General features: G+C 38.7%; 12 protein-coding genes and 1 non-coding gene across 21 annotated transcripts; 7 read left to right on the forward strand and 6 right to left on the reverse strand.

The window, feature by feature from the left end:
• Positions 1–4,678: 4,678 nt before the first annotated feature.
• On the reverse strand, positions 4,679–23,957 carry LOC117294643 (serine/threonine-protein phosphatase 2A 55 kDa regulatory subunit B delta isoform-like). 2 transcript variants are annotated; one of them, XM_033777145.1, is made up of 9 exons: positions 23,760–23,957; positions 21,096–21,161; positions 14,958–15,055; positions 13,132–13,297; positions 12,358–12,517; positions 11,769–11,899; positions 7,517–7,681; positions 6,863–7,124; positions 4,679–6,140 (listed from the first exon to the last, which is right to left on the reverse strand). In XM_033777145.1, the coding sequence occupies exons 1-9, from the start codon at positions 23,878–23,880 to the stop codon at positions 5,858–5,860; spliced, it is 1,452 nt and encodes a 483-aa protein (XP_033633036.1). In that variant the 5' UTR covers positions 23,881–23,957; the 3' UTR covers positions 4,679–5,857. The 2 variants fall into 2 exon arrangements, with proteins under 2 accessions (XP_033633036.1, XP_033633037.1); XM_033777146.1 differs by lacking the exon at positions 23,760–23,957 and adding an exon at positions 23,248–23,413.
• Positions 23,958–26,894: 2,937 nt separating this feature from the next.
• Positions 26,895–26,966, forward strand: Trnat-cgu. The gene has a single exon. It is a non-coding gene; the product is annotated as a tRNA-Thr (tRNA).
• A 12,859-nt stretch (positions 26,967–39,825) lies between these two features.
• LOC117294753 (transmembrane protein 230-like) lies at positions 39,826–42,588 on the forward strand. Its single transcript, XM_033777268.1, has 3 exons — positions 39,826–39,960; positions 40,294–40,427; positions 41,274–42,588. Exons 2-3 carry the CDS (start codon positions 40,347–40,349, stop codon positions 41,535–41,537), a joined length of 345 nt encoding a protein of 114 aa, XP_033633159.1. The 5' UTR covers positions 39,826–39,960; positions 40,294–40,346; the 3' UTR covers positions 41,538–42,588.
• Positions 42,589–46,774: 4,186 nt separating this feature from the next.
• On the reverse strand, positions 46,775–87,619 carry LOC117294526. 2 transcript variants are annotated; one of them, XM_033776978.1, is made up of 10 exons: positions 86,337–87,619; positions 81,910–83,112; positions 75,332–79,060; positions 61,950–62,401; positions 53,536–53,760; positions 53,186–53,372; positions 49,376–49,569; positions 48,613–48,817; positions 48,242–48,345; positions 46,775–47,970 (listed from the first exon to the last, which is right to left on the reverse strand). In XM_033776978.1, exons 1-10 carry the CDS (start codon positions 87,493–87,495, stop codon positions 47,356–47,358), a joined length of 8,073 nt encoding a protein of 2,690 aa, XP_033632869.1. In that variant the 5' UTR covers positions 87,496–87,619; the 3' UTR covers positions 46,775–47,355. The 2 variants fall into 2 exon arrangements, with proteins under 2 accessions (XP_033632869.1, XP_033632868.1); XM_033776977.1 differs by having other exon boundaries at positions 48,242–48,351.
• Positions 87,620–89,341: 1,722 nt separating this feature from the next.
• Positions 89,342–98,454, reverse strand: LOC117294551 (ubiquitin thioesterase zranb1-B-like). The gene is made up of 7 exons (XM_033777008.1): positions 98,297–98,454; positions 96,014–97,201; positions 95,368–95,439; positions 94,626–94,824; positions 93,889–94,133; positions 93,179–93,408; positions 89,342–92,709 (listed from the first exon to the last, which is right to left on the reverse strand). Exons 2-7 carry the CDS (start codon positions 97,176–97,178, stop codon positions 92,545–92,547), a joined length of 2,076 nt encoding a protein of 691 aa, XP_033632899.1. The 5' UTR covers positions 97,179–97,201; positions 98,297–98,454; the 3' UTR covers positions 89,342–92,544.
• Positions 98,455–101,124: 2,670 nt separating this feature from the next.
• On the forward strand, positions 101,125–104,875 carry LOC117295041 (ADP-ribose glycohydrolase ARH3-like). Its single transcript, XM_033777607.1, has 5 exons — positions 101,125–101,407; positions 101,587–101,689; positions 102,210–102,420; positions 102,849–103,098; positions 103,416–104,875. Exons 1-5 carry the CDS (start codon positions 101,227–101,229, stop codon positions 103,703–103,705), a joined length of 1,035 nt encoding a protein of 344 aa, XP_033633498.1. The 5' UTR covers positions 101,125–101,226; the 3' UTR covers positions 103,706–104,875.
• A 4,847-nt stretch (positions 104,876–109,722) lies between these two features.
• Positions 109,723–119,630, reverse strand: LOC117295040 (mitoferrin-1-like). Its single transcript, XM_033777605.1, has 4 exons — positions 119,259–119,630; positions 112,660–112,879; positions 110,958–111,014; positions 109,723–110,262 (listed from the first exon to the last, which is right to left on the reverse strand). The coding sequence occupies exons 1-4, from the start codon at positions 119,553–119,555 to the stop codon at positions 109,748–109,750; spliced, it is 1,089 nt and encodes a 362-aa protein (XP_033633496.1). The 5' UTR covers positions 119,556–119,630; the 3' UTR covers positions 109,723–109,747.
• Positions 119,323–122,473, forward strand: LOC117295042 (swi5-dependent recombination DNA repair protein 1 homolog). Of its 3 annotated transcripts, none has more exons than XM_033777608.1 (3): positions 119,323–119,411; positions 120,982–121,104; positions 121,792–122,473. In XM_033777608.1, the coding sequence occupies exons 2-3, from the start codon at positions 120,991–120,993 to the stop codon at positions 121,969–121,971; spliced, it is 294 nt and encodes a 97-aa protein (XP_033633499.1). In that variant the 5' UTR covers positions 119,323–119,411; positions 120,982–120,990; the 3' UTR covers positions 121,972–122,473. The 3 variants fall into 3 exon arrangements, with proteins under 3 accessions (XP_033633499.1, XP_033633500.1, XP_033633501.1); XM_033777609.1 differs by having other exon boundaries at positions 119,363–119,436; XM_033777610.1 differs by lacking the exon at positions 119,323–119,411 and adding an exon at positions 119,912–119,991.
• Positions 122,474–127,514: 5,041 nt separating this feature from the next.
• LOC117294506 (protein farnesyltransferase/geranylgeranyltransferase type-1 subunit alpha-like) lies at positions 127,515–132,125 on the forward strand. Its single transcript, XM_033776947.1, has 7 exons — positions 127,515–127,680; positions 128,337–128,451; positions 128,823–128,927; positions 129,201–129,473; positions 129,634–129,696; positions 129,956–130,127; positions 130,601–132,125. The coding sequence occupies exons 1-7, from the start codon at positions 127,521–127,523 to the stop codon at positions 130,736–130,738; spliced, it is 1,026 nt and encodes a 341-aa protein (XP_033632838.1). The 5' UTR covers positions 127,515–127,520; the 3' UTR covers positions 130,739–132,125.
• A 1,270-nt stretch (positions 132,126–133,395) lies between these two features.
• LOC117294507 lies at positions 133,396–140,203 on the reverse strand. 2 transcript variants are annotated; one of them, XM_033776949.1, is made up of 10 exons: positions 140,105–140,203; positions 139,192–139,716; positions 138,883–139,010; positions 137,584–137,749; positions 137,077–137,160; positions 136,796–136,857; positions 136,369–136,634; positions 135,717–135,983; positions 135,216–135,380; positions 133,396–134,316 (listed from the first exon to the last, which is right to left on the reverse strand). In XM_033776949.1, exons 1-10 carry the CDS (start codon positions 140,144–140,146, stop codon positions 133,724–133,726), a joined length of 2,298 nt encoding a protein of 765 aa, XP_033632840.1. In that variant the 5' UTR covers positions 140,147–140,203; the 3' UTR covers positions 133,396–133,723. The 2 variants fall into 2 exon arrangements, with proteins under 2 accessions (XP_033632840.1, XP_033632839.1); XM_033776948.1 differs by having other exon boundaries at positions 136,369–136,637.
• A 381-nt stretch (positions 140,204–140,584) lies between these two features.
• On the reverse strand, positions 140,585–160,736 carry LOC117294312. Its single transcript, XM_033776671.1, has 10 exons — positions 160,609–160,736; positions 156,023–156,183; positions 155,445–155,525; positions 145,814–154,699; positions 144,494–144,733; positions 143,674–144,024; positions 141,990–143,363; positions 141,170–141,359; positions 140,738–141,023; positions 140,585–140,611 (listed from the first exon to the last, which is right to left on the reverse strand). The coding sequence occupies exons 1-10, from the start codon at positions 160,623–160,625 to the stop codon at positions 140,585–140,587; spliced, it is 11,613 nt and encodes a 3,870-aa protein (XP_033632562.1). The 5' UTR covers positions 160,626–160,736.
• A 122-nt stretch (positions 160,737–160,858) lies between these two features.
• On the forward strand, positions 160,859–169,160 carry LOC117294949 (U4/U6.U5 small nuclear ribonucleoprotein 27 kDa protein-like). The gene is made up of 9 exons (XM_033777505.1): positions 160,859–160,983; positions 162,085–162,129; positions 162,531–162,588; positions 163,740–163,763; positions 166,736–166,783; positions 167,436–167,494; positions 167,907–167,986; positions 168,312–168,376; positions 168,697–169,160. Exons 1-9 carry the CDS (start codon positions 160,947–160,949, stop codon positions 168,749–168,751), a joined length of 471 nt encoding a protein of 156 aa, XP_033633396.1. The 5' UTR covers positions 160,859–160,946; the 3' UTR covers positions 168,752–169,160.
• A 5,672-nt stretch (positions 169,161–174,832) lies between these two features.
• On the forward strand, positions 174,833–202,921 carry LOC117294584 (glycerol-3-phosphate acyltransferase 1, mitochondrial-like). Of its 4 annotated transcripts, none has more exons than XM_033777058.1 (22): positions 174,833–174,891; positions 183,112–183,307; positions 184,022–184,141; positions 185,542–185,609; positions 187,247–187,360; positions 187,745–187,788; positions 188,547–188,649; positions 192,227–192,323; positions 192,780–192,916; positions 193,216–193,312; positions 193,525–193,573; positions 194,050–194,130; positions 195,145–195,227; positions 195,610–195,723; positions 196,451–196,634; positions 196,954–197,024; positions 197,327–197,657; positions 198,175–198,320; positions 199,154–199,231; positions 199,776–199,889; positions 200,528–200,720; positions 201,133–202,921. In XM_033777058.1, exons 2-22 carry the CDS (start codon positions 183,128–183,130, stop codon positions 201,306–201,308), a joined length of 2,580 nt encoding a protein of 859 aa, XP_033632949.1. In that variant the 5' UTR covers positions 174,833–174,891; positions 183,112–183,127; the 3' UTR covers positions 201,309–202,921. The 4 variants fall into 4 exon arrangements, with proteins under 4 accessions (XP_033632949.1, XP_033632948.1, XP_033632950.1 ...); XM_033777057.1 differs by lacking the exon at positions 174,833–174,891 and adding an exon at positions 179,652–179,825; XM_033777059.1 differs by lacking the exon at positions 174,833–174,891 and adding an exon at positions 181,584–181,598.
• Positions 202,922–231,030: the final 28,109 nt, after the last annotated feature.

The raw sequence follows: 231,030 nt of genomic DNA on the forward strand, positions 1-231,030 counted from the left end.
ACCTTTTTGTGGTAGCCAATCAGCTACAGCCTGACACATTCACGATCGACACATTCACGATCGACCAATAATATCAAGCCTTCAAAGACCCTTCTTAAGTACACTGGAATGGACAATTGAACGTGGCAAAATACTGCCATTCACCCTCTATGCGTGCGGTGACATACCTGCCTATCATAAATAACTGTGTAAACCAACAACACTGGTTGCGCACCAGTCTATTTTTGTTTTCAATAAAAGCCTATGGCCATTAAACTTCAAAAGACTGTGTGTTACATGACAAGCTTTAGTAACAAACTTTTGCAGCTGCAGTACAAAAAAAGAACCACACATATTCCATTACGCCACAAGACTTGACTAAAAAATACTGCTCATACAAATACTTTTCTATGGCCCAGTATCACCAACAAGGTAAATGATAGGAAGATGTAGAAATGTTAGACACATGTACACAACGAAAGCAGATAAAACATGGGTGTAATACAATATTGGTAAAACAATTGCAACATCCATCATATTCTTCCCCTGGTTTATCCAAGTTTGATGGATTCAGTACTGCACAGCCAAACCAATCACCAAAGGAGCTCCATGGTTGTATGTGCATCAGTACCATAGAGTGATGTAATAGAACTAGAAGAGGGGTACAAAACCTGGCCAGACAAGAAGCATTTCACGCACCAGTTCACTCAGGGAAATTTCTTTGCAATTTACCCGTAGAGATTCGAACCCACATGACGGGCCAAAAATATTGCGTGTGTGAAATAAGTGTGTTTCCTCTAGTTTTATTATATAACTTTTGATGAGAACCGAACAAAACAATTTGGTTAATTAATTGCCATCTAGTTGAATATTTCACAGAACCTGCCACCCACTGGTATTTTAGAAATGACAACAATGACAGATAACTGATAACTGATCATTGAATCAAATCAAATTCACTTTATAGTGTCAGATACACATTGTGACAAACTCAATACAGCTGCCAACAAGCAGAAAAATGATTGCAATTATTCTGTTGCTAGGAAACCAGTCACAAATAAGATTTATTACACGCCATTACATTGTAGCTGGTACCCTGTCTGCTTTAAACAGAAATTTGTCTGTGCTTAGCAAACTTGTGTGTTCAGACACTTCATGAATTTAATGTGAATTTCACATTATTTGTGATCATAGTTATGCGATACCCGTGCCAAAACCTGTCACTTCTCAGAAATATTGAATGGCATTTCAAAGTTAGCGCAACCGAAACATCAGCCTACCAATGTGATGTTGAGGACCAGAAAGCACTCAAAATAATGCTTTGACTCTGATATGGCTACTAGCTCGTCTCCTCATTCATCCAATGAACAAATGAAGTTTAGGCAGGAAGTGCCTGGTTTTTGGCATGGAGTGACATACTTTAACCCCACCTGACTAATCTGATAATTTAAACTTACATTTTTTGTACATTTAAGTATCATTCTGTTTTCCTTAAGTTTCACATACATTATATTACAAAGTTGAGGAACATTTACAAATTTAGTCGGTTCTCCTCTGCCTTGCCTTTTCAATGTACAGTTCCCAGAGAAACAAACAAAATCTTGACCTTTTTTCAAAATTGTATTTTTTATGTACAGGCACATGAAACAACAGCACAATCCCCACAACTGACATCTGACCCCATAACTCCCTGAATAAGTCCCCCCCCCCATATAAAAAAACACTCGCAGCAAAAACATATATTGAAATTATCCTATTGAGTTTTTCGGAAATTAATTTGTGTTTTTTTTTCCTTTCAAAATAACAGAAGACTTAGAAGGGAGGCATGCACTGCCACTGTTGATTGTCTGAAAACCTTCGAAAAATAAATCCTTACCCGAACTGAGACAATGTCAACAGACATGAAGATGTATACTTCTGCAACAGACTAATTCCCCTGCTTACCGCAGAAATCTGCGTACCGCAGAAATCTGCACTTATGGTCATAGCAGAAACTAATTCAGCAATTTCATTAGCTTAAGCAGATCACTGAAATTGGGCCATGGGCCTAAAATGAGATCATAAAAATTTTGTTTTTTAAATCCACATGAGTTGTTAAATACATTAGATATCAGGCACGAAGTTACACAGATAGCCTCTGTAGCCCTTCAAAAGTTTCACATAAATTCATTGGCCGTGCAAAGTTTTGCGCATTCTTCTCACACACGTACATTTCTTTAAATGTGTGAAGGAAACAAGTCACACACTTCAACAGGTCCCGATGTTCAAATACTTTTTCAGGGTAATAGCAGCCTATTTAGGTTATATTAAGAACAAAATTGCAATTTGATTTTACTCTAAAGGTGTGTTTAATAAGCATTGATACTGGCTGCTTTCCAAGATCTGCAGAGCAATATAACCACATCTCATAGATAAAACTCACTTTTGTTTGCGTTGTGCGTGGCTCCAGTTATAATGCAATGTGAATTAGAAAACAGAATAGAACTTCACTTATGATGACGTCACATTTTTGTTGACCATTTGCAGAAGCATGGGAAACAATTGTCTCTGTGCTCAATTGTGGGAATGACAGTGCACAGTTACAGCCCTTACGTAATGCGATAAACAACCTGTGACATCATCCACACAGCCAGGCATGATATTTGGCCCTCGGACGAAGTAGAAATATCTCAGGCTATCCTACTTACATGGTACAGGCGTTAATAGACTTTTAAAGGCTATTTAAATAAAAAAAATCAGATTCTTCTGAGGGCAAAACAAATCTGATATCAGAGAGAAAGCATATCATGACTCGTACATAGACCTACTTAGAGCTTAGAATCATGTTTGGTTTATAAACAAAACTAGCCCATCGGAAGGTATCAATGAGCTGCTTAAGCTTCACAATTTATTGCTAAGCAAAAAGGAGCAAGATTTTGTATATGTAAAAATTGTATTTTTGCTGGTACCATATTCTGGTAAGAAATATTTAGTTGTGCTTAGCAACGTTTTATGCTTGAGCACCTCTATGAAATTGGGCCTTGGTTTTCCAACAGAATTTGGCCATTTAGTTTTGGTGTGAGTGGTGCTTTTAAAGTGTTGTCTTTTTGCCACTGTTCATGCAGAGATCTCAAGGTACACAGCCTGTGTTTATTGTGGAATGCCTTATAATTATTGTCCCTTTCTTAAAAATATTAACGGAACTACCTAGCCATTCCCCCATGGAAAAAAAAGCTATGAACAAATGGTTTTAATTAGAGTGAAGGTAGACATCACTAACATAAATATAGTCCAGTTATGAAAGCCCATTCTCAATTTTCGCTTTAAATAAGCAAGTATTCTTACCACACATTTTTGGTACAAAGATTTTCTACAAAATTAAATGTCTTCTGAGTTGATTGTTTATAGTTTACCAGCAGAAAGCGTTGCAAATGTCTCGCTATGAGTTTCCTGATGTTTAAGGAATAAGTTTTACTTAATCATAGAGAGAAGCCGACCGGGAAAAGCTGTTGAGCTTCAAGGAAATGTGAAGTCAAATATTGGGCCGTCTAACTGCAGTGAGTAGAACTGTTTTAAACATCAATGAAACATTCAAAGTGAACTTCATCGACCCCCCCCCCCCATAACTCTCAATCCTCCAAAATCAACCCCTTGGTTTGGATGGATTCAGTACTCCATAAGGTACAGCAAGTCAGTGACTATGGTCAGGCAAGGGTGTACCACAGCTTATGGTGGATTCGGGGGGGAATTTTGAAATTTTGTAAAAATGCCCTGGCTGGAAAAAACACAAGGTACAGCATTGGTGAAAAATATTACCGAACAATATTCTGAAATGGAGGTCCCCTATTTCAAAACCTTTGAGCCATCTTCAGAAATTTTCTTTAGAATTTTGACTTTTACTTTTAGTCCATGTCTCTCTTCAATTTTGCTGGGGAGGGGCTTCATGAATTTGGTCTCATGCTCTCATTGTTAACAAATATTTGAATGCAAAAGCCAGAAAGACATGAACAAAAACATGTGAAGAAAAATCAAATGTGTTCCCCATATTATGCTTTTTTTGTAAAAATTGAAGGATTTATTGATGATAAATCTATTGTCATACCATCACTTTGTGTAAAGATTGTGTGAGAAATCAGCCTTTAAGGTGTTCGACACCAGTTTTACAGACCCCCCCCCCCAACCGTTTGTGTTCACACTCTTTTCCCCTGTCCCTTCCCTTGCGCCAACAATCATGTTATCACTGACGAGGCATACCACTCAAATTGACAGCACCAAAAAATATATAAAAATAATCACATGCTCAACATATATACGTACATTTTTTTGTTTTATATGTATACAGTTTTTTTCCACGCTGTCAAATATATCTGCAGCAGCATATTACACTGGACCTCAGGTTGACGTCATAAAGAAAACAAAAATTGTTTTTTAACACAAAAAAGAAAAATTTGTTAATTACGTATCCAGTTATGCAATCCATTTTGCACTATTCAGTATTTTTTTTTAGTTTTTATTTTATTTATTAATATGTACAAGTTTTCCTTTTGTCTTGTTTTACAATTCAGCTTTACTGTCCACCACTATGGCAAGGTCACCTTGTAAGTCATTCCGATGTTTGCTGTGGTTTTAAAATATTTTTTTGTGAACAGATCCCTTCTGAAAAGGTGGTTGAGGCAGAGCTGTGAGGTAGGGGAAGATGAGGCGCACTGAGGAAGGGGGGGGGGGGTGGGTAGGCAATGAGGGTTGGTACCAGAGAACCAAGCAGGGTTGTTGTTTTTTTTTTCCTTTTTTCTTTTTTAAAGGCACATAGACAATTTTGTATCAAACAAAATAGTGATGTTCTGAAAGTTTAAGTGCCCTTCCGAAAATAAATCCAAATAGATCAACCTAGATAGACTCTGTGTTGACTTGGTCAACTACTTTTACAGCGCTTTTTTATCAAGTTTAGACAGTTGAGAATGAAAAATTACTCAAAAACTGTATAAACAATGATAAGAATTCACTATCGCTGTATTCCAAAAGGTGTTCCAATATTTTCCATTGAAAATGCTGTATTTTCCATTGAAAATATCGTTGCCACAATGAAACCCTGACTTGGCAATGGAAAGACAACAAAGGATCTTATACTAAGCACCGGGATTTGTTCTCTTGTGAAAAAACTTTTAGTTTGCACACACTGTCAATGGCAGAACCTCAGCTATGAGCCACGGCTGGTTATCTGCCATGGTATGGTGAAATCTTGGAATGCATGGATTTTCCTCCCATCTAATGTATGCCAAACTTGTATAAAAAAAAGGACAAAGGTCTAGAAACATGGATCACACAATAAACCCTGTAAAAAGGGATATTGAGAGCGTGACTTCCAGGACCTTCAGTCCCTCTATGTGCGGGTGAAACAAAGTGTAGCAAGGAAGGTGTATGCCTTGGCAAGCTACACAAGGGAATGTTCACAAAGCATCGCAAGGTGAGTGAATGCACTGTGTACGCTAACACAATGGAATGTCCAGGCGTGTTAACATTCAATAACTCCCAGTTTACACAAAAGTCAGAGCACATGTGTTCACATACTCTGATATTAAAGGGTTATGTTGTACACAGCATAAACCACTGAAGATTGGAAGGGAACGCTAGAATCAAATAATTTGGCCGTGCGGCCAACAAACCACACACAGCCACATCCTGACTTACATAATGTGCCCCACCCTAAACTTGTGTGACATTTTCTTTCCATTATTACTGAAAAAAAAAAAAAAAAAAGTTACACCGCTGTACATTTTTGGCATTCCTCCAGCTTAGAAACCACAAGGAACATACAGGTCGGCTGCCACGAGCACCGAGGACAGTAGAGGGCGGGATTTATACTTATAGATAAATGAAGAGTACAAACATTCAGCCGGTTTTAGCTTGGTGGCTTCTCCTGGAAGAGGTACAAATTATTGGTGGCTGCCACAGCGATGATGTTCTCCCGCGGGTGCCAGGCCGTGTGCAAGATCTTGCGCGTGAAGTCCAGGCTGTCGACGCTGATCTCATCCTTCTTGCGTTTGCCGCCCGTGTTGACGCGTCGTGGCTTGAGGGCCTGTAGCGGCTTGATGCTGTCCCGTGACGCCTCCAGGGTGGTGTCACGTTTTGTGTTGCGGTCGAAAATCCGGAAGAAGTTATTGTAGGAACCCGTCATGATAGCGCTGTAAAGATAAGATATTCAAACCGTGGATGAGAATATTGAATATTGGATTTTCTACTGAATGTCTTTTCAGGAGTACACAAGGTCAAGGTGACTTTCCTGTGAGCATCTCCTATATCTTAAGCCCGATTAATATTATTCTAGTCTTCATTACATAAATAAGTAAATTCCTAGAGATACATGCATAAATCACATAAAAGTATGGGAGTACTGGCAAAACTAGTGAAAAACTTTAAATAAAATAAAAAAGTACTATACTGTAAAATATTCAAGCTGCAGAAAAGATCAAACAAAGATGAAATCAAAGAGTCAAGAATAGAAGGTTAGTAATACGGGGATTTAAAAGGGCTAAGATTACAACACATAACAGTACTATTCAATAAAACACAATGCAATTACACAATTATTAGGGTAAAAATACAACACAAAATGTTGCAAACGATTATTCCCTGTAAGTATTCCATTGCTTGGAACAATGGTACTTGGTCAACAGCCAATGGCATTACTGAACATTTTCATTAAGGTGGGGGTGGCTGCAAGCTGGGTAAAGAATATTAATATTAATATTTTTTGTTGCAGCAGAATCTCACTCAAACGATCCAACCATACAATTTTAGATATATTTCGATTGATATCAACTACAATGATCAGCTGTGACGTATTCGGTAACCTACCAAGTGGGTGCAAAATTTTACACCAGCTCAGAAAATCTTACACACTTACGTGTCATTTCCATTCCACACGCATTCAAACTTGTCAAAGATACAGTCATTCTCGTACAGCGAGCAGAGCTTGCTACGCAGGTACTCATGGACAGGGAAAGTCTCCACAGGCTTGGTGTCCATCAGGATGTCCCAGACCTTGACTGAGAGGTAGTCCCTGGAGATAAGGTAGCGGCCGCTGTGGCTGAACCGCACGTCTGATATCGACGAGATAATCTCTGAGAAGAAAGACCGATTGCTGGGGTCCTCGGGCTCTTCAAACACTGTCAGGAGTAAAGGACACTGAGGTCAGGTTTTAGATTCAGTTTTTTGTGTCTGCTGGATGACAAAAATAGCTGTTATTTTCCTCACCCTATAAATGAATATTCCTCATCAATCTACTGCTCTAGCGCCAAAGGTACTGTTGCCACAAGCTCCTTGCAAACTTTAACATCGGGGCTTACCAAAAGGTGGAAAAGCAGGAATGAGATTGAGCGGATTTGAAATCCATTGAAGGGCTCAATAGTTTGGGTCCCTCTTGTTCTAGACCCTGAACATCCAAAATGTTACAGTTCATGATGTTTAAAATGAGAATTAAATCAATTGCTGTAATAAAAAAAATGGGGTCAAGTTTAAAGGTTTAAGAGAGGGAACAAAACAAAGAAATGGCACTTACTTTTTGCACTTTGGTCACATAACGCCGCTTGTCTCATATCACATAACCTTATGCTGCCTTTACTACTACTATAGACAAATACATTACACTCCTTGGGGTGAAACTCAGCCGCCGTGATGACCTCCGTTAGTTCCTCCATATTAGTCGGCTTAATATCAACAATATCTGAAGGAGATCTGGTTAAGGATTACTGTGTGTCCATTGAATTAATCAGCCAATTAAAAACTGAACAAGTGTATACATAGTGGACCCACTAATCAAGGCCCAATGTCATATAGCAGCTTGGGCAGAAAGTATAGTTTCACAAGGGTCTGTAAAGTCACGTATTATTGTACTTCGAATGGTAGATCGAATGCCATCCATGTAATAGGGCAGTGAATTTTGTTCCCTGCGGTACCGAGTACAAATTGGTGTACAGGTTAAAACCAATTAATGTAGGTCAAACTATGTTGTGTTGGACGTTGTTCTTGTACAAAAAGGTTCATATAAAATGTGTTGGAGGTATGTGATCCTTCAGTATTTGATTTTAAAATTTTACAATTTTTATTGACCCCTTTTTTTTTCAATTAAAAAATGTATACTAATTAAACAGTGCAATTTCCATAAATTGGTAGATTTGATGTTGTCTTCCAATGCGGTGTGTACAAATTGTGCTTGCAGGAAGTCTAGACTCCGTGGCTCCTCAGTCAATAATAATAATATGCCACAGGTTACTTGGTCTACAGAAATCTGGTCAAAATACGTCAACCACGTCCCCCCCCCCCCCCCCATCCAGGAAAAACTTCATAAAGCCTGTAAGCAAAAAAAGTTGCTAAACACAGAAAAATATTGCTTAACAGCAACAGGTATAGTTGTGATTATTGTCCCACTTCATTTTTGCTTTATGAAGCAAGGTCCTGGAGAGAAGACAATGCAATGAGAGCCAATATTACACAGGGCACAGATAACCAAGATACAGGATTCTACATGTATTCTTACCATATATTACTGCTAATACTATGGCATGCTTTGAATGACCTTCCTGGTAAGTCTAAGGAAAATTTAATTGTTTGTATTATGCCATCCCGTTTTCCCACACCACGACACACAAACTGCATACATGTATGATTTTTTGACTCGTCCTCTTTGACCCCCAAAAAAGGCCTGAGACCATATAGGCCTAAGGCCAATAGTTTTGGTGTCAAGCAAGTTATTGACGGGACTAGTCTGGCGGTCTTTGCCATACACTTTGACTAATCAAAACACGCACCTTACCATCCCTGTTTGCAAGCAAAATACACAGATAAACAATTACTTAATAAAAATTATTAAAAACACGAAAAATGAAAGAAATATAAAAAACTAAAAGTTATAGAGAGTCGATGATAAGTTTAAGATTGTTTAAAAAAAAACATGTGAAAACACATCTAAATAAAAAAAAAAAAATTAAAAAATGATGATAATGTTATTTTTCTTTTTTTACTCTTACTTGATTCACATGCAAACAAATAATTTCAAAAAAATTATAATTAACATCTATCAAAAATGTTCACTCATTTATAATATTAACAATTGCAAATCCTACAGAGAATTTTTGTCCATTTGCAGTGGTGTATTCCTTGAAAACGCTGCTGGAGAAGCCCAGTTTGTCCATTCAGGGTGATAATCATACACATCCTACGCTAACCCCTAAATGTCAAGCCATCAGGATGCCTCCGTCAGCCTCACATGACGGCAGTGATGATCCTGGCTACTTATCCTTAAACATGTTAAAGGGATAGAACATTATCAATCATTGAAGGAAGACTTGATTCTCAAATTTTTAAAAGCATTTAAGTGAAAGTATGCCTTCTGGAACCATCTGATTATTTTAATCCTATATTTAAATGTATACAATAAATCTAACCTGTGAAATATTCTTTCAAAAAAGGTAGTGGTGCTTTTGAGAAGAAGAAAAAAGACAACAAAATCTGCAGTCATTATGTCTACACAAGAAGAATAATTGGAATACTCAATCCGAGAGACGTATTCCACTCTTTTTCTCTGATTTCACAAATAAACATATTTTTAGAGCCACTTGTCGTTGCACTTTCTCAGTTAAGGTGTGCTCGAGAGAAGGTGTTCACTAGAATATTGATTTAATTTTTGCCAAAGTAACCTTTCAATGATTCTATCCAATCAAACCACTAAATTTAGATCTCTGAATTAGTTTGCGATCTTGGTGTTACTTTCAGGCCATAATTTTATCCAATAGTGCATTGTATTGTTAAAATCCACATGCAATTCAATGACCTGAGGCAAGTGACTTCCATATGCACTTGGGAAGTAATTTTGAAACAATTCGATTAAAAAAACTGTAATTTTTTTCTATTGAACAGAAACAAAATAAAAAAGGTGAAGACGATTACGCAATCAGAAATCCCAGTTGGAATTATTTGTACACTTTCATGGGAACTTAAAAACCAGAAGCCAACTAACAAGCCCACCTTCATATAATGAGTATGACATATATGACAAGGCAAGGTTTTTGCCTGCCATCTGAACATGGAGATGTTCAGATGGCAGGCAAAAACCTTGCACAGGAATATGTGTCTGACATTTCAGCGAGGAGAAACTCTCCTGGGGGGAGAAAAAAAAACCGATGGACAAGGGGGATTTGTGTGGCCTTTTTTTGTTGCCACTCTGTTAACAGTGCAAATGGCTAACACTTGCCTACGAAGCAGAAGGGAATTGTTTGCGGCGGACAAATACAATCTGAAACCTGAGCTGATTTGATTGACAAGGAACCTCCATAGAGCCACTGTGGTCTAAAACTCTAAAGGTATCCTTGCCTATAAAGGTTGGGTGGTTAGGGGCGGCGGGGAAGAGAAAAGGAAAATCAACCCTCACGATTCTTTGCCATTTGGACACGATCAGTAAAACAGTAAAACTGTTTGTCTGAATCTGTAAAAGGTTTGTCTCACTGAATGTCACATGTATGAATATAATTATATAAAATAAAAATAACTGTAAATTATTATTTGCGACATTCAATTATTAACACCACACGCTTATATCACATTAGAGGGTGAAGCTATCCTGACAGTTAAGGATACTACATCATGTCCGATTTACATGCTTGATTTGGCAGCGGACAAAGGAAATTAGTTTTTAAAAGAATGCCAACTTGGAAGTCATTGCCGGAATGTATTTCACAAAGCGGAGTATTAGTCCTAATTGATGAGCTAGCCGATGATTCGATCTCAATAAATCTAGCATACTTCTTTAGTGCTGTCATTGCATTGGACATTAACAATGTGTACACAATTTGTCTTGAAGTGTGTGTCACAATAAAAATTACCATGGCAACAGTGTGGAATAGTCTTCCCTACCACATCAGGACTGCAAATACAACATCTTCTTTCAAAACTGTCCTCAAAACCCACCTCTTTGCAGTTAAACAATGACCTCATCTCTCTACAAACTTTTTCTGTTCCTTTCTTTTGAACTGTTTATTTTGTATCTTGAGCGAGCGCCATGAGCGCCTTTTGTGGCGGATACCGGCGCTATATAAGACTCCATTATTATTATTATTATTATTATTTTAAAATTAGTGCCGAGCATTTAGTGAAATCAATCCCTTGGCCCGAGTTCACACAGAAACATGATTTGTTTTGATTATCATCTGCAAGACCCATTCTCTCATCCATTGACTCTTTCAAGACTAAGTTAACAGTGCATTTATTTGAAACAAGAGCACTTTGAAATGCCCATAGCACATGCATTATGTTCCATACTGTATTTTTACCATTACTTTAAAGAGGGACACTAACCTTAAATTGAGTTTTGTGATGCACTCATTTATCACTAGTACATTAGTGATACATTAGAGTACTCGTGGAAGTGGGAGAAAAAAGGTTCAACCCCACTGTAAAATGGTAAATTATTTGATAATTTTTGGGAGCAAAATTTGAAATGACATCATCAAACAGCTCTGACCTATGGGTTTGATTCAATATCATCAAAAATCAGGAATGAACTGAAAACTCTCTGTGCAAAAAAAGTACAGACTATGTGTATTTGAAATGTGACTGACGTAAGTGAACGTTTTGGGGATTTTGACAAAAGTTATACTTGGAGGGTATCAAACACAATGCCATTTTTCACCACTTTAACATGAGGTTAGAGGCTTGTAATTATTTGCTCATTTTCGTAAGGACTCTATCTGTTAGTGGATAACAAAATTGAATTTGACCTCTGACCCCCCTTAAAAGGGCCCAGTGTAAAAGGATACTAAAACTCTGATCGGTGATTCCTAGATGCCATAAGTTGATTCTAAGGTCGTCTGCTGATATATACGTTTCCCCGTCGCTATTCACTGATATCGAGTTGATGTGATACGTGTGCGCATTGGAAAATACTCTCCTACAAGAAAAACCCAACAAGTGACAATATTTGTCTGAGGGAATCTGGCTGGTATATTCAAATTCAGGCCTGTATATGTATGGGCACCAAGGCATTTTCTCATTGGTAGAACACACCTTCTGAGGCCATTTCCACTGGAGCATTTCAAGGGCACCAAGCAAATGGCAAGGAGGCATCGAGGCAATCGCTGATGTTGCCTCCATGAGCTTTCAGGCCAAGTCTTCATTATTGTTGTATACACTATCTCTCTGTGTAGTCAGGGTGGCTTTGAAAGCTCTTAAAAATAACCTCCAATGGTAACCTCATTTCATTCTTCCCAAAGCAACATTTTGAATGAACTTAAGGCCCCGTCGTTAAAGAAATTGCAGATCATTTGAAGCATCAGGGGTATAGATCAAAATGGGATCAGGCACTCTAATCATTAGCTCTCAAAAAGAACCAAGCTTTTTTTAACTTACCTCGGGCTCGCCTCAACCATTAGTTCGATGGGCTGTACTGCGGGTAGACGTACCCCGGTGATTTGGCATGGATCTCGTGGCGTTCCATCTTCCTCGATTAGATTTGAACCCACCCATTTCTTGTCTCGCTCCGACACTTTCCAAAGTTTAACTGTTTTATCTGTGAGTTGGGAGGGTATGGGGGTGGGAGAGATAAAATGGTTTCAAAATTAGGAACTCACAATAATCAAAAATTAATTATCAAAAAAAAATTCAGGTTAATTAAAAAAGAAATACAATTAGCTGTTGCAAACAGCTTACCAACCAAAAGGACCCCCCCAAAAAAGAGGGGGGGGGGGAGAAAAAAAGACATCAGCCGAAATGAGCACGTAAATGAGCACGACAGCTCAGATTGGCACGCAATACACATGCAAAGGCCAGAATTGCTAGCTTGTACATGGGGAGAACTCCGATGCAATTTCAAGTTCAGAAGCTTTCTATAATCAGATCTGATACAGGCTTTATTGGAAAAGACATAAAGAACTGCATGCAAGACAGAACAGCATGGAGGGCCATGTAGGAAGTCGGACCCATTTGCCATACACTCAGGCTTGAAACTCAGTGACCTCTGCTGCCTCTGGTCTTGGACTTGGTGCCCCTTCAAAAGTTCCCATAGAGGTTAAGATTTTTTAATGGAAGTGCCGTTTGCGACAATGAAATGGCCTTGCCTTTTTAAAGATGATATTCAAAGCATGTACACTAAATAATCAACATTGTCATAAATCTGGAACTCACCATTTGTTGAAAGTAGAAAATGGGCGTAGTTTTGGCGGTTGAGCCATTTAATTTTGTTGATCTTCTCTTCAATTTCTAAGCTCTTCAGGTAGTCAAATTCTGGTTCATGACTTTGGAAAGTGCTATATACATTGTATTCTCCCCTTGGGGGTGTGGATGACTTCGACTGAAGAGAGACAAAATGAGATAAAAGGAATTAGCTTTTTGAAAACTGCTTACCAACCGAAAGAACTTATTCTGAAAACCCAGTCAACATCTGCACATGTAGGGTATAGTTTAAGATTTTCGAAATACTACATATAAGATCCACAAAATGTTTTGATTTTATTTTGTATTATTACACACTGTACATATCATTTACACACACCACTCAAAAAATAAAAATAGCTGAGTATAATTCTACCTAATGAGCATCTTGTTTAAGTGATGAATTTCTGTATTAAAAGCAAATTACATATCCCGAAAAGAACTTCAATGGAATTCCATTTTGATGAACATTTAGAAATGAAAATAATCCAAGCATACTGTACAGTTGGATGTCTTCACAATAACGACAACATCTGTAATGATGGAATAAATGAACTTTGTAACCTTACATGTACATCTCTTAGAGTTGGTTGTTTAAAACCCTACATAGCTCCCTTATTATAAACAAAAACAATTTAATTGTCTTATGATTACTTTTGATGCGTTTTGGGGTGGTTATTTAGTTTGCTTGATTCTGAAGGAATTGGCAAAATCTGTTTCATAAAATACCTTTACCTAAAAACCCTACATGGCAATTCAACATTTAAATCATGAGCATCACCAGCGGTATTTTTAGTTACATTCAAACAAATGTTGTAGTTTTAAATACTTATAAGACTGCCTTCAGGTAAATTTGGTTCATACATGCCCTTACGCCATCAAAAACACTGCAAATTCATACTGCAATGCAAAATACAACTGCACAGTAGCACATTTCAAGACTTGATAAATTAATTGTACAACCCTTTTATTGATATTTAGAAGCAGAAAGAACTTTCTTAAGGCCTAAATATGTACAAGCATTTCAACCATTCAAAACAAAAACAACCACACTAGTAATTATAATGACTAAGGATTCAGATGTCTTTGTTTCTTTTTACAATCCTTCATTGCAGCCTTTTACAAAAAGAGGTAATTAGAGCATGAAGGGAATTAGAGCATGCAGGAAAATTTTATTTTTCATTAAAACACGCCACCTACTGTAAGCAAACAAAGATTAATGTATCCTTCAATATGTGTACTTAATCCGCCATTTCGGGCCTTTTTGTGTGAAGTTAGCCGACCAGGCTCATGAACTGTGCATTTTACTTCCCCCTGGGAGTTTCTGTAGCTCAAGTTTTTAGATATGAGTTGTCATAAATGTATCTTTCCGATGTATTAACGGTTGCAATCGCGAGTGGTTAAATGCTCAAATGTAGTTACATTTGCACACTCGGAAATATAATTTATACATTTTAATAATTTCTTATTTACATCTGAACAGGAAAAAATATGAGAAACAAGTACTTTTTTAGATTGCAGAGTTTTTAATGGCCCCCATGGCAAGTGGAAAAGTGGTCTTTACTAGCTTGTAGCATAGTTTCACTATTTAGACAGTTTTCACCGGGTTTTCACCGGGCTAGTTTTAAGGATGAACCCTGCATTTATACTGAAACGGCTATCACAGAAAACAAGCAACTTGTAAGCTTAGACTATCCATCTGCTACAACTCTAATTTATTGTGCCTCACAAAAAGTGCATTTTTGCTTCTTCCGAAAGACACAAAGTAACTCCAAGACTGGTAATCCTATAACCCTTACCTGTTCTTCTCTTTGGAAAATAACAACGCGACCACCTTTGTCGCCAGTGGCAAGTAACTCTCCATCATGGTTGAACTCCACTGTAGATATAATGTCGGCTGCAAATGACAAGAGAGAGAGAGAGAGAGAAAAAAAGGAGAGAGATGAGAATGATGCAAGTCCGTTGCCAACGGTGATGCTTTTATTTTCCTTTTGGTTGGGAGGGAAAAGTCAAAAGATGACATCCGAGTACGGGTTGGGAGGGATTGGATGATAGGATTGTGAGATTGGATTGACAGCACTCACAGTGTCAAACATCAAAATCAAATCTTTGCCTGAATCTAAAGATCTATGCATACTTGTACATATCACAACAAAATTGATTTTATAATGTATTGCAGAAATAACTACTTGCACAATGGGACATAAACGATAAAACAGTGTTCGCATATGTACAAAAAACAAGTGTTGGTACTTTCAATACGAGTAATTCTTGAAGAAAAACAAATTGTAATGGTGTAAGTGAGCATCAAACCTGACTTATCAGATTTTGAAATTTTAACAATGAATGAGATCAGAAAACTAAGACAAATAAACACAAATCAGCTGAGCTGTTGTGTGTTTTAAATCAAACTGCCAGCTAAACCTGCTCATGTTTTTATTCTGTTTTATGTGTATTTGACTGTACAGGGCTTTGAAACAGTTTTAAAACTCTTCATAAATGCAATTAAGTTACATGAAAGTTAAAGCCATTTGACACTTTCGGTAAACAGTATTGTCCCTGGCCCACACTTAGTTTATTACAACTTATATATAAAACAACAAACCTGTGAAAATTTAGGCTCAATCGGTCACCAGAGTCGGGAGAAAATAACAGGACCAACACTTGTTTCTGCACGTTTCGCCGTGTCTCGACATGTATTTAAAATAAATCTGTTTTAATGTTTTCTCAAAAAGTAAAGCATTTCGTGGAATAATATTTCAATAGAAGTCTTTCACCATTACCTTCTGTAAACCCTGTAGATTATTTGTAAATCTGTGAACTTTTATTTTATTTTTTCTGTACCGAAAGTGTCCAATGGCTTTAAGTAAGCTATTATGAGCAAATGATTTTAAAACCAAAACTAATTACATCCCACAGAGGAGAGATCTTTACCATGCTGGAAAGTAAAAGATATTGTGATCTATTTATGCTGGAGTCTCTATATTAACTCATTTATTTAATTGCAGCCATCTCAAAAGACTGTAAATCCCCCAACTGCCTTGAGTGGTGGACTCTGATTATTGTGGTATGTCTGATCCCATGAAAAGCATGATCAGTTTACAAGTGCAGTCCTCCGCACAACAGAATCCATATAAGCAGTTGCGGATGTTGATGGGTTGGGAATGGTTAAGGTATTAATGAAGATACTCAAACGGACTGGGTGCAGTTCTCAATTTTTATTTTGAATGTCTGTTAACTTTGCTAAGTACATTGCCACAAAGGGGACTTGTGGCACATATTCTACTTGTAAATTTGAATGTCAGCAAGAACAAATCATTCCTAATTTGAATTCTCATGGTCTAGAACGTCATTTTGCTGATGAACACTGGATCAATTTATATTCCAGTACAAATTTTCTAATGCGCGGTTCAGTTCAAGTCAAATCGATGCTTGCAAAAGTGCGTCTGTGTTTGTTCATCAAGAAAATACCCTGCAGTCTCTCACTTATGAATGTCGCACCAAGAACATATGGCTGTGTTTGCAGGAAGGGTTGGCGGGGTGGTGTTCACACATGAGGCAAACAAATTATTTGATTAAAATCTAAGATTCTATTTTAAAGATAAGGGATGGTGTGGGTACCTATTTTTAATGTCACAGATGAAATGATGGCACATTAATATTGTGTGTACAAAGTCCTCCAGCATCTCCGAGCATAGAGAGAGGACCTTTCTCTATGCTCTGAGATAACACTGTGTATTGTATCAAGCAAACTAAATGTCAATGCGTTATTCTAAGAATACAATTTTTTATAATTCTGTAGAAAGTTTCCCCCTTATGTAGTTTGTATAAGACAATTTTATATATTTATTTTTGTGAAACCAGTTTCAACTGAAGCAGAACTTTCTTGGTGTAACAAGCCAGAAAAATGACAGACTAATAGGTAGTTTGGCTATAGATAGAGTGAGGCCCAAGTTGTCTGGACCTTTGATAGGCAATGGTTAGAACACAAAAGGCCTGCCTTCCAAAATCTACATGTGTGTAGACGTCCTCCACATTAAGATGCCAAAATAACATTTCCCTTGAGATTCTCATGAAAAGGAAACGCTGATTTTCTTTTTGCTGTGGACCGTTCACAGCCATACATAATGTACATTGTATACCAGCTTGATAATCTGAATAACTGATTTAACATTATGCAGTTTTTATTGATGCATATGCTTGGTTAACGTGGGAACTGTGGCACAGTTGTACACATTGCATAAATTTATTTGATTTTTTTTTTTGCAATTTCACTAAAAATTTGTGTTATTTCTGCTAGAGTCTGACCTCGATTTTGCTATTACCAAGAAAATCAAGGATTTTTCTCTGACTGCATGTTCTACGTGTACATGATGTAGTCAGTGCAAGTCTCATGCATATTTGCACACCAAAGCAGTATGTAGGAACACATATTAATAATGTTTGAATTTATTTGAGACTTGCAGTCTACACAAATTTCTGCGCTTCATTCTCGGCAGTATAGTAAATATTTATGTCTGATAATGTTTGTCTTGCACTTTAAGAAAGTAAACAGTGTTTGATTTTTATTATTTTGCAAGTTCAATATATAAACAGAAGTTCAAATTTGTTGAGCTGTTTTCCTACATATTTTACAAAGATTATTGCATCCTTCTTGGATATCGACAGTGTGTAACAAACCTAAACAGTTTTATTAATGTTGAATGTGCAATTAAAAAAACATTTGCCCACAAGAACATACATGTTTTATACATCAGACCCTCCACGACCAAATCAGACACTTCTCAGCAATAAAGGTCTGTAAATTGGGTTCATTTGCTCATCAAATACAAGCATGCACATGAACGTACATGAAAATAGGGGCTCTCAAATATATGTAAACAAGGATGGAAGAATTTCTCAATATAATGGCTTAGAATCTTTGAGACATCATATCACCTCACCTCACATTGATATCAAATGATGTTTTGGTTGTCTTCACTTTTAAAACGCCACTTTCAATATAATCGAGAAGTGCCTGATTTTTGTGTGCGATGTCACATGAATGTAGAACAGGTGGTTTTTCTGTCACTTATTCACTCATGCATTAATTAACCCTCAACTATCCTAACTCATTCAGTTCTTTTTTGACGAAGTGAATGAATTGGGAGGGCTTGGGGATGTCGGGCATTACAGTAAAGGGTGTCTGCTTTTACAGGATTTAGAAAGAATTGGCCTATCAGTTGTTTTTTTTACTCAAGAAGAAGCTATTGATTTGGCTGTATACGATTTGGCCGAAATGGGATTCCAAATGATATGGGCTTTTGGGAATTGGGAATGTGACAGCTGGAATGTGATGATGAAGACTGTCACATGAGGATATAGATCTGGTCATTAGTCATACTGAGGAAAACCAGGAATATTTAAAAAGGCTTGTGGCTTTTGAGGTTTTACAGGTAACTCTACTTCCTAAGGACATACATACATGTAGGAGGATCTGGGCTAAACGCACTGTAATCAAATAGGCTTTGTCTGTTTTTCATGTACAATGTCTGCAAGGAGAAGTAGCAACTAGTTTCCGCCAAAATGTGCATGCACACAGGCAATTAAAAGCACATAAAATCAGAGAAGTTTGTACAGGTATATTTCACTGCAAATTTCCTGCTTGAGTTAGAAATACATGTTACTACTACCAGTAATCCTTTGACAAATAGAGATACGCATAAAGTGTTTCTGAAAGTCCCCAAAAATGAAGGTTAATTGCAGTAATTGCTGTGTACTGTTTGTATGGTTAAAATAAATCACTACATTGTAGGTTCTTTGTACATGAACATAGCATTGCATCCACAACCACACACTAAATATCATCCTCCTGAGAGAAGGCTACAAAAGGTCAGAAAGGGTTTCCTGCGGGCTCTTTGATTTCCGTACGACTGTTGGGAGTCGGGAAGACAGACAAAATGACAGTTTTTATGCATAATGAACGAGCCTTTGACGTCACTCGTCGGGCACTGCGTATATAATCCAATTGAAATGTGAAGTCACAGGGGAAAGAAAAATAGCTTGCGAGAAATATTTAAGGAAATGTTGTATTATTCGTAAACCCTTGGCAATATAATTACAAATATTTTGGGTTGGGAAGAAAGTGTTGGAAGTTTAATTAATACACCATGAACCACTGAAATATTTTAATTAAATCTTCATTTTAATTTCAATCGACATAATATGTAAGTCACTAGTTTAAAACCAGAGACGACCTTTTTTTAATGTATCCAATTGTCCCTGTATACATTGTTACATGTGTACTGTAAATGTCTGCCCATGTTTCTATACTATAGGTTGGTAACAATTTTACTAATTCCACTAGGCACTTAACCCTTTTGAGATAATATAGTGGTAACAGTTGACACACATCAAGCTAATGGGCCGATATGCAAGCATTGGGCGGTTATACACGCACACTTTAGAAGATTCTCCCCACCCCAAAAAAAAACAAATTATTACAGTAGTTTGTCAAAACACATCCAAAGAAAATGATTCAGAATGCTCCAGCAGACCTTCGTTTATAGAAATAGAAGGAGCTCTTTTAATCACTCTTCTTAGATTGTCCAGGAGCTCAATTTGTTTGATAGCATACTCAGTTTATGATTACTAAAATGGTCAGGTCGGATCGGACTCGGACGTACACAAATAAAATTTACAGACAAAATAAAATAAAACAACCCCGATCCCACTCCCGTGTGACAAAATACTGCACGATTTTAAGGTTTTATGTTTCCTTTTTTCTAAAATGTTTTCACTTTTGATATAAAGCATTAGAAAATTCACATGTTCTTACGAAAAAATACGTTGTTGATCCATGGTTGATCTAGTAGTAGTTCTAGTATTGCACGGACGACGTGTATACAGCAGCGTGTGTGTGTATGTACGTACGTACGTGTCGTAATGTACCCGGCTGCGAGTTCGTTAAGCTAGCAATCTGTTAATTGCGCTGCTCAATCTCGAGATTGCACAACAGATGTTGATTGAGCTATGTATGCCGACGGTATGCGTTTCGCCCTCACATTTGCGCCGCCTGGAAATGCGCTAAAACTCCCACGTGACACGTCGAGTCTTGTCTCAATGCCTTTATTGCTGGTTCGCGTAGATTTTACCAATAGAGGGCGTTTAATATCACGCTAGTGCATCGTTCCAAATTTTGTTTTATTTATTGTCGCACTCAAAGTAACAACGACTGGTGTGAAATCTGCTTCAGTGTTATAAATAACCGTAATGATCGCGGAGGAGCGCTGTCGATCGCGCACCTGAAAACAGCCCCAGGAGCGCAGTAGGAAGCGCGAGCGCGGTCACGCTCCTCAAAAACGAAGGTCTGCTCCGATATCTGCAGTTTCATGCTTCATATCAATCCTAAAATACAATAACTTATTACCCCCTTTTTGCCCCAAAATGGATGTTGCTCTTCTTAAAAAAGAAAGAAAAAAGAAGCATGCTTTGTAATTATGATTTATGTATATTCTAAGCCTTGAATTTCATCTTTGAGAGGGCAAAGTTTATCACCCAACGACTTAGAATTCAATTAGATTAGACACAGCCAGAGCACAACAATTGTCACCACACTGTGCAACTACCGTGTAACACAGAAGAACACGGCAGTGTCAAACTTAAATTAGTGTAAAACTTAATCCAAAGTTTATGCTAAGCGCACTGTTTTCTCAAACTTAACCAATCATTTTCTAAATAATTGAGTTTGGCATAGCAAAAGTGCACCTTTTAGCGCAGGCCATACTTTACCCCAAAAAAGTCCAATGTGAACACAGCTGTACATTTAACATAATGAGGGAACAGATAGTTGCTTCCAGTAAGCTACAAATAATTCATGGTCATCAAAACTCGATCCAATAGTTTCTTTCAGAAGATACACACAAACCATGCACGAAAAATATATATTGATTACTTACCATCTGTCACATCTTCTTCAACTGTTCCTTTTACTTGTGAGAAGCACCATTGCACCTCGCCACTTCCTGAAAAGAAAACCAAATGACAATCATTAAGGCACAAAATAGATAAAGTTCTTTTTCAAAATGAAGCAGGGGTTGAAAGCTGTTGCTGACTTGAATTTAGGATCTAAATTTTAGGAGGAATGTTGGCATTTCCACTTTTTAGTAATGCTTGGGTTAAGATTTCATAGAGCTTTTAGGAACAGCGTTCTGAGTACTAGAGAAGTAGATCAAAGAGAAGGATGTGGAATATACCATGGATAATTTCCTTCACCAGGCCAACTTTAAAAGTTTGAACTCAAACAAAAGTATGACGTTTCATACCCCTGATAAAAGGATTTAAATTCTGCGAACTTCCCACTAAAGAAAGCCGATCTGTGACAGAATGTATGCCCACATGACTGGCTCGAATGTGTGCAGTGTAACAGGTGTTTCTAAGGCAATCACAGTAATTAATTAGGTGGTTACCCATCAGTCTCTTTTTTGATCAGTCTCTTTTTTGTGTGTTGATGCAGCGCGCTGTTTTTATAAAAAAACTGTTGGTATTTTTATTTTGGTTTTGAGGCTTGAAGCTTCAGCTTATGTGCCCCTATTTACTGCATTGGTAGCCCTGGTACGACGTCAGTCTGCACTGACTATTCTTTGTAGTACCCAGACGCGTGTCCGTATGTTTGTACACAAAGCACGGATCGGGTATTTTTTCTTTTCAGGTTGAATGTGTGCAGATAATTATCCACATGTGTCCTGGAAAAAAAATACGCACACGGTCGGGGACAATCAGCATTAGTAGTGTGTAGCGCTAAAACTAAAAGAGCATAGTTGAGAAAATTTACACTCAAAATTCATTTGATTTTTACTCAAAACCTGTGATACCTATTTGAACAATTCCAAGTGTAGGGCTATCTGTAGTTGCGATAACGTAACCCTCCTGCCGACGGCAGATGAAGCTCCCGCAATGTGTGCAGGGCGAAATGGTTAAAAATGTACAATTTTGACAGCTAGTCATCAGATTGGCTCCATTTTTACCACTTTCGAAAATCATGACACAAATTCTAGGAACACGAACTTGATCCTCAATGTCTAATGAATCCTACCATATCGCTCAAAACACCATTGAGGAAATAATTTGAAGAAAAGGGACAAAAACTTACCAAATCCCCGAGCGAAAGAGTAAAAAATGTCCCAGGTTGAAAATTCGAATCTAAGGGGGGCGGAACTAGGCTATCTGCAACTTCTGAAGCATTAGATCAGTAAGTTTCATGATGCAGATCGTTTCAGGGCCCAATTTCATGGCTCTGCTTACCGCCGAATTCTGCGCTTACGATCACGATTCCCCTTACGTGCTTACGTGCAAGCGCCGAATTTCTGCGCTAGCCTTGTAAGCGTAGAATGCCTCTACTAGTAACGTGGGGTATGCACGCGCGGAGGTCAAATTCGCTGCTTACCCGTGAAATACGCTTGCCGTAAGCACAGAATTCCCTGCTTCCGTAAGCGCCGATTCTGTGCTTACGGTAAGCAGAGCCATAAAATTGGGCCCTGATGGTTTTTCAAAAAAGCGAAAGATTTTGATATCAGACGCGCTGGGGCCAAGGATACAGAGTCGATTGGACCGATTTGTGGGGCTACGGTTCAGGCAAAGCAGAGGGAGTCCAGCATATTCTTGGCACTTTTGAGGCTAGATTTAAAACACAGTTCTATATTATTAGGGGTTGTTTGTGGCACACACCCTGTCAAAAATTCCCACAGATGTCGTCTGCTAAAAAGAAACGAGCACAACCACAGGCACAGCCCAGACTTTTAATTTGGTAAATAATTTGGCTGCCATTTTCTGTTATTTTCCCCTTGATCATGTTGATTGAAGTAACACAGACATGACAGATGCATCAACGACAGCACCAATGAACATCAACAGGAAAAACCATTACGCTTATAACCATAGAGTTACAAATAAAAATGGAGCAACAAATACTACCGTAAATAGTTTATACATTGGCGCTATTGTAACGCCGCACAGTTATAATGACAGTACAACGTTTGCTGTATGTACTGTACCTAAATTGACATCCCGATTGTCACCGAATTATAGTTTATAAAATCAATTTGCACTTACCGGCCATGGTGCCTTGGTCAAAAGATTAACAGAGAGCTCTTTCTATAGTCTATACTAGCTCTAGTATAAACAAACTTAACACAAAACCCTTCGATGGACAAGATATTAGACGGATTATTCGGGACTGTTTTCCGCCTATAACCATTTCAAAATGGCGAATTGTACATTTTGGAGACCGAGGATTTCTCTGACGTCACTCGATCTTCTTGCTTGAGAGGAGTCTATCGTTTACGATGTACATGCAATAAGTACATGCACATGATGTACAGCATGATTATACATTGTGCATGTGTATGCACATGTATGAACCGGGCGATATTCTATCATTCTATTTTTAAACCTACCTTACCTTTAGTTTACGTTGCTTGTCATTGAATTTTTACGAAGAAAATTTATTACCAAAATAATGTATAGTCTTTTTTCATCACACGAATTACTCTTCTCACCCGCTATACTCTTTGATATTTATCTTATCTAGCAACATTTAATTTGAGCCAGAAACACTACCCTACCCATCTTTATCATCCGGCGGAACCAAGCAGACCTCTTCTTAGCAGCAACGAGCTGATTTCGGTATCGGGAAAAAGTACTGAGTAAATTGCGATGGCATCCTCCCAGACAGTTGTCAATCATTGTTGCATTTCGGAGCAAACTAAAATTACTCCTTTCACTTTCTTGGTCCAATTTTCCCTTCGGCTGGAGGGGGGGGGGGGGGGGGGGGGGTCGTTATTAACAGTTTTGTTGTTTTGTCTCGTTTCCGAATAATATGGACATGCAGAAATCGTATGGCAGGGTTAACACTTAAAAGTCAGTGTCTTTGTGATTCTTCCAAAGTTCTCAAGAACTCAAGAGCCGATTGTCACTGTTTCAGATTTCAAGTGGTAGACTCTGAGTGGTGTCACTCATTACTCAACATGCAATCTGTTGGAGAAAGGAAAGAAAATGCTATAATGCGGTTAATGTCTTAATGCGGGGGGGGGGGGGGGGTTCACGGAAGAACGGGTGTAAACAAAATTCGGGGAGGGGATGGCGGGATGGACAGTTACAGATTCTTAATCAAATGAGAATTTAAGAAAATACTATGAATCAATTTATACAAATTTAATTTAAAAGGATATTGCTATTTTGGGGAGACTTAATTAAAGAACACTGAGATTTCGGTTGTAAAAATGCAATTATTAATGCATGAGCGTCATATTGGACTCGTATCACATTTGTTTAGGTAGTTGTTTTTATACAAATCTGGAAACAAAAGTGACTTGGTTTCAGAAAAAAACTTGGATATGCTTACTGTACTTACCGTTCATTTCACGATTCCGATCGCAAAAACTAACTCCGTAAAATGTTGTGGTTTACGTTTAGACCTGCAAAGTGCACCGGGACTTCATGCTGCTCACTGTCTACCCACGTGCTGTTTATTCCCGGCCCATCATGTACACCCCAAATTATCGGACCGAATATTATTATCTCACGGGTATATAGGCTGGTTTATTTTTACCCCAACCATGTCCACCTCATACGCTCGATGAGTCAAACGCGTCACGAGCCAGCCCAAGACTTCGATCCATCAGTGCCTCGTGATGGTACAAGGACAAGCTCCCCGGCATGTCGGCCCGTGGCCCTTGGGCGCGGACTCGGAAAAAAGATGATTGGAGTGCATTACAGATCGAGACAATTTATCATAATGGGATGACAACATTAATTGAGATTATAGATAAGGACAATTGTTTTGAGGGAAAAACAACTGGTTTGAAGTAACATGATCTCTGACACAGAATGAGTGATGAGGGGTGTGGCATACCGGCCAACAATAAGCCAGGCCGATGCAGCATGATGACGCGTTCGGTTGAAACAAACAAAGAAGCAGTAGCTTCTGGCACCCTTGGGGTTGAATAAAGAGAAAATAAATACATTTTAACGCTGGCGGGGAAATGTGTACTAATACCATGGTGAAAGGAATAAAGTTTCTGTTTCCCTATTAGCATAATATTGACATGCCTGTTCAATAGGTTTTACCGGGAAAAGGGTACAACTGCACTTGCTCATCGGGCATGCAGAGAGGACCCACTTTAACAATGTCCGCCTGAGGATTTAACTTTCGTCGTCATTCTAAATTGAATCAATATTCATATAGGGAGCCGAGGAGAGGGAGGCACGGGGATCCTATAAATCATTAGATATGTTTGCATGTTTCCAAGGATTGCCATTTTGAAATCATTTTGAAATCATTTTGACATGGTTCCCCATCATTTTTACAGGGGTCGAAAACTGAAACCGTCTGGACGCCTGAGGCCCCTTAATCAACCGAGTTGAAACGGTCCAACAAAATTGGGTTTCCACATGATTTTTATCATTACTCTTGAGCGACAGAGCGAGCGCAAAATTGGTCTCAACTCTCAGTAACGTACCTAGTTTCATCGATCGAAAGCGACTATATAAACTGTGAAGCCAATATTTCTTCCCGGAGACAACATTCAGCAATGTGACTTTCCCACTCTGTATGCCCGGCGGTCCCCACCAGCAGGTGGCGCTAAAACAAAAAACAACCGATTATTTTGGTTTTGAAGAACCCATGGCATCCAAGTGATGTTCAATGTATTCCAGGGCCTTTTACTGGCAGGCAATATAACTGCACTGGCCTGTCCGAGCAGTTTAACACGTATCACACAATTCAAGAGTTCCAAAACCAACGGCTGTACTGCAATAAGCACCATTTCTCAAGTTATTGAATGCAGACAGTGCAATCTCCATAAATTAACATTAAAAGAAGATTTTATTGGAGCTGTCATTATTTAGCAGCCGACAGTTTTCAATTTATTGTATTGGAAGAGAAAGTGTAGTGTAGGTCCTGTATTTGGACTTGGTGTGTCTACTTTTACTAGTCTACTATTAGTTACTGTCACACATCAGCTAGCCATGTATTTCTAACCTTACAAGAAGGTAAGTATTATAAGCTACAGTTTATTTCACGACTAAAAAGTGCCAATACCATAGAAATAAAACTATTTCTATGGCCAATACCATAGAACCCGGGTTCTATTTCTATGGCCATTACATAACAGCGCCCTCAACTTCCCCCATAAGTGATTTACAGGTGTATGGGGCGCCACAAAGCCACATAGCGTACCAAGCTGAAATATCGTTTTTAGAAATCGCTACAATATTAAAAATAGCCTAAATACTGACCTTCATATAATATTTCTTCTCAGTATTTCTGTTACTATTGTTCGTCTCTTGATTGTATGCTGGGGATTCAAACATTAAGTTTTGCAAGTTGAAACCTAAATTTGTTCGTTTAGGCTCTTCATACATGTTGTTAACCAGACTCTATGCTATTCCCATAGTGCACAAAGCTTACAAAAATAAAACGTTTGTGATTTTTCTTTTCAGAATGAGTTGCTTTTCTTGAATGTATTTATTATGAATTGAAAAATTGCAACCATTGATGAATATAACCATTGCACGTCAACAATTCACTGGGAAAACAAAACGAAGTTCCCTGGAAAAATAAATCGGCCCTTCCGTCCAGCATCGCACAAGCGGGTACCAGTGATACTATATAGATAACGGTGTATAGTGAGTACCCGTTGTATGCATGAATGCAATTTCGGCTATATATTAAACTATTACGCCCTCTTCGACCGTCAGGCGCGATGGCCTAGGGGTAAGGCGTCTGTCTCGTAAACAGAAGATCGAGGGTTCGAATCCCTCTCGTGCCTGCTGTGCTTTTACACTCTACTTATCAATTAAAATTGCACTTTATAGTTTTGTGCATATCTCAGTTAATTTTATCAATATTTTGCAAGCTCCTGAAGCTTCATCTTTCTTTATTACATTGCCTTTATTTAAAATTCAATTCAATGTTGGTGGATCATCCTTTAACAATTGAATTCTTTTTGAAAATGATGAAAAAATAATAAAAATGCAATATATAATGATTGTTCTTTTAAAATTACAGATTTCCTGACAAGCAAGTTCATGCAGAATAAATGGGCAAAAACAAAGCTTATAATCATGGGATTTAATTGACTACATTTATTTTCCAAAACAGTATTATTTTGTTAAAAGAAAACGGACAATTACCAACTTTGGGGCATGCTGTATTATGAGGAAGAATTTTAAGAGGAAGAATATGTTGAAATGATGACATTTCCACAATTTGATAAACCTTTGAGGTTTAGATTCAACAGAGCTTTTATATCCTCAGCAGTAGATGGAAGAGCAGGATTCTGAAAAGTAATGGCTGGTTTGCTTCATCACACGCTGACTTTAAAAGTTTTAGTTCAGATACATGTAAAAGCCTGAAACATCTCATCCCTAGGATACCATTTTCAGATCCGGTCTACTGAAATAGCCTGTCCTTCAATTCAAACATCAATCATAATGAAGAGGAAACTGCCCAAGTAATTAGTATTCTTATCATCAGACCTCAGCCTTTGCCCCATTAGGCCTATTTTTGGACAAGCTTAATTGGAAGAAAAACACTCGGCTGTTTCTAAGGGATGGGTCAAATCTCATTTTAATACATTTTTTTTAAAAGGGTACAGCGCTGTATAAATTTTATATGATTTATTTATTGAATGGAAATAAGAGACACAACCAAGAACTGCAGAATAAATGACACATCCACTTTTTAATTAATTAAGTTCAAATGTATTGCTATCACATTCTACAGTGCACACATTGTGATTACATTTAATAAACAGTTACGTATGTAATGAGTTTCGGGTGCTGGGTTGCCTTTTAGAGTGCTTTCACCTCAAGCCTTTCATCAAACTGAACAATTTGGTGCACCAGAATCTGCGCATGTTTGTTTGCAGAGCTAATAGACCTTATGCATATGACGTAATTTCAGCAGGGCACCCTCGCGTCGAGGTCAAAAGGAGGTTGTTCATTAGCTAATCCTGATTGCCTTGCATACAAGTCCATTGTTTCATCAACGGTTTACCTATTAGATGGCACCATGATGTCGTCATTACATAAGGCTTATAGACCCCTTGCATTGGCCACTGTCGCAAAGGAAATGGAAACGTACAAACGTGTAGTACCACGCGCAACTCTCAACCAATGATAGGTCTTCCTTTGACCTCAGTGAGGGCGCTGTTTCTACAAGAAACGACTTATACAAGGGGGTCTTTTATAAGGCTTAAGTTCCTGTAGGGTTGATGGTAACAGATTTATGCACCAAGTTGGTCATGGAAAGGTAGACAAGCTATAGTACTTTCATAGGTTTTGAGGTCAAATTTAAGGTTTATTTACTAATTATTTATTTATTTATTATTTATGATAACATTGTCAGTGTCTACTGACTACACCAAACCAGGTTTCAATACAGACTCTGCAGTCTTGCTTCTTATATTAAAACAGGACATTATTTTCTGGCCCAGAGGGTGACCGCAATACAGAATACTCTCCCAAAACAAGTTAAAATAAACCAAAAACTCGTCTAAAAATGTAAGAATTCATTCTTCCTCAAACCAAGCTCCTAATATATTATTTGTTTCTCCCTTTGACATGAGGTGGAAGACACCAGTAGAATGTTTCTGTAAAAGTTTGTAATTTTTGTGACCATATGAACATTTACCATAATTTAGGCTTTTAGTAGTAGCTATAACACACCACATAGCACTGCCTACTGTGCACCCACTTGGGTGAAGTGTGGTGAGGTTTAAGGGACACATCGTTAGAGAAGACCCCAAAACTTGGATATAGTCTACTCAGTACTTTAAGGTCATTAGTGCAATTTTAATGAATTTTATCAAATTGGTTTGCATGTTTTGGAGATAACGATAAACAGAGTTACTTAATCAAGAGTAGCCTTCAAAGTATTTGTTTTTGCAAATAGAAACATACATTTTCGTAGTTGATATTGATGGTTATTTTTTCCTTTAAATTAATACATGCTTTTCATGTAAAGACCTCTTGGTTATTATGAGTAAGTTATTGCAATTAAAGACCTTATAGCACTGAGCCAACGTTATACGATGCTTCTTATACTTGGCCAATAGCCACTGAAAATTACAGTCGTTAATAAGAGAGTGATTTTAAAGGGATGCATTCTGGAAACAAGTTTTAACAGGACATGAATTAGTCACTAGGTCATGTATGTATGTATTATGTCTTCCAATATCACCACTGCTGTTTCATGTGCCTTTTTATATTTTTGAAAAACTGCTATAACTTCTACACAGCTAGAAACCATTGTACAAATTGAAACAGTTATGAACTTTACGATAATCTATTTTAAGTATTCTACTCATTTGAGTACTGTTTCTTTCCTTTTTATCTTTTTTTCTTAACTGAACACAGTCGACTTAATAAAACATTACAGTATTTACTTACGGGTAAAATAAAAACTACAAAATTACAAATCTATGATTACAAAGATTTATCACATATCATTGGCCCTTAAGAGCTTCCTTAAAACCCCTTTACATTTAGTACCAAGTAACACATTTAAACACACTTGGAGAATATATTGATACAGAAATGGGTTTTGCTCCAGCGTTCTTAAAAAAAATGCAGAAGTTAACTTAATTGAAAAATAGTTACATGAAGTACTTGTGTACATAGTTCAGTGAAAAAGTTTCCTTTAAATCATGCATTTTGTTCTAAAATTAGTTAAAACTTGTTTGTTTCCGCTCATAAATTTAAGAATGCAGAGCAAATTGACATGATTTACATTGTTTTTCCTAGCTCAAATACTGTCAAATATTGGCTTGTTTTTAAAGCACATTCTACAACAAATTACCAGCTGTTACAATTACGTTGATGTCACGTTGCAAAGCCACATTGCATAATCTCCACTGCATACAAAATATGACATTAAAATGCCATAGAGCAGATCCAGTACAGTGCCTGGGTCCAATTTCATAGAAGAAATGCTAAAGCAGAAAATGTTGCTTGACAATTTCCTGCTTAGCAGAAAAGATCAGGATATTAATCATAAATCACCATGTGACAAGGTAGTTTAGCTGGTAATCTTATTCAGATTTATAAGCAAAATGTTTTTGTGCTGAGCTGCTATAAAATTGGGCCCATGTGTACAGCCAAAGTACATGCAATAATTAGGAAAGATGTTTTCAAGAAAAAGAGGGAATAACTATGTACTTTCAAATTGCAGCTACCTTGTTTTTCATCTATACCTGGGGATGATACTCAAACTGCTCAGATAGTCTGGTCCTTTTCTGATGATTAAATAAATACATGTCACAATGTTAATGGTAAACAGGGGACCAGACAACCATGTACATTTGGTGCAGATGATCAAATCTTCAATTAAATATCGTTATTGAAGCCCCTCTCCCCCATAAAAAAAAATCTCCGTACAAATGCTATCAATGTTAAATACTGCATGCATTTTCATTTCCTCCCTAAATGCATGTGACATTTACAATTGGAAAGAAGTGGCCCTGAGGAGTTAAATCTCCTTCATAACAAATGCAAAACTCACAGGATTCTTGGAAAGTATAACAGTACTTTACACACAGCTGAGTATGGCTAAAAACTAAACAGTGTTCTTATCCCAGATTGAGCAAATTTAACCTACTAAAATGCACAATAATGAAATACATGTGATACACGAATCCCTTTGAATGCATACATCAATGTTTCTTACATGTACTTCATTACTCTTTATCCTTAGAAATTGCGAGTGAAATGTTTTGTAATGAAGACAAGACTTCCAAATGATAAGTTTCCAGCCCCCCCCCCACCCCCAGTGTTGCACATAACTGTCTCTGTACACACACATTACATTGAAAATGGTTGCACATCAATGTTAAACACAAAACCATATTTTGCATCAATAACTTTTCAAACAAAATCTGGACATTATCAACAAGCAGATTATTAATTTTTTTTTAAATCAAAGATCACAGTACATTTATAACACATCAGCACTCCGAAAATTACATGAATATGGTTGAGTTAAAGTTGCTTTAAGTGTTAACAGTTAATTTCCTGTTCTTTTCAACTAATCCAAGGTACAAGTACAGGTATGTGTTTTTCTGTCAGAAACAGTGACACACTCGAATCCTTTACTTTTAAACAAGATTTGATCAATCTTCACGTGTCCTACACAGACTTACACAATACTTTACTTTCTTTGCATTTTGTGAGAGCAAAATTTATAATGTTCCAAAGATTGGACACAAATAATTATAATCATACAAAGTCTGTCTTCCAGGAGGGTCAAATGTTTACTAAAATGCCTTGTTGTGAACTAAAACCAGCATTTTATTGGTAGACAGTGACCAATGCTCAATCATTAAAAACTGTGCAGCAAATAAAACCTCATGAAAAGATTGTTCATGCAGCAATTTTATAATACATTGGCAGTACATGTACTATGCGCTGAAAGTAAAGACCATGCAATCCCCTTTTTTGATATAAATTTGTGATGCTCCAGACCAAAATCAGGCAATTCTTGGAAGTAATAACTTGCCGTTAACGGTGAAGACAACCGTGATAGCAATTTGAAGTGATGTCCTTTCCTTTTTTTATGTTGAGAAATCCTCACCTTATCATCTTCATGTACTTAATGAGCCACTATTTAAACCCAGTTTTGGAAGGAAACGCCTGGTTCTGGCAAAGGGCATTGCATTTGTCTGATTCTTTTCTATCTTTTAGTCATGTATGCATAAGTTTATTATACATGTAATTGTGCCTTAATGTTCTCTAAAGATTGAGAGAGAAAAATAAAACACTGAAAAGTAAAGAGTACTGATATCAAAAAAGGTTCTACTTGTCTCAGCAAATTACAATTATTTTACAGCTGTCAATTTTAGATGAATGATTTTTAAAAAGTACCCATAGTTATAATAAATCAAAAGGCAAATATCAATTTGCATAATTGATTGGTTGTCACACATGATCGCTCATCCGAGAATTGTCCAAAAATCATGGCTGAAGAAGTACCTAAATTGATTTTTAAAGGTTCTTTGCTAATTGTTGCTGACTGGAGGTACAAGGAGTGATCTAGTGGAGATCAACTTCTGGGCTGCTGACCATAATCTCTAGCATGCTGAAATATTTTCCCCACTGTCATTTTCTTTTTTCTCTATGGGAATACAAACTGTTAGAAAGAGTTTCGCGTGAAGGTGTATACATTTGAACTTGAATCATTCATATCACAAGAGGAAATCTTTCAAGGTGCATCAAACGTTTTTCTCCAGAACTTGTGATCAAATCATATCAAGGGTAAAACATCTTGGACTGCACAGATCCGCTTTAAGTCCATTGAAGTTTAACAAAGGAAGGGGGTGTGGTTGTCACGAGGCTATGGTGGACCTCATAGGGTGTTGCAGCACACTTCTGTTAGGCACTTTCTTTCCTAAGTTGGCCGGCTTCATCTCGGAAGTATCGATCCACTATCACAAACTAAAGAGGGATTACCGAAGAAGGAATGAAGGAGGGGGGACGGGAGAAAAACACTTTGAAGTTCAAAGACGACGCTACAGTATAGCACACTTGCTCTTCTCTTTGTACGGATTTTCCCCGGTGGGCGAGACTCCTGTTAGGAGCATGTCATCGTTGCCGTTCTTCTCGCAGAAATCCCGGAGGTCGGCACCGGCCTGTGAGACGCGGACACGCTCAATGTTGACTTCTCGTCTGAGCTGCTCATGGATCTTTCTCAAGGTTGCCAAGTTAGACATGATGGAGTATCTGTTTGGAATTGGAAACAAACCGGATAGACGAATAAGTGACTAAGAGATTGAGTCTTTGTATACGTCATCGTTAATATAATCTGATCTTAACAGATCGTTAATATAATCTGATCTTAACAGATCGTTAATATAATCTGATCTTAACAGATCGTTAATATAATCTGATCTTAACAGTGTATTCCATTTTTAAATATTCTTAAATAATGGCTAACATCTGTGTTTTATAATGCATATCTAAACATATTTTTATAAAAATTGCAAATAATATGTAAATAAATTAATATGATTATTATCTTATTTGATTTTTTCCTTCTTACAATTGTTGTCCTGTTTCATTTCTCGTATGCACTTTATTTTGTACTTATACTTTGTATAGATAAGGTCAAACAATTGATAAAAATACAGATTATTTTTACGAAGTTACATTACCTGTAATCAGGTAATATTCAGGAGATTTGTTATGTATTCACGGTTTATTGTAGATTTTTTAATTAGTTTTAGTAAATAAAATATGGAATAGTAATAAATAACATTTAAATCAACACATTTGTTTACAGTTGTACATGCCGACAAGTAATTTTCCAGGGCACCCTTAAATTCACAACCTTTTCTAACATCCATACAAAACATGTACCTGTGGATACAATACACGATTGATATACATGCTCTAAGGCAATGTTTTCCTTTAATAAGATGTACACGTGTACAGTAACAATATTGTTGTTCACGGGTGTGCGAACGCATCACACCTAATAACGGTGAGTGATTTGGTATGGCATGTATAATCCGAGACATGTTCAATAACAACCCATAAAACTGACATTTTGTACGGTACTGCATTTTGCAATCATATCTCATAATAATATTGACATTTAACCCCCCCCCCCAAGTAAACAACACACCCCCACCCCCTTGGAGCTGTACACACCATCAAATAAATATCTTTATGTTAATTTTGGCAAATTGATTTTCACGTGAGACACGATTCACAACACCAAGGATGGAATCATCAGATGGTGTATTGACGGTGCCATGCCTGACTGCATAATTGCGTTGGCTTTTTTTCCCTTCTTCTGGCGTGCCGTTAGTGTTGCATTATGCATGCAACCTGTTAAATGGCAAATGTGAGAGCTGGAGCGCAAGACTCAAATTAAATCTTTTGTTATGAACAGGTATTTGGGGCTTTCCTTAGAAAAATGGCGCTATATCAAATATGTACACACGTGTACAGTATCCATTAGGTCAGCCCAGCAATTAGATTAAAAGTACCAATATTTGCATCCCTTGCACTCGGGGAGATTTTGTACAACAATCAGGGAGATGTAAAGAATTTTGTTCAAAATAACAGGGAAATATGTTTCCAAATTCAGGGAAAATTTCAAATTTATTCATCAGAACATGGGAAGTATGTTTCCAAATTCAGGGAGATTTTCAAATTTATTCATCAGATTAAGGGAAGCTTGGGTTAAACAATGTATTTTTCAGATAACTTTCTGCAGGAACAGGAAGATTTGGAACAGCACAACCACCAAATCTTAAAGTTTACAACTTTACAGATTTCAGTTCATAACACAGAAACATAATTTTTGTTATTTTAGTATTTTGCATTATATCGTCTTGACCTGAGATCAGGTACATTACATCAGCACATGCTGACATATTTTAATATTTCCATTGTCTTAACACACTGGTACAGTATTAGTTCATACGGGATGGATAAGCTGGACCATACCACACATCCTAGAGGGGGTGTCAGTAAACATGGGACAGTGATTTGGTTCAAAGAGGCAGTCCAAAACTCTGCCAGCATCGTTTGTGTACAAAATCGGTAAGTCAATTGAAAATGGTAGATGCATGAAACTAAAAAGAAACCTAAATTAATCCAGAAAATAACTGGATATGTAAAACAACACACTTAGTCAATCATAAAGTGCACAAAAACCACCCTTAGGCTTGACAGCGAGTCAGTAGGGACGTTGCAAACAATTTACCTTAACAGGTCCCTCGATGAAATACCTCTTCCAACGTTTATAATGAATGATTGATATGATTTTTTTTATTTATTTAGCTGAACCCCCCCCCCCCCCCGATTATTGCAGGGTAAAAACAACAGAAATACGTGAACGTGTACCACTAAGATTTGCCAGGATCATTGTTCCCGTAGCATCAGCCAAAACGTACTGCACCAATGAAATTCTTTGTTATCCCTGCCAATAAACCTTTATCCACATTATGTCATTTAAGAAGGGCGCCCTCACCTACGTCAAAGGGAAGTTGTTCCTTCAAATACCAATTGCTGCCTCAATTTCAAAGACAAAGATCTGCACGGGTGGGTAAGCAATTAATTATTGTGAAGTGTGGACCTGAGATCTAAAGGTCCACTCAAGGCAGTGTTTTGAAACACTGTGTGGACTTATACACATCCACACAGTGTGAACAAAGGAATGTCTACAACCCATTGTACTGCGTGTATCATGTACATCTTTGAATACACGTTCTGCTCTTTAGGAAGTCAAGATGGTTTGTACATTGTACAGTAGATGTACAATAGTACACAATAAAACACATTCAGATTGTCCTGGCTGACTCAGTGTGTGGATACGTACATACATTGTACCACCCCACACAACAGGATAGTGCAAGACTGCCCTGATAAAGACTAACAAAGGCCTGATCTTTCTTTTGATCTCTTTGAACAGTACATAAAGCAAAGCATGATCCTAGATGCTACTTCAATGCACAGTTCTGTTGGAACTACATACATGATACCATGGAGCATGGAGCAATATCTAAACAATACAACTTGAAAATGTGTGAATTCTTTTTCTTACAACATTGCCAGTAAATTGCCTCAATGCAACATGGCCCTTAGCATCCCATTCCAAGCCATTGCTCGTAAGCACAATATGTACATGTAGTAAGTACAACGCCCTGTTATAAATTCACTGGTCCTCACAATACAATCAGCATGTAACACTGTACAACAGATCCATATATTATACACACTCTGCCATTTTGAACGTCATATTCACCACTTTAGTGTGAGTCACCATGTCTGTTTAGCATTAGTCCTCATGGGACACTTCTTCCACATTTTGCAATGTTAACATTTATCACCCTTGCTTGCTGACAGAGTCTCCCCGGCCTCATAAACTGAGTGAATTTTATTTTCTCCTAGAAAAAAATCTATTTGGTGGGTGGGTCAAAAGAAATCAGAAAATTTAAATTCAATTAAAAACAAAAATAGGCCTTTACTCCCATTGGTTCATAGCCACCAATTGTTTCTATAGAAACTATGATAAGCTATAATTTTTCCGCTTTTTCTGGATCCTTATTTTTTGTTAATGTAATGTTTGTACCTCTATGTCCGGTTTGGATCGAAAGATACATGTAAGGCCATCTTCCCCACTCATTTTATATAGGCCTACATACAAATGTTCACAAATGAAAAATAAAAATAAATACAGAGCTTGCCATGGTTGTCATCATTCCTACGTACTACAGTTTTTTCTTCTATTTTGGGTCTTGATAGGCGATACTGTAAAATGTCATGGCAAATTTAATTTAGCACCTAATATATTGATTTCTTTTTATATTGACTTGAGGGGAGCGGTAGTTTGCCGGCACTTTTCTGAAAATCTCTGAAGCTATACTAGTCTTCCCAATTGGTGCATCTCAACTTAATGCAAAAATATACTGTTTGTTTTGTTAAAAAATATAATTTGTTGATTGAATGTTTTAATTCAAGGGTCACAATTTACACGAAGAGCTACCATGATAAAATGACAAATTACTGATTAACGCCGGAAAGGGCACTGAACTCTAAAAATAACTGCATTTTCTCAAAGAGTCACACATCTCCAAAGATGCATGCACGTATAACATTTACATTGTAACAGAACAAGCATGATGAAGGAGACCTAAGCAATTTTATGTTTTCACAAAAAGCCACACAAGCAGTGTGCACCTGTTCACATAACATGCCCATCCCTTTTCATGTAAAAAAAGCTTCATTAGCTGGGAGCCCTTTTAAAAGACAGGTCACTTCACTTTTGTGGTTTTTTGAAAAGACAATTTTTTTCAAATACATTTAATCACTATACCAGGGTTCTCCTAAGGTTTTCCCTAAACTGTGGGGCATTCTGGACCCAAATTTGTGGATGTTTGGCTGAAGCATGCTGAATTTGAACCAAGGTCGATGAAATATTTTCTGCGTATGTTTATCCTGGTTCTAAACCTGTTAATTAAAAGCCCTACTTTTGCAATCTGAATCTGAAGCATTCCATGGGGTTCTTTCATTTTCCCCTCTCATTCATATCAGAGGTACCTTACATGTAGGATGTAAACAAGCCTGCCATAGTAGAGACCACCTACATGTAGTACACTCTATGCACTCGTACACCAGCATTATTGCCTGTCCATGAATATATGAATAGGAATTGTTACATGATCTGACTAAAGTGTCATGAATATGGAATCCTTAGGCAGTAGTGTACATTGTAACAGGCCAAATCTGAATTTTTTACTTTGAATTTACAAGGAATTCGCTATGAACTGCTTTAATGCTACCGATCAATCCCAGACCAAAGATTGAATTTCCCAGAACAAAATAACAATACATTTTGAGGTTATTAATATTCAAAATGTGGTTTTCCCAAGATAAACCTGATAAAATGTAGTAAAAACTGTAATGAAAAGTCTACACAAATGTATGTACGTATGTACATGCACGTCACATCATTCTATATTCTCTGAAAAATATATGGTCTCGTCAGGAGCATGTAACTTAACAAAAGCAAACAATAACAAATTAACTACAAAATACTGTCATTTGAATTTGCATTTAATTAGGCCTAAGTTTGGAATTCTAAAGGTATTGTATTGAATTTATTTTTGGAAGAAAGAGTCTGTGTTCGATTCAATCCTTCTTATGAAAATAATAGTAGTCTATGAAAAGATTTGTAAAAAAAGAAGACGATGTTTTCTTACATGTTAATAGAAAAATGGTATACAAACACAATGCAAGACTATTGTATTGTATTGTATGCCTAGCTAGAACCAGATACATTGGACAATAACATGTTTTGGTAACAAAAATTTAATTTGTTGCATATGAAAACGCTTGCCTGGATGGCTTATTTTAAGACAAGTATAGAACTGGTGCATTCATTATCAAGACAACATTAAGTTATTTGATGAAATAGCACTTGATTTTGAATTGTAGACCCCATCATATGCTTTGAACCAGGCTTTACAGTGAGCGAAGTCAAGAAGTTTGGAACTTCTTAGTTAGATAACTAAGTTATCTCCACTTAATTTGATTGCCTCAATTGACAAAAATCCTTTATGAATGGGAACAAAAGACAAAATAGTTCTTTGTTGAAACAGGATTAACCTGAACAAGACAATTGATTTTTTTAAGACAAAACACGAATGGACAAACTATTTTTATACTCAATAATATAATATCAATGACCACAATGGACATAAGCCTAAATTATTGGCTTTTTTGGGAGTTATCCTTGAATAATTTTGTGCAGTCTTTTTTTGCTTACAAGTGTTCTATTTTAGTTAATCTTATTTCATTCACTTTTGTATTGTGTGTGTAATTGTATCAGAATAAATTCAATCAACCAATCAGCCAATCAATCAATCAACAACAGAAAAACCAGGTAGGCCCAACCCTTCAACAACAAAAATGTATGTAAATATAGATAATGATACATATTTTCGGAAGTCGGGCCTAACACAAAATCAGACAAAGTAACAAATTGTAGAAAAAAATATCATCCGTTAACTGTAATATCCATCAATAAATAATCAAGTACAACAAGGGGGTTACATGAGCTACATGTATGCCTTGTGCCGGTCAGACCAGACCGTCAAAGCTACAAAACACTTGACCACCATCAGTCCTGGCCGCCATGACCTTCATGTGTAAATCCAGGCCTGCATTAATTAATGTAAGTTGTTCACTGTACTGTACGTCTCCAAATTGACTCCAATCGTCATCATCATTTTGTTAGTTATAAAACATATACAAATACAATATAAGTGATTGTTTACAAGTACAATTACACAAGTATTTTCATATAAAAACACATTTTACAGTAAAGTTAAACATCTTTAGTTGGAACAACTTTTCTAGTTACTTCTATTAACATGATTAATGAGCTGTACAGAAACTCAATCAATGATGTACTGATTGAGTTTAAATTAACCATAGATTCTACACAAACCAGGCCAGATTGCATGAAAATTGAAAATGGAAGGTCTGATTTCTCAAAAATGTGTCATGATTGTGCTTTGAATAAATAAAACTATCTCAAGTAAACAACAATAACATTTGGGATTGTTGCAATGTTGGACTCACCAAGTGTCTTCTGACGCCTTCAAATAGAGTGAAAAATTGCCGGAATCGGTGAAATTTCACGCCAAAAAAAGCCAAGCTATTTCAACCTCAGATCGCCGTGTGACCAACAATATCCACCGCAACACAAAAAAACATGTATTAAAACAGCAGGTACCCACAGTATCCCACACCCTTTTTATGCGTAATGCAACGTCTAAAAAATATATATCGCCTGGGTACCCGTCGAACGTGAGAATGCGAAATGAATGGGGTTTTTCCATTATGAATAAAGGGGTGTTAAATTTTCAGATTCTATTTTGGCTAAGAACAGAGAAACAAGGAAGCAAATAAGGAAAATAGACATGATAATTTGTTAAACAGCCTACATCCACTTACTCTTGATTTAATATATTTATTTCGAACCTCCCTTTTATGCTTTTGGGTTGTCCTCATTATGGGTGGGGCATTGATTAGAGACATTTTGATGAAAAAGGATACTGTCAAAAGGCGCCCTCTATCGCATTTTAATACACTGTTGACCTTTGTCCTTTCATGTGTACACAGTTATGCTGCAGACGACGTGAAATGTATTGAACCTGAATTTCTGGTTTTTCCCTGCTGCATTTTCATATCAAGGTCTTTACTTTCGTGACGAAAATAAGGTCTATGTGATTAACTACGGGAGTTACAAATGTGAGTACAAAATATGTTGTATGATGTCTGAATACGCCATTCCAATGAATGATGAGCATCCAACCATCAATCAAATGCAGAGTTAGAGTTTTAGACTTAAAAAATTAGATTAGTATAGGATGAAGAAAAACAAATCCAATCCAATTTATCTATCCTTCACTTCATCTGTCATTGTCTTTTTCTTGATTCATGAATTGTTAACATTTTTCAATCATGGAGTATTTCCATAAAATTTGGTATTAATATTATTATTAATTAATGTTCAACGCAATCTCAAACAAATCATTTGCCGAGTTTAGTTTTTATCCCATGCCATGTTCCGTTGTTTTTCAGATATGAAAGAAAATTTGGTGTGCAACTCTTGACTACTTCCGAGTCAACATAACATGGCAAAAAGAATGAAGACTGATAAGAGTGTAAAATACACACGGATGACGGACACAGGGGACGGCTATATAGATCTGCAGGTAAGGCCTTGCAAATAATGGTTTTGATAAACTACAGCCTGACATTCTAACGACAAGACAGTTTTCTTACCAAATTGTAGTATTTGGTTGGGTAATCCCTCTCCTGTCGCTTCCAGGTTGGGGGGCTCCCCAGGTTGTGTCTAAAACTAGGGTGTAATCCTAGCCCAGGTTGGACTCCTCCAGTGCAGTGGCACCGACTGACGTCCTACCAGGGCTAGGTGTAATCCCTGGTTACGGCAGTTACAGATTCAGAAGCCATTCAGGCTTCTAAATGGCACCCTGAACAAAGATATTGAAAAAATAGGAGGACACTAACACAAGTAATTACAGATGAAGTACCGTAGGGTTTTACATTTTGCATGGTTGGAGTATAAGCAGGTGAGGTTTGTGGTCGCACTTTGTGTAAATTTCTTTTGAGTAGTGTTAGGTCTGAGAAGATTCGGTGGTTGACAACTCAACGTTTCAATCAGTATACTCTGATCTGATCCAGTAACAGAGTCAAGCATTCTCTTGAAGACAATCAGAGCATACTGGTTGAACTGTTGAGTTGTTAACCACCGGTTCTTCTCAAGACCAACACTACTCAACGCAAACATAAACCGATGATTACAGTTTCTTAAGATGAGTAACCCAGGCCCAATACTTCATGGAGGCAATTAAGGCAATTGCCGCCATGCCCCTGATCATTGCCTTGGAGCCCTTAAAATGCTGCAGTCGAAAATTTACAATTTCCTCATAGGGTGCCCTTTACCAAGGAGGTTATGCATAGGTGCCCTTGCCCTTTCAAAAACGAAGCATACAGGCCCGAGTAATTGTTGATTATTTTATTATTTCTTACTGCAACAGTTCCAAAGACGACCCTTGAAGATCCCTTGGAGGTCAATCGGTGTTGCTTGCCTCCTACTCGCCATGGGGACCACATTACTCACCATTGGAGCGTTGCTTGTATCAGGACATATCGATAACAAACACAGTGATAGAATGTGGCCTGTGCTGATCCTAGGAATGCTACTCTTCATACCGGGGTTCTATCACGTCAGACTAGCCCTCTATGCATTCAGGGGATACCGGGGTTACTCGTTTGAGGATATTCCGGACTATGACGATTGAGGTTTACGATGGACTATGATTTGTTAATTATGCAGAGGATTGGATTGAAATGCTGTTGAAATCATCATGCTGCTTAAGTAAACAGAGCATCTGACATCCCACCCTGTTTTTCACTTAATAAACAAATTAGGAGAATTTTAGGTAGTTAAAGAGAGCTTTCCAATTCACAATGTTAATGTTTTTGAACTTAACAAAATCCATTTGTGATGTTTTTATCAGGGTGCAAAATGTGCAATTCACTGAAATAAAAATCCCCATTACTCAGTAGAACATACCTAATAAAACAGTAACATAATTTGGGCCAGTAGACCATGACCAAAGTAATCCGATGGCTGTATATTTGGAACGATGAACTCTCAAGCAATCACTGCACGCAGGTGCCCTCCATCTGTATCATGTGGGCTACTAAAACTGTGCAACCAAATTGTTAATAATAACAATTTTTAAAATGAGTTAAATGATCTTTGAGTGTGTGAATTTAACAAAACTTCCTAGAACCAATAGACCGATCCATTAAGCTCCGCCCAATTTCATATTGACCAATCACAATGCAACAAAGGTCCGACAAATAAAGTCCGACATGCGTGCGTGTATGCTTTGCGGGCGTGGCAGACTTGTGCAGAAAGGCATTGGAGAGATCCTGTGTTCTTGCTCACCTGTGCGTCGTGGGCCAAGCCTAATGGATCGGTCTAATGAAATGCACAGTTGACTTGCCTGGTGGACCACTTTCCAGAAGCCTTTTGAAATGCCAAGCCTGGTAGATGTCTCAAGGCCAGAGTTTCCAACTTTGCTTTGGCCAAATGGGATGGTTATTTGGCATTGGGTAAAATGAAAATGGACTTATCATCAGTGTCACTATTTTAAAACCTAAAACAAACAAACAAACAAACATCGACACTGTGGACGTTTTTGTTTTGTTTTTAATTTTGAATAGTATTGTTGTAGTAAAGAGAGTTACATACATATCAGTTCAGTACAAATTCATTACATTATACAAAGTACAATACGTTAAAAAAATTGTAGTGGTATAGGCAAACTGAACTAATAATAACTCAATACAACATTGCAGTTTACTGTATAAGTCTAAACTAGTATAATGAATGTGTTTGGTGCATGACTTATAAACATACTTTTTGTTTAAAAGCAACAACATTGGTGGATTTTAGATACTGTTTAATGCAGATTAAACTATGTATATTTGGTTTGCGGTAACACCATGTGTGTATCTACTTGCCAGGTAGAGTTGTTCTTAGGGAACTGTCTTGCTTTATTCTACTGCCGTGGAGTAGATAATCGGAGGTTCGAGAGACTTCTCAGTTCTGAAAAGAACTGTCCTGCTTTTAACTATTACCAGGGCGGATGGTATAGAAATTAGACTGGACTACTACTTTAGCTTATAGGATCGTAATTAACTGTACTGCCGCGGAGTCAGTTCTGAAATTGGTCTCAACGTTTCGACTAGCTTGCTCTAGTCATCGTCAAGACAGTTCCCTGGCAAGTAGATACACACATAGTGTTACCGCAAACCAAATATACATTGATACCTCACCATGCAATGCCTCAAATCCTATACAGATTAAACTAACTGTCAAAATCTTTTAACCACAAAAACAACTTTGGTAATTAAATATCAACAATACAAAATATGATGGATAGAGTATGGTTTTACTTTTGATGATCAAAATGTTATTGAAATGTACTATTCAAGTTATCGATACAAATTTTAAACCAAAGCAAAGTGGGGTCTCTCAATTTACCGATGCTTGGAATGTGACTGTTCTCTGCATCTATACCTGAGTTGTGAATTGAATGCATGGGTCAGGGGGTTATCTAAAGATGTCAATTCATTGGGAATTAACAGTAGAATACTTTCTTGATAACATTCTCAATACTTTGTTTCAGAAAGATGTCTGTATCAAGTTGACTTTTATTTAAAAAGATTTCATTTAATTTGTTCTGGTTGTTAAGCCAAAGACTCCCAGGCCTGTATGCTTCGTTTTTGAAAGGGCAAGGGCACCAAGGCATTTTCTCTTTGGCACAGGGGACCCTATGAGGAAATTGTAAGTTTCTACTGGAGCATTTCAAGGGCACCAAGACAATGGCAAGGGGCAACGGAGGCAATCGCCTCCGTTGCCTCCGTGAAGTATCAGGCCTGGACTCCCAGAAAACTTGATCACTATACTAGCCAAGAACCCAATTGGAGAGAAGAGTTTTAGATCTGGGAGGATGTTTAGATTTACATTCAACATAATGGGGGAAAAAGTTTTCATAATCGGGTAGATTTTGAAGTTGTTCATAAAACAAGAAAAGAGCGGTCTATTTTCCAGGGAACTTTCTGTGGTATCGGAGATCTGTTAACAAGATAACTATCTGGAGATGAGGACATCCTATAGTAGGATGTTGACATGCCAAGACAACTAGATTTCTGTCGGGCTTGTTTCAATGTCGCCATTTCAAGATAAATATATTGAAATGAGAGCATCCTTTTACAGAAATGTCAACTTTCCCAAGGACATCCTCTAGCAGGCTGCCAACGTACGAAGAAAACTTACGATGTCAGGCTTGTTTCCCAAAGATAAATATCTCGCAATGACGACATCCTATTACTGAGATGTCAACTTCCCAATATAAATTATCTTTGGATAACCAAATCCTCTGGTAACCTTCAATCGTTTTCTATCAGGCTAGTTTCAATGTCGGCAAGTCAACATCCTACTTTCAAGATCTTGTTAATCAACAAAATTTTCTCCGGACCAGGGCAATTCAGATGACTCTTCCTAAGCTATGCTAACTTAAACACAATACTTAATCTGGGTCATAAATACATTACTGACTGAAAACTATAAAAAAAACTGCTAAACAAACTAAATACTTGTCTAGAAGCTATACTGGCATGTGGCAAGTTTTGGGTGGGCAAATGGCAATGGCAATACTGGATTGATTAATTATGACTCTACTTATTCTACTCTTGAATTAACTCATGTTTTATAACCACACACACAGATACTTGTCATTTAAGTGGTGGAACACGATGTTGGTGTCCTATGTGGACAATTATAGGGTGCCTCACAACGTTATTTTCTTAATCATTCCTGCCCCTTTTGGTTGGCCGAACACAGGGGGATAACGGTTCTTAGTGTTTTAAGTAGTTTCAGAGTGGGGTGTGGTCAAGTTCCTTTTCTTATTTTGTACTTCTTGTGAAACAGTTAAATAAAAACAATTTAAATGACAAGGATCTATGCATGACTTACATGACACACTTATTGAATGCAATTGTGCATTGACGTGGAATATATTCATTTGGTGAAATCAGGCTTTCCCATTCTCGGCTTCTGAAATGCACAGGATAGCCCAACCATGGGCGTTTGTGCAGATACAGATACATAAATAGAATTGTCTAGATTTTACCCCAAGATTACATTCAGCGACACAGCACTCAAAGACTCCATATTTGTAGATTATAAAGATAGCTGAATATGAATGACTAATAATTACAAAACAATGGCAGGTTAAATAAGGTACATTCATGTACATATAATTGTATAAATAAGATAAAATGTATTAATATGAATTAAAACAGTGCATAAACTGTGCACATCTCCAAATTGAATAGCAATGACTGTAATCATGTAACAATTAATTAATATCAGAATTTCAGTATACAATTTAAATGACAGACGTAAACAAAAACTATAAAAAAAATCAAAAGAGACAGAAGAATACATATTGATGGAACAAATTGACTAACTATTGAGGAATATTAAAGTTTTTTTCATAGTGACAATAGTGAATGTGTGACTAGAAGAAGCAGAAAGCCTATGTATGGTGACGCAATAGTCTGAAATTGGGATTAACTTGTTGTCAATTGTTAAAAATATTATAACTTTCTGGTAATACAACAAAGGCATCCTCAAAAGTGAAGTGCAAGTCTTTGGAATGAAAATAATGAACATACATGTAGATAGAGATTGTAGCCGTTGTTCATTGTAAACAAAATTCCATGGAAATACAGATATCACAAGTTCCTGGAAAACAAAACCAGAAGAAAAATTCTAACAGACTAAACTTAATTCTCATTTGATGAATTTTATATACATACATTGTAAAATGTCAAAATTGTTTTGGTATTTGCTTTTCCTTCGTCTTCTTCAAATGGCAAGAATATATTTACAGTACATTATGAATACTAACAGGCAAGTACGTAACAGGCTGTGGTATTGAATACACATAGAGACTAATAATAGCTACCTAATAAAAATCCTGACTCCAACTTTATAAAACACTTTGCTTACCAGAAAAAGGTTACCAGCCATATTACCATATCAGATTCAACAACAATGACTTGGTTTTGCTTATCAGAAAAAGCAAACGTTTCTATCTAAGCAGCTCTGAAATTGTAACCCTATTGGGCCCAAAGTAAGCAAAAATAGTTTTGCTAAACAAAACCATGTCCTTTGCACTTGTGGGTGGTCCATCACTTATTTCTTGTTAGCAAAAATTTCTTAAGCGATATTGTTCAATTTCTTAAGCAATATTTTCCACTAAGGCAGGTAATGGATAAACCATGCATCTCAATTCACTAAGCTTTAAATCGGTTACCAACCAAACTGCAGTGTTACATCTACAGGGAATAGCTGGTCTCCGGCCTAATTTTACTTTTAGCAGATAAATTTACATAGTAGAAGTTATTTAAAGTCAGTTCTCAAAAAAATACAAAAAATATGAACCACAGTAAAATAATAAATGAGGTAAAGAGTTGAAAGCATTTTGAGTTTGGAACGGTATAAGGCACCCTGTATATAATATATCCTCATTTAAATGTAGGGCCAGATTAGTTTTTATCAGGATAATGCTGATTTTCAGGCAAAAATATTAAGAAAGATACAAGAGTCACCTATGAAAGTTTCATAGTTTTCTCGTTGAGGGAACAGGAAAAAATCCTACCACCGCCTTTCAAAAAGAATGTCCAATTCATCCAACTTTAGTGAGGTGGCAGCAGGTTCAAAAAGTATACTATACTTGTCTTCAGGAGTCGGCACTTGTCCAAAAAGAAATTTACATATATATGGTTGTGCCTGTGAGCTTATAATTATTAGTTGTTTATTTGAAGTTAACATTTACGTGGCATAAACAAAAGTACAAAAGGAAATTATTTAAAAATGAAAATTGACAATTAAAAATAACAAAAGAAAAATCAATGTCATAACACTATAGGTATAACATACATGTAAATTAAATATTTTATATCATTTTGCATGGAAATTAAATACTTTTGGGGTCTAAAAAGTAACTAAGATTAACTATTTTACATCATACATAATTTTCCTTTTGCCAGAAAGGGAATGACTTTACAAGTACCACTTGGTCATCCAAAGACTCATAAAGTAACCCTAGAAGACTTGCATCCAATCTACCTTGAACCGGGGTCCTAAAGGTGGAGACGAGAAAAGATACTACTTCGCCAACCTGACCGACTATTACACTTAGCCGAGAGAATGAATACGCTCAGTGGATGAAAATATCTATCAGCCCAAAGGCCCTATGATGTATAATACTGGCAACGGTTCTGCTTTGAATTTTTTGTTTGGCAATTAACTTTTAAAACATAATCCTAAGTTATGCAGTCCTTGGATTCTCCTATAGTCCCATACCATTTTGTTTTACCTCATATTTGCATGTGATTAAACCCAGACGGCAAGCAAAATAGTATGGTCCTTCTATACAAATGCATAATCCCCATTGTGATTGATACTTGTGCACAGGATACCCGACCAAAATGGCTGCTGCGTGATTTAAAATCTTGTGATTTGTAGCTACGTTACTTGCTAAGGAAATCAAAATTTGCCTTGACACATCTTCCCGTCGGAACATCGAGGGCGCTTACTTTGATTTCTGTGTCGCCAAACTGCATGGTCAGTTGGAGCTCCCTCCGTTTCCCCCCAGCAGTCACAACGCTCTGCGAATCAGACACGTCAATGTGCATCGTGCCGCATTTCTGGACCCCTTCGTCTGTGATGAATTGTACGTTCTCCTTCTCCGTGCAGTAAATATTGATGATGATAGCCGTTTGGTCTTGCTTTGCCGGGGTGTAGCTCCTCGTGGCTTTATCCCCGACCGCGATGGATTGATCGGCCTGTACGAAGGTATCAAAAATGTCTCTACACCACTCCGTGCTGTCCTTCACGACGTGCTTCTCCTTGGGGTGTTTTGTGGAGTCAAATTTGTTCAGCACCCCGACGCCATAGGTCAGACGCGAGCGGCGGACACGCACTGCGGTGGGGTCCAGCCCGAACATGACGGCACCTTTGAGAATGGTCAGCCCAACATCCCGGGGGATGATCACTCTTAAACGACTTGCAAACTTCTTCCTCATTCTGTTCTGCAGCAGTGAGGATTGAGCAAAACCCCCGGCTAAAAATAGGTAAGACACCCCCTGTGAGAGAAAAAGATTCACTCTGAGTACACTAAGTAAAATATAATTTTTGAAACTACTCATACAGTAGCAGCTTGAAAATGAAACTACTCTAGAAATCATTCAGCCTTGTTAAAAGGAAAGTTAGTGTAATTTGTGACTCTACTAAACTTCTTGAAGGCCTTTAAACAAGGCATTTTGTAGTTAAAAAAAAATACAACATTGTTGCGCTGTGTATGTTTTTTTATTTTAAACTCATCATTCAAGCTTTTTCCACTGACACGATGATTACCTGTAGTTGTGGTTCATTGAGTAATCCTTCAACCAGAGAGATGATATTTGCCACGGCTGGTCTAAATAGCTGCTGCATACCCTCTGGACTTAAACGCAACATACCTGGAACTCAAGAGACAAAGGTGGAGAAAATATAATGGGCCTTATATGTAAAATGAGTAATGGCTTTAAGAAAAGGCCCCTCAAGAAAATTTTGGTTGTGGGGGGGGGGGAGGGGCAAGGGCCACAAGGTTCTGAGCTGGGGGGGGGGCTCTGAATGTAAACACCTGTCTAATGAGCGATTTAGGCTCGGGACAGACTTTACTTTTACTTTACTTCAAAGACATATTTAATCCTGAAGGACTATTAATACTAAACTGTGCTTGATACCTTGAGCAGACCATGTGACGTCCCTGCTGTTGTACTTCCAAATGGCATCTTCGGCAGACGCTTTTTCCCTAGTGTACTTCTTGTAGTAGTCAATGAAGGAGAATGGCAAAGACACATTGAGAGGGTTGTGCTTGTAGGGGTTGGCATTGCGCTTACGGGACTCAAAAGCTATCATCAGATCCACCCAGCCAGCTGGCCGCTTAATCTGCAAAGCACAACAAAAGAACCGACTTCAGCAATTTGAAATATTCCTATTGATATTTTTTTTTAATTTAACCAGAATGAAAAGAAAACGATAATGATAATGATAAAAAAAAAAAATTATATTTGATTTTTTTTTTTACAAGACCAGTACCAAGTGTTTCAAGATAAAAGGGGAAAAGTTTACATAATCAGGAAGGTTAATTGTAGGAAACCTTTTGCAGAATTGGAGAGAATTGGCAGCTCATTTCTATCCCACTTTTAAAATAATAAACCACAAGGGAAACTCGGCAAACTTTAAATAATTTGGGGTTTAACAAAGACAAGTTTACTTGAGTGGGATTTGAACCAACAACCTCTGGAAACGTACCGGCGCTCTACCAACTGAACTTTCTAGCCCTATGACGGCGATCTCTTTGTTTGGCAATATCGTTGTTCAAGGGTGCTAGTCAGAAGCCATACAACGCTAACTGCCGTGTAGCCAGCAGTTGCTAGCCTGGGATCACATTCAGGTTTACACCATAACCTAATTTTCCTAGTTTTCCTGAAAACCTTTGTCTACCTTAAACTCCTCAATGAAGTCTTTGGTGAAGATTCCCACCAAGAGTTTTTCAAATTCTCTATCGACGCTGACAGAGCCGTACATTCCTCCTGCAGCCTTGTGCAGCTCCTTGAGTGTTCCCATCTCTTCCTCCACTTCATGAACCGTGATATCTACCGTCCCTCCTCCACAGTCAACCACCATGTACCGGGTACCTAGAATTGAAAAAACAGAACAAGTTAAGGCAGGGTTATTTTTGGTAGTTACTCAAGAAATCAAAGTAAGAAGTTTATATCTAGCAGAACACTACTTCGAACTTAAACACTTTAACTTCTAGATGTAAATTCTCTTAATACAGCATATTTCACACAAGTGGTAAGAATTGTGAATGAAGGACAAAGATCCGGCAGTGTTCAAAGTTTACCCCTGAGCTATCCTGAGCAGATTTTAAAATCATGGAAGTTAAAAAGGTTTGCAACATAAAAAATATGGCACACCGCACAGAGTTCTGCAGAGTTCTGAGACCCATAGGGGTCAGAACAGGGTGAGAAGATACAGTTTAGCCCGTAAGGCCTACAAGACAATTTGAAGACAAAACAAGACAAACAATTCTAAAAAACGGGGAAAAATCCCAAGAAGCCAGAGTATAATGTGCATTCACAAATAAAAAGACGAAGGGTGTATGTGCGCCCCAAGTGACCACTACTTACACCCATAACTTTTCCTCCAACCCTGGGAGGCTGATCCATGACTTACCAGTGTAAGCCACAGAAGCTTGTGCTGAATAAACACTTACTACACAATTAGTGATGAACATGTAGTCTAAGATGAGGGTACTGACCAGCAGCTAAAGCAAGGTCTAGCTCAATGAAGTATTTGTTTTATGACTACCTCATATTATTAGGAATACTAGTAAAGGCACTGGACATAATTGGTAATTGTCAAGACCAGTATTCTCACTTGGTGTAACACAACATATGGGATGAACAAGTCTATGATTTTTTTTACTTACTTAGTCATAGAAGTTGCAAGAGAATAATGAAAGAAAAGCACCAATTTGTGTGCTTTCAGATGTCTAACAAACAATTCCAAAAACCAAAGGAACACTTTGCCTTTATTACAATGACCAACTTATAGCTTGCAGGGTACTCCAATACGGGAACAATGCTACCCCACAAGGAATTGGAAATAAAAAATGCGACCCTACCAAGCAATTTTTTTATTTAAAGGGGACAATACCTGAACAAGAATAAACAAATTCACAATTGGGCTAAATAAAATATAATAGAGCTGCTTTAAAAGCAGAAAATATTGCTTTAAAGGTTTCTGCTAAGCAAAAACTAGCAGGATACTAGTTACAGATTGTACATAAGTAATGGCACTATGGCTGCTAATGTTTGTAAGCATGATTTTGTTGTCCTTTTTGTCCTTTTAAAGCAGCTCTATGAAAATTGGCCCAGGTCTGGACACATTTAAAATTCATCCCTGGCTTTCATAAATTGAACCAACCAAGAAATGAAAGCGTTGCCCTTTGTAAGGCGTTTTAAGAAATACAAAACTTACCCTGACCTCTTGGGAGCAAACATTCAAGGGACGAATTACGGTATTTGTTAAAATATTATGACTAAGTGAAGAAACAGATCTTCAGATTGTCCTTTCATCCAGGCCACTTGAATCAACAAGTGTGAGCCAGGGCTGGCCTAATTTTTCTTGACTTCCCCCCCCCCTCCTCCTCCTTTCCCAAATGGTAACAAACAGCTGGTTATTGACAAAGACTAATGATACGGATTACCAGGCAACGACCTTTGCTCTCTGTGTGGCGCTGTAGAAGGAGATCCAATGTTAAAGGTAGGATACTGGTAATGATTGAAAAAACTTACTACCGACTTTCTAATCTTGAAAAGATTACTTTCTATAAATGTTCTCTCTGGACGAATTGTCCTGAGAAAACATATGCCCTTTTCTAAACCACGGCTTCGGCTTTTGATTCGGCTTCAGTTACCGTCTGAAGCCCTGATCGCCTATACGCACAGCACGCGCAATTATCAAAACAACCGTCGTTTGAAAAAGGGCCACACCCATCTGAAATATGATATGGGATGAAAATGCTCCCCTGATGATAAGTCTTTTGTTTCAATAGGTCCAATCTGTTTTTTAAATAAAAGGGAAAAAGACAGATTCAACGATGATTTCAATGAGTTGACAATATGAAATTTCAAGATGAGAATGAAATATTCTTAAACCCCTGTCCGCAATGGTGTTGTGTTATCCTTAATTCCTTTTAAGCTATTAATAGCTTGGGACAAAAGACCTCTGCTGTGTCTTTGGGCGTGGTCAACAGGGCCACATTTCATAAAATTAACAAGCACAGATAAACAGTTAAAAAATACATTAAAGTTTACATTGTTGTGACTGGTGCCCCATTCAATATTATTAGCTTAGCAAATCAATTTTTCAATGAATATTTTCTGCTTAACAACTTTATGAGAATGGGCCAAGGACGCAGTGGGAAAACCAGGCATGGATCCAGAAACTAACAAACTAGAATGATATTATTCTCATCTATGATCAATGAAAATGATCTTTATGTAAAAATTGTTTTGCTTTGCCTTTCTTGAACTTGAGAAGGGTTTAAAGAACAGGGCCTGGAGTAAACAACCAATGTTCAGCTGGTGTACTTCAGGTTTGTAGTAATTGAAACAATGGGGAAAACAGGCAGGGCTTTAGAAACCGGCTTTTGAAAGTATTGTTTTCGGTTCCCATCAAGTGAACTTTGGTTCTCATTGGGGAACTTTAATTTTGCTATGCCAGTTGTTTCACTCGATCTTGTGCCAGAGGAGGGCGAATGCACATAGCCTGGGGGTACATCACCACTGTGATGTTAGGGCGAGTGGTAATAGGCAAAATGAGAAGACCAGGCTTGGACTCTGAAAAAGGCAGTAAAGGGTACCAGTGTACTGGTGTGGGTTCCATCAAGTGAACTTGACTTCTGCTATTTCTTTTCCAGTGTTTGTGTGGCGCTGGAGGATGGCTGCATGTTGCCTGAGGTTCACAACAACTGTGATGCTTAAGTTTTGTGTTATATTCTAAAATCTGACTAGGGTTCAGAAAAAACTGTTAAGCTTTATTTTAGGCTAGCCCATCGGGCCCATCAGAGCTCTGCTTCATACAAGCAAAAAGCAAAGAATCAGTGCTTACGGACGGAAGCAGCAAATTCCGTGCTTACGTCAAGTGTAAAAGGAGGGAATTTTTGCTTGTACGTGCATACTCCACGTTACAGTGGGTGCCAGTACCCACTGCTAAAATATAGGATTCAAACTGCCTCTAGCTACCGGGCAATATTGGTGGTCTTAATGTAAGACATCTGCTCTAGAACGGAAATGGTATGTCCTGATGCAGTGCCTCCATGGGATTATGAATGATTGATAATTTTGTCAAAAATGAGCTTCTGATAAGAAAGGTTTCCTTGTTACTTAGGTCAGATCCAGAGAGGAAAAACCCATCAGACAAATTGAGAAATACTGAAAAAAGTAAAGACAGGTTATTGGGCACTCGGGACCAATTACACAAGGATTGGGGAGGGCAATGTCTGCAAGATGTGATGGCAAGGTATGGGAGAGTATGTGAGGTAGGGCAAAACATCATAAATATCTTCAGGGTGACCTTAAAATCAAAAGCAGTTTTTACTGACTGAATTCAAGGATCCATGGGCGAGGCATTTTAAAAACTATGAAACTTTTGTTCCTAAGAAAAAAATCCTTGTTCTGACTTGACTATTCCTTTCTCCCTTTCTCACCAAAGATAAACTAAAAGTTTGCAAATTTTCCTTACCATGGCGAATGTTTTCAGACACTTGGCTGTTGTATTTTTCCGGCTTATCCACCGACCACTTCTGGCGCTGTGAGAGTCTCTCTGGGACCAATTCTCTCATCCTGAGCTTACGGATGCAGATGGATGCCGCCTCGGGCTCAAGGGCAATGAGGAGCTGCTCTGGGCAGGAGGAAGATGCTATACCAGCCTGGCAAAGATGAAAAGAGGAAAATGAAAAGCTTGATAGATGGCTGAAAAAAGGGAGATACTTGTTTTAATTTTCAACAGCTTTAAATGTTACTAAGTAAATTTTGATGAGTAGGAGTAGAGGTTTATGTTAACCAACTTAAACACTGTACCAGGATACCTACCCTGTACGCAGCTCGTCTCATAAACTGCTTGGCCGGTTGTTTCCAGATGGCAGGTACAGTCAACACCCAGCGAATGTCTCCGGGGTCAAACTTGCCATCGTTGGATTGGTCGCACAGTTCCTCCATGGCGTGCTCCCTGAAGAACCGCAGAGCGTTCTCAAACACCTTGATGGCTGGAATCTTCTTACCATTGGCAGCTGTCAGCTCCGTATCCAGATTTAGATTCTAATAAAATATTTATTAAAAAAAAAGAAAAAAGTGCATCACTTTCCATTTTAGTTCCTTTGATGCGCTTCTAAATATGAGAGAGAAAAATATACACTTCAAAATGAAGATTAGAGATTCCTAATACAGAAGGAAAATATTAATAACAATAATAATAGCTAATTCTTATATAGCACATATTCAATAGGAAAAAGAATCTTCAATAGTATCTTGACCCACTCAGGAACACATGTAACGGAAATGGAAATTTGGTTAGTCTGAGGAAAGTACACAAGTTCAACTCAGAGCTGAGAACAATGAAAAGCACCCATATGAATTATAATTTTTAGCATTTAATTACTTTATTAAGGAATCTTATTCAAATTTTCTCATGACATTTACAAAGTCAAAACTAGAATTTTTGTTTTAGTTGCAAAATTGTTTTGCTAAAAGCTAAAGATGTCCCTTCTTTGACCTCACAATAAATATAACCCCACACAATTAAATGCAATTTACGAGTTGCTTTTTAAATAGGCTTTCTGCCACCCGAACACCCGAGCAAACGGTTAACCATAACTTGATATTTTGACTTTTCTCCAATTTGAGGCAATAATGGCAATGATCCAACTTTTCCATACTCAACATTCATACCACAAGATGATAATTAATCAAACACATAAATTGCCATGGCGATGTCTTACAAAGAAATGTAGGACAGTTTCAAGAAGGTGGGACTGAGAGGGGGGGGGGGTGTGTGTTCAGGACCACCCTTCAGTCGGTGATCCATCTCTTGATCTCCAGGAGGTCCTTGAGACTTTCTGGCCTGGCAGAGTCAAACCAAACACAAATAATATGTATAGAATGACCACTGTTGCAACAAAACTGGTCTCGATCTAGGTATCCTGTGGTCTTGGTCTGAACGCTCCCGGTCTCAAAAATTGACTGCTTTAAGACCAGCCTTCTTACCATTAAATGGAACACATGAAAGTAAAGCACATCACAATGATGACAGTTTTTTTTAAGCTTTTGCCTTACCCTGGACGACCCCTGCCAACAAAGAATTATGTCCGAAGATTTAAAATAAATAACCAGATGAACAATTGGCAGGAGGTTGAAAACATCTCAACCTAGACCCTCCACTGCCAGTGTTGTACGATTGTGCATCCAAATAAACTCAGTACAGAACAGGAGTTAGTAGCTTGGTTTCTTTTCACATGTTGTTTATTTGTTTCAATGGGACTAAAATTGTGCTGACAATCACTCATACAGGTGTCCCGGTGTTTCTGGCAGTGGCTGCTGAATGCGCCACAGCATCTTGTAAAGGCTAATGTTCTACATAAATTGGTATTATATTTAAAAACAATGCAAAAAAACTGTCCCTTAAAATGTTTCTGTTTCTTCAAGCACCTTGAGTACCTTATTGCGACTTGATCCCTGTTAATTTATGCTTTGAATTTCAGCAGCCTCAAGAAACTGAACCTAGGAGTGAGTTACGAGTTGAGGGTCTTTTTAGGGGGAAGATGTTAGAAATGGAATGTCAGTTGTTGATGGATGCTCACCTTTGGAATGTTAAAAGCTTTTTTAGGGTGTTTTTTCTTCTTCCCCTGAATGTCTTGTGTCAATTTGTTTTTATGGAGTTTGAGAGGGAGCGAAGTCTATTTGATTCTCATCCATTTATGTCAAATATCTTCTGGGACTTTCGGACTGTGGTCATTGCACCCACAAGGTGATGACTGTAGAGTCTTTTTTTAGGAACTGAAAGTTTGAAACTCAAATAAATTTACCAAACTGTCCTTCAACACCCTTAACAATTTTATTTAAATTCTCTGACTGTTTATGGATGAGCCCCTGCCTCTTGCAAGCATGCTATAAAAAGTTTACAGATAAACAGCATGGATTGGGTTTTTGGTCTTTACACCAAGTGAGGATACTGGTATTTGATGATCTTTAAAGGGGTCCATGCAGTGCCTTTAAGAAGAGCATGAGGACACTACAAATCATCATTTACTTTGTAGTAACTGCCACACCTTAAATGTATGAACAGACATTAGGGTTGAGGGATTTGTCGGGTAAGTCAGGCAATGTGTGTAAAATAACGAGAATCAATTAGATGAGAGTGATATCGACTTGTCTAATGGAGGGAAACATTTATCACGATTGATACCATTCTGATCCAAGGTCTGCGGTGGAACTTGTCAATAAGTAAAAGCCTTGTCTTGATCAATTTATTGACTTGGCTGAATCATAAAATACAAGCACGCTCATTGCTGGATGTGATTTACCATTATTCAGATGGACCACTGGGCCTAGATGAGAGTTATTGATTTATATGAGACTCTCCATGTAAACACCCAAACAGTCCTGCCTTAACTCAAAACTGGGTTTCTTTGCTTTGAATTAAACACATATTTTAGGCCTTTTAGTGTAAAATGGTGGAAAACGTTGATCATTTTATATGTGACCAAACATATCATAAACCTGTGACAATTTGGGCTTAATCCAATAGGTGAGTGAGGAAAGTAATAAAAACATCAAACAAGATGTTTGTTATCCTAACCAATCTGGTATAACACCTGTAAGGTAAGTATTTCTCAACACATTTTAAACGACAACTGGTGAAGGTGCCTCTACGGACTACCAAACACTGTCTTTTACTGCCTGTAGAAAACGGCCTGGGCAGCCTTTAAAATAAGAAAATTATCAGATATCAAAAATAGTTTTTTTTTTCCCCAAGGCAATAATATCCCTTTAAAAAATTCTCTGCAAGAATCTGACCGAAATGTTGTAACCTTAAGGGTCACCTCATTTAAACAAAACCCCACCGCAAGACAACAGGTACAAATCATGGACAGTTTCCTCCAATACAGAGACGGGGGAAGCAAGCAGCATTTCCCTACAGTGTTGTTAAAACCAAGGAATGCCTCGCTAAGGTTCAACGACAACAATTTCAGGCTCCATAAATCTGTTTATTTGATAGCCCGCTATGTAAAAATACATTAAAGGGGGTATTCTACTCCTGCCACTAAGTAGCGGGAGCAAATTGCAATGAATTGCTCTTTAAAAAAAATAACATGTATTAATAAATGGTACCCTCTGTAAAAACACAGTTGGTCAAACAGAAAAAGTGAACGACCAAAGAACAACATCTTTAAGTAGAATTGTAAATTATGCATGGTGGGAGTACTACCCAGTGAGGTTTGCAGTGACACCAAGGTGAAGTGTTATATCTCTTAAACTAGTTGTGGTTCTGAGAAGAACTGTTGGTTTTACAGTTCCTTCTCTTAGACTAATACATCTCGGAACAGCACTAAGACAGAAATGGAGTCAAGACCGACGTATGGATGATGTCACCTGTTTATACAGAGTGACCTTTCATATAGAGCACTTTTCTTGATTGTATATTTGTACATGAAATATGTTATTACAAGTCTTGTCAAATGTCAAGACTCAAGACACCATAAGGTGTGGGCGGTTTTGTCAGCAAAAGTTAAAATTACAAATTCCATCACCCTCCTACTTTTATTTCTGATGAAGAATGATTTTTTACATTATAACCAAAGAAATTTAATTTCATTCCAACGTTCTGGCTTTACAAACCCCCAAAAGAAATGGACTGCCCGACTTAGCAAATGGCTTTTCCAGCATCGTCACTTACTCCCTCCCCAGTTCCATACTACGAAAATTCTTGTTAATCCGTTTCTTACTTTACAAAGTACTGTTTAGAATTGTATTCTCCAGAAATATTCCACACCAAAACAATATAAAGGTAATAATAAGCAAGTCTTTCTTACCAAACAAAATGTATCTTGCTGATTGTGTTGCCTTGGTACATCCCAAATTCAAAAGTATTTCCTGAGTGATGATGCCCTCACGTAACAACATTACTGGTCATGTATGTCGCTTGATGAAACTTTTTGAGTACATGAAAAAGATTGTACATGCCTTTACCTTGAGAGTTAAGAAATCAGCCAAGTCTATGGTCTTTTATATTCATACAAAACAACATCTCCAAATGAGAACAGAAACAAAATCACAAGTCAGGCCTGGTACATGCTTTTTGATATTACCAAACTAATATACAACATATCAAGAAACCACCTGCAAATGTGAAAATGCATGTACCACCTAGGGAATTCACTCTAGCCCCGGGACAATCTCCTCCAAATTTGGGTGTCCTCTCTGGGCCGACTTGTTGTCACTTTATTGTGTAATAACTCATGATGGCTTCATGAAACCTGATAATATAAGCATTTTCTAAATATAGTTTGCAAACTACTTGCAAAAATGTAGAGACTGCAAACTTTTTTGGAGGTGGCATTCTTTTGGGGTAGTAAATCTATTGGCAATTTGGACATACTTAGGAACAAGATAAGTTTTTTATTATAAAAAGGAGTGGGAATCAGTGGTTAAAGAATGGAGCAACCTACATGTTAAAAGATTCCAAAACCTATACACAATTTTGGGAAAGTTTGAAGTCAAAATTTATAACAAAAATGTTTTTGTACTGGACCTTTGCAGAGGGCACCACAGTAAAAGCACAGGGCACCATGGCAATTGCTTTGGGTGCCGTTGGTTATTTTGAGGCCTGCCTTTAAATGTTAAGCCTCCCAGTAGTTTGACTCCAGTTGCACAGAAAGCACTAGAAGTGGTACAAACCATGGGAAACTAAACATGTCGTGGAGGTAACTCCCCTAGTAAAAACAACAGGGGTGTAGAGAACACCTCACAACACAACAATGCACTCAACTCAGAAAATGAAAGTATGCTTTTTGTGATTGACCCTCAAATAAATAATCGGCCCCGGTTGCCTCAGGGTTAACACACGTTGCGCTAGAACAAGCTCTCCCTTGATAATGCTTTCAACACCGCTGAAACTTTAGCAAAAATGGAGAGGCTGTGAAAAAGATCAAATTAACTGGCTGGATTTGCTGGAATTTTTTCTTTTAATGGTTAACAGGGAAGTGATCAGGGATGGAATTCAGGCCAGTTGAACCTACTGAAACTCAAAAATGAAGTATTTAGTCGGATATTTCTTTTGACAGGGTTTGGATGCATACCAATATTTGTAGTCTTGCCAATTTGTATTTTCTCTTGTCTATTGTGTTTTTGTGCGTAGTCTGCTCAGTGGCACAAGTTGTAGGCCTATAACCCACCCTTCATTTGTTCATCAACTTTTATATTATTCTTGTTCCTTGTTCTTAAATTTCATGTTCCCACCATGCTGGATTTTTTCAGGCAATTTTTAATTGTTTGTTGCAACTCTGTGTATTGTGTTTTTGGATTTTCAGGTCTTTTTAAAAATCTTGTTGCTGCTTCTTACAGTATATCGGGAGCAATTCAGCTTTTGGCTGCAATGAATGATAATAATGAACCATTATGAATGAATGAATATTCCTTCAACGGCATTTTGAGCACGAACTTGCTATGGGGTCATCACAGCACATCACATATCATATCGCCCTCTGTTGCTCAGCCATAGTAAGGAAATAACACTAAATTAAGTTTATATTTCATGGCTTATTTTCAATAACTACAAACACTGTATTCTGTATTTGTCAACAAAAAGATTTTTTAAAATACTGGGAACATGCATCCTGCTCATTGCTATCATCTCCTAGTGCAGCTAACATTACAACCCTGATACTAACTCTCACTTGTGAACAGCATGCTAAGTGCCATTGAAAAAATGAAAATCTCAAGAAATATACATAGATGACCTTGTTCCACTCTCTCAACACACTACAGTTTTGTCAAGACCCCTCACTGGTAGGTGTGACACTGGTCAAATTTAATAAATTTTGACACCAACCATCTTGGACCACCTGCTTCTCCACTGTCTCTAGCATTCCATTCATATCAACAAGCTCAACTACACTAGGTCACTGGTTGAATAGGAAAAGACCCTGGCCCCGTGACCTTTCACCTCAACGTCAGCTTACCCTGGCTTAGAGGTCAAGGGGTTAGTTGTGGAATGGTATGAAAAGTAGGGAAGGACCATGGAGATTTGGTTTCAAAACTTGCTATGGTTTCAACCGGCAAGTACTCAATAAGGATAATAATACTCTCCTACCAACACCGTAGTAACAACTGTACCATTAAGAATTTCACAGCTGGAGTTTTGATATATAAAAGACAAAAATATACAAAAAGCTACAGTGACACCAATGCTAATTTGTTTAAATATAAAATCACAGAAGCTTGAGTGGAATATGGAATAATATGGGGCAAACTATGTCCCAAACCCTCACTGATTCTGCAGTTTCAAGAGTTCATTGAAAATAAACCAATCTTTCCATAATCTGATGACTTTTGTTTAATTACAATCTCCCTGATTGTGGAAATGTTTTCCCTAATTACACTAGTTATTCTTCAAGGTGGTAATGAGGGACAGAAGGGCATGGGGAACCATCGTGATTCAAGGAAATCACTAGACTTAAAGCATTGCATAGCTCCCTGCTGGTAACTTTGTAGAAACTTTGTCCCCATTTATGGTGTTTCTAGATGTCTCTGATGGTTGTATCGTATCTCCCTGATTGCGGAATCTTCTTCTGTAGTTAAATGTAATTCTAGATATCTCTCTGATTGTTGTACCACAGAACTTCCCAATTGCAAGATGCCATGTTGTCCACTCTGGTATCAATAGACACCATCCAAATGCACCCCACTGGTTGGGATGATCCATCAACCACACCTACTCCAGCTGTAGCAGACGTTTTACTACTATATCACTGCAGGTGTATCACTGGTATGTATGGAATGCTTGATCTTGTGATTGCTAGGTTAATTGGGCCAGAGAGTCCCTGGCCCCAGAACAACAACAACTAAAACCCTTGTAGGATTTATGCACACAAGATGAGAAACTGTGGCCATGACATAAAACCACAGCTTCCAGTCCTTACTTTGTGGTAACTGCAACAGTAACAGAGTCAGTAACATACTACCACTGTGGGGTACTGCTATAAAGCCATACTCAATGCACACAGATGCCACCTGCTGGTGATGGTTTTATTTTGCTACAAGGTGCAGTAGTGTATGAAGGAATGATACAGCGCTTGCAATTAACACAAGCCAAAGGCCAGTACTTTTAGCATTGGGCCAGTAACATCACTATACTGGACAAGCCTGGAGGTCTTGTGTTTTTCAATTGACTAATAACAATGATACCTCATTGTACAATGTGTAGTTTCTTTGTGGAAATTTCAACTATGAATCCAATAGGCCTACATATTTTGATTCTGTTAAGTAATGAAGTAGGCTATAGCATAGCACAAGAGTCAGATGTTCCTTGAGTGCTTGTGAGAGGCAATCTTGGACACTTCCTTTTCTCAAATTTGATTCAGTCTTGATTACTCTTTGTGACAAATTTGTGAACAAATTTTACCGAGCTAGTGTGAAACAAACACAAGATAGCTTGGGGTTAAACTCCGGTGTTGACTTCCAAAGGTTTCAGAGTACTGACTAAAGTGTGATAAAGCATGACATACATAGGTTGACAATATGTAGTTATCGATGAATACCTATAAATTTCATTATTTATTATGGTTATGATTCTCAAAGTGGCCTAACACAGCATATGGTTTCAGTAAATAATCAACCGACCACAGTCAACAGATAAAAACTTACAAAACAAGCCATATTTTGGCTTTTCTACTCATGTTTGCTCCATTGTTATTTCCTGTTGGGAGAATGTGGACCTAGATAAATGTACTCAGACTACTCAGTGCTTTGAATTTCTTGAGATAGTAGGCTATATAATACAGAGTACGTTCAAGAATGTTGATTAGTGTTGGTATTTGAAAGGAAGAATGCAAACAGGTATATTGGCTTCCAAGATACCACACATCTTTATTCTGTCTTTTTTTAAAACTCAGGAATTCTGTTGTCTGAACTTCAGTCTGAGCCGAAACCACTTTATCTCCTTTATCTCAAATAATTTTGAATGGAAAAAAAAGAAGAAGAATGGAATAGGACTTGACCTTGCCACCTCAAGATAAACGTGCTAGTGCTCTACCAACTGAGCTAAGGTGATGCTGCTTAGCAGGTTGTGTCGTAGACTTGGGTGTGACAGCAGTTACATGTTGAATGGTTTCTATGGAGACTGCAAAGGCATTAGAGCTAGTTAGCTCACTTGGTAGAGCACCGGAATGTTAAACTAGAGGTTGCAGGTTCAACAAAATTACAAAACTAAAATGAAACAAAGAACTACTTACCGGATCATTGTGCAGCGCCAACTTGAACTTGTCAAAATACATCCATCTCAGTGCTTCGTTGTGGTCCATATCATGATAGAAATCCCTGGCTGTAAAACCGAACGAGTGAAACTCCCCGTCAGGGGTCAGCAACAGCGTCGTTGGTGTCTTCATGTTCGTCACACCAGGGTCGCCCCCTTCCCACTTGCGCATGATCTGGATGTCGTCGGGGTCGCGCGTAAAGCTGTAGGCATAACCGCTGAAGGTTGTGCCAAAGTCGATGGCCACGACAACCCAGAAGGGCCGGCGGGAGGGCGGTTGGGTGGACACAGGCGTGGCTGGGGAGCTGTGGATGGCAATTCCTTGCTCAATGCTCAGGCTGTTGTTGAAGGAGGTCTGCGGAGACTGGGCGCTGTTGTTATGGGAGAGGGGTAACTTCAATGGGGTGCTGGTTGCTGGGCCAGATGAAGTACCTGAAAAATACACAAAATAGTAATGACATTTCTTGGGGTTGTTGGAGCTGTTGTGACATTTGGTAAAATCAAAAGATGTTACATACGTATCAAAGGCCCACCCTTCAAGTTCATCCAATAAAGTCAATTTCAATATTACGCACGCCTGATGCTATTAAGGAAGCAATCACCTCCATTGCCCCTGGTTGCCTTGGTGCCCCTTGAAACATTCCAATAGAAACTTACAATTTCCTCAGAGGCACCCTTTCTAATTCTTAAGGAGAAAATACCTTAGTGCCCTTGACAAATTAGGCCCAATTACAAGTTATTGTAGATATCTGTGGTTTGGGTTACAAGTTCTATGTACAAAATCTCTGTTTTACATAATTTAGTTAGAATATATGGGTTTAGAGTAACACTTTTCAACAGAGGACTATGGTGGCTTTGGTTTGCATTGAACCTTCATCAAGGAATTATATTGTTTTAGCATGATCTGGTGTATTACTTCAGTTTTCCAGTGTATTGAAAGTGCATTTTGCCACACTCCCAGGTCTGTTTCCCACCACATTAATCATCCCCACCCGTCACCTGCACTTTGCCAATATGTGAGAAGGTGCCACAACACACAGTATGCGCAAAAATCTCCCGACCAGTCTGGTACCCTAAGGCAACATTACTTAGCTTTATGTAAACCCGCCCTCCATTCACATCACATCTTATAAAGTCATTCCCCCTGAGGTGAAAGAGATTTGGGTTTCCCATACAGGGATCCAATATCTCCATGTTGTTGACGCACAGCCGTTGCCTTGGCAACTAAGTTGATGTGATTTGTTCTCAAGTGGCTGTGCACATGGGGGGGGGGGGGCGGTGGAGGGTTGGTGTGGACCGCTCTCCCTCTTCATGAGAATGGGGGTGAGTTCCGTAAAAAAACGCACAGTATGCGGTGGTGGCAGCCTCAGTATGAAGATTTACAAGTTATGTGTCATAGTTTTCTCAGCGTTTTGTTGTGATAAGTTGATCCCGAGGTCAAACACCATGTTCTGTTGTGTGTGATGATAATGAAGACATCATATTCAATGCATGCCGATGTGTATATAAAAGGGGTACGATGTGTATATTGAAATTGGAACTTCTTGCTAGTACAGTAGAGGCTTGTGCTTGGAACTGGGAAGACTGGTACCGGTACTACTGTGTTCCTGGGAACTGGGGTAGTATGAGTTCTCGGGACAAAGGGTTTCTCTTTATTTTTGTAAGTCTGTGGCATGTTCCTTTAGACCAATCACAAATGAGACCTGCCAAGGTGACAACTGACATCATTCATATCATTTGAGTTCCAACTGTTAGTTAAAAAAAAAAAAAAAAAAATCATTCTCTAAATATTTGAAGTTGACAAGATGCAGAAAGTACAAGTGACAGTTATTCAAGTTAAGGTGGTAACTTCTAAATAAATAGATACATGAATCTCTGATCAAGATGTACCTCGAATCTCTGAAGGTATCTCTACAATTTCTTGGAGAGGATGTAGAGGTCTAATGAAATTGAGATTCCTCTAATATTCATTCAAGATTAACGAAGTATGTAGTGATTTCAAAGATGAGCACAAAGTCACTAACAAAACGTAAAACCCCAGTTTGATGAGATTTCCACAATTAGTTTTAACCCTTCAAAATTTACTGTAATAATAATTTATAAGTAAACCTCATCCTAGAGCGCAAACCTAAACTGATGCACTTTACACAAACTGAAAAATACAAAGAACACGTTTTTGTTCAGCAAAATAGTTTGGAGATGTTTTCTGCTAAGTAGCTTTGAGAAACAGACCCCATATGTCACATCATAAAATCTTAACTAACATGTCAAACACTCCTTCCTCCATGCTATACATTCTAACCAGCAACAGTGTGGGTATGGCATCTCCTATAGTTGGTTCTCATCATGACAAATTATCAGCTCAAGGAATAACTAATTTACACCCCTTGTGGTTTGAGACCTACATTCAAGGCTTTGTGGTTAGTGACAGGTGCCAAAGGACATTGGCTATAGTGTGGTCTTGTTTGTTTAGCCAATAGTAGTGGTTAACAGTTACACACTTTCAGGCAGGATTACCTCTGATTTCTTTCTTGGGATGTTGACAAAAATAAACTCATTATCAAAGAGCATAGAGAAAGGACCATAAAGGCAAAACATTGTCCCTACTTTATTATGAAGAGAATACAACTATGTTAACTAAGCAAGGAGGAAGGAAAAGCTTTTGGTTACAGCATCAGGGTCATACTCTTGTCATATACTAATTTATGGCCAGAAAAATCGTACTTGATGAGAACACAGAGCGAGGATGAAAAGCCCAGCTGTTGAGAGTATCAACTATTTTGAGAAAGGATTCCCTTCTAGTATTACAGCTCTGACAATTTTCCACTCAAAAACATTTGAATCAATTCATCATAGCCCATAGTTTTGACCAAAAAACCTTGGGAGAGCCCGGATACCGTTTCCGAAGCTCTTAGGTATCTTCAACTCAAGGGATTATCAAAAGGTGGAAATATCATCATTTCAATGTACCTCCTCAAGTTTAGAGCATGGTTTTAGACATTTAAGTAAAAGTGACACGGTAAAGGATGACTCGCACCCCTGATGTGTTAAAAGCCCATTTTACACAAGAGCAATTTAGCTAGGGTCCCTTGCTAAATTGTAGCAAGATTGTTGTAAAATTTTACAAAATGTATCTCGTGTCAAAGGACAAAACAATTCTGCTGTCTAAGTTCTCTTGCAAAATCTTGTCAGACATTGCTGCATTTTACAACCATGCTAAAATTAAGCAAGGGACCCAAGTTAAGTTCTGTCATGTGAATAGCACTTTTAAGTTTCAATTAAGGAATGTAGCCAATTGGTGTCCACATACACGCCAACCTGATCTTGTCAAATCAGACAATTGCATTATTTTCTGTAAATCAATACAATGTACTTTCCCGCCAACCAAATGATTTCATGGTCCCACCGTTTAGCACAATCTTGTCATGTTGTGTCTCCAGTCCAACATATAACATCTGTTTGTTTACATTTAATGATGTACACACTAGTGACATTCTGACCCCATGTGATGCCATTGGATTCCTCCCATTTACTGCCACAGGGATTTGAACATTATTAATCATGTGAGCTGACACTGTTTTAACACACACAAAATGTGATAATATGTTGAAAGTCCTACATGTTCAGGGCCGGAGCCTTGCATTTCATCAAAATAGCATAAAACCTTACTTGGTAACGTTTAATGGGGAGAGGTTGATAGTATAACACATTGTGAGATATGGCTCCCTCTGAAATGGAGTAGTTTTCGAGAAAGAAGTAGTTTTCCACTAATTTGATTTCGAGACCTCAGATTTAGAATTTGAGGTCTCAAAATCAAGCATCTGAAAGCACACAACTGTGTGACAAGGGTGTTTTTTCTTTCATTATTATCTCACAACTTTGATGACCGATTGAGCTCAAATTTTCACAGGTTTGTTATTTTATGCATATAAATGTTGTGCTACAGCAAGTGAGAAGACTGGTCTTTGACAATTACTAATAGTGTCCAGGGTCTTTAACAACTTCAAACTGCCATGAGTGATTGCAATATGCAACAAACAAAAATTATTAAAACCAACTCCCCATTACTTAGCTTATTATAGTACACTATGCTGGGTTCTGCGTGTACAAAGCTACAGGATTTTGTTGGTACTCTACTGAATGCCTAAAACAGAAAACTATTCTCCCGAATGCCTAAAACAGAAAACTATAGAGTTTTGAACACGAAGAAACCATGACTCCACATGATTTACCTCATCATTCAAATCATCTGTCTATAAATCAGAGAAAACAAAACACCAGACACGGGTGGTTACTATCACTGTGAAATCTTCACAAAGTGCATCTCCAAATCTTGTCCCCATGCATTCATTCAGTCCTTGGTTCTACCATGGAGGTTTCTTTCCCATTGGAGGTTCTACCCACAGCACAGACTTGTGTGGTGATTGCAGACTTGCCTGACCTTGAATTCTCAGCCATACACCTCAAAACTAGTATTACCTCAACTGCTCTACAGGTATGCACACACTGTGCACAGCCAGCCAACATTGAGTCTGAACCCCAAGAGAGTTCTGCAGTAAGATCTTACCTGCTGATCTGTTATGGGAGTTCATCATGGTACCCGAATCCTTTCTATGCTTTTTGGTATGGCAACCACACCAAGTACAAAGTCGTACAGCACAACCAGCTTCCATCGGTTTAGAGAACTTAAGATCCTACTCGATTAAAGTCTCAATATGCGCTTTGATATAGATGCAAGATGTAGCCACAGCGGATAACAGCCTTAAGATTCCAGAAAGTCTGAAGTCTGAAGTACCTCTGAGGAACAGGACCTTGCTGGCCCCTGTAGAACATGAAACACTATAATCCTCGCCAAGTGTTTTTTTCAGTACCAGGGAAAATGGCAAAGACCCTACAGCACTGTGATTAGGCAGGTCTTGTTCCAATCTGTTTGATGTTGATGTACAATGTATCTTCATAAATGATGGGCTTATAGTGACAACCTTCTAGCTAGAAGGCCAAACTGAAGTGCATAGCCTCTCTGACAGCACATAAAGAGCCCACATGTATTCTATTACAGGCTTGCATGATGGGTGTCTCCCAGTAACTAATTTCCCCAAACCCCAAAAGTGACAACTTTTTGACAAGGAAAACATAACAAAATTAAATGGGTGGAGGCTTGACGTCTAAAGCTCAACTTTCATCGCTGCAGTAATTGATACAAAGATGGGGAAGAGCAACAACAACAAAACTCCCAATATCCTGGACCAGACGTAAAATAATATTAGAACTACAAGGTGTTAAATGTCACTAGCTGATTGAGTGTCGCACCTGTCAGCCTAGCAAAAACAATTAAGGAGTATAATCACCTTGAAAACAATCCTCTGTATCATGAGGAGGACTGATTGGATAGGCAAACGAGTTCAGGGATTGAACCTGGGAAGAAAATTTTCACAAGACTAAAGGGCCTGTAGCTCAGAAAGAGTTGAACAAGCACTAAGAGTAGATCTAGAGATACATCTCATCTGTCTGATGTGTGTAAGGCCTACTTTGATACTCAAGAGAATGGAAAATAAGATATTTCCAGATTCCTAACGTCAAAACAATTTTTCACAACAAAATTAGGGCTAGCCTTTTATTAATCAATTGAAAGACACAAGACCACCTGGCTTGTCAAATTTTTAGTTAACTGGCCCAATGCTATAATCACTGGCCTCCGCTTATGGTCCATCCCAGTGTTAATTTCAAGCCTTTGAGTACTCTGACATTTAAGGACTATAGGGCACCTTGCAGTAGGGTCATGTAATTGGTAAATACTCCAACATGCCATGATCATAAAAACTTGGTAAGAAGCAATGCAGCTATTGATAATGTACAACATTTTGAGAAACAATTCCCTTCCAAATTGTTTCTGCAATAAAACTTCTGTCTCAAATTATAAACAATTCCATATTTTATGCTTGATTAAAATCAAGTTCACAGCTTTCCCACTTATAATTGTGGGCTCCATACACATTTGATACTTTTTTCCTCCTTCACTTACAATAAAAAAATCAAATAATTTACCATCAAATTGTTGAAACCAAACATGAAACTGTTTTGCTTCAAAAGAGTATTTCTAACCACAACTCTATAAACAAGAAAGACTAACTTAAACAAGCTCATCCGTCTTACAAATATTTGCGAGCCTAACATAAATGTAGATCAAAATATAAATAAGACATTTGTATTGACTTGACCCACATCCCAGGTACTATATTCAATTGAAAATGTAAGGGAAGGCAGTTTTTCCTTATATCCTTATTTTCCTTATATGAGTGGAATTTAAATTCCCTCAGGAACATTTCAAGGGGCACAAAGGTGGCGGCTAGGAGCATGGAGGCAATTGCCTGTTGCCCTAAGAATCATGACTATTTAACTCAGCCAATCAAGTCAGCGCATTGAATTTTGTAAAATGCGCTTGATAAGACTCGTTTATTATTATTATTATAAGTCACACACAAAAAACGAGAAAAAAGACACCCACAAAATTCAGAAACTAATGCGACGACAAAGGTAACATGATCTACACAAAGCCGCCAACAATTCCAAAAATCAAACAAACAAAAAGTAAAAGACCAGAATTGTCTCTCTTCCAGCCACGCCAAACCCAAAGTTGACAAAGTTTTCCTAATCATTGACGTCATTCAAACAGTTCAATTACAGATACACCCCGCTGAGGGAGAAAATTGAGGCCTTCCGACACATGATGGAAGCCATCAAACTCTCAAGGTTTGTTTACAAACATTATATTGGCCATATAGAAAACATATACTCATGAACATGAACATGAACTTGTATTTATTACATATATATATTTGCCAAGTTATTTTTAAGTGTAAGACTTTAGAACATTTTTGAAGCCAAAGAATAGTTCTTAGCAAATGCCAAATTAGTTTTATACCACACATAATAAATCCTTGTCATTGATTGGTGGTACAAGCAATTGCTGTGGGATAGGTGGCATGGCAGGCTGAACTTCGCTCTTGAAATGAAGGGAAGGGGCAGAGCAATTTTAGGTGTGGGTGCTAAGTGCACCACAGGAAAAGCACAGGGCACCACAGCAGTTGCTGTTAGTGCCATGGCAGACCTTGAACACTTCACTCTAAGAGGGGGCACAGCAATTTCCCTCTAGATAAGGAGCACCATTATGAGGAAAATGTAAATGTGTATTGGAACTTTGAAAAGGGCACCACAGCAAAAGCACAGGGCACCGCAGCAATCACTCTGGGTACCATGGGTTATTCCCAGGCATGTAATACACACAAACATATTGTTGAGCTCCCACACTACCAACATTTTCCCACTAGAATGACTGAGAGTGGGGATGCCTGACCTTGACAGAGGTCATGCAATAAGTTCAGAGGTCCAGCAGCAACTCAACTATCACACCTATAGTGTAGTTCATGTCGCTGTGACCTTGGGTTTAAAATATTACCAAGACTGTGACTTCAACTGTTTTATTTTATCATCTTGCGGTTTCAGGAATGTTTTGGGTGAACAGGTTGCAGAATGTAGCCCAGTTTGAGTAGAGGCTTTTAGATGAGAGATGATAAATGGGGTGATTTAGGAATCTTTCGAGTAAAGAATGCATAGTGGAAACGCTTCGAACCGTCAAAAATGAAAAACCTGCATGGTTATATTCTTTACTGATGTGGCAATGTAAAAAATACATTTTGAATACTTCAGTGACTGTCAGGGCCTGATTTTTGCCTAAAGATTTTTTTAAATTTTGTTCCTGAACAAATTTTGAACTTTACAAAGTAGAAACATTTTTTATCAAGAACAACCCAGGGCCAATCTACACTTTCACATTGTGTAGGGTGTAACTGTATAAGAATTTTCAGGTTATTTAATTTTGTTGATGACCAATCAAGTCCAAATTTTCACAGATTTGTAATTTGACACACATGTTGGGCTACACCAAATGTTCAGTGCATTAAATGTGAACAGGATCTACTTAATTGATTTCAATAAGTTAAGTGCAGAATATCACTGGCTAAATATTGGGAAATGACCAGTGGTATTGATTTATAGATAAACTGTGTGTGTGTTAAAGTAGACAGTGCGATGGATGGTGTAGGCCTATTTGTTACTCATGACATCCCACATTTACTAGACTTGTGGACAAGTCAACAAATGATTGTCGCGGTGATAGTCAGGTTGCGGTATGTAACTCAGCTCTCCGCCACAAAGACTGGTCTCTTGAGACGACTGCTCTTGTGCGAAGCTGCTGGCTCCCTACTACTCCCCAGTAGTTGCGAGAGAGCAAAAGTCTCGCTGGGGTTAGAAGTCTCACCAGAACATCGCCGGTGTATAGTGAGATTTGTGAACGCTATCATCGCAACAAACATTGTCCACAAGTCTACACATTCCAAAAAGAAAAAGAGCCTTAACAAAAGGCCTTTTCAATTTTTTTTAAGAACTCTCACAAACAAATTATCTAGAGGAGTTTTTTTTTCATCCTTCCCCTCTATGATAGAATGAAACATTTTTGCTCAGATTCTTAACAGTTAAAAACTAATGTGCCAATGTTCTGCACGTAGGCCCAACCAACTGTTACGAGTTACACCACATATGTTTCGACAACCGTATTACAGCAACCTCAGTTTATTTTGAATTTCCAAACCCTAAACCCTAACCCCAACCCCAACCATACGGAATAAATCACATGGGGTTTTCGGAAGATAGGGTTGTCAGAACATTAGTGGTGTCAGAATATAGCGCAGTCACCAGTGTGTGTGCCCTCACACATGCCAACTTACAGAGTACTTTTAACAACAGAACTATGCTACAAACACACACACATGTTGATGGGCAAAAACCAATGCTTGAATACAGAGTTTAGCTTCTCAAACTGTAATAAGGGAAAACAAATCTGCACACAGCCTATCAGCGTTGGGTAATTTTGTACCATGTAAGGTGAACAGGTCAGTTGGAGTACACCAAAAGTTGAGTCAAGTGTCCCTGATGGAATACCAACACGTCTCAGTTCAATAATGAAATTGCTTTCTTGGTACAAGCATGAATGATAACAGAGTTCATTTGTGAACCAAGCATTCCAGATTCAGTTCTCTTTTTCGGAATCAACAACATCTGAAGCCTACATACATAAGTTCCTCTATTTTCTCCCTCAAACTGTAAAGGAACTGATTAAGCTACAAAAAGCTACTTGCAAGCACAAGGTTATGGGTTCGAATCCGGCCAAGCTCCCCGCCGATTTCAAAATGACTAGACAGACTAAATATTATTGAATCACAATTTATTTACTTGTGCAATTCATAATCATAGATGTTAGAGGTTGGCTGTTGCCAGCTTGGTGTTTAGGCTAGATATCCCCTATATTGGAGCTTTGCTGAGTTAAACTTAAAAAAACCCTCATCTAAACAAACAAGCAAACAAACAAACAAACAAACAAACAAACAAACAAAAAACCGACATGGTGACTGGTACTTCACCACCTTATAATTTTTTGTTTCCAGAATGACTGTATTTGAGTCTTGATGCCCTTGTTCGTTTGATTTACATCAGTGCTTCTCATGAAACCTGCAGCTCAAAGTGGTTCTAAAAACAAAATACCGCACCATTGTAACCCAGCCTGACACTGCAAAGTTCAAATCTCTTGTCCTCCTTAAATATCCCTACAGAAAAGCTTGCTCAGCCCCAAAACCTTTGATGCAGAGATTTGTTGAGAAAGTAATCACCCAATCTACAATTTACATTTAATGTAAGCAATTCTCATTAGTGTTGACATTCTTAAGGCCAATTATTTTGTCTTTTAAAATATTTTGAACTATTTTCAAATTTAAGTAAACATGCCATCACTTCTATTCAAAATATTTACATTACTAGCAAACCGAGATATATTTATTTTCTATCATGTTTGTTTTACCAATGAAACAATCAGAGCCAAGGGTATTTTGGGAAACTTAAGAACTTAACCCTTTTAAAACAATTTTGCTGACATTAAAGTGACATCTGGGCTGAATTTCATACAGCAAAACAATTTTTGGCGAAGCAGAAATTTCCACCATGCAAAGTTTCAAATCCCACTAAAGCAGAAAATAAGTATTGTATACCACATCCAATTTTGTATATAAGTGGTTACTATTAAACCAAATAAAACCAAGCCGAACACTTCATGTTTTTATCTGAAGCTATAATCAGGCCCATGGCGGTCCACCATATCTTGGTGGATCCAATCTGAACTAGTTCAACCAAAGAGAAGACACCCACAGAGTTCTTTCAAAACCTACCTGTGACCTGAGCCAAGCTGAGGGTTTCCAAAGGGTCCTCAGTTGATCTCTTGGTCAGTGTCAATGTCAAGAACCACTACTGGAATGTTGGGTAGGGTTTTCAGAGATCAAAGGTGCTGGACATTCTTGGCAAGCAGCCAAGAGCACAGCAGCTAGCCCAAGCACCCCACAAGAAAGATGATGAATGAAATCACACAAGCAGGTCACAAAAGTTACCCTGGTTCTTAAGAATGATCTTGAAGTTCAAAATGAAAGTGAATACCAAAATAATAAAGATTCCAAAGCTTTGGGGGAGAATGCCTACAAAACCACAAATCTAAAGGTAAATTTGAATCTCATCCCCCCTCCTGAGTTCATCAACAAATCCAACCACAGTAATATAATATGTAAAGGACTACATCTTTCCCTATCCTATGTATGTATGTATGTAGATTTAAAAAAAACGTCCATCATAAATCAAGCAATTCTGTTGGTCTCCACCCAATCCCCAACTTCTCACAAACCAAAACAAACACCCTCCTCAACTCCTCAGGGTACATTTTGTCATTTACGCAACTGAAACAGAACCTCTTGAAAAAATACAGCCACTTCTCAGATATGGTCCTTTGATGTTACCGACTAAATACCGCAGGAATTTTTACAACTTTTTTAGATTAGTGTTCTCACTGGAGTTGACCCCCATTTTTGTGGTGTTCCGCCAGATTTCCCATCAAAGTATTTATTGATCTAACAAAAAAAGTTGATAAAACAGTCTATTGTTAATGATGCTGGTTATGAAGGGTATTTGCATTGTTCTTTGATTGAAACCCATTTCCAGTGTCATTGAGAAAAATCAATTTGATTGGTTTGTTTTACGGTCCTTCACTTAAGTACTATGCTTCTTAAGCTAATATTTGGCCCGGGTATTCCCCACTTATTTCAGCATTGTTGCTTGTGTAAGTTAGTATTGAATGTGATTGCCCTGGATTCAAAACATTTTTTTTTTCCAATGGTAGTGGAATTTTTAATGGGCTCACTCCATAAAGAATTTACAAAATATAAAACCCTTAATTTAATATCTGTCTTTGGTTCTCTTTGAAACTATCACAAAGGTCAGGTCCGAATTGGCAATGGCTACGGCTACAAATTTAAACAAAATGTTGGCATCTCCACCTCTGAAGTAACTCTGATGATTTCGACTTCACAGTGTGTTTAGAAAAGTACATTGTAGATCTAGTACATCGTAGCAGGATTCATTTTTTAAGTGTGAAACAAAACAGCTAAAAAAATTTCATCAAGTCTGCATTCAAATGAAAGTCTGAAATTTCCCATCTCCGTGTTTAGGAATTGTTATGATTTATAGGTGTACATGTTTCTCTTTCGCAGTTGAGCAGCCACAGATTTGTTACACCCCAGGCTCAATATCTGGCTTACACCTACCTAAACTATCAGGTGTCAGAAGATATGATGGTAGTCAAAATTATCAGCCACCAATTTTTGCTTTCTGCAAACAGATGGGTATGCCAGATCTGGCTTTTATCTCATGGTAACCAGCATACCTTGCCTTATACTTTTTTCTTGCAATAACAAAGATCATTTACAGTCAAATGTACAATAACAAGATAATTCAACACTTTCTACCATAATAAAAAGATATTATGTGGTTCTCTACTCAATCACTAGATGTGTTGAGGGTTCCTTTTGGTAATGACAAATTTCATTAGTTTCAACACTTCCAACAGCACAAATCATTAATTAAGGGAACTTGATTTATCGCATAGGTGCATAATGCCACTTGAGGTCTCATGGAATTGCCCTAAACAATAATACAATATATAAAACTATGTTTTGTTTAAATCATGGCCAGTTCCAATCCAATATTTTCTCATCGTAGTTTGTCTCATTATTATGGTAGTTTTAATCCCTGTCTTCTAGATGATACAATTCAGGTTAATAGAGTCTGTGCACCACCAGATACAAAACTACAGGTTTGGACATTATGGACTATTTCCTTATGCTTTACTTTTTCAGGAAAATTTGAATGCACAAAGAGATTTTTTTTTAAAGTACTGAAATTAGGAAAACAAATCCTACAAAATCACATGCCTACTACATGCATTTATATATGAAAGTCCTATTCAATATTTTCACCAGCTGTATCCTTCACAACGTTATTTAAGGCGGCCATTATCATACTGTTTGATTCCATCTTCAGCATTTAACCATCCTGACACAAACCAGAGATTTCTGACCTCAACAAGATAACTCCTTCAAATCACAGCCAAAGTGGCCTCCCATGGTTTTTGTCCAAACTCTCTATCAATATTTTTCTGCTATGACCATTTTTGAGATGGACCAACACAGGGCAATAATGGTGAGATAGCAAAACAGATGTAAACCAGGACCAGGTTACAAAACAGCAGAGGGGCATTCTTTGGTGTAACTCAAGCTGAGTTATCTTGTTGGTCACTTTGCTGGAAGTTGATCGGGGTAATTAAGTTTGTTGAGGCGAGTTGTCAGAATAATCCTCCCTACTGGTCAGACGTAAACAAATGATAAAGTTGTACCTTGAGACTGCAGACTTAAAGACATAGCCTTTTATACAGTTTTACAGGCAGTATCTCGATGATCAATTATATGGATAAATGAAATATGTACAAACTGGCTCTGGCTGCAAGGCAAAGCAGGCAGACGTAGAGTCATAGCCTTTAATACAGTTTTGCTGGCAGTATCTCGATGATCAATGATATGGATAAATGAAATATGTACAAACTGGCTCTGGCTACATACAAGGCAAGGCAGGCAGACATAAAGTCATATCCTTTTATACAGTTGTGTGGCAGTATCTCAATGATCAATGATATATGGATAATTGAAATATGTACACAAACTAGCTCTGGCTATAACACAGGGCAGGCACACAGGGATCTATTCCAAACCTTGGCTTGAGCAACAACTCTGGTTTGGGCTACGGCTCCAGTTTGGACTACATCATCAAATTTGGAGCAGCGCAAATGTTTCTCAAAAACCCAAACAGAGCCGGCGGTGAAGACCAAGAAAAAATTGTAAATTTAAAAGATAACAAAAGATAAAGGTTTGTTTGACTTACCAGGTCGATGATCAAGATCCACACTTGCTTGAATGGTGTTGTCTACTCCAACTCTCCCATTTAGACAAGCATCAGCACCTCCTTCCTCATGACATTCCTTTGATTTGCTTCTGGATCCCTTCTTGTTCTTTGCCTTGGATGATGATTTCCCAAGCTTCCATCGTCCCTTTTTCTGTCCCTCCTCATCTGGCGTCTTTGGTGATCCTGCTTCTGGTTCTATCGGTAAATTGTTTCCTTGATCCTCTGGAAGCTTCTCATTTGTGGCTCGTCTATCGGGGGATTTGGAGCGAGGAGAAAGTTTCAGATGGAGCTTGGTTAGCCCCAAAGATGCCATGATGCCACTCTTTTTCTTCTGGAGTTTGCCAGGGTTGGTCTGAGAGCTGTGGGAAGATGCAGATTTAGTGGAGGAATGAGAAGATGTGCTCCCCTTTCGTTCTGAGACAGCTGCACTCACAGTAAGGCTAAGTTCGGGAGCTGAGGCTGAGGCTGAGAGTGAGGAAGAATCTTCTAGGACATTTAACTGAGGATGGTCGACACTCATCTCTGGTATCTCGGGTGACAAAACATCAGCAGTTACTTGTACCTCCTCTTTTTCATCCATGTCAACCACATCCTGATTTATCATCTCCTCATTGTCACTGTGAACAGATTCATCTTCACTCAAGGCCACACCAAGAGACAGGCCACCCCTGAGATCCGATAGTGTGAACTTGGGCGCGGTCACCTGCACCCTAGAACACAACTCATCTTCCCAGTTGAGGTCCATGGGTTCATCCAAGCTTGGAAGACTGCCATTAGTCTCTACATCATATCTTTGTGGGGCGACATCTTCAGTAGACCCGAATGACACATCTGGGAAATAGACCCCATCATTATCAGAGACGAATGTGTTATCACTATGCTCACATCCATCCAGACTTAATTCTGAGTCACCTTTATTTAGTTCTTGTGAAGCATCTTCAGTATCAAAGTCTAGTTTCACTTTCACGTCATCATTTTTGTCTCCGCTTTCAAGACAACCAAACTTCAATCGAAGTTCTTCACTCATGTCTACCTCAGGTTTTACAAAACAGGCTTGCAATGTCTCTTCAATAACAGGCTCAGGAATTGTCACTTTAACTGCATCTTCACATTCTACTGACATAAACTCTGGTTCCTCAGGGCCCTTCATTACCAAATCTGTACTGACTGAGACTGTCTTCACATCTTCTTCACACCCATCTACAATCACTTCCACATCATCAACAACTGCACTGGGCAGTACCTTGGAATCGTGGGAGGAAGATTTCTTTGTCGGGGAGTGTTTACCACCAAACTTGGGAAATGAGAAATTAAAGGATGGCAGCTTGAATCTGTGCTTGGTTGGTGAGTTCAGAGGTTCAGCTTCTGAAACTTGCTCACTCATCTCGAGTTTAGCTGTTTCCTCTACTCCTTCGGACAATTTGTCACCCTTGATTTCATTTTCCAAAGCTTCACTTCCAGCTGACAATGAAAGCCCACTTGAAATAATCACATCCACAGCTTTAGTATCCCCATCTGTTGTGATGTCACAAAACTTGTCCACAAAAGTATCGTCTACACTACCTGAAGAACCCGATACTGCTTCAATAGCGACTTCACCAGAATTGTCTAGTTGATCTTTTGACTCATTAATATCTCCTTGAGATGCTTCAAAATCTTGTGATGGATATCCTGAAATGATCTGGTGATCAGCTAGTTCAGAAACTTCTGTCTTAACTTGAACACCAACCTCACAGTTGTCAGATGTGTCTGAAGTATCAACCTCTGTTTTTACCTCAAATTCTGGAAGGACATTACTCAAAGATGGAAGACCCACATCAACTGCATCAACCTTTGTATTGACATCTATTTCTGCATCTAATTCAGCTTGGAATTCACCTGCCGCATCAGGTGGAGATTCATCTCCATTAACAAAGTCAATGCTACCTGCATAGGCATCACCTTCATCTGAGCTATTTTCTATAAGAACAGGCACTGCAACATAGACACCATCTGCCTGAAAGTTCTCTCCATTAAAATCTGCACCAACTTCTGCAGCATCTCCTTTCACAGTTAAATTGCTCACCAATTTAAGACTCTTATAACTTTTAGATGTTGAAGTGTTTACACTTAAGTCTGCTTCTACTGCAGCTTCAGCTGTGATGGGATTCTCTACAGCAACATCCACTTTAATGACATTATTAACCTCTGCATCTGGGCTGCTCTGTATCTCAGGAATTGCGATGCTCGTCTCTCCTTCACTGGGCATGGTTATTTTGGTATCTGATTTTGACTTTGGAGACTTCTTTCCACCAAACCTCGGCAAATGAAGATGCATATTTGGGAGTGTGAAGGACTTCTTCTTAGCTTTCCTGAATTCTGCATCTTTACTGGAAATGTCTGGTACTGAGGGAGCCCTAGCCTCCAAGACATAACTATTTCCATCCTCACTAGATCCACACCTGTTGATGACCAACTCTGAAGAAGATTTTGACAAGCCGAGAACTTCTGGTACGGTGTCTTCTGTCTCATGTTCAGCTTGAGATTTAAAACTAATCTTACCCTGTGTCCCAACATCAGGGCAATCACTTTTGGATGATACCTTCATCTTGCCCGTGCGCCTTCCGCCGAATTTTGGAATGCGAAAATTGAACCCTGAGAAGAAGCCTTTAGTCTTTGACTTCTGCTTGACTTCCTGTGTGACCTTGGGGGACTCTCCAATTCCCGTCTCTTGAACACCTTCAACAATAACATGATCAGGATCAACTGAGGATTCTGGACCATTTGGCTTACCCGGAGAATCACTTGAGGGTGATACCTCAACAAGGACTTCAGGGGATATGTCACTGCTGACTGCTAACTGGTTAGACACTTCCTCCACCTGCAGAGAATCAGCAACCTCACTTGATTTTGCCGACATCTCAACGTTGAGCTGGTCTTTTTGTGGAGTTGCATTTACAAGATCAATTGCAACACCTTGAATCTGAAAGTTTCCATCCTTAAGTGACATGTCTTCTCCGACACACCCTGAGGAAGATGCAGACGATGAAACACTCTTCTTATCTGAATCTTTAGGAGCCTCCTCCCGACTCCACTGAAACGAGCTCTCCATTTTTCCATCCACCTCACCAGGCTCCAACTCATTCTCACTATCTCCATCTTCCCAGGTCAACTGGCACCCAACATCAAAATGAGCACACTCAATAGACAGCTTATCAGAGCTTGTTTCACCCTCAACTTCGCCTTCTTGGTTGTCCTCAATTAAAACCTCTCCAATAATATTCTTTTTACCTCCATTTGTTTCTTGAAGTCTCTCATCCTCATCTCTCTGTTCTTCTTCCATCTTTTCCTCCGCCTCTTCACTCTGTTCCTCCTCCTCTTCAATCTTTTCCTCCACCTCACCTTTTATTTCCTCTTCTTCTTTCTTCACTTCCACCCCTTCTTTCCTTTCCTCCTCCTCCTCCTCTTCAAAGGCATCAATGGTCTTTGTGAACTCACTCAGCATCTCAGGAGTGAACTGGACATCCCCAATTGAATCATCTGCTACAATCTGGTTGCATTCCTGAAGAATCTTCTCAGCGGCTGTCAACTCATCCTCTTGAGGTGCCTCCTCCTCAACATCATTTTCAACATCCATGGACTCGTCGGTCAAGATGAAGTCTTCAGCTGGTGAAGAGATGTGAGTGGGAGAGGCATGGACCTCCAGGCTGATGGACATTTGGAGAATTCCTATTCAAAGAATACACAAGAAAAAAGAAGGGGTCAAATTTAAATGCAACAAAATAAAGAAAGAATTCTTTTATAAATAATAGCAAACTTATGGGTTCCATGTAATTATTCTCTTTTGAGGGAGTATAAGCTCTTACTTGGTTGTTGCCCCCGATTTCCTACATTTTTGTGTATCACTTGGTGAACATTGTATTTATATTGATTGAGGAATTGGAAATAAATGTTGTATTGAACTGAACTGAACTGAACTGAACTGAAAAGAGCCGGTTTGGTCTGGACGTATTACATGGTTGTACCCGCAAAATGTACGATTATTTATGGTTAATTCTTATTCTTCACACCACGCAAAGCTTCAAACATCACCAACACAGAGACAAGAGAATGTCCTGGAATTGGTTTTATAAAATGTGGCTTAAGGGAAACTTCGCAGTGCTGGACTAAAATACTGTTCGGAATCAAATGGTAAGGCCATAATCATATGGGGCAATCATTTTTGATATTATAAAAGAACGGTGAAAATTTATTTAATGTACAGTATAGCCATCTTACAATCTTGAGAGAATAGTTGGAATTTGATCATCTTCTTTTATTAGTAGTTATACATAAAACTTTTAGGGATTCAAATATTCAGATTTCATTTTTATATATAAATTCTTAAGTGCACAATGTCTTTTACAAAAAGTCTAAGCCTCCACCCATGACTTTTCATAACCTAAAATTTCAAAAATTAATGTCCCACCAGACTACCTGCACCAGTACTTAATTGCACCAGATGGTTCAATTAATCCCTATTAATTGACCACATGCAGGCCAGAAACCTTTACAGTCATTAAATAGTTTCTTAATTAGAGACTTGCTTTAGCGAAGGAAAAAGAGATCAATAGGTTGAGCTAATGAACTCAGCAGAATGATCAATAAGCATGGGCAAGACTTTGATGTGATATGCACATAGTTCATGTGTATTGATTATCTCATGTCTTTGATCTTGTGAACCTGGTTAAAACACATGCATCAACTGTATGTTAATTAACACATGAAAAATTTATGAAACAAGTCGATACTTTCAGCTAATTAACCAAACAATGTGCAGTTAAGTGTGAATATATATGTAATGCATGACATGGTTGATGACTATTGAAAGAAACACATGCTCCAACATTGTTTAATGATGTCATACCATATGAAGCATGGCACTCTCCAATGAGCACAGTGTATCACAATCAACAACAACGTTTAAGCTGGGAAGTCGATTTTTTTATTTGGTTTTACCTCACAAAACGTGTCTGCTTTGGCAAAACTTCACAAATTTGTTTTTTTTTAGAATTCTCAAGCTTTTAAAAAAAGGGGAGTGGGGCTGCACTGTTGACTTCACTTGCAGTCAGTCATAAAAAGTGTATTAAGTGTTTACCTCAAAAATGCTGACAAAGTTCAACAACAACAGCAAATTAATCATTTCTTAAATCTGTTGATGTTTACACTACCTTGGAAACCATGTCTTTTTGTTGACTTATTTGTTGTCATTTTACCACTAATAGCTTTGCCTAAATAAACAACTCCCCTGTGCTCTGACTGAATTGAATGAAATATTTACAATAACTTTGGGGCTACCGCTCGGTCATGGTCAAAAAGAAGCTTATAATTTTTTAATTGACGACTACAATGTCACATTTTATGTACTTTGAGGTCAAGGCATTTGGACCCAAGTAGGGTGTTGTCAAATTCTGGGAAGGGAACACCGACATTTAACAGTGAAGTTTTAAGGAAGTATTATACATGTAGTAAACCTTAAAGGCCTGTATTTGTTTTCATCATGAAAGGTTCCAACGATTTACTTTACTGGAATTGAACTATGCCGATGGTTAAAGCCATTATACACTTTCGGTACAGGAAAAAAAAGGTTCATCGATTTACAAATAATTTACATGGTTTACAGAAATATTGTTCCATAAAATGCTTTACTTTTTGAGAAAACATTAAAACAACATTAATTCTCGTTCGCGAGAATTCCGGATTTATTTTAAACACATGTCATGACACGGCGAAATGCACGGAAACAAGAGTGGGTTTTCCCGTTATTTTCTCCGACTCCGATGACCGATTGAGCCTAAATTTGCACAGGTTTGTTATTTTATATATAAGTTGTGATACACAAAGTGTGGGACTTGGACAACACTGTTTACCGAAAGTGTATAATGGCTTTAAGACCAGGATTCACACAACATGTAAACAAAGATTCCAAACTTGGCAGGTTTGGCTGGTGGGCAATTTTAAAGGCAATTTTAACAGGAAACTTGAAGGCAACAAACTACACCTCATGCAAAAGAAACCCTCTTTGGTAGCACATGTCATACAATTCAGCCCCCCCCCCTCCAAAATCTAAGGAAAACAATTATACTGCACAAATTAAAATGCATTGTTTTCTTTCTTGGAGGCCACCAACACCAGGGCCAATTTCATGGAGCTGCTTTTAGAGCAGACAATAATACGTTTTAAAAAACATTCCGACTGAGCAAAATTTAGCTGGAAACCAGTTGCGAACTGTAAGCTTGGTATTTTGGCTATTGACCTTTATCTCATAAGCAAAATTATTTTGTATTTAGCTACTTTTTGTGCTTTTACAAAGCAGTTCTATGAAATTTGGCTCTGGTTGCCTGTGAGTTTTGCCCGAGGTGGTTAGGATGAAGTACAATAGTATGGTAGTATTTTAAGCACATTTCTTGATCAGATTAAAACATCTTCACCAACCTGTGCAAAGCGTTTTGTTAGGTATTGTGGTTGAAATATTAGCTTCCACTTGAAATAAAAAATAAAATACAGAACTTTAATAGCATTAAATCTGACTACTTTACCTTGAGCTTTGACATCTAGAGGGATCTCACTTGTTTCCTCAGCACCTTGGGCATCAGCATCATCATCATCAAGACAGTCATCATCTTCTTCTTCAATGACCTCATCTTCCGGGGTGAAGATGCTGTCTCCGTCCTCAGGATGATACTCATCAGCATCCATCATGGCCTCTGATGGTATTTCTCCATCACTCAATTCATCTTCTTGGTTATCCATACTATCATTTATAGAGGAAGTTGCTCCTTCAATCTGTTCTTCTATAGTACCAGCAAAGTCTTCACTCTCATCCTCCTCCTTACCAAAGAATGCTTTCTCCTCCAGATGCACATCTTCCTGTCTTTCGATTGAGGCTTCGTCAGGGACATCTCTACGCTCATCACATCCAAATGCTTCAATCTGATCACTAGTTTCAGGGAAGGAAACTCTATCCTCAACATCTTCATTGGTTGCAGTTAAGTCCGACTTGCCTTCTTCCTCCGTAGTCACGAGATCTGTTTCAGCATCCACAACCTCTTGTGGATTGTCTTCATCTGACAACACATCAACACCTTTTGGTGTTGGGTCTCCAGTACTACTGTTAGCTTTCTTGGGACTCCTCTTTCTCCAGGGGTACTTCTTACTCGGTGAGCCAGACCTGTCAGAGTCCGAGGACTGATCTGGGGACTTTGCTGACCGATGATGATGTTTTTTACCAAAGGAAGGCAAGCTAACGTTTAAAAGAGGCAACTTTCTCTTGTGTTTCTTCTTCGGGGATTGCTCAGGTGTATCAGCAACACTTGGGCTGTCAGTGTCAAAGCTGGACTGAATGGAACTGGACAGGACAGCAGTTTCTACATGCTGGTCTGAATCTTGTAGGTAGTTTTCATTTTTTTCAAAGGAGGAAGTGTTGCTGTCGTTTGTAGGATTTTCGGGTACTTGAACAGTTTCTTCCGTCACAGTGGCACAACGGGTGCCGTCGTCAACTTCACAAGGCATCTCCATGTTCTCCTCAGGGGATCTGGCACTTGACTGTGTGATCACGCTGCTGTTCTCTGCACTGATGCTGCTGTTGCCCTCAGCAGTTGTAGAGGGGTCTTCAGGGAGCTCCTGGGAGACGTCGCTGCTATCTGTGGTGGTGCTGAGACTACTCTCAGGAAGCTTGTAGAAATCCTCCCCTGAGGCAAAGGAAGAATCTTGGACTGACGATGGCTCGTTATCTGCAGGGGCTATTGATAAAGCAAAAAGAAAATATATGCTGGTTAAAAACACAAATATTATGTGCCCGCAAACATCATTTCTTAAAACATTACAAACATGTACTGAGGATCATACAACACAGTTCTTACATCCAAAGGGCTCATTATTTTGTTGACATTGTATGTAGAGCTATTTTAAAATTGTAATTCATATTGTAGCACCTTGTTTTTGGTGCTGAAGCAAGCACAAACCTAGTACAGCCATCCATATGAAATACCCATAATAAAAACTTAAAAACCTAAAAAACTTTCCTTAGATAAAGAGGAGAATTTTCTTAAAATGTCTGATAAAGAATGGAAATCTGGAATATTTATATGTATTTTCTTTTTTGTTTCAGTGTAATGTATATAAAAAAATGCCAAATAAATCAGATCAAAATCAAATCGAAATCATTTTGGTGCCCCCAAATAATCAACTTTTGTGTAACATACAAAACACTACAAAGTATGTAGATGCCCTGCACACTAAGGGAACCTGCCCAGTGCCCGAACCAATGGTGTTTCAGGGCTCACACTTAACACTGGTGTTCAGTTTCTCATAACAAATAGCTATTGGCTAATAAACACCATTTCTCAAATTGCCATGAGGGCTACTTGTGCAACTTTCTCATTCAAACATTATCTTCATTTTCAGATTCGAGTAGGGCCTACATTAGTGTGTGTACAGTATGTAACTTCATTTGTCAATTAAACCAGTTGGGAACACTACCATTTTAACATCAACAAAGATACGTCTATGACAATACATGTTTAAAACTTAGGCAACTAAAACTTCCTGTGGAAAAGTAAAATGCTCAGTTCATCAGCCTAGTGGGCCACTTCACAAAAAGCTGAAGCAAAAGGCATACAGTGTCTATGGAGGTCAAAATAATACAGTTTTTAAAAGGCAGGGGACACTATCGGAAATTACTCAAGATAATTATTAGCATAAAACCTTTCTTGGTGATGAGCAATGGGGAGAGGTTGATGGTATAAAACATTGTGAGAAACGGCTCCCTCTGAAGTGCCATCGTTTTCGAGAAAAAAGTTATTTTCCACGAATTTGATTTCGAGACCTCAGATTTAGAACTTGAGGTCTCGAAATCAACCATCTAAACGCACACAATTTCGTGGGACAAGGGTGTTTTTTCCTTTCATTATTATCTCGCAACTTCGATGACCGATTGAGCTCAATTTTTCACAGGTTAGTTATTTTATGCATATGTTGAGATATACTAACTGTGAAGGCTAGTTTTTGACAATTACCAATAGTGTCCACTGCCTTTAATAAACCCATTTTATATCAGACCACCTGCAGTTTTCCCTAAAGTGATGTCAAGACACTTGACACAGTGTCCTAGTGTCTTTATTCTCACACTTGTCAATATACAGAACTGGCTCTTCATTATATTTTTAGGGTAAAATGTCAAAGGTCAGATGAAATATTGCCTTTGAGGATTACCTTTCACATGTGAAGATGGATGGACATTGGGTCTGAAATGAGGGCAATGGACAGACAAGAACCAGGTTGGGTTGGGTTGTGTTTTGCTGGTAAGCATCCTCCACTAGTCCACACTTGGTCATTAGGTTTTGAATCATACTCATGGGAATTTCTTTATCAAGCCAGGTGAGGTACTCCCAAAAAGCTGTTAAAGCACAAGGACTATGTCATGAAGTTCAAAACATTTTAAATTTAAAATAATAATAATACTGGGTTCTTATAGCACTTGTCCCAAAGCACTTATTATTTGTCTATTTCACAGGGTAAGAAGCTCTAGCTATCTTTTGAATTGTGAGACCCATTTGTGCAGGAGGACTTAATTGGTCAAGTGATTTTACTGTCCCGACATCTCCACCAAAAGTCAGCAAATGCCACTTGGCAAATTATTTTACAATATATTTTTGATCTTCCAAAAATGTTCCTTGCTTTAAATAAAGGTTCTGGGCTAAAAGCACTATGGTCTTGTATAAAAGACATTAAACTTAGAAGAAGAAAAAAATATGTTACCTGTGGAATGACCGCATGCTTTCACAATGCTTGTACAGAGTCCCATGTTGCTTGACAAATATTTCTAATCCAGGATTAAGTCCAACATGACAGAGTACTTTTCCTTTTTTACTAGTACGGTAAAATGTAACAGTGCTTTGGAGCATGTTCAATCCCAATGACTGCTTTGTACAAAAGGCATCCGTGTTTGTATACATTTTAAAACTAATTACAATGCTAGTAATATTTTAACGGATGGGTGGCCAATCTGAAAGATTATCTCAGAAATGAAGGAATGTATCTTACTACAAAAAGGATAACTTGACCCCTGGGGTAAGACATAATTGAATGCTCTGAGGGTAACTCTGAGGGCTGTGACATTTGACATTTTGATCTCAAGTCGAAGGTGGGTTTCATTTCATGGAGCCATTTTAAATGAACAATGTGCTTAGCAGGAAAGCATCTTACCAGGCATGCCAGGCAAAAGCAGGTTGCCAGCCAATCAACAATGTGTTTGTATAGAGGCCCTAATGACCAGGATAAAATTAAATATCCTTCAAGGAAGTTTACTTAAGTACCTTTTTGTTTTACTTTGCCATACATTAGGCCGTTATCAACATTTGTTTATGTATCAAATAATAAACCACAAGGGAAACTGACAGGGTACATTTTAAAATGATTTTGGGTTGAACAAAGAAAAATTGACTAGAGCGGGATTTGAACCAACGACCTCCGGTTTAACGTGCCGGCGCTCTACCAACTGAGCTATCTAGCCCTATGTTGGTGGTCTCCCTATTTAGTCAATATCTTTGTTCGGGGGGGGGGGGGGTGCCTGTCAGAAGCCATTCAACCGCAAACTGCCGTGTAGCCAGGGATCACACCCAGGTAACGGTACAACCTGGGAAGCGGCAGACAGGGGATCACCTTAAGGGGATGCGACTTTTTACATCAGATATCAAATAATAAACCACAAGGGAAACTGACTGGGTACATTTTTAAATGATTTTGGGTTGAACAAAGAAAAATTTACTAGAGCGGGATTTGTTCATTTTTTATGTTATAGAATTAATTAATACTGCCTTAATTGTCCCTATTTTTACATTGCTTGCTTTAGAGTGCGGGGCACCTTATGGGCTCCTTCAGGATAAAAAAAAAGATTAAGAAATAATTTTCGGGGTGGGGGCAATGGTGGGGGTAGAATTCAAGAAATAAGTAAATAAAAACATACCACTTTCAGGTTTCTCTATTTCGTCATTGTCCACATCAGCATCATCTACCACAACCATGACAACTGCATCATCTTCAAGTGTCTTGTTGTCCTCATCCACGGATGTTGCCAAGAGCTCCTTATCTCTTCGATCTGCATCTTCAACCTCCTCCTCGTTTGCATCTTCCGACCCCTGTCCAACTTCGGAGTCAAAATAATCTACACAAGTTTGAGTGACATCATCTGTAACCATGGTGATGTTTTCATCATCATATCTCTCGCTCGCAAACACTTCTTTGCTGTCGTCTGCTTCACAATCTGCTTTGTCCCTTGAGCCGGAACTTTCTGCAGGTTCAAGCTCAGGCATACTTTCATCCAATTTGGCGTCAGTGTCGCTGAGGACGACATCATCCTGATTCTCCTCGACCTCCACCACAGCAATTTTAATGTTACGTTTGTCCTTTTTCTTCTTCTTGCCAGACTTCTTCTCCGGAGACCCTTCCGGGTCACTCGAGGTTGAGCTCTCCTTTGGAGAAATGTGTCCCTTCTTCTTGCTAAATTTAGGGAGATGGAACTGGACTGCCTGCAAGATGCTCCCCTTTTTCTTTAACTTATGTTTTACATTCTCAGCGTCATGGCCGTCTTCAACTTGTTGGGAAGAAGAGTTGTTATTCATCGAGTTTTCCTTTTCTTTAATAATCTCAGGGGGTTCTATAACTACCTCGAGTTGCTCACCAACATTGCCAATTTCTGACCGGTCGTGAGCCCCATTTGCCGACACATTTAAATTAACAATAACTTCATTTTCCGAACTAGAATTTTTGTCCAGTGGTAGGCCCATCAAATTCTGACTGTCACTATCCGGTAGATCCCTCGTGCAGTTGGTTTCCACTGTCTTTGCAAATACCAAGTTTTGTTCATTGTCACTGCTTGTATTAGGGTTTATCATATCAATAGACAATACCTTGTTGGTGTTACCCGAAGTTTGTTGGTGCACGGGAACAGAATCGCCAGAAGCAACTGTGCAAAGTGGTTGCTGCCGCAATGGGCGGTACTTCCCGGGCGTGCCTGTACTGCAGTCGCCCGCTGCTGACAAGTTCGGGACGATGTTCGCGTTCACCTCGTATTTTCCGCTTCCAGAACCGGGGGGCAACTGGCTAAATTCAACCGAAGCCGACATCTTCCTGCCTGCACGAAGGAGCACTTTATAATACAGAAGACTCTCAAACTTACTTTAGAAGTTGTTCAACTCTGAAGTCAACCATTTTTGAGAGCAGGCATAAGTCTGAAGTGTCTTGTATTTTTAACAGTCGATTCTCGTCTGCTTTTTTTATGTTCATATTTTTCGCATCCCATGTATGCATCCGGACCTTCTGCGCACGCGTGCTTCCAGGACCAGCATACACGTGTGTTTTGTGTTGTGCGTGAAATGCATGAAGTGCGAGTATCATACAGAACGTGTCAGAAAATCTTCGAACTTATAACTAGCAGTGTTTACGTGAAGAAGGGGGTGAAAAGGTCTGGCTACACCAACTACACGTGTGCTTCTATAAAAAGTTTGACGCTTGGTTTGGCTGTGCTTTTGATGACCGTTACTCCCTCGATTAAGTTTTTTTGCAGTGTCATTTTTTTTTACAGAGGGCGCTATACAACTCTAACGGAGCCTCTTGAAAACAACTTAAGTATATTTTCAGGCAGCTGAACTTCAGATATCTTTTCAATTTTTGTGAAAGGTCAGCCGTTTGGAAAGTTTGCTAATTACCCAAGAACCCCCCCCCCCCCCCGAAAATGTCCTTTTATTTCCCACCCCGACTTTTCGGCCAGTTTACAAGAGGCACTCCCCAAATTACCAAAGCCAAATAGGACCAACTTCAAATCCTAAATTTATCAAATCTTAAAAATTGAAGCACAGAAATCCCAGGTTCAGAAATATTGTTACATTTGCACAATCTCAGTTTTGGTAGTGTCAGTGGAGGGGATGACAAACACAAATCAAGCAATTTTATTCAGTCATTCTGCAGTTTCAGGTATGACCTATTTTATTACCCTTACGCAAGTGTAACCTTCCAGTCAAAGCTTTATAAACATTATCTAAAATACCTCTATTTAACAACTATAGATGGAATAATATATTTTGTCTTCCAAAATCTTCAGGAAAGATCATAATAATAACAGTCATATTTAAGTGTAGTTATAGTCACACATTTCACAAAGAACAGAGAGAAGCTGTTTCTTGAGTTAGCCACCAGACCTGGAATTTCATTTTTAAGAAGGCAAGGCCATTTCCATTTTGCAAGGGGCACTTCCATTGTAAAATCATAAATCTATGGGAAACTTTGGAAGGGGCATCAAAGCCAAGACCAGGGCAACAGAAGCAATGACCTTCATGGCCTGTATGTAATTCCAGGCCTGAACCATTGTTGTCAATCCATCCATAAGCAGCCGCTATATGTTCGCACTGCTTCCTTCTTCTATTAAAGATCATTTTATACACAAGTAGGATTTTTAATGCTGAACTAAGTGACAATAAAGAGCCAGGGGTCCATTTCACAAAGAGTTGGGACTCGTATTATCTCGAGTTAGGACGAGCAACTCGTCCTACCTTAGGATTAATCTTAAGGTCTGCCTGCTACAGTGCAGGGTTGGGACTCGTCCTAAGTCCTAAGATTAGTCATAAGTTAGGAAGAGTTTTGTGAAATCGATGGCAGGTTATTTTTCTCTCATCCAGCCAAAGTTTGAACCCAAGTTTAAACGTCAAATGTTTGTTTAAAACCAACCAGAGAAGCCAGTGGATTTTGTTCCCACAGTGTGAAACACTGAGTACAATGTAAACACTGCATATCACACATCGATGCAAGGGTCAAACAAAAATAATATTTGTGTTTTTTTCACCAAACAGCAATTAAATAATGAACAACAATGTCAATACTGTGATAATGGCACTAATTTCAATGACCCACACTTGAAAAGTTTTAAAAATAATGGAAATAAAACCAGGAAAAAAGCCGGGAAATGAGTAAAAAATAACACATTATGATAGAATAACCCCCAGTGAAAGAAAGCATTTTTCCAAAGTTATGATTTATATTGCAAGCTCTACTAAGAGTTAAAAAAACTTGTTTCTAACTTGACACACACAGTATTCTATTAAAGAAGAAAATAAACAACATGCAATTTGTGGCTACAGGGAAAAGTATTCTTAAACGAAAAAATACAACAAAGTATTTGTCATATTTGTACAAAATACCTTATTTGAATCCCACCCTAGTAATGCCTGTAATATTTTTTTCACAGGACTCGGGGAAGTACTGAGTATACAGTGCTTACACATGGGTAAAAACCAAAATTAATATTATTGAATTCTGTTGAAAGCTCAACACGTATTTACCTACAATCCTTTAAATTAAAAAATATGTGCGTCCGAAATGCATCTCATTTTGCACAAATCAAATACTGTAGCATTGAATATAAGAATCTTTTTGTTTCCATTTGGTAAAAAGAAAGTCTGAGTATTAGCTGTAACTGGCAATTTGTTTCCAGGGCCCATTTTTACAGGAAAAGAAACCCCAAAACATGTATACCAGTATAAGGTTACAAACTAATAACGCATTTCACTTCTTGCCAGGAAATATTGAGGACTTTTGTGGATTCGTTGTGCATGTTTTGTGTGCAACTTGCTTGTGGCTGCTAAAGTGTCTCCAAAGAGTGCCCTTTAATTTGTTTTTGGAATAAAAAAAACCTAATGATATAAATCCTAATAGATTAATATCTTCCATCATATAGAAACATGTACAAACCCTGTTTACTCCAATATGTGTGCACATTTAAGATGCACACAGTATATATCCGGAGACACTTTCAACCAGAATCAATGGACCCTTTCCATGAAATATGCTAATCACATTCAGGCATGCGTACAGACCCTGTTGGTTGGCAAACGCCATAGAGTTGTGCACTAAGCAGACGCGCAATCGCGTCTGCGTCACACACCCATTAGCCAATGTACAAAACAGTGCGATGTTCCCTCATATTGCCAACCAAAACGTTAGTGTGCACGCCCTATGTGCAATTTACATATTTCATGAAAAGGGTCTATTCACCCTTCCCTTAAAGAGATATTTTCACCAAAGAAAATAAAACAATCTGAAATCTTCAAATATGTAGATTGACCCAAATGAAAACAGTTACAACCAACCCACAATCTACTTTATGCTAACAATGAACTTGTGAAACTCAGTAAAACAAGGACAAGACAATTTCAAATCACGATTACACTGTGTCAGTCATAGAAGTTAGATTTTTGTGCTCACATGATAAAACATCTAAAACTTTGAGTCAGAGGATAGCAATTTTCATACTGTAACATTTAAATGAATACAAATTTGTTGGTCTTTATCTTTTGACAAGAGCATGATTTGAGCAGTCTGGCTAAAAAGTTACTCTCTGAATTTGTTGTCTGTCTTAAAACAAAAACAAACTCATCACTAAAAAGAAGGTGGAAACCTAAATAGAAATATCAAAGGTTTTCTACAACCCCAAAATGAAAATTGTAGGCTTAATTTGTTGGTGCAGAGAAATCCAAAAGTATGAAGAAAACCTTTAGAAATTCGCTATAAAAACCAATATTGCATTAAAACAAAAAATTTAAAAGAAAAACAAAAGGAAGAAATAATATAGAATTAGTCATTTTTAAAACAACACTGTAATGTTATACTGAGCCCTTTGAAGCACAGCTAAATAAATCGTTATGGCAAATTAAATAAATACATAAACTGGCAATGGTAGGGCGGCCCAAACCATTTAATTCAAACCTACAACTTGAGCACTATACAACTCTGCTGGTTCCATGATCTTACATAGCAAATCATGAAACTAAAACTTGCAAATCACCATTTTCCCCTTCTCTATTATTTTTTTATATAACTTCAAACCATTTTTTCCTCACTGCTCAAACGGTTACTAACAAGCTTAATTTCCCTCTCTTTGATTATGTGCATTCATGCATTTCCAACACAAATGTTAAAACAGTCAGCATGCAAATAATCATCGGCTCCTTTTGCTTTGGAGCTATCATTTTTTGCCGACGCACAAATATATGGATGAAATATCAATACTAAAACAGAACCACTCAAACACAATATGCTTTGTGAGTACAAGTATGTAAATTAACAGCAAAAGTATCACTGCAGTTTGCAAACTCTGCTGAAATTCCTACAGAAAATTCCTGTTTCTTTTCAAACTAACCATCTAAAGTAAACCTTGTTGGTTCTAATAGAAAAGCAGTTAAGCACCTATCTTTTGCTAAATCTGGGGTTTCTCCCTGAATTTTGCAAGGGTGACTAATCCCATTCCCCCCCCCCAAAAGGGAAAGATTTTACACTCTGCGTCTCAGCAATCCAATTCACTGACTGAGTGGAAAATTATAGAGTACCTTCTTTCAAAGGAGAATCTTGGGTTCATACAATACTTTTTTTAATTTTTTTAGTTTTTTTATGAAGAAACATTCAACTACCAAAGTGTACGTGTAATTTAAAATCACACAGTATTTTGATTTCATACAAAATAATACAAAGTTGCACTGTATATAGGGAGTACGTCAAGTTTGTTTTCAATTACTAATCATCAAAATGTGTTAAAATCAAGCATACGGTTTTTGGCCCTGTACTGTATACTGTTTCAGACAAGTTATGATCATTGTGAGTTTTCTCTGTCAAATACTTGAGAAGGCTAACTAATCTGTCACATCAAAACTGTTAATAGACTGGTGCCTGTAATGCAAACCTGACTTAATATCGTTTGCTGCTACATGTTTGTCATCTGGGAATAGGACAAAATGGTGGTCTCTGTAAGGTTCAAGAGTCAGGTAGGAAGATACAGAATCTTCCACTAAACATTTAGGGGTTGTACCCAGATCACGTCTCCTTCTCTGATGGTAAAGTTTAAAGCATCAGCTCTACCTAAAAATATGTTACTAAAATACACAAACTTTTTTCACAAACTTCAGTCTATATATTTTTCACTCATGAGATCCAAAAATACATTGTAGAACTTCACAAAGAAAAAAGAAAAACAAAACATGGTGCAAAAAACTCCACGTCGTAAAAGGGAAACTAAAGAACCCTGATCAACTTTGACAATATCTATGAATAAAATTATGTTGTCTACAAAGAGGGAGTTAGAGAGAGGCAAGGGTACTTGCGAGGTTGACTGTGGCTACCGTCCACCGTCGTCAGAGTTGGTGAGCGATTCTGCGATATCGTTGGAGCCATTCTTCCAGCATTTGACCAATCAGCACGGGTCGTCGTTTGTGGTGGACCTGCTGGGCAACAAACACTCCCCCCGCTGTGTAGCAGCCGTCGAACCACTCGTTTAGAAGCCGTTCTTCTGAACCGAGCTGAAGTAAATAAAAATAACACATTTTAAGTTAGGGTATGATTCAAGCGATTACCAAAAACAATTGTTAAAACCTTTCTGTGTATAAGTTGGTACTGATACGGACTGACAAAATTATACCATGCCAATGTATGGCAGAGGGTGTGTGTTCCTCATCCACACCCCTCCAAATGTTTCCACAACAAGGGTACCCCCCCCCCTAAAATCCTCTTCAGATATCCAGAAATCAACGTGAAAAAAAAGGAGAAAAAAAAAGAGGGGTTTGCGGTAGCACCATCTGTAACTCTTTTGAGTAGTGTTGGTTCTGAGAAGAACTAGTGGTTGACAAACTCAACGTTCTGATCAGCTTCATAACAGATTTACAAATGGTGCTACCGCAAACCTCACCTGATTATATTCTCACCATGCAAAGTTTCAAATCCTACACAACAACAACCAATAAGAATTTACAACGGTTGGAGCCAACTTACCTCAAGAGGTGTGATAAAGTGAATTGGAAGCAACTTCCCTTCAAAGTCTGTCAGCGGAAGGTAAACAGTCTGCGTCTCGTCGTCTGTGTTCAGGTTGGCTCCAGCCCCCTGGTTTTCGTCTGACTCTGTTTCCATGGGAACCAGGGCTGAGAAATGCCCCCGGGTGTAGCCAAGGGTAATTGGGCTCTTCCAACAAAAGCTGGGTTCCCAGAGTAGAGGTAGGTAAACGCCTGTTTATACAAAGCAGAATAAATTACTGGCTTCATTAACAGGCGAAGGTCATCATTGTTGATAATAAATGTATGCTTGTTTTAAATAGTTGTGTTGTGTTTTACTAGGGCCTACTATTGCCATTCTCACTTGTTATGGCAGGGGGAGAGTTTTTACTTAATATTTCCACTTGTCTTGATTTTGGGGTCAGCATCTCGTTTCCTGAGAAACATCAACACCTAAAATACTTTCATGTTTGTGAAAATTGTACCCTGTTCTTCTTAAATCCTGACAAAAATGGACTTCAGTTTTACCCATGGCTTGGAGCTCCAGATGAAGCCCCCACCCCCAATTAGCTAACAGAATGAGGTAAAACATTCTCTGAAATCTTGAGGTTTGTCAACAACAAGGGCTGTCTTTCATCTTGCAAGATAATATGAAGATAACAGACCGATAAAAAATACTGAGAAATTACAAGCCTGCCCTCCTCAGACACTGACCTTGAAAACGTGCATAGCCAATATTCTCCCCACGGAAGCTCTTGATGAACTTGACCCCGTAGACTATGATGGGACGGCGGAGGATGTGCGCCAGAGCAAATATATGAATCTGCTCAAGGGCTGCCCCGGGCTGACCGGCAAGACTGAGCATCAGGGTCCAGTCCTGCTCCCACTGGTCATCATCTAGAGTGAACTGCATGCTCTCAACTTGCATTGATTCATACTCCTTCCAACGGGCAAAAAATCTGATGGTAGAGGGGAAAAACAAAAATGACCGGTTAAAATTGTTAGTGTTAAGCCAAAAGTTCTGCTTAGGAAATTTCTAGCTAAGCAAAAAATGAGTGGGCACCAGTCAAAACAGTGTGAAGATTATTGAATTTTGGCTGATAACCAGTTTCTGCTGAGCAATAAATTTGTTGGGCTTACATGTTATATAAAATTGGGCCATGGATACAAAGGACCACAAGACGTCGGACCTGTCCAGTCATTTGTTTATTGGCCAAGGGCTTAAATCAATGGCCTTGGTCCAGTGTCAAGCCCTGACTGGTCCCTTGTTGGGGAGATCATCAAACAACCAAACAAACCAACCAACACCCCAACAAACAAACAAAAACATGTTGAAAGGTATACCCTCCCTTTAAATTTGAACTATTAAAAATCAATACAATGTATTATATCATTCAATGGCCTTCTAGTGAATATTTGTCTCCTGCTTGAAAAGATTGAATAGCATGTACCTTACACCACCTTCGTTGAGACTGTCCCCAAGAGCTCTCCGTAGTGCAGCGTCTGTATCAAACACACCCCATGTGGCCTGCAACACAGAGTCCAGCAGGCAGTCACCGGCAGTGCGGTTCCACAGGGCATACAGACGACTACCTAGGCTGTCAGCAACTTCAACACTCCAGTTAATGATCGGGGACTCCTGCTCTAATTCTAGAAACGTGAACAAGAAAATACAAAGCACCTGTCACTGGTTAGTTTATTATGCGTGCCGCAGTATTAAATATTTCCCAATTCTCCTAGCAGAAAGACAGACTCACACAGAGCACCACAGTTATTACAAAACATGGTGTGCCACCAGAGTGTTCCTTCAATGAAACTAGGCTTTCTGTTGTTTTTTCTCACCCATACACTCTTTGCTTTGCCGAGATGTGGAACAATGAGCCATTTCAACAGCTTAAGTCCACGCAAACTGCACATATTGTGTATACTGCACATACTGCATCTGTTAGGAACTCCTTGCCTGGTGCATGCCTGGTGCATGTTTCCCTTCATCCTACAATCTAGACTGTTGTAAAAGGAGTAACAATTGCTATCTTCAGCTCTCCTCAGGAGTTATTTACATTTTTAAATATTTTCTTTGTGTAGCCCAGGCCTGTTGCAATGGGCAATATCTCAAAACTGAAATAAGATATATTACCCTGCAAATTAGTATTAATGATGACTGACTGGTACATAAAGTGTAAGAAGAACTACCTTTTTGGACGTCTCTGTCTAGGAGTTCATCAAAGAGTTGACTCCTCACAGTAGGTGGAAGGTCCTCGATTTCTGTTGGAAAATTATTCGGACATACAGATTTTAAAAAGGGAAAATAATGTCACAAGGCAACTTGGAGGCAACCAAGTATTTCACTATCCCCTGAAACAATATGAGGCTTATTAACCTGTGAATTTGTTTACTTCTTGGCGATTTGCATGGAAATGCTTGCCTATAAATTGGACCATTTAAATTGGCCTCTACAGGAGAAAGTGGAGGCAATGCACCATTTGGGTGTTAGATCTTAATCACAAGTTAACGCTTAAATTTGAATTTCTCAGACCAGAGAGATAGTTGCTATGGCACATGATTCGGGCAAGCTTTTGCATTGCAAGTTGAGAGAAAGCAAACTCCTATACACAATTCTAAATAAATGTGTATGGCACAATGGTACTGTGGTTTGCTCATCAGGTAAAAGCCAAATCACAAAGAACTGGTTCTCACTACGCTCTAAACGAAATGTAGCCGAACGGGCTTTAACTGTTTTTAGGATGGATTCAGACTTTTTGAGAACTACATGTAGTTTGATGTGACCAAGCCTTAAATTAGTTTTATAATACATGCTTTGGGGTATAAAAACACTTACCTCCAGGTAAAATAAATGTTAATAAATCTGTCACAAAGAAGCACAGGAAGTCCATTTTTCTCTGGCGTAAAGATCTTGCAATGTCCCTTCGTATACCACCGGCCAGGTCTGGGCAAACCTGGGAAGGTGGGCGCTTCACAACATTGCCGGTGACGTCTGGGGTCAGCAGCACTGCCACAAGATCCTCTCGTTTAAATCTAATTGCTAAATGCACTAACGTAAAACCAACGTCAAATGCACTGGGTCTATTGAGGAGAGTCACTTCGTCGCGGTTAAGCTGGCGCGTTGGGGAGCCCCCAGAGGTAAGATACGCTTCCACAACCCTCGGGTCTCCCTCCACAACACCCATGCAGGCATTGAGGAACAGCCAGTCGGACTTGCGCAAGCGCCTGCGTATCTGTTTAATGCGTCGGTCGTGGTCGGCTAGGTTGATTGTGCCGTGGCTGAGTGTAGACTGTGGATTTGGCTCAGGGGTCACCGATGGTAGGGACACTTGTTGAAGTTCCACATTAGAATCAGGACTCCTTGGCGGGGATATGGGTGGAGAGCTGCGGCTAGAGGCCTCAACGTTGCGTAGATTCTCTTCAATCAATGAACTGCTTGCAGCCATACCTGATTCCGGACTGTGCTTGCTGCGCATAAACATGCACAAAGCACACTTCTTTGCTCTGGGCCAGTTCTCATATGTACACGCTGGGCAGGCCCATTTCTTCACATTCTGGGAAATATTACGGTTACGGTCGTTATTACCAACTTGACTTGCTTCTGGCGGCTTGGGTAATCGTGGTAACCTGAAACCCTTTGGGGTACCTCTGCCCTTATTATCCGCTGTAGGGCTACTGCTGCTATGTAACGAATAACACAGGGCGCATTTGGTGGCCTGGGGCCAGTTCATGTAGGTGCAGATCGGGCAGGACCATTTTGCCGCCAGGGAAAGTGGTCCTCGGTGATCACTACCTGGAAGTATCAATGGTGCTGTCCTGGTACCAGTGGTTTTGGTACCAGTGGCCCTTGGTATTAACTCCCTCCGGGGCCCCTCTGGTGAGGTTGGGGCACTGATGTATTGAACAGGCCGGCGGGCTTGGCACAGAGTACACTTGATGGCACTGGGCCAATTGTTGTAGGTACAGTATTCGCATGTCCATTTCTTGTGGTCATCAGTCATGCTGACCTTCCAACCTCACAAATCTGAAATGGCAAGATGGGTGTCTCAAAAATTAAACCAAGTATGATTAAACGGAATAATATTAATTAAACGCACAGCTAGCTAGAAGTGTTGTCATGTACACTGGGTCATGAACAGGGCCTGATTTCACACAATTTCATTACTTCAGAATTATGTGAGGTAATGGGTAATGGTGTTACTGCAGCCGATTTCACGAAACGCTAGGATTGATCCTATCTCGAGTTTCGTCCTAACTTAGGATTAATCTTAAGGTCTGCATGCTACAGTGCAGGGTTGGGACTCGTCCTACGATTAGTCTTAAGTTAGGAAGAGTTTTATGAAATCGATGGCTGGTGTACCGTAGTGTAGAGTGTACTACTAGCAGCAGAGTACCAGGTAGCATGTAAAATAATAATATTACTGTAAATCCATAGTTCGATAACGTAACCATCCTCCCGACAGCGGGGGGAGGGTTACATTATCGCAACTAGCAAATCCATTGTCTCTTAATAATTTTTGTATCCAAAACGTGAAATAAACTTAAAACAATTCAAAGTCTAACTAAAAACTAAAGTCTTTAGTAAAGACACAAATTCAAACATTTTCAAACTATATTTTTTATATGCAACAAAATTCTTGAAAAAACAAACAACCGTTCAAATTTATTTAGTTACCATGCAAACAAGAAACCCATTAAATAAATTATAATCTTAATTGACAATGAGTATTGACATTCAAAATCATGGATAACTTTCCGTATGGCGCCACCACTTTTTCACCCTTTTTTACAAAAAGAGATATCTCATTGAGCTTTTTTGAGGTAAATTAGATACTTTATTATTTCATATCGAATGAAAAAGCGCCATACGGAAACTTTTCCAAAATTATGAGTTTATTCAGTAGATTGTAGCACTAGTTAGCAGCATTACTAGAAAAACAGGTGAGCAGTGCACAGCTTGCTAGTGCTCAGTAGTGAATTATTGTTCATTGATTTACTGAACGTACTACTAGTACAGTGTTCAGTAAATCAATGAACAAAAATTCACAAAATAACTGGAGCATTCTCTACTTTTTATTTATTTCTAAAAGACACCGAATCCCCCGAAAAAGCAACATACCTCTTCTTCAACTTGACCACAACGCACCAACAAACTAAAACCAATCTTCTCGTCGCCCAAATAAGCTCCAAAAACCATCATAACAGCAGCATTCTGAGTGTTTCCCAACATCAACAAAGAGTAAGAAAAAAAACCTACACGGCCATTTTATTATTATTTTGTTCACATCAGCTGGCTCCCGCGGTTAACCACAATAACATTCATCATAATGTTGCGATATCAACTCTGACTTGCGATAACCAGCGAACTATTTCTATGGGGGCTTTACAAAATGACGTCACCATATCGCATCGAAACAAAAACAAACAAAACTAGAAGACAAGGAAAGAAAAATGAGCATTGAAATGAACGTATTATAAAAGATAAATTTACATTAACGAGTCTCAGAATATTAAAAAATGGAAGTAAAATGTGCCTCAATTATTAATAATTGTCTAAACTAAAACTGTGCATCGATTTAATACGTCTGAAGTGGAGACTAGTTTCGACAGGGTTTATTTATTTATTTGCAAAATATCAACGCTTGGCGGCGCCCTTAAGAAAATACGGTTAGGTTCATTAATTTGTTGAACGTTTACAAAACGGATCCCTACAAAACAAGGTTTGTTGGTTTGTTTAGATGATCTTCCCATCAAGGGAACTCGGCAAACTCCCCCACAAGGGGATATTAAACACCAAGCATGAGTCTATGAAATTTATGAAATTTATATGAGTTGTTTTTCTTGCGTTTGGTTGAACAACTCGGCCTTTGCATGTATTTTCCATGCGCGTGATTAGCAGACGACACAACAAAAAATTAACAATTATAAACGCGCCTACCCTTCAGTCACTGTACAAGAATGTCCAATAATTTAGCAAAAGCAGAATGATATTCGCCGCACAAACCTATTTTATATGCATGTCCACATTTAATGTGGATGTCCACTTCTTTTCTTAGTTCTACATACAACCAAAACTTAAAAAGTTATCGTTCTCAACATTCCTCATTTCAATCTTTTATGGGTTGTTTTATTTTAAATTAAAGGGGGTGTCCTGATGTGGAGGCAGCGTTGTGCCGTCCTTGAGGCAGCGCGGCCCTGTTTTGGTTAAACGATGTAAGTCATTTTTTTTTAGATTTTGAGATAAAGCCATTTCCCAGTAAAGTGAGGGCGCTCTTTCCGATTCTGAAAATCTTATCGTCAACGGATGAGTGGTTCAGAAGATACAAACTGTATGTTGACCTGTACAACTCAAAGTTTGTGACTTTAATTCACAAAAAAGATGTATGTCACACTTACACTTACTTTACAAACTAAAAATATGGTAAAATGGTGTATCTCTCTGACATACACCATTTGAGCAAATTAATCAACATCCCAAATGCTTTTCAGTATACCATTGTTATGCACCAGTTTGACGACATACGCTTTCCTGTGAGTGTGCATTATTTCGGTGAAATGATGTATCTTTGAATAAACTGTCACAGTTTCTTTAATAATGTTCAAAAACTTATAACAAAATATGGAAACCTATTTTCAATTATTACATTAGTGAAAAACTTTTTAAAAAATGACAATCCAATATTCTGAAACAAAAAGGCAGTTATTTAAACTTTAAACCTATTTTTCTTGAAATTAGTTTTTTTGAGATACATCGTTTTACCAAAACAGGGCCGAGCGAGAGGCAGACGGTGAGTTAGGAGGGCGCCACCATGCGGCGGAGTTTGGTTATGCCATTCTAATGCCTCCGTCGCTGGTCGGTTGCTTTTCCGACTTCCAATTACAGGTAAACTTTCTTCTTTTTGCAAGTGTGATTTAAATATATAAACTTTAGGGCAATAAACCGGGTATAACAAACATCATTTAGATTTATCCATCAGCCCATTCAAGCTCTGGATTGTATTTTATTTTTCAGTAATTAAAGTTCAGTCAAAGTTGTAAAGTAGATAAAACTGTCATGGCGCCGTCCATAGCAACCGCGCTCTGCTGGTACATGTGCGTTTATTTAACACGAGCATGAGGTTTATTGTATGTGGTGAAATAATTCCTGTAGTTAATGCATCTGTGAAATGGGTAATTTACAGTACAGTTATACGTATTAAGTCTAAGTTGATTGAGCAATGTGGGCATATTTTGACGAATTAATGGTGATCCATAGTCTAGTTATGCTACAACAGCGCCCTCTACGTCATTGGTAGAGTTGTGAAATTGGTACATGTATTGACATAGTGTGTTAATTAGCTTGCCATGGTGAATTATTTGGAGAAGGTTGTCTATTATTATTAAGCTGATGACTTTAAGACTTTAGAATAAATCTATATATTGTTCTGATAATTCTTAAGGGTTTTAGGACAAGATCTGGATAATCCCATGTATATTGTTTTGACTGGTAGAAACTAACTGTACTGCTGGATATAATTGTTTAATACAGGTCTTACAGATACAGGTGTATATTTCAAAACAGAAGGGTTGCAAATTAATTAATTGAGAGTTGCATTATTTCACACTCAGTATTTTACCTAATTGGATAGATTTTGGTGCACACGCACTGCATGTATTTATCATACTAATGATTTCTTTTATTTTCTCTTTTCTCTTTTACTTGTTAATTGTTTACTGTTAACTTTGTCATGCCATTCTAATGCCTCCGTCGCTGGTCGGTTGCTTTTCCGACTTCCAATTACAGTTACCAAATTAAAGAGTCAATCCGAACCCACTGATGTTTCGAGGTTTCAAATTATTTTAGGCCTCGTTCGTCACCCCCCTCCACACTATTTGACTTTGAAAAGTTAGTTGCGATTATCGTTTCCCTCCATCTGCCTAATAACAGTCGGGAGGAGGGAGGGTTACGATCATCGCAACTATGAAAAGTGGTAAAAGAAATAATGTAGTAATAACAATAATATTGCTCTTGTTTATATAAATATTTTGTTTAAGATTGAAAGGTACAAGATGGCAAGTGCTGCATCAAGACTGAAGAGCCGTTTCCGTGGCAGCCTTGTTGGTGCAGTTGCTGGTGACTGCCTTGGAGCCCCTTATGAGTGTGGCACTCAACTACCTGAAGGGGGTACTTTGATGTCAGAGGTCGTCAAGTTCATGCAGAATCTTGGCAAAAACATTGATAAGGAAAAAGGTCAATCAAAACTCTTCTTGAAAGTTAAACCATCAGGACGACACAGTTTTTGAGAGTAATTTTGTAACCCTTTTTAAAGAAAAAATGCAAGCATTTATTTACAAACTTTCTCATGTACTCATTTTGACATTTTATTTCTTCTGGAACTTTAATATTTTTCTTTCTTCTTGGTGATCTAGGTCGTAAATTTGCATTTACCGATGACACAGCAATGGCACGTTCTGTCGCTGCTTCTCTCATTCACTGCAAGGGCAAATATGACGCACGAGATATGGCCCGGAGGTAACTATTGATATCAATATACTTTAAAGGTCATGTCTGGATATGAAATGATCCACTAGTACATTAATACATTACCGGTATCCCAATTTGTAATTATTTACTGACAAAAGTTGATTCAAGAAATTACAATGTCGGCAATGCCTGGGCAATTTGTCACGATTATACATCAAATTAATGGTCTCCTAAGGGTTAAAGCAGCTCTGTGAAATTAGTTTTTAAAACATGTTTCGAGATATCACCCTACTCACAAGGCCGGATGGCCACTTCAAGGTGAGGGCTACACTTCATTGACCTGCCCAACCTTTTTACAAAGTAATTCTGGTTAAGTACATTGCTCAAGGGCACACGTGTCATGACCTGGTTTGGAACCCACACTCTGCTGCTGTCAACACCAGAGCTTGGTTCTGGTGACCTAGGGCGCTCAGCCATGACACGCCTTAAAGTATACATGGAATTGCCCACTTCAATGTATATTTCCCTTAACAACGCCCCCCTCTCTCTCTCTTGTACCACTCCATAGGTTCTCTGAGGAGTATATGAATGAGCCGTTTCGAGGATATGGCGGAAACGTTGTAGAAATACTCCCAGCCCTCGGTGACCTCCGTGTCAAGGACATCTATTCACCGGCGGAAAGCCAATTTAATGGAGAGGGTTCCTTTGGCAACGGGGGCGGCATGAGAATCGCTCCTGTGGGTCTATGCTCAGCTGAGAATCTGGACAGAGTGATTGAGGTATGTTGGCTGCATGTCTTGATGGAGATGCAACTCCTTGCCACTTAAAGATACCTCATAATCATTGAGATTTATGCATTCAACCAGTCACAGCTGCAGGCCTGGTACTTCATGGAAGCAACAAATGCAATTGCCTCCATGCCCTCTAGTCATGCCTTGGTGCCCTTGAAATGCCCCAGTAGAAATTTACAATTTCCTCATATGGTGCCCTTTACCAAGGAGAAAATGCCATGGTGCTCTGGCCCTTTCAAAAACAAAGTATACAGGCCTGCAGCTGAAACTAGCAGTCTCTCTCACTGGCCAAAGGTCAATTAAAACTCAGGAGGACCAGTCAAAATTCACTCCAAGTTGCCTGACTGGCTAGTTCAGTGTTTTGTTTGAACCATGTTGTTCATGATGATGATATTCTGTTCTAACACCTTTATCAGATAGCAAGAGAGAGCACCAAGCTGACTCACTCCAATGAACTAGGCTACAATGGTGCAGTCCTCCAAGCCTGTGCCGTCAACTTTGCTCTCCATGCCGACCCCGTGACCTTCAACCCTGATGGCTTTGTGGAGAGTTTACTGAAGGTCATGGGTCGAGTGGAGTCTGATGGTGTATACAGTGACAAACTGAAAAGGATGAGGGAAATGCTGAAGACAGATCCTACCACAGATGACGTTGTGGAAGAGCTAGGTAAATCAGTGGAGTTTGAAACTTGTGATTCTTTTTTTAAGGAGTTTGTCCTGCGCACTGTTAACGTCAAAATCCTGGCCCAGTGACCAGGGGTAATGTTTGATCATGCTAAAAGACCACTTTGGTAGCACACGAGTCATTTTTCAAATAATGTCTTACGATCCTCAAGAATAATATGTGAACATTCAAATGTGAAAGGATTCTCTTCTTGGAGACTGCCTGGATCTGATATTCTGGAAATTGCCTCTACAGGTCGATATTATTATCCAGCCAGAAATGACTAACACCAAGAATTTCTGTTTTATTCTAACTTGCAGGTAATGAGGTCATTGCCCATTTGTCTATACCCTCCGCAGTGTACTCATTCCTGAGGTGCATTCAACCAGTGCATGGAATCCCCTTAGAAAACGCCATGGAAAGGACAATCACCTATGCTATCTCCCTGGATGGAGACACGGATACGATAGCTTCGATGGCCGGGGCGATAGCGGGTGCCTTTTATGGGATAGAGGAGGTACCCAAAGAGTGGATGGGCGTGTGCGAGGGTGTGGATGACGCCATTGAGCAGGCTGATCAGTTACTGGATATCATGCTAGGAGGAGATTAGCATTGGCTGACGAAGAAGGCCAATGTGGACTGGAATAACCATGCAGAGCTTGATATGGGGCATGGTGTGCTCCTTCATGGTGAACTCCCCAATTATTTAGAGGAAAGAAGAGTGTTTAAGTATAGGAATATGGGGTGGGGGGGGGGGGGGTTACCCTCTGCCGCTATGGTCAAGTTTGAATGCTTGGGCACAACCAGCGTGGTCAATGGATGACTTCCTGATCTACCTGTTTTTATATTTCAAGCTTCTGAACAACCAACCCTAGTACTTCTTGAACACTTCTTTGAGCACTTATTTTGTATATTTCCAAAAGATTCAAAGTTAAAGACAGTTTTACAAAATTTAGTATTTTGAGTTTCGCTCAATAGAAGACAGTTTTATACATTTTTTTTGTGTCAAGGTTGTACGATAGTACAGGAAATCGGTACAAAACAACACAGTACTTGTAATGATGAAAGAATCTTGCATTTCATGAAATAATGATATAGATATATAGATATATGATATATAGACAGTTAGTTAGGCTGGCTGAAATAAATGCGGAGATTAATTTATAGGTGAAGATTTGGGTTAAATTACTCGCATAGCAAATGGAGAGTGAACTTGAGAATACTGATGACTTATTTACACAACCATGCTTGGTCCAATTTCATGGGGCTGCTTAAGCACAAAAAAATGCTTATTAAATGTCTGTTAATTACAAATAAGTAGGGAACCTTTCACAAATTATGTACATAAGATGGTGATATGGCTGGTAACCTCTTTCTGCTAAGCACAAATGTTTTGCACTTGGACAATTTATTTGGCTTAAGCAGCTCTATTAAGTATTTGTGGATTTTTTTCTCTCACATAACTCAGGAAACTAACTCGGGGAAATTACCAAGTTAACAGCAATTACAACAAACCGCAACTAAACAATTTATATTGCATTGATGACACAATAATGACAATAAATCTTATTTTTTGTATCATCTTATCCAGTGCTGCACACATGCAGTTGTTTTTAATTTGTATACATTATAGATCTCACTAATAAAGATTAATACAGATATTGTAAAGATATCACAACTTTGAAGCAAAATATAGTAAAATCTTTCACAGCCTAATTTGAAATATTGTACAGTATCCGAATAAATGTACAGGTTTACTATAAAAAGAAAGAACAAAAAAGGGAAAAATTATACTTTATTTATTAACACACAAACAAATAAATGGCCCAAAAGAAATGAAATAAACCAAAGTTCAATGTTTGTACATTGTATTGTTAACTTTTCATGCTTAGGAAACAACAAAAAGTCATTCAATAAGCCAAGTTTTATATTTGAAGTTACTCAGCAGATGATTTCTTTTTACTTTTATTAAACAATTTTTTTTTTAACAATCCCTTGCTCCCTCTCACAAAACATTGATATATAAATTTATCATACAGGATTGTCAGACCTGACAAAATAGTCGCGGGAAGTGTTTATGTTTTGTGTGCTCAACTATACACATGAAATAACTAACCTATGAAAATTTGGGCTGAAATTGTCAGTCAGGAGAAAATAGTGAAAAACATGCACAATTTCCAATCAAGATGCCAAAGAAATTCAGACAACCTTTGACCAGACACTTTTAGTTCGGAGTGAGTTAAATCTTGAGTCTATCCCCAAACTATCTTTGAATATACAAATTTTAATTTGTTGTTTTATTAACTGAAAGCAAGTTGAGGAACAGGGGAAGAAATAGTGTATCACCTAGTCTCTTAAAACAAGGCTTGCATATGTAACAACATATGGACCCTGACAACGATAATCACTGTTTCATAAACTTTGTCTTCAATCATAAATTTGATATTTAAGCCAATCAATGTTCAAGGGCAGTTTGTTTCATGAAAGTATACTATTTCCATGTAAACTATTTGCACAACACCACAATTTCTGCAGCATAAAAACTAACAAATAATAAAATGAAACAGAAAAAACCCCCCATAAATTTACCTTGTAAAAAAATGCCTACTGAATTATACACTTAGAAATAAACCTTTTCGCAAATACACATTGGGCAAGCGCCAACTGCAGAATGAGGTGAGGGGGGGGGGTTGTTAGTTGACCTACAACCTTTAGTTCATTCTCGACCTACTACTACTTTAATGTGCTTTCAGATGTGCCTACCAGAAACAAAATTTTAAAATTATAAAATGTAAGCGACACTAGTTTTAAATTTATAGAGAATTAATACAATATCTTTGGGTGTTAAAAAATATACAACAGATATGGCCACAGATATTTTTCTTCTTTCCCCTAATCTTGATATTTAAGCCAATCATTGTTCAAGGGCAGCTTGTTTCATGTAAGTATACTATTTACATGTATACTATTTGCACAACACCACAAACCATAAATTCTGCAGCATAAAAACTAACAATAGTGTCATGTGTCTTTAACAGCCTACTTACATTACTTAACTGTAAAACCATACAAATTTCAGTTGTAATCAACCAAGACGGCCTTGCCAACTTTAATCATGTTTTTCCCCCTACTTCTAATGAGGTTTCTGAGGAAAGTAAGGTTAAAATTTGTGACTTGTCTCTCTTTTTTTTCATTTCACTTTCCAATTGTCCTTAAATCTTGTTACAAACATGACCTCGGCAGACAGATGGGATTTAAATTAGTTTCTGATATTGACAGGCATTAAGAACAAAGATATTGAAAAATAATGGAGGCCCCCAACATTAGGGCAAGATGGCTCAGTTGTAAGACCATCCCCTCGTTTCCGAATAATGAATACCACTGCGAGTCACAAAATGTATAACTGTGTTGGTCAAACATTTCAACTTGTTTGTTTCTTTCATGTTGTTTTGGGTAGCACAACTGCTTTATCAGAAGATACAGCTAATTTGATAGCAATATTTTTTTCACTTCCTGCTTTGTAACCTGGGCCCAATTTAACAGCGCTGCTAAGCGGCCGATTTTGTGCTTACTGCGCACTTTCTATTTCATAGCGCTGCTTCAGTGCTTACCGCACGAAAAGAAATGATGTCACAATGAAAAATTATCAAATGTAAGAGACACTACTAGTTTTAAATTTATAGAGAATTAATACAAAATCTTTGGGTGTTAAAAAATATATAACAATTATGGCCGCAGATTATTTTTCTTTTCCCCCTAATCTGCATGTTGTACTTTTCTTATTGCTTTCTATTCACTCTGAAACTAAACAAAAATACACATGAAGGCCTCAAAAAAGTAAAGTGTGTATTCAAACAAAAGTTTAAATTCATGACCTGTTACAAAAATATTGTGTAAAATTAATATTACTGACTACTGTGTGAAATGAAGCATAGCATGTGGCCATGCAGGATACAAAATTTAAAGTCACGGTGGAAATGTCCATCAGACATGTGGTTGTCGGCCAAAAAAGTGAGGGCACCCCAAAGATGTCCGATCAAAATCATCTTCAGGCCTCGAAATAACCCAGAGCACCCACCGCAATGGCGTACAGGCACTCAGCAAGGTTCCAAATAACCCAGAGCACCCACCGCAATGGCGTACAGGCACTCAGCAAGGTTCCAAATAACCCAGAGCACCCACCGCAATGGCGTACAGGCACTCAGCAAGGTTCCAAATAACCCAGAGCACCCACCAAAATGGCGTACAGGCACTCAGCAAGGTTCCAAATAACCCAGAGCACCCACCGCAATGGCGTACAGGCACTCAGCAAGGTTCCAAATAACCCAGAGCACCCACCGCAATGGCGTACAGGCACTCAGCAAGGTTCCAATACATTTTTCTCGTAAAAGTGCCCATTACCAGAGGGAAATTGCTCTGCCCCTTCAAGAGTGAAGTCCAAGGCCTGAAACGGTCTGCCTTTAGTCAGCCCAGAAAAAAATGGCATGAATACAGGTCATCTGGCGTGAAGTGCTTTTTTAAAACAACAAAAGTAGAAACGGTAGTTTGCACGAATGATGTAATTCTTGAATTGAGGGTTATGAATAACTACTTTCCGTCTTTTCCCCCACTGATGAAGTACTGTCAACTCAGCTCTTTTCAAACACCACAGAAAACATGTCCGTGTCATAGAGCTATATCTCAGAATTAGACAAGATTTAATAACACACACTATGCTGGCCACCATCGAATCCCTAACTGTTGGGTAAGCATTATACAAAGTGTGGACCTACGAACAAAAGAGGTCTCCAGAAGGTAAAGTTTTGGAAACACAATGTGAACTTTAACACACGTCTACACAAGGTTTTTACCAGTGCTAAAGAACAAGATTGCTTTGTGAAACCAACACAGAAATGTCCACAGATTGGCTGCAACACGAAGCTGTAAGCTTGACCTGTATTATATGATGGGTCCACACTATTTTCTCAATGGCGAAAAATGCTTCCTGCTATGGTCCGAGTCAAGTCAGACACAACTTGAATCCATTCTCTTGAGATAAGAGAATATGTTTTGACCACGGCAGGCAAAATTATGAAAACTACTTGATCTTGAAGAGAAAAATATATACAAAAACCACCCTGTGGATGTTGCATCTACTAAATAAAAAAAGACACTCAAAGAAGGTAACCAGTATGATTAGCTTATGATTTGATAGCCAATGCCATAATGGTTTCTACTTTGTTTAACTTTTGTACATTTATTTTCTGTAACATTTTTTAATTCTACAATTTAGTGCTGTTTATCCTGTTTTGTTTTGTATTGATGTAACAGGCTTTTAGGATGATGCCTCCTTGTGCAAATGTAGAAATAAAGTGTTCTATTGAACTGAACTGAAAATTTCTTAGATCTAACAGGTCTTATGTGGTTTATAGGTTGCGTCAAACATACTACTAATAACTACTAGCATTTATTTGCTCTTGCACACCAAAAGATTAATTACTAGCCACCTTCATCGGGTAAAAACGTATCCATGAAACTCTGTTAACTCCTGAAGAGTATGGGAAAAAAACTGTATCAATCACAACAACTGTCAACCTTCACAGGTATCCATTTGACTCCTGTGAGATGAGAAGCAAGGTTTTATTGTCTTACTCAAGGAGAAAAATTGACTGGGATTCTTACTCGAGGGGAAAAAATTGACTGAGACTCTAACAAACAGTCTGACATCAAAAACTTGACGTGATATTTTTGTGCCTTATATGAGGACAAAATTCAGGACTAACCAACAGTCCAATTACTGGGACGTCAGAAACTTGATGAGAAGTAAGTTTTAGTGCCTTATTCAAGGACAAATTGAATGGGAGTCAAATCAATAATCCAATGACTTGGAGATCAGAAACTTGAGTCCTTCGCATTAAACCACAAGTCTCGGAACGCCAAACCAATGAAAACTAGTGGAGTAGGTTATTCACAGTCACTTATATCTTCTTTGTCAGATTCATCAACACAGTCAGTTAAAGGCAAAGTATACATTTGGTGTTTGTAACCATCTGCTTTAAAAAAAAAAAACACCTGTGAAAATTTCATTTCAAAGGGGGTAGCCTATATTAGATGTTGCCGAACATCGGCACAGGGAGCATAATCCATTACTGCAATACATGATCTGACAAAATTATCTGACAAAAACGTTTCTCAGTTTCAAACTTTCGGGGATGAACACTGTAACCTTTGTCCGTAACTGCATCACGATGATTCAAATTGAAATGTGCAGTATGAAATCTTTGAAACCACCATTTTGTCTTCAACTAAACAAAATTGTAACAAAGCCATTAACAGGAATCGCGTTCTCACCTGTTATACCTTTTTTATGTATATTGTAAGAGTTCATGTGTGGTTTCTTACTTTTCTTTAAAAGAGAAAAAATCAAACAAACAAACAAACCACAGTATGAACTTGATTACAAACAAACCCGGTTTTGTTTTCTATAAGATGGAAACATACTTCCAGATAACTGGCAACAGTATATTAAATTACAAACTCTAAGCTGTCTTTAATTGACAAATGCAAATGTAATACCTTGGTTTTACTTATGTGTCTTCTATGTTTTTAAAAATATCATTATATTACATTGAGACATGTGATTATTTGTGCGCTTTTTCTCTCTCTCCCCAAATCATGACGACGACTGTGCCTTCCGCAACGTGATAAAATACTTGAAGAACTCGTAGACTGACCAGGATAGAGCAGTGGCGGGCATCTGAAAGATGATCCTCGCCTGGAGGCCCTTGAAGTAACCCCTGACCCCACTCATCTGGTACACCGTTCTGAAGGCGTTAACCATGCCTTTAATTTCAGTCTGTTGGGCTCCTAGGGCCAGGACGTTCTTCTCTTGTGTGTTGAGCAGCGTCTTGCAAACATCCAGCGGCGTGGTGACGGCCGCGGCTACGGCGCCGGACACCGCCCCGGAGAACATGTGACTGGTGGGGTGGTACTGCCGGCCCGGGTTCAGAAACTCCTGGCCGAGCTCGTAGGTGACAAAGTGGATGCTCTGGAAGGGTATGTTCATGGTGAGCTGTGTGGTGTAGCTCCGGTAGAAAGCATGCATGCCCTCAGTTCTTAGTATAGTCCTGATACATTCGGTAACGTTCTTATAAGGGCTTTTGAACATCTGCATGCGCTGCTTGATCACTGATTGAACCAAGATGATAGGAGTGTTGTTTTGGCATTAGTCCATGTGATGACCATCGAAGCAAAGTGAACAGCAACAGGAATGAATATACCATAGACAGAGAGAGGGGGAAAAATAGTGGCATAGCATTAGTCAAACATGTTACTTCTAATTCATAAGCCATGTATATGATTTGAATGTTACATGTAGATCATATCCGAATGGTTGGCATGGCTGAAACCATCCAACTCAAAACTTAAACCTGGACTCAATTTCAACAGGTGTTTAGCAGAAGGAAAAACTGCTCACAAAAAGTCTGCAAGGATTTATGAAGGTGTGGCCATCATCAACTAGGAGCCTGACAGGTACAGCAGAATGTACAGAGGGCACACGTGTCATGACCTGGACTCAAATCCACACTCTGCTACTGACAACACCATAGCTTTGGTCTGATGAACTAAACTGCTCGGCCAAGATAACACACCTCGCATCTGGGATCGATTTCACAAAGAGTTATGACTACTAGGAGATCTTAAAAACATACGGCTAGTCCTAAGTTAGGACGAGTTAAGAGATAAGACAAGTCTTAACTCTCTAGTGCAAACACTTGCGTGTCAAGTTATCTTTACCGCGGAGGAACTCCACAAGACATCGTGTTCCAAGCCAGATTTCTGACAGAGTTGTAAAATAATCCGAAGTGAAGTACTTAACATACCTTCAACAGGATTCATCGCTGCATCATGTAGTAAAGTAGCGATACTCCCCGCACAGGCTGAAAGACAGAGAGAGATCAAAACAGTATCCCGTACTCCAGGCCCTCATCATGAGGGAACAGACATTAGTGAGTTGGGGGGGGGGGGGGGAGGGAGGGACATTGACCCAAATTCATTAAGCTATTTAGCAGAAAATACTGCTCGAAAAATTTCTGCACTAAGCAAAGTTTGAGTGGGACACCAGTCACAACAATGTAAACTTAAATGTGATTTTGGCTTGTAATCTGTATTTTGTTAAGCATTACTTTGTGTGCCTATAGACTTAATGAAATTGGGCCCTGGTGGACAGTGGAACATTGAGGGAGTAGCCTAGCAATGTCTTCGGCCAACTACAGCAGCCCAATTGCCGGACTATGTAAAGGCAGGGTTGAAATTGGCTCCAATTATAAATTATACTTTGATGTTAGTTTAAGGTTTCAGGTAATAGTTACAACACTAGTTTCAACCAAAACAAAAGTTTGGAAAGTCGACTTTGAAAATGTGTAAGCCTCGACTGAATAAATTGTTCTTGTTCTCAGAATTTGTATGTATTGGGTCTTGGTAGCTCCTTAGCAACAGATGTATATGTAGTGTATGTAATATCATTCCGCAATTGTAGCAACTGTCTCTCGTGTGAATAATTCAAACTTAAGTCGTCACTTCTTACTTATCAAGTCACTGCACCAGACATCATTCAAACGCAACTCGCTTAATATCTGTTAGATGAGCTCAATGAGTTTCAAATAAGACAGTTTGGGTTGATTTGTCGTGAAAGCGTGGCTAACTGGATTGCTTGATATTATTACTTACCATCTCTCAGCATCTTTCAAAAGATAAAAATGCAACGTTATCGAACAAAAGTTTAACACAAGATGTTAGCATTGGGAGGACGAACACATGTAATTGCTTGATGGTGTGAAGCAGATGGACTTATATAGAAAAGTAATCTGTACACATTTGTGTAACCTTGGAGTTTGGGGTGCCAAGTGACTTTTGCTTCAACAACCAGAGTTCCCCTTATAACTAAGTACCCCACCTTCATCAACCAAAATGTTGTAAATATAAGTAAATTCATAACATACCATTACATAACATTTACAAATATACACTGGAAAGCTGGCACAGAGCCTTATATTGTATTGACTACCAAATACCACCAATGTTTACCCAGCGTTATATGTACTGAAGAACACAGTATTAACACAAAGTATTGAGCTCGGCCAGTGAACTATATAAATATGAAAGTCATTTTTAATTTGGCATTTTCAAGTAAGGAGGTTTAGGGCCACTCTTCTAGAAAGCAATGCTTGTGCACATGTGTACTCCACAATACTAGGCATTCTTCGCATACACAGCTAGCGCAAAAATCCAGCTCTTTCACAGCAAGCAGAGAACGGTAAGCGTGTTTGCGGAACTCGGAGATAAGCAGAGCCATGGAATTGGGTCATACAGTGATACAGGTTTTCTTTACAGTAAAGGGCAGCTCAATGAAGGCAAACATAAATTTCTGTTAGAACATTTTAAGCGGCACAATGACCAGTAGAGTGACAAAACTTGTAACAATATACATGAAGCAATGGTAGTCAATCATACAATACACTGAACAAACCATAGACACAAACCAGTCCTTTGATTGGAATGGTTTTCTTATCATCACACACATACCGTTCGCTAGAGGGTTCTGTCCCGGTCTGGCACTCAGCATCTGCTTTAACTTTTCATAACTAGCAAAGTACAGAGCATGGGCTGGTCCGGCACCACACGCAACTGCGTTAAGTCCTCGTACCATGCCGAAGGGTCCTTCTCTGCGAATTATTGTTGTTAGGCCGTTAAAAACATTCTTATAGCTTGCATCTGGAGACGGTCGAATCGTCTGCATTCTTGTCTGTGGATTGGGATTACAATTGGAGAAAATCAAATTAATTTAAATTATTTTCTAGGATTTGAATCTTACACAGTGCACATGCAGGTAGTTGCCTCTCTCTCTTTTATTTCTTTCCATTTGACTGTTTCTGTTACTATATCTGTTTGATGCGCTGTGTTTCTGCGGGGGTCGAAATGTCAGGCAATTAAATTTTGTTTTTGCATTATAAAATTTAGGGTAGGCGGTTGAATCCCAGAAGGGATGAGCTCAATCTGAGCCTTCAGTAGCTCAAATTAAGCCCCTGTGTAATGTCAGGATAAACCCCAGAGAAGCTCAAATTAAGCCCCTGTGTAGTCCAAGGAATGAAAGAAGAGTGACTAAAACAGCTCCTTTTATATATTTTTAAATACTTGTCAACACTTGTGACCATTAAAATGGTCACAAGTGTTGACAATTTGTTCTTGGTAAATCGGAATAACAAAATGATTTGAAGGTGAACAGACTATGTTGTCTCCCAAAGGTTTTTAAAATTGACCAACTAGTTCACTGTGCGAGGTCGAGGAAAACTAGTCCCCAGTGCGAAGCCGAGGGAACTAGTTTTGACAACTTTCAATAAGAACCAAACACTGCACACAAACCATACCCTGAACATCTAATGATCCGCTTTAACAAGAGACCAGTCAAACACGATCCATCGAGAGAGGGCGCTGTTGTTGTTAGCGCCCTCATGAGATTGAGTAGTCGTTCTGTAACAGCTGTTTGTGAATGGAATGAAAACTTAAAGAAAGGAAACGCCTCTTGAATGGAAAACCTTTCCAGGTAATTTGCTAATAATACAGTGCCTTGGTGCCCTTTCATCTGCCCTAGCTGCCCTCCAATTTGGACCGCTCCAAGCAAGGTTTTAGCCAGGATTAGGTAATTTTAGGGTGTCAAAATTTCTTGGAAATTTAAAAAATACACGTAGGTGTCCAAGTTTTCTATTTATACATAAATTTACATATTTTGTATGATATATAAAACATGGTGTGCATTTAAGACACTATGGCTAAAAATGGCTCCAAGGCCAAAGTGGCCTTGCCCTAAAAAAACGGGTATAAAAATTGAACCTATTTATCTTGAGAAACTATGTACACTAGCAACTTATTTGTGCAGGTAAACTTAATGAATGGATATACTGCGTTACAGCAACAGAGTGCAGTTATCAAGCAAATTATCTATACTAAGACCTTTGACCTTGTCTTCCACTCAATGCGATCAATATCTGCATTCATTCAAGTTGAGACCACATGTTTGTTTTGGAGGCTCTTCAAATCACCCAGCAGAGGTGATCGCTGCGTTACAATCCACACATGAAATATGTATCGCACCCCTTACGATATGTGTACTATTACTAAGCACAACATGTGTGCCCCTATTGTTGTAATGTACACAAACTATGATAGCAACAAATACATGACATATAATCATATCAAATATTATCAGATGCAACGTTTTCAATGGTACCAGTTCACTTGCCATTTCACTAGTCTGTCCTCTTTCTTAACTACGTGTAGTGTGCTTTTCAACAGTAAACAGGTAGCCAGCCGGACCAGCTGGAGATAATTTTGACTGGTCCTCGGTAGTTTTAACTGCCATTTGACCAGCACACCAGTGTTAAGGGGAGAACGCTGCTAAAATATCAAAAAAAGTCATAATAAAGAACGATGTACAATGTACAAAATTCTATTAGGGATCCTTTGAAAGGGCACTAAGGCCAATAGCAGGGGCGATGAAGGTTGTGGCCTCCAAGTAACTCCAGGCCTGTAAATGTCAGAATTTAAGTTGTAAAAGATCTGGGCCAAATACCTTATTTACAATGTAATAACTTGGCCAGTTTTTGCATATTGGTACATGTTGTTCAATGTTCTTTTCTATGGCTGCAGTTACAATAGAGGCATGGAATTACATGGAGGCAATTGCCTCTGTTGCCCTGGGCTTGGCCTTTGTGCACCTTGTAAAGTGACCCATAGACTAAAAGATTTTCAAATAGAAGTGCCCGCTGCAAAATAATAATGGCCACACTCTCTCAATAGAAAAAAATCCCACGCCTGACAATGATTTGCAAGGTTGTGACATACACTGTACAATACAATGAGTATCCCAAACCACACAGCGTTGCTTAAATAAATTATAAATTAGGTATTACTATTAGGCTACTTGAATGAAGTCTATCCGTGTTTACAGAAGGTGGGAACCAGTGGTCAGTGGGCACAAGGACAGTGACTTGACAAATTTGTTATCAACGCACTTTCGTTAACAAGGATGTAATGTATACAAATATCCATTGGTCTAAAAAAGGGGTGTCATTGTAGCTGGTACAATAAAATGGACAAGGGTGCTACACATGTATATATTAAACTGTACACTACAGGTACACAAGTGCGTACATGTACTGCTAACTGCAGTACATGAACATGAAGGCCTTCATGTACACTGTAAATTATAAAGTTCATGCATGCGCATAGAAATAATGTACATGTCAGGTTAATGTAATAGACATGAAACAAAATTCTGAAATCTTACTGACACAAAAGCATTCAAACATATTAAGCTGAAGTCTACTCTGATCAAAGCACTGTAAATAAATTCATAATTATTTACAGACTGTCTGCAATGAACCGAATTGCATAAAATTTGGGATTTGGGCGTTTCTCAGGGAGTCCAATCGGCACAGCGAATTTCATATAAATCTGTGACGATCAAAGGTTAAAAGCAAGTACTGTTGAATTGACACGGAATGACCCTAATATCACGAAACTAGCATTGGACATACATTTTAATTACTTCACATAAGGAAACTGACCAATAAAAATATATCTAACCCAACAAAATCCTGAAGTCCCAGGCCTGTGTTACAAACTTCACTTTTAGTAATTTTTCCCTGTGAAATATTTCCCACACACACTTGTTGTTATTGTACAATAACAGGTAAAATGGGCTGACAATCTGTTTGATATTTTCTACAAACTGTGGCAACCTTGAGGAAATTTTCACACATTGATTGTTCATTGAGAACTACTCCAAATATATAGATACCATTGATACCATTCAACAGGATCATTGTGTAACATGAAATTAACTGCTGAGTCAACTCGTCAACTGTGACTAGTGTCCCGCTCATTTTTGCTTTGCAGAAGCGTGTAAAAGCAATATTCTGCTTTGAAGCAGATGAAGACGGGAGACTGTTAGTGTTATGTCAGACTACTGTATAAAATCCTTGTTAAGCCAATTGAAACAAAATTGCGATACAAGAGTACACGAAGCAGCTGTTCACAAGGCAACCCTCATTAATATTCAGCGTAACACAAAACACTTCTTCAAACATCAGTTTTACTACCAGTAACAATTAACTCGATGCAAGGACAGAAAGACAAGTGTTAAAATGGAATTACTACCGAGTTCCCTGTAGACAAATCTAGTTCTCACTACATTTCACATTCATGTAATTTCCTTGGTTATATTTATTTCCACCAACAATTATTAATGTTTCCAATAAAAGTCTGAAAAAAAAAAAATTGTAGCTTGCTTCCCATCCTAATGGTTTTAAATGATTCTTTAAAGACACTGGCCACTATTGGTAATTTTTTAAAGACTGAGTCTTCTCACTTGGTGTATCTCAACATATATATGATTAAAATAACAACCCTGTGAAAATTGGAGCTTAATTGGTCGTCGAAGTTGCGAGAAAATAAAGAAAGAAAAAAATACCCTTGTCACACGCAGTTGTGTGCTTTTAGATGCTTGATTTCGAGACCTCAAATTCTAAATCTGAGGTCTCAAAATCAAATTGTGGAAAGTTACTTCTTTCTAGAAAACTACGTCACTTCAGAGGGAGCCATTTCTCACAATCAACCTCTTACATGTACCTCTCCCCATTACTCGCTTCTAAGTAAGGTTTTATGCTAATAATTATTTTGAGTAATTACAGACAGTGACCACTGTCTTTAAGTAACTGTCAATCGTTACAGTTTAATCCTGAAATTTTGGGGAAGGAGGGGTAAAGAACACTTTCTCATCCCCTAATTGAGTCAACTTTAATATCAAGGCCGAAGGTCATGGATACCAGTATCATAAGCAAGCTTTGGTTAGTATTTCTTTGCATGCACTTTGTTTGTTCACAAATGCAACTAATGCGATCACTTCTCATTGAAAATTCAACGATTACATTCATCAAAGTTTATGGGTGTACATAAAAATAGTATAAATCATGGGATTATTTTTTGTACATTTTTATAAAAAGACATCATATGAATGATTCATTGCGCTTCACTGGACGCATGGACGCCAGAAGCAGCATGTGTTTACACAACAGCCTCCTAGCCCCAGGCCTCCAAAGCTGGGTCACAGAACTTTGATTACAAAACTCATCATCATCTCTTTGAGAGGAACAAACAAGTTGGCTCTTTTCAGAATTAAGCCAGCCAACTACAGGAGAGATGGGGCAAGGGCATCAAGGCATGTTAAAGGGCACCCTATGGTAAAGGGCACCCTATGAGGAAATTGTAAACTTCTAATGGAGCATCCTCAGGCCTACACCAACATGTAGACTCTCAAATCTAACCTCATACTAGATTTTTTTAAAAGTATTTGGCTTGTTTTTCTTTCATGATTGGGTGGAGTTACTGGATATTTACATTTTGGGCGGGAGTTGGGAGCAAATCTTTCAATCTGAAAGGGGGAGGGCTATTGACGATAATCAAACTATTCATTTGTGCATTTTTGATTTAATTTCATGGTGAGAGGGATTGGGGCGAAGGTTCTGATTTGAGGGGACACGCCTCGTTTTTGGTTACGCCACTGCACAGTTGATAATAGCCAAAAATTGCTATAAAGAACCATTCGATTGAGTGTGAAGAAAAGTTCTCACATGTTTGGCTAACTGTCTCCATTTGGTAATACAAATATAACCTTGAATGTCTAAATATCACCATAAAAATGAAAATTTTGAAGAAAAAAACACAACAAAAATCTATCCCTGTGAAAAGATTATCTCCAGACAGGAAAATCAGTCCAGCGAAACCAAACGGTACACACTTTAGAGTCAGAAAATACCAACGTAATGAACAACGCATTGTCCTCTTTTCAACTGTCATTATACAACTTTTACATTGATCATCAAAATGGATTCAAAAAGCTTAAAGGAATGAAAGAAAAAGATTTAAACTGTTCACTGCATACTTCTCCCCGGCACCTCCGGGACGCGCACTGTTGGAATTGAAACTTACATTAGAGGTAGGGAGGGACCCTGCAAACAAAAATTGCATAATTTGATTTATAAAAAAGCTTTCTCAGCTATGATATTTGGCAATTAAAAAAAAGTATGGACATTTGTTGAGTAAGGGTTGTCCTATATGTGCGTGCATAATATGCATGGAATACTTGATGTAGGCTTTTATGACATTTCAGCTATTCTGTAACTGACTTGTGAAATGACAAGCTAGTCTGGCCCTGCTGGTCAGTCTAACTCCATGGTAGAACCATGGAGGATTCCTCAACAGACAAACCCTGATTAGTTGTTGTCTCAGCTGGACTTCATTTGTGTACAAATAGCTAGTGCTGAACTGACTAAAACAAATAACAATTCTCAAGAAAAGATTGTCATTACTCGCCATAAACACTCTGTATAAGTGTTTAAATAGTTGTGTGGACCAAATCTTGACTACCCTGGCTGAAAATTCTAAGAAATGTTGAACGTAGTCGTAGTGTGTATACCTTCAGATCCAAAATATTTGCCCAGATAACAAACGTTTACAAAACTATCCTTTCTGTAAACTCACCAATAGTGAAAATGGCATCATACAGCTCAGCTTTCATACAGGTAAAAGTGATCAAGTGTGTTGCGCAACACAATACATGTTACTACAAAAATATGTCCCCCTTCTTGAACAAGATTGGCACATGTTACTGTGAACAAGTACAAGTAGGTGTTGATTAGTAATTATAACTTCTGTGGTTTAATTGCCCAGATAACCAACCGCCCCCTTTTCACTCGTGTTGACCAAACAAAAAAGTAATCTTTGTAAAAAAACAGATTACTTTCTTAACCTTATTCTATTTGAAAGTTAAGTTTCATAATGAGTAGTGGCGATTCCTTCCTCCATACTTTTTGTGTTTGTTTATAATGTGAAGTCGTTTTTATAAAATTAAATAATAAGTCAAATCAAACTACGACAAATGACACCGACCCTGTTATGGGAAACATTGATTGGAGTGAGTGGAAGGAAGGGCAAGGTCGGTCACAAGGATCCGGAAAGTGGGTTTTCCTTCCTTCATTCAACCCTGCTGCCACTACTGCCAGCATTCAGTTTCACACAAACTCGATTCTCCTTCCAAAAACCTTTGCTTGAACCTGTGAACTCACTTTGACACAATCCACTGGATACATAACACAATGCTCCATGATCCCAGCAATAGCACCGGCCATCAGATGGGTCGTGAGCGTGGTGGTCTCCGGTAAACTTTCATAGTCGTACGATTCGTACTCTTCTGCACCGTGCTCCAACTTGGCTGCAAGGTGATGAGGGTTTGCGATAGCATTGGTGTGTTCTTCACTGTCTTTGTCCATGACTCGTCGGCGAAACGCCTCAAAATCATATTCTGGGATTAATGGCACACTTTCAGTTATCCTTGGTGAATGGATATTTCTAGGTGTCAACATAATTTCGAGGGATAAACAGCCTCCCAGAAATTTAAGCTCCGCAGATTTTCCCCACTCCACGTTTTGCCAAAACGGCGGCCATGTTTTTAAAGGATGTTACCAAAAACGGATCACGTGACCAAATTGGAACAGCCGATTTTTTATACAGGGGGCCGGGGTTCGATAACTATAATACAGGAATGTTGACAAAATGTTGTTGACGTAAGGTTGTTCAATTTGTATTGTATGTAGCATCTTATGATATGTTATTAATAAATATATTTAACAACAAATAAAACACATTTTCGTTATTTTTGTAGATATGCCATTATCAAATACTGTATTACCTCCAATAATGGTTTTAGTTTCATCCATACCGGAGACCCCGCGAGTTACCGCATGCTCTTAAAACTGGTTCCGGATATGGATCCATTCTTACAAATGAATCAACATTTTTGTGAGTCTTGCACTGATTTGTTTATGCATAGAGTAAGGACTTTTGGATGACGTCAAAAATGTAGCTATTGGGTAACAAATTTATCCTGGCTCTAAACTGGTAAGTCTTGTGTAACTTACACTGTAAGGTGGGTGTGTGCACGTGCACATAACAGGGTTAGAATTTGCTTGGTCATTCAATAGTGATATAGTGTTGTTACATAACTAGTTTGTTGACCTTTTGTGCATCCAATGTCAAAGGTTGAAAATGTGGGCTACAGATCTTGTTTACTAACATCACTGCGGGAAAAGTTGTGTATAAATCGACTTGAAAGTGGGGTTAAACAGGAGCAACAAAAATAAGTGGGCTAGTCATGAGCATGATTGAAAGCTCGGAAATGCCATGTCAATATGTATGACTCAATCAAGCTCCAGATCTACTGCTGGCCAGAATGATCGAGTTACGACTATCAGTGTCAAACTAAGACAACATTTTTATAAAGAGGAGTGCAGTATTCCAGTGATTTACTGGTTTTCTTTAGTATGCTCTGATAGTCGTTGGGAGAATGTCGCGCATGTCATGGCCAAGCGGTCAAGTCCCCCGACCCGAACCTCAGCTCTGGTGTTGTCATCAGCAAAGACTGGGTTCGAATCCTGGTCATGACACTTGTGCCCTTGAGCAAGGCAGGTTTGCGTGAAGGAAGTGCATTGTGCTCCACGAACAGGTTCTAGTGCTAGTGGATTATATTAATCCATACTGCGCCTACATAATGATAAGGGGGTAACCATGTTTCAGCCCCAGGAGTAGGTGGCAACATGAATCAGCTATTTAGTGTAGCCCTCATCTTCAAGTGGCTGTTTGTGTTTGGCAGTGTAATGTTAGGCGATGTACTTCAGAAAAACAAATTAAAAAACTCTAATTCTTTAATCTATCTTGCTTGTCTAGGCTTTGATAGCTATTAACTGATAGGAGTTAACTGACTTTGTTTTGGGTTGCTTTGGCTTTTTCTAGACAAATAGAATGGACATTCCCACAGAAGAACACCAGCCTGATTGGAAGTCATTGCAGAGGCAGGTAGCCATCCACACTGAGACTTTGCGGAAACTCAAGATGGTCAAGATGTATAGAACAAAGGTATTGGGTTTTTATAATGGCTTTTACACCCTGGTAGTATAAAATTAAGGAACAAGCCACAAGCACTGTAGGCCCAAATTAAGAATAAATGTTGGTTTTGGGTGTGGGAGGAAAACACAGATGGGGGAAAAAAACATTCAATCAGGTTTGAAATCCAAATCCACATGCAAGGCTCTGGTCTGGGTGTGATTTGAACCATGGTCCACCACAGAGGTCAAAGGTTGGGAAAGAAAATCTTTTAAGGCAAATCTAAAGAATAAGTTGCGTTAATGCAATTTTTGGGGGATAACAGGAACTGTGAATTTCTAGGACTCCATTGTTCTGAGTAGGGTTTGGGATCTTTGTTTGTTTGATCTGCCTATAATAAGCATTAAGTAGTCGACACTTTGTTGAGTCTACTTACATGTTCGTGTGCTGTATATAGGAATCCTAAAGGGGTAAAAACCATATTAATTTTATTCTATTTGTTAAAACTGAAAAGTCACAAAAACAAAATAATCATTAACAACAGGCACAAATATTTTTTATTTAAGCTACCAACGAAGAAACAGCAATTTATATAGTTAATTAACAATTAAGATAATTAATGAAGATATTCAGAAAGAATTTTTGTGTGTGAAAATATTCAGAAAAGAATATATACAAAAATATTCAGACTTTTTTTTCTTTTTTCGTCTTTCCCTGCAGAACAACCTTTCAGATCTTGAAGTACTGATTGAAAAATGGCGTAGTGCCTGCCAGACTGCCCTAATGGAGTTGCACCAAAGACTGCCTGAGCCAAGGCCTACAATGGGAACGCTAATCACTGATTGGAAGATTGACCCTGACCTTTTGAACTTTGACCCAGATGGGGACTCGTTCACCTGAAATAAACATTGTTGAGTTTGCCTTCCCTTCATGGTGTGTGAACTTAGACATGTTGAAACATTCAGGAAAGACGTGGAGGGATGTAAAATTGAAGACTAGTTTGTTCATCATGCAAACTTCATCATGCTTTTCAGCTTTGAAGCAGTTAAAAATGCTAAAAGCATGTAAGCTTAGTTACTGCTTAGTAACTGCTAAGTAATTGCTTTTAAGCAGTTTTAAACTGCTTAGCAGTCAGCTTTCAAAACTGTTCACTTTGCTGTCAGCATCACCTAAATCCACTTCCGTGGTCAACGTTTGGACAACACATAGGATCTATGGCTGAAGTCTTGGAATTTGATTGTCAGATTTATGATGCTTCATTCATTAGAGCACAGATTTCTTGACCGATTCTTTAATTAAATATTGTCCTAATAGTTTTGTAGGACAAAGGAGCTGTGTTACTCAACAAAATATCAATGTGTTTAAAAAGTCAAATAAAGACCACGGTTAATTTTGTTCCTTAGATTGGTGTTATTTTGAAACAATTTGTCAGCAGCTTCTGCAAATGGTTGGTAGTCTAGTTCAACCAATAAATACCCCATTAGCCATTACTCTCCAAAATATGAATAGCAATGGTTCCCAATCGGTGCCCAATTTCATAGAGCTGCTTTAGCAGAAAATATTTTTTGGGAAATCACTGCTTAGCAATAATGATCAGGATACCAGTCACAAACTGTACACGTGACCAGGTATTTTGGCTGATTATTATAGTAAGCACAACTTTGTTGTTATTGGCTACTTTTTGTGCTTGAGCAGCTCCATGAAATTCGGCCCTGGAGTTTTTGGAAGATGAAGATATCCTGTAAAATGGGGCTCTCCGTCAGTCATAATAACTACTCTGTTCGGGATATCATCCTGGTTAGAACACCATAGGGCTCTCCGTCAGTCATCATAACTACTCTGTTCGGGATATCATCCTGGTTAGAACACCATAGGGCTCTCCGTCAGTCATAATGACTACTCTGTTCGGGATATCATCCTGGTTAGAACACCATAGGGCTCTCCGTCAGTCATAATAACTACTCTGTTCGGGATATCATCCTGGTTAGAACACCATAGTTCTAAGCCCAATTGCTTTAGCGATGCCTAAGCAGAAAATGTTCCAGAAAGCAAATGAATATATGCCTTTAAAGGCAGTGGACACTTTTGGTAATTACTCAAAATTATTATTAGCATAAAACTTTTCTTGGTGACAAGTAATGGGGAGAGGTTGGTGGTATACAAAATTGTGAGAAACAGCTCCCTCTGAAGTGCCATAGTTTTGGAGAAAGAAGTAATTTTCCACGAATTTGATTTCGAGACCTCAAGTTTAGAACTTGAGGTCTCGAAATCAACCATCTTAACGCACACAACTTCGTGTGACAAGGGTGTTTTCTTCTTTCATTATCTCGCAACTTTAATGACCGATTGAGCTCAAATTTTCACAGGTTTGTTATTTTATGCATATGTTGAGATACACCAACTGTGGAGGCTAGTGTTTGACAATTACCAATAGTGTCCACTGCCTTTAAATGTATGAGTAGGGTAGATGGCCTAAGCTTTCAATCCAAACCAGACCTTCAGAGGCATAAATAAATTAATACAAACAAGTAATTTCCATGCCTTTAAATATAATTGTACATAATTGGTGGAGCTGACAAAACAATAACAGACAGTGTTCGTGGTTTGTTTGATCACCTAATGACATACATAAACATTTGGGCTGTTGTGTAAGTCATGAGAAAACTAGTGGGGGGGAAAAACATGCACAATTTTCAGCATGTAAACCAATAGAAATACTGAAGATGCCCCATCATAAAGTGCAGTGCCAGAAATTTCCGTTTGGTGTTATAATTATCCGTAAGTGCCCAAACTAAAACGGTTGGGTGTTTTTACCTCTTTGGTTTCAAAATACTTTTAGCCTACTCTTGGAAAAGGTGTTCAAAGGCACTGTACACGGTTGGCATTTACTTAAACAACTGTTGGCATAAAAACCGACTTGGTAACAGTGCGAGCAATGGAAGGCTGTTGGTAGTATAAAACAGAGAGAAGTAAATTCTCACTAAAATATTTGAATTGAATTCGAGACCTCAGCTGGGGTCTCGAACTCAAGAATCTGAAACCACAGAACTTAAACAAGGATGTTTCTTCTTCCATTATTCTCTAGCAACTTCAACGACCAATTGAGCTCAAATTTTCACAGGTGTTCTATTGCATTAAAATGTTGTGGTACACCAAGTGAGAAGACTGGTCTTTGACAATTACCAAAGGTGTCCCATGCTTCAAGTAGAAAGATTATTTCGTACTATAAGACCCTTGTTCAAAATGTCAGTTTACAAAAATCACACAGGTACATTTTAAATACAAAGGGATTCAAGAACGAGTGCAACAACACATTGCGATGGTGCGCGGTGTGATTGGTATCTAAGATCTATTTCCTATATCATTTATTGGGAAAAGACACTCGCAAGAGCACGTCGAAACTGTCGGTTGGAAATCCCATATAAAAGTGGATTTATAGCAGAGCTACTGTACATGACAAAATGTGTGACAGTCAAAACCATAAAGCTCCTCTCGTCAACGTTATCAACGACGAAGAATTGAGGAATCGAACTGAGGCAGTGGTAAAGTACAACCACGAAGAGCAGGATGGTTGGCCGGACCTGGCGCTTCCATCGACCCGTCTCATGTCGCACTCCGATGGTGCTGATTGAGTCCTCGTTAGTCTGTTCCGTTGATGTGGGTAATTGTGGTGTCGGCCGAATTTGAACTGCGATGGCCCGCATGTGCTTTCGCATCACCACGAAAATACTGCCATAGGTGCCGATAAACACGGCAACGGAGACGAGCCTGTTTCCCAGAAGGAAAATCCTATAGAAAGAAGATGGCACCAAATCGATGAAGCGGCAACTGTTATTGTTCTCATCAGATGGTGCCGATATTGAAAGCAAGACAGGGATGACAACACCACAAATGACACCAAAACTGTAGATGAGTATGATTACTACGACAGCTCTCTTTTCTGATAGTACTCTGCAAGCCGTTAGTGGACAAGTGATTGTCAAATAACGCTCCACGGTCAAGGCGAGGAGAGACCAGATGACAACGTATGCCAGCACAAGAAGAGAGTACAGAAATGGCAAGCAAACTGTTTTAGACGAAACTACACCGAGATCCACCAGGCACTGCAACGGGTAGAAGAGACCCACTATCAAATTCCCGAAAGACAAACTGGCAAAGAAATAGTTACTGATAGTCAAGATGTCCTTCCTACGAATGAAGACAAAAATCACGACGGTGTTTCCAATCGTGGACAAGCCACAAATCAAAACGCAACATATTACGGAAACGGTAATTTCTAAGACGCTACTCATAGTTTTGTTTTTGGGAGGAAAAAACCCCAATTCACCCTCATGAGTAAACTTTCACCTGAAGATGTTGAAAGTGCAGTTGAAGCATGGAGCAAGAAAGCAAGTAATTCGGACGCCAAACTCGCCACACACAATACGAGCTCAAAAACGATAGACTTGTGACGAAATAATTGCATTCAGCCCATACCCTAAGATCACTGACGCACGTCTTACAACTGACGTAAAATCATTGCCCGCAGCCCATGACTTTTAATACTGATTAATGTCAGAAAATAAAGATCTGTGTTGAGAAGTGCGAGGGACTATTTTCACAAGAGAAACAAAAACGCATGAAAATACACGTATAGTAAAAATAATAATAAGGTATTGGCATTTATAATAGCGGCCCAAGATCGAGCGCTTTAAATACATACAAACAATGACAAAGATACAACAACAAAAAACAGTAGAAAAACAGTTCAAGGAAATATAATAAGAACTATAAGGGCTATTATAGGAACGTCTTGAAGATGTATTGCGAATTATTCATTTACTCCTTATGAAGAAATAATCCTTATTATTCTGTTTCTTAAAGTATATAATGACTTTATTGGTGATTCATATCATACTTTATCTGACAGTCCCCGATCTCGTGACCCGTTCATCAATAGTTTTACCTTTTCAAGAAGGTGATGAAAGAGGTATCTCAGTGACATTCAGCAAGACATTATACATGTTTCTTGTGTGTGCTCATATTTCGGCACTCTGGGAATTTGGATTATTTAAAGACAATTTACTTTCACTGCAGTTTTTGGTGCTCCGCTTGTTGCCATTCTCGTTTAAGTAGTCTGAGGTGTCCCCCCCCTTCAATAAAACCATACATTTCCAGGGCGGTTTCCATCAGTGGTTAAATTTGTACGGTACTACATTCTGTACCGACGGCAAAGCATCATAACCAAACGATAAAGCCTGATTAATGGATTATATTATGGTGTGGTTGTTGTGGATTTGGCTTAATTTAAGCTTATTGCTTTTGGTGCGTAAAAATAAGTGTTTGAACTGCCCTAGTTGTAAATGTTTCGCTCGATTAATGTGGTGGTCAGGGAGAGAAGGAAACGAGTCAGGGTCAGGTCATTTCACGACAGCATGATCCATTTAGGGGTCAAACCCAGACCCCGATTTAGAAAAGAAAGGACTAAAAAAATGAGTCAAATTGACCACTTCACTGTATACACTAAAATGAATATAAACTGTGGAGTGGAATTACGAAAAACATAAACAAAGTACTCTTAACCAGACCAAGTCATGTTTTTAGTGTCAATGGCCTATAGTCACCCACTGATAGTAAAATTGTCAGCTCCAGGGTTCGACACAAAAAGAAACCTGTACCAGGTACGAAAATAGGAGAAAAAAAAAATCATTAGTGAAGCTTCCACACCTCACCATTGAAGTTAATCACAGATTAATTCATAACTCCTATTCAAGTGGGAGTTGTTTACCGAGGCCGAATGGTAGAGCCCTGGGCAGTTTTATTGAAACCTCAACAGCGTGAGTGAACGCGTCGGTTGTAAAATTGGTCACATTGTGTGAGCGAAATTGTTACGAATAAACGTGAGTGGCTGTTTCCTTAAATGAAGCAATCTGTTTTTTTCCCCCTGATTGTGCCATTGCAAGATGTCCCATGTGAGGCAATTAGGGTGCAGCTTCTGAGAATGTTAAACAATAAAGAGGTGACAAATACGGCAGCACTTCCCACGTGAAAGACACAACGCAAGGGAAATTAGCACTGGATTATCGCTCGGTGTTAAACAAAGGTCATTTAAAGAGTATTACAACTCATACTCGTAATCCAACGAAATGCAGAGCGTAGGCGTGTCTAGACCTATTATACAGTTTAAAAAGAAAGAAAACAACATCAACAAACACAATTTTTTGTTACCTAGAAAATTGATGTTTTTTTCTGTGAGTTTTTTTTGCAAAAGAAAACAAACCCTGAAGACACTCTGGATAACCATGGGATAACTAAACCCCATTTAGCGGGAGCTCAATATGCAAAAGTAATTCTATGAAATCTTTACAATATTGCACCAATTCGGAGCAGACGATGTTTTCTGTCTGCACTGCAGGCTAGCTAGCGCCCTCTGTAGCTTTAACTCGCCAAATCTATCATCCCAATCCATCATGGCTGCCGCCGAAGTTGACGCTGCGTACAGCAGTTCCGATGCAGATAGCGATGTACCTTTCATACTGTATCGAGACAGGCCTGATTGGAAGGATGTCGAGCCCTTGCCACAAGACGACGGACCAAGTCCAGTTGTCAAAATAGCTTATTCCGAAAAGTGTAGGTTATTTCTTCATTCTTTGTTAGGCCCAGTGGCTGTGACCCAATTTCCGGACATTACTTTACTCCAAACCAAAACGGACCAATGTTTACTTTTGACTTGATAAAAACCATATAAAAACATACACAAAAATCATGGAGCTATGAATTAAAGTATTTTATAAACAACCCGACCAGATGTCTCCACTTGTATCGAGGGGTGGGGGAGGGGGATGGGGCATGGCATAATTGTATATCTGCTGTAAAGTTTTGTGCACGAACAAACCTTGGAAAATTTCTAGCCCCTTTAATATTGACAATGACATATTGATGAAAGATTGAAGTTTAAAAACGAAATATAACAAAACCCTATACAACTCTGGAACCCGATTCCCCTCATAGATTTGTGGAATGGTCCAGTTTAGGATATTAAGGACATTGACTCAGATCACTCATGTCACAGGGGCATAGTTAGTTGCTATAACTTAACCCTCCTCCCTACGGCTCGGGAGGGGGGTTACGTTATCGCAACCATAGAGCAAATAGCTCTTTGTCGCAACCAACGGGGCATTGCTTTTTAGGAGAAAACATTTGAAATAATAAAAATGTGAGCGCCCACTTAAGCTCAAAAGCAGGTTGTGTTTAACAATATTTTCTGTGTTTTTGGTTTCATACAGTTAAGGATATCTATGATTTCTTCCGGGCTGTAATAAAGAGAGATGAACGAAGTGAAAGAGCGTTGAACCTGACCAAAGATGCTGCAGATCTTAACCCTGCAAACTATTCTGTTTGGTATGTTCATATACAGACATGCAACCTTTCTGCTAGTTAGTTGGTTTCCTCTACTAAATTAAAGAAATATAATAATATACTGCTATAGAAAACTGTCAACACTATATAAAGTGTTGTGTGCTGGGCAACACTGCGTTCAGACTAACAGGCCTGTATGCTTCGTCTTTGAAAGGGCAAAGGCACCAAGGCATTTTCTCCTTGGTGAAGGGCATCCTTTGAGGAAAATTTAAAGGGCAACTTTCCGTATGAGCTGTCTTTACTTTGTTCATTTCAATAATTGAAATAACATGACCATGCAGTCACGTTCAGTGCCAACATGATGCTTTGCCATGCTTAAGAATGTTTCATTTTTTCCCTTCTTTTTCTTGTAGGCATTATCGTCGAGTTCTCCTTCAGTCACTGAAGAAAGACCTGCAGGAGGAGATGGGTTACATTCAACAGATCATCGAAGACCATCCTAAAAATTATCAAGTCTGGTAAAGCTCCCCTTAACTGTAGCATTGAACCATTTCCGAGTTAGATTTAAAGTCCGGTAGAAGGACTTGCTTGATCACAAGTTCCCGCGTTAGTTTGAATTCCTTAGCAATCAATATTCTTGGACAATCTACTCACATGCATTCAATTAATTTATAAAAATGGACATTCCTTGTAACTTTAGTAAAACAAAGATAAAAAAGATTGGTCAGAACACTACCAACAAACGGCTGCCTTAGGAATTTCATGCCACAATACCCCTTTTGTTTCTACAGGCACCACAGGCGCGTCCTGGTTGAATGGCTGGCTGACCCCTCAAAAGAGCTAGCCTTCACTGCAAGCATCCTGAGAATAGACTCCAAGAACTATCACGCCTGGTCCCATCGCCAGTGGGTGCTACGAACCTACGAGCTGTGGCAAGATGAGCTGACCTTCGTGGAGAGGCTGCTGGACGAAGACCTGAGGAATAACTCGGCATGGAATCAGAGATATTTTGTCATCAATAACACAAGTGGATTCAATGAGGAGGTCATAGACCGAGAAATCAAGTACGTCCCTCTCTTAATTTGTCGTTTTGTTACAAATGATCCCCATGAATTTACCGAAGGAGATTTCAGGGTTCAATTGCTGAATTTTGATTGATAGGAGATTTATTTTGTGCAACTTTTGATCTTGTTCATTTTTGTTCTTCATTTTTCTGAAATGAAGGTTCTCACAGGATCTGATAAGCAAAGCTCCAAACAATGAAAGTGCATGGAATTACTTAAGAGGGTAGGTACAAATAATGCTCTTAACGTCCTTCTGTTGTTTGTTGATGTTTGATGACAGATGCTGTTAAAAATGATTCGTTCCTGAAAATGGTTATAAAACTTAATTGTTTGTGTGTTTGGCTCAAGTGTGATCATATTAAAGATGTGTACCTTTGTGTGGCTTTAGTTTCAAATTTCCAGCCATGTCTAGAAGGTGGTCCAATTGGATGTATTGTCCCTGTTTTGATAAGCCCGACACTTGTGGCTTCCCTTTTGTGCAGGGTCCTGTCAGACATTAACATGAGCGACTTCACCAGTGTGCGAGATTTCTGCCAGGGTATGTACGACAAGGACATACGATCGCCGTACCTGCTGGGATTCATGGTGGAAATGCAAGAAGAGCAACTCGAAGGAGGGAACGGTGAGGAGAGTGTCTTACTCAAGGCCACCGAGGTAAGGAAGGAATGGGAGGGGGTCATTTCAAGCCTTGAATTACGCACAAGCCACAGAGGCTAAGGCCTCTGTTGCCCCAGGTTTTGGCCTTGGTGCCCCCATAGACTTCAAGATTTTCCAAGGAAGTGCCTTTTGAAAAATGGAAATGGATTCGGCCTCGCTTTCAAAGATGAAATTCCAGGCCTGCATTTCAATTATTAATTCTGGTTGTAAAGTCAAGGTTCCTCAGAAAAACAAAATTCCTCATTATACTAGGAACCCAGTGGAGAGAAGACGAGGAAGGAAAATTAAGTTTTACCTCAGAACAAAGTTTCAGTCTTTAGTTTGTAATGAGTGATAAAAAAAATCTGCAAAAAATGTAACGACCGACCACTTTTATACAGTAAATTATTTGTACATCCGCTCTTACATTTTCAAAATCATATTAATAACATGAACTGAATTAAAAAAACCAAAATTTTGATTACTTTCAGCTATGCGACATGTTAGCCAAGCAGTTTGACCCTATAAGACGCGAGTACTGGAACTACATTCAGAGATCCCTCCGATTGCGCTTCGGCAAAATACAAAAAGACGACGCCAACCAACAGGCATATGACCCGACCTTTTAAAAAGAGCATTTCAGAGATCGCCTGTTTTGAAAACATTAAGTGGGCACCCTGCTTTTCAGAGGGCAATTGGTTATTCCAAAAAGGTGCACTTTATTTTCCAAGCAACATCGCCTTTTAAAAAAAGCATTTCAGAGATCGCCTGTTTTGAAAACATTAAGGGGGCACCCTGCTTTTCAGAGGGCAATTGGTTTATCCAAAAAGGTGCACTTTATTTTCCAAGCAACATCACCTGCTGGTCATTCTGCTTAATGCGTGGTGCTCCATTTTTCAGAAACACAGGTCAAAATGAGTCCGTTTAGGTAATGTTTATGGCTTGATAATACCGTTTCAAATATTTTGTAAAGTTAAATATTTTATACAAGCAGACTCAAGAAAATTTTTTCTTTCACTTCAGGCATTTCATCTTTCTAAATCTGTTGTAACATTTGGTAAATCTGGCGTTTTCTTGTGAGAAGTAATTAATGTATAGAGTTGAAGCTGTGAGCTTTGCTGCCACGTATGTTATCAAAACTGTACTAAATGTACTCACAATGTCTGTAATGTCTATTTTGTAAATGTTGTCAAAATACATTGTGTTGATGTGCTTGTAATAATTATGACTATGTAGTTCTGCCTGTTAAAATGTTCACCTCTGTTAATCTCTTATTCATTCCACATAATTTGCATCTAGCTCCATGATCTTATTGAAAGTATAAAAATGAATGACGTAACATGCTAGAATCATTGTGAGCGCACAAGCTGGCAGTACATTTAGTAGTGAAATATTGTATGATTTTTCTTCTTTAGTTAGCACGAAATTTGCTTACCGTTAAGTAGTGCTATGAAATTGGGTCTAGGTCTGAATTAATGGCTCTAGGAGTGGCTATGGCTGGAACACTGAAAAGTCCTTTGTTGCAACATTGTTGCTACAGCCAGTGGCTATAGCCGTAAGCTAAAGACACTTGTTATGGACATGAGCTTGAGGAGGTTTTTACGCTTATATAGACCATTTTGAATAACCACTTTGTTTCTATGAAAGTGGCACGCATCATTCTTGGTTTGATTATGTTGACACACGCACGCACACCTACACGCACACGCTCACAGAAGCCATGTTGTAGGGCAGCTATTTGAATTGTGCTGTCATATTCGACGCGTTCAATTGAGGCCAGCTATGCATTGAATACTTACCTGAGTAACTGAAGCTCATCAGAAAAAAAATTGAATATAAAACAAACTTTATTAAACTTTAGAACATGAAAAATGTTTTTTTTTTGTACATGGTACAAAACATTGCTCAAATATAAAAGGCAACTTGAATTAATTTGGCATATTTTAATACTTTGAATGTGTTGATCGAAGATTAAAACGTGAAGTAAACAGAAATAAAAATTCTATGTAATTTAAAGACTGAGTCGTGCGTGGAATTATTTTGTTTACATTTGTTGAGTTCTAAACAAAATCACTTCTCTCAAAACATGGTTCTTTATCTTTAACATTAAATGGCAAAGTTGTTGACAATGAGTCACACAAACCCTGTCTGTGTGTGGGATGAACTTTTCCACACATAATTCAATATTTGGGATAACTCATGTGGTGGCTGAGATAAAGGCAAAATTAGGAGTACAACCTCACAAACATCACAACCCGTTTAAAGGCACTGGACACGTTTGGTAATTGTCAAAGACCAGTATTCTTACTTGGTGTCTTCCAACATATGCATAACATAACAAAACTGTGGACATTTGGGCTCAATTGGTCATCAAAGTTGCAAGAGAACAATGAAAGAAAACATGCTTGTGTTGCAAAACTTTGTGTGCATTCAGATGTATTATAAATGAGTTAGAACTTGTCTCTTTCTCAAAAACAACATTGCTTCAGAGGGAGCCGTTTCTCACAAAGTTTTGTACTATTTAAAGCTCTCCGTTGCTTGTTTAAGGTATTTTAACAGGTATTTTGAGTACTTACAAATAGTGTACAGTGCCTTTAAAGGAATAACCAAATAATGTAAAATGGCTCAATCGTGAACTCTTTTTGGCAAGACAAAAATAAAATATATCTTCTAAGACTACACCACATGCAGAGTAACAAAAGAAAGAATGAAATTAAATAAAAGTATACTTTTAAAAAGTATTTACAGAAAGATGCTTGGTTATATGGAATATGATACTCACTCGAGTTAAAAATAAAGGAAAGTTTAAAAAATAGTATTTGGCAACATATACTGTGTAAAGTAAATAAAATATACCTATCTTTGGAAAACTCAGATGCAATCTTTGGTTTATAATGTTACATAAATACATCATTGAAAGGCAAGTAACAGTTAACATAAATATAAAAAAATCAGCTGCAAGTTGCATACAAAAGTCTGTAGTGGCTGCCAACACCAGTAAGATTGAACTTTGGCCTACTTCTATCAAAAAAAGTCAAGTACTGAATTGGCTTTATACCAATGTTTCTCATAAACTACATTGGTAAATAGTAAGAGACCAGAAGCAGTAGTGAGATTTGATGCATATTCAGGTCTGGCATTATATAGAGGCCGCGACTTTTGTTGCCCTTGTCTTGGCCTTTAAGAATTGTCCATAGGCTGTAAATTGCCCTGTACAAAAATGGCCTTGTCCTTAAACATTGAAATTCCAGGCCTGCCTGTGGAAATTCCTGAACAAATAATTTGGTTTTCCCCTTAATTGTTCTAGACGTTTAATTATTCTATTATAACTCAGGAGGTTTCGGACTCTCATCAGAAATATAAAAACTACAGGTTTGGACACAATGGCGGACTATTTCTGTCTCCCTTTTGTGACTGCTTTACCTCTTTTAAGAAAATTATAGTGGTTTTGAGAAAATACTGAGTCTGGAAAAAAATCCTTAAAAATCACATGCAGAAAAGAATACACAGCTATTTACAAACTTTTCAACCTTTGCAACTTTCAGTGACCAGTACAAGAAGATGTCTTTTCCAAACCAGATTTTGAGAACTGAGATTTGTGCTGCTTCAGAACTTTACATACCTTGTTTCTCCAGCCACTTGCCGACGCTATCCAAGTCCAACAAGTATGACTGGTGGTACACATCCTCACTCGCAGCTCTCAATGAGGAGTTTTTCCACTTGATGGGCGGAGTCGACTCCTCCAAGTAGCTATCAACCAACCTCAAGATATTCCTCGGACCTGCAGAGTTTGGCGCCAACACAAGATCGTTATTGATGAAGCTCAGCTTTACAGTGCAGGTGCTTCGTTGCTTGTGTTTGGCGACAATTTCGAGTGTGTGGGCGTCCGTTAGGAAGCTTTCCATCGTAAGATTCACCTCCCCGGCTGTTAAATCAAACAAGAGGCACGCTTCGTGGTATTTCTGGTCTTTCTTGAACTTAATGTAGATGCCATTGTTGAAGCCACGTGTGTGAAGTTGACGAGCATATTGCTGTTTGTAATCGGTGCCGGTGTTCCATAGGACACTGATCAGCAAGCGATAGTTGCGCTTTTCTAGCGTCATCGCTCGCTCTGTCTGCATCTCCTGGTAGATTGAGAAGTACGCCTTGTTGCGACTGTCAAGGGACGCGAAAAGCACTTGGTTGAACAATGAAGTATATCGTTCATCTGTATTAGAAGGAAAATAAAGGTCAACTGATAAAGAGTTTGGTTTTGGATCAGATTGTGTAAGCAATAATTTAACAGGGAATGGCGTAATTGGTGGTGAAAGTATTTGTAACTACAACAAACCAAGTCAAGCCAACATTTGATTAAAGGCTATATACAACAAATAGTCATAAGAAAAGGAAATAGAAACTTATACCAGTAAATTTAGCCTATCCAGGCCACTATTGGATTAAAGACTCTAGACACTAAATAGTAATAAAAAAAGGGAAAATAAATTGTTACCAGTAAACAAAGCTTAGCCAGCTCTAGAAACTAAATAGTAATAATATTAAAGGAAATAGAAACTGATACAAGTAAACGATACCTAGCCAAGTCAACATAGGTTTAAAGACTCGGACACTCAATAGTATTATAAAGGGAAATGAAACTGATATATTTAAAATAAGCTTAGCCAGGACATCACTAGATCAAGGACTCTGGACACAAATAGGCCTGGAGTAGAAACTGATACAAGTAAACTAGATTAAAGACTCTAGAAACTAAATCCCAATAATATAAAAGGAGATAGACATTTATACAAGTAAACTATTCCTAGCTAGGCCCATATTAGATTAAAGACTCAAGACACTAAATAGTTATATAAAAGAAATACAAACTTTTACAAGCAAACATTAGCCTAGCCAGGTCAATGTAAGATTAAAGACACTAAAATAGTAATATAAAAGGAATGGAAATAGGAACGTATTCTGCTCAGCAGAAAACTTTACACAATATTTTTTTAATTTTATATTACTGATACTGAGAGAGCTGAAGCCATACCCAAAGCCAAAATTTCATTAACAAGTCAAAATCAAAAACACATTTCTAGCCAAAGTCTGACACCCCGCAGGGATACTCACAATGGTTCTGTTTATGAAGATGCTTCAAGGGGACCAGACTCTGCGAGAAGGCTGACTTATCAACACACAATCTTACAAGCTGTTCCAACTTCTTGCAGCTGAGATGGAACAGTGGATTGTGACTGCCTTCATCTTCTTCATCAATTGAAACATTGATGTTTGGATCTAGAATTGACAGAGAAAAAAAAATAAAGAAAAAAAAATAAACCACATAGGAAACTGACTGGGTAAGTTTCAAATAAATTTAATTTGTTTTTTTTTAGACAAAGATAAATTGGCTTGAGTGGGACTAAAACCTATGACCTCCAACTTGGTGTAATCTATGGCAGTTACACCTTGAATGGCTTGCACCCACGAACGAAGATATTGACAAAATAGGCAGACCGCCAACATTAGGGTTAGGTAGCTCAGTTGGTAGAGTGCAGGCAGGTTTAATCCAGTGGTCGCTGGCTAGTCAGTTTTTCTTTTGTTCAACCCAAAATTAGATTTCTATTTCCTCACCTGCCAATAACTGCGTTGCATATTTCGGCTCTCGGACCTCGAGGCACACCTGGGACACCAAGGCAACCCACACCTCCGAGACGTCCCAGTTGAAGAGCTTCAACTTGGGATGCGGGACCAGGATGTCGGAACCGAGCTCCTGCAGGTATGGGAAGTGGTTGGTAGAGAGGCAGTCCAGGATGTAGAAGGCCTGTTGCCATTGATGGGTGGAGCAGCACATTGCTAGGCAGTTGATACCAAGACGGGAGAGGACACGAACGAGGTTCACTGTGGCAAGAGTGACAAGTTGGAAGTCAGAAGAAAAACAATTTGGTATTCAGTGGATGAGGTGGTCTTTTCCAAAACAGTTTTTCTCTAGTCTCCAATGGCAAAAGAATCAGAATATCAAAACCTTGGCTTGTCTGGCTGTTTTTAACAAGCTTCTGCTTATTTCCAAACAACCCTATTCTCTTTTAATTACATTTATGTTTACTGTTACTTAATGTTATTTTTGAAATTTAAATTGAATTGGGGGAGTTTTTTTTTTTATACATCACTTTGGGTAGTAAAATAGCCTGCTAATATTATTGTTGTTGCAATTTTAGAAATCCTTGTGACAGAGGGTGGGATAGGTCGGAGAGAATACACAAACACTGAAACTCCAGTTCCTAACCATCCTTGAAGTGCCGACTGAAAACAGTCACAAAATTGTTGAATTTGGAGCCAGCCATGTCGGCAGGCTCAACAAGCTTCTTCATCAATTCCTGGATGACCGGTTTAGCCCTGGCCACATCCGGCCGTCGTTGACAGAGATCCAAGAGGGTGTCTCTGGTGTCCTTCCACATGGTACACTGCTGGATGGAGAAAGATGCCTCAAAGACCTCACTTGGGCACTTCTTACTGTCCGAGTCCATCAGTTTTCTGGCCGGATCGACGGTGCTGCTGGCAAAATGTTTTGAAGACAAGGTAAAAAAGACTGCTGATTATCAAGTATAGAAAAAATAACTTTTATTCCAACCTCGAGTTTACTTTACACTAGCAATAAAATCATTAAATGACAGCACAACAATAAAACTAACTTGATAATTCAGGAAACTTACTTGTTGTTTTCAAAGTCTATCTCCATAGTTGATGTTTCTTGTACATTCTGGGTTTCATTCAGCTTGTTGAGGTCAAAAGAAAAAGTATTAATAAAACCAAAACAAATATTGCTACCGTACTTCACAAAATTCACAATTTGTCAATGAAAGTAAAACTACAAATTGAACCAATACTTCTAAAATTTGTTTCGAGTTTTTTTTTTTCTTTTCGGTTCTTGTTAATTATTTTTTGGTTGTACAATTTTTGTCATGATGTATGTTTTTATTGGTTGAACACTTACTGCAGTCACAAGTGTTTGAAGAGTGTTGAGATCGTTTTCCTTCTGCAAAGACGTCTTGATGCCATTGATAATGTCTGGGGAAGGCTGGGAAAAGACATGGCCAAAGGATTCAGAGATATTGATTTATAGATTGGTTGAATTTATTCGGATAAAACTAGGCCGAAAAGACAATAAGAAGTACATGCAAGATGAACCAAAGTAGAACACAGAAGAAAGCTGCACAAAATTATCCAAGAATAACCCCCAAAAGCAGTAACTTACACTTATTTAAATTGGCAAACAAATGGCAAAAACACCAACAAGAAATGGAAATAACAAAAACAGACAAATAAATCAGTGTATTGGTAAAAAACCAAAATTCATAAAAACAGACAAAGTTACACAAGAGCAAAAAGATGAATAGCGGAAAACAAAGCAAGAAAACACAAACAAAATAAATAAGGTAATACAAGGTAAAAGCTTTTGCAACTTGATGTTATCACCAGTGTGGTTTCATTTGAAACTTACCAAACAATTGAAAGCTTTCCTCTTGATGATCCCCATGACTAGGTCACACAGAGGGTGGATGTGGTTCAGCTCAAGAAGCATTCTCCCCATTCGATTAATTAATGCCATGTTCATATCAGTCATGTTGGGCTTCATCGGTAATAGATTATTGAACACATTCATTGCCCTGAGAACATACAATTATTATTAATATTATCTATAATAATAATAATAATAATTTATTGATCTTATCTTGCGCTCTCTCCAGGACCAGCCTGTTCGAGGGCGCATGACAGTAAAAATTAAGAAAATGACATACAGTAAGTGAAAAGTTTAAAAAGTACACCCGTAAAAATATATAAGCAAAGTAGATAAACAAGTTTACAAGCAAAAAAGAGCATTAACACCATAAAAAAAAAAAAGGCTGTGAAAACAAAATTCGGCCATTTCACAAACTACAATAATATAAAATATTTGCGAACAAAAGTATAGCTATAGGAAAAAATAAATAAAACATGTTGTACAGAACTACATTCAGGCATACAGGCTAAATAGAAAGTAAAGCACAGGTCCCAAGTGAAGATGACTGACACCAAGGTTTGGTTACTACAAGGAACATGTGAAGAATAGATGAGAGATGGGGGTAGATTGGTAAAGACAGGAAATGGGGTGAGAGAGGGAACAGCGGGGAATTAGGAACAGAGAAAACCAATTTCAAGCTGGCCAGGATTAACAGTCAATCAAAAAAGCTGTTAGCAAGATCAAGGCCCAATTTCATGGCTCTGCTTACATAAGCAAGAAATTGGCACATCAAAGGGAGGGGGGAATTTTTCCCTTACGTTAAGCATGTTTCATAGCTTAGCAGGGAATTTTTGCTTGTGCCTGTGCATACTCCAAGTAACTAGGCATTTTTCGCTAGCAAAATTTCAGTGCTTGCCCAGTAAGCAAAGAATGGTGCTCACAAGCACAGAGTTCAGCTGTGAGCACAGTCATGAATTTGGGTCTAAGATGGTTGCCAAGGGGGTCCCAGAACTTGGAGTCATTTAATTTACTAAAGCGTCAACTTTGATTTTTCCAGTTTAACTAGGACAAAATCACTCACTTTGAGGGAAATATTAGTTGCCTCTTGAGATTGTTTTGTAAGAAGTAGGACTGCTTATAATTTTTTAAAATTTATTTTGTTTATACCCTTAAAGAGTTTTATTCCAATTTCTTATATAACATATACATAACCACACAAACCATTTGTTAAACCAAGCTATTTTTAGAACAGTATGTAAAGAAGTATGGCAAATGAAAAAAGTTATAAAGTTGACTTACATGAGGTGGAAGGTTGCTGGGTCGCCAGTTTGGCCATCCTGCAGGAGATGTTTGATGAGCAACATACACTGGGCTGTACAGTCGTACTGAGGGATGTGGGAGATCTCCTCAAGAATGCAATAAGCAACCTGGGAAGAACAAAGCTTTTCAATCATTTGCCATCCCATTTGAATAGTGCATAAAATACTGGAAAAACAGTTATCTTATGTGATAAAATGAACGAGCAAATTTGCAGGAAAAAAGTTATAATAAACAGATTAAGAATGCTTAGGAAAAATACAATTGCTTTTTAATATTATAATTACTTACAGACCACTTGGCAGGATCTCTTACGTTCTGTCCACAACATCCATGTAAGATCTGCACCATCAGGGGCAGGCTGGAGGCACGTGGAAGACCAGTCCTCTGGAACTCCTGCCAGGCTTTACTAACATGCCCCCAGCGAGAGAGGTCTAGGATGAAGTCCACGGCGTTCTTTGAGGTTAGAAGGTTCTGAGAGACTCCCCTGTACTGGGGGTTGTAAAACTGCGGAGGTGCTTGTGGGTGCGGGTAGTGACTAAGGGTGCTGGGGTGCATTAAGGCTGAATGGGGGACAGCAGAACCTTCATATAATTGGGTATGAGGCTGGAACTCAGAAACCGGGTGTTGGGGATAGTGGGACGCTGGAGGAGGAGGAGGAGGAGGAGGAGGGGGAGGGGATGGGTAAGGGGATGGAGTATGGATGTTGGATTGTTGGGTTCCAATGTAACTAGGATGATTTGACATCATGACTTGTCCCATAATTCGACTACCAGTAGATGGTGGTTTGTTTGCTTGTTGTCCATTGTTGTCCCCCTGTAGAGGAACAATAACATTGATTATCTTATGTAGTCCTGGCTGATTTCCTACCTTCAACCAAGGTAGCAGTTACTAACCAGGACAGTTCTTTTCAGAACTGAGTAGTCTCCCAAATTCTGAACATCTCCTCCGCGGTAGAAGAGAAGTCTCCTGAATTCCCAAAAATTTGCTATAGAATTATATAGCAAGACATTATCTCCAATAAGAACACATGGTGATAACACAAACCAAAACTACTAAAGAAAGCTTAAAGGGGTTGGGTATTTTTTGTAGGACAAAAAACACAATGTCCACAGATTTACATTAAACTAACACGGTTTGACGGTTGCTGCCATCACCAACACCTACATTAAGATACCAACCAAACCATTATAGCTATACATACCTGACAGGACTTTGGTGCTTCAAGTAGAGCATGCCTGAACATGCATCTCTGGCGTCGGCAATGACCAGTACGTACATATTCAAAGCAGTACCCCTTTGGTATGACCTACAAAAACACCAAGTATTAATTCATAATCACTAAAAGCTTTTTCAAGATAAGTGTTTACTCCTTAGATCTAACAAAGAGTTTTCAGTCCTTGAGTCTTTGAGGTGTCGTGGACTCAGTGTCATAATAACACCCTGGGCCCAACTTAATAAAGCGTGTTAGCACAATAGCTTGCTAAGCTGAGAAAAGTAAAGCTTCACAAAAACAGGTTACCAGCCAAATTACATTAAGTTTACATTGTTGTGAGTGGTGCCCCACTCAATATTTGCTTAGCAGATAAATTTGTCAATCATTTTTTTCTGGTTAACAGCTTCATGTAATAGGGTCCAGGTTTTGAACCAAGTACCTTCACGCCTAGAGCACAGAACTGTTCCACTAGGCCACTGCTAATGGGATAGAAACCTTCAAGGTCAATGTAAGGTTTATTCATAAGAACCTAAAAGTTCTTTAGGTAAGTGCTCACATTACAGTATGAAAAATACTTAACTAATAGCATTAGTACTAATATAGAATAAAACAACCACTTGCCTGATTTGCCATTGCTAAGCCTGTCCAAGGCGCTGCTTGGGGCTGGTTGATGCCCAAAATCTTCCCCTCAATATTCCTGTTCACCCTGCCTGCACTGGAGATGGAACAGTCCCCACCAGTAAGGCTGTTGATTGGCTGATACTGTGAAACTTCGGACCAGTCCACTGTTTGGAGGGAAGCATTTCCATTGATGGGCCTCACTGAGTCACTGTCAGCGTTGTTAGTCCCCTGCCGAGAATTGGCGTGTCGTGACGAATAACCACCCGCTTGTCTCTTCTCTGATTGGCTGGTTGGAGGGGGGGGGGGGGAAAGGTTAACAAAAACATTACTTTTAAAAGGTCCAATGTTTAGGAATTAGATTCACTCATATGATTGGAAGAGGGGCTCCAAGAAAACTGGGAACTCAAAAACACTCAAGTTGTCATAACTCACCCCATCTGTTTGTCTATCTCAAGAAGCTCATCACCGAAGTCATCCAGGAACCCCGGTGAGTCACAGAGTAAGGACAGGCAATCCTCCTCGGGAAACTCAAAACTATCCACCAGGGGAGACAGAATAATGTCCCCTAGGCCAATGGACAAATCCTGCGGATCCTCTTCATAGTTTGCCGCTGCAGGATCAACTTGAATAAAATGAACAATAGAATATTAATTTTGGTTTAACCCATATACATCGATGTTTGTTAGCACTGTATATTCAGTACCTTGAAAGATACACAGGCATTTTTCACAGAGCTCTGGAACGTATTGAGCATACATTGCTAACACACATCAGTGTATACGGGTAAAACCAAAATTAATATTCTTTATCCCCAATGCAAAGCTCCATCCATTATTGTACTTTTGTAACAGAAAATTATAATGAAGAATGTAATGATAATGATTACCTTCAATTGAGTAAAAACTCAATACAAATTGTTTCATAATGTTAAAAAAACAAAAAAATATACAGTTTACTATCCCCTTGGAATCAAAACAGTACAGTGACATCAGACTACGTACTTGATCTAAGCAAGACAACGAAAAATGTATAGCCATGAAGATTTTTTTTTAAACTGGTACCCATTTATCTAGTTTAATGCTTCCATCTGAACTACTGTGTAAAACGATGCCCTCCAGCTTTTACAAACAATCCTTGTACCAATTAACAGAAGTAAAAATGCATCAGTTACAGACAGAAAAAGACTGCAACAGCTGGATAGAAGACAACACAGAACAATGTATCACAAAGGGAAATGAGTAGAAAAGATTACCTGGTCTTGGACTTTCTGAAATTTGTTGGAACGGAGGAGAACTTGCATGGTACTGCTGCAACACCTCTCGTCCCAGATCAGGCATAGATAAAGCTGTTTGGGATGAGGGAGGGGTACTTCCTTTAGATGCAGTCTCGCAAGAAGCTGGTACGGAAGCACAGTTCTTAACAGGCAATATCTCCTCAGACTTGCTTTCTAATCGGGAAGGTGCAAGTCTATTGCTTTCTTTATCCAGCGCATTAGAAAGTGCCTGTTTTGCAGTCTCAACTTGCTCTTGGTTCATCAGAAGATCTTGACCACTGATCCGTTGCTCAGGATTCAAGAAAGGACTTCGACCATCAACCTGTTGTGTTGGGTTAAGCAGAGGAACTTGAACCTCAGCTTGCTGTGCTGGGCTCAATACATGATCTTGACATCCATTTAGCTGCTCTGGGATCAACAAAGGAGTTTGACTGCCAACCTGCTGGTCTGGACTCAACAAAGGAGTTTGACCACCAACCTGCTGCTCTGGGCTCAACAAAGGAGTTTGACCACCAACCTGCTGCTCGGTTCTTAACAAGGGAGTTTGACGACCAACCTGCTGCTCTGGGCTCAACGACGGAGTTTGACCACCCACATGCTGCTCTGGGCTCAACAAAGGAGTTTGACTGCAAACCTGCTGCTTTGGACTCAACAAGGGTGTTTGACCACCAACCTGCTGCTCTGGACTCAACAAAGAAGTTTGACCATCAACCTGCTGCTCTGGGCTCAACAAGGGATTTTGCCCGCCAACATGCTGCTCTGGGCTCAACAAGAGAGATGGACCGTCAACCTGCTTCTCTGGGCTCAACAACGGAGTTTGACCGCCAACCTGCTGCTCTGGGCTCAACATGGGAGATTGACCGTCAACCTGCTGCTCTGGACTCAACAAGGGAGTTTGACCGCCAACCTGCTGCTCTGGACTCAACAAGGGAGTTTGACCGCCAACCTGCTGCTCTGGGCTCAATAAGGGCGCTTGACCATCAACCTGCTGCTCTTGGTTCAACAACGGAATTTGACCACCAACCTGTGGCTCTGGACTCAATAAGGGCAATTGGCCATCACCCAGCTGCTCTGGGCTCAACAAGGGTGTTTGAATATCATTGTGACCTCTAATCATTTCTTCTTGGCTAAACAGGCCCGACTGACCGCCAGTCTGCTGTAATGACGATGCTTGACCATCTACTTGTTCTGGGCTCAACAGATGAGTTTGACCACCAACATGCTGCTCTGTGCTCAATGAAAATGTTTGCCAATCAACAAATGGCTCTTGAGAACTAGGAGGACTTGGACCATTACACTTCTGCTCTTGATTCAACAAAAAAGATCCATTTGAACCTTCCATGAAGGCATTACCTGTAGAAAGTACCAAATAAACTTGATAAAACTATGTGGCATTACTCAAAATTTAGAAAACTATTTCCCAGAACCCATCACAGTCTTTGGTGCGTTTTGGCGGTCCAATAAATGTTTCAGTTGATTTAACTATTGATTAATGACTAGCCATTGACCAAATCAGTTGGTTGGTTACAGCAGCAAAACTGCCGCCCCCCCCCTGATGCTGGCAGGTACTTGAATCTACAGGGAAAGAGTATTTAGTGGACAAATAGTTCTTAAAGGATTGCAAAGTGACCTCAATTATAACATGTAAAAATAATTTTTTTACCTTGACTTTTAGAGTCTAATCTGTCATCATCTGAAGTGGTATCAGTTGAGCGCGATGCCCTCCACATACTTCTAGACGATACCATATCATCGGAACAGCCGGTGAAAATGGGCGTACATCTTGCTCTGGCTTCCCCACCGGTGACCGGGATCCGTGGGAGTGTACGGAGCATATCCAGGGTGGACTGGCGGCTGCTGAACGATGGCATCATGTCCACTGGAGTGACGACTACTCTGACGGACGGTGACGCAATGAAGAAAGTGTCACTGCCGCAGATGTCCTCAGAGGAGCTCATCTCAACTGTGCTGCTGGCCACTTCCATTGATTCATACTCACTCAATAAGATGCTAACTGTAAGACACAAGACACATAATAAATACAAGGGTCACTTTCCATTTGAAAACATGACCATTACAAGAAGCTATTACAAATCAACAAAGAAAACCTTAAGTCTTAACCTCCGTTTTAAGTTAATTTTGAACAATAAAGAATCTGGCTTACTGTCATTCATTTTATTATTTAACCTATGATAATGGACCCAAAAGATTTTGTTTTAAATTTTTGTTTCAAACGTATTTTAAAAAAATCGAATTGAGCATCTTTACCAAATTTAGACACATTAAGCTACAAAATTTGTTCAGAAAAGCAGATGTAAAATACCTCAGTTATTGTCACTTGACTTTTAAAAGTTAATTTTGATTGCATAAGAATATAAACAATATCAAACAAACAATTTTGAGTCCAGAACTACAGCCGACGAACAAAGAACTGTTTTCATGAAAATGAATAAAGAACTGTTTTCATAAAAATTCCATCAAACCTTGGTTTTCCAGTTCGCTGTCAATATCCATAGCAGTTGCAGAATCAGCAGTTGATGTATTAACCTCCAACCCACATGAGGAAAGCTTAGTGGAAGGTCTGATGTTGGACTTCCCAGATCCTTGAAGTGCCCTTGGAACGAAGCAGCCTTCATACCTTGGGGTCACAGGCAGGTCGTCTGTTGAGACAACTTCAACAGTGTGGGCAACCTCCGGGGCCTCCACAATCTCAATAGGAGGGGCTGATAAGTTGGTAAGAAAAGAAGGTTTTTATTTAATAGATGTGAAACTTGCATTGGGGATAAAGAATATTAATTTTAACCTATACTGGTGTGTGTTAGCACATGTCTTTAAGAGCAGGGGGATAAACCCAAATCAACTGTCTTTTCAATTTCTTAAGTTCATATTTTAACTATTATTTAATATATGCATTATTCTCTAAATATGTGCGTTTTAAGACTAACTTTCTTTGTAATTGTTTGAACCAGTGAAGCATCTATTTGACAGCAGTATTTTTTGTTATAAATCCTTTCAAATCCTGTATAATAACTTTGAAGAGAAAATGTTTGCAAATATGCTTTAAAGGTAAGGTACATGATTGGTAATTATCAGAGACCAGTGTTCTCACTTGGTGTATCCCATCATAAGAATTTATAAAGAAACAAGCCTGTGAAAATTTGGGCTCAATTGGTCATCGAAGTTGCGAGAAAATGATGAAAGAAAAAACACCCTTGTTGGACGAATACAATATGTGCTTTCAGATAAGAATAAAAGACTTCTAGCTAGAAGTCTTTTATTATTTTAGTCAGAAATTATCTCTTTCTCAAAAACTACGTTACTTCAGAGGGAGTCGTTTCCCACAATGTTTTTTTTACTAACAACAGCTCTCCAATGCTCATTACCAAGTCAGTTTTTAGGTTATTATTTTTACCTTTCCTTTAAAGGCACTGGACACTATTAATAATTACTCAAAATAATTGTAAGCATAAAATGTTACTTGATGAAGAGCTGTTGAAAGTATAAAACATTGTAAGAAAAGGCTCCCTCTGAAGTAAATTAGTTTTTGATAAAGAGGTAATTTTTCACTCAAATATTAAAAGACTTCAGACCCGAAGCCTTTTATATGCATATGAAAGCACACAATAAATGTGCACCAAGGTTGTCTTTAATTATTCTCTTTCAACTTTGATGACCAATTGAGTCCAGATTTTCACAGATTTTTGTTTATGCATAATTTGGTCTTTGACAATTACCAAAGGTTTCCGGTGCCTTTAACAATTCATGAATAAAGAGTTTACAAAAATTCTTTAATTGCTACGTACCCGAGTTAGGTGTTCCACTTGAGTATTTAATTCTTCCTTCAGATACAGATCTCCGCTCTCCATCCAAACTTCTCTTGGGCAATGTTGACCGATGACAACCATCCATAGTCCGATCCATGGTGGCAGAAGTAAGCTCAGATGGGATCTGGAATCCAAGGCGGTTCCACGTCTCTTGAATAGCCTCCAAGCCCTTCGTCATTCTCCGAGCAATTGTGGCAATCGACATCACTTTGCGCCTCCGGGTCCAAGCATGTTTCACACGCCTTTTGCTGGGCGATGAGAATTTTTTTGAAGCGATTGCGTCCAGGGGGATGGTTTCTCTGAACTTGAGTCGTGACAGCTGGACCGTGGGTTGATTTGTTAAAATCTCTGCGAGAGAAACTTTCCCCAGAATCCTACTCCAGATGTATTGTTCACTTCCATCTACATGAGGCACTGTAGAGCCAGTTGTTGCAGCATCACCACAGGCATCTGAGCTCGACTTCAGACCCTTCTCTTTTCCGTCCTCATAACTTGACAATTTGGACACTTGGGCATCACCAGATGGACCTGCCACCCGGTCACCTTCGGAGCACATCCTTGGTTTTTCAGGGGGGCTGGTTGAAAACCTCTTTTTAAATGGTTTCCTCTTTAGTTTACTGATAGCGTTATTCTGTCCTCCATCATTTGTCTTCCTCCTCTTAACTTTAGGCAGAGTTTCACAAACTTCATCTTCGTCGGTATCACCTTCATGACCATGTACACTGCTCTCCTTGGATTCCTGTACCCTCATCAAATGGAGAAAGTTTATTTCATCTTTCGAGATACTTTCCTCCAAAATGGTGTTCTCCTGCGATTGTGCATCTCCGTTAAAAACACCAGCTTCAGGAGAGATTCTTTTGGGAGTATTTGATCGGAAAACCACGGCGGATCTTGACTCGTCTACAACAGCATCACAATTGGTATTCTCCTCACCTTTGTCTTGCGTTGATGAGGAGTAGTCTGTCGAGACCGTCTCTTTACTAATGGGTTTCCTCCGTCTCTTTCGAAGACCTCTTGGCTTCTTCAAAACTAAGTCACATTGTTTATGGACAGACTTTGAGGTATCTCTGGGAGGCAATTTGTGTACCTTGGAATCCTTTTCAGTATGATCCTCACCAGCTTCTGATGAAAGGAATGCCTCTTGAGAAATCGTTTCTCTCCTCTTCCAACCGGCTTGTCTTTCCTCGATACGGGACTTGTTTCTGGTTGGTGCACTGTGCTTTGTAATTGCTTCATTTTGTACATCAAAATCCTTTCCACTATAATTTTCTCCAGACTGCTTTGTGGGGTCAGATAAGTTGTCTCTAGCAATATTTCTTGACCGTGTGATAACAGCTTGTGCCTCTTGTACAATGGCATCACAACGACCTGGATTTGTTATGGAGGCATCATTACAAACTTGGTGGTGTACCTCAACAGACTGGTTATTGTCATCACCCTCAAACTGTGTCCACGAGGGTTCACTGGAGTCTAGCTCAGAAGGCTGTTTTCTTCTTCTCTTTGCATTTCGTTGTGCACTTTTTGAAGCATTCTCAGAAGCTTCTTGATGTACCTCTTTAGACTTGCCACTATCAATACCCTCAGACTGTGTCGATGAGTCAGAATAGGCAAACCTCTGAGTCGCTATCCTCTTTCTCTTCCTGGATTTGTTAAAAATGGCTTCACAAAGACTTGGATCACTATGCAATTTATTCAAGGCTCCAAAAAAGACTATTTCTGGAGGTGTCATTCTGTTTTTCTTCGCTTTTCTTCCTCGTTTCTTTCCGATGTCAACACAACGACTTTGAGTACTTTGCACAGCGTTTTCAGGTGCTTTTTGGGGTACTTCAATATCCCTGTCACTTTCTTTTATCTCAGACTGTGTCGATAAGGATCCAAATGAGTTAATTTGTTGAGACATTTTCCCCCTCTGCTTTGTTGTTCTTAATTTTGTTCCAATGGCATCGTAATGATTTGAATCAGCTTGCTCTGTATTCTTTTCTGCTTGCACCTGGAACTTAGCACTCTTTTCACAATCATTTTCGTCAGACTGTGTTGATGGTTTGGATGAAGTAGAACTGTGATGACTTATTATCTCCTTTGCAGTTTTTGAACGCTCACTTTGTAAGGCATTCTCAAGAGGTATCAACTTTGCCTCTGTTTCTGTTCCTGTGACGTTGACCTCTGCTTGTATTGGTAAAGACACCTGAACCTGTCTCTTCATAATCAAGTCAAAAATGTTTAAAGAACTTTCAGAGACATCCATCCGAGGAATCTGTTGCATGAATGTTTCGTTCGTAACAGAAATCTTTGCCGGGTCTTTCTCAGGGGTAACGGAGCACTCTCCTCTCTTAACAGTGTCGTCTGAAGAGCCAAGCTTGGTTCGTTCACTTTGTGAAGTATTCAAATTAGATATTGGCACTGGATGAGTTGTTCCGTCGTCATCTTTGGCTACCTCTGGAGGCTTAATTCCCCTTTTCAGTTTAATTCTCCTTTTTGGGGGGTTGCTTTGTACTGGGTCAGGAGCCGGCAGTTTTATCCCTGTATCTTTAGTTTTACTGCCATCTGCCTCAGTTTGCTTCAGCAAAGGGTATCTAGTGTTTGCTTCTGAAGGCCTCGTTCTCCATTTCCTTGTAGTTCTTGCTTTCCTTACATTGGGTTCAGGGTCAATTTCGGGAATACTTTCAGAAGAGATCTTGAGGTTTTCTTCATAGCATTTCTCCTCAGCTTGTTTAGATGAAGGCTCACTGGAGACTAGGTCCTGGAGCTTCTTTCTCCATCTGCCTACTGTCCTCATTTTCTTCCCAGCTGCGTCACAAGTACTTGGTAGAATTTGTGAGCTAATTGCAGAGGGTGCCGATTGTGCGCTAGGATTGACAATACCATTATCCTCGATTTGGGCAGGTCGAGGATCTTTAGGTGGAGGATTTTCAGGGAGTACACCTAAGTTCATGGCACCCTTTGCCCTCCCTCTAACAGGTCTGGACTCCTGTCGGCTTGATTCACTCTGTTGGGTGCTCCCTGCTGTTAGTTTCCTCTTCCTGGCAATGGGATTCTCCTCAGTACACATTTCCTTTGAAAGGTTTTCAGGAAGCCTCAGATGAATCTCTGAGTCCACTTTACAGTAACCATCAGCACCTGTACTAAGTGAACAATCAACACCAACTATTGCGTCGAGCCACTTCTGATGTTTGTTTGTAGTAGAATCCAACTTTGCTGCTGAAGTGCAGGAGACGACCTCAGGTGGCTGTGCCTCTGTATTCTCACTATTAACCTCATCTTCTGTTTCAGGCATAAAGCTTCCCTTCAACCAAGTTGAGCTGGTTCCCCTCTCTATTATGCCACACTCGTTCGCTGAAACCCTTCTTGAGGCATCTGCAATTAAATACGCCTCTGGTACATGCAATGGCGTCAGGTTGATTATAGGGTAAAAGGAGGCCATTTCTTGAATGATGGCGTTCTTAAAGCTCTCCTGGTATATCACCGTTTCATTTGATGGGGAATCTGCCTTTGGTTGACTTTGTGAGGCAGACATCTGCTGCATCTGGGCAGTATGTACACTAGTCTCTGCCTCAACCTCAGGAGTTGGCAGTCCTTGCAGCTGACTCCTCTTTCTTAGTCGCGTCCTAAAGGGCGAAGTAAGCGCAGCTGATATACTTCGAGAGGTACTTTTAGAAGTATTGTCCTTGTCACTTTGATCCTCTGATTGTCCTGATGAAAGGTCAGATGATGCCTCACGTATCTTAGCCTTCCTCCTTCTGTTGCCAGAGGGTTTTGCTGTATCATCACCTGAAACACAACTTAGCATTGCTTTCGGTTCAAGTGTCTTAGACAAAGTTACTTGCATCTTGGCATCATTGACAGTTTTTGCCTCATCACCTATCGTTGGACCAAGAAATGCAGGCATGTTTGGGGTTAATGGTTTCCTCCCTCTAGTTTTGACAGCTCTTGATGTATCCAAACCTTGAGAACATTCTGTGGATTCATTTCCTGGGGCTCTCCCTTGAATAATTGGTTGTACTTCCTTGCCTTCTTCAGTGTTCCCCTCTGTTTGTGGTAGAGGAGGACAGGAGGATTGTGTTGTAACAATACAAGGTATCAGGCACTCCTGGGTGGTATCGTCTTTGTGATCAAAAAAGATGTTGTCTAGCTGTCTCCTGCGTTGCTTTTGGGTAGGTGACTCCTGCTGTGAGTCATCCTGATGCTGAACTGGCTGGGCATTTTTGTCCGTATTTCCCTCAGCTTGTGGCAGTGAAGATGCAGTTAGTTTCTTGGGATCTACAGGAGATAGCGACCCTTCCTCAGTGGATGCTCTAAATGTTGCTCTTAAAGTCTCATCTTTCTCTATGCCTACAGGTCGAGAGCAAGGCCGACCTCTTCTCCTCCTAACCATCACATCATCTCTGTCCCTCAGTCTCCTGCAGCAACGCGGTTTCAAACTGGCCCGTGTCATCCTCTTTTTGCTGACTGGAGAAACCACAGAGTGGCTTTCCCTGTCGTTACCTAATCTAACATCAACCTCTACCACAGGACTTGGCCGACTCCCAGATGTTAACACCTCACCTTGTTCTAGAATCAATTGAATTGCATCACCTTGCCCTAACTCCTTGCTCGACCCATCACTTGACATCATCCTTTGTCTAGCTTTCCGTCGTGTTACTTTTGGTTGCTTTGGATGAACAGCCTCTGGTTTCTCTTCAGTCACCCCATAATCTTGAATCACGACACCAGGGTGTAAATTCTGCCTGTTTGTTTCCATACTGGTCTCTCTAAGTTCATGAGGCCGACCCCTTTTCCTCTTAACCACCGCATCAGCGCCTTCCATCCTCAATGAACTCATTACAACACTCCTCCCAAGAGTGGTTACTCTTTTTATCCTGCTTAACGTTGTGCCTCTCTTCTGTGTTTGAGGTCGAGTGCGTGGCCGACCCACTTTCCTTTTACCCACTACATCATCTTCCATCACCTGTTTCTCTGAGATGTTTACAGCATCCTCCTCCAGACTGCCTCTGTCATCACATGCAACTTCTTTGTCTGCGACCTCTTGACCTTTTCCAACTCCTTGATGAACCAACCGTCTTTTGTTCCTACCCACTCTGGTTTGTCGGTGATTAACTGAAGGCTCATCAGTGGCTGCTGAATCATCTGTATGTTTTTTTGTGTCATCCACCATGATCTCTTTAGTGATTGAATATCCATCCAGCTCTTGATGTTGACAGCACATGTCCATGTTAATTACTTCTGCTTGAGAATCCAGAGATTTTTTATTGGTTTCCAACCCAATCTGGCAATCCATGTGTGTACCAATGTCTTGACCCACAGGGTTCACTTCACTAGTCACAGCTTGGACATTTTGTGCATCTTTTTTTGCTTCATTTTTCTTTCCTTCTTTACTTTTGTTCTTCATTTCTGTGCGTCTGTCTCTATCATCTTTATCCATTTCTTTCATGTCATCTTCTGGTAATTCTTCATCTTCACTTGTTCTACCTTCGTCAAGCTTGTCACCTTTTACTTCCCGATCATTCTCTTCCCAGCCTCTCAAAATTGTCTCTTCAACAATTTCTTTGTCGCACACTCCACTGGATGAAGTATCATTCTCTGAGATGTCTTCATCAGTCTCCATAATCTCACTATCTGGAACTTCTTCCTCTTGTTCTTCAGTTGAGCCTTGTTTGTTGTTTGCTACATCATCAGCAGCAATACTTATGTCTTCATGGTCTTCTACGACTGACCCTTGTTCCACTTCTTGAAGACAGTCTTTATCAAATGCAGTCCCTTCTTCTGTAACGTCTTCATACCCCAACTCCGCGTAATCATCTCGGACTTCTCCATCTTCCCAAATGTTCTCATCTTTCTTTTGTCCATCTTCAGGCGTTCCATCCGTTTTGATTTGACCATCACCATCATTACATAAATGTATGTCCTTTTGGGCCTTTTGCTCATATGAACTTCCATCTTCTGTGCCGCCTTTTACCGCCTCCTCATCTTTGTCATGCTGAACGTCATCCTTTTCCCAGTGCGGATCTTTAATTGGTCTGCCTTTCTTACCAAGGTCCATTTCTGCACTTTTTACTTTGTCTATTATGCATACCAGTTGTCTTTCATATCTCTCCAAATTATCGTGAGAAGGTTCATCGTATCCTTGGCCAACAATACTGTCACTTCCCATCGGAACTCTCTTCTCATCTTCTTCAAAATGTTCCTGGTTTTTTTCTTTGAGCTGGTCCCTCGTTTCTTTTCCACCATCGAATTCACTAACAACATTCTCCCAGTTGTCTTCTTGAGGCAGAATGGCTTCACAAATCAATAAGGCCCCATCGCTAATCTCTTCAATCTGCCTTGCCTCTTCATCTTTACTCCCAGTTGTCGTGTTTTCATCTTCGCAGTCTCTTTCTTTTGTAACATCAACTACAGTATCTCCTCTGGGTCTGCTGTCTGTCTTCCTCGCTTGAGGCAATTTGGGTTTTTCTGAAGAGCCTTCATCAGACAAGATGTCATCGTCTAAGATGTTGCCCGCCTCCTTTCCAATCTTTGTGATTCCTTTGTCATCTGTTGGTCCTCCTTCACTTTGTTCCATTGTTTCAAAGTCAAGACATGGTCTACTGGTTCTATTTGCTGGGAGGTTTGTATCCATCTTGTGGCCGTCATCCTTGTCAAAGACCTCAATGATAACCGTTACCAAAGCTTCCCTTTCTTCTCGCCTTCTTTCCTCCATAGCCTCTCTGTTAATGATCCCAGCCAATTCTCTCTCCTTTTCTAGCTGCTCATCAGCTTCACAGAGTACATTAGTATCATATTCCTCATGGATAAACAGTTCGTGGTCAATCACAGAAAACAAGCTTTCGTTGTCCTGTTTGTCTCCGTAAATATCCACTTCAAGTTGGTCATATTTGTTCTCTTTGTTTTGCTGCATCTCATCAACAGCTATTCTAGAAAATGATGGTTCTTCCTCTGAATGATTCTCCTTACAGCAACTTGGTTCTCCATCGTAATCTTCCACGGGCAACTTTCCACCATCTTCAACATCTTCACTGTCTTCTCCACTTTCTTGATTCTCTTTGTCTAACAGCACCCCATCAACAGCTGTGCTTGTTCCAGGAAATGATGGTTCTTCCTCTGACTGATTCTCTCCATGGCTACTTGATTTTCTGTCAGAATCTTCCACAAGCAAATTTCCACCATCTTCAATATCTTCTTTGTCTTGTCTACGTTCTTGTTCCTGAAAGTCCTCCATTTGCTCATTTTTGTTCTCTTTATCGAACTGCATCTCATCCACAGCTGCACTTAATCCAGAAAATGATTGTTCTTTTTCTGACGGATCCTCCTCACAGCCATTCAGTTCTCTGTCAGAGTCCCCCACAGGCCTTTTTCCACCATCTTCACTGCCTTCTCCACTTTCTCGTCCCTGTATGTCCTCCATTTGCTCACCTTCGTTTTCTTTGTCTGGCTGCACCTCATCAACAAATGTTCCAGAAAATGATGAATCTTCCTCCGATGTATTCTCCACACTGCAATTTGGTTCTCCATCAGAGTCTCCCACAAAAAACTTTCCTCCATCTTCAATATCTTCTTTGTCTCTTCTACTTTCTTGCCCATGTAAGTTTTGTATTTGCTCATCTTGGTTCTCTTTGTCTAATGGCATATCATCAACAGCTGCAATTTTTCTAGAAAACAATGATTTATCCTCCAGACAGCAATTTGGTTCTCCATCGGTGTTTTCGACAGAAAACTCTCCATCAACTTCAGTATCTTCATTCTCGTCTGTACTTTCTTTTCCCTGCAAGTCTTTAATTTGCTTCTCTTCAGGTTCAAAGTCTGGTGCAACTTCATCAGCAGATGCACCACAAACTTCATCATTTGAAACACTGTCACAAAGGTCACTGGATTCCTCATGCACGTCTGCAGTGAACACCCTATCCTCAGAGCCTTCTTCAACTTGTCTCTTATCTTGTCTGCTGGTGACTTCCACTAGCCCATCTCCTCTACCAGTGACTCTTTCAAGTTCAATGGCTTCTGTACAACAGAGTTCATGATCTGATTCAAGGCTCTCAAACTCCTCCTCTGAAATCAGATCATTGATGTTTTCATCCCTACCAAGGTCTTCGTCAACTTCTCCATTCTCTTCGGATTCAGAGTGTGCAGTTTGCTCATTGCTGGCACCAGTCTGTATTTCACTATCAGCCCTATGAGCATTGCACACTTCATCGTCTGACTCCCTGAGTTCTGATTCAGAGCTGTCTAGTTCATCCTCGGAGGATCCATCTGATGTCTCATCATCTTCAGAGTCTCTCCCAATTTCCTGCTCAACATTCCTAATTTGGACTTCACCATCTGAAGCGTCATCGGATGACTCATCAGTGTCTTCCTCGTCAGATACATCAGATGTGGAACACGCATCATCTTCATCCATGTCCGCCTCCTGAGCTTTCCCTGCATATTGATCCTCATCAGGTTTACCCACTCCTAGGTGTGTCCGACTAGCGGTCTGTAATTTAAGGTACCCTCCAGACCAAGCTCGAGAACCCTTACTAAATGTCTTTCCATCTATAGGTTCCCTTCTCCTCATGTTCTGAACATAAGTCTCTCTTACTTGACCACAATGATTCCTGTCCGTAGTATCTGCGACAAATTTCACACCCAGTGAGAGTCTACTTCTTAAGTCTGTTATTTTGCTGACTTGGGGAATGTTCTCATAGATTCCATCCTTAAGATACTTATTCAGCACACTAATGGCTCGCTCCTTGTTCTTAGCATCCATGTGTTGGTGCGTCTTTAAGGAACACGGTCTTGGAAGATGTGAAGGAGTTTTGGCTTGATTAATGGAGCATGATGGATCTCGAACTTTAAGTGTACTGACTGTAGGCCTTGTGTCTGTTGATGGTATACCTGTACAATTATAACAATACAAATGTAAGCTTTTCCCTCATTTTGTTTGTGTTGTGCAAATTCTATCATAAAAAAATTGCTTTGATTTTAACATCGATTTTGAAACGTTGAGAAAGCCTGGTTCGAAAAGTCAGCCCATCAACAATTCAATTGCATTTATACCACAGTTTTTTTGGGTCCTATAAACAGACTGATTTGAAACAAGGTATTCAGGATGTTTTTAACTTGGTTTTAGATGCTCTACTGTACAATCTGAGGAATTCTCAATAGTTTTATCTTGATGATTTGTGTGTATTTGATCAGAAGTCTCCCCCCCCCATCAACAAATAAATAAATACATATTTTATTTATGTTATTGATTGTAACTTGCACATATCTGGACGGCATTTGCGCATATCAAGTAACAAGTAACAAATCATAAGGTAAACACTGGGTAACCATTTCAATCATTTAAATATATATGTCAATACTCAAAAATTATTCCCAGGTTGTATCGAAAACTTGGGTGTGATCCTGGCTATACGGCAGTTACAAGTTGATGGCTTCTGACTGGAACCCCCAAACAAAGGTGTTAACGAAATAGAGAGACCGCATCAACATAGAGCTTAATAGCTCAGTTGGTAAAGCGCCGGCACTTCAAACCTGCGGTCATTGGTTCAGGACCCGCTCTAGTAAATTTTTGTTTATTGTTTTACCCCAAATTATCAACTAAAAAGGATAAAAATAATATTTGTTCACTACTTACCCTGTGCTCTCCTTTTCTTCAGTTCTTTCTCTTGCCGGATTTCTTCCAAGGTTTTGACGTGCACGTAGTCCAATTCTCTTCCTGAAAATGTCAAAAAATCGACATCAATAAAACTGGGAGGAAAAATCCTTTCTTTGTGCAAAATTGAATGACAGATCCAATCACCCCCTCAACTAGTAAAAAGCAAGTTTTGGTAACTGAAAAGAGTCGACTAGATACTTTACGCCAACCTGACCACCATATTTATTATTATTATTATTACTGGTTTGTTCAAACCTGCTCGTCGCAGCCAGCACGCTGAATTAAAATGCCGATTTGTTAAATAAAAATTTAAAATTAAAGAAAAATATATAGGAACACTGACAAATTTAACAGCAATAAACAATAGACTTGTTAAAAAAAAAAAAAAAAAAAAATATAACTCAGATAATTTATTTATTTATTTATTTATTTTTTAATGTGAAGATTTTAAAGTGTGAGATCTGTCAGGCGTTAACTGTTGTGCTTGGTCGACCACAGAGGGGCGGAACTTAAAGGCTATAATAATTACTAAACTACGACTAACATTAATCCCTCACCTGGTAGTATTCCAAATCTCACCCCCTGTCCTCCCCATTTCTGATTTCTTGAAGGTAAATCCGTCAGGCATTTCCACCACTTCCCATGCGCTGGCAGCTTGGGAGGAGACTCTCGCAAACCTGAGCTCCATTTGGATCCAAAAGGCTCATCGCCTGCCCACCTGAGAAAACAGTCAAAGAAAGAAATTATTAATAATATTATCACTACTCTAGATGCAAAGGTCGTGGGTTCGAATCCCACACGAGTAATATTGCCATGAATCTTTTTTTGCAGAACTCCGAAGAGTGTGCTTACACATTTGGTGTAAGGTTAAAACCAAAATTAAAATTCTTTAGAGGTCTATTCTCAATGCAAATTAGAAGTCAAAAACATCTTTTAAATTTGCTTATCATAATAAAGTTCTAGTAATGAAACCAAGAATGCAGAATTTAATTGGTGTAGCTTGCAAGCCTGTCAACATGGGTGCTTGTCATGGGGAAACAGAAACACACCCCCTTCTGTTCCATGCTTAGTGCTCTGAGTTATTTTACATGAACTACCAATACTAGTACAGGGGACCTAGTTGTGTATGGCTAATTGTCCAATCAAAGAACAAAGCAATGGTTTAAGTGTCTTGCTCAAGGACAAATTTGCTTAAACCAGGACTGGGTACCCAAACCACCAGAAATTCAGGCCTCAAAATAACCCAAGGTTGGCTAGTGCCCTTTGCAAAATTCCATTGCAAATTAATTCATTTTCCTCAACTAGAAGTGCCCCATATGAGATGAAAATTGCTGTGCTCCTTCAAGTTCAAAGCCTGGAAACTGGTAATTATTTACAAAAGAGCCACAGAGCCTGCAGGCAGAATGTGTACCCACAACAGAGCCTAATGGAAGCTTACATAAAATCTTAATGAACAGGGGCTACAGGATAATCTCCATGCTTTAACTATTATTATTTTTTTGGCCAAATAGACATCGTAGTCACCAGTTTATAAAAATTTTACGCTTAAAATTTGCATTTAGTAATAAATAACGTAAGTGAAAAATGCACCTCTCCGCGCAGCTTTTTCAGCCAAGAGTCAATAACTGCTTATCTATGATAATGATATGCAATGACCCCTGACGTCATTGGCGCAATCTCCCCATAGGGTTTGTGTACAGTTTGTGCCGATTGATTGCCCTATTTTCCATATCAAATAGCCGCCAATGACTTGACAAGTCTTTTGTCACGTTTGTTTGACCTGTCGTATTTCAGAATTTTGGCTTGCAGTGTTTAGGAGAAAAAACCTTTACCATGTTTTAACCTGAGGTAAGAGGCTCGTTATATTTTGATGTTTGCTTCATATGGACTCCATCTATTACAAAAATGTAATAACTTCATATTTCAGAGCATCCTGTTGTAGGCACCCTTTAATATTGGGATTTCTATAAACATTTGATAAGAAAGGTGGCCCTTCATCAAAATTTGTTTACCAGTTAACCCTTTAATAACTTTTGAAGTGCTAATTATGATACGATTTGATGGCAATTTCCCATTTGACCAGTGTAGCATCCACCTGCCAGAAAGACCCTAGAATGTCAAAGTCATATCATTGTACATTGGTACCTCATCATGCAATGCATCGAAACCCACACAATTATTGTTCATTCTAAATCACTAAGTTATTTAACTAATCTTTGTACAATTTTATTGCTAAAAGTATTGTCTTAATTGAAAGGGCACAGGTTCAAAACATTGAGAAGAAAACCAGCACAATTAAAGATTGTGTGTTTTATAAGTGGAAACGACCCACAGCCAGTGCTGTAACAAATCTTAAGACATAATTATAAGATTTTTTACAGCACTGGCTTGTGGCTTTCCAGTGCAGGGCATGATGAATGTCTTGACAGAAGACACACACACAGGAATAACTATTCTAAAATGAATAATAAAATGATTCTTCAAAAGCAAAGTCACCTTTGATTTGTTTTAAAGATAAGATTATCTAATCTTTTTAATGTAAAACAAAGAAGAAGAATCATTTTATTATTCATTTTAGAATATTTATTCGAGACATTCATCATTGGTCCACACACTGGATAGCCACAAACCAGGCAGCCACAAGGACATTTATTAGCATACAATTATATGGAGGGCTGTACTTGTGATATTCTACCTAAGAGATCTCCAAGATAAAGGTCAAGAAAAAGATACACAGAGCACTGCATTTCTAAGCTACAGAGCACTAAGGGTACGTTCAGACGTGGGGTTAAACTAGTCCTTAATCCAAAAGTGCTAAACTAACCCTGCGTGGGAACGCAATATTCTGGTCCGCGAGGGTTAATTTGACCCACTGAGCTGGGCTAAACATGGCTAAACTAAACCAAAAAAATTGGTGGACTAGACTAACTTAGCCCAGGTTTTACGACCAACCCCCCGCTGTGAGGCCCAGTAAACCATCGTTGGAACGCAACTGACCTGCTACTTCCGGTCAATTTTAGCCCAAATGACCGCGGCAACAAAGGTGACATCATTCCACGTGTATGGATGGATCGGCAGCGAGTATTGGGTGGTGTCTTCATGAATCCATGGAGCTATACTATAATATCTCCTTGCGTCTCTCCGCTGCCTTCCCTTTATGTTACCATTAAATGTTGGGGCCCCGGTATTCCCCTTCGCCGAAAATGTTTGAAATGGACGTCGCACGAAAACAAGTTCTCATTTTTAGTAGCACTATTTAGTTTTTAAATTCACTTCTTCTGTGTGCAACGCTACTTTATGATAACGAACGGGTTTTGCTTTGAAGAAAGTGGCATCTAATCACAGCTAAGCTACACACACGGGATCGACAATATTAAGACCAAAGTTTGGGTTCGAAAACTAGGTTGTATCTGGTTCCTGCCCTCAACAACTTTACGTAACAGTTATACGAGTAGCAGACTAATGTTGAATTGAAAAACAATTTTTAAACGTAACATGAGAATGTGTGTAGGCTACGACTTCTCAATGACTAAGTTGTGATATATTTACAAAAGTTCACACTCGAAAAATAATTTGAAGCTTTCAACAACAACGTGTAAATGTTTCGTTCATCGAGGGCAGTGCGGAACGGAAACTTCAGCGGGCACAATAGAATTGCGTTTGTGCTGGGGCCAAGCAAGGATATGAAGTGATTTAGCCGTCTTTAATGATGGAATACATGATGACCATGAGGTTCGTAGAGACGATAGCGGATCGAAACCCTGTGGAAAACGCATGGACAATGTAACAAACCGGAACCAGCAATGGTAAAGTTCGCCGATGCATGACCCAATAATCAACATCGTGGGCTAGTTTAGTCCGCTTGACCAGAATAAACTCACTGTGTGAACGCAAGCCAATTTTAGACTAAGTCATGTTTATCTTTTGGACACCCGCGGTGCTCGGATTAAGGACTAGTTTAACCCCACGTCTGAACGTACCCTAAGCATGGTTATTTAAATGTAACTAATCCTGACCATAAAACCTAAACACAAGAAGGGGTATGTCAACACATAACTGGTGGTTTCCCTCAAGCTACAATAAACAGACCCAATGGGAGTCTCTATAGATAAGGACCATTCTGGGCATTGCAATGTTGCTTTATGATGTACTTTAGCAAGTAAATTGTTTTTTAAAAGTGGCTGGATTTATCTTGGAAATAGTATCCATATTTATCCCTATTTAGGTAGAAAATGCTACTACCAAACTTTTGAAATTAAAAAATATTAACAGTTGTGAAATAGATTAACTGAACTGCAAACTGATTACCAACTTAAACAAAATGACCTACAGTTTTAATGCAAACAACAGTTAATGGCCTGACATTTTGACCCTTGCACTTGCAGAGAAATACTTTGCCTGGGATCTAAACCAGGCCATTTTTATTTATTTTTTGGCATAAGAAAAGAAAACTATTGTAAATGGAGATTGCAGTCTTAAAAAATAATATTGGTGCTGAATATTTTGCGTCTCCCTCCCTCCCCCCAAAAAATAAAAACAATCAAACAAACACACAAACAAACAAACCAACAAACAACTAACCTAAACAAACAAATGAACAAACAAACAAACAAACAAACAAAATTCAAACAAATTCTGGTTTTTATAAATGTGTTTGCTCATGTGCCAGAACTTTCAATGATTTAATTGATTGAGCAAAGTCAAACTCCGAATGTAACGATGCCCTGAGCAAAAAAATATATATATATTCAGCTGCCCGCCCCAGTTCCCAAGTCAACAAAAAAGTTTCCGTATCCTGCCACAACGTTCATTCATTTATTACTAGTTAGGCCTAATGGAAAATTTTGTTTACTGAAAAAGTGAAATGAAACAATTAATTATTCCTTTCAAATTTGTGAAAAAGTGGTGGCAGGATAGGGAAAGCTAAATTGTACTCGTATAGGAAGAAGAAGTACAACAGTTGGGGCGCAACACGGGCAATAGCTCTATTGATTAGGCGCAACAATACAAGATGTTGAGTGTAATAATATTATGTCTAGTCACCCGTTGTTTATAAAAATGCAAGTTGTCACGTTGATGGAAAAATACCGAGGCTTTATCTCACTTGTTCACATAGATTAACACTATGACAAATGATACTTACCGTTTTCTTGAATGCATGATGTTCTCTTAGTCTTCTTGCATCGTCGATAACTGTGCATACTTTGGTTTTTCCACGAAAATTTGACACCAGAATCAGGGCTGTCAATGTTGCAAAATCGGCGCATTGCATCTCTGTATTTATATTACACGCACGTGAAAACTTACTTGAAAAGTTTATGCACAAAACATTATTTACCGCGTGCGGACTATAAACAGCGCCCTCAATTGTCTATTTATTCTCGAGACAGTTCCTACGGTCAGCAATACTGTTTTGTTTTGGGGTACGAAACTAAGCAGAAAATCCTCGTTTATTAAATAAACTAATTTGAATTGTATATCATGGGTCGGAGTAGAAGCAGGTCACCAATGAGAAGAGGTCAGTTACTTGAAATTCTAAACAAGAATAACTTGACAAGACAAAAAGAACGATTTTCAAACTGGTTTGTTTTTGGCCAAGTCAAGAGTGTGTTTAATTCTCCTTAACCAGTCCCGATATGGCTAAAAAATATCGCTCTTGTTTGTAGTGTAGTACTAGACTACTACTGGATAACTTTCCGTATGGCGCCACCACTTTTTCACTCATTTTTACAAAAAGGAATATCTCATTGAGGTAAATTAGATACTATATTATTTCATATCGAGTGAAAAAGTGGTAGCGCCATACGGAAACGTTTCCGTTTTTGTTTATATAAAACTCCTTCTTCCCACGCACCATCCGGGACTGGAATAGCCTAGCAGTAGCAGTAGACCCAGCGGAGTACAAATCGCTTGACGCCTTTATTAAGCTTGCACTTAAAGGCTCATCCATCTAAGTAAAGTAGCTCTCCATATACAACAGTTTTTACTTGCACTTGTTTTCATAAATTATATCCGCACTCGACAGCATGTCCTAACTTATTTTTCTTGGACGCATGCGCAAACACGCAGTGCATTTATCCTCATATATGTGAGGGTGCACTTCACAGGAAGGAAGGAAGAAAGGAAAATAGCCACACAGATTACAAATGAAATAGTGGCGACCACTTATTATGCTTCAACAATACAATGTCAAGGATGGATGCACTGTAAGTGTAATGTAGCCCTACTTGTGTTTTGTGTGGTCCGAACCCGATGATGTTTATTTAGGTTAGGACTTTTTAGGTACTCCTTTGGTTATTTAAAATTTTTATCTTTGCAGACATTGGCCCAATTTCATACTCGTAGACGTATAGCTGCTCTTGATCATTTGATGAGGCTTGAGTATGCACAAAACTTTAAGCATTAACACAATTACACTTACCAGGATAAAGTTACTGGCTGGTATCCTGCTCATTTATGCTTAGCAGAAAATTGTCACGCAATATTCTTGCTCAAGCATTCAAGGCAGTTCTATGAAATTGGCCCCTGGTTTTTGTACTTGCTTAGTATTGGCTTGCATTATACATCTTGGTGAATATTACATAATCTTTTTCCTCTCTTTGGGGGCTTTCTGTTTCAGAGAGACGTCGATCACATTCCAGAGAAAGAGACAGGGAAAGGCGACGTAAGTAGAAAAAAACACCTTGAAACTATTTTTAGCAAACTGAACTAATTCTTGCAAGTTGAAACAAGTACATATTTGTATGCAGAATTTGAAAACATACTGAGTTGGTTCTCTGGGCATACCTTGGGTACTAACTACTTCTACTAAAATTATTTACCATAAATTCTTACGGTACAACATTTTCAGGATCAATTTTGGAAAAAAGGTGAGTTTTAGAGACAGTGATTCAAAACAATTTCAATCTGAGAAACATTTCACGTATTTAAGGGGAGGAATACAATAAAAAGGAGAATTAAAAGCAAACAGAAGCTAATGGATTGCCCAAAAGTGAACCAAATCGTTTATATAGTCAAGTAAACTCGATCAGGTCATAACCTTTGGGTTGTATTATCTATTAACAGAACAAAGACGAAAGAGTCGTTCGAGATCAAGGTCACCAAGACGGCGAAGGAGGTCAAGGTAAATTTACAAATTGTCATCAATCGGTGTTTACAATTCCTCAGAATTTTGACTTGTGTTGCCTCTATTTATTTATGTAGAACAAACTTTTGATCACTCCCCAGCAAGCATTTTGGGGGGTTTTAATCCTTAACAACTTCCTGTCTATATATAGTAAGGTTTGCTGTGACACCATGTTGTTATAATTTCTAAAAGAGTTGGGGTGGTTCTCCAGAGATGATCAGAGCATACTGAACAAAATGTCGAGTTGAAACTAACAGTTCTTTTCACAACCATCCCAACACATTCAGAGATTATCATTATGTGGTGTTACCCCAAACCTTACTATATCTTATTTCCACCATGCAAAGTTTAAAATCCTAATTTATCGGAACTCATTGGAGCTTATGGAGTAGTTGTTTCTTTTGAAGATATCGTTACCACAATTAACCCTGACTTGACAAAGGAAAACAACCAAGGTTCTCATAATAAGCAATTAGATATGTTCTCTTTTGAGAAAATATGATTTTCCCTGTTGTGACACTTTTGTCCCTGTTGTGACACTTTTATGCCTTAAGCAAGACTTAAAGCCATTATACACTTTCGGCACAGAAACAAAAAGTTCACAGATTTACAAATAACTTACAGGGTTTACAGAAGGTAATGGTGAAAGACTTCTCTTGAAATAATGTTCCATGAAATGCTTTACTTTTCGAGAAAACATTAAAAAAATTATCAATTCTTGTTGTCGAGAATTAGGGATTTATTTTAAACACATGTCATGACACGGCGAAAGGTGCGGAAACAAGGGTGGGTTCCCCTGTTATTTTTTCCCGACTCCGATGACCGATTGAGCCTAAATTTTCACAGGTTTTGTTATTTTTTCTATCAGTTGTGATACACGAAGTGTGGGCCTTTGGACAATACTGTTTACCGAAAGTGTCCAATGGCTTTAACTATCATTGCTTCATCCTTTGAATTGGACGTAAAGCTGTAGATCTCGTATGTTGTGTAATGCATGTAACAGACCCCAGTACACTTATTTGTTAGACGTGGGGTTTGCCCAAATGTGTCTTGCAGTGCGTCTTATCCTCATATAGAGTGAGTCTGCACTTTAAAGTGAGAGGAAGGACTAACACCTCTTTTTTTCCTGTTTCTAAATTCTTTTGCAGATCTCGGTCCCCAAGAAGAAGAAGGTGAGTGTCAACCTCAGGCCTGATACTTCACGGAGGCATCAAAGGCGATTGCCATGAAGCCCCCTGGTCATTGCCTTGGTGCCCTTGAATGCTTCAGTATGGTGCCTTTCAAAATACGAAGCATACAGGGTTGCAAACCTCATTCCCATGTGTTCAATCCTGCCGAGTCGTTTCTTCCTGGCATCCCTTGCTCAATCATAACCCTTTGAATTGTGTAATTTAGAGTTGCAATTATTATTGTACAGTTAAATTAGGCCTGTATGCGTATCCCTTACTGGCACCCAAGCATGGCAACCTCAAAGGTAGTATCCAGTAACTAATACAAAACTCATATAGAGAAGACAAGGAATCACCCCACTGTACTAGTCGAGCATGGCAGAGCCTTTTTAATTGTCACTATACTACAGTCGACTCCCGTTATTACGAGCTCGCATGTTACGAGGTTCCGGTTGATACGAGGTTATTTGCCGGTCCCGAACGGCCCCATGCGTGTTTCAATGCATTAAAATACTGATTATACGAGCACGGTAGTAGCGAGAACACGGTTATAACGAGGTAATTTGGGAGACCCATTACGAGCAAAACATTGTTTAAAACCCTTCTATAACGAGAACAATTCAAAAACCAACAAAGGAAATACCTGTACAGCTGGTAAAGTCGATATTTGTGGCTTTTAAGACATACAATAGAGGTGTTAAGTGGACGCTACCGCTAGCAACACTAATCCAAAATCGGGAGTCACGAGTCAGCAAGCAAGGTTGTTAATTCCAAACTCCGGACAATGGTGGGATTAGGAGGTTTGCATGGTTCAAACATTGAAGAAATCTTAAGAAAACATACTGATCCACTGAGTTTATAAGCGCATTATAAATTTTCAGAAGAAAAACTTACAATCAAAACTAGTTGCGTGATCAATATTATTGAATGCAAAAGCAAGATTTTACCTGGTATCTCACATTGTCAATGAACCATCTAACATGACACAGTGTTTACCAATGAAAATCAAGATTCTATTTTTTGTTGCTGCGACGAGTGTATTGCACATGCACACACATGCACAGAACATCTTCCCTGGTATCTCGCGTTAGCAATGAACCTTCTATTATTACACAAGTGGTTACCAATGAAAATCCAGCTTTTATTTTATTGACTGACAATTTTCACAGCGTGTGCAGTATGCATTGCAGCAGTAAGATTTCCCCTGGTGTCTCGCAGCAGCAATGAACCATCCAGCGTTAAACAGGTGGTTACCAATGAAAACCAAGACTCTATTTATTGCATTGGCAAAAAACTGCCGGCGACCAAAGTTTTGTAAGAGAAACTTCCCAAAACATGAACGCAAGTTATAATCTTACACTTTTTATCAATCTTGTAAAATGTAAATCGATTTTAAAATTGAATGTAAAACTAAACCAACTTAGTTAAAACAGTTTTATAATCCCCGCGTTATGCTTGTTTGTGCAGTACATCGCACATAATGTACTACTCTATGCACACAGTAGTATAGTCAATTGCAGCTCTGCCATGCATCTGTGTGTACACACGTGCGGCCATTATGTCATGTATATGTAAGTACATGTACACGTGTTGTGTGCATGCACAATGATGACGTATGTATCTATATTTAGCGCTGCGTTTAAGACGAGATTCGGATAATACGAGGAAAATGGGCCAGTCCGGCGGACCTCGTTATAACGGGAGTCGACTGTAGCACCTTATGGAGAAAAGACAAACAAAAACAGCCTCCTGGGATAGCCAGAGCCTTTTCAGTTTTCACTATATTAGCCAAGAACCCCCATGGAGAGAAGACAAGCCATCACCCCCGCTGGACTAGTCCCGGGGTAAATTTCACAGTAGTAAAATTTACTGCAAGAAAAATAGTCAGTATCACCATTGTGATTTGCATTGTGACATCAAACTTTACTTAGCAGCTACGATTGATTTGCAGTTTAGATCATCCTTGGCTCTTTTTGACATCGGCCCAGGCTTTTTCAATCTTTATTAACCTAGAACCCCCATGGAGAGAATTCAAGCAATCACCCCATACCACTGGTCTAGTCCAGACCTGTTCAGTTTTCTATATTAGTCATGTACCCCCAAAGAGGGAAGACGAGTCCAGGTCTTTTCAGTTTTCACTATATCAACCAAGAACCCCTATGAAGAGAAGACGAGCAATTACCCCACTGGACCAGACAGGGCTTGGCAGAGCCTACTTGTTTTTTATTAGAAAAGCCAAGAACCCCCACTGAGAGCAAACAAGGGATTTTGGGCCCCTTCACTAGACTTGTCTGAGCCTATTCTGTTATGTAGTCTGACCTTCTTCAATATTGATTTGGTGTCTATTCGTTACTCTTGTTTTCCTCCTAACCAACCAAATGTATACCAGAATCAATCAATACGGCCTCGAATTTCATAAATCTGTTCAACAGAAAATACTGCTTAGCAACTTTCTAATACTAAGCAACAAAAAAAAACAAGTTGGAAGCCAGTAGCAACAATGTAGATTTCATGAAATTTTGGGTGGTAACTTGTCTCAGTTAAACAATATTTTTTCTCTGCTTGGCAACTTGTGCTAAATTAAATTGGAAGTAGTTCATTCAAAGCCTGAGCTTTTGCCAGCCGAAGTTAGAAAACTATGGAAAGCCACAAATGCAAAGAAAAAACAGATTGCCTCATTTTGTAAGAATGTTACACAAATATTCATTGTTGGAAACAAAGCGACCAATCATGGGATGTCTTTTTTGTTAATTGAAAGTTTGCACAAATGTTGAATTTGGAGATAACAGTGTGGTTTGTTCATCAACAGTGGGGAGGTCTATTGAACAGTTTTAAAATCTGGAGGATCAAGTGGAATGACAAGCTGACTTGTCTCGCTGGCTAGTCCCTGGAAAGTGAAAACCTGCCTTGCTGATCCTGTCAAACGCCAAATAGTTGTTGTTTATGTTGTTGTTGTTTTTTTATACAAAATACAGGTCTCGTTCTAACAGCCCAAGAAGAGCCACAAGCCGCTCCAAATCACCGTATGTAAATTAAATTATTCACTGATTAAAACTATATGAAATGGTGAAGCCAAATTGTTTTGACATAAACAAGTGCAGGTGATCGTTCAGCCACTGGACAGCCTGCTTGCCCTGAACCTGCTTGTCCTTTCACACGAAGTGCAGTTTGTAAAATTTCACAACCATGCTAAAATAAGGCAAGGGACCCTTGCTAAGTAGCTGTTGTGTGAACAGGGCTGAATCAAACTTATGCTGTCAAGGATCCCCAAGATATGGAGGCCTTTCTGCTTGTATTTAAGGGGCCATTCAGAACAGTCAGTGTTTCCATTTATTTTTTTCTAAATCGCGGGTGGGGGATGTTTGTGCTTTTGTATTTCAATACCTTCCCTGATACCACTGTCTTTCTGTGACAGTGAGCGAAGGTTTCTACCTTCTGCCCAGGTAGTAGTTAATAAAGCAGGACAGTTCTTTTCAGAGTTGAATTGTCTCCCAATATCCGAAATCTACTCCCAGCAGTCAAACGAATAGTGAGTTCTCAAAGAACAACATTTACATATTTTACCTCAAACTGAATTATACATTGATACCTCACCATGCAATGCCTCAAAACCTACATACGTTCTTTTCTTTTTATATAAAAACTGAGTAAAATAGTGTGTTTTATTTCTTCAAGGGGAGGCAAACCGGGGTCCAGCAAAGCAGAGGCACCGAGGCCAGCTGTTGTCTTTGAAGGTAAGAACTCTCAGAATTAACTTGTTGAATCAATAGATCAATCCGTATAATCACACCGCATCGCTGTTGCTGGGATGCTGGCAGCGCAAGGTTTGTACACAAAGACATGAGAAAAAGTTGCCTTTTGTACTTCTTATGCAAAAATATGTAGATGTGGATTTTATGTATTGAGAACAGACTTATTTAATATTTACAACTAACAAATTGAAGACTGACAAAAAGCCTTTACACAAATTGAAAACCTGACCGTGCAGTTTCCGTGCAGTGTCACACCTTAAACTAACCCATTGTCATGAGTGTTAAGGTTGAATCAAAACGTATAAAGTAACTCAATATTACGTCCATGATTTAGTTTATTGTGTTCAAGACCATTTTAACAACTTAGTCATTTATTTTATTTGTTCTTTTCTAGAGTCTGAGCTTGAAGGCAAAACTGAGGAAGAAATTGAAATGATGAAAATAATGGGCTTTGCAAATTTCGACACAACAAAGGTAAGTGTGTACTTTCTACCCCCCCCCCACCCCCAAATAAAAAAAACCAAAGTAGTAAGGACATAGGCAAAATAAGCACATTTGGTCAGGAGGTTGTACCCTCAAGTTTACTATTTATTTATGGCTTCTTTCTATTTATCCACACCATGCAAAGCTTCAAACAATACTTATCTGTTTATCCGACCCTTGTTTTAGGGTCTCAATGACATGACATGACTCGAATCTTTTTCACTTCAACTTAATAACCATTGGTCCTTGCGCAAACTTTCTTCATGTTTTGAGTCCAAGCGTCATCTACAGTGCACCTTGTATTTTTTTGTTTCAGGGGAAGCATGTACCAGGCTCCAATAATGCATCTCACATTGCTATTCAACCCAAGAGAAAGTATAGGTGAGTTTACTTTAGGTTTTTAAACGTGGTGTCTTGAACAAGACATTAAAGTTGCTTCGTACAAGGTTGGAAAGGTAGTGCATTCTTTACCAGCCAGGCTCCTAGTGGATGATACCCATGCCTACATCCCCTGGATAACCCCTGTTTTAGCCCCAGGAGATGGCAAGGGGCCCCTGGTAGCAGTTGACCTGGGTCGATCAAAAATCTTTCCTCTCATTATGTCACTGTGAAGCCTTTGGTGATTTTTTTACAAGGAAAAAAAAACATTAAAATGTTTTCACTTTTGTTTTTCTTCTTTTTATTTTCACTTTATGTTGCAGGCAATACATGAACAGACGTGGCGGCTTCAACAGACCACTGGACTTCATTGCATAACACCTGCCTACTTATCACTGCACCATCTTGACCCCCATTTCACACTAGCTGAAGTTCCCCTTGAAATGCCTGGGGGATTCCTGGGGAAGTTGCTAACATTTGTAGTTAATGGATGGAGTGTTCTGCCCTTGTGCAACAGACTAAAACTCTGATATTGTCTCAGAGTGTGGGTTCAGGAGTCAATTTCAAGAAGCTGTGAGATTCATCCGAAGATGATTTAACCTGTCGCCATGGCAATTTGTATTGTGACGTCATTATTTTTAGAAGCTTGTATAAAGATTACTTTGTTGGCTAAGATAACTTCTTAGTGCTTTTTTAAAATCGAGTCAAGGCATTTATTTCCTTTAAAGGCACTGGACACCTTTGCTAATTGTCAAAGACCAGTCATCGCACTTGGTGTATCTCAACATATGCACAAATAACAAACCTGTGACAATTTGAACTCAATTGACAGTTGAAGTTGAGAGAGAATAATGGAAGTAAAAATGCTTGATTTCGAGACCTCAGCTGAGGTCTCAAAATCAATTTGAATAAAAGTGAGAAATTACATCTTTGTCAAAAACTATGTTATACTATCTATCAACAGCTATCCATTGCTCGTTACCAAGTAAGTTTGTATGCTAACAATTGTTTTGAGTAATTACCAATCGTGCCCAGTGCCTTTGACGTTATCTGATAAAGCACTATTTATATACAAACTCCATATTATTCAACTAAAGTCCAGTTATTTTTCAGGTCATTTTTTTATTTATTAATACTATCACCTCTAGTTATATGAATGGGGTGTCAAGGCAATTCATTTTGGGGTGTACTCATTTTCCATTAGGTGGAGTCGGCCAGGGAACGATTTCATCCAGCACTTTTGCATAGCAAAACATTTTGTCTTAACAAGTTTTGTGCACACTGAATGGTAATATTGAGTAGCAAATGATGATTTTTGAGTAGCAACTGATACATTTTGCATAGCATTTTGCTCTGCTATACGAGGGAAATCGTTCACTGATATGATATTCAGTCAAATTGCCTATAATTTGATTTTTTGACTGATGAAAACAATTTCCTCATTTGAATGTAAAGACACATTTGTTGCCGACATCCAATGTTGTCATATCTCAAATTTTGTTCTGAACAAGTCAGAAATTAACCAATAATTCCCCATACAAAAAAGTACAGACCCCAAATTCACACTGCAACTGTGGTTTTCACAATAGAACAATGTCAATCACATTAATACAATGGTCATTTACAGCACTTTATTATGAGGTTAGAAAAATTGTATTGTTTTTCACCACTCACATGAGGACTTATCTGTTCCAAAATGAGTACATCACAAAATCGTTATTGGCCTTGGATCCTTGGAAATAAGACTTAAAGTTTGCTCTTAAGATTCGATGGACTCTGGTTTCTTAGTGATTCAGTTTGTCTTTTGGTAATCAATAAATACACAATGAGGAAGGTTGAGACGGGTCCTGCCTCCTTATCATAATCAATCAAGTAAGAATTTGGCCTTCCCAAAATTTGTCCCTGTGAAACTTTCATTTCGAAAGGAAGTCGCGTTTTTTGTATAGTTTTTATTTTAGATACCGCTGAAAAGCCAAAAGGGAATAATATCCATGCAGGAAGATTAATGCGTTATTTAAATACACCATCTGAGAAGTGTTACTGGACATGGACCATGTTGAACCAATGAATATGGCAAGGTCGAACCGAGGACAGCATGGTCTATTGCCCAACCGTCTCAGATTCAAATTTTGGCCTTGATTAGTGTTTGTTCATTTTGGATGTAAGTTTAACTATTGGTTTACACAGTGTGGAAGGTTGGCCTGTGTTCATGCCTCCTAATCAGTCAGAATGTCTTACGTTTCTTATGTTAATAATTATTGATTCTTGCGTCTTTTTTTGCACGTCGGAAAAAAGTAATGGTCATTGTCCAAATACGTACGTGATCAATCTGCTGCCGTGTTTGTATTTCAAAACTTCATTTCTTTTGTGCAAGAGCATGCCATAAAGCAAGACCATTTTTTTGGTTCTCGCAAGAATAAACTAGTTTTTAATGCAATACCATCTTTTCTCTTTCAGTTTTTACCCTGGTGTCAGTTTTTATGCATCAGTGATATGCATAAAATGACAATCCTGTGAAATTTTGAGTTAGTTGGTCGTCGAACTAGCGAGAAAATAATGGAAGAAACAACACCCTTGTCACACGAAGTTGTGTGCTTTCTGATGCCTTGAATTCGAAACCTCAGCCGAGGTATCTTATTTAATTCAAATATTTAAGTGAGAAATTACCTCTTTCTCAAAAAACTACGTTACTTCAGAGGGAGCCGTTTCTCACACTATCAACAGCTCTCCATAGCTCGTTACCAATATTATGCTTACAACTATTTTGAGTAATTACCAATAACGTTCAGTGCTTTTAGGCGAGTCCACTCTGGGGCTGCTTCCCATGTTGTAAACATTTTATACATGGAAATACTATACTACGGTTTTTGAGCGATTGTTTTAATCATTTGTAGGTATAGATGATAATCAGTAGTTTACAATAAAACTAACACTTGAACAATTTCATTTCAAAGGAGGAGTTGTTGAGATATCGCTGATAATCTGGAGCGAATGTCCACACAGGAAGAATAGCCCCTAAGTTCCTTGCTCGCTATGGAATACACAGTCTGAGAAATGTTACGGACAGTTACGCTTCTCAGATTGAAACTTTTGGCCTTGGATCGTTTTGGGGTTAAGACTTCAATGTTTGCTCTAAAGGTTTGGTGAACACGTTCTGGTTTTGAGTAATCGATGAAATTCTGTGGACATCAGAAGGTTTTGTTCAACTCCTCTATACTTGGTGCAAGACGTTTCTCGTTTTCCTTTCAACACGCACAGCGTTATTAGCCCATGAACCCGCCCTTTGAGAATAAAGACCAAAGATTGTAGAGCGCCGTAGGCGCAAGATGCGGAACTCGGGCTGAAATGTGAAATCCTACTGGACGCCATTTCGGCAAGTAACTCTTTTGATACAACAATAGATTATAGTGCAGATTAGTGCAGACAATGACCATCGATGGAAAACAAAACATTCACTTGCTGAAATACCGCACATGCGTATTTCACGCTCCAGCAATAGATAAAGCAGCTCTATACTTAGATTGATTCTGGTAATCCATAAAACTCCTGCCAAACTACAGGGGTGGTTTTAAGTCAGGTTTGTGTTGTAGGCGGGCGCTATTGATTGGCCGCGCTGTACGTGAAAGGAAAACGAGAAACGTCTTAGCATGATTGTCACGTGGGATCCTTTTACCCTCCCTTTGTTCAAGCACGCATGATTGTCACGTGGGATCCTTTTATCAAATCTGTTCGCCTTCAGTTTGTTTGTTTGTTTGTTTTTCTGTCTGGCCTACTGTTCAATGTTGACCTCGCGTTCTCTGTCTGTCTGGCTTTTAAGGCAGATTAAAGGCAAATGATTCGATTTTTGAAACTGATCGATTGTTTTAATCCAAAGTAGATGTATACAATTAAACGTGCGGGAATTTCATTTCAAAGGGGGTCTTGTTTTGTTAGATATCGCCAAAAACCCGGACCTGTGATGTTTCCACAGGAAAAAATATAATCCCCAATAAGAATACGCAATATGAGAAGCGTTACTCTCAGGTTCAAATTTCGGGGCATACTAACTGGTATTTCTTTTCTTTGCATAGCCACATTTCGAAGTGAAATGCTTCACTACACTTTCTATAGCTGCATGGTGTATGCTCTAACGTAGCTCTGTGTCTGTGTGTGGGACTTTCAAGGTTTTTAAAAATCTACATCTAGACAAGGCGAGAAGACAATGAAGAAATTTCAGTTTTAGAAGTGGGAGGAAAACCCCCGAGAATTGTCCCACGAAGTCAAGTTATAGGTACTGAAACCCAATCCACATATAGTACCCCTTAGTCGGATTCAAACCGGGGTCCCCAGAGGAGGAATGCGAGGCAAGACACCACTGTGACAACCTGACTTCCTTTTGTTTTATCGTGACAGTTTTACAGGGTATTTTGTTGAGATTTGCCAAATAAGTATTTAGAAGTTACAACGCTAAATGATCTGTATTTGTTGTATTATGCGATAACGGTATACCATAACACTCGCCGATAGCAACTTTTTTTTTGCGTTGCTTCCGTAAAGGCTAAAAAGGCGAACATTATTGCATATGCAGTATTGTCCTCCGGATAGTATTGCATAGAGGACATATTTGCATGCGACACCGCTTGACTTCAGCGTTTCTTCATCTGTCTTTAGCTTCTTTAGGGAGCCACTTCGTGGCCCCCGGGCTGAATGCTTCTTGAAGATGTTTCCATCCGCACTATTATTTTGTTTTAAATTATTTCTCCCATTCCTGAAATTTTGCAAGGGGGTATTTTGGTACGTAGTTGAAGTCATGGTGGGAAGTATATAAAATCGAAACGAGAAATAAACGTTTCGAAATAATTATTCATTTTATGCAGATCTTTAGTGTAACGTCACAGTACCAAAGATTTGCAAAAGCGATTAATTGAAACGCTTACCTCACGTTCGATTTCATATACTTCCCCACCATGACTTCAACTACGTACCCAAAATACCCCATTGACAAATTTCGTAAAATCGAGAAAGAAAATACAACCACCGAAATGCTGTAAATAAACACTTCTCCAAGGTGCATCCATCCCCGGGGGCCACGAAGCGCAAAGTGGCTACTTAAAGAAAGACAGGTGAACAATATTATACGCTAAAGTCAATTAATGACAAGCGAATTGCCAAACTTATTCTCGTTTAAATTCCCCTCAAAGGGATTCCATCTACACAAACACTATTTCGATCAGTGACATTTACTTTATGGTGATTAAACATCAGAAAAGAGGTAAATATCTGTTTTGACATCATGTTGGCTAGCGGACCACTGTCGGAGAACGCGCGTTGTTACGGGTTTAGGATACCGATGACTTCACTTACAGAAAATTTCGGGAAAGGATGAACAAATATACAATAATACTGTGGATGGAAGCATCTCAATAAGATGCATCCATCCCCAGGTGCCATGAAGCTCAAAGTGGCTCCCTATAGAGGCTAAAGACATATGAACAAACACTCAAGTCAAAATTATTGGTTTGCTTACTCGTTATTGACAAGCGACTGAATAATGATCTCTCGTATAAAGACCCTGGACACTATTAGTAAGGTTTTATGCTAATCATTGTTTTAAGTAATAACTGCCTTTAAAGGACCATCGGCGCTCAACACCGCCCTCTTACAAAACTTATTCGTTAAATATTTTGAATAGACTATAAACCCAACTGTCTTTTAAATACACCTATAGTAGGCCTGATTTGCTAAAAATTACACGACCAAAGAAATAACCCTTCATATTGGGTACGGACCACACAACAGTATAACTCAATCAGATCAGTGAAACTTATTATAAGCCCATGTTTGCACCGAAAAAGAGGTAGAGTATAAACTAATTTTTGATTTTGGGGTTGTAAAAACAAGAGGCCCCTGGGCAGGCCACAATCGCGTGGACCTTAGTGTCGTGGGGTCTCGCTCCCCCCTGCCCATACCTGAAAATGTCAACAACCATGATAAAAATACAACAAGATATTACGCACAAAGAAGACAGACTCCCCCAACCGACGCTTAGCAAGACGACACCATGCGGCTCCATTCCAACACAGTGTCACCCAACCGCACGCCGGCCTGAAGACAACCAAACTAACAACTGGGTCAATACAAATGCACAGCCTACGTCATCAAGTTACTATTGCGACATAATTAACACGGATAATGGACATTACCCAAAAGCGTGTGAGTCTCCTAGTGCTGTCGGCAACCAATCACACGCCAATAAATAACCAATAAACATCAACTACGATTGTTATGTAAATTGGCGACTAAAAACTTACCCACAAAAATGGGGACGGGCGGAGGGAGGGTGGTTTTTGCACAACTTAGAGGGCCTATAATTATTATAAAAACATAATGATATTCTTGATTTAGCTGACTTTGATGTTTGCTGTGCGGGTAGACCCAATCTAGAGGGTTGTGCGTCCAACCTGCTAAGTCCGATGTGTAGTTTGATGCACGACACACTCGTTCCCCATTAAAGATCAGCAGCTCTAGCCAAACGTTAGGTGAGTTTAGAAACACGTAATTTATCTATTAATCTATTGACTTTTAAGAAAATTGTTTTATTGGATGGAACCGATAGCTATAGAATACTATAGTGCTATCGGACTGACACATTTCCTTATTTGAAATAAGTTAGTCCGTCACAATTTTTAAGCAGAATGATGCTGAATTCATCCATTCCTTTTAACATGACATCAGTATGAGAAACTGGCTATGTTTTTGCTTATTGCATATTAAAATAAGCCGGTTTGTATTGTATATGCGGTAAAACGGGGTTAGCGCTTTTGTTTTAGCGACTAGACTATTTCTACCTCCATGGACTAAGTAACAAAAAATACCAGTTGATCGTTCGGGTTAACAAAAAAGGGAGGGTGAGGGCCTATTGTTCTTTCTTTCTTTTTCTTTCAAAGGTGGCCGCCAATCATTTTTATTCGAACTGGCCACCAATATACTTCAGTTAAAGTCATCAGTGTAGTTACAAGTTTTTAAAAGATAGAGTAGACCTAAGTTTAATGAGAAATGTAATTCCATACAAGTTGTCTATTGGAAGAAAGAGAAAAAACACACTCAAAACCCGGATGTTGCCTCAAAAACGAGTGAGGGGGCAACCAACTGGTATCTATTTTATTTGGCCCTACAGCCGCCGTGATCATTTTCATTGGTCCGCCAACGAAATGGGAGGGATTTAAAAATTAATGTTAGCATTCGTCCTTTTGTTTGAAAATGAGTTTGTTTTATCAGTTTTCGGGAAAATCTCAACGACGCTAGGCCTATATAGACGCGGCCTATTATAACCTTTCTGAAGTTCACAGTTTATAAATTAGTTTTATTGTATTTTACCAATAGAAACAAATGTATACTTCGCCTAAGCCGGCCAATAAACTCAACTGAATATCATTGAAAATAAAGTCTTAACATTAAATAAAGTTGAATAACCTGTCAACGAAATTTAATGGAAATACTTGTTTAAAATGTTTTATATTTTGAGTTTTGGTTTTAGGGAGAAGCATGCGCGAACTTAAACGCGTGTTAATAAAACTGAAATGTATTTTGGCTGAAACTTATATATAAACTACGGAGCTCCATGAGTGCCATCCCACTTATTGAGATACTGACATAATTTATCTCATCAAGACGACTTATTTCGTGGTATAAGTTAACTTACCGACATATTTTATCTAGCTAAGTCGACTTATTCAAAACAATTAGTCGACTAAGCAACATAGTTTATCTCACCAAGTCGACTTAGATAAAACAAAAGGTCGACTTGCTGACATAATTTGTCTTGCCAAGTCAACTTACTGAGAGTACTAAGCCAACTTACCGACATAACTTATCTCGCCAAGTCGACTTAGATAAAACAATAAGTCAACTTGCTGACGTAATTTTTTTCAACAAGTCGACTTACTGAGAGTACCAAGTCGACTTACTGACATAATTTACCTCGCCAAGTCGACTTAGATAAAACAATAAGTCAACTTGCTGACATAATTTATTTCAACAAGTCGATTTAATGAGAGTACTAAGTCGACATACTGACATAATTTACCTCGCCAAGTCGACTTAGATAAAACAATAAGTCAACTTGCTGACATAATTTACCTCACCAAGTCGACTTACTGAGAGTACTAAGTCGACATACTGACATAATTTACCTCGCCAAGTCGACTTAGATAAAACAATAAGTCGACTTCCTGACATAATTTATCTCACCAAATCGACTTTATAGATAAAATGGCAAGTCGACTTACTGACATATTATCTCACCAAGTCTACCTAGATAAAATGATAAATGGACTTACTGACATAATTCATCTCAACCAGTCGACTAATTAAGAAGTTTACTTATACACAGCCTGCACACGTTGCAACGTGTGTGTATTGAGATTGCGAGTTAGGGCCCGCGTGATCGCTAATAATGTGGGGGCATTTTTCGTGCCTTGGATGCAGAAAAATAACCACAATCTAAGACTTGAATCCAGTCTACACCTCGTCCAACTCCGATTGTATTAGTCAATTCAGGCATCCTCTTCAATTTTATTTTATGTAACAAGCAAAATTATTAATTTACTGATTTTATTTAAAAAATGGTAATGGCTGTTAGCAAACTGCGTCCAACTAACACTACATGGTGTAGTACTTGCAAAATAGTGTTACTGGCCTGACGTTTTGACCCTACTAAATGGCTATGTGAGAAGAATGAGACAATAAATCATGAATTCAGTTCAAAAGGATAAAAGTTTGTTTTCGTCATATTATTCATCAAACTATAAGCCTTTACACAATTAAAATCTTCACAACAAAATGTATAATGGAAGGTACCAGACAGCACGTAACGGAGCCGAGTTGAAAAGTGACAATACCAAAGTGCAACCATCAGCCGTTGTCAAAAGGATAAAAAGGTTGTTGTCGCCACAACCAACCCCTTATATTCAACGAAACATGTGAATCTATTCACAAAACCTTGTAAAGAATATCCATGCATATATTTGTCAGGTGCATAAAATTATGTGCCACTATTGTACAGATGACATGTTCAAACATGTCTAACCATCAATTGATTTATGTCTTGGTTTCTGTAAGTCAACTTGTCGATATAAATTATATCAGTAAGTTGACTTATTATTTTATCTAAGTCGACTTGGTGAGATAATTTTTATCAGTAAGTTGACTTATTACTCTCAGTAAGTCGACTTGGTGAGGTAAATTATGTCAGCAAGTTGACTTATTGTTTTATCTAAGTCGACTTGGCGAGATAAATTATGTCAGTAAGTCGACTTAGTACTCTCAGTAAGTCGACTAATTATGTTATCTAAGTCGACTTGAAGATACATATTTTGTCAGAAAGTCGACTTAATATTCTCAGTAATTCAACTTGGCGAAATAAGTTATGTCAGCAAGTTGACTTATTGTTTTATCTAAGTCGACTTGGTGAGATAAATTATGTCAGTAAGTCGACTTATTACATTCAGTAAGTCGACTTGTTGAAAAAAATTATGTCAGCAAGTTGACTTATTGTTTTATCTAAGTCGACTTGGCGAGATAAATTATGTCAGTAAGTCGAGTTAGTACCCTCAGTAAGTCAACTTGGCGAGATAATTTATGTCAGTAAGTCGACTTAGTACTCTCAGTAAGTCGACTTGGCGAGACAAATTATGTCAGCAAGTCGACTTTTTGTTTTATCTAAGTCGACTTGGTGAGATAAACTATGTTGCTTAGTCGACTAATTGTTTTGAATAAGTCGACTAAGCTAGATAAAATATGTCGGTAAGTTAACTTATACCACGAAATAAGTCGTCTTGATGAGATAAATTATGTCGGTATCTCAATATGTGGGATGGCACTCCTGGAGCTCCGTAATAAACCATTCATCCATAATAAACACCTTGTTGGGGATTTGGGAGTCAGAATGTTACGCATAAAATGCAACCGGGAAAGAAATGCGACGAATAAAAGTGTTGAGCTTCCTTCCTATGGCCTAACAAAGGCCTTCTCTATCCTTACTCTATGGCCAAATACGAGTAGTATGCTAAAGGTGGCACTATGAAGCACATAATATTGGACGTATTATCCTTGCACGTCCTTTAGAAAAGAAAGTAATCCCTCACCCCCCCCCCCCCCGCCCTCTAAGCAATGTGTCAACAATAATGACTGTCCTTGGTATGTCAACCAACGCTCACGTATCTCCCCTGCCCCCCGTCCCGTCAAGGGTGCTTGGCTAGCTTGGCCAAGAGTAGACTTTATTTAAAGTCTGAGACTGCGGTCCCTCTGCATCAGCCACACAGAATCCTACACGCTCTATTAAAGGCAGTGGACACTATTGGTAATTACTCAAAATAATTATCAGCATAAAACCTTACTTGGTAACGAGTAATGGGGAGCTGTTGATAGTATAAAACATTGTGAGAAACGGCTCCCTCTGAAGTGACATAGTTTACGAGAAAGAAGTAATTTTTCACGATTTTGATTTCGAGACCTCAAGTTCAGAATTTTAGGTCTCGAAATCAAGCATATGAACACACAACCTCGTGTGACAAGGGCGTTTTTTCTTTCATCATTATCTCGCAACTTCAACGACCAATTTGAGCTCAAATTTTCACAGGTTTGTTATTTTATGCATATGTTGATATAAACCAAGTGAGAAGACTGGTCTTTGACTATTACCAATATTGTCCAGGTCTTTAATATTACCATGATGTTACGACCAGAGAATAATCTGACAGGGGGCGCTATTTCAGACAATCGGGCAGACTACGCACGACTTGAATTTCTCGTTTGACCTCTTTACTCTCTTACGTTGCTCGGGTTGAGCATGGGTGAAGAAAATAAAACTTATATATTTATTTCGTAACGCATGAAATAAATAAGTAAGGGTTTACTAAAATTGAATTAAAAATGAGAGGAAAAAGGGGTGGCAAGGGATTTGGGGAGGCGAGTAGAGCATGCACACTTCCAGTCTGACTTGTCTTGACGGTCTGAGCACACGAAGGCCGCCTTGACAAAAGACTAGTTTGTTTATGAATATTGTTGCAACCCTTGCCATGCACTGTGCATTGAGTGTGCATTGTACTTCCAGTCTGACTTGTCTTAACGGTCTGAGCACACGAAGGCCGCATTGACAAAAGACTAGTTTGTTTATGAATAAGTTGCAAACCCTTGCCATGCACTGTGCATTGAGTGTGCATTGCCTGAGCACGGCAAGCATAATAAGTCGGGTTCCTGTTTGCAAACACCGCGGTATTCGTGCGCATGAGTCAGGAGCATGTCACCTACCTCGGCTCTGGTCGTCAGCTGTTACATTTTTCCATAATAATGCGCAGGTTCAGAAATACAGTAACAGAAATGCAAGAAGATTACAAGAATAACTCATTTCTGAGCAACATTTACCAGTGCTTCTTTTCGCGTAGGACGTGATGCGGTAGTAAAGTGTATACTGGTAAGTTGTTGTTTTCATTTTAAAAGGTCTATTGACAAACGCACGAGACGAAATTCGTCGAGCCAAGTTAAAAAAAAAGAAGAAAGAAAGTTGTGTGATTTATTGCGTCATTACATGCATGTACTACTACTAGCTCCTCTGTACACAGATACAGATACAGAGTCCTTACAATTAAAGGCAGTGGACACTATTGGTAATTACTCAAAATAATTATTAGCCTAAAACCTTACTTGGTGAAGAGTAATAGGGAGAGATTGATGGTATAAAACATTGTGAGAAACAGCTCCCTCTGAAGTGACATAGTTTTTGAGAAAGAGGTAATTTTCCACGAATTTTATTTTGAGACCTCAGATTTAGATCTTGAGGTCTCGAAATCATATAAACGCACACAACTTCGTGTGAAAAGGGTGTTTTCTTCTTTCATTATTATCTCGCAACTTCGACGACCAAGTGAGCTTAAATCTTCACAGGTTTGTTATTTTATGTATGCATTATGTTGAGATACACCAAACTGTGAAGGCAAGTCTTTGACAATTACCAATACTACAATAGTGTCCACTGCCTTTAAGGCCAGTTTCTGGGGCGGAAAATTGTCTTCACAAATCCAGCATTTTCGTGAAACAATGCAGCTCCCGACCCAACGTTAAGAAATTCTCGTTTTGAATGACTCTCTCACAGTGTTGTCTGCTGCCGTGCATATGCGTTTACGTTCGCGTGCAAGATGCATGAATTCTTGGTCACCACATCGTGAATGTACAGCGTTACACATGGAAGACTGTGAGTGCACGAACAAAAATGGGAATTCCTTAACGTTGGGAGCTGCATTATTTTATGAAAATGACGGATTTGTGAAGAATTTATGACGTTCAAAACCCACCGCAGAAAAATATATGCTGCCATGAATGTGAATCTGTTGAAATTAGTGGCTGCTTGCAGGTAAGATTTGAGTTATGAAGCTTTGAAAATGTACCCTGATATCCAGGACGTCACTGTAGTACAATACGAAAGTGTAAGGCCGCCAGGGCTAATGCATGTACGTATATTGTATGTAGACTTGTTTTTGGTGGTGAACTAAATACATGTGTGTTTAAAACTACAAAAAAAAACTGAGGCACTGTAAACACGACTGCACGTTTCGTATGGGGTGGGAAAATGTCCGTATCCTGCCACCACTTTTCACTAATTTTTAAATAAATAAGTATTTTAGTTACTCAAAAATTTAAATGCGGTTGCACTAAATACCAACAACTCACGACCCCTCACGACAACTCACGACAACAATTTTTAAATGTACTTTAAGTTTAACAGAACATTTGATCATGTTAAAACCGTTAAATATATGCACAAGAGTAATATGCACCTTAATCACCTTCAAACTGGTGAAAGAATTATATTTTTAGTTTAAAAAAAAGTGTTTTTTTACCCCGAGTTTAGTGACCAACGGAAATATCCGCCGTGTTGTCTTTAAATGTACTTGGACGATTCCATTACACCACAGGGGTAGTTTCTGAGGGCTGAGTTGTAATTTTTTTTGGGGGGGGTTTTGGCTGCTGCTTTTTCTTTCTTGTAAGTAACTAAGCCGCCACTCTGGAATTCGAAGTTACAAGGGGAGATTTAAATATAATATTTTTGTCAACTCCATGAGACTGAGACTGAGAGGCACATAAAATGGTAATCATCTTGCATATTGTATTACCCCTGCGGTGTAATGGAATTGTCCAGGTACTTCGAAAGACAACATGGCGGATATTTCCGTTCGTTACTAAACTCGGGGTAAAAAACACTTTTTTTACAATTAAAAATACAATTTTTTCAACAGTTTGAAAGTGATTTAGGTGCATATGACTCTTAGTGCATGTATTTAACGGTTGATATATATTCAAATGTTCTGTTAAAGTGCTTTAAAAAAGTTATTGTCGTGAGTTGTCTTGAGGGGTCGTGAGTTGTCGGTATTTAGTGCGACCCTTTAAATGAGATATTCCTTTGACTTTGTTCAATTTACTTTTAACAATGCACAATCTGTGACTGGTACTCATTTCTGCTTAGCAAAAAGCATTTTTTTCCCCTGCTTTAAAAGCAACTCTATGAAATTGGGCCTTGGTCCTACACAAGATTTAAGCACACAAATGTGTTATCATGACAGATATGTTATATTTGAATACTCTGTTGATAAATTTGTTTAAAATTTACGACCATAATGTGATGCGCCATAATTTGTAGGAGTAGTTTATAACACAACCACATACATTTACATGACACTTGACATTTGAACCTTGGTGGTGTTGCCAATAGTGATACTTTTGTATTCAAATTTGGAGGTCAATTAATTGTCATTGTGGTGGAGGTGTGTTGGGGGCTTGTGGCTTTTCGATAAATCATGTATTGTGTAACAACCCGTGTGTAGTATTTTTGTTGTGTGAAATTGCTTAGATGGCAATTTTGTTTTTGAATACATGTACATTTATGTATGACGGTTCACATGTGCTGGGCCCAATTTCATCAAGCTGTTCCATGTAAGCAACACTTGACAAATTTCTAAACCAAGATGAGTAGGAGACCAGTCGCAACAATTGATAATCTGTGGAACTTTCTAGTAGCAATGGTACACACACATTGTACTGACCAGTCTGTGAGTTGGCTGGAAAGCCACAATGGCCCAAACTACCTTTGACCACAATGACAATGAAATGACCTTCACATTTGAATACGATAAGTACATCGCATTGGCAACCTCAGCAAGGTTCAAACAAAGAAAGGAATCATGTCTTTAAATACTGTCACATAATATGTAAGTTTGTCAAGTCTGATGTATTAGTAACCTTAGGCGAGATGGTATTTACAGATGAGTTATAGCTTATTGGATTTACCTGATCTGTGTAGTTGTTTTCTCTTTCCAAAAAATATACATGTATTTGGATTTGTCATGACTCATAATGACCCCTAATATAAACCCTATTTGTCTGTCCTTGAGTGCCAGGTACATTTATGAGGGGACAATGTTTGGTTTTATTTCATTAACCTTAAAGAGAATGTTGTTCAAGGCCATGTTGTTGATTGTTTATTAGTTTGTACCCTCAGTGTCTGGCCTTGTCTAAAGGCAGGCACCAGAAGTCTGATGCATGCTGCCAGGGAGGTTTACATGTAGCTGTGATTCCCAACCTTGGTTCCCTTTCCTACTGTGTCTTTGAACTTAAGCTAATCAAGGGACGCAGGTGTCAGGCTTTTTTAAAAGAAACTTCTACAAAAAGTGAGTCCAATTCATGAATGTTCTACCAATATCTTGCAGGAAAACAATAGTCGAAATGGATTTGAAGAAAATGGAAGAAGTGTACCGGAAGTGGGAGAACAAATCTGGGACCGCTCCACACACAACTACCACGTGCATGAGTGGAAACGAACGCTTGAGGGATAAATTTAGGGAAGATCCACCCCTGGAACGACAAAGGAGAAGGGCGCGGAAAAGGTCAGGACCGCCAACTCTGGTAAGTGTGTTTTAAATGTTTTTATCTTATTGCTTTTGTTCCAGCTGTCACCAAACTGTATCAAATAGCCAAAACCCTGAATCTTTAGCCCCCCAATTTTTTTATTTTAGTGTGTGAAAATTGTTTGTTCAAAGGTCTTCTCACTGGCAACCCTGCTAAAAATAGTTGTTGTTAATTTTTAAATCAATTATGAAATCTTTAGTTCCAAACTTTGAAAAAAACCAATGTTCTTGATCTTGACAGGAGTGTACTAAATGATCTCATCTTCTATTAACCATCTTGATAGTGCATTTGTTTTAAAGACAATGGACACTATTGGTAATTGTCAACGACCAGTCATCTCACTTGGTGTATCTCAACATTGCATAAAATAACAAACCTGTGAAAATTTGAGCTCAATTGGTCGCTGAAGTTGTGAGATAATAAGGAAAGAAAAAAACGCCCTTGTCACAAGAAGTTGTGTGCTTTCAGTTGCTTGATTTCGAGACCTCAAATTCTAAGTCTGAGGTCTCAAAATCAAATTGGTGGATATTACAAGAGGGAGCCGTTTCTCACAATGTTCCGTCAACCTCTCTCAAGTAAGGTTTCATGCTAGTAATTATTTTCAGTAATTACCAATAGTGTCCACTGCCTTTGATCTGAAGACATCTTGTGTAGAACAGTCTAAACAAATTGAAAACATGACATAGATATTGTTTTTGTGTGTGCGTGCAGGATTTAGTTCCAGAGCTGGCACGCTTCAAGACAACCCCACCAGCCTACTATGAGCCAGTTGCATCAGTGCGGAGGCCATTTATGGGACAATGCTGCCCTAATTGTAGCAGTGGTAGGAGGGTATGTATAGTCCTTAATGTTTCATTTATTTAATCAGTCTACATAATAATAGTATAGGCTTCGTATGTAGCGTGCATAACCATCACTCAGGGACGCTCAAGGCACTTTAACCTACAGTTTTTTCTTGCAAGGTATGTGGGACTACATGAAACAGTATGCCTAAATTGGTAAATTTGGGGTACCTCACATTGTAAAAACTTGCGTTACTTGGCCAACAGATTATCACACAAGAACGTGGTTCAATTTCATGCCACTGCTTACCACTGATGAATTCTTTGCTTACAGCCAATAGAATCATGTGTTTTATAGGACCCCATAAGCGTAGAATTTGGTGGTAGGCATAGTGATAAAAGCACAACAAATTTCTACTTACTGGAATAAGGTCACCAGCCAAGATACCATTCTGCATGTACCGTCAGTGACTGGTTCCTTGCCAATAGTTGCTTAGTATTTTTTAACAGTTTTTTTTTTGCTTGTGTGCGTACGTACACCATGTTACTAGGCATCCTAGTACTAGTGCAGAAATTCCGTGCTTTCACAGTAGTTGTATAATGGTGATCGCAATCGCAGAATTCCACAGTACGCAGAGCCATGAAACTGGGCCTAGATGGTTTTAAACGTGCTTAGAGACAAATAACCTTACGGTATTGCTCTATCGTGTAACAAAGGCACTTAGAGTGGCTGTTGGGTGCATGATTGAAGTGTGGTCTGAAACTACTGTATGGAGTGTTTTAATTGTGGGTAAATTGAAGTGTGGCCCTGAAAACAGCAAGTGATGGCCATGAGGAATTACATGAAGGTCTGAAGGCCATAATGGGTCAGGTTATTATGGGTCAAGCCATTATTATGTTAGGGTCATGCTCCCCTCCAAAAAATAAATAAATGATAAGATACAAAATATGTTATAATGAGTAGGGTAGATAACCTTAGCTTTCGATCCAAACCTGACCTTCTTCAGAGGCATAAAACAAGTACAAACAACAACATATCCATTTATAGAAGAAGAGAGGATGAAGGGATTAAGGGAAGGATCCAGAAACAAAATTACATGATTTACCAAAAAGGTACTCACCTCTATGCAACTTGTCTGTAACTGAATTTTGATTTGTGGGATGGGATATAAAACAAATTCCATACACTTTTTTGCAATCAAATTAATGATCAGATTTATAAAGTACACATTAAGTTTGATAAAATCTTGTTTTCAGTTTGCAGGTGGCCATGGCCTCTGTTGTCCCTTGTTTTGACTTTTGTGACCCTTCAAAGATAATTCAATAGAACTGCCCTTGCAAAATTGAAACGGCCTTGCCCTCAAAGAATCACAAACAAATTACAGGCCTAAAGAAAGACTTATTTACTTTTTACAATAAATAGTTGTTTTTATTTGTGTTTTTTGGCAGGATATGATATTCACACCCGACATACCGGCTATGGGGTTACGCAATGTTCTGCAATTTAGAAGGCCAAGGTACGTGCAGATAGCATGATATGTATTTGAACATCAGTATAAGAGTAATCACTCAAAGCAGCCAAATCCTGTTGAACCCTTTTGGGTGCAAAATCCCACTCTTACCCACTAAATACATGTCACGGCAACAAATTGATCTGCAAAAGGTACCAAAACCCTTTAAAGACACTGGACACTATTGGTAATTGTCAAAGACCAGTCTTCTCACTTGGTGTATCTCAATTTGAGCTTGATTGGTCATCGGAGTTGCGAGATAACAGAGAAAAAAAACCAACCTTGTCACACGATGTTGTGTGCTTTCAGATGCTTGATTTTGAGACCTCAAATTCTAAATCTGAGGTCTCGAAATCAAATTCGTGGAAAATTATATCTTTCTCAAAAACTTTCAGAGGGAGGCGTTTCTCACAATGTTTTATATTATCAACCTCTCCCCATTACTCATTACCAAGTGAGGTTTTATGCTGATAAATAAAAAAAGACAGTTGGAAAATGCCCGTTACTTGCTTTGAGTGGATATTGCAAACGACTTTTGACCATTGTTTGTCTCTTAGCCCTTGACCAGACACATTAAGCACACATAACTCAATATCCTGATGCGAAACAGTGTGACAAATCCAGCTGCAATATCCTGCCGAATATCCTTTGCACATAATACCATGCCAGACATGTGGTAACTTGGGCGAGGTGTGTTATTATGTTTTACCCTAACACTGATTTGGTAAAGCACTGTATACTCTGTACCTCCTCGAGTTCTGCAGAAAAATATCCATTGGCATATTACTTGGGTGCGTGGGATTCGAAACTCATGACCCTTGCATTGCTAGAGAGCAGATTATTACTATCTAGACCACCGAGATTGCTCTGTAGCTACAGTTCAAATCCTATATGTTAGCAGTGGGTACCGCATCAACATTTGACAGCATTCACAATTAGTTCACCTTGTTGTGTACATGTACATGTAACTGTCAACCCAAACCACAGGCAACTTAGGTTATGAAATAGTTCTGTCACAAGCTGAAACAGCGCACTCACTTATGTAAATGAGGACATATTATTGGGCGAGAGTTGTGCGCAGCAAAGACACTCTTGCAGGTTTCCATTCGTTGACCTCAGCAATTGCAGCCATTCAATGGGTCTATAGAAGAATCTGGGCCCAGAGTTGCCCTGAAATCTGGGCCTAGAGCTGTTTTAAGCACAAAATGTAGATAAGCATAACAAAACTGTGCTAACCAGAATAGGGTTACCAGCCAAACTATCCAATTGCTGACTGATATCCTGCCATTTCTGCTTGTTAGACAATAGATCGATCCAGTAGGCTCTGCCCACGACGCATGTGTGAGCAGGAACACGTGGGGCTCTCCAATGCCTTTCTGCACAACTCTGTCGCGTGCGCCAAGATACGCGCACGCATGTCGGACCTTCGTTGCATTGTGATTGGTTAATACGCAATGGGGCGGAGCTTAATGGATCGGTCTATTGTAAGGCAGTATTTTTTAAGTAACAGCTCTCTGTTTTTGGCCTAGAAAATGTCTATTACTACAAGCTCTAAGAAATACACCCCAGAATGTTGCGTGTTAATAAAAATATATCTATTATAAGACAGTTGGTGAGAATTTGCGTCTTCTTTGCCTCAACAGGAGTAGCATCATAGCTCGTATTTTCCCACACCTTTATGTGGCTTACACTGAAGGGATCAACTATGATTACCCATCGAGGGGTTGTCTGGCACAGGAGGTCCTTGGAAGCAGGAGGTATAAAAGAAATCACACACATCAACCAAATAAATATTCCATTACTGTTAATCTCTGAATTCGCTATAATAAACAGGACTTTTATAAATCGCTTTTTATTAGAGGATACAAAGCGCTGTCCCTGCAAATTATGAAATACATGTTGCATCATAATAATAATGTGCACAAATCACCCCTGCTTGGTGTTCAAGGCGCATTAGAACCAAAAAAACTTAAAAGCAAACTCAACATAGTTAAAAGGTTATCACCCAACTGTTATTACATTTTCAAAAATGAGTGGATCAACAAAGTTGAATGAAAATGTTTTTCCCAAAAAAAACATATTTTTAGCATGTGAAATGAATTTAAACATTTATAACTTACTTTTACCCTTTTTGTCTGCAGGGTGTATTCTGCAATAAACAAAGCTGCCTTTTCAGACTCTGAAGGTGAGTGATTAGTTACATTAAATCTATTACACTCACAAGAGCTTCTGTATGTATGTTTTTTGTTTCTGATTTTCGTTTTTTGGGGGGAGGTCAGAGATTTCCTCCACATAATTTGTTTTGAGGTGTTTTTATTGCCTATCATAATGTTGTGTTGTAATGCCGTATGTTGAGGGTTCAGCTCTGTACGTTGCTATGACATTTTCCCCACAGTCTTCACACAGTCTTGGGAGGCAGATTTGACCATTCCAGCCATCTTGGCTACCACTGATAAAGACAACAGAATGATTTTCCCAGCTCTACAGCAAGCACACACTCAATCCTGGGCACATCTCAAAAGCAATGTCCTGGTCAGATTCGCCAAGGGTTTTAAAGGCACTGGACACTTTTGGTAATTGTCAAAGACCAGTGTTCTCATTTGGTGTTTCCCATCCCAACATATGCATAAAATAGCAAGTCTGTGATTATTTGGTAACCAAAGTCGCAAGAAAAATGAAAGAAAAAACACCCTCATTGCACAAACAAACTTGTGTGCTTTCAGATGCATAAAAGAAGGCTTCAGCTTAAGTCTAAATTATTATTTTATTGAGAAATTACCTCTTTCTCAAAAACTATGTAACTTTAGATTGAACTGTTTCTCACAATGTTTTATACCACCAATAAGCTCTCCATTGCTTGTTACTAAGTAAGTTTTTATGCGCTAGAGTTATTACCAATAGTGTCCAATGCCTTTAACATTTTGATATTTTTCTTCCTTGAAGGCAAGACAGAGGTGAAGTACCAGAGTGAGTTGCAGAGACATGCCGTCCGAGCAGGAAGGGTTCTTACCAACATGGCCTCCTCCATCTCCAACCTCTTCTTGAGGTAAGTCTCCAATTCCATGTTATTTTCATTCAGTAAAATTTGTTTCAAGGCTGTCATACAATACAATAATAAGGGAATCAATGTGTGGTGAAGAGGTTTTCAACTAGTGGTTTAAACCCGCGCCGAGGCCTGGTTTTTGATAGTTTTACAGAGACGAAGTCGAGGTAAATTATCAAAAACCAGGTCTCGGCGGGTTTAAACCACTAGTTGAAAACTGATTCAACACACTTTGATTCCCATTCATAAATACCTGTTCGGTCAAAAAACATCAACACTTCTTGGTCAAAAGGTAAAATAAATGCAAAAATTAAAATTCTTCAATGATTTCTTTCAACACAACACCTCTCCAGCTATGAAATGGTAAGGCCCTCGGGTAAACAACTCCTTATAAGGAGATGATGTGCACGACGCGCGTATCGCGTGATGTGGCACAACTGTTTCAGCCGTTGCTCTCGACCAATAGGAATGAAGAAACTGTCTTATAAGCACTGGGGAAAGCTCTCGTGTCACGCCCTTTGTTCCCTAACCTGTGGACAGAAAAAAATTTAGTATGGTACAACCAAAGTACGGTAACGTGTACAGAGGACAAACAAAGGCATGGGACAACTAGGACAGACGAACACATGTAGGTGTACCATCAATAAACACTTATGTTTGTTTCTATGTGAAAATTCCATCTATTTTGTCTATTTCTATGTGCAAATTCGATCTAAAAGACTGCAAGTCTAGTGTGTTCTCGATTTAAAGGAATTGTTAAAGCTTTTCGGGGACCCTTAATTGTTGGAACTATTGCATCAGAGATAAAGATTTGTTTGTTTAGACTCAAACACCAGTGTGCGATAAGCAATGCTTTATGTTTGCTTTTGAGATGTTTGGAAAAACGTCCCTGTGCTACGTTGGTGAGATACGATTTTTGAAGTCTATTTTAGTTTCAGTTTCAAATGTTATTTCTCGTTTAAAGTCCAGACAAATAATCCTCTCATCAGGGAACTTGAACAGATCAACTCTGATAACAACAATTTTGTTTATTTACTTAGTAATTAATTCCTGAGTGTTTACGTCTGCCATCTTATCGGGATATTAATTGAGTTGTTTACCTGCCGTCTGGCAATGTGGGTGTTCTTATATTTTTGCTCAGTGTATATGTCTTTTGGGGAATTTCTTGATGTATGGGTCAAGTTTCATGAACAGGAAAAATTGCAACAAGAAAAAGTTTTTGCTGAGCAGAAAGTCTTGCATAGCTATAATGTTGCAATTATTATTATTCAATTGTTCTAGTCGGCCTTTGGCAAGCTCCCTGTTGAATAGCTATAATGTTACTGCTATTGATTCTTTAACTGTTCTACTCTTGGCCTATGTTGTCAAGCTCCCTGTTGCATAACTTATGTTGCAATTATTGATTGGTTACGTGAAGCTTCTCTTCACTGCTGTCACCAATTCAAGGCTCTAACATGCCAATGGCTGCAAGTACAAAGGGCGAATAGCTGATCATGTTCTAAGTTTAATCAAAAAACCTCCTTAAAGCCAGTGGACACTATTGGTAATTGTCAAAGACCAGTCTTCTCACTTGCTGTGTCTCAACATATGCATTAAATAACAAACCTGTGAAAATTTGAGCTCGATTGGTCGTAGGAGTTGCGAGATAACTATGAAAGGAAAAAACACCTTGTCACACGAAGTTGTGTGCTTTCGGATGCTTGATTTCGAGACCTCAATATCTAAACTTGAGGTCTAAAAATCAAATTCATGGAGAATTACTTCTTTCTCGAAACTACATCACTTCAGAGGGAGCCGTTTCTGACAATGTTTTATACTACCAATCTCTCCCCAATACTCGTTACCAAGTAAGGTTTTATGCTAACAATTATTTTAAGTAATTACCAATAGTGTCCACTGCCTTTAATACAACAGAAATAGGGTGTTCCATCCAATATTTTGTAAACTGTAAAGAACAGAGTCATCAACAGTTGTTGTTTTATAAAGTTTACTATAAAAAAAAACACACAGTAATAATAAAATGAGAGACAACCAACCAAACACCACAACAAACTTTTCATAAATCTGGGCTGCTCTAGAGTGTCGCCTTAACCAGTGGTATGGCCATTTTTGGAAACCCAGGCCTGAGCTTGGGCTCTGGCTTATGCACCAGCTTAGGCATTCTTCCGCCCGGTCCAATTTGCTTGTTTGAGATTCCATAAGTTGTACTAGTTTTTTTAAAGGTTTTTGGTTCTTTCTTTAGTCCCTGTGAAGAGGTAAGGATCATTTATTAGCAACCATAATCGGGTTGGATTCTTTATTAAATACATTCAAAGTTACAAGTACATCACATAAACTTTAAAACCAAGATTTGGACTGACACTTCGAACAAGAATTATTTTACTGATGTGTTGCAAGTGAGTTTTGATCAGACATGCATCAGGCACGCACTGTATATTGTTAATATTCAAGTTCGATTGATTGTGACTAAAAGTCTAGCCATTGAAGGTCACTCGCTACAAACGAAACTAGTCCCCAGACAACAAAAGCATACTTCAGAGTTTATCTGATAATGGATAAACTAAGCGTCGCATTGGAATTCTTTGAAAATTTATTTGAGTATTGTAGAGTGATGTAATGTAAAGGACTTTAAAGAGAGAGTAAACCTTAAGTAATTTACTTGAAACTATCATGTGGGTAGAGGTTCTTGTGGAATTTCAACATTCTGCTTTACTGCATATAGTAACACCAACTTCTCCATGCATTGATTATGGTGTGAGCAGTAACAGTGATTCAAGCCTAGAATATATTGAGTAGGAGACCTCAGACAAATGCCTATTGTCTATTTACAGAGAGAACCCTATTGATCAATGGTAATTAGGGACCATTGTTTCCTGCCCGACTACCTGGAAAAGAAGAACTTTTGTTGTTGGATCTATTCAGGAGTTACTTTCTTGTACATAGCATGTCCTTGGCTGGTCTGCATCATTGCATCTGATTATTAAGTAGGTTGCGCAGACAGCTTAAGGTTTTTTTTTGTAATACAATAAGTAATGGCCACTCACTCACTGATCCCCTGCCACTATTGGGCAATGAATTGATTTATTGGAGGTATTTACTTGCCAACCCTGTTTGTTAAAAATTGTGAATCTTGCCAAGAGGATTAAAGCAGTTTGACTTGATTGACACTTGCTGGTACTAGTATTTTTAAACAAAAATTGAGATTTATATTGTTCACCCTTAAATTGTGCTGAACATGTTTTTAAGTGCACAGAATGGAAGAACAAGATACAGAAACACAACCTGTTCACCCAATCCAGGTTTGATGTCTCAATTTTCTATTCTCTGTCTATTTTCCTGTAATTTTCCTTTTGGTTGCCATTAGTATAGGATGAATGTCAGGCCAGTATGCTTCGTTTTTGCAAGGGTACCAAGGCATTTCTCCTCGGTAAAGGGCACCCTAGCATGAGAAATTAAGGGCACCAAGCCAACAGCCAGGGGGCATTCGCCTTTGTTGCCTCCATGAAGTATTGGGCCTGGAACATTGTGTGAATTGAGAACAAGTAAATGCTTATTTTATTGTATTTTTGTTTGGTTCTAGAATAACGGGCTGGTTTCTGCTGAAGGTTCTTGGTATGATCCTGTTCAGTGTGCAGGTCCATCAGGGTCAGCTGGAAATGCTCAAACGAGCATCAAAGGTTTGAATAACTTGTGTCTCATTTAAGCATTTCCACAGTGGCTCCCCAGAGATTTACAACAGATTATTAGAAATCATATTATTTTGCTGTATGACTTTAAGAGATCTGCAGCCGATTTCAGGAAACGTTAGGATTAAACCTATCTCCTCATTCTAACTTAGGATGGGCTTAGCGTCCTACATCTATGGACACAGAACCCGCCCTAAGTCCTAAAGATTAATCCTAAGATAGGAAGAGTTTTTTGAAATCGTCAACAGGGCTCAATTTCATGGCTTTGGTTACCATTAGCATAATTGGTGCTCACTGAAGCAGAGGTCTCCACGCTTTTTGAATTTCAAAAAATATTTTTGTTTTTATGGTGTGCTTATTGATATCTAGATTGTGGAAATTAAATATAAATATAATGTTGTGTGATCCAGTTTTAAAACCAATCTATTTTGCCATGTCTCTTAACAGGCGGGGATTCCGCTAGCAATCTTACCCACCCACCGGAGTCACTTGGACTACATTCTTATGTCCTTCATTCTATATATTTACGGAATCAGGGTACCGTTCATAGCGGCTGGTGACAACCTCAACATACCAGTCTTTGGGTAAGAGTGAAGAGATACCTAATTTATTTAATTTTATTTTGTCCTCTTCTTCACAGTGTCCATTGTCTAATTACTTTCTTTCATCAAGCTTAACAACATAATAACTTAAATTGTTTTGTTTTTGTACCTTAACACCGACTTGTTTGAAGCACTGTATAATATGTACTTTCTCCAACTCGGTGGACAAAAAAAATCCATAGGGAAGTCACTTGGGTTGGATTCGAACCCACAAACTTATTTCATTGATCTTCTTGATTTAACTTTTCACTCCTGCTTTTTCGTTGTTTTTCATTTTCAAGTTGGATTATGAGGAAGCTTGGAGCTTTCTTCATCAAGAGGAAGTTGGATAAGGAAGTTGGCAAAAAGGATCATGTCTACAGGGCTTTATTACACACAGTGAGTACAGTTGGTGTCAGAGGTGGGATAACAGTCGATGGGCTTGTCTTTTACTCCACATTGTGACTCTTACCTGTGCACAACAAGTTTTGCTCTGTTATTGAAAACAATTTAAACCTATATTTGTGTAAAAATTCATAAATTATTCACTTTGGAGTATATCATAAGTTGTGTAAATTGTTTTCACATTATTTGTTTGTTTCTTTTTGCAGTATATGGAGGAGGTGTTGAGGAGCAATCAAAATATTGAATTTTTTATAGGTGAGTACAAGCAATTTTATTTGGAGGGACAGATCATACATTTTTATTATTTTTTTATATATTTTATTTTATTTTAATACCTTCATTGCTCAAATACATAAACAAAATACATCGGTGAAAAAAGGAAACCCCAAATTGGCACACAGGCCCACTAAATGGGGACCCTTGTTCACACATCAAAACCGAAAGACAAGGGACAAGCACAACTACAAGCAAACAACCGTAGAAAAAAAAGAAATACTATGGAGTGGAAACTTATTAACTTATACTTTCAGGCATTGTTGTCTTAGAGAAACAGGCATTTTTAGGCATTGTTGTCTTTGAGTTACAGAAAGACACTTCTGAAGTGAAATGAAATTTTTCCGGATCTCCATTTTGGTATATATCAGTTGCCTAGGTCTATGCAATGGCTACGATGAAATAAGCTGTTCCCTTGTGCTATTTGATGACATCCATAAATATATATTATATTTCAGAGGGAGGAAGATCAAGAAGTGGAAAAGCTCTTGCTCCGAAAGGGGGATTATTGTCGGTGATTGTTGATGCATACTTGGATGGTAAGTACCATGTATTGTGTTAATCAGTTAGCGCTGGGTTTCAAATACCCTGCCAAGTGATTATTTGCATTTTAAAGGCACTGGACACTATTGGTAATTACTCATAATAGATATTAGCAAAACCCTCGTAACGAGTAATGGGGAGCTGTTGATAGTATAAAACTTTGTGAGAAACGGCTCCCATTGAAGTAACGTAGTTTTTGAGAAAAGACTGATTTGCAGAAATTTTAATTTTGAGGTCTTAGAATTAGATTTTGAGATTGAAAGCGCACAACTTCTTGTGACAATGGTGTTTTTTCTTTCATTATTTACTTGCAACTTCGACGACCAATAGAGCTCAAATTGTCAGGTTTGTTATTTTATGCATATGTTGAGATACACCAAGTGAGAAGACTAGTCTTTGACAATTACCAATAGTGTCCAGTGTCTTTAAAAATCGTCAAAGAAACAGCATTGAAAATCTCTTTTGCTTATTGTAATTACTGCAATTAAAGCACCACATCATGATGATGTGTTTTTTCCTTGAAATGTTTGTGATGTTGAGTTGGATACCTGTTTCTTATACTCAGTCCAACAAGAGCAATGTGTTAATTTATATCTAGACTTGAACATCTGTCAACAGAATCTGTTGACCTTAGCCTCATAGTTCATGACTCACTACTTAAAGGCAACATCACTGATTGCTTTTGACCAGATTCCTAAATCCTACTAATAAGGAAGGTCATTAGTGGACTAATATGTCAGGCTTACAGCGTTTCAGCTGTTCGGCTGATTAAGGACACAAATTTCAAGACTAAGACTCGAACCCACACTCTTCTGATCAGAAACATCCACAGCTTGAGTCAAGTGCTTTTAACCGATCAGCCATGACACGCATGACACGCAGTCATTACATCACATTTTGCTAAGCAATGATTAACCTTAGTTGTTTGTGAAATGGAGCACCAGGGGGAGTCCCTGACCAATTTGCCACACCTGTCTAAATAATCTGTGATCAATATTGTGTTGTTCCAGGTGTGATTTCAGATGCTTTCATTGTTCCTGCTTCAGTTAGCTATGAGAAGATACTAGATGGCAACTTCAACAATGAGCAGATGGTAAGTCAGACTCATACAGCATTACAATCAAGATATAATGATAATAATAAACTACAGCATTTATAAGGCGCACTTTACAACAACAAAAAACATTCAAAGGCGCCGGTTTGGAAGAAGTTAAAGATTAAGTTAAAGTATTGTCAAGATGTTGGATTGCAAGCATGAACAAGTGTGGTTTAAGTTTCTGGTGGAAGAGAGTAATGTTGTCTATTTGTCTGAGGTATTCGGGAATTGAGTTCAAGAGTCTAAGTACTGTTATGCAGTTCTTACTCTTACCCTGATGTGTGATAACACTGTACACTCAGAACTTTCCTGAGTTCTGTGAACAAAGTCACAGGCGTATTACCAAATTTTTCTTGTGTTCTTTTGTGTTTCTCTACAGGGTCGCCAGAAGAAGAAGGAGACATTTTGGGCAGCCATCGGAGGAGTTTTTACTGTTTTCGCATCCAAATTTGGACACGTTAGGGTTGGCTTTGCCGAACCCTTTTCCCTAAAGGTAATATCTTTGAAGCTGCCCCTTCCTCAAGTTGAGATTAAGTTGTCCTCCAATGAATCTAGCCAGTAGCATTGGACTTGAAGGCTTCTGAGTCATAGTTATTTAGTTAACTTTTTTAATTACAGGCATGTGCCATTGGCTTATTATCCTTGCTGTTTTGTTTTGTATTGTTCTTTTTGTCATGCCGAATAAATAATAAAATCAATGATTTCACTCGAGGGGGAATTGCAGAATTAAACAAACGGTGACTCAAGGTAACTGGTGCCTAGAACACCCAGCAGGGTGGATATGTGCTCACTACAAGTCTTTATTATTATTGTCATTCATATTATTTTAAACTAGAACTTCAACCTTGGAAACCTCACAAAACCTTGCTGCTTACCTCCAGTTACCGCCTCAAGCCTGTATGCTTCGTTTTTGAAAGAGTAAGGACACCAAGGCATTTTCTCCTTGGTAAAGGGCACCCTATGAGGAAAGTGTAATTTTCTATGGCAATGACCAGGGGGCATGGAGGCAATCGTCTTGGTTGTGCTCTGCATTTCAAACATTGTAATGTGTACTTTATTGTTACTTCATTGCATTGATACTTTCTCTTTGTCATAATGTGTAATGTGGTTTTTTAATGGTTTGATATTTTAATTATACATTGTCTTGCGCCAATGAACAGCTTTGTCTAGAATTGGAGCATTATAAATTAATTTTTATTATTTATATTATTATTATACAGGAATATCTTGAGTCTGCTCAGATGCCGTCTCCCGTTCTGAGTGACATGTCATCCGTCCTTGGCTCGCCTCGTTCTCATCCCACCTTGAAGAAGACTGCCAGTGATCATTCTTTGTATGGCACCGATGTCGTCGTGGAAGATCAGAGACAACTTGTTAAGGGCCTCGGGGAGCATATTGTGCATGGTCAGTTACTTAAAATGAACAACCATCAAAAGTCTCCAAACTGCCATTTCATTCTCAAAAGTGCACCCTTGATGACACATCATTTGTTCTATCCATTTTTCACTGTACTTAAGAGTTTCCCTTAGAATTTGTACACGAAGGGTCTTGTGGCGCACCTCAGTCTTAAGAATTTCCCCATGGAAACCCTTCCTCCTCCCCTTTTTGTTTTGTCCTTCGTCTCCATTAGGTACTGAATATAAACAAACATAACCAGCCTACACCCACACTTATAGTGTCCATATTCGACAGACAATTATATCTCTGCATTCTTTTATTGCAGATGCTGTGAGAGTCCACACTATTATGAGCACAAATCTAGTGGCGTTTCTTCTGATGACGAAACATCGGCAGGTAAGTCTCGAGTTGTGTGTACATCCAAAGCTACCGCTTCATTTTGGTTGGGTGAGAAGCTATTAAAGTGTCTTGCTCAAGTGACACAAGTGTCATGACTTCAATTTGAACCCACACCCCAATGACTCATTTTAGGGGTAATTTTTATCAAAGTCGCCAACACTTAATTTAGTTAAAAAAATTCTGGATGTTAATTATTGGCCTGTCATTTAATTCTTAAACCTTGTGAATGGAACATTCATGGTAAACAGTTATTGGACAAGCCTGTGAATTATTACAAGTTTTATTCCTCCTTTTTCTAGGGTATTGAGATCAACAAATTTGCAGAAGAAGCAGAATGGCTGAAAGGAGAGATCATCGGGCGGGGCCGAGACATCGGTTTCTCCGGTGAGATGCTGGTCGTCGTCAAGCACGCCCTCTCTGTCATGGGCGGCGATCTCGTGTCTGTTGAGAAGCACAACATCAACCCGGATGTGGTCAATGAGGCCATTGAGAAGAAAGATAAGACAGAGACCGATGAGGATGAGAAGATGGAGATGATGGTCGTCCCCAACATGGCACTACCGAGGGTCTTTGAGCTGAGCTACTACAGTAACTCTGTCATCTCCGTCTTCCTTATGGAGTCCATTCTTAGTGAGTTCAAAATATTGATACAGACATGGACCTAATTTCATAATGCTGTTAAGCAGAAAAGTCTGCTGAGCAAATTTCTTTGCTAAGCAAGAAACGAGTGGGTCAAAGTATTGATACGGACATTCCTTAAACCATCTCAGCTCCCTGCGGAGTATACAGCCTGTGCTGCCAAGTATGTAGCATACTGAGCTAAATCCCTCACAAGAACAATCTCTGCCCTCATGTACCCATTTACCCCCTGGGTGCTGAGAAGCAATTACAACTCAAGAGTCTTGCTTAAGTGTCATGACGTGGATTAGAACCCACTCTCTGATAACTCAGCAACCGCAACTTAGTTCGATGAACTAAACCGTTCAGAAATGACAATTCTTAGGCTTAAGTTTTTTTCCACAGTGCCCGGGGAAAGAATTGAGTATATACATGTATGCACTAACTATCATTGTTTATCATCAATTAGAAGCCAAATTTTTAAATTCATTAGAGTGAGTTAAATGTGGATGTTTCTTCTCCTTCACAGCCAATGCCATCATGGCTGAAGCTCACCAGGAACTGCACTGTTTGACGGCCGCCAGAGACCACCGAGTGATCCTGTCCAAGGATAAAGTCATGCAGAGGGCAGCAGAACTTTGTGATCTTCTCCAGTTTGAGTTTATCTTTGTGCCTGTAAGTAGCTTGTAAAATAGTTTTTTTTCATAGACTTTAAAGGCAGTGGACACTATTGGTAATTACTCAAAATAATTATTAGCATAAAACCTTACTTGGTGGCGAGTAATGGGGAGAGGTTGATGGTATAAAACATTGTGAGAAACGTCTCCCTCTGAAGCGACATAGTTTGAGTTTGTCTTTGTGCCTGTAAGTAGCTTGTAAAATAGTTTTTTTTAGAGACTTTAGCTGACCTCCGCAGCGACTTATGTCCACGGTCTGTTACCTCATATGTAAGTCGTTTGTGTAATAGTTTTTTGAAGAGACAACAATGGAATTTCATCTTTGAAAATATTTTGCACAGGGCACTTCCATTGGAAAATTTTGAAGTCTATGGGAAACTTTTGAAGGGCACCAAGACCAAGACGTGGGGGCGATTTCACAAAGAGCTAAAATTGATTGCAACTGCAAATCAGTCGTAGTTGCTTAGTAAAGTGTAATGTCACAATACAAATCATTATGGTGATACTGAAATTTTTTCTTACGATGGATATTATTGCTTTGTGAAATCGAAATTCCAGACCTGCCTATAGATGGGTTGCAATAGGCGTCATTGACCGCCATCTTGGATGTATTTTACACGTGAAAAGTGCACAAGAGTCACGCATAGCGTGTACACGTGTGCTCTTTTCCTGTGTAAAATACATCAAATATGGTGTTTGATTACACATAGTTCAATTCATCTATAGGCAGACCATCTATTACTTCACATGTTATTTTATTCAAATTTTTGTCTGACCAGGCCGAGTTGTCTTTTTGCTTTGAAATTGTATCGTCTGTTTCTCCTTTTACAGCCATGTGGGTGTCTTCATACCAGCCTCTGCGATGCGCTGGACAGGATGACGATCAGTGACATCATCATACCAGAGAAGGTACAATATTTACTACCTCTTGGCTGCGATGCAAGATCTTAAACCATTTTCGATGAATGAATGAATGAATGAATCTCAGCAGCAAAGGGTGGGGGTTCAAATCCTGGTCATGATACTTGTGCCCTTTTTGCAAGGCACTTATACCATAATTGCCTCGTACAAATTTGGGAAAGTAGTGCAATCTACTAGCCAGGCTCCTAGTGGATGATACCCATGACTATATCCTTACAGACTTTGGAGGGGGGGGGGAGTGTTACCCAGTGTCAGCCCTAGGAGAAGGTGGCAATGCGCCCCTGTCAGTGGTTTGTTTAGGTCGACAGCTTATTCTATGACTCTATAAAAAAAAGCCTTGGATTGGTCCCTTATAAATTTAAAATTACATATGTTTTTTGCAAGTTTTACAACTTTACAAATAATCAATGCAGTGCGTCTTGGCCAAAGTCATTTCCATACCTTTTCATCTTGTTTCGATCGCACCCTTTGGTTTCTGAGAAGTTGATTCCTTAATGATCTAATGTTCTGTTGTCTTTTTCGTTGTGAGCAGGAGGTTGGTGGTGGTGGTGCAGACAGCAAGTGGGCTCAGAGAGTGGCTTCAGGATGGGATGATACTGACGATGAGGACTACGGCATCGTTGTTACTAAAGAAGAAAAAATCACGGTAAGATAGCTACCACTACACCTCTTAAGACTGCCACCCCACCCCAACCCCGCTATGCCTGGCACCCAACCCCCAACCAAATCTACAAAAGCCAATGAAGTGCTATCCATGCCTTGAATTTAATTCTAGAAGGGGCACAGCAATTTTCCACTGGTAAGGGGCACTCTATGAGCAAAATGTCAATTTGTTGTGGAATATTGCAGAGAGCACCACAGCAAAACTACAGGGCACCACTGCAATCACTTTGGGTCATTTTGAGGCGTGGCAATCTGATTAATAGTGGATGCTTTTCATTTTGCTGTTGAGCGCTTTGAGGAATGTCAATTTACATTGTGCTATATAAATACTGTTGTATTATTATATTATTATTATGGTAATGATTCTGATATCACTAACTGATTTGGGGTTAAAGAAAGAAAATTTGACTACAGCAGATATCGAACCAACAACCTTCCATTTACCGTTGCAGGGGCAATACCAATATGCAAATTATGTATTGGGTGTACATAGCACCGTGTGTAATGGTCTGTTACAGTACCACAAGCCTTGCAAAGTGATTCTATCAGTATGTCAACCCAATGCTTGATACATGAATTTAAATATGCTCTTCCACCTATTGTACCTACTCCCACTTGCAGGTGAACTCCTCCCCTGAGCCGTTGAAAAAGCTGTTGTTTCTCCAGAGCATACTGGGTCCATTGATCGAAGGGTATTGGCTGACTGCATGTAATCTGGTTCGCCTGCTGGATAGAGACTTGCCGGAGACCGAATTCTCCAGTCTTGTCAATGAATACGCAAAGGATAGAGTCGCCAGAGGGCTGGCTGTATTCTGTAAGTAACTGTACAAATTTGCCTAATTTCTTTTTGGTTTCGATACAAAGGCTACAAATTATACTGGTTTTACTTTTGTACCGCTATGTAATAAACTTAATAAACCTAAAGGTGGTCATAGATTTGGTTTTGTCAATGTAATTTGTGGGGCAAAAATGTAAAGACAAGATTCGATATAAATTGAGTTATGTGAAAGTTTCTGCTGAGTACAGTGTCTTCTAAAACCTGTATTTTCACAAGAACGTCCAATTTGTCCACATATAGCTAGGAGATGATGGGTACCATCCACATCCCTGGCTGCTGCATTCCCTTTTCTCAGACTCAAGTGTCTCAGGGTAAAAATAATTTCCAAACCATTATTCGTTTGAAGGGATTTCTTTGTTCAAACTGTGATTATTATTATTTCTTTTAGCTGAAAGCTGTGCAATGGACACACTCCGTAACGCCTGGAGGACTTACCAACACTGGAAAGTGATCGACACGTACCAAGACGCTGAGAAAGTCAAGATGATCCACCTGAAGGAGAAATATAGAAGCGAAGAGAAACTTGGCGATTTCATCGACAAAATCCAAGTTTTCTGTACGTGAAGGAGTCGGCTTCGGCTTTGTTGAATCCCTCTAAGGGTGAGAATTTGTCCAACTTGTGAGATTATGACATTGTGAATGTGTACAAAAACGGAACTGTTGGTGTACAGTGAATTGTTGAATAAGTTGTTATCGTAACCCTTTAGTGGGGAGAATTCGTCCAGCCTTAAAGTAAGTGATTAGGGAATTTTATGTGTACAAAAAAATGTTTCTTTAAAAGCTTGTTACATGATGTTTACAAACAGTTTAATCCCTCTTGTGGCGAGAGAGTGTCCAGCCTAAGAAGAAAAGTGCACACTAATTGTTTCAATGTCTTTTGCACATTATATTATGTATTTGGGATTTGTGTAGAACATTAAATAACAGTTTGTAAACAAGTTAGTGACATTTTCTTCTAGGATAAGGCCACGAAAATGGCCGAACTTTGATAAACTTGATTCGACCAGTTTCCGAGGGTTATTGTGTTATCCCCATTATTGTGAAAATAAACCCAGTTTTAAATACCCAGATTTTTGAGAAAGTAGCACAAGTAATCACAGGGTTTCCAACAAGACATTTGCTGTTCTTTTTTTACAATTGTTATATAAGGTACAAAGCTGTGACTGATTTAAAACAGTGTGCATAATTATTACCACAAAAGGTTGAATTATTATATTCCCGAAAGAGTGGTTAGTAGACTCATCAACCAAGACGATCTAGAAAATTGTATTTATGATCCCTGTCACATGAGTAGCTTTAAGGCTGTGTCACACAAGCAGTTCGACGCAATCTCCAAGAAGAGAGTTCATTCACATTTGATTGTTCACATATTTTTCTTGTGAATCATAAGACAATGTTTGAAAAATGTCTTGTGTGCTACCAGAGTACTCTGGTACCATGACAACCATGGAGCCTCCAAGTTGCCTGGAAAAATTGCCTTGTGTGCAATCCAAACTGCTTCATAAAAGTCGAACATTATTTTTGAATATTTAAGTTGAATTTTGCTTTTTGTATTTTTTGTTTACTGTTTGTTATTTTTTCTTAAAGACTACTTAAGCTGAAATTGGGTGTGCTTTTAATGGGAAATCACACATTTAAACTGAAATTTCTGGTGAATGATTTATTTTGTTGTTCGACATGTTTTATAACTGATGACGGAAGTTCTTCATCATTTACCGGAAGCAAACTGAAATTAACATGTTTAAATTCTTTAATATTTGTTTATAAAACATAAAAACCTGTGAACAAACTGATAAAAGCTGACAGCTTGGCCATTTGCTGTCACGTTATTAGTTCCTCAAATGTTTGCAGTTTGGTTGCCTAGCACCCTTTCCCTGTGCTTGTAGGGTGTCATTGCCAAGTGGTTTGAAGCATCGAATTTGATATCTGGTGGTTGAGTCATCAGAGTGTGGGTTCGAATCCCAGTCATCGCACTTAAGTCATTGAGAAAGATGCTTTACTATAATTACTTCTTTTCACCCAGGAGTATTTAAATGGGTACCTGCGAGGGTAGAGGTTGATATTGTGTGCAGGGTGTTCGGGGCGTTACAGCAGCCCAGGGCTGTGCATACTCCCCAGGGAGCTGAGAAAGATTAATAAGATGTTATTGGCCCAATGACCAGGACCCAATTTCATAGAGCTGCTTAAACACAAAAAGTAGCTTAGCACAACATAATTATGCTCACCGGAACAGGGTTACCAGCCAAAATACCATGACACATGAACAATTTTGGACTGGTGTCCTGCTCATTTCTGCTAAGCATACGCATTTTAGGCAAAACATGTTATATCCGCTTGAGCAGCTCTATGAAATTGGCCCAGGGCACTATTGTAAAGCGCATTGACACTGTTTTGTAAAATGCGCTATATAAAAACTAGTTATTTTCATTATTGTTATGACTTGACTATGGTGAGTAAGAGGGGAAAAGATAATGCCTAAGCTTTTTATTGAATGTTATGCAATATTAGGAAGAACAAAACACATACTAAAGTGAGAGTGTATCAAACCTGACAATGGAGTAATGACTTGCCGTTTATATAAATTTGTGTAGTTTTGTTGTCTTTGAATTTTATTACAAAAAAAGGGGAGCGACGTTTACCTAAACAAAGTGGTCCAGATAAAGTGACTGCTTCTCTATCATGAAAATTTAAGCACTGAAAAATTGGACGTAATTTTTTTTTTAAATCAAAATTACCCATCGATACAACAGCCCATTAGGGCAGTGGACTGGTCCACCGTATTGCATTTGTGATTGTATGTGGATACAAGGAACTTGACTAAAATGGCCACAATGTGGTGTCAAAATACAGAAAGAACCGTGTTTTTAGACCAAGGAACACAGTTATGGACCAATGCAGTTAACTTACAATGCAATTTTACAGTTTCAATTTAACCCATCTTTGAGTTTCGTATTTGGTGTGTTTTTTTGTAAGTGGATTCTTTGATAACAAATAAAATGTGCATAGCATTAAGAGATTACAGGCCAGGTGAAGTGTTTCGCTCTTGCTCTTGGCAAATTTACAATGTTATACATTGATTATGCAATGTAAGTTGTTGAACAGCTGTATAAAGTATTAACACATGTTGGTGACCTGTGGTGTCTTTCCTGTGTGAAGTGCAACTTGAATTACATACTTTAAAAACTAAAATTGTGATTAGTTAATTGATTTAAGGTTACATCAGTACCGGTAGTGTATTTTTTGATAGTTCCATTGTTAATAAGTAGGATTTGAAGTTTTCAAGGTGGGAAAGTAATTAGGATGCACAGTTTGAGGTCACACCACTGGTCAGTGATCAGGGCCCAATTTCATAGCGCTGCTAAGCACACAAAGTTGATTAGCATGAAACTTCTCCCTTGATAAAAACAGGAATGCCAACCAAATTTCCACTCGATTTTCAGGGCAAGCAAACAACAGCTGTATACCAGTAAGAAAGCAACATGCAACAAATGGAAATTTGGTTGGTAATCCTGTTTTTATCAGGGAAGAAATTTCATGCTTAGCACATTTTTGTGCTTAGCAGCGCTATGAAGTTGGGCCCAGAGCATCAACTTATTCCTCGGTCTGTGAGTTGAAAACTAACAAATCTCATTGGAGAGATATTGGTAATGGTGTACCCACTGATAATCAACCGTTAATTTTGAAGTGTGAAGATGTTTTTACTTATTATAAAGTATGTTTGAAGAAATTAATTCATACTAATGTTGACTAAAGACTGGCTCATACTTCCTGTGAATGTGAATGCGAAGTAAATATTGATGTCACAACTCTGTTTAAGCTGTGAATAATTCGCAAGAGTTGAGCACAGTTCAACTGCTGGGAATTATCAATAGCGAATTTGTGACGTCTCGCTTTGCATTCACAGGAAATATGAATTAAGCTTCATGCATATAAATCAAAATGCTACTTTGAAACAAGAGCACTTCAAATCACCTGAATTTGAGGATTACTTTTAAAAATGAGACTTCCATGCCCACAGGTTACTGTCAGTATTATTTTTCATTATTACTTTATGTTGTTTTTTAGACAAGTCTTATTAATCTTTAAAAAAGATATACACTGTTTTTTTTTTCTTCATTTGGTTAAATGCTTTTGGATATCCAGAGATGTGTTGATAAACAAGTATATTTTCTAATTGTGGAACATTTTGTGCGATACTAATAGTGTTGGAGTAAAATAAAACAGCACGTAAATAAAATAACTGGTAGTTTTGGTTGCTGATTTGTTATCAATTGTCGGACACCATGTTTTATTTAATTTAACAATTTCTCTAAACTCTGAAGACAATTCTTTTTATGATAATATTTTATATCTGAAATAAACAGTCGCATCTCCTTAAGGTGATCCCTTTGGGTGCTGTTGCCCAGGTTGTATCGTAAACTTGGGTGTTATTCCTTGCTACACTGCCGATTGTATGCCTTCTGACTGGCACCTTTGAGGAAAAAAAATGACTAAAAGGGAAGCCTTCAACATAGCTCAGTTGGAAGAGCATCAGTTGGAAGAGTGTCGTTACGTCAATCTGGAGGTCCTTGGTTAGAGTCCCACTCCCCAAATAATTTAAAGTTTACTAAGTCAGTTTCCCTTATGGTTTATTGAGGTTTATAATAAGTTATTATGTGACAATAGTTATTATGAAAATACTATCTATTGAAGATCTGATAGGGGGCCTACTCTTTTTTAATCTGTAATAATTTACAGACACATTCAAATCACTTCAGCTTAAAACAAGTTTTGGGAACTTTTCTTAAAAGGTCATACTGAAACCAGTGCAGAATGTACGGTAAGCCGTTCCCGAATTAGCGGATGTGGCTTGTTTACCGCGTTGATGGTTGAAGCACACCGACTCCTTGTAACACACTTAGCAGTAGTCGTAGTCGTAGCCATATACGGCACTCTGACGTCAGAGTGCGCGAGCCCTTTAAACCTGCGCGCGCCCACTCCGCCTTTTTCTGACTGGGTTTCCAACATGGCCAACCTGTGAACAAAAGTGGTCAAGGTAAATGTCATTTTTTCCTTCATTTCACGCACATTTTCACTCATAAATGAATACAAATATATCTTTAGGTATTTCTTGTTTGATAATTAAACCGATACTGTCGCTTAATGTCTAAGAGTTCCATAAATTTTGAGTTTTTTATTTGGTCAGCAGCGGAAATTGTTTTTAAAAGTGGCGACTTTACCCGCCGTAACGTATCACAATACACACACCAGCTTTAGTGCACACATGCGTGGATGTTTTTTTTTTAGACACTTTGCCTTTTTCGGTGAGGTTTCCCCAATTTTTGATCAGTGATTTGCTTGAGATGTTATTATTGCCTGGCAAAGAATTCCAGTCTTTAATGGTGGATGGGAAATAATTGTTGCCGTGGTTTTTGACGGAGTGAATTGTTTTACTAAATACCAGTGTATTTTACTTTTAAGTTTTATTTTAGTTAGGTAGCCTAAGCCCTATTTTCTTTTAAAGAATTTTTCCAGCCAGTGGATGGTCACAGCCCAGAACGTAGTCCACCATTGCAACAAAATTTACAACATTTAAAAATATATTTGTACCTAACTCAGGAAACTGAATTGGATAACTTTCCATATGGTGCCACCACTTTTTCACTCATTTTTACAAAAAGGGATATCTCATTGAGGTAAATTTGATACTATATTATTTCATATTGAATGAATAAGTGGTGGCGCCATACGGAAACTTTTCCATTTTGGATAACTTTCCGTATGGCGCCACCACTTTTTCACTCATTTTTACAAAAAGGGATTTATCATTGAGGTAAATAAGATACTATATTATTTCATATCGGATGAAAAAGTGGTGGCGCCATACGGAAACTTTTCCAAATTTTTTAAAATGATTGCCGGATTGGAGTGCCAGCTTTAAGGAACATGTGACATGAGTAAAAATGAGTGAAAAAGTGGTGGCGCCATACGGAAAGTTATCCAAAATTTTTGTTGTAATTATTATTATTAAAGATGCTATGTCAGATTTTGGGCCTATTTGACCCCAAAATTTGATTTAAAATTCAATAGGTATTTTGATGGGGGTCGAGAAAGTTACAAGCTTTCATTTGAGCCATTGCTCGAAAAAGTCCGCCAATTATTAGTAGCAGTGAAATAAAGGGTCAAAATTAGTTTTTGTCGGGTCTTATGTGTTTTATAAGAAACGTTTTAAATTTTTGTCATGGTTCCTGACCATTAAAAGTAAAAGTTAATTTTTTTTTTAGAGCTGGTGATACTCTTTGAATACCATTCACTCAAAAAAATCTATTTTTTAATGTTTGGGGCCAAAAATCTGACATAGCAACTTTAAAACCTTTCTTGAATTTGTCAGTTGATTTTGCACTCTGGATTGTAGACTAGTGTTCAACTCCTTTGCTGCAGTGACTGAATGTTTTATCACCCGCCTTGTTGTGGGTGCATGGGAAAGTCAGCCAGAAAGGGTTAGAGCTGGACTGTAGGTTAGGTCATGAAGAAACATAATGTAGAACGCATGACTGGTTGTGGAATGATCTGAAACCAAAACCAATAACTTGTATCAAATCACATTGGTCAAGAATTTGTTTGTAGCTTTTGGAAACCTGCACGACATGTGTGCCAAATTTAATTCCGAGTGGTGACTACCTGGAGTAGTATCTTCCACAAAATGTCCAAATAATTATTGGCTCAATGCACAAGCTTGCTCAGGGAACCATAACCTTACAAGCTTTGCTTCTTTATCGGTACCTCCACAGGTTCATGAATGTCACCTCTTAGTACTCATTTAATTAATCTTATCAAACAACTATTTCTAAGCTTCCAATTAACATTGCCTTTGGTCTGATTTTGATGGTGATTTTGATACCGTGGAAATAAACTGATTGATTGTCTGAATAACATCCATACCAGCACCAATCCTGAAGCTTGCGATTATTTGTTTCAACGGCCAGAATAATCCTTACATCATTGCAATTTGTTTGTGTTTCAGTCAGGCTAAAGCATCTCCAAAGACCTGTTAACAAGAAGATGTTCAAGGCCAGCCCATGACAAAAGAGCTACACGACTCTTTGGAAAAAGGTAAATTTACAAAACTATGTGTTCATTACTTACCCCTGACATTAAATGAAGCTCTAGTATTTGTTGTTCTTTTAATTTATAAATGAGAAGGGGGGGGGGGAAGGGGTCTTAACATTGAATTGAAATGCTAAAGTACTATTTCTACCTCCATGCATCAACACATGTGCTTTATGTTTAGACAAATATTGCCAACAAACTCACAATATTAAATAAAAATCAACGAGGACACCAGTGGGCAGACACAGTTTTGAAACTTTGAAAGAATCTTTGGATACAGACAACCAAGAATTTCCATAGGCCTAATAATAAATAGGATGATATTAAGAATAATAAAATGGGTGCAAAATTAAGAGACAAAAGGAACAATATGAACTACATGTATATCGTTTTTGAACCAAAGATATACAGTTGGAGAGGAAGGGTTACGTACTGCCATTGTTGCAAAAGTATTTGTGCACAGCAAATAGCAGGACTCATTAGTATAGCGATGTATCTTTACACGATTAATAAAAATAGATCAAAGCTCTTGCATTTCTCCAGCTCCTTTGTCGAAAATAGTTTAAATGATTTATTATACCTTGCAAATGTAATAAACAACTGTTTGTTCTTACTTTCCAAGTAGAAAACATCAGTTTAGTTATAAAATTCCAAGTCACTGTCGCTCAGAATAAACAAATTCACGCATGTGTGTGACTCTATGTCAAAACAACCATGCAGTCTGGTTCGTCCAATGCCTGAGGGAGAGAAAGCCACAGTTTCAGAGACAAGTGTTTCTATTGGCTGTTGAATTTCAATATAGCGCGTAACAAAATTTTTCATTGGTCAATTTTGCTCTACTATAAAAGTATTCAACATGACAGAAGAAATTGCTTTTCTTGCGGGAAAATGAATGGTTTTAAAAAAAAAATCAATATTTTTGTATCAAATATTTATCTAAAATTAAAACGCAAAATTTGCAATTCACTTTTTGAAATTGCATAGCAAATCATCCAAATTGCATCGCAAATTGTGATGCGATACAGGCGAAATCATTCTCAGTTTGAGCCTTTAATTTTGGTTGTCTCTTTTTCAAATTTCCATGGTTATTTGCATTTTAAACACTGTATTTTTATTTTTTTATTGTTTACTTCCTAAATGGTTTAATGGGATAATATGTTTATTGTTCATTGTCATGTGCCTTTGAACAGCTTTGCCTGGAATTGGCGCAGTATAAATCAGTTTTTATTATTATTATCATTATTATTTAGTAATTTTTAAAAGACATTGTTTTGTTAGTTAGCTTGCAGGCTGTCATCCCTCAGTTTAGTCATGGTGTGATGAATGCAACGCTGGAGCTGTCGTCTCAGCAAAAGATGTACCCCTCCCCTGATCCTACCATCCCATGGCAGAGAAGTGTTATAAAGGTTTGAATTAATGCATTCTTTCAATAACCAAAAGAGTACCATCCGCTTAAATTTAAATTACAGGATTGTTCTTTGCTGGGGGAGAAATCTTTCCTTCTGCAGGAGATTGACATGTCTTCAGACAGATGCAAGTGCGGCATCAATCAACCAGTTCAGTGTACCTTTATCAACTTCTGCTCTATCTTAATGTGTCTCTTTCAGATGGCTGCCCAGGATATCCAGCATGTCTTGTTCTGGCAAGGTGAAGCAGACAAACCATCAATACAGTTGAGATGTCTTCCTACTAGGATGGAAATGATCACCTGATGAATTGGACAGGGATCTCAACTTCTCCAGACATTCATGACGACTGACTTCCACTTGAAACTTTGGTTTGGTTGAGACATAATTTGGAGGAGCAGTCTTGACAGGTAAGGCAGTTTTCTGAAGTAAGTAAGTGATTGAATAATGGGAATGTTGCTGTTACTCTTTATTCTCATGGTATCAACAGGTGTTTGTTTTTTATCATTGTGTTTTATCAAGGGTGCTAATAAGGGCTAGGCAAACCTGCTTCTTAGATAGACTTGATTAAGTCCTGTTCTCATGCGAGCATATCGTGCCAACTAGCAAACAAATGTGATTTTACTCGGTCGTTTCTTACTTCTGCACGTTGTTATAGAATAATTTTCCCTGTCAGTAAAATATTCATTATACTCTGTGACATCACAGTGCAGAAAACATTGTTAGTGCACACGTGCGTCTAGACGTACATACTCGTGGCAACGCCCGGGGCTGGCAAACTCATCAGTAGGCAAGGGGGTGTTCGTATTATAAGTCAGTGAATTGCACTTTCCAAATATTCAAAGTTCCAATTTTGCAATCTATATCAACCCAAATGTATGTTACAATGATCTAACTTGAATTCAAATGATCATTGAGCTTTCTTTTTATACTTAATTGGTTATTCAAAAACGTATTTCAATCCTAAACTAAGTAATTAACCCCACAAATAACGAATGAACAAGTTCTTTTTGAACGCGTTTGATTGGAAAACACAAATTATGCAGCAATGTTTACATATGCATTTTAAGTAAGCGAATAAATTTACATATCAGGAATGTTTAAATGCTTTTTTCATGTTGCCTTGCCTCATTTTTGAGCTCTTTATTTTTCGGGTCGCTGTCTTGTTTCTTAATTTTTGTTGCTCTTTTGTATTTTTAAAAATGGTATTGTATATTTTATTGCTGTTTCGTTGCTTTTGGTATTCCTCTAAGTTTTTTAAGTTCTAATGTGTTTGTGATTTTAATGGTTTATTTTTATTGTTCATTGCGCCTTTGATCTGTGTTGCATTCCCTCACTTGTTAGCCTTTAAGTTTGGTTGTCTCTTTTTCTAATTTCCTTGGTTATTTGCATTTTAAACACTGTATTTTTATTTGTTATTGTTTACCATGTTTCCTTCCTATATGGTTTAATGGTTTATATTTTATTGTTCATTGTCATGTGCCTTTGAACAGCTTTGCCTGGACTTGGCGCAGTATAAATAAGTTTTTATCATTATTATTATTATTTATAAAATGCGGGATTATCAAGTTTTGCAGTAATTTTTAAAAGACATTGTTTTGATAGTTATCTTGCAGGCTGTCATCCCTCAGTGTAGTCACGGTGTGGTTAATGCAATGCTGGAGCTGTCATCTCAGCAAAAGATGTACCCTCCCCTGATCCTACCATCCCATGACAGAGCAGTGTTATAAAGGTTTGAATTAATGCATTCTTTCAATAACCAAAAGAGTACAATCCACTTAAATTCAAATTACAGATTGTTTTTTAATCAGGGAGAAATCTTTTCTTCTGCAGAAGTTTGACATGTCTTCAAACAGATGCAAGTGTGGCATCCATCAAACAGTTCAGTGTACCTTTATCAACTCTTGGTCTTAAGTAATTTTCTCTTTCACATGGCTGCCCAGGATATCCACCACGTCTTGTTCTGGCAAGGTGAAGTAGAGGAACCATTCATATAGTTGAGATGTCTTCCTACCAGGATGGAAATGATCACCGGATGCATCGGACAGGGATCTCGACTTCTCCAGACATTCATGCAGCAGACTTCCACTTGAACCTTTGGTGTGGCTGAGACATAATTTGAAGGAGCAGTGTTGACAGGTAAGGCAGTTTACTGAATTAAGTAAGTGATTAAATAATGGGATTGTTGCTGTTACTCTTTATTCTCATGGTATCAATACTCAACAGGTGTTTGTTTGTTATCATTGTGTTTTTATCATTGTGCCCCACAAATAACAAACGAACAAGTTCTTTTTGAACGCGTTTGATTGGACAACAAAAATTATGCAGCAATGTTTACATATATGCATAAGTAAGTGAATAAATTTACATATTAGGAAACATAGTTAGTTTAAATTCTTTTTCATGTTGCCTTGTCTCAGATTTGGGCTCTTAATTTTTCGGGTCGTCACTTTCGTTTCTTAATTTTTGTCGCTCTCTTTTAAAAGAAAATGGTATTATATATTTTAATGCTGCTTCGTTGCTTTTTGTATTCCTTTAAGTATTTTCGTTCTAATGTGTTTGTGATTTTAATGGATTATTTTTATTGTTCATTGCGCCTTTGATCTGTGTTCCATTCCCTCACTTGTTAGCCTTTAATTTTGGTTGTCTCTTTTTTTAATTTCCTTGGTTATTTGCATTTTAAACACTGTGTATTTTTATTTGTTATCGTTTACCATGTTTCCTTCCTATATGATTTAATGGTTTATATTTTATTGTTCATTGTCATGTGCCTTGGAACAGATTTGCCTGGAATTGGCACAGTATAAATAATTTATTATTATTATTATCATCATTATTAATAAAATGCAGGATAGTCAAGTTTTGCAGTAATTTTTAAAAGACATTGTTTTGTTAGTTACCTTGCAGGCTGTCATCCCTCAGTATAGTCATGGTGTGGTGAATGCAATGCTGGAGCTGTCGTCTCAACCTTTCCCCTGATCCTACAATCGCATGACAGAGAAGTATTACAATTTGATTCAATGCATTCTTACAATAACCAAAAGAGTACAATCCACTTAAATTCAAATTGCAAGATTGTTCTTTAATCGGGGAGAAATCTTTCCTTCTGCAGAAGATTGACATATCTTGAGACAGATGCAAGTGTGGCATCCACCAAACAGTTCAATGTACCTTCATTAACTCTTGCTCTATCGTAATTTGTTCTTTCAGATGGCTGCCCAGGATATCCAGCACGTCTTGTTCTGGCAAGGTGAAATAGACGAACCATCAATACAGTTGAGATGTCTTCCTACTAGGATGGAAATGATCACCAGATGCATCAAACAGGGATCTCGACTTCTCCAGACATTCACGATGACAGACTTGCACTTGAACCTTTGGTTCGGCTGAGACATAATTTGGAGGAGCAGTCTTGACAGGTAAGGCAGTTTACTGAATTAAGTCAGTGATTAAATAATGGGTTTGTGGCTGTTACTTTTTATTCTCATGGTACAATACTCAACAGGTGTTTTGTCATTGTGTTTTATCAAGGGTGCTAAGGGCTAGGCAAACCTGCTTCTTGGGTAGCCCTACTGAGTAACCAAACCACTAATGTACATATTTTTTGTCAAAATTTATGCAGGCTTTGAAAAATTTACAGCTAACTGGAGGTAATTTGGGGAGACCAAAGTTATGCAAGGTCTGCAACCCAAATGTTGATAACTTGGACACAAAAACAAGACCAATGCCCCAATGGAATGCTTAGCAAAAACACTCTGAAATTCTGTGGAGTATGTAATTAATTATCTCAGCTTTTTTTGTCGTTGCAGGTGATAAGTGTGGACCATCTTCAAGGACTGGCATGAGGCAAAGTCTTGGTAAAGTATTACAACTAATTCAAAGATGCTTGTATGTTTGGCAATCATTTGCAGTTTGACATTACAGACTGGGCATAGTTTTTTCTTTAAGGTTTTATAATAATGTAATAAGTGTCTGAAATGCCATTTTAAAGTTTTCTAAAGAATTGTCATAAAAAAAACATTTAATCTGATTTTTTTTCCTTCCTTTTTTTCCTGTGGGGTGGGGTTTGAAAGATTTTGGGAAGGTATTTGGGAAAGTATTTTTGAAGCTGCATTTTGAACCCTAATATCAAAACAATTTTTTAGCTGTTGGTGATTTAAATTGTGCATGCCATTTGCTGGATTAGTTTCATTCTGAGAGCTCATCGATAAACCATTTTGTTGTTGCTTTCAATGCTTTGTCTCGATACAAAACTAAAAAACACATTCCATAGATGGAAGCAAGTTAACTGTTTAAATAATGGATAATGTTCTCATGTTGCAAATTGTGTGATTTGTTTGTAGTGTGGTCAGGCTTCACATCTCTGGAGCTCTATGGCAACATCCCTCCACGAGAGTCTGTGGCGTTTCGGACATCAAGGGGTCGCCTGACTGAGTGAGTGTGTGTTAACATCTCCGGAGACATCTACCTGTCGCCAATTTAATCTGCAAGACCAGTCCACAAATGATGAGCTGCGCATTCTCCAGTAAAAGGTGAATTTCCTAAAAGAATACTTTCAACATTTGAACTGGTCCCAAATGAAACTCTGTTATAGTTGTGCAGAATGTTTGTTATTTCTGTGATTTACCCATAGGTTAACTTCAATTTCTAATCACCAAGAGTTAATGGGCTTGGTGGTGTGTGTTTTAAACAGTTTGGGAAAAGTCCTTTAGGTTCTTGTATGTTAAACACCGGTATCAATACAATTTCTTACTTTTGACATTTGCTAGATTAGTTTAATTTAAAAAATTATTTTCACTGTTTCATTAGTTTCATTATTTTAATTGCAACAATCAAAACGTTCATGAGGTGCATGAGTTCCTCAATTAATTTTCTTGCTGCTTTGAAATTAATGAGTTATCTTCATTTAAGTTTGACCAAAAGATAAATTCAGAGAATAGCAAACTATCTAAAATCCGGCTATTTCAATGATGAATCAAGGAAGGTAGTGGAAGCACTTAAAGGTTAACTATAACTGCATGAAAACAAATCCATGAGCTTTTGTAGCAACAACTACGTCATCATATTTGTTGCTACAAAGCTAATGCAGTTTGTTATTTAACTAGTCTATATGTGCTACGTAACCTTTACCTTTCTTGCTTAGTGGCCATACTAGCATGGCTACCTCTATCATTGTTGCTACAAAGCTAATGCAGTTTGTTATGTAACTAGTCTATATGTGCTACGTAACCTTTACCTTTCTTGCTTAGTGGCCATACTAGCATGGCTACCTCTATCATTGTTGCTACAAAGCTAATGCAGTTTGTTATTTAACTAGTCTATATGTGCTACGTAACCTTTACCTTTCTTGCTTAGCGGCCATACTAGCATGGCTACCTCTATCATTGTTGCTACGAAGCTAATGCAGTTTGTTATGTAACTAGTCTATATGTGCTACGTAACCTTTACCTTTCTTGCTTAGCGGCCATACTAGCATGGCTACCTCTATCATTGTTGCTACAAAGCTAATGCAGTTTGTTATGTAACTAGTCTATATGTGCTACGCAACCTTTACCTTTCTTGCTTAGCGGCCATACTAGCATGGCTACCTCTATCATTGTTGCTACAAAGCTAATGCAGTTTGTTATGTAACTAGTCTATATGTGCTACGCAACCTTTACCTTTCTTGCTTAGTGGCCATACTAGCATGGCTACCTCTATCATTGTTGCTACAAAGCTAATGCAGTTTGTTATGTAACTAGTCTATATGTGCTACGTAACCTTTACCTTTCTTGCTTAGTAGCCATACTACCATGGCTACCTCTATCATTGTTGCTACAAAGCTAATGCAGTTTGTTATTTAACTAGTCTATATGTGCTACGCAACCTTTACCTTTCTTGCTTAGCGGCCATACTAGCATGGCTACCTCTATCATTGTTTAAGTGACTTCTTAAACACTAAATTTTGCAATTTGTTTGTGTTTCAGTCAGGCTTAGCATCTCCAAAGACATCAACCTGTAGACAAGTAAATGTCCAAGACCAGCCTAAGATAAAAGAGCTACACCCTCCAGCAAACATGGCAAAAGGTAAATTTACAAAACTATACGCGTATCATTTACCCCTGACACTAAATGGAAATCTAATATTCGTTGCTCTTTAATCAATGCCTTAAAATTGATGCCCTCTGGTGGTATGTCATTAGTTGTCAATCTGTCATTGGTGCCATCCCGATTCCATCTTTCCAACAAGCAGATGAAGTATCTACACTGTCCTTATCATTTTATGCCTTGGTTAAAGAAATCGTTTTTCTTTATCCAGTGGTCCATCCCTGCTATGTTTCCCAAATTAAATGTCTACCATCAAATCACTGCCATCCATTGCAATGGTGCTCCAATAGTCACATAATGGTTTACTAGTGAGTAAATCCATTGGTTGTTCTTATGGGTAATTCTGCACCATCGACCATCGGTGCTGGTAGTTGTGGGTTATCCTTCGCCCAAACTTTCTCATTGAATGGGCCATGTGCCCCTCCTCTCCATCGAGGGGCAATGGTTTGATCCAGCGATCCTCCTCCAGCAAAATGGAACTTTTGTGATGTTCCAATATGCTCTTCTGTCTGTCATTGGTCCAACCAATCCGGCACAGGTGATAGTGGGATATTCTTTGTCCCACTACCCTCTATATGTTGGCATTGAGCATCTCCCTTCCATGTGATGGTTGGGTCTGTTTTATCCTTTTACAGCGAACTAGGTCTTTGATCAAGTCCACATTTGCTCTTCTGTCCGGCATTGGTCCGACCAATCCGGCACAGGTGATAGTGAGATATTCTTTGTCTCGCTACCCTCTATATGTTGGCTTTGCGCCTCTCCCATCCATGCTATGATGGTTGGGTCCCTTAATCCTTCTAAAGCAAACTTGGACTTTGATCAAGTCCTCATTTGCTCTTGTGTCCGGCATTGGTCCGACCAATCCGGCACAGGTGATAGTGACATATTCTTTGTCTCGCTACCCTCTATATGTTGGCTTTGCGCCTCTCTCATCCATGCTATGATGGTTGGGTCCCTTAATCCTTCTATAGCAAACTTGTACTTTGATCAAGTCCACATTTGCTCTACTGGCCAGCATTGGTCCGACCAATCCGGCACAGGTTATAGTGAGATATTCTTTGTCTCGCTACCCTCTGCATGTTGGCTTTGCGCCTCTCTCATCCATGCTATGATGGTTGGGTCCCTTAATCCTTCTATAGCAAACTTGTACTTTGATCAAGTCCTCATTTGCTCTTGTGTCCGGCATTGGTCCGACCAATCCGGCACAGGTGATAGTGAGATATTCTTTGTCTCGCTACCCTCTGTATGTTGGCTTTGCGCCTCTCTCATCCATGCTATGATGGTTGGGTCCCTTAATCCTTCTATAGCAAACTTGTACTTTGATCAAGTCCTCATTTGCTCTTGTGTCCGGCATTGGTCCGACCAATCCGGCACAGGTGATAGTGACATATTCTTTGTCTCGCTACCCTCTGCATGTTGGCTTTGCGCCTCTCTCATCCATGCTATGATGGTTGGGTTCCTTAATCCTTCTATAGCAAACTTGTACTTTGATCAAGTCCTCATTTGCTCTTGTGTCCGGCATTGGTCTGACCAATCCGGCACAGGTGATAGTGAGATATTCTTTGTCTCGCTACCCTCTATATGTTGGCTTTGCGCCTCTCTCATCCATGCTATGATGGTTGGGTCCCTTAATCCTTCTATAGCAAACTTGTACTTTGATCAAGTCCTCATTTGCTCTTGTGTCCGGCATTGGTCCGACCAATCCGGCACAGGTGATAGTGAGATATTCTTTGTCTCGCTACCCTCTATATGTTGGCTTTGCGCCTCTCTCATCCATGCTATGATGGTTGGGTCCCTTAATCCTTCTATAGCAAACTTGGACTTTGATCAAGTCCTCATTTGCTCTTCTGGCCGGCATTGGTCCAACCAATCCGGCACAGGTTATAGTGAGATATTCTTTGTCCCACTACCCTCTATATATTGGCTTTGCGCCTCTCCCATCCATGCTATGATGGTTGGGTCCCTTAATCCTTTTACAGCAAACTGGGACTTTGATCAAGTCCTCATTTGCTCTTGTGTCCGGCATTGGTCCGACCAATCCGGCACAGGTGATAGTGACATATTCTTTGTCTCGCTACCCTCTATATGTTGGCTTTGCGCCTCTCTCATCCATGCTATGATGGTTGGGTCCCTTAATCCTTCTATAGCAAACTTGTACTTTGATCAAGTCCACATTTGCTCTACTGGCCAGCATTGGTCCGACCAATCCGGCACAGGTTATAGTGAGATATTCTTTGTCTCGCTACCCTCTGCATGTTGGCTTTGCGCCTCTCTCATCCATGCTATGATGGTTGGGTCCCTTAATCCTTCTATAGCAAACTTGTACTTTGATCAAGTCCTCATTTGCTCTTGTGTCCGGCATTGGTCCGACCAATCCGGCACAGGTGATAGTGAGATATTCTTTGTCTCGCTACCCTCTGTATGTTGGCTTTGCGCCTCTCTCATCCATGCTATGATGGTTGGGTCCCTTAATCCTTCTATAGCAAACTTGTACTTTGATCAAGTCCACATTTGCTCTACTGGCCAGCATTGGTCCGACCAATCCGGCACAGGTTATAGTGAGATATTCTTTGTCTCGCTACCCTCTGCATGTTGGCTTTGCACCTCTCTCATCCATGCTATGATGGTTGGGTCCCTTAATCCTTCTATAGCAAACTTGGACTTTGATCAAGTCCTCATTTGCTCTTCTGGCCGGCATTGGTCCAACCAATCCGGCACAGGTGATAGTGAGATATTCTTTGTCTCGCTACCCTCTGCATGTTGGCTTTGCGCCTCTCTCATCCATGCTATGATGGTTGGGTCCCTTAATCCTTCTATAGCAAACTTGTACTTTGATCAAGTCCTCATTTGCTCTTGTGTCCGGCATTGGTCCGACCAATCCGGCACAGGTGATAGTGAGATATTCTTTGTCTCGCTACCCTCTATATGTTGGCTTTGCGCCTCTCTCATCCATGCTATGATGGTTGGGTCCCTTAATCCTTCTATAGCAAACTTGTACTTTGATCAAGTCCACATTTGCTCTACTGGCCAGCATTGGTCCGACCAATCCGGCACAGGTTATAGTGAGATATTCTTTGTCTCGCTACCCTCTGCATGTTGGCTTTGCGCCTCTCTCATCCATGCTATGATGGTTGGGTCCCTTAATCCTTCTATAGCAAACTTGTTCTTTGATCAAGTCCACATTTGCTCTACTGGCCAGCATTGGTCCGACCAATCCGGCACAGGTTATAGTGAGATATTCTTTGTCTCGCTACCCTCTGTATGTTGGCTTTGCGCCTCTCTCATCCATGCTATGATGGTTGGGTCCCTTAATCCTTCTATAGCAAACTTGGACTTTGATCAGGTCCTCATTTGCTCTTGTGTCCGGCATTGGTCCGACCAATCCGGCACAGGTGATAGTGAGATATTCTTTGTCTCGCTACCCTCTGCATGTTGGCTTTGCGCCTCTCTCATCCATGCTATGATGGTTGGGTCCCTTAATCCTTCTATAGCAAACTTGTACTTTGATCAAGTCCTCATTTGCTCTTGTGTCCGGCATTGGTCCGACCAATCCGGCACAGGTGATAGTGAGATATTCTTTGTCTCGCTACCCTCTATATGTTGGCTTTGCGCCTCTCTCATCCATGCTATGATGGTTGGGTCCCTTAATCCTTCTCAAGCAAACTTGGACTTTGATCAAGTCCTCATTTGCTCTTGTGTCCGGCATTGGTCCGACCAATCCGGCACAGGTTATAGTGAGATATTCTTTGTCCCACTACCCTCTATATATTGGCTTTGCGCCTCTCCCATCCATGCTATGATGGTTAGGTCCCTTAATCCTTCTATAGCAAACTGGGACTTTGATCAAGTCCTCATTTGCTCTTGTGTCCGGCATTGGTCCGACCAATCCGGCACAGGTGATAGTGAGATATTCTTTGTCTCGCTACCCTCTCTATGTTGGCTTTGCGCCTCTCTCATCCATGATATGATGGTTGGGTCCCTTAATCCTTCTATAGCAAACTGGGACTTTGATCAAGTCCTCATTTGCTCTACTGTCCGGCATTGGTCCGACCAATCCGGCACAGGTGATAGTGAGATATTCTTTGTCTCGCTACCCTCTATATGTTGGCTTTGCGCCTCTCCCTTCCATGCTATGATGGTTGGGTCCCTTAATCCTTCTCAAGCAAACTTGGACTTTGATCAAGTCCTCATTTGCTCTTCTGGCCGGCATTGGTCCAACCAATCCGGCACAGGTTATAGTGAGATATTCTTTGTCCCACTACCCTCTATATATTGGCTTTGCGCCTCTCTCATCCATGCTATGAAGGTTGGGTCCCTTAATCCTTTTACAGCAAACTGGGACTTTGATCAAGTCCTCATTTGCTCTTGTGTCCGGCATTGGTCCGACCAATCCGGCACAGGTGATAGTGAGATATTCTTTGTCTCGCTACCCTCTATATGTTGGCTTTGCGCCTCTCTCATCCATGCTATGATGGTTGGGTCCCTTAATCCTTCTATAGCAAACTGGGACTTTGATCAAGTCCTCATTTGCTCTTGTGTCCGGCGTTGGTCCGACCAATCCGGCACAGGTGATAGTGAGATATTCTTTGTCTCGCTACCCTCTGTATGTTGGCTTTGCGCCTCTCCCTTCCATGCTATGATGGTTGGGTCCCTTAATCCTTCTAAACCAAACTTGGACTTTGATCAAGTCCTCATTCGCTCTTCTGGCCGGCATGGTCTGGCCGGCATTGGTCCAACCAATCCGGCACAGGTTATAGTGAGATATTCTTTGTCTCGCTACCCTCTATATGTTGGCTTTGCGCCTCTCTCATCCATGCTATGATGGATGGGTCCCTTAATCCTTCTATAGCAAACTTGGACTTTGATCAAGTCCTCATTTGCTCTTCTGGCCAGCATTGGTCCGACCAATCCGGCACAGGTGATAGTGAGATATTCTTTGTCTCGCTACCCTCTGTATGTTGGCTTTGGGCCTTTCTCATCCATGCTATGATGGTTGGGTCCATTAATCCTTTTACAGCAAACTGGGACTTTGATCAAGTCCTCATTTGCTCTTCTAGCAGGCATTGGTCCAACCAATCCGGCACAGGTGATAGTGAGATATTCTTTGTCTCGCTACCCTCTGTATGTTGGCTTTGCGCCTCTCCCCTCCATGCTATGATGGTTGGGTCCCTTAATCTTTCTAAAGCAAACTTGGACTTTGATCAAGCCCTCATTTGCTCTTGTGTCCGGCATTGGTCCGACCAACTCGGCACAGGTGACAGTGAGATATTCTTTGTCTCGCTACCCTCTGTATGTTGGCTTTGCGCCCTTCTCATCCATGCTATGATGGTTGGGTCCCTTAATCCTTCTAAAGCAAGCTTGGACTTTGATCAAGTCCTCATTTGCTCTTGTGTCCAGCATTGGTCCGACCAATCCAGCACAGGTGATAGTAAGATATTCTTTGTCTCGCTACCCTCTGTATGTTGGCTTTGCGCCTCTCCCATCCATGCTATGATGGTTGGGTCCCTTAATCCTTCTAAAGAGAACTTGGACTTTGATCAAGTCCACATTTGCTCTTCTGTCAAGCATTGGTCCAACCAATCCAGCACAGGTGATAGTGAGATATTCTTTGTCTCGCTACCCTCTGTATGTTGGCTTTGCGCCTCTCCCATCCATGCTATGATGGTTGGGTCCCTTAATCCTTCTAAAGTAAACTTGGACTTTGATCAAGTCCTCATTTGCTCTTTTATCCGGCATTGGTCCGACCAATCCGGCACAGGTGATAGTGAGATATTCTTTGTCTCGCAACCCTCTGTATGTTGGCTTTGCGCCTCTCTCATCCATGCTATGATGGTTGGGTCCCTTAATCCTTCTAAAGTAAACTTGGACTTTGATCAAGTCCTCATTTGCTCTTGTGTCCGGCATTGGTCCGACCAATCCGGCACAGGTGATAGTGAGATATTCTTTGTCTCGCTACCCTCTGTATGTTGGCTTTGCGCCTCTCCCTTCCATGTGATGGTTGGGTCCCTTAATCCTTCTAAAGCAAACTTGGACTTTGATCAAGTCCACATTTGCTCTTGTGTCCGGCATTGGTCCGACCAATCCGGCACAGGTGATAGTGAGATATTATTTGTCCCACTACCCTCTATATGTTGGCTTTTTGCCTCTCCCCTCCTTGCTACGATGGTTGGGTCCTTTGATTCTTCTTTAATAGCAAACCTTCGACTATGATCAAGTCCACGTTTGCTGGTCTGTCTGGCACTGGTCCAACCAACCGAGACATGTGATAGTGCGGAATCCTTCACCCCACTACCCTCCATGTGTTGGCTTTGGGCCTCTCCCTTCCATGCTGTAATGGTTGGGTTATTTTTTCTTCCTCCAGCAAAATGGGACTTTGATATAGTCTTCATTTGCTCTTCTGTCCGGCGTTGGTCCGACCAACCCTGGCATAGGTGAAACTGGGAATCCTTTGCCCCACTACTCTCTTTATCTTGGCTCTTCGCCTCTCCCTTCATGCTGTGATGGTTGTGTCCTTTAATACTTTTTCAAGCTCAATCCAGTCAAATGAAATGTCTAAACTTTAAGTTGTACATGCTTTCATTCAGTAAAATTATAAACGCAGAAAACTGTACAAGACGTGATCTGTGTGCAGCACGTCGGGCGAATACGTGTATGTTTTAAAGTTTGTGAAGAAATTGCAAAAGCCTGAGCACACACTTTTGGTACTGTGCCAGTAGATAAAACCACTTGTTAGAGCAATACACTTTTGGGCACTTTGTGAAAACACAATTCTTGGTTGTGGCTGTTTTTTTCTCCCTTTTGGTAAAACGTTCTAGGTGTGAGCTTTTGACTTTTGGTGTAAACACAAAAGGCAGAGCACTCATGTTTGATGCTCCGGCAGCAGTATCTTCAATGCGAGCGCATGAAAAAACAAGCTTTTTAGCTCTTCGTGAAAATTCGATTCGATTTTCTTGAGGTTTGTGTCTTTCATCAACGTGGAAAAATCCTTTGAGAAACTGCTGAAGACATATGTCTGGTGAGTACCTTTCGATGCTTTCAACGTTTATTTATTTTTGGCTTAATGAAAAACACTAATGACCAAATTATAGAAGAATGCATTTTATTTACTAATGGGAATTTCAAAGAAAATGCATTTTTTGCATTTTACCTGCATTTGGGTAGCTTTGCAGCTTCCAAAGGCATTGACTGGTAAACAATTAGATGTCTAAGCCTAGCCTCAATTTTTATGAGATGGACTCTCCTTGATCTTGTGGGGTTTTTCTAAATGATAATATAAAAATATATTCGCAATTATTAGGAAATCATTAACCCCTGTTAAGCCGAAAACCAAACACAATGTACCTGAAGACAAGCAGAAATACTGTTCGAAACGTCAAGACCCAATCGCCTCTTTTCAGAGCTAACACTCACCCTAAGAGATTTTTACATGGTTGTACCCGCAAGTTTACTATTTATTAATGTACATACAAATTACTGATCATAACAACTAACACAAAAACTTATTATATAGCGACCAATACAAACAAATTTTTCTTATTTAGAAAGATATAATATTTTAGTTCCGTTAAGTTTTGCTACTAACATCTTAAAAGAAATAGCTCTCTAAGATTTTATCACTAACAACAAATGTACACAATGCAGTGGTATTTTAATAATATATATAAACAAAATTAATTATTAAACATGTTAAATTATTCTAACTGCACTAAGTGTTTGGTAGCTATACATGCTACTAACATCTAAAAAGAAATAGCTCTCTAAGATTTAATGACTAACAAAAAAAGGACTTATTACAAAAGTATTTGATTATATATATTATTAAAAATGAATGATTTAAAATGTTAAATTTATATAAGTTGGACTCTACTTGATCTTGTGTTTTTTCCCTAAATGATACTAATAAATGTATTCATAATTGTTATGAAATCATTAACCCCGCGGGTTAAGAAGAAAACCATACACAATGTACTTGATTCAAACTTGTTAAAATATTGTCAGTTCAGAAAAGGTTTTTAATCAACCCTGCATGAGATTTTGCACACTGTTGGCTTACAAATGTATTTTGTATTTTTTCCTTTCAGGGTCAGAGATGAAGCTCCTAGTTCCCTGAAATAAAGTGCAGAGGGAATCTCCTCTACTGACATCTTGAAGGCTGCAGGGTACGCATATCAAAACATCAGACTCGTCAAGACATCTTTAAAGCAGTTCATCTATAGATCATGAAAGAACAATCCAGCAATTAGTTGTCATCAATATTGAGACATTGTAAATATTTTGATATTGATAATGTTTGTAATCGTCCTATAGTGGGCTGTTTTATTTGTAGCACCATAAGTACACCATAAGCAAGCAAGCACAAATGCGTTTTTTTATGCTATGAAATTAGCGAGTGCGGCGGTCGAAAGGAATTGACGGAGGAGTGCGGCGGTCGAAAGGAATTGACAGAGGAGTGCGGCGGTCGAAAGGAATTGACGGAGGAGTGCGGCGGTCGAAAGGAATTGACGGAGGAGTGCGGCGGTCGAAAGGAATTGACGGAGGAGTGCGGCGGTCGAAAGGAATTGACGGAGGAGTGCGGCGGTCGAAAAGGGACCTGGACACGTGCACGTGGCATGTGGGGTCCTACTTCCGGCTCGGGCCACTGGGTGGTTGATCTTAAAGGTGCATTTGGGCTCCTCATCTGTCAGGATGGTGCCGGTGTTATCAGAAGTATGGTTGACCAACGGAAGTAGTCCCTAGTCCTTTCAACTAGGGACCGCGTTACTAAGAGTAGGGAGGCTGTCCTGGCGCCGAAGTTGGGACAGTGGACCGGACCCGTCCCCTTAAGGGGCGGTGCAATTGGCTCTTACGATCTCAGAAAGCGCGTGGGGCCGGTATCCTGGAACCTGCACGATGGTAGCCCTGCTAATTGAACTAAGCTAACCAGGATGACAATCAGCAAAATCTGATGACAAAAAAATGCTTGCGATGGTGTACTTATGTATAATGGTGTGCTTTAAATATAAATGATTTGTAGAATGTATTGAACATAAATTACGTCAATTGTGGGAGAGTGTTGAAGGTATGTCACCCCAGTATGATGTCTTGCAGTGTATCCCATTATAGTCTGTCTCCTATCATGGGAGTGTCAGCTCCTATAATGGTGACATTGCGAGAATGCACTTATCATGCGAAGGTGCATGCCACTTCTGCAGTAATGCGGAGGTGTGTGCCGCTTCTGCCTTGTGCTGAAGTAGTGCTGCTTCTTCACGGTCAAACTCCTTTGGACTCGGGAAAAGATAGCCCATCAGTTAACTATGTTGAAGAAATCCCCCATGAAAGAAAACAAATGATGATGCAATTAACCCCCTTTAATAGATGACTAAGTGTTGAAGGCATGTCACCCCAGTATGATGTCTTACAGTGTATCCCATTATAGTCTGTCTCCTATCATGGGAGTGTCAGCTCCTATAATGGTGACATTGCGAGAATGCACTTATCATGCGAAGGTGCATGCCACTTCTGCAGTAATGCGGAGGTGTGTGCCGCTTCTGCCTTGTGCTGAAGTAGTGCTGCTTCTTCACGGTCAAACTCCTTTGGACTCGGGAAAAGATAGCCCATCAGTTAACTATGTTGAAGAAATCCCCCATGAAAGAAAACAAATGATGATGCAATTAACCCCCTTTAATAGATGACTAAGTGTTGAAGGCATGTCACCCCAGTATGATGTCTTGCAGTGTATCCCATTATAGTCTGTCTCTTATCATGGGAGTGTCAGCTCCTATAATGGTGACATTGTGAGAATGCACTTATCATGCGAAGGTGCGTGCCGCTTCTGCATTGATGCGGAGGTGCTTGCCGCTTCTGCATTGATGCGAAGGTGCGTGCTACTTCTGCCTTGTGCGGAGGTGTGTGCTACTTCTGCCTTGTGCGGAGGTGCGTGCTACTTCTGCCTTGTGCGGAGGTGTGTGCTGCTTCTGCACAGTCAAGATCCAGAACTATTAGATCAAAAGAAGTTAACAAGACTGTGATAATGATAATGATACTGAAAAATGATAAATTTATACACAATAAACGTCAAAGACGACAATTAAATAATAAAAAATTAAAAGAGGAATGCAAAAGGTTCCTGTGTGGTTTGCTTTTAGAGTGTTTAATTTTGTCCATTTATTTTGTCCTTTTATTGAAGTGTCTTGTGTCTCTTTTTTTTCGGTAAAAAAATACGAGGCGATTTTTCTTGAAGCGAGGCAGCTGCTGATGGGTTGAAGCGTGAGTCAGGCGGGTTGAAGCGTGAGTCGGGCGGAAAATAAAGTCGCCGTGCATGTCAATTATTGTTGCCATAAGACCATGAAATATGTACTGGAATATGTTATAAATATTGTTATTTTATTCCATAATTCACAGCTAATGTATATATGTTACCAGATATGTTACAAGGGTTACACGACATGTACATGTGTATATTAACATGTAAAATATATGCAATTTAACCAAATACTAAATCACATATAAAATGAATTATGAAGAAAGCTAAACTTGGGGGAAATAATTTAACCTCAAAATCAAACACGGAATTAACAATGTTGTAAATTATATGTACATACAAATTACTGATAATAATAACTAACAAAATAACTGATGTTATAGCGACTAATACAAACAACTTTTCTTATTTATAAATATATATATATTTTAGTTCTGTTAAGTTTCGCTACTTAGATCTAAAAAGAAATAGCTCTCTATGATTTTATTACTAACAACAAATTGACACATTAAAAAAAGTTGAATAAAATATATATTAACAATGAATTATTAAACATGTTAAATTATTTTAATTGCACCAAGTGCTTGCTAGCTATACATGCTACTAACATCTAAAAAAAAATAGCTTGCTATTATTTGATGACTAACAAAAAATTTAACACATTACAAGAGTATTTGAATATATACATTATTATTAAACATGTAGATTATTTTAGTTGCTCTAAGTGCTTGCTAGCTATACATGCTACTAACATCTGATAAGAAATAGCTTGCAATGATCATATTACTAACAAACAATTTACACATTACAAGAGTATTTTAGTAATATGTATTAAAAATGAATGATTAAACATGATAAATTATTTTTATTGCATTAACTGTATGCTATACTCTCTACTAACATCTGAAAAGAAATAGCTTTCTATGATTTAATTAATAACAAATGTTTGTGATGATTGTCTTTAGTAGTTCATGAATATTACAATAAGTATGTGATTAAGGTAGTGTAATGCTGCCTACTAACAATCAGTAACTAAATTGAGTTGTAATTAAATTTAACTGTTAAGACTATTTAAATACATTTCACTTTTGTACATTATATCACCATGGTTTGTTAAAATCTAAAATAAGTTGAATGTTTTTGAAAATTAAACGCAAGTAATAACATTGTTAACTATCGGTAAAATGCTTAACTAAAATTTGACAAAATGTTTATCCCAGTAGGTCGATTTACATTAATTCTATAATTATCTAACTCTTAACAAGTCTATGTTTTAAAAATGCATAACTAACATGTACATGTAGACTATACTAACAATGAAATGTGTTTTTAGAACTAATTTATTATGAACAATGTTAAAAAATAACCCTGATAAAATATGGCAAACACCTAAGTATTAATTTATTAATAAAATCATTTGTAGGGGTAACAGATGAGACAAAATAAATTAAGTTGGGAATTGGGGTCCACCTCCAGGCTTATACAGACTGCTCGATGTTATTACTTTAAACTACAGTAAAAAATAACCTGTTATTTCTTTCTAATTATTTGAGTAAGTGTTATCACTATTGGGTGGGTGGTATAAGTTTGTAGTACATGTAATTTCAAACTTTCTTAATTAAGATACAACAATTACTAAAAGTTTTAATTTTATGAATAATATAATCAATGTATATACTCTATCAATGTAGATTAATATTATTTTATACTTTACGTTAAACAAACGCTCTAAATAAGACAAGTTTAGCTGTTGCCGTCGAAAAAGACTCTGCTGGGGTCGAAACGTAGGGTCGAGTCGAAATATTTTTCGCGATACAAACTCTGCGGTGTCGGGATCGACGTGTTCGCCATCTCACTGATGCTACATCGGATTCGTCCTGCTGATGAAGACTGCAAATTAAAGGTGCGAAAATAATTCCAGGGTGTTGTGATTAAAAGTTCACTAGTGGGTGGGGGGGGGGTGTGGCAATTAAGAGAAATAACGTAACTATTAGGCATTATTTATCAGTGTATCGTACTTTATTGCTATGTAATGTATAATTAATTACAGGTTATTATTTAACTTAACTAAATTAGGAAGATTCAAATAGCATAATTATTAGGAGTTATTTATCGGTGTATCGTACTTTATCGCTATGTAATGTATCATTAATTACGGGTTATTATTTAACTTAACTAAATTAGTTAGATTTAAATGACATAATTATTAGGCGTTATTTATCGGTGTATCGTACTTTATCGCTATGTAACGTAACGTATCAGTAATTACGGGTTATTATTTAACTTAACTAAATTAGTTGGATTTAAATTCAATTTTTAATGGACACCAACACAGTTGTTTAATTTTAGTTTAATTTTTGTAGCTCATGTAAAGGTCGAAGGTCATTGGGTGTATTTTATTTTATTTTTTATTTTACCTTTCCATTCTAAGGTTTAAATATTAGTTCCGAGATTTTTTTTTAAGAAGCCGGGTAGCGCAGTGGGCTAGCTCACAGCTCCAGGAATCCTGGAGCTGTGAGCAGGGTGGGTTCAAATCCCCTGGGGAGCCTTTTTTAACCATTAAATAAGAAAATTTATATTTTTTAATAAAAATGGGTAGGGCTTGAACCGGGGACCTTCAGCTCTGTAAGCCCACTCTCTCACTGCTGTGCTACCGAGCTGTTATAAAAATCTAACGGTTTTTGGAGTGATGAAGTTAAAAATGGCTGACTTAGAAATTTTTTCAAAATATTTTCTCCTAGGCTAGACCCTTGGATTTCTAGCTGATCTGAGGGCTGAGCAAGGGCTGACCAAGGGCCTTGGAGCTTGGCTTGGGGAGTAAAATTTCTAAGTGCTGAGGGGCCAAGGAGGTTGCTGGATAGTAAGTCGGCCACTGGGTTGGGCTCGCTGTGATCAGGGGTTGGGGTGATGGGCCAGGAGGTTGCTGGGCAGTCAGTCAGCAGCTGGACAGGGCTGGTTGGGATGAGGGCTTGAGATGATGGTAGGAGTGATGGGGTTGGGATGAGGGCTTGGGTGATGGGTTGCGATTGTTGGGATGGGGATGGGGGTGATGGGTTGGACTGGTTGAGATGAGGGCTTAGGGGGATGGTTATGATGAGGGCTTGGAGGTGGTGGGATGGGCTAGTAGAGATGTGGGCTTAGGGGGATGGTTTGGAATGAGGGGATTTGGGCGCTGGGATGGGATTGTTGAGATGATGGCTTAGGGGGATGGTCGGGGATAAGGCTTTGAGACGATTGGATGGACGTGTTGGGATGGGAGTTTAGGGTGATGGTTCGGGATGAGAGCTTGGGGCGATCAGATGGACTTGTTGAGATGGGGGCTTAGGGGGATGGTTTGGGATGAGGGCTTGGGGCGATTGGATGGACGTGTTGAGATGGGAGTTTAGGGGGATGGTTTGGGATGAGGGCTTGGGGCGATTCGATGGACGTGTTGAGATGGGAGTTTAGGGGGATGGTTTGGGATGAGGGCTTGGGGCGATCAGGTGGACTCGTTGAGATGTTTAGGGGGATGGTTTGGGATGAGGGCTTGGGGCGATTCGATGGACGTGTTGAGATGGGAGTTTAGGGGGATGGTTTGGGATGAGGGCTTGGGGCGATCAGGTGGACTCGTTGAGATGTTTAGGGGGATGGTTTGGGATGAGGGCTTGGGGCGATTGGATGGACTCGTTGAGATGGGGGACTTGATTTAAATTGACAGTAACAATAGTTTTAAAGGTATTTTTTTAAATGCCATTACTTTTTCTTAACGCCAAAGGTATTTTAATGGGGGTAATTTTGAATTAAAGGTTAAGAAATAATTTCTTTAAAATTGAGTTTAAAGGGGTGGAACTTTTTTTTAAATATTGAAATGGTTTATTTTAAGGTATGGTTTAAAGGTAGGGTCTTTTTGGGTGGCTTAAAGGTGTGACAAAGGTTTAGTAATAATTTCTTTCAAATTGAGTTTAAAGGGGTGGTACTTTTATTTAATATTAAAATGGTTTATTTTAAGGTATGATTTAAAGGTAAGGTCTTTTTTAAAGGTGTGATGGAGGTTTAGTAATATTTTCTTTCAAATTGAGTTTAAAGGGGTGGTACTTTTGATTAATATTGAAATGATTTATTTTAAGGTATGATTTAAAGGTAGGGTATTTTTGCATTGAAAGTATGACTGGAACAGGGTTTGGGTTGGCTTTAAAGGTGTCTTTTAGTGTCGTTTAACTTATGTATTTTAAAGTTTCCAATGAATGGATTAAAGTGATCCTATTCCACTTTGCTGGAAAAGATTTTAGAGGATATTTAGACATATTTTGATGCCGCCATTTTTTGCTGGATACTTTTACTATTGGGACCAGTCCATTTTTCAGCGTGGTGGATTTTTTCACTCAAGTTTTGTTTAGTCTAGGAACATATAACTTTAATAATTTTAACCATAATACATTACTTGTACATTAATGCCTAAAATAATGGAAGGAAAGAGATTTCTTGCTACATTTATAGAATCATTTTATTTGACAACTCCAAAAAATAAGATACAACAATTAATTTATTCACTTAACGTTATTACTTTCATAACTTTGAATATTTTGAGAGTGATAATTGTTACACTATTTTGCTCAGTTTTGTTTTGGAATCCATTAGGCTCCGCCCATGACGCACCTGTGAGCAAGAACACGTGAGCTGCTCCAGTGCCGATCTGCACAATCTGCCGCACGCACCAAGCATACACGCACGCATGTCGGACCTTTTTTGTTGGACCTTCGTTGCATTGTGATTGGTCAATACGCAATGGGGCGGAGCTTAATGGATCGGTCATTGTCTTATTAAATTATATACATGTATATGACCCGTTTACAGGCACTGTACACGTTTGGTAATTACTCAAAACTAATATTAGCATAAAACCTTACTTGGTTACAAGCAACAGAGAACTGTAGATAGTATAGAACATTGTGAGAAACAGCTGCCTCCGAAGTAATATAATTTTTGAGAGAGAGGTAATTTCTCACTAAAATTATACTAAGAGTTCTGACTAAAAGCCTTAAATTCCTATCTGAAAGCACACTATTTTGTACAACAATGGTGTTCTTCCTTTCATAATTTCTTTAATCTTTAATGACAAATTGAGTCCAAACTTTCACAGGCTCTGTTGTTTTATGTTTATGTTGGGATACACCAAGTGAGAATACTGGTCTTTGACAATTACCAAACGTGCTCAGTGCCTTAAAATTAAGTGCACTATGCAAGGAAGTTATATTAATTAGATAAGATACATTTAATCAATGATCTCCAATTTCGAATACACACAACTTGTGTTTGCTTGTAAATGGTGAGCTTACTTTTTACAATAACATTACTGAGATGTAATATTGCATCAGGGATTTACTTAACATCAAATAAACTGCCTTAAATCTTACAAATGAAGTCAATAAGTTGTTTATCCACGATTACTTGATGTTTTGAATGCCTCGACGGCAGTGGACACTAT

Source organism: Asterias rubens, chromosome 9, assembly GCF_902459465.1.
Source record: "Asterias rubens chromosome 9, eAstRub1.3, whole genome shotgun sequence".
In the NCBI taxonomy this organism is placed as follows: Eukaryota; Metazoa; Echinodermata; class Asteroidea; order Forcipulatida; family Asteriidae; genus Asterias; species Asterias rubens.

What these genes read in the sequence shown, in the direction of transcription:
- LOC117295040 (XM_033777605.1), bottom strand. Translation starts at nt 119,555, where the DNA reads ATGTTGACACCTAGAAATATCCATTCACCAAGGATAACTGAAAGTGTG. An exon ending in ATCCAGTGGATTGTGTCAAA is followed by an intron (nt 112,880 to 119,258) that starts GTGAGTTCACAG and finishes CCCAATCCACAG; the next exon opens with ACAAGAATGCAGACGATTCG. An exon ending in ACAGAACCCTCTAGCGAACG is followed by an intron (nt 111,015 to 112,659) that starts GTATGTGTGTGA and finishes TCTGTCTTTCAG; the next exon opens with CCTGTGCGGGGAGTATCGCT.
- LOC117294312 (XM_033776671.1), bottom strand. An exon ending in CAGCGAACTGGAAAACCAAG is followed by an intron (nt 144,025 to 144,493) that starts GTTTGATGGAAT and finishes TGTGTCTTACAG; the next exon opens with TTAGCATCTTATTGAGTGAG. An exon ending in GCTTAGCAATGGCAAATCAG is followed by an intron (nt 140,612 to 140,737) that starts GCAAGTGGTTGT and finishes TTGACCTTGAAG; the next exon opens with GTTTCTATCCCATTAGCAGT.
- LOC117294526 (XM_033776977.1), bottom strand. Translation starts at nt 87,495, where the DNA reads ATGTCGGCTTCGGTTGAATTTAGCCAGTTGCCCCCCGGTTCTGGAAGC. An exon ending in TGGCGCTGCACAATGATCCG is followed by an intron (nt 53,761 to 61,949) that starts GTAAGTAGTTCT and finishes ATATTTTATTAG; the next exon opens with AATCTAAATCTGGATACGGA. An exon ending in TCAATGAACCACAACTACAG is followed by an intron (nt 47,971 to 48,241) that starts GTAATCATCGTG and finishes TTTCTCTCACAG; the next exon opens with GGGGTGTCTTACCTATTTTT.
- LOC117295041 (XM_033777607.1), top strand. Translation starts at nt 101,227, where the DNA reads ATGGCAAGTGCTGCATCAAGACTGAAGAGCCGTTTCCGTGGCAGCCTT. An exon ending in AAACATTGATAAGGAAAAAG is followed by an intron (nt 101,408 to 101,586) that starts GTCAATCAAAAC and finishes TTGGTGATCTAG; the next exon opens with GTCGTAAATTTGCATTTACC. An exon ending in GCACGAGATATGGCCCGGAG is followed by an intron (nt 101,690 to 102,209) that starts GTAACTATTGAT and finishes ACCACTCCATAG; the next exon opens with GTTCTCTGAGGAGTATATGA.
- LOC117294753 (XM_033777268.1), top strand. Translation starts at nt 40,347, where the DNA reads ATGGCAAAAAGAATGAAGACTGATAAGAGTGTAAAATACACACGGATG. An exon ending in ACGGCTATATAGATCTGCAG is followed by an intron (nt 40,428 to 41,273) that starts GTAAGGCCTTGC and finishes TTACTGCAACAG; the next exon opens with TTCCAAAGACGACCCTTGAA.
- LOC117294506 (XM_033776947.1), top strand. Translation starts at nt 127,521, where the DNA reads ATGGCTGCCGCCGAAGTTGACGCTGCGTACAGCAGTTCCGATGCAGAT. An exon ending in GCATGGAATTACTTAAGAGG is followed by an intron (nt 129,697 to 129,955) that starts GTAGGTACAAAT and finishes CCTTTTGTGCAG; the next exon opens with GGTCCTGTCAGACATTAACA. An exon ending in TCTTACTCAAGGCCACCGAG is followed by an intron (nt 130,128 to 130,600) that starts GTAAGGAAGGAA and finishes GATTACTTTCAG; the next exon opens with CTATGCGACATGTTAGCCAA.
- LOC117294643 (XM_033777145.1), bottom strand. Translation starts at nt 23,880, where the DNA reads ATGATTGACAACTGTCTGGGAGGATGCCATCGCAATTTACTCAGTACT. An exon ending in ATGGTTGAGGCGAGCCCGAG is followed by an intron (nt 11,900 to 12,357) that starts GTAAGTTAAAAA and finishes TTTTTCTTGTAG; the next exon opens with GAGAGTATTTTCCAATGCGC. An exon ending in AATCACCGATCAGAGTTTTA is followed by an intron (nt 7,682 to 11,768) that starts GTATCCTTTTAC and finishes GATCTCCTTCAG; the next exon opens with ATATTGTTGATATTAAGCCG.
- LOC117294551 (XM_033777008.1), bottom strand. Translation starts at nt 97,178, where the DNA reads ATGACTGATGACCACAAGAAATGGACATGCGAATACTGTACCTACAAC. An exon ending in CTCAACGAAGGTGGTGTAAG is followed by an intron (nt 94,134 to 94,625) that starts GTACATGCTATT and finishes CTCTACCATCAG; the next exon opens with ATTTTTTGCCCGTTGGAAGG. An exon ending in ACTTTATCACACCTCTTGAG is followed by an intron (nt 92,710 to 93,178) that starts GTAAGTTGGCTC and finishes TATTTACTTCAG; the next exon opens with CTCGGTTCAGAAGAACGGCT.
- LOC117294507 (XM_033776948.1), bottom strand. Translation starts at nt 140,146, where the DNA reads ATGTTCAGGCATGCTCTACTTGAAGCACCAAAGTCCTGTCAG. An exon ending in CCAGCAACCTTCCACCTCAT is followed by an intron (nt 137,750 to 138,882) that starts GTAAGTCAACTT and finishes GTATGTTCTCAG; the next exon opens with GGCAATGAATGTGTTCAATA. An exon ending in GGAAAGCTTTCAATTGTTTG is followed by an intron (nt 137,161 to 137,583) that starts GTAAGTTTCAAA and finishes GTCTTTTCCCAG; the next exon opens with CCTTCCCCAGACATTATCAA.
- LOC117294949 (XM_033777505.1), top strand. Translation starts at nt 160,947, where the DNA reads ATGGGTCGGAGTAGAAGCAGGTCACCAATGAGAAGAG. An exon ending in AGACGGCGAAGGAGGTCAAG is followed by an intron (nt 162,589 to 163,739) that starts GTAAATTTACAA and finishes ATTCTTTTGCAG; the next exon opens with ATCTCGGTCCCCAAGAAGAA. An exon ending in CAAATTTCGACACAACAAAG is followed by an intron (nt 167,987 to 168,311) that starts GTAAGTGTGTAC and finishes TTTTTGTTTCAG; the next exon opens with GGGAAGCATGTACCAGGCTC.
- LOC117295042 (XM_033777608.1), top strand. Translation starts at nt 120,991, where the DNA reads ATGGACATTCCCACAGAAGAACACCAGCCTGATTGGAAGTCATTGCAG. An exon ending in TCAAGATGTATAGAACAAAG is followed by an intron (nt 121,105 to 121,791) that starts GTATTGGGTTTT and finishes CTTTCCCTGCAG; the next exon opens with AACAACCTTTCAGATCTTGA.
- LOC117294584 (XM_033777056.1), top strand. An exon ending in AAATATTGAATTTTTTATAG is followed by an intron (nt 193,574 to 194,049) that starts GTGAGTACAAGC and finishes ATTATATTTCAG; the next exon opens with AGGGAGGAAGATCAAGAAGT. An exon ending in TGTTGATGCATACTTGGATG is followed by an intron (nt 194,131 to 195,144) that starts GTAAGTACCATG and finishes GTGTTGTTCCAG; the next exon opens with GTGTGATTTCAGATGCTTTC.